The sequence below is a fragment of the Phaenicophaeus curvirostris genome, chromosome 21 (assembly GCF_032191515.1).
Source record: "Phaenicophaeus curvirostris isolate KB17595 chromosome 21, BPBGC_Pcur_1.0, whole genome shotgun sequence".
NCBI lineage: Eukaryota > Metazoa > Chordata > Aves > Cuculiformes > Cuculidae > Phaenicophaeus > Phaenicophaeus curvirostris.
The window spans coordinates 8,209,829-8,420,077 of NC_091412.1; the positions used below are offsets into that span (position 1 = coordinate 8,209,829).

The 210,249-nt window shown below is 42.1% G+C and overlaps 7 protein-coding genes and 2 long non-coding RNA genes across 15 annotated transcripts; 3 read left to right on the plus strand and 6 right to left on the minus strand.

Moving 5' to 3' along the window:
- Positions 1–27,318: 27,318 nt before the first annotated feature.
- RNFT1 (ring finger protein, transmembrane 1) lies at positions 27,319–36,358 on the plus strand. Its single transcript, XM_069873786.1, has 9 exons — positions 27,319–27,342; positions 29,779–30,199; positions 30,528–30,604; positions 31,187–31,287; positions 31,927–32,080; positions 33,713–33,871; positions 34,665–34,730; positions 35,145–35,246; positions 35,433–36,358. Exons 2-9 carry the CDS (start codon positions 29,824–29,826, stop codon positions 35,565–35,567), a joined length of 1,170 nt encoding a protein of 389 aa, XP_069729887.1. The 5' UTR covers positions 27,319–27,342; positions 29,779–29,823; the 3' UTR covers positions 35,568–36,358.
- Positions 36,359–40,007: 3,649 nt separating this feature from the next.
- On the minus strand, positions 40,008–56,442 carry RPS6KB1 (ribosomal protein S6 kinase B1). The gene is made up of 15 exons (XM_069873781.1): positions 56,229–56,442; positions 53,055–53,104; positions 51,898–52,018; positions 51,467–51,535; positions 50,890–51,037; positions 50,373–50,430; positions 49,336–49,436; positions 48,129–48,219; positions 47,836–47,926; positions 47,431–47,538; positions 47,168–47,230; positions 46,264–46,341; positions 44,553–44,660; positions 43,860–43,972; positions 40,008–43,303 (listed from the first exon to the last, which is right to left on the minus strand). Exons 1-15 carry the CDS (start codon positions 56,298–56,300, stop codon positions 43,066–43,068), a joined length of 1,509 nt encoding a protein of 502 aa, XP_069729882.1. The 5' UTR covers positions 56,301–56,442; the 3' UTR covers positions 40,008–43,065.
- Positions 56,443–57,812: 1,370 nt separating this feature from the next.
- TUBD1 (tubulin delta 1) lies at positions 57,813–67,536 on the plus strand. Its single transcript, XM_069873791.1, is given in 11 exon segments — positions 57,813–59,017; positions 59,604–59,751; positions 59,904–60,120; positions 60,640–60,871; positions 61,676–61,840; positions 62,534–62,674; positions 63,200–63,383; positions 66,067–66,092; positions 66,095–66,112; positions 66,115–66,186; positions 66,979–67,536. Coding segments are annotated over 11 exon segments (1,578 nt in total). The 5' UTR covers positions 57,813–58,845; the 3' UTR covers positions 67,182–67,536.
- Positions 61,696–65,242, minus strand: LOC138729509 (uncharacterized). Its single transcript, XR_011338902.1, has 3 exons — positions 65,147–65,242; positions 62,697–62,738; positions 61,696–61,825 (listed from the first exon to the last, which is right to left on the minus strand). It is a non-coding gene; the product is annotated as an uncharacterized lncRNA (long non-coding RNA).
- An 8,440-nt stretch (positions 67,537–75,976) lies between the features above and the next one.
- On the minus strand, positions 75,977–142,650 carry VMP1 (vacuole membrane protein 1). 3 transcript variants are annotated; one of them, XM_069873783.1, is made up of 12 exons: positions 142,628–142,650; positions 134,556–134,657; positions 132,243–132,378; positions 129,844–129,934; positions 127,807–127,917; positions 114,588–114,755; positions 109,903–110,034; positions 95,415–95,495; positions 91,567–91,683; positions 89,118–89,179; positions 78,064–78,166; positions 75,977–76,789 (listed from the first exon to the last, which is right to left on the minus strand). In XM_069873783.1, exons 2-12 carry the CDS (start codon positions 134,629–134,631, stop codon positions 76,643–76,645), a joined length of 1,224 nt encoding a protein of 407 aa, XP_069729884.1. In that variant the 5' UTR covers positions 134,632–134,657; positions 142,628–142,650; the 3' UTR covers positions 75,977–76,642. The 3 variants fall into 3 exon arrangements, with proteins under 3 accessions (XP_069729884.1, XP_069729883.1, XP_069729886.1); XM_069873782.1 differs by lacking the exon at positions 142,628–142,650 and adding an exon at positions 138,856–139,010; XM_069873785.1 differs by lacking the exon at positions 142,628–142,650 and having other exon boundaries at positions 132,184–132,378.
- A 96-nt stretch (positions 142,651–142,746) lies between these two features.
- Positions 142,747–144,454, plus strand: PTRH2 (peptidyl-tRNA hydrolase 2). Of its 3 annotated transcripts, none has more exons than XM_069873788.1 (2): positions 142,747–142,815; positions 143,809–144,454. In XM_069873788.1, the coding sequence occupies exon 2, from the start codon at positions 143,828–143,830 to the stop codon at positions 144,326–144,328; it is 501 nt and encodes a 166-aa protein (XP_069729889.1). In that variant the 5' UTR covers positions 142,747–142,815; positions 143,809–143,827; the 3' UTR covers positions 144,329–144,454. The 3 variants fall into 3 exon arrangements, with proteins under 3 accessions (XP_069729889.1, XP_069729891.1, XP_069729888.1); XM_069873790.1 differs by having other exon boundaries at positions 142,764–142,815; positions 143,813–144,454; XM_069873787.1 differs by lacking the exon at positions 142,747–142,815 and adding an exon at positions 143,217–143,327.
- A 1,629-nt stretch (positions 144,455–146,083) lies between these two features.
- CLTC (clathrin heavy chain) lies at positions 146,084–178,123 on the minus strand. Of its 2 annotated transcripts, XM_069874122.1 has the most exons (33): positions 177,886–178,123; positions 169,197–169,404; positions 166,796–167,064; positions 166,332–166,493; positions 165,433–165,546; positions 164,868–165,041; positions 163,856–164,053; positions 163,006–163,206; positions 162,289–162,441; positions 161,859–161,981; positions 161,447–161,584; positions 161,158–161,322; positions 160,857–161,037; positions 160,186–160,349; positions 158,343–158,468; positions 157,624–157,766; positions 157,005–157,239; positions 156,429–156,551; positions 156,187–156,332; positions 155,909–156,092; positions 155,376–155,568; positions 154,765–154,922; positions 154,389–154,553; positions 154,193–154,300; positions 153,939–154,106; positions 153,618–153,767; positions 153,221–153,352; positions 152,954–153,064; positions 152,078–152,248; positions 151,576–151,797; positions 150,469–150,489; positions 147,434–147,509; positions 146,084–147,119 (listed from the first exon to the last, which is right to left on the minus strand). In XM_069874122.1, exons 1-33 carry the CDS (start codon positions 177,925–177,927, stop codon positions 146,995–146,997), a joined length of 5,049 nt encoding a protein of 1,682 aa, XP_069730223.1. In that variant the 5' UTR covers positions 177,928–178,123; the 3' UTR covers positions 146,084–146,994. The 2 variants fall into 2 exon arrangements, with proteins under 2 accessions (XP_069730223.1, XP_069730224.1); XM_069874123.1 differs by lacking the exon at positions 150,469–150,489 and having other exon boundaries at positions 177,886–178,122.
- Positions 178,124–180,592: 2,469 nt separating this feature from the next.
- DHX40 (DEAH-box helicase 40) lies at positions 180,593–194,498 on the minus strand. Of its 2 annotated transcripts, none has more exons than XM_069873780.1 (17): positions 194,353–194,498; positions 193,610–193,755; positions 193,099–193,218; positions 191,712–191,942; positions 191,438–191,504; positions 190,743–190,874; positions 189,924–190,023; positions 189,465–189,551; positions 188,743–188,925; positions 188,140–188,220; positions 187,143–187,300; positions 185,436–185,550; positions 185,039–185,147; positions 184,632–184,726; positions 184,000–184,069; positions 183,361–183,589; positions 180,593–181,672 (listed from the first exon to the last, which is right to left on the minus strand). In XM_069873780.1, the coding sequence occupies exons 1-17, from the start codon at positions 194,489–194,491 to the stop codon at positions 181,536–181,538; spliced, it is 2,199 nt and encodes a 732-aa protein (XP_069729881.1). In that variant the 5' UTR covers positions 194,492–194,498; the 3' UTR covers positions 180,593–181,535. The 2 variants fall into 2 exon arrangements, with proteins under 2 accessions (XP_069729881.1, XP_069729880.1); XM_069873779.1 differs by having other exon boundaries at positions 180,593–181,675.
- Positions 194,499–197,376: 2,878 nt separating this feature from the next.
- On the minus strand, positions 197,377–199,808 carry LOC138729719 (uncharacterized). The gene is made up of 3 exons (XR_011338940.1): positions 199,185–199,808; positions 197,991–198,107; positions 197,377–197,513 (listed from the first exon to the last, which is right to left on the minus strand). It is a non-coding gene; the product is annotated as an uncharacterized lncRNA (long non-coding RNA).
- Positions 199,809–210,249: the final 10,441 nt, after the last annotated feature.

Here is a 210,249-nt window from a genome sequence, read left to right on the forward strand (position 1 = left end):
TTCTTTAATGGCGGCCACAGGGACGAGAGTCCGGCCTCCCCCCCCCCCCCCGCCGCGCTCTCATTGGTCCGCGCCGCGTCACGTGGCCCGGCCCGGCCATGGCCGCCGTCGCCGCTTGTCGGGGGGAGGAAGGAGGCGGCAGTGGCGCCGCGCGGCCGCTCCTCGGCGCTAGGGAGACGCTCGCCTTCCTCGTTGGGACGCCGCCATCTAGCGGCCGCGGGTTCGAGTCCCGCCGGGGATCCGAGTCCCTCCGAAGGTGCGAGGCCTATCGCGGGTTCGAATCCCGCCGCCCTCCCTCCGAGCCGCATCCCCCGGGGCTGACCCCGCGCTCCCCCACCCCGTCCTTCTGCCCCCACAAATCCTCTTCTGCAAGCCCCAGCTCTCGGGAAGGGGAGCTCTGGGCATCCGCGCTTTGCAACACGAAGAGAATTCCATCCTAAGCACCTCAGAGCCTTTTTGAACATGCGAGTATTAATATTTAATAGAAGTATTAATGCTTTCACCAGTCCTGCAGCCGCCGGCTCTGTGCTCCAGCACTCAGGCTTCTCAAATCCACTTTGTGCAGCTTGTGAGGAGGGAAGAGGTGGTTTCTCTGTTACTACTTGGCCAAGGACTCCAAGATTATTCAGAATTAAGATGCCACGCTGACAGTGAAAGCTATTTTTAAGAGATATTTGGAAGTTATGTGCATCACTAATCCTCTCCTATTGCATATTTTTCTCTATGCAAATTTTAACTTACTAGCGTCAGATCTCTTCGACTGCAAATTTACAGTGAAAACAAACTCGTGTAAAGTAAAAGACTTGAATGTCTCAGCTAACGTGACATTCACGTTAAAACATGATATGTTCATGCAACAGCAGCACGTTGCATCACAACTATGCAACACGATGATGTTTCAAAGGCCCTGCAAATTATTTCAGGACTCGGGAAGAAGACGAGCAGCAACCTTCTGCGAATGTCTTGATAGAGCAGGAGGAAAGAAGGACACTCTATAAATAAATTTATAGGATAAGTCAAAAAAAAAAAAAGCGAGGCTAGATATTTTCACCAAGGAAAACTTTCAAGATTTACTCACACTAGGACTATTTTTGTAGGGCAGTGTAGGCAAGCAAGATCCTTCTTTTTATCTAAATAGAACCCGAGTATTTTTAACGCAGGAGATTCATTCCCTCGCTGCTCATCAAAACCCGGCAGCTGGGGACGGAGCTGGGATGCGGGGGGGAGGGCATCTGGAACCAAACCCTTTTCCAAGTGGAACAGATGGTTTTCTCCGTGGTGCGAGGAGGCTTCGCTCCGCGGTGGCGCTCAGCACCCGCTCCTCCACGCTGCCGTGGGTGCCGAGGGGCACGCGAAGGCCCTCCCAAGTTTCAGCCGGCCTCCTTGGTCGTTAGTGCAATTATCTCACTGTGCAGAGAGATGTTATTAAGTCACACCTCCCGAAGGAGAAATCCAGAGCTTTGAAGGAAATAAAGCAGCATTTGGCATTAGTACAGCAGAACTGGTATGGTTTTCCCTCTAAGAGGAAAAAAAGAATCCTTCAGTAAAGCTGGGATTCGGTAGAGGGAACAGAAATCCAGTACGATGACCCCGTTGGGGCTTGATGTACAGCAAACGTGCTCTTGCGTTTCCCCGTTGAAGTCAGAACTGCACCAAATTTTCACTGGCTGGGAATCCATTTCTTTTGCCTGGAACAGCACAGCTGATGTCTGGAAGAGAGGATTAATCCAGTGCCCAGCACTGGTTTTGGCACCGATTCACTCCACGGTTTTGAGGAACCCAGCTTCTGTGTCTCAGTTTACTCATTCGTAAAATGCATTTTGAGATCTGGTTCATTAGTCACAGTAAATACTTACACAGGACCCCAAGCACAGTCAAGTGCAGAACATAATTACATAAATAGAAGATAAAGAATTAAGAAAATATTGACAAAAGAGGAAAGAAAACCAACACACCAACGAGAGATTTTTCTAAGAGTCGTTCCCTTCCTGCTTTGCATCCGAATGACAGAACCCACAAGCCATCAGCTTTTCCAATTACACGTACAGCATTAAATAACATTAAGACACGCAGGATAAGTCAAATCTGTGTTTGGTAAATTTTAGACCTGTGACATTGCTTGCCCTTCATATCCTGCACGTGCTGTTTGGGAAATAAAGCCTCCTAAAGGAGAGGGAGGAGGCAGCTTAAAAATAAAATTAAAAAAAAACCCCACAAAACCAACATTGTGGAAAAAATGCTATTAAAAATATGCTTTCCATTTTTCAGATAGGTTCTTATATAGTTCTCTCTCTGCAACTTCCAGAAGTGCAATAAGCTGCATAATTAGCAACTGTCACATGTAGCCTTTCCTTCCCTTTTCCTCTCCCTAGAGGGAAACTGCATGAAGAAATGTTGATATCCATTTCACTGTATACGCAGTGCAGCGCATTCCTATTAGGAGAGATACAGTTAAGTAAGTTTGTGCTTGATCTCAGGTTCATCTTTGTGTAATATGAACTTCACCAGTTCAAAAAAAAAACCTGCTACCAATCCAATTTAAAAATTAACTTGTCTTTTGGAAAGACAAGGGCAGCAGGGGTGAGGGTGAGGTGATCCTCATTGCATCAGATTTAAGCCAATGGAATCCTTAGGAATTGTGCTAGTCGATCGTCCTGGTTATATCTGTACACTTTCACGTAGTCACATGGAAACACCTGGCCAAAAGTAGTAAGGGAGGGATGAGTTCCCCCTTTAGTCAAAATTCTTTCTTTTGACAGGAATAATGATGTTTTGAAAAACATCAAAAGAAAAAGTAGAACTTCACATTGCTGCTTCATACACATTAAAAGATACTCCACTGCTGGATATAAAAAGCCAATGGACTACAGCATCTCCTACTGAATCTCCGTAGACTAACTTAAAAGATGCTACCGTTCAGAAGTAAACACTAAAAAGAAAGAAACAGAGCTTAGGAACAGCAGCATCGTGAAAAACAATGACATTATTTAGCCTTTGAGTTCCATTTAGACTGTCTCCAAATTTTTCAGAAGTATTTATTTTCTACTTAATTAGTCCAAAGAAAATTGAGATTTTAGGACTGAACATATTGCCAACAACCTGAGATATGAAGTGCAGATATGAATGCTTAAACTTCAGCTACGGAGGTGGTAATTGTTGTAATTGGTCCATGTGAAGCAAATATATCAACTAGTATAGAGTTCAAACTCATGCCAGTCAGTCTCTAGTTGGCACCGACAGTTCTATCAGGAGGATACAGAGGTCTCTGCAGGACTTACTACTGGCAACTGTTCAACAGTTCTCTTCTCCAAATGGTTTCAAGGGGATTTGGGTGGGAGGAAAGATAATTTTTAACAAATTAAACTACCTAAACATGGCTAGATGCCCAGAGCCACCTAGTCTGCATTAGTCACCACCACCAAACAATTTAAAAAAGAAGATTAAAGATATCATTGCTGTAAAGAACCGTCTAGCCGGCTTTAACAGTATGATCAGATCCCTGCAAAGTTACCCAAACATGCACTGTAGACCATACTACAAGTATGTAAATAAACGTGCCCAGAGTAAAAGATACAGCAGAGTACTTACACGGTGCACGTTTCTCGGAAAGCAACAAGCTCAAGTCACTGGAATCCCAGTATTCCTATAAGGGCATGCCATATAGTTTCAAGAAATTAGAAGACCACTTACTTTTTTAATTAAAAATGACAATAGCAAAGCCCCCACAGGAGATAAGATTAGAGGGGCTGTTTATTTCCCATTAGCTTTTATCTTACAGCATTTGTAAGGTGTCCGTAATTGTGGTGTAAAACATAATTTAGATTTGCACTGAGAGCTTTCACAGGAGACTCCACTCAGTGCCGTGTTAACGTTCAGCTGCTTTGTTTAGATTTTACAAGAATACTTTTTTTCAAATGGTTTATGTGTCATTTTTAGCAGAGGTCTCTAAGAGAAGATTTGAGTTTAATGCACGGCAATAAAAAGAGGAATATGAGAATTCTTTCTCTCTTTAGTGTCAGCTTTGGTTAAGACGTATGAATGCACATGAATAGTCTTGTCAGAATCTCTGGGGCTACTGACATTCAAGATCTAACATATTATTACTTCTGACCAGAACCTTAGCTGCTAAGCAATAAGGAGAAGGGAAAGAGAAAAAGATAGGACCACTCCCTAATCAGACAGAAATTGTTATGTATTTCTCTGATTAGAAATCTCTGAACAGAGCTTTTCTGCTGTGAAAATACAATGCTTATTTTCTCCAGTGGAGATGAATGACTGTGCATACTCCTTAGATCTGCAGCAGGAAAAACAAAACAAATCATCGTTTAATGCCTGATCTTGGACCCCTTACTCATGGAAAGGATCCTAACTCATCTAAATAAAGGGTGCACAACCAAGAATTACATCCTTGTAAAGGATGCAGGCTTATCGGAAGAAAGGTTCTAGCATTTCTAATGACTATTTTTTGTACCGCTGTACGTTTCTTTGAATTAATAGTTTCAGAGAAAAAATAAGATAATTGGAGAATTTAGTTAAAGTAAGATAGCTTTAATTCAAATGTCAGTACATATCAAATCTGGATACCACTACCAGGGAAAGGTTCATTCACCAGAAGCAAAAATCTCGCACTGTGCTTCTGGCTGAGTTAAGAGAAAATATAAAAAGAGAAAATAGTCTTTAATGATTTGTCGCCAAATAAATTTAAATTATTCAAAAGCATTGAAATTGGTTTGTCTTCTGCAATCTGAGATGAATTAGTACCTTTCATTTACAGTGCAACGGAAGAGAATATCCCACATTTTGCAACTGAAACCGCCTTTAGTCCACAGTCAGGAGTTACAGCACGACAGACAAAGAAACTGATTTATTTGGTGCAATAAATGATAGCAGACCTTTACATATTTGCAGTGCAACAGATGGCCTTCCAAGAGCAGCATAATGACTGGCAGACAGTACACTTCGTTAGAGTGGCTTGGAATGTCTTCAGCAATTAAAGAGAGAGCGTTTTTGGGGGGAAGCCCTGTCATCCCTACGATTCTTCTCATGTAAATAGCTGCAATTTCCCTGTTTAGATGTTAAAAAATTCTAAAACCCAACAAGGTCGCCAGAGAACTGGAAAAGGAAGCACCTTTGGCCCTCCCAAGACTTTCCAAAACGAGGCTCAAAACATTTTGTCATCCAAGAAAAGAGATGTAAGTAGAAAAAAAAATAAATTAGCATTAAAAGGAAACAACTTTGGGCATGTAGCTGTATAACTAGTAAACCATAGCCAGGTATTCCTTGAAGCAGTAATTTATGAAAAAAGGAAGGTTTAAAACAAGGTCCTTCGGATACTTAGGAGCTGGGAGGTCTACAGACACATCATGTGAAATATCTAAGGGAAAAAAACCCCAAAAGATTAAGTTACTGAATTACGACCGCCTTCCTTTGGGAAACTGGTGACTCTTGAAGCACCCTCTTCAACATGAAATGCTGTGCTCCGGTTCTTCAGGGCAGGGTGAAGTGAGCTTTTTTGCAGCTGTAACAGTCTTTTGTTTTTCATAGACAAGCTAATTCATGAGCCCACAATTAAGTAAGAGTTATAATAAATAAACAAAAAAGAGTAATAAAGTGCTGACCTCCAATACCGTACACGTGGCTTCGAAAATAGATTAAACTTCTATCCCTTCCCCCTAGTCCTAGAATCAGTCTTTCCTATTATAAAATCTTTCCCACCAAATCCACCCTGAGTAAAATTTTATGTGGCAACATAAACGCAACCAAAACGTGTCCTTTAACAATGTATCTTAAATGTTGATGGAATCATAACTGCATTACTCTCTCTCCAATTAGCAGCAGCATTCTTTATGTTTGCTTATGAAGCGTAAACTGCTCGCTTGTCACTACAAAGACCTTCTGTAGAGGACTTAAAAAAACAGCCACAGCAATTAAAATGACAACAACAGAGGTGGATTGGTCACATTAAGACAGAAAATATCCAGCTGTTTCTTTCCAGCGAAAGGGTACAAAAAACTAACTGAAATGCTATGACCAAATTTTGTCATCTACATAGCTCTGAAGGGTGTTCTGGGAAAAATATGGATTTCTAAGAAAGGAACAGACCAAAATGGAACTAAATCTAACCTCAGAGACTGATTTGTTTTCCGCTCCATCAGGATTATCACTCATCCTTTTTACCCCTACAAACCTCCTTTTTTTGCTAGAACTACAATCTATCCAGTGAGAAATTCTCTAAACAGAAGAAAAATCTTGGATTTTTTCATCCAAAATAAGCTAAGCAAAAAGTAAACCGAGAGGCTTATGATAAGTAAATAAGATTATAAACTTACTTACTTTAGTTGTGTTAAAAACATCGTAAGGGTTAATTAAGACCATAAGTCTCGTTACACTGAGGCTATTACTTCTAAAATGCTAACCTCTGTTACTATCACATCTGCCTCTGCTGTTGGTTCCTGGCTCTCCTGCTTCACAGCAGTAATAACACAGGGCATTATTTGTAATACATGTAGGGATTTTAAAAGATTATTTTAAACATATATTTAAATAATTTTAAAAGTCTGAAAAATAAATGTTTTGGGTTAGCTTTTCCTAGTAAAGGTTATAGTGACTGAACCTCTGAAGTGATACAATAGGTTTGATTTCCAATACAGCAAGAAAGACAGGGAGAAAAAACTGACACATACAGAACCAGCCATTCAGGAGGGAAAACCACATTCTGTAGAATCCACCTACAGATGTCCTTGGAGAAAAACTGATGAGAAAATTATCAGGAAGATTTTCATTGCTGTTTCTTTTCTGGAAGTTTTTGTCTCTCACAACAGCACGGATGTGGCAAGCGATATGTATCAGAATTCATCCATGCGTTATATTTTGCACATCAAATTAAGCTGATTATCCATAACTTTTTTTTAGGCAAACACAGGAATGTGGAAACCGCATCAGCCGTTCTACATAGAGTACATGGGCAGTTCACTCCTTACTTTACAATCAGAAAAAGCAGCAGATAATGAGCTCAACCATTATACTGAGAATAAATTTCATTGGCAAGTTTAGAACTCTCTCTTCTGTTCAGAAGTATCCTCTTATCTGTTTTATGAATCAGAATCATAGAATCATAGAATAACCGGGTTGGAAAAGACCCACTGAATGTGCAGGTAACTCATAACATTTGTCTTCTGAGTTATTTGTCTCCAGAGTAATTGCTGTAAGTGGGCAAAAGCTTTAATGTTGTCGTCTTTATACCTTTGACCATGTTTTTCATAAGCTGAGAACTTACAGACTCTAAACAATTACTGCAAGATACAGAGGACAAGAGAAAAAAAATAAGAAAACAAAAAACCTGTCTTTTCCCTTCCCTAAATTCCCAGAATTCGTCTTCAGGTTTCAGATCAGTAAATTAGCTAAAATATTTTCAGACTATATTATTACCCTGGTGTATGCTTCATCTGATATAATTGCTTGACAACAAGCATCTCTTTCTCTGGGAGTATTCAGCAGTGAATTTATTCACATAAGGAAAAAAAGTCATCAGAAAGGTGTCCAATTTTAAACTTTGCAAATTAGACACCAGTGACAAACCATTTATTGTGACAGCATGGGCAAGACACAACCTTTCACCGTTCTGCAGTTTTGCGGACACACAGACTGCCTTTTTCATTTTAACAGCCACAAGAAACATTAGCCTGCCAAAAGTTTTGAAATCAGCAGGTTTTGACAAACCAGTAATAAATCCTGAGTAATAAATTTTAAAAAAAAAAAGCATGTTTGGGTCCGTATATCTGAAGCTCTAGCACACTTAGTCCAAAAAGGTGGTCTTTAAATAAACAACATCCTGGAAGATTGATTGATGTTTGTTAAGTACTGGGCTTGGTCTGAATATTAGCATGTTTCACAAAAGCCTAACTTTGCAACTTAATGCCAATAAGGCTGCAGACGTAGAATCATAGAATAACCAGGTTGGAAGAGACCCACCAGATCATCGAGTCCAACCATTCGAACTTCGTAGAACTTCTAGAGCAGAAAAACTAGGGAGAAGGCAAAACAATTCTCGTGCCATAAAGACCTAAAAGACTCAGTGAAGAAACTGATGGAAAGTGTCCTTCCTGACAATGCAGATAACTGCGTAGCCACGGTAATTGCAGTGAAACAACCAAAAGGCTGCACAAACGACAAGACAACGTGGCAGCCATAGAGCAGGACGTGCCTGCGACATACAGATCCTGGAAACACAAACGTTACAGCACCTGGCAGTGCAACTGAGAGCAAAACCCCACTTCTGTCAGGTAGAGCCAGAGCCTGTGTCAACAAGAATCACACACTCGTATTATTGCTCAACAGATGTACTTGAGCTAGAGAGATAAAATACCTAAAAAACACATGGGAGGTATGTGCAAACTGTTCTGCCTCTTGTGCAGGGGAAGTGCACCCTAGCCAGGGTTCAGAATACCTTAGTCTGGAGTTAAGTGAGAAAAAATGAGCAAAAGAAAAGTTGTCAAGACACAATCATCCAGTGTATTCAAAGAAGATGGGATGACAACCACAACAAAGCAGAAGCACAGATAAAGCAAATACATATATAAATTAGAATACAGTAAGTACCCTTACCACTGAAAAAAACAAACCTGTCAGCAAATCTCTCTCCTGAGGAAAGCTTTAAGACTGTTTTCCTATTTTCCAATCTATGACACCAGTGAAGTCCTGTAAACGAATATTCTCTTGCAAATAAAGTGGTCGTCTTGACTTTCTGGCAACTGCAGTAAGAATTGCCTTACAAAGAAGGTCCCTTAAGTAGGTTTTATTCCTGTGAGTAATCTCCTCAAAGAGTGAGGAGAAAACATGAGCTAAAATTACTTGCACAACCACATTTCGTAACTGTTACTAGTGCAGTGGCATTGGCCCTTCCCTTTCCCAAGTACAAAAATGCAACAACATTTCTCTCTATTTTACTAAGAGGAAAATAAAAATCTGCTTATCCTTGGATATTTACAGAGTTTGGAGGAGTACAAACAATGGAGCACTGTGTGCCCCGCTCATCAAACAGACTCTGAAAAAAAGCATGGAAAAAAAAGGCACTAAGTATGTAATTACTGTTTCACAAGATAATTCCATTATTAATACATCCCCAAAGATAGTATGCACGGTACTGCAGTTTAATTAGATGATAACTGGAGGGTGTTTGAATCTATGAGGTAATAAATATATTTTGGACTAATAAACTCTAAGGCTGAAGTGTTTATTAATCTAGAATATAAAGATTAGATAGTTGATAGGGGGAGACCTCACGTTGCACTGTGATGCTTATCGTTTCTATATTTGAAAAATTCCTATTTTCCTTCTTCTTGGATTTAGATCAGAAAGCCAAGGTTGCTGTGAACGGTACTCAACGACATTAGAAACTGTCCAGCAACCACGAGTTCTCAAAGGCTAAGACTAATTAGGTCTATAGAAGATGTTGTGGTTTGAAAGTTTCACCTTTTAATTCATTTGTCACCTCCTAAACTACTAAGTACTGCAAATAAACCCTCTATACTGTGCTTTCTGACTACTGATAAAGCCTTACTCTGATGGCAAGAAAGGACAGATTCCCTTGTAGGATAAACACAGCCTTTACAAGACAAGCAGCCCCATCCTCTGCTCCCTCCAAATACTCAAGTCTATTTTCCTGCTTTTGGATTCACCTGCAAGACTACAGCAGGCGGTAAGCAAAGCACATCAATTTTAGTGTCTCATGATTTTTTTCTCCTTTCCTTAACATAATTCTATAAACTTTTTGCCTGTTGCAGCACGTTAGGGATTTGAAAACTAACTGTTCACTACTGTGAGGATTTATATCCCAACCAGCTGTGCCAAGAAGTCAGAGGAATCAAATGGCATAATGTATTAATTTGCCCTTGGATAGTTAGAACTAGAGCTTTATAAATTGCCATGGAGTTCAGTCCATTTAAACTACATTCCTCTGGTATTTTGAAAGTGCCAATATCCCACACAGCCAAGTCAGAACATCAACTTTAGTCCAGGAAAAACTGCGCACCATTGAACTCGAAGACCAGGTTGCTTAAGCCAAGGCTAAATTTAGGCTTGAGAGAACTACAGAGAAAGAAAATATTTAGTGTTAAGAAGAAATTAGGAATAATAGCATGTGGCACTCTCTTGTTGCATAGGAAACAAGGCTAACAAGTGCAAAGGGACCCCTACCCACGCATGACTGAGCGACTGCTGCTGCAGCATTAATGGACAAAACCAGGGAAAAGCTGGAGGTGCCAAAAGAGCCTCAACATGCTGGGGCAGAAGCAGAGACACACCACATCTTAGATTTACTGGTAAGAAAAAAATCCTGCCTCTCCGAGCCACTCCTTGTTGGGAGGTAGCAGTAAGGAAGTCGTGTTACCGAGGACTGTAAAGATTTAAAGCTACTTAATAAAATGTTTACTAATTAGCTTAAGTGATCCAAATATAATTGGCCATGGGTTCAGACACCTTCCAGTCTGGCTCCACAGGTTCAGAGCAAAGGCCTCAACACTAAATCTTGAGAAGACAACATCGATAATTAATGGAAGATGACGATGACGGCCATTTCCAAAGCTCCTGCTTTTTCATTCCCAGGCTTACATTCTCTCTCCAAATGAAACAAGCAACAGAGCTAACTTTCCAATATTAAATCTCGAGGCAGTATGTTATTCATACAGCTTATGTAGATGTCTTTACCCTCTGGAAAAACAAAGTTTAAGAAAAATGGTTCTATCTTTGGGGAACAGTTTCAGTCTCAGCATAACTACATTAGGAAATCTAACTCTATTACTTTGTATCTTACATTTTATTACTAGATTGGTAATAGGAAATTACCAAATAAAATTGGTATTTTACTTGGTAATTTTTTTCCATGGGCCTCGTCTAATATGAAAGATGGTGATCATCAAATTTATTCAAGTTTTCCTGTCAACAACATCATTAACCAAATCCCTCAATTTCAAAGTAAATAAAAGCATCTGGGCTTCTCGCACAGCAATACTGACTCGCATATTTAAGCTTCATATATAGATGAATTTGCACTGGACCAAATTTGCATATTAATGAAGGACTAATTGCTCTTTGCAGTCAATTTTATGCAGATGAATTTACTCCTCTCAGTACAATTTTCATAATGCTCAGAAAGAACCAAAAAAATGTAAAACTTTTAAAAAGTACAGAAATGTTAGACAATCAAGGAAGAAATATCATAACGACATCAAACAGCTTTACATTAATTTGTATACAATTAATCTTTCATATTGTTCCTTTACTTTAACAGCCTCCCACGAAGAACGGAACAGCGCATAGAATAACTTCAACCTGCTCCCCCTCCTTGGTCTCAAATTTTAACAGCATGTAACTACCCATCATATTATCTTGTTTCCAGCTGGAAAGATGAGGCCTGAATTTTTAGGAGAAGTTCAATTTGCTAAACAGGAATTTATTTTCTCTCAATCATCCTTATGCCACAGGTCAGCTAGGAGATACCTAGGTCAGCTAGGAGATACATCATCATTTTAAGGCAGGGTCTACACAGTTTTGCACTATTCAGCAAAAGCCCCAGGCCCCATCCCGATTCAGTCTTTGCTTCTGAGCTAAAGTACCAAACACCAAGAAAAAGACAGGAAAGTACATGGGAAAGAGAGACACCAACAAATCCTAAGGAAGAAATGGCTACATTAGGGGGTTAAAGGGGAAAACACAAATGCTGGAGAAGAGGAAAGGAAATGGAAATTGAATCATCATTTTTCTTTCCTTCCATGTGTATATTGAGGTCTAGCTAGAAAGAGGAAAACTGAAGGATTTGGGGAAGAGTTCAAGGCAAAGTAAACAAATAAAAGAGAAAAATGCAGCCACAAATGTACCTACAAAGAAGAAAAAGAATGGGAAAGATGCAGGAAACAAGAAATAATGCACAAATCAAAGAGTAGAAGATGCATAAAGAAAAAGATTAAAAAAAAAGAAAACATGAAAAATACAGCATTTCCCAATTCTGTCAGAACATAAGGCCAGAGTTAGTGGAAACGCAATAGGAATCTGAATTTGCATGTATAGCCTTCCTCCTGCCCAAGAGAAAAGCCTTATTTTAACTAGGAAGACTGATAACCATAATATTTATATGTATCATAAAATCCCTTACAGAAAACGATTCTAATGAGAAAAGGAACAGCGTAGGAGTTATATCTTTAAATGACTTCAAGGCTTTTTGTAGAAGGAATACGGGAATACAGTTCACAATCACATCTGCCATACCTTTGATCGCATTTGCTGCCCTTCTCTACAACTTTTGCTGTTTTAACTTATCCTTTTTAAGACACAGTCCTCAAGATGCAAACATATGATGGTTTTATAAAGGTATAAAAAAAAATTTCTCGTGTTTTTTCTCTATTTCCTTTCTAATAATTCCTAGCATCTTACTTGCTCTCTAGACCACAGAACATTGTGGGATTATAGGAGATCCGTAAGCTCAATGTTGTTTGTAACCATCATGATATTTCATGATCAAACTAAAGCAGCCTTTGACACGAACATCTTCTGACTAAGGTTATCGAGTCCTTCCCCAGGAAGGAGTACCACCTTGCAATCTCTCCTTTTGATCTTTCCAACGGTGATGACAGAAGCCACTAACATATGGAGTATTTCTTAAGGATACACTTCTCCCATGAGCAATAAAGGCAACGGTTTTGCCAGGACAAGATGTAACCATTGCAGGAAACAAATAAAGAGGCTTTAGGGCAGAAAAGTTGGCAGAAAACATCAGACCAAGGGGAAGGACAGGGAAGATGACCAAAAAGCTTTAACTAGTGTTAGAAAAAAGAACAGACCACTGAACAAAGACAAATAGAGTTATAAAATAATAACAGTAGTAATTGGAAAAGAATGAAAAATACTCGACCAGACGAATATTGCAGTGCTACTGCTGAAGCATTTTCACAGAGGAAACAAGACTTAGTTCAGCTGATCAGCCCAAAGGACTTGCTTCCAAAAGTTATTTGAAACCCAACTGCAGTACTTTGTGTACTTTTAAAATACAGCTTTCATTCTGGATTATGAATTCAAAACGTCCTCCTATTTCACTCACAGAGAAGAATAAAGGGAAATGCATCCTTCTTTATAACATATATACAACATTTGAAAACCTGCTATAGGCACTCCCCCTTTTTTTCCAAAAAGATGCCTGGTTCAAGTGATTAATGCTGTGCGAATGCAAACAAAGATAATTCTTCAGACAAGAACAAGATGTTCCACCCAAATATTAGCTTTTTCAGTGGATGAGATGCCTCTAATCATCAAGAAAGGTTAACTTGACCAGATTTAATTAGCTACTTAATACAATAAGAAAGATGCATACATAATTGGTGAGGAAAAGACTGCAGAAGCAACACTGAATTAAAACAAAATACCTCCATCAAGCACAAAACATGAGCTGTTATTACGAGATTACAAGGATGCAAGAATTCCTAAGTTTACCTACTACACATACTTTTGCAACTGCCTATTCCACAATTGTGGAACTTCACCTGATTAATAATAACAAACTTATATTAAGCAAACAATAAAGCAAGAAACAACATCCCTAGAATTCATGGTAAAATGAACCCAATGAAGTCTCTTAACACTGTGCTTCAGATTTGTAGATGAAGTCAGCTGGTTTGTATAGTTTGAGGACTACAGCCTTGGAGTGAAATAAGTTACCTTTTCCTCACAATGAAAAGGACTAGCAAATGTTCATTGCTTCTCATGAATCAAGCCTGCTCACCTAACCCCTGCAAAGTTCTGACTGTGAATGAAGAGACAGCTCTTCTGCTTCAGTGTGTGTTTGGAGCTGCTTCTGTGCCGAACAGATGTTTTCAAGTTTTGTGTGTATCATAAATATTAAGAACTGGGCAATACGTTTCAGAAGGCAGTTCCCATTAACCTGTTAGCATGTGATTTCTGAGTGGGAAGGACTACATCTTACAGAAGATTTTATTTTGTATGTATATTTTTTTAAAGGAGACCCAAGGCAGATGTTTCAACACAAAATCAGTATTTTTAGTGAAAATAAAACACTGGTCTTACTCTGGATTATTTCCTAAATAATGACATGAAAGCTTTCTACTACAGTAATAAACCAACTTGCACATATTTAAGTACTATACACTGCAAAATATATTAGAGTTCAAAGAATGTTAGAAAATTCTGCTAGCCTTGTATCTCTGGATAACGTACAGCACGTGCTGGTTGAGGTAGGTTGTATCTAGAGTGTTACAAAAAATGAGCATTAAAGCGGAGGACGGGGTGTCAGACCTTCCATTTTCTTTCAGTAAAGTTTAAGCATCTCTTAAAATAAACAATTCAGTGCAAACTGACGTATCTGGTGTTGATTTATTCTATTCATAAAAAGTAACAACATAATGGTAAATTCAATCTATTCAACGAGAAGTTTATGAGCTTAAATATATCAAAAGACCAATGAAAGCTAATATATAGTGATTAAATAACACTCTGTGAGAAAAAGACACACAGCTTTCAATTCCATTATACTGAAATCATATACTGACGAAAAGCAGGCTTTTGAATTGTTTCAAAGGAAGCTGCAGCCATTTGCCCTTTTTAACTGCTTGGAAGTTCACAAGTAAGACTAATTTATAATTTAACTGAAGTGTATCTCAAAGTTTCTGATTAAAATCTACATTTCTCAGCCTCCTGGCAGTGCCAATATTGCTGAAACAGGACATCAGCTGCAACGCCAGCAATTCTGGAATGCGATGCCATAAACTGTAAACTTTAATATTGGTTTAACAATAAAAGAACTTTGATGTTTAATATTTAAATAGTATAATTATTCCTTTAGAATTAAGTCCAGAAGGACCCTTCATGAGTACACAATGCCAAGTAACAACAAAGAGAATGTGTTTTTGCTACAGTAGGAGGCTTTAATTTGTGGGACCCAATTGAAAGGCACAGCCCAATATCTGTGTGCTGCAGGAGATGCCACAGAATCCCTTTAGAAGGGGAAATGCTCTCCCATGATAAAGATGATGTCAGCAGATCCACGTGCAAAACTGAACAACAAAGCTTAAATACTGTCAAAACAGAGGACTGTGACCAATATCCATTACAGTTGCTCAGAAATCACTACCAGCTGGCTATCCTGGTGCCTCAGTTTTGAAACCCAGACACAAAGGTTGATTTCTTCATCATTGTTTTTGAAGTCAAGGTTTATGCAAGCAAAGCTTCTCTTTCCCTTTTCCCTTCTCTCCTACCTTTTGTCCCTTCAGGATGGGTGAACACACAAAAAAAATATTACTATAATTATGAGCCAAGCATTGTCTCTAAACATTTAGTGAATTAGTAATGTGGACATTTAGTAATTTTTCTGCTTCGGAGGAAGGTTAGAGAAAGGCAAGTTCTGCACCTGTGCTGCAGCCAGGGAACATAGGGTGATTATAATGGCAACTGCCAATTTTTACCAACCATGCAGGACACTAGAAGTAGAAAAACATTTCCCACTACTTAAATAGACTGAAGGCACTATTGTAAATACAAAGATAAATACAATTACCTGCTGCAACAGAGAAAACTCTTGCATGTTTGAGGAAACGTGAGAGAAAGTTGTCATTCACTTCAACTCAGAATGCTGTTTGTCAGACCAATCAATTAGAGTTGCACTCACCAACGAAGGATGAGAGAACAATAGAGGGATATAGGCTGAACTATGACTTTGCGATGCAAGGAACATTCAAAGTAGCAGGAGATTCTGCAATGCGGAAGTCTGGCATTGTAACATGACTTCTAATGGTGGGATCACATCAATTACCTGTGCCTATGAATACCCTTAAGCCAGCGCTGTTCTGCTCTATGGCCACCACATTTCATACACAGCAATACAAGTTATGTACTGGAACTAAATCACGGTAATCTAATTAAAAAGTCAATTATTTAAAGCACTCTGCCTTAAGTGGAATGAACAGAAAAGGTAAACAAAAGAAGAGTAAGTTTCATGATTAAGGAGGATGAATACTATCTAGAGTACTGAATGCTATGGCTAATTCTACCATGGAGTTCCAGGGCAATGAAAGGTAAGTTACACAGAGCCATGCTCATCAGCATTTGCTTACTAATTGGGTAGTATTTCTCAACGTGAAAGCATCATTAAAGGTAAAGTCTAGTTTCAGCTCCCTTGCTGGAATGGTACACTGCACAGCTCAATTACAGAAAGGAACCGTGACAGCTGGAAGACACTCAGAAAACATACGTTCATCTGAGATTTTAGTTACTGAAGTCTATCAATGTGTTTGTTTACAGAGTTGTGGATGTAGACTCTTAAAGAGCCTCTATCCAACCGTTCTCCTTCTAAAATGCCAGATTTGCAGCTACATTTAAATTTTAGTACAGGCTAAGGTCTTTCATACAGCAGCAGTGGGACACGATGCCTCAGACCTGAGGTTTCCTCCTAGCTGTGCATGTCTGCATTAACCATAAGCTGGAGCCATGTCTGATTCTCTCCACTCTGTTACTTCACACGCACTTGGCTTCAGCCTACGTGTGCACTGAAGTGGTTACTTGCAGGTATAAGGCTCACAGATGACTCATATAGAACAGAGACTAGGGCCTACAAGTCCCTACTAGACACACTCAACAGAGATAAAGATAATGGCACTTCTAAGAACGGAGTTTGCAGTCCCACTAACATCATTAAGAAATGCGGCTAAAAATGTGAAGTTACATAGTGATAATTATCATAGTAATAGCTGTTAAGATTTAAATTCATATTGATTAACATCTGAGAACTGCAAAATAGCGCTCACATTTAATAACAATTGCAACCCTGACTTACTGCACTGACTTATTTTTGAGAATGCAAATAAAGACATCTACTTCATCATTACAGCAAGAAACTGGTCACTTAATAAAACCAAGATGGATTGTCATTCCCAATTTATGATCGCATCCTCACTCCACAGTTTTCAAGGGACACTTAACAACATGGTGAACTGAAACAAACACAGAACTGTAAGTTCTTTGCTCAAGCATTATTTACCATTTGCATTATTTCAAAATAAAAGAGTAACTAAGTTGCTCTAGATCTTGAATATTTGTATTAACACTCAGATACTTTATAAACATTTTTTTCACAGTGTTCAGGGACTTCAGTCCAGAAAGTGTATGTACACTTCTATCTAGAGAGATCAGGATCTATAGATTACATGAGTACAGAGAAGGCGTGCACATATGCAGGCATTTGTACGTAACAAAAGTAGAACACTATTTACTACCTAGCACAGATGGATACGTCCACTTTGGAGATCTCTGCAGACTTGTGAAATCAGGATGATATGTTTAGAATTCTTCCTCTTCTCCACCGCTGAAGTAACTCAGGCAAACGCAGGTTGGCAGCTCCTTTAGGGATTCAGACCAAACCGTTTTACATAATCACCTTCAGCTGCATGAAACACAGAAAACAGGTAGCACAAATACTGAAGTAGAAATCTGTATCACGCACATACAAAATACACAAAGCCTGAATAATTTGGCAATTAACTCAGAAGTAAAATAAAATCATTTTTACACTAAGGTGGATTCTCCATGAGATAAATCAGTCTTTTAGGAGCGAAGTCTGCACCCAGAGTGAAGTTGCAGTAACAAAACGGTGTGTTTCCCAAGGCAATTGAGGAATGGCGAATAGATCAAGACATCTCTAGACCTATTGGTTCCTATCAAATCAAGAAAAATCCACTCTCCTGGGGCACTGTAAGTCCCTGCTCAGAACAGCTCTGTCAAATGCAAAGTGCAGGTCGGCTGTATTGAAGAACCCTCTTAGTCTATAGCTCCTAATGAGCATTTGCCTCATTCATTTTTTTGTTGCTGGGCATAAGAAAAGCTTAAATAATAACTCTCCGAAATACCAAATAAAACTAATCCATTTACAATCTAAATTTTAATTAATTATTTTACTTCAGCATTGCATTTTACCACTGCAAATTATTTGGAGGTATAAACAATAAGGAAGCTCTATAGAACAATCAAATGCACAAGAACAAATATAAAGATATTTACTTTGAAGCGTTCATTTCTGTTTCTCCAAATTGTTAAAAAATCTGTTTGGTTGGTTGAAATAATGTACAGACACTGTAACAGAAGTACTAGGGGACAGAAAAGAATGGATCGGATCCTTGTGAATCAACTCCATTTTGCCAGGCACGTAAAACTGAACTCGCCTGAGCTTGATGCAACTGTTCTATCTCCAAAATGAATGCTAGACATGAAATAGCAAAAAGGCTGGTGAGCCAAATCTATCTTATGGGTTTTTATGTTCTTATTCCCCTTCTACATTTTCAAAATCTCTCTTAATGCTCTTTCCTTTCAGAAGGAAATCTAAGTCTCTCAAAATAATGCCTACAATTTCAGCTGCAATCTCCTTCATGGTAATTCACTCTGGATGTTTGTTACTTTTTGTGAGGAATAGTTCGAGTTCTCCACTTAGAACAAAACAACTCTGTTTTCTTGATATATTTCATATTCAAATAATTCCAAAGTGTAGCACATAGAAATTATTTAGATAAGGACACGGGGGAATGCATACTCCACACACGGCTGCCGTGATGAGCTCACCAGTAACTGATACAGCTTTGAACATCAGAACAGCGTTAATGAGAGATGATATTGACCTAAGTGCCAGAGTTATCACCGCTATTCACTTTAAAAATAAATAAATAAATTGATTTAACTTCCACTTCAGCAGCCTCCACTGACAAGTATTTTAGTTAAATACCTACTTCTGATTTCCATTATAATACCTTTAGATTGCTACTTAGATAGATGAAAATTTCAAAAGCAATCTTCATCTTACTTTTCTGTAGTCCTATTATTTTTATACTCTCTCATAATTAATTTAAAAGAATTCCAACTTATTTCCTCTTTCTACCTAATTCAAAGACAGATGTAATATGATCTATCTTTTGCTACCTCCTCCCTAAGTTAATAAAATTGTTTCTGTGCAGCCTTTCACAAAGTTTCCAGATGAAAAAACCAGCGGCAGCAGGTCTTTTGTATCTGGTTATTGCTAATACAGACATGGGTACAATGCTTTATTTTCTACACTCAGGTCTACACACAGCCACTGAGGCTGCACTTCTTCAACCCAGCAGCAATAGGGCTGCAGCAGCACAACCTACAGCCCCTGCCCTGTTCCTGGGACGCTGCTACCCATGCCGGGTGGATTAACCCCAGGTTAGCCTCCCTACCCCTGCAGTAACCGCACATCTGTTCTGCAGTGATGCTGGTTGCAGGAAACTGAAACTATAAGATTACTTTCACGATAAGGTGAGCTATCAATAATCATCTATTTTTAAGTACAGCATCCTATAAATCCTCCTAATGAGCGCACTAAATGTCTTATTTTTAGCAAACAATCCCCAGCCTACTTCCTTATTTATTTTCTTGAATTCAATTATTTTTGCCACCTGCTGGCCCAATCACCTAAATGACAGATTCTGGATGTAAGGTAGAAGCTGGGCCATAAACAATGATTTCATTATAGTTCAATTTAAAATGTTTGCCAGCACCTATTTTCTCTGCTTTATGAAGACTGTTTATGCCATTCCCCCTCCAGGGTTCTGCTGGATGTGGGACTCTGTGCTCCCACTGGGAGACAAAGCAGCAGCACCAGCACTCTGCTCCTTATCCTCCACTGCCAACTACATAAGAAATCAAAACTGAGATATTTTTCTGGAGGAGAGGGACCAAAGGCTGAATAAGGAGGGGAGAAATGATTTCCAAATCTGGACCAGAAATCTGATACAGCTCCAAAAAGTGGGTTGCCAAAAAGGACCTTTGGTAAAATAAAAGTTAGGGAATATTTCTTCAAAAGACAAAAATAATAGAATTACTTTTGACATGAAAAGAAATGGAAGAGTCCTGTTATTTTTTTACCAATCACAGGGCTCTAAAATACATCTACTCCATAACCCAACAACTTCCCTTTCCAAAAATCCTCCTGAATGAAATCCAGTCTGTAAAATACACATCTCGCAAACAGTTTAATTTCAAGCATGAATTCAAATGCCTTGTTCAATGTAGCAGACCACTCTCAAGTTTGGTAGAAGTAAACCGGCACAGAAACCATTCACTGCCTTTGAGGTTTAAATGACATAGAAGCGGATTGCTCTCCGACTGTAAAAGCACACAGTCCCTACCATGTGCAAGTAGAAGGAAAGACTGAAATCCATTTGGGTCCCTCTTGTTCTTGACCAGAAACTCAAAAACATTGAAACTATCAGGGTTCTACTGCTCAGACCTTCAAAGAACCCCACATTCCCTTCCTTTTGAAACGTAACTTGCAAACCTATTGCCAAAAACTCACCGCTACATTCTGAAGCCATTACACCCTCCTCAAAAACCACTGAAAATGTGGAAAAGCTGCCCTTTTGAAAGTGAGTTAACAAAACTCAGCTTTGTGATAGGAGATAATAAAAGATTGTTGAGCATCTCCTCCACTACTACAGCATATATAAATCCATGCTGCTTCCTTTATAAACACAGACACTTCCTCCATTATGTTTTCTCATAACTAGTTAAGAATATATATAAGCACAAATTATTCTCTAGCAACTAATTTATTCCATGTTTCTGCATCTTTCGTTTCACCAATCCTCTCCCAGATTTATTTTTCTATTGACTTTCACAGTTTGAAAATTAATGTTAAGCCAATATTGGGTAAAAAAATTATTTTACCGTACTTATTTTGCAGTACATAGTAATTTGGGAAAGTGTATAAAACCATATTACATATAAATGAAAACATTAACCAAACCGGAGGCATACAGTAAGTTAATGCCCTCATAGAGGAGCTTTGGAGAGGGAAACCGTACAGCATTTTTATGTAGCATGTGGGAAAACTGTGCAGCATGGGAGTTTTGAACATTAATACTGCAGCTGTACTAAATCTACTGTCAGACTCTGTCTGCAAGCAAACCAGATTTAAGGAAGTACATTTTTACTGCAGTATTGGAGCCTGAAAAATGGTTAACTAGGTTAAGTTCAATAGAAGTCACTTCAGCTTACTTACAAAAAACACATATGAATTATGTGTCCCTGTGAAATAGTCACAGACAAATAGCTCTGTACACAGACAATTACATGACCTGTGTAAAGGTTCGAGTTATGGATCAAAGAGTAACACATTTTACAATTATATTTAACAGAGTCGCAATTATGCTGATAGAGAACAATTACTGTATCAGGATCTAAACAATGAAAAATAGAAAACACTGCCATTGACCATAATTTCATTGCTTAATGACTTCAATCTGCTCTCATGTCTCTCCCTGAACGTACCGTAAAACGTTAGATGGATACCCGAGTGACCCTGGGAGGATTCACAGATTATTATTTTCTTATACGTTAAAAGAAATAATAATGTTCTATTGCACATAAAAATACACATAGGACAAATGCTGTTCAATTGCTGGTACCATCGTGACGCATTTAAGAAATACATTTGAGCACACCAACTCTTCTACAAGCCTTGAATAAGCTGTTTTCCCATAAGCACCAAACACAACGTTGGCTCACTGCAGATCGTGCAAAAGCCTCTCTTTCTGACAAGGGGCACAAAGCAATCTCCATTGCACAGAGAAGTTCTGTAAGATGCAACGCATGACAGAGAAGTTTGGAAAGGTATCTATACACATATACGGGAAGTTTTGGGCATCTATTCCAGTATATAGCTGGAGTTTTAACAGTGCTATGACATGTTTAATTTATAGATTAATCTCTCTGTATCTGTCCCGCTCTCCTCATGGTGTTGCTCCCATGCTCTCTCCCTTCTCACTGAGCTGAAGACAATCTTTTGTTGGTCTGTATACAGTCAACAACATGTTCCTTGCCCACAGCCCCTCCTCACACAGTTGACATCTCCATTTGGTCTTCTCTAGGAAGCTGCCATCAAAATTATAACTGTAATGATTTACAAACAAACATGCACATGCAAGCAGTGTGGTGTGATGAACTCAGCAGCAAATGTAGAAATTACAGAGTGGCAGACTAAACTTTTTGAAAGCCTGAAGCTGCACATCCAGATCCTTATTTACACTTATTGGGAAGCCTGCTTTTAACCAGACGTGCTCAGGCCTCCCAGTTACCAAGACTTTCTGTATCACTCTAAAAAGGCTTTTTACTTAGGTACTTACCTGTGGATGTCTTGTCTAACTTCAGACAATCAAGTCCTACAATTTTCACATAGAAACTTTGGTGCTTCAGCTGCTACATCAATGAAAATGAGCTTTTTAACTTGCTGGAGCCTGCAAAGCCTTCAGCAAACTTTTTGTTTGTACGTTTGATTCACAAGCAGTCGGAGACACAGCTGAAACTGATGGACAAGATAGTTATTTTCCACTGAAAATAGGGAAGACGCCAGACTTCAGATCATCTTAATCATTATAATGTCCTCTGAAAAGTTATATATGAGCCTAAGATAGATTCCAATATTCCTTCAACAGTGTTTTACTTCGTAAGCGGTTCATAGATAAGCAGCAAATACTCTCATAAGTAGTGTTCTATTTGTTCTTTCAATTAATGACAAAAAGTACTGAGTGAGTTAAACTCACTCTTAAGATAATAATTGTCATAAACAGATGTTTCATTTGACAGTTTGAGGGATATAGGTGTGCTGTGATTTAGTTCAGAGACTTTAGTTCAACTGAAGACTCAGACCATAAGATTAAAGTAAATTTAATTAATTTATTAAAGGGTGAGCCTTGTCTCTAATTGTATAAATCATAAAATTGCCACTGTAAGGGACAGAATTGGAGCTCTCTGCAAAAAGACACTAGTTTTATCTCGTGACAGAACTGCAAACATACTGAACTTTTTTCTCTGCCTTCTCAGAACTGGTTTTAAGTACGCTACGGCAAGAAAAGCGTATATTACAGCAAGATAACAGATGTGTCTTACTTAACAAACAACAGCGTTATCTCCTTTGACCAGACACTGAGTAGATGGCACTATCTCTTCACCAGATGCTGCAGACAAAGCCTCTGGCAGGTTGAAAGTCAAATACCTCATCCTATGATATTTTCACTTATAATACAACTAATCCACTGAAAAATAAACATACAGCCAACTATAATACACATATGAAATGCATGGGGGGAAAAGCTCTTTAATGGAAATGAAGTGTCATATTTGGAAATGTGGACTAGGCAACTATAAGGATCTAAAGGTCAGCTGTGCATTTCCTCCAATACCATAAGGGCGTGACCTACTGTATCTACCCTAACTTGGCTGAGAAACGTGCTTGCTTTCCAAAACAAAAAACATTTTTTTAATCAGGAGGAGGAGCACTTTAATTTTATTCCAGAAATCTTTGCCTCTGAATTATTATCTATATCCTAATTTTTACAAGCAAAACATATGCATGGTTTAGCCTGGGGAAATGTGACAAACAACTGTTTAAAAGATACCAGTTCACATGCAGTATTTAGTTCAGAAATGTGCTGCCTTTGCACTTGGCTGTTGTAGCCTATACCTGGTTTTGTAGTAACTAGGGGCACACGATATTCATGATATATATGGATATATAGAACAATTCACACATTCAGATTAACACACTAGCTTGGAGAAAAAAAAAATTTCTTTGAGAAACTTCAAAGATTCTGGCACCTTTAAGTACACCCATTAGCGAATACCAGCCTCTGCAGATGATCATTACAGTACATCTTCTGACCTAAATACCTTTGTAATAGTCTTACAATAGCAATTAACACACACCTAGAATTCTTTAACAGCTGAGTATTTTTTGAGTAATTGTATTTAACAGATCCTTCAACGTCACTGCAGGAGGAGACCAGTTCAGAAACCAGCTCCTCCACTCTAATGACCATGGGAATCACTCTTTCCTGCAGATAAAGACAGAGGAGGAGCACCCTCCTGTGCAGTGAGCAAAAATTGCAACTGCCCTTTGTGGCTCTGCTATCTTAATTTTCACTCAGGGCTCTGTTTGTATACAAAACCCAAGACTCCGGGATCTAACTCACCAGTTTTAAAACAATCCTATTGGCATTATTTCAGTGGAACTGCTCTCAGCGTAGAACGACTTAACAGGAACGAGCACGCTGCTTTACACAGAGAGCTTGTAAGATTTCTGGAGACCTTGGGGAACAAGATGATGTCATTGCATCATAAAAGTATCTGGTTCAAATTCTTTGCGAGTCTGCGTGACAAAGCTTATGCGATCGGACCTCAACAGTGAAATTCAGGCTCCTCTACCATCACTGCAGTGATGAGTTTTCAAAACTGGTCTCTATTCTTCAATATCTTAAATACCGGAGCATAGGACCCGTTTCCTCATGCTAGGAGCTCAGACTGAAGTAAGGATTGTGTAATTGCAGGAGCTAGTTTTAAAAAGCATAGGAAACATTCAGATTTTAAAGGTCATTTGAGCCTCTTGGCAAGACGTTCAAATCCTTGGAACAAATTAAACTAAAAAAATTTTCCAAAAGTCTTCCATACTCAAGTAACATTTTGTGTAGAATTAAGATAACCAATGAAGCTTTTGAATATTCAGGACATTCTGGTATTTTACAGACTCTTACAAGAAAACAGGTTTTTATCATATCATTAACTACAATTCCTTTCCACATATCTGTTACTTCAAATTTCACCAAAGATGTACACTGTACATATAATTTTAAAGGACTAGTTCCTTCCACACCTTCTGATAAAAAAAAGTGATATTACAGTTTATTAGGAGGAAAAGAAGATGACGATTGCAATCTCTTAATCTGCTCTATGCAAGAAGACTTCTGCAGAGCTCCTTCAGGAATGAGGATGCAAAATATTTTCTCCTAATATTTCTATGTTTTGAACTGGCTCACAACAACTTTTAGTACAGACTAACTGTTGAAAAGGTAAGTTTTACACTGCCAGGGCATCACTGGCAGAGTTCCAAGAGGATCAGTGTTCCAATATTGTCTCATGCATTTAACAACCACAGGAAAAGCAGGTATACATATATACATACATATATATGAAATATGCTGATAGCATCAATAAAGGAGGTACCACCTATAATCTAGGAGGATGAGAAACTCAGGGGGATAGTTATATCTGAGCATATATATATATACACACACACCTGAGAACATGCCTGGACACTGATTCAGCTTTCTGTGTGAAATCCATTCTAGGAAGCAAGTCCAAAATATAGACTGGCAAATTTATTGTTAGGCACTACATGACCGAATGTCTGCAATACCCATGGGAAAAGACTTCCAATTTTGTGTTAATTATCTCTGAAATCTTTCTTGACTCAGGAGTTACTAAATCCAGAGGCCATTAACAGCACCATGAAAACATACCTGCTAAATAACAACATCACTGAAGAGTTACATACCTTCTAACGAGCTGTGAATTGGAGATAAATCAGCAAGTGACCTGCATGAGCAATCATTATTGATTACTAAGCTGCCATGAATTAACTTCAAATTTCTAGGGCACATAACAATGAGTAACAGTTTGAGAACAACTTTGATTTAAAACTACATTTGTACTTTAATGCATTTTATAATTACAAAAAGGAAACAGCTGAATGAGGCTTTTATATTTACACACTTCCAAGCACTGTACAGAAGGCCTGCATAATTTCCTACCATAAAATACTATTTAAAAATAAAAGATTTATAATTGCTTTTCCTGATTTGAGAATCAAATTAAGATTTTTCCACATTGTCCTTCATAATCCAAACACTATGCGAATGACTAACCGAGCAAAGCGTAAGAGAACGAACAATATGGCATAGCATAAATCAAACAGAACAGGTCTGTGTTATCCTTGGAAGGATGGGGATATAGCCACGTAATTCTCAGAGTGCTTCCAGCCCAGCAGCTGATATCAGCATCGGTGCTGTTTCTGAGCAGTACTGTGATAATCTGGCAGAAGTACTATACAAATTAAAGGTCTTACGAGTTCAGAGGGGCTATAGGAATGGGAAGCTTGTGGGTTTGTTTTATACTTGTGTAGAAGTACCCAGCCCAGGTTGCTTCCAAGACATCAGCCACAGCCCAACTGAAATCCAGAGGGTATGAGGCCTGAAATTTCTAGTCCAGAAACACCACACACAGATTCCAAAAACATCGTAAAAGCAGACCAAATTGCTGCAGATGTCTTCATAAAACCTACCTCCAACAGAAACAGAGATGTGTCCAGCGTTTCCAGCTTCTTCCTCAAGTATAAAAGAGAGGGTTTATTGTTAGATGGTACCTGTTCATAAACACCACATCGCTTGGCTGTTCTAAATAGCTTTTCACCTCTAGTTCTGAGGTCTAAGCCCCCAGACCTTTAGTCCCCCAGGGTTACTGACCCCACAGCATTTCTGCATTTAAAATTTTGATTTAAAACAGTATTTCTGTTTTAATTCAAAACAACGCAGGACCAATCTTCAAAGCTGCTCAGATACCAGGTACTGCTTTCAGTGTGATCTGCATACCTTAACGCTTTTGGAAAAATATCTGAGCCAAGGAAAGCAGATGCCATTTCTGGATGCAAACTAATTTATTCAAGAGCATCTTTTTGAAAGAAAATCTGTTTAATTCCAAGCTTCTCCTAAGTGCTACAGCAGCGTTAACTGGGGCAGCGTTTTCCTCAGGTTTCCTAGGAAGCAAAGCCAATTTCCAGACAGCAGGACTTCCCTTAATCGCCACTGAGAAGCAACAATAGTGCAGCACATGGATATATTTCATAGAACCACAGAACGGTTTGGGTTGGAAGGGACCTTAAGGATCATCCAGTTCCACCTCCTGCCATGGGCAGGGACTGGATCAGGGGCTCAGAGCCTCATCCAACCTGGCCTTGAACCCTTCCAGGGATGGGGCAGCCACCACTGCCCACGGCAATATACGTATTGCAAGAAATATATGTATTTCTTAATTTCCTTCGTTATTTTTACCTTCCCGGATTCATTTTAATTGAGGCTTTAAATAAAAATGGCCTCGAGTTGCCCCAGGGGAGGTTCAGATTAGGTTTCAGGAACAATTCCTGCCCCAGCAGGGAGGCTCTGGCAGAGGCTGCCAGGGAGGGGCCGGGGCCTTCATCCCTGAGGGGTTTAAAGGGATACTCAGGGCTTGACGGGTTGCTCTCGACGACCTCAAAGCTCTTCCCCACCCAAACGACCCCCAGAAGCAGCGAGGCAGCCGCCCCACACCGCCCAGCTCGGCCCTTCCTCCTCCCCGGCTCCTCCTCTTCCTCCCCGCCCCTCAGCCTCGGCCATGGAGGCGGCGGGCGGCGCGGGGCGGGGGGCGCCGGCCTGATAGGAGAAGGAGGAGGAGGAGGAAGAAGAGGAAGAGGAGGAGGTACCGGGCGGGTGGGCGGGGAGGGGGCTGCCCGGAGCGGGGACCCTCCGAGGAGGCGGCGATGGGACCCCCAGGCTGCCCTGCAGCTGGATCCCACGCCCGAGGGGCTGGCAAAGGGCCCCCTAGGCTGTTTGCAGCAGGACCCGACCCCCGGGGGGCTGGCGACGGGGTCCCCGCAGAGGGAATCCCCCCTCGAGGGGCTGGCGATGCTCGCCTGGGCTGCCTATAGCGGGATTGCACCCCGAGAAGCTGGGGATGGGGTCCCTCGGGCTGCCCTGCAGCAAGAACTCCCCCCCAGGGAGCTGGTGATGGGACCCCAGGGTGCCCTGAAGCAGGACCCGACTCCCAAGGGGCTGGCGGTGGAGCACCCTGGGCTGTCTGCAGCAGGACAGCCCCCCTCCCCGAGGGGCTGATGATCCTCCCCGAGGGGCTGATGATCCTCCCCTAGACTGCCCTGCAGCTGGATCCGACCTCAAGGGGCTGGCGATGCCCCCTCCTCTGGGCTGCCCATAGCAGGACTCCCTCCTCCTCCCCGAGGAGCTGGTGATGCCCCCTCGGGTTGGCAAGGGGACCCCTGGTCTGGCCACAGCAGCATCCGACCCTCAAGGAGCTGGTAATGGGACCTCCAGCCTGCCCATAGCAGGATCTGAGCCCCGAGAGGCTGGCAATGCCCCCCCAGCTGGCAATGAGACCCCCGCAGCCTGCCCACAGAGCAGGACTCGCTCCCCAAGAGCTGGCACTGGGACCCCCACAGTGGGACTCATCCCCTAACTGGTTGCCCATGGAGCCCCCTGGATCCGGGCTGGGGGGAGCAAGAGGAGGCAGCAGCCAGGAGAAGACAGGGAATTGTTTGGTGGGAAGAGCCTTTTCCAAAGGGCTTGTTTTATCTCGTTTTGAGGGGTGGGGTTCTGGAAGCCGTTGGGTGCACGCGGGTTTCTTTGGAATCCTATTTAATAACTCAGTCATCTGAAAGTTTGTTAGAGCAGTAGTAGAGCTGCGTTATCCAACAACAGAATTGCTCCCCGTCTTTAAACACCAAGATGTCAGGTTTCGAGCTGTCATGCTTCGCAGGCTCTACACCGCTGACTAAATCCCACTAACAAGATCAGGGCTTGGTCCCTTCCTTTTAAAAACAGCATCCATGGCCTGAGCCTGCAGCAACTCTGCTCACGGCAGCCAGCACTGCCTCCAGTTCATCTGCTTTATTCACGTGCGTAACATTGTAGAATGTGAATTTGGACTGGATTGAAGGATGATGTAATCATTGGCCAACGAAAACATAGTAGCGGCAGCATTTCTAAATGGTAGCAAGTTCCCCTACCTGGATATTGTTTAAATTCACGCAATTTACTCTTCTAATCTAATGTCCTTTTTAAAGACTAAAGAAATCTAGGTTTGTGCCCATACATTAAGAGTGCAAAACCAGTTTTTCTTTAACCTTTTTGCACCCCAAGCCATGTACATATGCTAAGCTTTAGAAAAAAAAGTAATTTCAAAGAGGAATCTGTGTTTGCATTATTGAAAAAGGATTATAACAAAATCCCCAATGTTTCAGTAATAATATCCAATAATGACAAGTATTGTACCAAATCTGGCCACCAAGCATTCCCCAAAATAATTAACCTCACATCATACCAGTCTGGAGAAGGAGATTTAACACTGTTCGACCAGTGCAGAGACTGACACAGAAGTGAAAAACTGCCCAGGGAGACAATAGAAAGATGTCAGTAGAAAGAAATAAAATCTCATTTGGGTGCTCTCACTGTCAGAATACAGCTTGTTGGCTGAATTTCTTTTTTTCACCTAGACCATATGGTCCAGACTCTTTTAACTGCCTCTTTCAAAATGGACTAACTTGGTTCTGCTCACTTACCCAGACAGGATAATCTCGTTAATCTCATAATGGCCCTTAATTTTGAGTGTGCACTGGCTTTTGACTAGACTTGTCTGAACAAATGCTTACCGTTTTATGGATGCATGTAAATGGACTCTTTGCTTCTTTCCCATCATTGTTTGCCCCTTCTCTGGCCTGGTACTGTTGCTATTTTTGTGAGATTAGGTAGTGTTTCTGAGAGCTCTTCTGCACAAGCCACTGGCAGTCTCAAGTTCCACAGCTTTTGCTGTTGTGATTTGCACTGAAGCAACTTGAGATTTTACCAAGGCAGTCAGGCTTGCTGCAGGCTGGAAAAATCTGCATCTGAATGAAGGGAAATTAATACAGCACACAAGGTTGCCCCGTGGAGAGAGGGTCCAAACCTAGCATGCCAGCTTTCGGAACGAAGATAGCTGGTACCTGTCAGAAAGAGAGTCTTTTCTTCACACAGTCAATCGCTCAGTACCATATACTGTATTTTTGTGTTAGGGCTTTTGGGGTTTTTTTCACCTGAACTGGTTACACTCTTCTTTCAACTGTGACTTTTTATATCCCGCTTGTAGGAGACAAAGTAGGAAGAATCTGGACCAGAAAAAAAAAATCCCACCATGCAATCAAACTGCAGTCATCTCCACAGCATCCAAGGGAGCAGCGATGACTCTTCATCTCCTCCAAGCACCCACGCAGCGAGGTTGTCAGGAGAGAGCTCGTGCCATCAGAGCGGAGATGTTCGCATACAGCTCAGCTCTGCTGTGGGAGAAGCCAGGGAAAGCGCAAGTTCCCGACATTCAAGGCCAGGTTCCCAAAGTCGCTCACACGGACACGCTCACAGTGAAGCAGGGGGGGTCGACGATTCCACTCCAGACTCAGAGGAACACAGCAGCAGCTCCTTCTCCGAGCTCAGATACCTCCTCCAGTGGCTGCACAAAAGTCTGCCGTATATCTTGATTCTGTGTGTCAAAGTGGTCATGCAGCACATAATTGGTAGAGTATAACAAAACAAGGCCTGATAAACAGACCCCCCTCCTCAAAGAGAAACAAGAATAACCATGCCTGAAATATAATTAAATTTATTTGTAGCTTTATTTTTATTTGCTTTATTAATCAGAAAGAGAGACTTACTAAACTACATTTCAGTGGCTTCTGTTTCCTTTGCTGGCATATGTACAATGTGCTTAATTATTCTGGCTTGATAGTCTAAGCTATTAATTGTAATTACAAAGACATGCTACAAGTGGCTGGTTTTTTAACCCAGTTGAGTAATTATTTTTTTTTATTTTCTTGTGTATAACTGACCCTTTTTTCCTAATAGGCATTTCTCTTGGAATTGGGCTGCTAACAACTTATATGTATGCAAACAAAAGCATAGTAAATCAGGTTTTTCTAAGAGTAAGTATCACCCTATGCAACAAAATTCTGTAAGTTAACCCAGACCTTTATCATCAATTCTTGAAAGAAATGTGACTGGAGATACTGTTTTATTTACCTAATATTAGACGTCAAGTTTCAGGGTGGAAGTAAAGTCTTAATGCTTCTGTACGGTGTAGAGCTGCTGAGATAAGTAAAGTTTACAAAATTGAAAGATCCCACCCCCAACTTTGAACACTGAAATCCCTTCAACTGTTAAGTAGTTCTATAATTTCCCAAAAGCTTTTAACTATATTTGTGGAATTAAATTTAACCTTTCAACTGTCAGTTCACTCCCAAAGGAAAATCTCTGGTTTCTTCAGAGCGGGGTGGGTTTTTTGTTGTGTTTTTAGAAAAAAACTTGATAGGCATAATTTCAAAATATTAAAATCAATGCTTTATTTTTCCATTGAGTTCTTCTATTTTATTTGGCCTGAAACCACCAAGTAAAATCTCTAGCAGTAAAATTCTGCTCAGGTGCAACAAACTTAGCACTTGGGAGATACATTTAAGACACTAACAGTGAGATAAGGGCTGTAATAAGTCTTTACAATTACCTTACAGGAACGGTGCTCCAAGCTGCAATGTGCTTGGTTACTGGTGTACTTAACTGGATCATCTCTCCTCCTGTATTACACCTTTCATTCTCAATCGCTGTATTACAGGTAAGCAGAGGAACATTTCCACTCGCATCATAAGTTACTCAAATGTTATCCGGGAATGTTTTATCTGGGCTGCCACTCTTTTCCTTTACTTGTGGCATTGGTTTCTCTTTCATTTTAATCTCCATTCCTTCTCTTCTGCCAAACTGAACAGGTGCTCTCCTTAAAAACAGCTTGATGGAATTTGCAAGATTAGACCCCATACTCAGCTTAATGTCACTGCTGTACCATGGGGAAGGGAGCTGGGCGCGATCTCTAGCTTTGACCCCACCACCTCGCCTTGGAACACCAATTGTGGCATTGTGGGCTCTGGAGTTTGTGTCTCCAATTTATTTTTTTCCCCCTTGCCACTCTAGCTACAGTCTTGGCTGTAAATTGGTCAGAGGCTAAACTGGGAAAGAAAGGCTGTCTCTAGAGGATGGGCGTGTGATAAAGATGCAGGAAAAGAAGGTTCAAAAATGGGAAGGTAGTCAGAGATCATAAACGATCAATTTACAATAAAGAGTTCATTTTCTTAGCAAATATTTTTCCTCTGTGTAAACTAGGTTTGCTTTTTTAATTAAACCTGCTGCGATAGTCTCTAGTTATGCTTTCCTCCAAACAGGGCTTCTCCTCCTCTAACTTATGATAATTTTTTTTTAGCTTAATCTTCTTAAACCCTACTGTGGATTTTATAAACTTCTGGGAGGTACTTTGGATTGTGGGAGTCACAGACTTTATTCTGAAATTCCTCTTCATGGGCTTCAAGTGCTTTATTCTGTTGGTGCCTTCTTTTATGATGTCCTTTAAATCCAAGGTAAGGAAACAAGCTATATTTTTGCTTCCTTATGAAGATTCTTATGGTAAAAATAATGAATTATTAAATTCTACCCAGAGAAAAGTCTTTTAATTAAAGGTCTATATACAATCCAGCACTACAATGTGGGTGAGAAAGCCTTGTGCCTTTCATGTTCTTCCCAGCTCGGTGCTAAGGAAGGCTTACAGTCTGATCTGAAATGATTACTTGTATTATGTCATCAGATAAATGGGTTTGTTTCTGTCTCCAAGTGGGGACGAAGAAGAAACCTTTTATTTGGTGCAATGTAAGAACATGTATGCAGGCAGTTAGCATGGAGTAGCTGAAGCACAGTCGGTTTTTTATGTGCTTGACAGTAACAGACATTGGAAGATTTTTAAAATCTACACATGCAATCAGCTGGTTTTTATGTCTCTTCAAATAATAATCTGAATTTTATTTTTGTTAATAAACTTAAGTAATATTTGTGTCAGATCAATGAATTTGATTTATAGCTGAATTCCTCAAACTAGCTTAGTTTAATCATTTTCACAGAAACCTACACTAGTTGGTGGGGTATTTATTTTTATCCGCTTCCTGAGGTGACAGGCAAAACCAATAAAATTTTATGTCATAATAGGAAATAGTACTGGTTCCAAAAAAAAATAAATTAAATTGTACAGTTTGTACATGGTAGCATTTGAACAGGATATTTGCTAGGCTCTGTCTCTTAAAATGTACCAGAACAAGTTTTTCTCAGGTACAACTGATTTCTCTAAATACCAGTTTACAATCAAGATCTGTATTTTTTTTTTTTCTACAGCAAGTGACAGAACATCTAAAAACTAGTTACTGAAAATGGCATTGTACCAACTGTGACCTAAACTGGGGCTAAATTAAAGAGGGAACCTGGTCAATAGTGGCAAACTGTAGCATTATCCCATGTCCGTTATAGGAAGAGTACTGCTTCCCTGTTATAAATACAAACTTAAGGAAATAAAGTAAGGGCTAAGCCACATATCTGTGGACACTTGTGCTTTGTAGTCATTATTCAGTAATTGTTAGGATGTCATTGAACTCTGTTTACCTGTTCAGTCCTGCCACCCTATGCTTCTTTCCTGGCCCCTCAATCACCCCATCCTATACAGGAGTTAATTATCACAAGATAAGGCTTCTTACACAGGTGTGAAAAGGTGTTTACAGGAAAACAGTTTGTAATTTATGTATATTAATAAAAGAACGGGCTTTACTCTTAATCCTGACTGCAGGAAACAATTCTGCTAATGAAAAGCTGATCTATGTGACCAAATTTGTCTTATTTGCCTTTTTCACATAACTTTTATTTTCCTTTTTACTGCTTATGAAATTAAGTCTGAAAGCATTGTTACATGGGCAGGCAGCTTACAAAGACATTCTATTTTAGCCTGTCAATTTGATTTTCTGCAGCACAGCAATCAATAGTGTTCCTGTTATTTGTGCAGTTGCAGTAAGACTCATCATCAGTTCTTCATTCTTTTACATGCTTCGTGTTTTGTTGTTTCAAGATATTATGAGAGAAAATTACTCAAAAGAATAACAGTGCATCTTTTCTCTATATTTCAAAAATGTGTTGCGTTCTAAATCTTGAGCAATTCCTTTGCATGTCTTGCTTAGGGCTACTGGTACATGCTGTTAGAAGAACTCTGCCAGTATTACCGTATGTTTGTCCCCATACCAGTTTGGTTCCGTTATCTTATTGGCTATGGGGAGCTGGACAGTGTGCTAGGACGGACCCTTGGGATATTGCTGGGCCTTCTCTACCTCATCCTAAAAGTATGTAAGCTTTATATTTCTAACTATTTTGCAGTCATAATCACTCAAGGGTTAGAGACACAAACTAACACGTTTCTGGAAGTTCCGTGAGTTGATGCTGCAGTTTAATTGATATGAAACTTGGCTTGGGACAGTAACTGATCCTTTTCCGGCACCTGTTCTGGGGGTGGATGTGGGTTGCAGAGCAGAGAACGCTGTTACCGCAGGTACCCTGTTATCAGACACTGGGCAGAATTAGATATTGATGAAGAGAGCTTGCAGAAATAAAGGTAAAATTCATAACTAAAAGAATCAGAATTTTCCAGGAAACTACATTTTCCTTTCTACTAGTGTCCTGTGTGATGCTAAACACAGTGAATATTCACGCTGGGCATCTGCTTCACCCAAGAGCTGATCTGCCCCATATGTAACAGTCTCGGGGCAAGCTCAGCTCTGAGCATTGAAAAATAATTTATAATGCTAAGGTGTCTTAGTTACAGGTCTAGAGATGATAGCATATCTGATGATAATGCTGCCATATTTGCACTCGAGTGGTTCATTTCAGAACCTCAATGCCATTTTTCTTTAAAGAACAGACATGTAGCGAGGAAAAAACTGCAGGCTAAATTCTTAGTTTGATTGCTTATTAACTAACTAAAATAGGGTCATTCTGAACTATAGCCTTGCTTATGTTCCAGCTAACACCAAACAAGCAGTGAGACTTCTAGTGTTGGAATCTGCACAGAAGCTTAGAAGCTTTTCAGTTCCCAGGAAAAAATACTAAGGATAACTGAGGTTTTCTTTCCCATTTCAGCTTTTGAGCTTTTTTGGACAACTGAGAAACTTCAGGCAGGTCTTACGGATATTTTGTACACGACCAGTGAGTACTGAATTCTCTCATGACAAAATAATTAACCCAATTGACATTAAAATACTTCTTTTTAAAATACCTCATCCTGTATTACTTCGTACTGTTCTAGCAATAGACAACTGCATTTTTAAAGTAACTCCTGTATTACTTTTTCCCCCATTTCACAGTCTGAATTCCTTGACTATATGATTATGTCATGATCAGGGGAAGATATTAACTAGACAGCACGGTAAATAGGAGCAGATAAGCTTTAGGTCCCAAAGTAACACCTAAAAAACTTCGCAACGTTTTGTTGGCTTAGGGATTGAATAGTTTTTCTGATATAGTAGCCCTTATTCCTGATTCCTTTCTGTCCTGGTATTTTTGTGTTTTGTTTTGGCTTTGCCCCCACCTAGTACCTGCTGAAAAGACCTTCTTTTACAGCACTATGGGGTGACAGCGAGCAAGAGACAGTGTTCTGAAGTGGATGATATTTGTTCTATCTGCCAGGCTGAATTTCAGAAGCCTATTCTGCTTATCTGTCAGGTAATACACACAATCAGAATTATTTTTTGAATACTTACGAGTATATTTTAAACACTGCTAAACAAAACTGTGTAAAATTAGTGAGCATCTTCAAATTCTTTTTAGAAATCAGGCTAAGCAATTAATATACTGACTTATACATGGAAGAGCTTAGAAGCTCTAAGTTCTCAATTCTTTTCATTACAGCACATATTTTGTGAAGAATGCATCTCTTTATGGTTTAATAGAGAAAAAACATGTCCACTCTGCAGAACTGTTATTTCAGACCATGTTAACAAGTGGAAGGATGGAGCTACATCTATGCATCTACAGATTTTCTAAAGCACGTCAAACACCTTGCTTTACAGTATGTTTTTTCAGTTTACTGCAGGTAAAACTGTAGGTGGCACAAGGAACAAGTTTCCAAATTCTAGGTTTCATACTTCTATGAAATATTCCAGTATTTGAAACAGTACACAAAATGTGAACTTGACTTTAAGTTTAGAAAAGTAAGTTTTCAGAATGAATTCAGAAAAGTCAGCATTGATTGTTTCCTACAAGGTTCACAAGAGAAACAAGCCCTGGAAAAATGCTGCATTACTTCTTGCAGCAGCTTCTTAATTCAGCATTTTATTTCAAACTTTAAGTAGAGTTCAGACTGTACTAAATTGTATTTGTCCTTCTAACATGACTCAACGCAAAAGATCAACCTACTTATTTTATTAAGATTATAAGCAAGTTTTATACTCTGGACTACAGTGAGATTTAGAGCTGCTTGTCATGCTTGTCCTTTAATGCTAGCCCAAGAAATCAGAGAAGTTAGCTTCTTATTCTTGCACCTCTAACAGCAACTATTTCTCACTGTACCTGCAGATAAGCCACAATAATAAGATATTTCCCCTTTAGGTTCTTGCAGACTTCTAGTGGATCTTTGGCTTAATATATAAACCAACCACTAATGTAAGTTTTTTACTTAGCATTTTATAAAGTGGGTATTTTTAAAACAAATCTTTAATACTATATTTTTGTCATAACAAGAACCTGGTTTTCTTACAGGGGAGATTCTATTTTATACTATATTTGCAATTTGTAGTATGCATAACAATCAGAAAGAATAAATGCATTTAAATCTATTTGTTCAGTGCACGTTAAATAAAGAATGAAAATTCATTATTGTTTCAGTGTTAACTTAACATGAAAGCATGTAACAACTCACACCTAGGTATACTTCCCCTGTTAAGCTAATGCCTCTGCCAAACAAAAAACCTCCAAACGCTATGACTTATTAATGATTAGCCTTTATGTTAATTACAGAGCTAACTTATATAAAATCTCACTGTTCTCTTTTGGATTTTTTTTCTATTGCTTGTCTTTTTTCACTTTGCTTTTCAGATAAGACTGAAAAAAACCACTCTGTGGGTTATTCTGTTACAGCTAAGTTAAATTGATTGCCATTAACTTGAGCTTGTCTTAACCAAACACCTTTAGGAAACTAAGTTAGGGAAAAAATAGAGTTAGAAAGTTAAGCACTTACTTGATGAACAACATAGCAGCTCAAACAGCCAAGCAGTAATTGAGTACTGTGAAGTTGCAGCTGACACAGCCAGATTTATAGGGCTGACAGGGCATGATGGGAGAGTGCTCTTAAAGGTACAAGTGTCATACTAGTAGAATTTAGTATTCTGAATAAAAACCTAATGAGATGGAAGGCTGAAGCTAATAGGTAACATTTTATGTTCAACCTAGTTTGTTTTTTTTTTTCCTATTTGTACTTTTGTTTGGAGTTTACTGCTGTTCAGAGTAAATGTGTCCTGTGATAGTTCCAGCATAGTACCTGAGTGACTGGGGGAAAAGGCTTCAGCTTAAAGAAAATAGGCAAAAGCTGCTAAGCCTGTAATTGGAAACTAATGGGAGTAGAGGAGACTCGTTATCGTGGAAGCCTGTCCCAGCAGGTGAGGTGCTTAGTTTGGAGAAAGTGCAGCTGAACAGTGTTAGAGCAGTTGTGAGGGTGGCAGGAAAGAATCAGAGCTTGGCCACAGCCAGAGTTGTGCTGTAATGGGCTTGTGCTTCCCGTACTGTCAAAACAAACAGCTCTCTTCCTTGGAGAGATCTAGCTATTCCTTAGCTTGTATTAAAAGTTCATACAGGATCAGAACTGTTTGTTATTTAAATTTCATCAGCGCTGATATTAAGGCTGCTGCTGCAGCAGAACTTCTCTTGAGAGATGGGCAAGAATGGAATTGATTAAGGAACAAAAGAGAGAAGGGGCAACTTAAGGTTGAATCCTGAATCTCTGATGGGCCTACGGAAAGTACGGCAGCTCATCTGATTACACAATCATATTTAGACTTTCCCAAACTTAATCATGAACACACAGTTTACCTAAAGAATGTTTTAAGGGTTTTTGCTTCAAACAGTAATGTGTGAGTACTGTGTAAACAATTTGAGTGTTATGTTTAATTTAGTCAACAAATAGCACCTTTAGAAAAAGCTTTGTGTAAAATGCGTGACTAAATTAGTTAGTAAGGGAGATGTGATACCCAACTCTTTCTAAAACACTGGGCCAAATAAAAATTGTAACTTATCCTGGATTAGCTTTTCCTGAAATACTAATACCAATAGCTTAATCATTTTTTCATTAAAAAAATCCTGTCAGGGAAAATACAAACTAAAAGTCATTAGACTTGCACATGACAGAGCAAGGAAATGCACTTCCTAAGAGTTGAACACTGATTAAATTCATTGCCTACCAGTAACGGGTGGCCATTCATCAGAATTCCAGGACTCTGTGACAGCCGTTCACAAATCTTTTTAGAACAATACATCTAAATCACTGATCCATTCCTGGAATATAACTGGGAAGATACAGATTGTGAGATGCACCAGCTGTTCAATACAAACACTTCTCCTGAAAGCAGAGCCACTGAAACAAGTATGCTTTCTTACTGCCTTATCCCCAAGATGAGTAAATAGCAGCCTTGTTACTGATACAGCAGGAAATGGTGAGAACGAAGCTTGCTGCTCTGTCACATAAGTTACTTGGTCCTGGCACTGTGCTCTCACATCGTGCAAAAGGATAACGCGCTAGTTTTTATATGGATACCGTGTGAAAAAGCTGGCAGCAAGGCTGGTGCTGGTCCAGCAGAACCAAGATGAACTAGGAGGGTAATTAAGGATCAAGAAACACACTGCTTTACACATATACATTCAAAGTATGCAGGGAAATCTGAAATAAATTAACCTGAACTAAATTCTTACTTTGCTGTAGAACAGAAGTATTTACAAACCCCAACAAGTAGTTCAGTATCTGAGACAGATACTGTACCCTGAAGAATTAAGGCATTAAGGTCTGCATGCAAGGCCAGCATTATTACTAAAATAATATGGAATTTATTTAGAAGTATTACACTTGTGGTTAAGGAAAAACAATCAACACAAGACCTCAACAGCGTCATCTGACCTGCAAAGCTCAGCAAGACTTTCATGAAGCACAACAAAACATGGCATCAGTGCTTTTCTCACCCTTGGATTGTTGCTGATTCTTTTGTCTGTCTACTACATGGCAGTAACACCACCTTTCTCAAATAAGGGTGGATACTAGTCAGAGACAGGACCAGGAAACAACTTGTCTTTTATCTTTGCTCTCTGTTGTGTTTTTTTTTCCCTTTAAGATAGAGTGAAAATTATCCAAACCCAGTAAATATTATCAAACACAAGTTTATTAAAAAAGCAAATAACTAAAAAGGTACTTTGCTCAGCCAGTTTAGATTTACACTTCGTAAGTGAAACAATTCTCATTTTAGTTACAGAGAGGTAAAAAAGTTAACTTACATCCATGAACGACATCCTCTCTGATGCCCTTGTCAGCATGCTTTTAAGATGCAACTCTTCCTTATCAAGCGCACTCAGGCCAGGGTAGCTGCCCTGCTTTCCACACACACAGACACACTGACACCCATGTCTGACTCTGCAGGAGACACAACAGAGAGGAGGATGCCATTCTTTAAGAGCCCAAGAACCTAGGTGAAGGTGCCAGCCCTTGATAAGACAGATTGACAGGGTCTTTACGTTCTAAGTGGAATTCCTCCTCCCTCCCTTTCCCTTCAAAACTGTCATGAAAGACAATTATTTAGATCCACAATTATGCTTGGGGTCTACCTACTTCCTGAAAAAAAAAATTAAAAAAAATAGGTCACTTGGATTAACATACGTTGAAATTTGCATTTAATTGCTATTCACATCCATCTTATTCAGCGCCCAAGTCTATTTAGCTCCATTAAACTGCGAAAGATGAAAAACAGAATAGGGATTACCTTCCTTTCTACTAAGGCAGCTCAAGTTTGTTTCTCGAAGACAGCTACGATGCAGAGTCAATCTAGAGGAGAACGATCTGTAGAAGTTCATACAGAGGATCCACATCATCAGGGGTCTGCAGGAAGAATATTTAAGTAGTTCGCCTTGTTCTTAATGGCTTCTCCTCCTCCTTTACCCCTGAGGGTAAAGGATTTCCCTCTAAACTGGGAAAATGAAACAGCAACTGTCCTGCTGTAGTGAAAAAAACAAACAACCAGAACTCAAGCATCTGCCCTAAGAATGACAGTCAATCTCCCTCAGTGCTGGATGCACTTAGTGATTAACAGCAAGAGCAGGTTAGGAGTGAATATTAAAGAGAACAGACCAAAGTAAACATCTCCTGTACAGTCAGAGTGGACTCATGTTCTCCAGCAGTTCAGCTTTTGATAGCAAGACAAAAAAAAAGGGATAGTCAAAAGAACAACTGACTCATTTCTTTTTATCTTTTATTATGAGCTAATACCAGGATGACATTCAAATGTCAGGATGGCACAATTAAGACAGTCTTGGTAGGAATTGTTCCAGCATTCCCAAAATTACAATTTAGTACACGAATGGCATCAAATGTATGCGTCACTCCCACAGAGAAAAATGATGAAATTCAGAATATCTTATACCAGAATTGTTTCTGCATTAAATGGGAAAAGAAAAACTGCTGGTAACACAGCTGACCTTTTGTGATAATGACCTGCAGAACAAAATATTCCCCTATTTAACATCTAGTAAAAAAAAATATGACTTTTGTTCAAGTTTAAGATTTAATACTTTTATATGGTTAGCCACAACAGGTATTAACCTCAGTTTTACTATATTTTTGTAATGCTACAAAAATCCTATAAAATCAAATTATAGTGAATTTTTCAGTGATTATAATTAAAAAAGCGCAGCTTGTACAAAATAAAAAAAATAAGATTCTATACTCTAATGAAAAATTTAAGACATTTGTAAATGAACAAAAGAAAGCACTTGTTAAGCTCTCCAATATTCAATGCATTCTGCACTTATCTGAAATAGCCAGACAGGAGCTAGAACTCCACTCCCCTTAATTCACAACTAGTAATTTTGACACTATTATATATATATATAGAGGATCTATGTCTGATATTTTTACAAATAAATACAGGATAAACCATATTGCATAGTGTGTGCTTGCTGTCTGAGTCACACTCCAGAAGTTTCACAGTTCTAGTAGGGAATTAAACTTATAATCTATGGGATGAGACATTGACAGTAGATGAAGTCTAATTTTAAAACCAATAATTGTATCTGTAATTAATCAGTGAACTCAGACAAACAACTCTTGCCATTCTTGCCAGCCATATTAAACCAACTCTATCTATCTGGATGATTCTATCCAGCCAACCAAAAAGCAACTGTTAGCTGTATAGGACCAAGAGATTTGTTTATAATATTTTAAACTAAGTTCCTTTATACTCAGTAAACATATTAGAAAACCTCTGTTAACAAGTGGCACAGAGAGGCACTGCTTGAAGTGTTGTGCATTTGCAAATATGCATAATACAAACACACATGAGCACTTTGATTTCAGTTTCATGTCACCAGTGGCTCTATTGCCATTTCTTGTTTGGTAATCTTCCAGTACCATTTATGTCACTGTAAGGGAACTTGCTTTTCCTTATAAAAATTAAGAAAAAAAGAAATTTTCCAACAAAAGGCTTATCAGAAAAAAAAAAATACTGATTTTTTTTCTCAGTCATAACCGTCTTTTTTTGTTGGTTCTTTGCTAGAACCAACGATATCACTGAATCCTTCTGACTTACAAATTTTAGCAAACAGCACTCTGATTGGATTCCACATGCTTTAGAGTTTTATGGCTTGGATCCTATGGCTCAAAAAGATTCAGTTATACACAGAGGAAGCAGAATCTATAAAATATCCCTACTGTTGTGAAACACTAGAAGTAGACTTTGCACAGTTTAACTAAAGATAATGCAACGTGTGGCAGGCAAAAAGTGACAGGACTTGTATGCAGTTGCATGATCATATACACACACACACACCTCCCCACACACACCATACACACTCTACCTAGTGTAAAGCTCTGCAGATATTAACCCTTTCACCAGCTATGTTCATGGAAATGCTTTCTTTAAGGCAGGAAGTATTTAAGTAAGGTAAAGTTACCTTTATTTTATTCTTTGTACCTGTAAGTCAGTTGTACAGATTGTGACAATTTCAAAAACATAAATAGTGTCCTTGGAACATGTTTCCTAAATTAAGTTGCTAAAGTTCTGACCCACTGTGGAAGACATTCACTGAAAGGCCATTTGACGCTTTTCTCATACAATCAGCAATTTTATTGCCCCAGCATAGAAAAAAAATGTTGATAAATTTAGAAGTGTGTAATGACAGGGAACTCCCATAAGCAAACTTTTTATTTTTTTTAAAAAATAGCCTCAAATTCTTACCCAAAGGTTACAAAAAGGTTTCTTCCCTTATGCCATGTAGAATTTGTACGTCTCTCCCGTGGCATTGTCTATATGTTTCTACTGACCTTGTACTCCGATGTACTTTTTCCTGATCTTTTATAAGGGTAAGAATCTGTCAGCTGTCTTCATCTAAGTGACTAGCGTAGACAAAAGTGATGTTTCCCCGTGAAATGTCTGCTGAGGACAAGGATGAAATAAGCAGGACGTGTGTGAGCCCATGGCTTCCAGTTAAGCCTAGAATATAGCAGAATTGCTGTTTGATTAGATGCACTTGTCTTTGCAGGAACAGGTATTTCAGTTGGGTAAGCAACTGAAACAGTTCTCTCCTACCCCACATTGCCAAGCTGGTAACTGAGTGATTCGCTTATTGATTTATTGTTTCATGAGGAGAAGAATCAGAACTAGAGCCTTTACTTTCTTCACAGCAACCAATTATTTTGCAATTTTAATTTTGGGATACTTTCCATAATGAGCTGAATCAAAAAATCTATTTGAAAAATATATATTCTTATATATATAAAAAACTCACTATGTTTTGAATGTGAAATACCAATTTCATCTTTCATCTTTGATTCCACCCCATTGTAGGAAACAGCTTAACCAAGCTTGCATGCTAATTATTCCTCAGACGCAAGCATATAGGCATTTCATACTTTGCCTAGTGAAAGGGCTAACGCTCCTTGACACATTCACAACTAGACCAGTGATTCTGAAGCAACATCCTGACCCTTAATACTGTCAGTTTCAAGCTCTCAAGCTGAAAAATCCTTGATAAGGTGAGAAGATGCCACTGCGAATCATTTAGATGATGTGCCTAGAGTTCTGCAATACCATTTGCTAAAAGTTTTTTATGCACCATTGATTGACAGAAAAAAAATCCATTTGTCTTTGCTTTCCAAGTCGCTCTGTGCAATGACTGACTCTTTGATACTGTCACTTTTTAAAAGTAAACCATACAAGCCCTCGTATTTCAACTTCAAGGGGGCTTAGGTCCGTTCTTTGTTTTCCACCTTAAAAGGCTTAAAAAAATTGTGTCGTCATAGATTCATGCGCAAGTGCTCTGGTCGTTTGGAAATCATGGGAAAAGCTTGTTTTTTATATGGCCCAGAGTTTGGTTGCCGGATTGGAAGTGGTGCTGAGGCCTCTCCGCAGACTGTCACATCCATTTGCTCTATTCCACTTGTCTCCATTGGATATTCCACAGGTGTCTGAGTATTTGATGCGCTGGCAGAAGCACCTCTTCCCCAGAATTCCCCAGGGGAAAACTTTACAGGGCTTTAAAACAAGAAATACAAAAATCAGAGGTGAAGGTACACACAGCACCAAGGTCTGTCCTTTACTCTGCAGGAAGCTGAGCTCAAATGCCTAGTGAGAAGCATTTATAATTCTTCCTTCCACTTGCAGAAGTCTGAGAGAGTTTCCACGTCTAGCTTCTACCATAGTCTCTTGTAAAGTAAAATTCTCTCATTTGAGTAGTCAGGATTTATTTCTAGATGATTGCAGAAGGAATTTTCTGTACTAACATGATTCTCTAGCGGCACAGAAGTACAGAGGATTTTCTGGAACGGCTTTACAGGAATGGTGTACCAAAGGCACCAGGCACTGAGGTTGTATCAGCGCCAGACAGCAAGCAAGTCAGCACTGCTTGTGCTGCCAAACACCATAAATTGGTCTCTGATAAAGTAGTTTGTAAACTAGGATCAATGCTAAAATTCTAATGGAAGTGATGGGCTTTGCGAGAAGAAAGGCTGTGTTTTTTAGTGCAGACTTATTTCAAATACTTGTCAACAAATGTCTTGCAAAAAAAGGGAAGAAAAAAAAATACAGATACCTGACTGGTGTCCTAGGGCTACCTATGAATCTGCGAGGTGACCGGATTTTTGGTTCAAAAGAAAATTTCTCTTTTACACTTTCAAGTACAGATGGAGCCACATACGTGAAACCCTGCAAAACAGGAATGGATGCACTATAACTTATGGGCAAGATTCACATTTATCATCACTTGTGCAGTTATGACTGTCAAGAAAAAGTAAATGAAAACTATAAAAAGGAGAGTTAAATGTAGACACATGAACTTCTACTCCCTTGCTGAAGCAAACAGCAGGACTTCAGGGAGTTCCTGCACACTCCAGACACTTCTAGTCAGATCACAGATTCCCACAGGCACGCTCAATTTAGTTAATTTTGATCTACCGAATGGACACTGTTCTCTCTGCATGGCTATGAAAGCAATCACATGCCCAGCGTTCATAATCCAGCTATGAATTAGAATGCTGACATTTCAGAAAATAAGCAATGTCTGTTGGTTGTTTTATCTATGCAAAGAAAACATCAGCAATAACGAAACCAAATATTTTCAAAGCCCTTAAGCATTTCAAACCTGTTGCAGAATGTGTTTAAAATTAGGACAGTTTGCTTCAGATATGGGGTGGCCAGTAGAATTAATTTACCTGGAATGCCCTCCTGTTCCCAAGTAACGCACCACACCTCCCCGCGGTTACACGCGTGGCCCTGCCTCACTTACCAGAAAGACCTGGTTGGCACTTTCACTGAGAGTAGAGTCATCTGGGCTATCAACAGGTGTCTGACGTGTAAACTTTGAGTCAAACTGGCTCACATCCTCTTCAGATTGCTTTGCAAAAACAAAATGATTAAGGGTTTATATTACAGATATCAACCAAATGGCTTAGCGGTGATCAGTGTAGCCTCTGGATGGAGTTCATTCCATAGTTTTTTGGCAGAGCTCTGCTGTAGTAAAACCCTGGAGTGGTTCGGAATCCTGTCGCTGCCAGTGGGAGGTCACTATGGGCACTGACACTGAGAAATAAAGGCAAGGGGGAGGGGCAAAAATTATGGATCAAAGAGGAACACAAATTAAAAAGATGCCTTTAAAAAAAAAAAATCTCATATTACTCAAATTATTTAGAAATACAATGTCAGTTTCTTGCAAGTTTAGTCTTGTCACAACCAGTATATAACAGTTGCAACTACTGGTTTTTGGAAGCCTCTCCAGATAACTTCATCCCATTTTTCAGATACAGGAGTATTTTACTTTGAGGGACAGATAACGTCTTGGGAATAAATGACTATGAAGAATATTTTTTAATTCAGTCAAAGAACAACAGACATAATTCCAAGATCCCTTCTCCGATTCCTAAATGTAACTGAAAATGCTATTTGTATTCATTCGTGCAAGCCTTCATGCAGCCATGGAAGCACATTTTCAAAACCACCTGGTTTGTACAAGCAGCTTTCATAAAATTTGCTAATAACAGAAAAACCCCAAACTCTCTTTAGGTAATTAGTTTGGAAATATCATTCTGAATTTCATTCAAAATGGTGAGGGAGGGAAAAAAGGGTCTTAGTCCCCAGGCTGTAGAAGGCTGCACACTACTGATGCCCAAGTCAGTTTAGATGAGATTTTAGTAGTTGGGAACTATCGGGATGGCAATACCCACAGCTGACTCTAAGGAGAAGGAAAAAAGGACAGACACTCCACACCATCAAAATACAAGATAGGATAATAGAAGCTTATTCATCACATTGCTGGTTTGAGGTAAACCTTAATTACTGCCTATAAGGCACAAGATGCATTGTAAATATTAATAAGCAAACATACAAAATGCTTAATTAGGTGACTTCATTTACTTATGTGTAGCTACTATTTATCATCTTAGTTTCGATTAAGTACCGGCTTGCTGTATAATGTTTAGAAGCAGAAATTCAGAGATAATTGTCCTTTCAAGTCTGTCTAACCTACAGATTAGAAACAGGAGGAATTAAAACTGAAGTGGAATCATCTTCCTCCAGGAGACTGAACAGAAGGATAAATTAGCTTTTAACTGATTTTTACCACCATCTCACATAACAAAAATCAGATCTTATTTCAGTGATGGCCAAGTACCATCACCACAGAGTAACAAGACAGAACAGCATGCTTGTGACAGCCAGTTTTTAATACTGCGCAGAGATGCAAAATAAAAGTTTTAAAAAATGTTGATACAGCATCAGTTCTTAGGAAAAAAGAATCTACATCAGGTAGTTTCTCTTTTTAATTTGACAAGAATGAATCTGAGAACCAGCAACCTGAGTTGATGCATTTAACTATTTAAAGTACCAGAAGTCAATGTCACTCCAGTTCATAAGATTGAACATTTCTAAGTCTTAGACTGGACATTTTAAAGACTTTTCCTAAAGGCATACAAGGAACAGCTCACAGCATTCTGAGTACATACCAATAAAGGTTTAAAAGGAGGTTCCACTTTTCGTGCCAACAGCTCATCCCAATTAATATGTCTGAAGAACGGGTGAGCCTACAAGAGTTAGCAATAGCAGAGTCACAATCCACCTTTGGGGTATAAATCACACAAGTTTAGGAATGAATAGCATATTCTTTTCGGACCCTCTCTGTGGCGTCTATCTCTCCAAAATCCCATATGACTTTAGCATAATATATTCTGTGGTCCTACACCAAAGCCACTGGAAGAGCTGAAAATCCATATCATTCCTCCAAGTCAGACAACATATATCCCTATCATGTTTTCCTTGGAAGTATGAGAAAAAACCTAGTTTGTGTGAAAAATAACTCTACGTTTTTCAACTTTATAAGTTAGATATCTAAAAATAATGACAAGGCACTGTATTAATAACAAGTTACTGAACTGTGGAATAAGGACTCTAGAAGACTGTTAATCTTGCCACAAAAAAAGGGCAAGCTGGAAGCAATGGGAACTAGGTCTCTGCCTCAGCTTTGAACTATGCAACACTGAACACAAACAACACTTTTCCCTTGAAAGAGCTGCACTACATGCAAGGGCTGGCAGGTTTTTCATCAGACTGATAGATTATCATCGCTCTTACATGGCTGACTGTACAATCAGCATGATGCAAGCAGCAGAAAAGATCTACTGGGAGACAGAGCTAAAGAATAAATGTTATTTCCAAAATCTCAAATTATCAAATAGGTAGACAGCTGCTTTTGTTAAGCTTTATAGCATTCAACGTTTTATCAGTTGTCATGTGTGCCTGCCTTTTTGCTTATTACATCTCAAGACAGACAAGTTCCATGATGCATCCTCATCAAAGCTGTTTTATTTTCAATGAGGTAATTTAAGAATTCGTGAGTTAAGTGAAAGTTACCTGAACTTCTCCAGCATCTCCAGGACCAGCTCCTAGACGTGAGGCAGCATTTCTTTTTAGCAGCTTAAGGAGAAACACCCAAAAAAGAATGATTAGTTTTGCCATTATGACTAGATAAATTCTGACATGGAATCATCATTTGAATTAACACCATGAAGAACGAATACAGAAAATCACAAAACCCACATTCCTTAGCAAATGTTGAATCATTATATTTCTATTTTTACATTCACGTGTAGTACTGACATTCATTAAAATTCTACCTTTTTAAGCAGATCTCTGGCTTCTTGTGTGAGGTAGGGAGGCAAGTTGAGTTTACACTTGAGAATCTTGTCAATTGTTTTCTTTCTGTTCTCCCCAGTGAAAGGAGGCTAGAAAGCACCATTTTAATGGGAGGAAAAATAGGACTTGTTCAGGTCTCTTTTTGCATACAAAGAACTTACTTCAGTAATTTATAAAGCATATAAAATTACTGCAAGTGGGACTTCGGAATAACTGGATGAGAGCAGCTCATGACTGTAGTCAACATAAGCATAGCTGTATTTTAGTTATATTTCTTACTTGCAGTCTATGCAAATATATAGGTATTTATACATGCATCTGAATTACAACAGGGGTAACTACAACATCTACAAAGAGAAAACATGCAATCATAAGTGTGCACCTACTGCTCCAGTCAGCATGTCATACATTAATGCCCCCAGGCTCCACCAGTCCACAGCACGATTATGCCCACTCCTCATCAAGATTTCGGGGGCCCTATAATCAGAAAAATTGAAAACAGGGAAGTATTTTATCAAGCTTACTACTAATTCTGACTACTAGTTTTCCAACAAAACCACGTTTATCAAGGAAAATTTCTCTAAGTGACTGAACATATGAACCATCAGTTAACAAAGGCAAAATTTAGCCGTTACCCCCAGACCAGAGCAATACTTTTCTATTTCATCATGCAGCTCACATGTATTCAATTGTTCCACAGAATGTGTGTGTGACTGTTCCATCGTGAATAGATTCTTTACATAATCCGAAGTCAGTCAGTTTTACATGACCTGAAATTAAATATATAAAATTTAAGACTTGCGAGAATTCTAACATTTGTATAAGTAATACTAAAAAACAGGAGCTTCTAGCATGGATGTGTAACAACTCTGAACTACTTCCAGGGATCTTCAATAGTCTGACAAAGCAACACAGCTATAAAACAGAATGAGGTAATCACACTTGGAGATAAAACCTTTACTTTGTAACAGCATAAGAAAGTGTTGCCACTTGAAGAGAAAGAAGACAAACTACCAAAAATTATTCATGTACAGACAAATGTATTTTAACATAAAGATTATAGAGCAACATTCAGATAAGAAAGTAGGCAATCAAATTTTACTGCTTGCTTCAAAGTTCAGAGAACAACTTTCAACACATTGTAAAGTGCCCTGAGAAATTCAGTGCAAGGACAGACTAAGTACAGAAGTTGTTTATGATAACACTGAAACACTCAACAGGACAGATTGCCAGGCTAATCAGTGTCATGCAGTCATGCAACAGTGTATTCAGGAATTACTGCTGCTGGCAGGCAAAGTGTCAACAGCCAGAAAAGTCATTTCAGCTACAGATGATTTGGCATCCTACCTAAACTGCCTTTCCTACTAACATTTTCAGTCACGCTCATTGACTAAAATATCGCTGAAGACACATATCTTTATGTACTTCACAGTGACCCAATAGAAGAAAAATTTCAGAGCTGCAGAAATAGTAAGGCAACCATAGAAAAAATGCCTGTGTCTGTACACATGGAATCTGGGAGCTTGCTGACCCTATTAAATCTGAGAAAGCTGTGTTCAAGGGCAAGCATTTAGCTCTGGCAACTCTTTTGAGGATGGTGAGGAACTGGCAGGAGTTGCCCAGGGAAGTTGTGGCTGCCCCATCCCTGGAGGGGTTCAAGGCCAGGCTGGATGGGCCTCGGACAACCTGATCCGGTGGGAGGTGTTCCTGCTCATAACGGGGGGCTGGAACTGGATGGACTTTGAGGACCCTTACAACCCAAACTATTCTATGATTCTGTTACACCAAGGGCCATAATGAATATTCCCATGGTTCTAAGGAAATTCATGTAACAGTGAAGAACTGTTTTCAAATGACTGGTAACAAAACTGTTACTATATTTCTACCTTGATGATTAAGCATGATATTTTCTGGCTTCAGATCACGATAGATGATTCCTTTTTGATGCAAGTGCCCCAGTGCCATTGAGATTTCTGCCAAGTAAAAGCTGGAAGGAAACACAGGCCACAAAATTAGGCATATTCAATCATGCAAAGCACTAAGACCATTATGTACGTAGCAACGGTTCCTCGAAAGTATAATTACAAGTGAATGGGAGAATAAATAAAACAATGATGCCTTTGAGGTTGGTTTGCCAAAAGGCATACAAACTCCAACATGAACTACAAAATACGCCGTTAGCATTAGGTTTACCTGTTCAGTAGCAATCTTATCATGGAATATATTTGGAGGAATCTGAATTTACCAATTAGTGGTTAAAATATGTTTTATCTGCGTTAGCACGTCTAGACAGCAAAGTTGAAGAAAAAAAAAATTAAGCCAAGGAGGTAACGGGCAGCAGCAGGGTGCTCTGTGTGGAGTATTACAGCCCCAGAGAGCATCAGAGCTTTTCAGAGGCATTATCAGGATGCATCGTGGAAAGATACAACTGTATTCAGTTGTGTGAAGCCTCATCAATAAAGGATAATTTCAACCTGTTTATACGTAAAATATCACTACTCAAAAGGCTTTTTCTCCTTCATTAGAACAATTAGCTTTATCACTTCACACATATGATCGTTAGAATACAGAAGACTGTGACTCGGAAATTCTGTAACCGGCTGATAATATTGTGCGGGGATCAAGAACAGAAAAATAATATAGCAAGTCTTTCAGTCTTTTCTCCAACACCCAAACACCTCCTGTATCACAGCCCCATGGAATATGGCCTCGCTCAGCAACCAGCAACTGACTCTCTTCGAGGAGTAAGATGATACAAACTGGTAAGTATGGAACATGTACTTTCCCCAAACCCAGTTAACTGCTCTTGTCACTAGACCATCAAATGAAGGAGTAGTTATAGTTTTTCAACTCAGAATACACCATTTAAGCACTCAGAAAGAAAACCCCAAACCTATTAATTTACCACATTAGTTTCACTCACCAAGCTGTGTCTTCCATAAATATCCCTTCTCTCTCTAACTGCATAAATAGTTCTCCTCCTGTCATGAGAAATAGAAGATTATATGCTAGTGAAGTGCATTCTACCATTTTTAGTCAGTCAAAAGTCTAAGCAGTGGGTATTCTGTATTGCTCCACGGAAAGTTCTTTCACAAAAAGTAACGGAGAATTTACTGTTTGGTTAGTCTCAGAATTCTATCAACTAATGAAATGCCAAATGAAATAAAAACATACAGGATTTACAAGCCTGATGGAAGAAAAGGTATTAAAAATCTTCCTCTCCTGTACTATCATGACAAATTATTTTATGTTCCATTCCTCTTTATTTTATTGAATTAGAAGGTTTATTTATGTTATTCCATGTATTCTTAAAGTTAACCTATTTTACATTTTTAAGACACCATGTCAACAGTTAGCTGGCTTTTTATAGGCAGAATACAAAATCCAAATTCTCAGTTATGTGATAGCAAGAAGCAGGTCACAGAATTTCATGTACTGACCACTGAGATACTCAAGGATGAGGTAGAGTTTTCCACCAGTCTGAAAGGCATAAATTAAGTCTACGATGAAGGGATGTTTCACTTCCTCCAGTATATTCCGCTCTGCTTTTGTATGAGCTGTATCCTTTGCATTCCTTACAATCATTGCCTACGAAAAGCAGAGATATGTGAGCACAAGAAAATGCTAAACAAGGCAGACCTTCATACTTGGTTCCATTCCGAGTTTACTAAATCACAACACTACATGTAACTCAGCAACATAATAAAAGAAAATGTCACAATATATAGAAAACATGACAGATACCTTGCAGAAATTTATTTATTTCATACAATAAATTACAATAAGCTGGGTTGAAAGGAACCTCCTGAGCTATTCAGATTAGCTGCCCAGAACTACACAGACAGACCAATTTAGTTAAAGACTAATTATAATTCCAAATGTACCAGCGTAACAACTGTATACATCACTGATAAGTTTAATTTTAGGTCTATTATATAATTAGATCACTGTAACAGCTAAAGGGAGGGAGAGATTTTTTAGATTCAGACAGTAGTGAAACGTGAATATTCAGGTTACCTTTTTAAGGACTTTCATGGCAAATATTTTCCCGGTGTTCGCTCCAGTTACTTTTCGCACTTGAAATACCTACACAGCACCAATACAAAAACAATCACATATTATAACTGCATTAGCTATCTTAAGTTAAAAACATAGCTTTGCAAAAGAGAGATGAGATCACTTACAAACTACAAGGCTGCCTGAAGGAGAAGAGCTAGCGATTTGACCCACAACCAGTTTGGGACACTCTCTCCCAGCACAGGCTGGTGAGGCTCTCCTAGTGACCTCAGCCCCACGACACTAACCCGGGCAGCCCAGAGGCTACCTTCTCATAGAATGAACTCCTCAGAAAACAGGATGGGAAGATTAGATCTTGCCAAAGGGAGTAAGCAAGCACTTTAGCCTCCTTCAGCATAATGGATATATTTACGTAGAAAAGAGTTCCTTACCTTTCCATAGCCACCTTTGCCAAGTACGCGCAGTAACTCAAAGCACTCGGGTCGGATCTTTTCCGGACCTCTGTTTACACTAGTTTCTGAAATCTCAAATTTTTCACAATGTTCCATGCCACTGGATAAAACCGAAATGAGAATATAAGACTACCTGACACTCACAAGCCATCAAATGAAAGTAAGCAAGCAATTACTTCTGTAAAAGCATACGGTTTATCTGACACAACTGAATGACTGCTTCAGAGATCTAGAGAATTCCTGGCACCAGAAATTTTATTCAAGTGCGTGCAAAGCAGAAAGCAGTAAGCTGCAAGTTGCACAGAAATGATTACCTGCAAATTGGGGGGAATTACAGTATCAAGATTTCCTTCAGAGCCCTTCATTTTTATGCACAGTAAATCTCTGTATTACACCACAAGTAAAGCCTCAAACTTAGATACTTCCACCAGACTTCAATTAAAAGCAAGATGTGTTCAATTTTCAAATCACATTCAGCAACCCCAGCAGTCATGGTGAGAGTTCTATAACAGAAATATCTTGCAGAAAAGGCTACAACAAAAAAATCAATCTTACAACCCCGAGCCACAAGACTGATCCATGACTTAATGATGCTTCTAAATTATGCTACAGTTCTGCAAAAGACTAACAGATTGATCCTGCTAAAGTAAATGTAACCCAAACTGTTTCAACTATCACAGTTTTTTTCTCACAAGATGGTATGCTCAAATAATCTGGGAATCTAGAAATGAAGTAATGCTAAAGGTAGCTGCCTCCTGAACTTCAAATCACAATTCCTGGAGACTCATCTGCTTCATGCTGCTGTGCCAATCTGCAGCTGGAGTCTTGATAAAATGACCAGACCATACAATGTTCTGCAGACACAGCATTACATCGTACAGATACTATTCGATACAACAGGTAACGTTAGGAGAAACAAGGATTAAAAGACAACAGCAAGTTTCACCAGAATTTTTTTTATTATTTTATTTCAAGATACAGTTCACAAATTTTAATGTGAAGAAATAGTGAAATGACTAGAAACAAATCAAAATTGAACAATGACAAAATTTTCTATTTAACTTAACAGCGTAACAAAATTAGAAGCTATATGTAGTTGGCATGAATGATATAGAACATTTCTAGCAGCAACTTACAGGTCATATTGGCCAACTCCTCCATGGTCCATGCTCTCACTTAATTGACCCTGGGGATGGGAGGGGTAGAAGGAAGATTAATTACAACAAACAACAAAAAAAGCAGCATTAAAAATAAATGCGCTGATGCGTTTTAAAACTTCTTAAAGTATAAATATAAAAATTAATTCTATATAATATTATCATTTCTATTACATAATTAAACAAGTCTAAAGGCCAGGAATAGTAAATTATCAGCAGAAGGAAAGAAATCTTCAAAATTCTGTGCAAGATTTGCAAGTGTTCCGCAATGTCAAACAGTGACATGGGGACTCACTCTTTCACCTGACTGCATTGCTACTCAACCACTTAAATATCAGAGGTAACTATTTCACAGCTGCTGAGGTGAATCTGAAAAATGTTCAGGTGCTGCATTTTTCCTTACAGTTGCACTTACATACAAATTTTAAAATCCCATTACAGTACTGTGCAAATTAGAACAATGCAGAGCTTAGGTGAATAGATGAACCGGGATTCATATGCACTAGAAATAAATAATCTGCTGAGGAGGCTTTATTAGTCTGTATCAGTAATGATCAAATCTCAACAGTAAGGAAAGAATTAAGCTTTACTCTGACGTTAAATACCTTTTCTGACCAATAATCATTTAGATAAATTAATGCATAAAGATATTATTAAAGTAGGTTTGAGCACTTCAACACCAGGATGAGTCACCATTAAAGAATGTAGTTCAATTTGAAGAGATATTTTCAACTTGATCCCTTATGCAAGATAATTCTTCCCTATAATTGTGGCTCTACATGACAAGAGAAGTGCAAACCAAGCAGACAGCTGGAATGAATACAAATAGAACTTAATGGGCAAGCTTCTAATAAGCTTTCACTATACCCTAACATTCTTAATTTTGAAAACACGCATATAAAATAACCTCAAGTTAGCAAGAAACAGCCTAGAATCCACAGTCTGAATTCTGTGTGAAATTCGGAGAACCAGAAAGAAAACAAACATGGAGATCTACAAAAAGCAGACCAAGCCAAGGAGCGTGTTTCAAAATATCACCTAAGTGAAAACACTGACCACAGACAAACAGAAACTTTCAGTAGCTTCCAAATCATTTAGATAATAAAGTTTACAGAGGCTGGTTTATTTTGGTGGAGGATCCAGAGGGGAATTTAACTCCTGGTTCCACCTACTGGAACCACAAGCAATTATGGAGTCCAAAAGTTCAAGTTTGTTTCCGGGTCAGGGGATTGCTGGCTCCTGTCCTCCTGGTAACATTTATTAAGAGAAATCCAGCTCACTGACATATATTTCACAATAAAACCCACTCAAGCTGCCCTTGACCCTACTCTCAGATGCCAACGAACATATTAAAAAAAACTTCAGCAAACACAGAGAACAAACACCCATCATGTTCCTGAAACAACTCCTCAAGTTGCCCAACGGTTCTGGCAGTTTACATGCACTTTTCTAGCCCCTATGAACTATGGCTTTCATTCTCAGTGTTCATTTGAACAAAAATCACTTTAGACTCCATTCCTCTATTTTCAGGATTTCTCCTCATTTCACAAACCCAAGAAACGTAATGGTATTCTAGCTGAAAGGCTCACAGTCCCTCTGTCTATACTTACTGAACACAAAACATAAACATTAAGGCTGGTTTATTCACCATAATAATTAATACAAACAACCACAAAGCTTGTGAGTAAACTCTCCATTTAAACAATTCTTCAGATACTCTAGACTGGCAGTGCCTTTTTTCAAAACTGCAGCTGGTCTGCTCTTATACCATTCATGAGGTACCAGGGACCAGCACGGCTGAAATTAAACAAGATGGTCCAGGCTCACACCTTGTTCCCTTCCAGTTTAATGATCTCAACTGTTCTACCTGCAAGGTCTTTCTGACCCCTACAAGACACGCACAACGCCTGCAGAGGTAACTTTCAGTGAAATATTTTTCCTCTTACACTTTCCTGATGCTTCCTTTTCTTTCCTTTCATAATTCCTGCTTTTCAGTTCTGTTTCCATTTCAAGTCCATTCTCACCCTCCTTAATCTGTTTTCCAAAAGCCACCTGAGGACCAAATCAGGTCTTCAACTTGCATTCATGTCCGCAGTTATGCCATAAAAATTGTAGTCACGTTTTTTTAAAACACACAATACCTACTGAATTTTTTAAATTGTTCCCTGGGACTGAATATTGGAACATGACAGAGAACAAATTTTACTTTCTTGCCACCCCCCTCAGAAAGTGTTCTTGGCAACATTAACAGCGGGATGCAAGCAACATTTTTTTAAGCCAAGTACTTTATTGATTATTGAGGTGACAGACGGTGATTTTTTTCCTGCAGGTTGAGAAGTGTCCCACCCTTCAGCTGTCAAACAATGTGTCTACAGTTTATATGCAGTGTGGGTGTTCCAACTGTGATCCAGCAGATCTGGTTATCTCATAGACTCCAAGAATGCAGTTAGTATTTAAACAGCAAAAAAATAAGTGTGGTAGCAGTTTAAGAAATAGGGAATGTTTAATATGAAAGCCAATTAAAAAAAAAAAAAAAAGCACTAGAAAAATACAAAGACCTTGTAGTAAAACTGCCCCCAAAGCCTTAATAGAATCCACGCTGAAGGTGGAGAAGCCCTGGCCCTGGCTGCCCAGGGAAACTGTGGCTGCCCCATCCCTGGAGGGGTTCAAGGCCAGGCTGGATGGGGCTTGGAGCCCCTGATCCAGTGAGAGGTGTCGGGGTTGAAACAGGACGGGCTTTACGATCCCTTCCAACCCAAACCATTCTAGGATTCCACGAAAACAACGAACTACAGCTCACAACCTGAGCCGACCACGGAAGCAGGGGCTGGGGATGCGCGCTGATCCGCAGCGCTTTAAAGCTCCGCTTTTAATTTTGGCGCTAGAGCAACGCCTTTATGCGGTTCCAGAAGGATCAGCGTTCAAACTGACGTTCAAACATGTGACAAGCGGGAAAAAAAAAAAAAACCCAAAAAAAAAAAGCCACCAACCCACAAAACCCCGGTCCGGCACTCGCGCGAGGGAAAGCTCCCCGGGAAAGCTCCCGGGAGCCCCGCAAAGCCGCACCCCGCGGGCCGGGCCGCCTCCCCGGGGCCTGCGGGTCGGGGCCGCCCCCCCCCCCCGGCCCGGCCCGGGGCGCCCCCGCCGCCTCACCCCCTCCTCCAGCTCCTCGTCCGAGCCCGCGTCCTCCGGCTGGTCCAGGTCGATGTCGAACACGCCCGCCATGGCGCGGGTGCGAGCCGCGGCGCCGCCGCCCCCTTCCCGGCTGTGCTGGGTGCGCGGGGCCTGGGCCGCCTCATGGGCCCGCACCCCCCAACTCCGCCACGGCCGCCATCGCCGGCCGCCCGGCCTCACCGCGCATGCGCCCCCGCCCCGCCCGCGCCCGCCGCGCAGCCGCGCGGGACGCACCGAGCATGCGCGGAGCGCGCCCGTCCCCCCCCGGCCCCGCTCCCCGCGCCGCGCATGCGCGGGGGCGCGCCCGGCGCTGAGACTGCGCGACGTGCGCGCGGGGCCGCGGCTGAGCATGCGCAATGCGCGCCCGCCCCTCCGGCAGGGAAGCGTACGCGCCGCTCGCCGGCCCCGCTCCTGGCGCTGAGAGCGCTCGGGGGCGCGCGCGGCTCTGCGGCTGAGCATGCGCGGTGAGCGCGCGCCCCTCCCCTCCCCTCTCCAGGCACCCCGGGAGCGCGCGGGCCGCCGGCGGGGCTGGGACTGAGCATGCGCGGTGCGCACCCCGCGCTACTCCTGGCACTGAGCATGCGCAGTGCGCGTGCGCCCCGCCCCTCTCCTGGCATTGCGGGCGGAGGAGGAGGAGCCCGCGGGGCTGAGACTGAGCATGCGCGGTGCGCACCCCGCGCTACTTCCGGCACTGAGCATGCGCGGTGCGCACGCCGCGCTACTTCCGGCACTGAGCATGCGCGGTGCGCGTCCTCCCCGCCGCTGTGAGGCGCGGCGCGGCCTGCGAGTCAGCTCTGAGGGGGGCCGGGCCCCCTGGAGGGCCCAGAGGGCAGAAGGGTCTGAGAGGAGGGAGGTGGCCGAGCGGGGTTGGGGGACAGTGATACCGATAGCGAAAACGGCAGCAAAAAAACTCTTTAAGGCTCGTTGGGACGCGAGGAGCCTTTATCGGGCCTGGATAACGCAAGGGAGCGATCTGCGTCAACCGTGTGCAGCCTGATTGGGGCAAGGAGTGGTTACTTATACAAAAAGTGGAATATTTTGATGTATGCTGTGGCAGAGTGAACGTTCATCTAAGTAATTGTAAATTATTTTTTTTTATAGTCAGTCAGACTGTCCCTCTGACCTCACGTTTTCTCCCAGCGGCGTTTCCAGACACTGTTCCCGCTTCAGAGATGGTGAGGGCTTGTGCTCAGTGTGACCCGAGCTGAGCAGATCCCCCTCCTGCAGCCCCCTCTGCAGCCTCTCCCTGCCTCAAATGCACAGTCAGGCAGAGCTGGCTGCAAAGCTCCAGATTAGCAAGAGATTTGACTATTGTGACATTCATAGTTAAATTAGTACTTGGAAGTAATAGAATATGCATAACATTTCTGGGAGAATTTATACATATGCATGTATGCAGGAATCTCTTATGTCCCAGCTCTTGTCTCACACATGACTGATGGAGATCGCTCCTCATGTTGACCAGGCCTCATAAAGGGTGCTTGCTTTCTAAATCTCCAGAATTAGTCTTAAGAGTGTTTATTTGCTGGTATTTTTGGTATCAGTAACACTGTGACCATGGCAGCCCCACAGGCTCTTGTCAATGTGGCAGAGCCCAAGGGGTCTCCCCGTGGCAGATGGTGGGCTTAGGAGGGTTGGTACCACGCGCGTGGGTTGGACATCAGCCTTTCCTTACAGTAATTTACAGGTTTATTTACTTCCTGTGGTGAGGAACAACTTGGCCTTGCTGTAATACACCTGAGGTTGTGAGATGCAGGCGGACACCCGGGCTAAAATCAAGCAGAGGGATCAAAACCAGCACATACCTGCCTGCAAAATGTAGCAGGATGGAGTTACAGGGCACTGGCAGTTATCCAAGGAATGCTGCTGCAGGAGTGCTCGGGCACAGCTGGGATGATAGTGGGAAATAGCAGCCCAGAATAACGAAGTGAGATTAAAAAAACTGACCTTGTTTCTGTGAAAGAACAATAGAAAAGTGAGAAAACAGAGCTGCTGCAAAAGGCTGAGTGGGGAAAAAAAGGTCAAAACATACTGGTACTGAATCAAAAACTTTGCTGTCTGTGGTGGAAGCAAGGGGAACGCTCTAGGGAATCCTTTTGTCACCTCAGCAGATTTTGGCATCAGGCCCATTACAGTACAGGACTGGAAATCAGCTAGATTTTTGAATGGGCTTTAAATTGCTCAAGGCATATGGTACTTGATCTTATTATGTCTGTTATGTTTTTACAGAATAATCCTTTAACCTTGTTGAAGTTATTTGTTTCTATCCTGTGTTATTAAGCAAAAGTAAGAAAAGAGAGACTGCTTGCTGTGTGGTTTCAGCCCCATTCAAATGCATAGCGACAGTAAAGAGACTGGGTTTCTGTTAAGTGCTAGCTGCATTCTTCTGACATGCAGGACAAAGTGCTGACAGCCTGTTTTCCCCCAGAAACAGCCAGTGGTTGTAGCTTAGCCTTTTCCTTCTCACTAGAAGTTCTCAAAAAATAGCAAAAAGTATCAGAAATCTACTTGTCACAATTTTTTTCCCCCCCTTTACTTGCCGTAGTTACTGAAGCCATAATTCTCTTTTTTAGGCTTAAATAAGGAGTGGATAAGAATGTCAATAGTCACAGTCCAGCTCGGTCAGTGTGGTAACCAGATTGGTCGTGAGGTGTTTAATACTATCTGCGGTGATGTCTGTGGCACACATGGGTTGTGTTCTAAGAAGGAGAATGAATCCTACCACGATGCTTGCAAAGATCGTTTTTTCAGTGAGGAGGAATCTGAAGGTACAGCATTCAAGTGTTTGTTTCCCACAAAGGGTCTGTTTACAGCCTAGTACAGAAATAATAGAGTCTTTTACCTCCAGCTGAAGAATGAGTTTTACCTTCAGCCTTGAGGAACTGTCACAACCCTCTGCCTTCACAAGCATGGAGGCAAAATTAGTCCAGCAAAGTGTCTGAGGTCACAGACCTAATCTGCCAGTAACACAGTGGGAAACTGAGCTCATGGACATAAATAACCTTTGCTCCCAATCATCTGTGGTTTCTACTGTAGATAGATTATATATATATAATGGAGGAGGGCCCAGAGTGTCTGAATTTGGTTTTATCAAGCATGCTCTGGTTTCTTTCCTGAAAGACCTATGGTCTAGAGTTCAGATTTGTCTTTAGAACAGTAGATGGCTTTCCAGAAATCCAGGACATTGCCAAGTCCTCCTTTCTGTATCTGCCTGTGCTGTCCCACTCAGTTAATAGTTTGGTTTATCTGTGTGGGAGAAATACAAGCTGGACTGTGGTGCAACCCTGTCCATCTTACATGAACAAATTCTAATATTGGCATATTATTCTTCGTTTTGTTTTTCTTCCTATCCAGTACCTGTTGCCCGAGCTGTGCTGGTTGACATGGAACCTAAAGTAATCAGCCAAACGTTATCCACGGCTGCCAAGTCTGGCTCCTGGAAATACAATGATCGGTCACACTTCTGTCAGAAGCAAGGGTCTGGGAACAACTGGGCAAACGGGTATGAACAATTATTTCAGACAGAATGGGTGACTTAAAGCTAGGTTACGTAAATAATATTAAGAAAAGTATCCTGTGTGAATTAGCTTCACCCTACTGCTTTTATTTTGATATAACCTGCCATGTCTTGCTGTTTTGTTTTTTATTCAACAGTTACTCTGTTCACGGGCCTAGACACAAAGAAGTAATAATGAATCTGGTGCAAAAAGAGGCAGAGAAATGTGATCGACTCGGTGGATTTTTCACAATAATGAGCATGGCTGGTGGTACAGGATCTGGCTTGGGAGCATTTGTGACCCAGTGTTTAAGAGATGATTTTCCAAGCTCATTTATACTAAACCATATTATCTGGCCCTATGGCACTGGTGAGGTGAATAATGTACTTGCCAGAGGTATTCTGCAAGTTTATATTCGCTGTTTACTTTTAAACATAAAGTATCTGAAACTGAAATAAACTAGGAAAGAGAGACATTTTAGTTCTTAGAAGTTCAAGGGGACAGAAAGTAAGAGAACTAATTAATTGTTTGCCTAATATTGGGTACAGGTCGTTTCACCAGAAAACATATTCTTGATTACATAAGTACTAAAGTGTAATGCAGTTCCATGGGAAGCTCTGCTAGCTAACTAGAATTCTCCTGTTAGGATATTATCTCAGCATCATAATCCATTCCTAGACAGATTTTACTCTAGAGTGTTTGTACGAACCGAAAAGAGTGATTTTTCACAGGTCTCCTTCCATGAAAAAGCTCTGCTCCTGAACTCATTCCACACATTGGCAAAGAAAATGAATCACTTCCTAAATCATAACTGAGGAAATGACAGTAGCCAGGGGGCTAGAAACTAGAAAGATATAAATTTGTTTGATTTTCATTTGTTTGTTTGTTTCCAGGTCATTGTTCAAAACTACAACTCTGTTTTGACTCTCTCACATCTGTACCAGTCATCAGATGCCCTTCTTGTTCATGAGAATGATGTCATCCACAAGATCTGTGCTCAGCGCATGAATATTAAACAGATCTCCTTTAGGGATGTAAATCAAGTCATTGCACATCAGCTGGGGAGTGTTTTCCAGCCCACTTACACAGCAGAATGTAGCTTACACTACAGCAGAAACCCATTAGGTACCTAACTATAATGTAGCTGCCTAATGTGTCCTTGCACGTCTTTTTGTAATCATTTCATTTTGTGAATTTAAGTTCTTCAGTCTCCTCACTCAGTCAAGTATTTGGATACATCCCAAATTTTAGGCTAGGAAAAATGAAGCAAAAGACTAAATCAGTTCAATCCCAATTTTATAATACAGTCAAAAATAGATCTCCCAGCTTCTGGCTTCATTCTTTACCAAAAAGCCCTGTTTCTCATTTTTCAAGTGACTACAGGCACCCTTTACCTTGCAGAGGAAATTTGTCCAGGACAGTAATTTCGGACAGAGTTTTACATTTTGCGTTAGAAGTTCATGTAAACTGAAACAAAATGAAAGTTTTGTGTTTAGCTCAGACAGAAGACAGTCTAGCAGACAACTTGGTAGCAACACGCTGATGCATCTTTAAGAGACTGGAGAGAAAGTTACCCACATTGCCAAGAGTTTTTCTTGTAAAATTAAACTTTCACATCTGTCTACCAATCTCTTTAGCAGTGTAAAGGGTCTTTGAGATGCTAAGCCAGACTATAAAGTGAGACAAGTCCAAACTGTAAAATCAGAGCTACTAACGTGCCCATATAAAACTCAGCAGTACATAGCAAGTTTGCATCATTTTGTCTGATGTGTGTCCATATATTTGTCAAATTAAAACTTTATATATCCTGCTTTGTTTCTTACCTTAAATTGCTAGATCTCTGTAAAATTCCTCACCCTCTTCTCCTGTTTTAGCTAGCCTATGCAATATTTTTGTCAAACTTGAGCAGCTGTTGATTTCTTTTTTCAGGAGATTTAATGGAGACGTTAGTTCCACATCCTGAATTCAAGATGTTGGGTCTTCGTAACATACCACAGATGCCTGAAAACTCCCTCGCTTATAGCACATTCAGTTGGCCTGGACTCATCAAACATTTAAGGCAGATGCTCATTGCAAATGCTAAAATGGAGGAAGGTAAAAAGCATTCACTCGTCTTCAGTTTCCATCACTCTTTAAGCATATATTTTTACAGATGATGTAAAGCTTTTCGGTTTGTGGAGCTCACTGACTAACTGACTATCTCTCATCAGTTCAGAAATGAGCTGCTGCCCTCAGACAGCAGGAATTTGCCTCTACGTAGCCAGCTGCTCCTGAACTATTCACTCAGCTGCCACAGCAGCTCTCATCTTGCTCCTGTTTTTGCTCCCAGACATCTCTGTTAATTATAATTCATGAAAATAGGCAAAACCAACAATTTTTGGCTGCACAATTATTTTACATGATTCATTTGGAACATTCCTTGGATAGTTCTGTTATGATTTTTCATTTTACACCTTCTACTAATAAAAATTGTGCTTAGCACTCCCATATAATTCACGTGGGGAGTTAAGTATAGCTTCCAGTTATGCAAAGAATGGGCTGGCTAAGTATAGAAAAAACTATCCATTTTCTCTGGTAAGACTAGTGACTACCAGGCAAATACTGTTGAACTAGCACTGTTTTTTCCTGTAAGGATTGTGTAATTGCTGCAGAAACTCCAAACCCTAATGTCATCTCAGCTTGAGGCAGTGTTGGTTACCATCTGACTATTCAGCTGTATCTGACTCTGACGCCATATTTCGTGAAGCATTAATTTTCTTAGATATCATTTTGCCAAAAATCTTACAGGTATTGATTGGCAAGTACGACCACCACATCTAGGCTCCTCTGTCCCCTCCAGTCATTCCACAAACAAGCCACTGCATTTTAATACTTCCATTGCCAACCTGGTCATCCTGCGAGGAAAAGACGTGCACAGCGTAGACTTAGGTAAGAAGATAAAACACAGCACCTCAGTGATTCTGGTTTCACACCTGACTGTTTTCTTTGCAACCTGATAAAAGGGAAAAAAACAAAGAACACTGTTTGACTATGAAGGTCAGTATTCCCTCTGTAACCCTTTTAACATCCAGGGCCATGTTGTCTAATTGCCTATGGCTGTTGTGTTTACAGCCGAGACTCCTGCTTCCTGGAGCACTTCAGGGAAGGAGAAAGACACTGAAGTCCATATATATGATAGAATTCTTGGGTATATTGTCTGAAAATATATTTAGCTGCTTCTGGAATGATGAGTATATCTTGCAGATGAAGTGCCGATATAAGAGTTTGCTTCCAGGTAATCTAATGAATTTGTTTAAACCAGTTCTGCTTTCAACAGGCTGACCCCCTGCAGACTTTTTTCAAGGCCTGAACTGATCTGTCAGGCATTGCTTAGGACTACAGGACTACAGAGATCAAGATGTAGGAGCTTGTAGCTTTACATTTGTCAAAACAACTGTCTTATTTCTGCTACAGGAAGTTTCCAAGATCCCTCATTATATACATGCTGGCTAAACCCTCAGGATGCCTTTAATGCATGGAAAACACCGAGAGCATTTAACAAGTACGAGAAGTCTACTTCTTTGGTCAGCAATAGCCAGTTCCTGCTGAAACCACTTGACAATGTTGTAGGAAAAGCTTGGAATATGTTTGCTTCCAAGTAAGTGGAAATAATTATGCTGATAATTCATTAACTGGCAATATCTTCAGTGGTAGCAAAATCATTGTAAATACAACTCACTCTTTCAGCAAAGTAAAGTAATAGTGAATTAGCATCAAGTCTGCTCCCACACTTGAGTGGAAACATTTTTGTGCTTGAAACATGTTGGCAGGCTGAAGAACACAGAACAGTGCTTATGTTCTGTGGGTAAGTGAGACCATGTATTATAGTGCTGTCAGTTTGACTGTTTTCTCAGTACTAAAGCTCCTCAAATTTAGCGCATTCCAACATGACCATTCTAAAAATAACACACAGAGACTCTTACTGATCATATAATTTCTAAATTCTGTACAGACACACTGCACAGTCTGGGGTAAAAAGGTTCCTGGCTCAGTTCAGAAGCAGTTGGGACATTTGTGTGTTTACCAAGGCTCCCATGCTATTAGTTTGATTTTTCATTAGAACTAAGAAATCTAGAAAAAAACTGCCTCTTTGATCATCATGAAGCCAGGGTTACTGCACATCACAGCAGATGTCTGCTAAACACAACTTTCTAGCACAGGGATTCTGAGATTATAAAAGCCAAGAGGAGGAAAACTGCTGCCAGGAGCTGTGCTTCTAGTTTTACTGCCTGTTACAAAACCACCAGTGATGAGCAGCAAGCTACCCTGCACACTTTCAAATCTATAAATTACTTTTCCTCATTTAATAATCGCTTCTTCCATTTGCCACTTAGCCCAATTTTGTTAGCTCTGATTTTGTTTCCTTATTAATACACAAAGTTGTAAAACCTATTAGAAGCCAGTCATGTCTTATCAATAAGTATGAAATACAAAATGAGTTCAAGAAAGCACAGTAGAAACTAACCAGCATAGTTATGGGTGGAAACCAATCTTCAAGTTTTTACAAAAAGCATGCAACCTGATTTCATGTGTCAGATTCTTCACTGATTTCTAAATGTCTTACCCATTTTCCTACTATGACTTCAACATACAGAGCCTATATTCACCAATACACTAAATTCGGAATCGAAGAAGAGGATTTCCTGGACAGCTTCACAGCTCTGGAACAAGTTATCTCCAGTTACACCAATCTTTGAATTTTTTTTTCAAGTGGTCTCAAATGGAGCTTTCCTGAAAGAACCTAGCCCTGGAAAACCTTCATCAGCTTCCTCAAGTATATAAATTGCTGGACTGTAGCTGTTTGTTCAGTCTTGTAATCAATGTATGTGTGTGTTAGAGTAGTAAGAACTGAACATACTCATATGAGTATTATTAATAATATATCTAATAAATAGCTATTTTTCAATACATTCTCTATGTACTGTAGTTAAGTCTTTGAACATAATTTTTGGCACTGGGGTATTTTTCATAAAGAACGTCTATACAAAAGGATTTCTCTCCATGCTAAATTCCCAGCACCTAAACTATCGTGAACTAATGTGTGGTAAAAATTAAATGTGTACTTGACCAGAGTATAAGGCATTCCTGATGCTCCAATTTCAAATTTTCATGATAACACTTCACCTTAATGCTTCAATATTGATAAAAATGCACAGTATCAGAATTAGTAATCCAAACTCCATTTGGGTATCATTCAAGATACAATAGTGTCCTAGTGGAAGTTTTAAATCATCTTTTTAAAAAGAGGTATGAAGGATTTCTTCATGTTTCTGTCATCCTCAAGTAATATTAGAGATTATAGTTAATTTTGTGCTTTTCTGGCCATTTCATTGTAGTTTGTTTTCAAGTAATGTTACCTACCGCTTGGAAAAACCCATCCCTATAGCACCCCAGAAATACTGGTTATTTGTTATGGGTGAACCATAGATTAAAGCAAAACTACAGCTCTTGTTCTTCCTGTGAGAAGAAGGTAGTTTTTAAAATTAGGGGGTTCTTTTATTTATTTAAGCATATTTGGGAGAAGAATTGCTGATAGATTTTTACATGTAAGAGCCTGTAAATACAATATAGTAAATATGATTGTGTAATTTCCAAAGTCTATTTAAGAAATGGGCTCTTTTCCCCACAAATTTTACCACGACCACAAGGTGGTGCCCCTGTGAAGCTGCAGCCTACAAACGCTCCACTACAGCAGCCTCATGGGAGGAAGAGTTTGCAATAGCCTGTGGGAGTACAGACTGGATGCTTATAAAATAAAACAGTGCAGGGGGCTCAAGGATTATGTCGTAACACCGAGCCTTCTGCCTGTTAGCTTTTCACTTCATGGTAGGGAGAACTTTGGGAACTCTTGACATTCCTCCCCCACGTCACGCTGTTCTCCCACAGAAACGATCCTGTTCTATTAAATAGGCACACCAAAATTAAAAATTAAAATATCGGTCTCAAGGACTTTTCCCTTGACAAGTGGGCAACTACCATAGTTTCCTTTTAGATTTTAGTGCGGTTTCATGCCAGGCCTCTGAGCTTTTACCTAAAAAATAAGCACATAGTAGTATCACGCTAAATGCAGTGAAGATATCTGTAATATGGCTAACGATGCTCATATAGATTTCTTACCCTGCTAGGGATTCCAATTTAGATTTTAAATTCTTAATGAATTAATGCAGTGCTAGATGGAGAAGTGACCTTCTGCTAGGCTTCAGTTAGAACACAGCAGACACTATATTACTTGTCTCTTTATTTCCTTTCCTGGTTTCATTTACCTCTTCACTTTTGTTCAGGCCAGGTACAGAGGCACTAAAATCCCCCTGGAGCACCAGCTCTGGCACACGAACCTGGAACAGCAAATAAACTTCTCAACAAGATTCAAATAACCGTACGATTGAATCTGAAGAAAATAAGTAAGTACTGAGGCTAAGTTCTCAATTGCTCAAATGCCCCCATGGTAACAGCTGATCACTGGCGTGGTGGTGTCAACGCAAGCCTCAATGGATTCTCATAAATTTCACGGTAGCTTACAGACAAGCAGTGCTAATCTCTTGGGCCTCTCAGAAGGAGAATAAAAAAGGTTTCAACTGCCTGTTAGTAGTAGGACAACCATCAGCACAAAGTAAGTCCAATCCAGTCCTAGTTCGTGCAAAAAAAAATACTTGTGTAAACAAAAAGCTATATTGGTGCTCCAATTCAATAGCTAAATCATTAAATACACAGGGAAATGAGACTTATTTGGGGGCGGGGGAAGGAACACGAGGGAAGGCAAGGAGGAGAAGGCAGACAGGGTAAATATACCCAATAACTTCTCATGTGAAAAGACACTTGACATTCATGACAAAACATTTTGACAATATTCTTGCAGAACACAGTACAGAATCAAACAACTTGGTCTGGTTTGCTTTCTGTTCTCACTCAGCTGTTCTAATTCCTGTTTTAGGAACTCCCTCTCAAAAGGAGAAGTAGAATAGTCCTAGTTCAGCTACCAAGCCATACTTCAAGCCCTATAAAATTTGAGTTGTTTGCAAGCTCAAAACTGAATATAACTTTTTTTATTGACAATGTTTGTAGTATTTCGTATTTGTTTCACTAATTACTTCCTGGCAGCTCAGAGCTGGGGGACTGTTTTGATCAAAAGGGCTTTTCTGGTGCTACGATTTTGTCTGTTTCAACCATTGTCCTCAACTTGGGTGTTTTCACAGAAGAAACTGGAAGAAAGATTGCGCAAGAAGTTAAGATAAACAGCATGGGCAATTCAAGTCCACAAGGAACAAAGGGTCAGGAAAGGAGACAGTATGGTGAGGTTCTCCCTCCTCCCTCCCTCAAAAGGCACAGGATGTTCAGCAGCGTAGAAATCGCTTTTCCTAGCATTTCCAACAGCTCTCAGAATGAGAAGTTCTTCTAGTATCAGAACTGAGAACAGGTAACTTCATGTCTGAAAAATTTACCAAGTCCCAGGAATGCATACTCTTCCTCACTGTTCCACAGGACAAGTAAAAGATTTTTAAAAAGCTAAGGAGAGATAAGTCCTTTCAGAAACAAGGAAGCGAGCAATGGGTTATTTTATTGCTACATCAATGAGTAACTTTATTGCAGAAATAACCTTATGTTATCTCTATGTATTTATAATTCCGATCATGAAGCAAATAGAGCAGGCGCTTATTGCACCTGCAAATGGCATAGATTCACCTATCCATTCTTTGTAAGTACATTTGTTATTTGTGGCTTCTGTGACTTTTCGCTAATGGAGCAGGAATTTTGGGGTTTTTTTGTTTAAGCTTCATGGCAGAATGTGGTCCATGCTGGGAAATGCAGCATGCAGCAATAATGTATATCCCCCCAAGGGAAAAATAAGTATTCCCTTATTTAATCTCTAGTTATAACATATGCAGACATAGATGAAAGATTCTACAGCTCAAAGACAGAGCTAGGCCAACAGGTTCATTACATTTAACAAGAATATTTCTGTAAGAACTTGTTCTCGGTTAGGATTCAGGGAAAACACTCCTACTTCCACCAGAAAACAAAGTTTTTCTTCCTGTTAGTGCTGTTCACTGGTGACCTCAGTTCTGAAATTCTCACACCCTTTCCCAAACTTAGTCTTCATATTTTGATCTATGGCTGGATTCCTCTGTGGTTTTCCCCAGGATGTGGAGAGGAGAGGGTCAAAGTGACGGGAAGTGAATAGCTAGTATCAAATTTTCATCATCTACAATCATATTAGAAGGTGGAGTAGAGGTTTTCTATTTTACTGAGAAAATTAATTATCTAAATAATCTGAGTATGGACAAGGGGCTTCATTTCATTAGAAATTAAAATTAATGAGATAGACTTGTGCTGACTTTTGATCTGTTTCTCACTAAGGCAGGGACAACAGAATCAATGGCCTTGACCATTTGAGTCAAACTACCCACAGGATGTCCATAAACCAGGGAACAATGCATCAAATCTCACTATTGTTTTTTGTAATGTACAGGTGCAGCTCACTTGGAAGTTGGTTCAAGGACTCTAAATATAACAGATCTATTTAATGAATAGGATAACTTGTACAGGGCCACAAAAGACACCCCAGAAACCCATTACAAATGCTTTAAACAATTTAAACATCATAACTGTTCAGCAAGTGACAAGGCACTAATGTCCTTATAGATGCAAATGAGGATTACCTGCACAGATTTACCAAACCGAAACAGCTCAAGGGCAAAAAACTGTGGTTTCCACAACAACAAGGATTTTATCAATAAGAAAGAAGCTATGTTCAAATTACCAGCTCATACACTACTGGGAAACATGAAGGTACAAGAGGATATTGAATGAGTAATTAATTTCCTACTGCATCTGTTAGTAAATTTACTATAGATAAATATTATGAAATGGGAGACCAAACATCCGAAAGGAAATTGTCTCAGATGTCAAAGTGTGCTTTAAAGAAGTCTGTGTTTTGCTGAACACCACTTTAAAAGCTACAGAAGAGTCACCAGGAATTTGATTCATGGATCTGATATGGGACAAAAAAACTTCCAAAAGGAACTGAGCTGCTGCCTTTCCTGAACTGCTTTCAAGGGCAGCCCAGACACAGCTTTACCAAGGCAGCAAATTCCAGTGTTGGCTTCCTCCTCCAGCCTCCTGCCTCTGACTTCCTATCCCACCTCTGCCCACGCTCCAGAAGCACAGCTTGGACACTCAAACAGCTTTTAACTCGCCTGGATGTGGAGCTGATAATCCTGAATTTTAACTGTAGAGCCTTTCCGGCTCTTTCAGTCAAACCAAAGTTCACAATGGTCCCTTCTGATTTCACATTGTATGAATCCTCTCCCTCTAGACAGCCACTTCCCCTCTATCCGGGTGGGGTAATGAGTCACCTACCTCAGTGAATCAGCAGGACCTGCTTAACCCTTTCCCAGAAGCTCAAACAGCTGCACATAGGGTGGTGGTTCAAACAAATGCCATGGCCAGCCATAGGGAGCACACTGGAAAAGGTGGAGCTGGCCTGAGATGAGAGGGACTAGAGAAGCTGCTTCTGCTCATTAGGAAACAGGATATTTAAAGGCAATTTTTAGAGTTATAAATACGTTCCACAATAAAGACTGTGGCAGGAGTCTAAACCTTAACCCCGTGGTTGGTAATAGCTTGCAAAATAACTTCTAAGACTCTGGTGGTATAAAAAGGCAGCCCAGGCCTCTGTACTCACCTGTGTGAGCCAGGGTGCAGGAACCTTTTCTGCGCATCTTAAAAGCAAAATTTTAAAAGTACGGAATGTTATACCACCATAAGATAGTAAAATGAGGACTCTTTCTAGGCCAAGACTGCTATTTTAAAAGAGCAGTAAGTACAGAAACTAAAATAAGCCACTGGTAAACACAAAAAAAGACAGAGTAAACATTGCTTGAGCATCAGTGAACCATGAGCTTTTGTTTCACTAGTTACACGTGATGAGAAATAAATACCATCTTATATGGTATATTTCCATTTAAATGGGTGTGTTCTGCGAAAATGATTATTGTACATATTTGGTTACACGTACAGCGTAACATTTATTTAAAGGCTCACAAAAATACACTTGAGTTGCCCGAGAATGGTGTAATTGTGGTCAGATGGCATGATTTAATTTGAACTTTTGCCCGGCAGTCTCCAATATGTAATAGATCATTTACAGGAGCATGTAAGCAGAGCACCACCGGAGGAGCCAAATGGAAAGCAGCCTTATCCCACATGCTGAAGGTGTAATAAAATCCTGACTCTGTACTTGGCTGGCAAGGGCAGCTGTAGCCGTATAATATCCTCGGTAAGTATTGTGAGAGCTGGGCAGAAGTTCAGAGCTACTGCTCTCCAGATGGCTCAGAACAATACTGAGTGCAGGAATATGTATTTCCATGTAAGTCTGCTCGCTGCTGGCTGTCGTGCATTTCCGCCACTTGCAAAGAAAACACTGGGAAATTTCCTCCCCACCCCGCTAGTTACTACCTGATTCTGAGTCATCCAGTCAGCAGTTGTATTTATCGAGTTATTTGACATTGTAAACAAGCAATTTCTCCTTCCTGGAACAAATTTCAGTGAAGAAATCAAACACAACTGATAAAAGAGTTAAAAACATAAATTTGGCAACTGATAAACCTAAATCCAGGACTCTTGGGATCAGGTCTGTTAAACAACACTTGAACACTTTGCTTATTCGCTTCAGTGGAATCCCCCTTCCTCTGTCACAGCTGAAATCCATCGCCTAAGGATGGCACAGGCGATTTCCACAGGTCACGTAAAACCACCAGGCTCCTCCTGGGCAGCCGTAACGGTTTTAGTTCCTGCACAGATGCTGCAGTGTGTTTTGCCACACGGTGGTTGTGTACAGGCAGGAGGGTTTAAGACAGGTATTTATAGAAGCCAAGGGAGGCAACAGAATTAAAATCACCAACTGCATTAGCACAGATCTAGTAGAAGTACAGCTTTGACTCTTTTTTTGGCATCTATTACTTTGAGCTTAACTAAATACTGGCTTTGGGCATATTAAAAATGTTTCTCTCCCTTGTTACTCCCCACCTAGAGTCTCCTTATGCAACACACACGGATACACGTGACTGTATATCACAAGCTGAACTGAGGCGAAACTTAAAAATCAAGGAATCTGAGAAATGAAATCCATTTTCATGAAAGTATTCTAAATATTAAAGCTCTGGAGAAGACAGCTGCAGCCAATGTAAGGCACCGAGAAAAGCAGTTTCTAAATAGGCCAGAGGGATTTTGTGAACACAGGTAGATTCGTACCATGCTGTAAATCTAAATGTGTATTTTCCGTTTCTGCAGGTTCCTTCCAGAGATAGAAAAGAAATGCTGAGCACACAGACCTGCTTTTTTTCAAGCCTTTTCCACAGGCGGAAAGAGCCTGAAAGATGGAAAGAAACTTCAGGGTAGTTTATAGAATTTGCCTAGATCTGAGATACCTTTGAGGTAAGTGCAATGCAGCAAAAAGCAGCTAAATGGCACACAACCACAGCCACAAGGAAACAGTCCCAGCCAGCTCTGAGGGGAAGGCAGAATCAGACCTCTGTGGTCTGCTCTGTCACAGCAGCATTAAAAAAAACCCCAAACCCAGTGGTTTATGCCTTAAATTACATGGACTAAACACACAGCCCTTCCCTCGAAGGACCCTGCAAGCAGGACCGAGAAAAGACCTCAACTTTCACACTTTTTGCAAGGCAGAAAAGCAGTTTTCAAGGCAATCAGAGAAGGGTGTGGTGTGCAGGGCAGTTATTGGAGCAGGGAACAATACACTGAGCTGACAAGTCCTATCTCTTGCCTTTCATCAGGAAATAGCAGCTAGTTTCCTTATTACCAGCTGCCTGGGCAACTCATTTAAACTTCTTGGGAAACCAGAAGAACAATTAAGCGGGGAGTAACTCCCTTGAAACACAGAAGATGCAGCACATTTGGTTAACTGTATCTGAACAGCTCATCAAACGAGGTATAAAGAAAGATAACCTTTGATTTCATGCTAATGTAGTCAATACTCTTTGAGTCATGCCATGAGTGAATCATAATTAATGAAGAATAATTAAAAAAACCCTCTAGCATGATAAAGGGCAGTGTTACAGGCAAAGTGAAACAAAGCTTGGCCCAGTTAACAGGCTCACATTTGCACCTTCGTTTTACCACAACTCAGCATCACCAGCAGCGAAGGGGCTGGATGACTCGACAGCTCAACAGCCTCCTCGCTTTAAAATCAGCACAGTTACAATGAGCTTTTTTGACCAAAATACCATTTGATGACCATTCAGTGAGAGTTTCTGCACGTGAGTGAGGTCCTTTCACTCTTTTGACAACCGACCAGGGCTGTTACAGCCTCTTCTGCTCCCACCACTACCAAACCAGAGTCTTGCTGCCTTTTATGAAAGCCATCAATGAGCGAAGGAAACAGATGAAGAAAGAAATGCACGCGTTTCACGCCCTCAATTAGACACTTGAATTAGGAAAGTCAGAGCAGGCTCAGAGAGTTTTTTTAGTATAATCTTTTTAAAAATGATTTGTAAGAGCAAATGCAAATATTTACCCTCGATCTAGTTCTGACCCTGTTAGCAGGGTGTTTCACAGGGAAGGCGATTGCTTCACTCTGCTGAAGAGGTTCCAGCAATCACTCAGCCTGGACCAGCCTGTTCTGGCCAGGGGCAACAGCCCAGCCGGAATCCCTCCCTGGCTGTTGCTCTCCCACTTCCACGCTCATTGCTGCAATCTAGAGAAGGCTGGGGACAGTACTTACTGTTGTTTTCTTCTTCCACCCCTCCGCAAGATAAAACCCCACGAATTTACAGAAAAAAACCCACTAGAATCTTAAGTCTCAGAAGAGCATTTTCAATTACCTTATCTATAATTACACTCGCTCTTTTAACTGCTGATTACAAAGTATTTTTGAACCATGTGCTTCAAAGAGAACTGAATTACTTTTACCTCCAAGGCACACACCCAACCACCACTTATTTTTACACCTGCAATCAATTTTGTTCACTAATATTTATATTTGTGATTGATAATCAGGGAAACATCCACAGTATTTGTGCTTGCAATTAGCACCGCCTGCAGTGGGAGGGAGGCTGATTCTAACAAATTAAATAATGAAACTCAGAAGCACAGCAGGGAAGGACTTTCTGGAACAGCATTAAGCCATCTTCAGGTATTAATGACAAGTGTCTTTTAGCATGAGCAGGCAGCTGGGCGATTGCAGAGGGAGCTGCTTTAACAAGAAAGTCAGCGTGACACTGGCATGGGGGCAAGAAACTGCCAGCAGAGACGGGGAGCAGGCGCTTTCCTGTTGGCTTTGATGGAGCCGAAGGAAGTGTGAAAGTGGATGATTGGACCCGACGTGGCCTGTGCTGCTCTCTTGGCTTGGCCCAGCACAGACCAGTTTGACCTTCGCTTACAGCAACACAACTGGTGCCCTGGTGGGGTACGCGGTGACTGCCAGGGAGGGGCAGGGCGGCGCGCTCGCATCTCTCTCAGCCTCCACAGTTCACAGGGCTGGCAGCCAGGGGAGAAGCAGGAGGATCCACTACAGTCCTACCCAGCCTCAGCTCAGAGGTGTTTCTCTGCCTGTTAGGCTGCTTTGCTTCCTATTTACAGTGCTCTTGTGAAAGCAGATTTAGCCGTGTTCCACGGATGACCAGACTAAAACCACCTCTGTCACCTCAAAGTCATCTTTGATGTTTAACCAAACATTAGTTGCTATTATGAGGGCTCTTACTTCCATGTGATTTTCAGTAATTCCAAGAAAAAAAAGGTGATACTTTATTCAGTGTCTAAACTGCAAGAATGGGCTAAAAATACAGTGATCCATGCTAAGATTATTTCTTTTGCAACAGAGCTCACTTTGGACTTTTCTCTTACACTTTACACTGGGTGACTGGCTGCATCCCATGTGTAACTGAAAATAGGTACAACAAAAGGAAACTTTGGATACAGGGAACAAACTACATGCTTTCAGATTAAATGCTAAAGGCTTTAGGTCCTTCTTGGGAGCCCCAAAATGCAGTTGCAGATGTATCTTCTACACTCCTACTCATTGTAGAACATCGGGGACAACAATTTGCACAGCGTAACAACCAAGCTCAATACAGAAACGTTCAGCTGAAATAAATACCAGCAAGCAGTTATTTGTTTGTTTATTTAAGCAAACACAAAGCTATCCATTTGCAAGTCTCACTAGGTTTGCATAACTTTCATTTCTATTATATTTTACCTTCTAACAAGTCTTACCCAGTGGCCAAACAAGAAGAAGCAAGTGGAATGACCAATACCACCTTTAAATCATGTTCGAAAGCTTCAAAACAACAGCAGAGCTTATTGGACCAGACACATACAAACAGAAGTTGCAGAGAGAGATATTTCACACTAAATGTATGTGAACACATATTGAAATAAAAGTGGGAGAAAGCTTTCAATTTATCTAGGGGTTTTTCAGTAGGCAAGGAGGTGTAATCATGAGGAGACTGCTAAAGCATTTCAAATGGTGCAGTTTATTGGCTCAAGTGCTAGGAAGAGGGGTTTTTTTCTTTTTAATTATGCTTACACAGCCTCCTCGTTTCGGTCTGACAGCGTAGAGGCACCTTGACACGGCATAGATGACATTTACTCACACGACAGGCTTTAAGCCACTACCAGAGCTGTAGGAAGTAAATACCAGTGTCCCTAAGGTGAATTGCAGATTTAAGGGATGTGGGGAAAGCAGCAACCAGCTCATTCACTCATTCAAACATCCCTAAGGAAGATGAAACAAACGGCTACAAACCACAGACATTAGCACTTACAAAGGGCAAAATTAAAGTTTAAGTAGACTGAAAAAAAAGTGAAGTGTCAAATAGAGCTACCATGTTTTTTGAATGTGGGTGGTATCAGAACAAGTTCTTTGCCACATTATTTTCAAAGACTATTTAGGCCAAAAAATGAAAACGCTGCTGGGGCCAAAATTTAAGAAACACAGTCCATCCTTTAAAAACCAAGAAGGGCAAATGAATGGCCTTTATGCTTTTAACTCTGCCAGACTACCTCGCAGCACTCAGACTTATAGATATTTAAATTTAATCTAGTCAGCAGCTGCTGTCCATGTTAAAAGCCTCCCCATTCATTCATTCATTCATTGATTCAATAACATTGTTTAAAGTTCTCTATGAAGCATACAAGAGAAAGACTACAAACCTCACACAGGACTGAGATGAAACTTTAGAAGGCGTTTCTTACACAGGCTGCTGCACTGCACGACTTCGGGGCTCGTTTCCATCTAAACTGAACACCTCATACATGCTACTGATGTTCAATGAGAACAGCTGGGGATGGATGAGCGAACGGTCAGATGAGAGATACCAAAATGTCAGACAGCCTACCGACTGTTGTTGCCATGAGATCCAACAGTCAACATCAGTCTGATAAGCTATCCGACAGGATGGTAAAGCCATGGAGATGTCACAACGGTTGGCAACACAAGAGGACATTCAGGCAGGATTGAACAAAATAGATTCTCACACCTTGCTCGAGAGCCGCCCTGCCCGACCGCAGGGGGAAAATCCACCTACGCAGCAGCGTCTAACCTTTTGAGAACACTAATTGAAAATCAAAGTAATTCTTGTTACTTACCCCTAGGATAAAAATAAAAACCAATAGTTAAAAAGTTATTAGAGTAGTAATAGGTACAAGTAGCAGGGGAACAGATACCTACTTACTGATTTTAGTATTGGTTATCGGTACCTTCAAACTGGAGCACATTTTCAGCGTTTTGAAAATATTGGATTTTTTAAAGCCCAAGTTTAAGGGTCTTTCAGGTTCTCTTCGTCATTGCTGCGTTTGACATAATATCTGCTTCCAGTTGGAATCTTTACTCTTCCCCCCTCTCCTTTCCTTCATTGCCCACAGTGCTGGGATCAGTGGCAAACATCTGAGAAAAGGTTCTGATCGCTACGATCGCTAGTGCTTTAACTTGACTATTTTAACCAGTGAGATGTATTTCAAGCAAGTGAGAGCTTTCCACTTCCTCCTGCTTAGTAAGAAGTTCTTATGTAAAAAAAGAAAAAAAAAAAAAGAACAAAGGGCTTCAGCACCGTTTGTGGAGGAAGGATGAGTAAAGCATGCGATTCGTGGGATTAAGCCTTAATAGAGAAACTAAAGCAACTGAGCGTACAAAAGTGGAGAGGAAAAGAAACAGCTTAAAAAGACCAACACAAGGAATTCTGGAATGATCAAAGATGACTTTATAAAGTTTTATCTTAACTTCATCCTAAATATACAGAATAAAAAATATCAGCTTCAGCGTTCTGACATCAATCATCTCTGCTAACATCATGAAGTTTAAGAGGGTGGCTTTTCCAACTGAGAGCACGTGCAATGCAATGGGACACCGGAGAATTCAGATGGAAGAGCCTTACTAGGAGGGACATGCAACAGTTTGTATCCAATCTTATTCATTTATATACATTTTGATGGTCTTGAAAGTTATGGAAAAAGCAAAAAGCCATCCTTCGAAATAAAAAGTTACCATTAGGTCAGCCTGAAGTTAAATCAGGAAATTGAGAATATTAAATTATCAGTTTTGGAAGTAATTTGGATGGACAACATTTGTGTTAAAACACCTTTTAACATGACATTGTCCATCCTATATAATACAACTCATACTGGTAAAGCATTCATACCTTACCTTAACCTTTATAAGTTTGTCAATGAAACGTCTGCTCTAATGTCCAAATTACTTTCAAAATTAAAGAAAAACTTGTTATAGTTGAAAATTGATGTTAAAAAGTTTTCCCCCATTTTGAATAATGCTGATTTTTAAACATATGGAAAGATGTGTATTTTTCGTGTCTGTTAAAACCCATCCGGAGGGGTTTTTTTCCAAGCTTATTTGTTTTTTTCTTCAGAGTAAGTTGTCTTCTGTCGCAGTCGTTTGGCATAGCTCTGGGCCATGGAGTTGATGATAGATAAGATAAAATACAAAACCATGACAATCACCAATTTTTCAAACAGCCAGGATAGCCAGTTTTCCCCCTGAAGAGACAAAGACAAAAGAGAAGGAGAAAAACAAAGATTAGTGGACGGCACAACGGAGAATTCCCCACTTTCTGGGTGAAAGGGAAAAGCCCGACCATTTTTTTTATTATGCAATTTATCAAATTAAAAACAGGAACCAAGTGTGAGCTGACAGGATTCCTGCAGGTCCCTCTGTAAAGCTGACTTTAGTCCTTTGAAAGACAATGCAGCAGGGCTTGCCAAATGCACCGCAGGGCAGATGATGAATCCTTGATCATCACCAGCGTGCTAGTCAAGTGATTTATTATTCCTAGCATTGTTTCGTCCTTGCTAACAATTCATAGAGTTCAGAATTAGCATCCCCGACTGTCATTCCCTGTCACGTTCCTTGCAAAGAAAACAATAAGGTCATCGGTTAACAATGTTTTTTTCCTAAATGGCATATACTGTGTTATCCTCCGATTGCATCCGATTCCCCTGGTGTCACTGGAAGTTAATGTGATGATCTCGGCAGTCCCACTTCCAGCGTTTTCCATGCCTACTGGCAACTTGTAGGGTTTCGTCAAAGGAGGGCAGCAACACACTGCACAAAAATTGCTTCAATGTGCAGAAAAGGAATCTGCAGTTAGTTATTCCAGCCTGATCCTCCCTGGTTTTGTCTCTTATTGGGTTAAGAAATGGCCAAATAAACATTTAGAAGAGCTACGATTATTAAATGTGAAATGTGAGAGAGATTAATGGCTTTTATCTAAAACTGCCTGAGCATCCCAAGGAATTCTATGTCAGAGTCGCTGTCTCCACTGAAAAGTCAGGGTATGTTTTTTAAAACTACTGGGTAGGGAAGGGCACTCCGGCTCCGTGTATCCACTCCAAACACCACATTTCTCTTTTCTTTTCCAGCGCTAAAGCCTTGGGAATTGTGTTTCTGTTGCTGGCCTTAAACTACAGACCCTGCTGCCTTCCAAGGAAATCATGCTGCACAGTTTGTTACCCTTTCACATGTAAATGCAATGTTTTTCTGCTTAAATTTCTCTTCCCAAACAGCTAGTACAGAGGCTGGACCGCCCCAGGTCTTGCTTTATCGTTTTCCTTATTCTCCAAGAGGTTTAAGTCCGCTGCACACAATTACAGCATTATTTTTAATTCCTAGGTTGCTTTTAAAATGAGATTTTTATCTATTCCCTGGGCCAAATCTTTGAAAAACAGAATCCAGAGTTACCCTGGTAAACCTGGAGAGTCAAAGGCAGAGGAGCGAGGGAACTGAACCGGGAGGCAGGCGGAGAGGGTCTTACCTGTGGCACGCCACTGTCAGGTCTGTGGTGAAGTTTTATCCTCTGAGCTTCCAAATATTCTTGAAATGGCTTCTGAAGAGAAGGACCTATACTTGGAATAGCACTGATGCAAATTCATCCCAGAGAACAAAATAAAACAGGGGAGAAAAAAAAAAAAAAGACATTTTTTTTTTTAAACTTACCACTTTGACCCAAACAGAACAAAGTTCAGACTGAGCCACAGCTCAGAAGGACACCAGGAAACAGATAATCACAAAATAAAGTGTATTTCATCTTTCTCTCTCATCCTTCTGAAAGGGACCTATCGCCCCACGTCTTCCAAAAGTGCTTAAAAAGAAAAAATGTTTGAGAGCAAAGCAGTGACAAGCCTGCTGGTAGCAGAGAGCGGAGCTGGGAGCAGAGCATTTCCTTGGAGCCGGAGGAGCCAGCTGGGGCTGTTCGCTGGTGCGGGGCTGAGAATCAAATGAATGACTTCTCAGAAGTCCCACATTTATCACCAGCAGTTCCTGTAAGAACTGGTTTGAACCGATTAATAAGGAAATGACTTGTGCTTGTGTCATCCCTCAGTTAAAAAAGAAACTGCTCGCCCTATGACTTGCCCCTATCTCCTCCAAGAAGACGGCCCCTTTCTCAAACTAAGTCCTTATTAGGACAATCTGTGCGTCATCTTTACCCAACAAGAATGCATGAGCAAATTCTGCAGGCGCCTCCCCCAGGTCAGTGATTAACAAAGGAACAAAGAAGGAACTATGAACCCGGGGCTGAATCATGCCATGGTTTATGGCAGATGACTTGCACAAAAGCTACAATACGTTACTAAACACCTTGTTCCTACGCTAAACGTTACAAAGCTACGGTTCGGAACCCAGAACCCTCTCCCAGGTGTCAGCGCTGGGCAGGCTCCCAGCAGCCTCCAACCTCCGCTCTGCAAATACCACAAGCTGGGCAGGTTTTAATCAAAACCAACCTAAGTAACTCTTTAGCAGGAGGGCCAGGAGCTTTCCTAACTGTCACAGCACTTAAGAACCCCTTAAAATATTCTGCAGAAGGAATTAGCCCCAGAAACCCTGCTGGCTCAGCCAGGGTGCTGGGAACACCCGCGCAATCCCAAGGCTCCCAAGGTTTGTTCCACATACACGCACCAACACCCCTAATGCCAGCGCCCATCGCTGACAAACACGGGGTTAATTTCAAAGAGAACACAGAGTTTAATTTGCTTCTTAAAATTTTAAAGAAATTAACATGGTTCTCTACATTACAACAAGTCCCCTAAATTTCAATGCTTCAGCTTTTGATTCTTGACACTTCAGCTTCAGGGAGGACTTAGTAAAACCCACTTCAGAGCGAGGTACCCACAGACCCTTTCCAAACCGACCCTGCTTTACCAGGGGCTTGGACCAAACGATCCTCAGAGGTCCCTTCCAACCCAACCGTCCTGTGATCGCTCCTCTCCGAATGATGGATAGACCAATTAATAAGATAATTTTCCTCAGTCTCCTGTTTTGACACAATATTCCCTTTTCCAGGCTAAAGCTCAATTAAAAATTAACAGCTTTGTAATTTCCAGAATTTATGAAAAGGCACAGGCTGAAGAAACAAAGTAGCTCGCTCTCCCCTACTAACTCTATGTCCTTCGGTAGCCAGGGGTGAATAATTTCTCTGAACGTATTTACAAGAAAACGATTGCTTCCTTCATGATTCACCAGCACGATGATACGAACGGGTGAGTAAATTCTGTGCCCAGACTGGTAAAATTTCAGCAAACAAAAGAGCAGAGACTAAAACGCATCTATTACACAAGAGAACATCGACTTTTACAAAGGATTTCCAGTTTCTCAGACCCGTCCCGGTCGAAGCCGACTCTCCTCGTGGTCAAAGTCCTCCTACTGACTCGCCGATGGGTACACGAGTCACAGTTTTAAACGGGAGTTAGGTTTTGAAGTTTCTTTTCTTTTCCAAATGATACCTAGAAGCCCGGAAAAGCTACTGAAAGGTAATAGTTTACTTTTTAAACTTCTGCATGATTATGAAATGAGAAATATTTAAATCGTGAGAAATGTATGATTAACAGAATGGTTGTTCAAATGCCTCAGTGTTTTTCTGAAAACTGAACTAAGTCAGTCCCCAGTTGGCATTAAAGAACAGAAGGAGGACATGAAAACCATGTTCAGGTGGCTTGAAGAGATCCTGGTGCATCAACACCATATTTCAAAATTATTTTAGTTAAAAGTATTCAACTTTTCATTTCTTTTGTGAGCACGACTGAGGACTAAGTGCACAACATCCATTTTATTAAAGGTGTTTTGAAGAACTGTAAGATTCAGACCTTGGTTTGTAAAAGTCTGTGATGTTTTACACATTCACAGAGACTTTAACACTAAAAAAAGGTGCATAAATTTAAACGAGGAGCAAAATGAAGCAGTGACACCTAGAAAATGATGACTCCGCAGTACTAGAAACAAAATTCTGGAAATCCCATTTCAGTGGGACAGCGTCGGTTACTACCAGTAACTCTTCCGACAATATTCAACTGTTTCATCAACCAGCTAACAGCACATCACCTGATACCCAAAGCACCGACATCATTCTACATCTAGAAATCTTAAAAATCAGTTTTCATTTTATTGAATCACAGAGAAGTCAGTGCTAACCTCCCAAACCCAGTGAGGTTCAACTCCCTGATCCTTTTCCTATCAAAGGAGGAGGAGGAAGTCTTCAGTATAAATTTTTGAGGATTACACTCAAACCAGAGGCAGGTACTCATGAAAAAAGGCACCGATTTGCATCATAATTCTGCGCTACTTAGAAATAACTTTAAGATGCACCTTCAAAGCCTGCTGCAGTTTCAGGAGATGCAAACCACATCCGACTTAAGAAGGGAAGATGCTGGAAGATAACCCCGTTTGTAGAATAATCTAAACCCAACTCCTTGCAGTTTCCTTTGAGAATGAAGCCTATTGTCTTTCAAATAAAGACCACGAAAGGATAAGAAAATAAAAGGACCTTAGTGCACAACAGAACTCAGCTCATCCAGGCTTTGTAGTCTCTATCTGCCAAAACAACCCACACAAAACCCCCCAAACACACAACCTGCTGTCCCTTCTTAAAGGCTTAAAACACGAGTCTTGGGGAGCTGCTTAAGGACTTCAATTTAAAAAAACCTGCAGGTCATTCACTAGAAGTTGTCTGTCAAAATAATCAACAAATAGTTTCACTAGGTGCTATCGTTATTATTAATGAATTTTGCAGTAAATCAGCAACAAGGCTGCACTGCTGGGAAGAGGTGCTGGCCATGAGGTTCTGTCCTTCCAACAAAACTTATGTGAAAAACAAAGAGAGGAGCTGGAGTTTTACTGCAAGAGTTGGAAAAAATGCCTTTTTTTTTTTTTTAAAGAAATTTTGATTCACAACAAATTTTAGAAACAGTTAACGTTAAACACCAGATTTTGTTTTAATTTATCCTGATTCTCTGCTAACACTGAATGTTTCACAAAATGGAAACTGAAAACAGACTTCAAAAAAAATTACACTAACCTTTGGTACAGCCTAAATTCATTAGAATCATAACAATTTAGTAAGACACATTACTTGCACTCTAATACTGCAATAAAAACACCTATTAAGAATTTTGCTGCACTGAACAAAAACAATACATAAGCCTGTTTTCAGAAGAATAAGAATGACCTGGTATTTGTTATTAAACAGATGCATCTTTGATTTTTTTTTTAAGAACGAGAAATAACTTTTTTTTTTTTTTGCAACACATAAAACTTCCCATCTATTTGAAGCACTAAACTACCGAGATTAAGCAAAGTTGCTCTAGGGTGAGTTTAAAACTGACACCAATGAGGTACAGATCCTGCCAGCTCAACTCCTACAACTTCTGCTCCAGCTGCAGCAAAACTGTGTTTATTAAAACACGCTGTCCAATTTATTAATTTGCATTTCAAAGCCTGACTGTCAGTATCTGAGCCTCGTCACTAGTCACGAAGCGATGGGGAAGATTTTTGGGAAATTTATCTTTTAAATAGAATCTTTGGAAGCACAGGTAGGAGTTTCCTAAATGCACCCGGCTGAAGCACCAAACCAGGTTAGGGGGGGATTTTCAGTTTTTCAGTCCTCCAGTCAACTGCATTTTTGCTGATATTAAAAATACTGCTTTAAAACCATGGAAACTCGGTGCTTTTAAAAGGCATATTTTTCATCTCGGGAGATCTTTAAGAGGGTAGGTTACTGAGTTATGGAAGTGTCACAACCGATGCTCTCAGTGTGAGCACAAGCTGTGCTGACCAAATGCTTCAACTCCAGTATCACTGTAGTAACATTTACAAAACAATCTATCAGTCCACGACACGGGATGTAAAGCTCCCATCTCACCCAGACCTCTGTACACTTGCATTTTCGCCGACTTTACCAGAAGAGAAATATTAGAATCAGCAAGAAACGTCAAGAAACACTGAGGCTGCCACTGCAGCCCCACGTTTTAGGAACATTAATACAGTGGGGGTTTTATTGCTGATGGAAGTTCCTCATCCTTAAGAGGCCTCTAGCAGCAAGCGATTAAGCAGCTGATTAAGCAGTTCTTCATTTCTTTTGATGGAAATGAAAAATGTGAATAAGAATTTCAGTGGCATTCAGAGCTGAATCACATATCGTATCCAGCAGCTCACAGGAACAACTGGAATAAGTGCCCCAGCTGCAGTGATGAAGAAACACTAAGCACTGCAGGTTTTGATAATCATAGAATCATAGAATCACTAGGTTGGAAAGGACCCACTGGATCATCGATTCCAACCATTCCTATCAAACACTAAACCACGTCCCTAAGCACCTCGTCCACCCGTGCCAAAGGTGGAAGCCCATTTTATCATGGAAATAATGGGGAAGGGAAACGAGAACCCTAATAATGGAATGGGAACCCTAATAATGGAATGGGAACCCAAATAATGGAACGGACGGTGCAAACGAGCCACGGGGCTCCCAGGCTGAAACGCCGCTTGGAAAGGTGACGCAATCTTGAGTCACAACCCCACTTTCTGGATGATCTCTCTAACATCCACAGCTGTTCGTTTGGAAACTGCTAACACGGGGATTGATTTTTGTCTCTGGCACGCACGCTTTGTCCTTGTCCGGAGCCCTCTCGGGGTCTGGGGACAAACCCTGCAGACACGTTTTGCTCTGATTCAGCTCTCTGGGCCAGGCCTGTGTAGGAAAACATCCTTTTAGGAAATGCCAGGGAGCCGATACAAAACGAAGACGACAGCGAAAGAAGTTTTGAAACAACAGAAAAACCAAACTCTGAGGGAAATATCCTTGTGTGTTTTGTCAGCACAAAGGCTGCAGGCAGGCTGTACCCCTGCAGCAGGCATGGCCCAAGGCCAGAGATTATCTCTTTCTACAAAAAAGGGAGTTAAGTGGCACCAAAGAATGTGACAAAGGAAGGAGGGAGTGTGCTGGGACCTCCAACTCTATTTAGAAATGTATTTATTTAACTGGGACCAGGCCAGAGAGCCTAAGCGAAGGCTTTCACCTTCCCAATAATTATGCAAAACATCAATAAATCATCACATCTAACACTCATCCCTCCCACACAGTTTCTCGATATTAGACTCATATTTCTACGTCCCCTGTAAGAACACAAGAAAAATCCATCCTGAAGCTCAAAGCAATCAGGCGTTGGGTGAGAGGCACCAGTTGGTTATTTTAGTCATCCCTCCCTGCAAGTTTTGCTCCATCACGGTATCAAGCGAGACATTTTATAAAACAATAAAAACTAGATTCCAGTGGAAATATTTTTATGCCACTGGATAATTAGCAAAGCTGATTAATTTTCCTACTGTGTTCACTGTCTAAAGAGAGCACCTTTCTTCCTGCAAGTTATCTGAACCTTCAATGGTTAATTTCTTTCCAGACAGTGATCTAAACAGGCTTAACGGTTAGTATTTTAATGAGCTGTCATTTCCTGTGCTGATAAAGATTCTCACAGTATTTAAACCATCCCTTTCCCCACCAGCAGGACCCGGGGCAGTGACTCAGGGGCCCTCGGGCTCCCTCCTGGCCCCTGATGCTGCAGCAAACCTGGGCTCCTTCAGCTTCGAGCAGTCGGGGAAGCTCAGCTGGGATCTGCCTTCAGTGCTCTGCGACTGCAGAAAATAAATCTGCTTTATGGTCAGGATCAACTCAAACATTTTGGGGTTAAAAGGCTGCTTGGCAGATTCACTTGCTTTATGAGATGAAAGAAACTACCTGATTTGAAAATTACTAGGCTAAAACTGCTACACATCTGACGTCTTCTTTACCTGGAGCTACGCTCCGATACCCACGTTAACCAAGCTGCCTGCAAAACATTTCTTTTTCCTTGGGACATTCTGTGATATTAAAATCAATGCTTAAAAAAATAGGAATCACAAGATCTCTGAACGTCTGTGCTCAACAAGGAAACATCTATTTGTATTTGAAAGTCTACTTTCTACACCATTTAGAAAAAAAAAAACAAACCCAACAACCCCCACTTGCTTGTTTGGAGTTAAATCCTACAAGCCTTTTGCAAATAAACTTTTAGAATTCTGTTGTGATCCACTGGAAGGTTTTCAACACCAAAGCTACTCGGATTTCATCCACATCTGTGTCCCTTTAAAGCCACTAAAGCCTGTTTTGTGCCGAGCGGATCTATTGTGCGCAGCACGTGTTAGGAAGGCACAGTCCCACAGGTTTCCAATATACTTGTGGGAGGAGAGCCACTGATTTATTGTTCCAAGAAAGGTCAGGTGTATTGGTATAACCTTCCAGAAGCGTTCCTCTCAGGAGGTTCTGAAGTCATTGCTCGCTTATCCCTGTTCTCAGCCACTTCTGGTTATTTTCAGTCGAATTCTGCTACACAGGTTTCATTTTAAATACTGATTGGAACCGATTTTTCAAAATATCCTTTAACGAAGGTGCCAGCTCAACGGGATATGGACTTTCTGGCATAGACACAAACCAAGGGTCCCCCCAGGTCTGGAGGTGTGGCTGGTGGATGGGGTCTGGCTCCGAGCAATGCGCAGCGATGTGATGAGGGGGATATGGGATGGCAGAGGCCACACAGTGGGACCATCCCCTGCTGAAGGCCCCTGGAACACCCAGGCAGTCACAGAGCACCCTGCAAATAAAAAAAAGGGCTCTTCCTACCCCAGGACAACTGATTTCTGGTGCAGCCCTTTTTATCACTTTAGCTTCTTGACTTATATTCTAAAGAAATAACCTGAAACCTACAGTGAATGTTTTCTGAAAAAACACACAACTTTTAAACAGTTTCCAGTTACATCAGTGACCGTGACTTCACTTGTACTTTTTTTCATGGAAGGAACATCACGCTCCTTACAAGAATCAACTGAGATTAAGTTGTGAAGCAAAGAATTACAGCACAATTAATAGCACCAAACTTGTTTCTCAAGGCTATGGTTCAAGTACCTGTCACCAAAACACTGTTCTTCCTTTAAGACGTGCGATAATTCATACTGGCCTGGTAAGCCTGAAAACGCGTCCCACAAAAACTCACTGGGTTAAGAAACCCTTCAGATATGCATTTCACTGGCTTCTATTTAAACTTTGATTGATTTTATTGACTCAAATGATTAATTGAGTAGATTAATTTCTACTTCTTTTAAAATTAGAAGGCATCATTTGCTACCGGCAGCAGCTCTCTCACTTTGCTAAGGAGCCAGCACGCCTGGTGTATCGTAGGAGCACCTCTCAGTGTTCATCCCACCCTGTAACCCTCACAGCCTCTGTAATTAAGACCTTCTGTGGCCTATTTGAATTTATCATTAACTTAAAAACGGTCAGAGGGAATCTCTGCCCAACGGGTGGGACTTGTCTGAAAGGGATGCAGCCGTTACCACTTGCCACTGAAGTTTGGATGCTCTGAGGTGAAGGCCACGTGCTGTCTACTGCTATATAAAGCGTGTTTATGAATTTTTCAGATGTTAATCAAAGCTCTAAGGTTATTAGCTCATTTTCACAAAATATGAACAGAGCATGCTGAGCTAAAAACAAACCTAGATCTGCTCTTTCTGAACATGCCCCCAGACCCAACGGCAGACAGTTTTGTGGACGGTGTGTGCTTTAAGAACTATTTCTTTAGTAGTTTTCTGGGAATTCTTAATCCGCATTTGAAATTGCCACTTCAAAGAAAATGTGATCGTGCTTAAAAGCACAACACTTTGCGTGACTCCAGCAGCAATCCTGCAGCTGTAGGTAAAAAAAATGATACGGAAAGATTTAAGGGCCAAAAGAACACCCACCACACACACAATAATTAAACATCTCAAAGGGGCTGGGCTTGGCCTAAACCCAGTAAAGTATTTTACATGGATGATCAGTAAGAAAAACTCTTATTTAAGTGATGGAATACAACACAAAACTCTCACACGCTGTCTTTCCTCACAAAAGTATAGGAATGTAATACAACCTGAGAGAAAACATTACCCTCTCTGTATCTTTGTGATCCTCTGCAGCTTTGATTTCAAGACTCATGCTAATTCCATCTGTGCCTCCTGGTTCCTTCCAGCACCCTTACTGCCACTGCCTTGCTGCTGCCTTCACACAGCCCTTTCCCTTTCCCCCCCCCCCCATGTTTCCAACAATTTCTAAACAACTTTAATTTCCTGCCACATTTTCTTTACCTTCTCCTTTCTTTCTTCAAGGAGTATTTTAGGATCCTTTCCCAATGGAGACTTAGACAAGCCTGTAAAATCAAATTACTCTAAATTACACCCAAAAAAGCCTGGTTGTGGCAGGGCGAGCGTGCAATGCCAGCAGCATCTCGGGACAAAAGTGAACTTCTAGTGAGCTCGGCACGGTCTGCAGGTGAATCATTTCTGGTTTTTGACCCACGTAGCTATTCAGAAATTCTCTCTGGCTTATAAAATCAAATATTCTTAGACTTTATCTCATAACTTAATCTTCTGTCTAGATTTCAGTTATCCGGTATATTAATATGCCCATTATTTTCAAGTACTGTGCTTAGACATTTCCTATTGTGTAAGAGCAATATCCCAGACAAAAGAAGTCTTAAGCCATTTTGTTGGATAGAATTTGATTAAAATAAAGTGACCAACCACTAAATAGATCTATATTTTAATTTAATAATAAAGGATTTAATGCAAGCTATTGTTTAACATGTTATACTCCACTCTAAAAGAAATTGATGAGGTAATGCTAGCAGACAGCTTGAGAAAAGTCAAGGATACCAGCACATACCAAAAATCTTACTGTCTCCCGAGGACATTTTTTAACTCTGACATCAACCATCTAATAAAATCTGAATCCAGCCAAGGTCTTGTGAATGCGTTCAAAGTAACTTGATGCAAAACTAGCTCCAAGATAGATGAAGTAGGAAAAAACTACTAGTTTTGGCTCAAAGATTTGCAGGAGAGTAAATCTCTGCAACTCCACCTGACCTACTAGCAGTGCAGATCAAAAGTCAGTAGTAAATTGCCTACTTTGCTTGATACTAAAAAAAGCTAATGAAGGATGCTTAGAAGTAGTCACATCCCTCTTTTTTTAAAAAATAACATTCAAAGCAACAAATTAATTTTGAAGTTTGTTACAAACCAGACACCCAACCAGAAGATCAGGAAGTAATAAAGTCAGGATTTGTTTCATTAGTGAAATGCCCCAGAATGTTTCTTCTGACGCTCCTTTTTCTTTGCATAGCATTGCTACTTCAAGTTTACATACTTTAAAATAAGGAATTATTTCCAGACATTCCTGCCCTGAAACTGTTCTTGAGTGTGGCTTTTGGGATTTTATGTGAAAATAGTTATTACAGTTTGGATAGCAAAGCGTCAATCGATTTGCCCCACATAACAAGTAAAAAACCCTGGAAAAGTAGAAACACCCTAGAATTTGTTTTATGGACCCGTATTAGGTACCTAGTTAAAAAACAACAACAACAAAACATAACCCATAATAATAAGGTTTTTCTATTTAAACATTAGAGACCCACATTTAAAACTTTAAACCTGCATCCCTGACATCACTCTGATCCGTCTCCTGAAAACAGGCAGGAGCTTCCCCCTCAAGAACGTAGTTGTTCCTTTGAACAACAGAGAATGAATTTCTGATGAAATCCATACAATTTGATCGACTTATCTACATTTAAATTAATTGAGCTGCACAGTTTGTTTGCATCCAAGCAGTTCACAAAACTTCCGCACGGTTAGAGAAGCACTGTGGTGATGTTATTTGCTGGATTACCCATCAGGAAATGTTTATATCAACAATGGATTTTAAAAGACATAGAATTTCATGACTGAACAGGTAGATACGAGGCAAAACCACAGCACTTCAGCACCAGTGTCCGGTCTTCATTCAAACTCACTGAGGCAACATGTAAGTCTGTTGTTTTAACTGCCCCCCGCCCCCTCGCCCAACTGTTGTTAGCTGGGTTTTTGTTTAGTTTTCTTGTTTTAAAAACTGAGATTGTAACTTAAAAAACAACATAGTAATCAATTGCTAAAGAACTCGGTCTAAAAAAGACCTGATGAACTGTCTCAAAATATGAACAGTTTATCCATGAAAATTGTAATTTCTCCTGTGAGAAATCAAGTTTAATAGAATGGAGTTATAACTCTACACCCAAATTTCTCATTCTGATGTTTTATGAGATTTAATATTTTAAATGTACAAGACAGTTCAAATTATGCAAGATGGTTATCATCGTCTTGGGACGCTGCATAGGATCCCACTACAACACTGAAGAAATTCCATAAAAAAAAAAGTTTCTTTGCAGCTAAAAGCATAACAATCTATAATTGGAAGAGCTGTATCGTATTTCTGGGTGAAAGTTAACCATCGGTACTACACAGTCAGGCCATCTGACCTACAGTGCTATTACGTTTCTTGAAGTACTTGAAGCCTTTGAGGGAAGGAATAGAGTTGCAAATAAGACCTAAATTACATGTTGGCCAAAGCTTCATAGCAAAGCATGATTTTCAGCACATCTAATTTGACTCCTCCAGTGTTTTTCCACTTAATGAATGAAGGTATTACTGTGTTAAAGAATTACTCACCCGATTAGGGACACCATCTGCTCCACTATATGTTTGCTGAATGTTATAATAACGAAAAGTTTCTGTAGGAAGGAAAACATCAGTTAGAGAAACAGTGGATTAAAAGGGAAGCAGAGACAATGGGGCACGACAATCCATGTTCCTTTCCAACCAGACAGCTTCTCCAGCACTCAAACGTAGTTTTCCCTTCTCTTCTCTTTCAAGATCTTTATTTTTCAATACTCTTTCCAAAAAAGAGGCAGGAGTGAGAAAAGCTGTCTGATTTATTTTTCTATTTCTTCATAGGTTTAATTTCTTGCAATGTTTTCGTAGCCTGTGTTACTAACCATTCGCATCCTCCCCAAACTTAAATTCCCAGAAGCCCAAGGTCACTTTACTCCGTCAACAATGTTTTAATGGAAAAACAGCCATCACTGTGCAGAAAAATTCACATCCACTTGCACAAACATGTACTTAAAGATCACAGAAGTGAAAAATAATGTATCTTTTAGCCCCCTAGTTTGTGTGCTTCAGGCAGAAACATAAAAAATACTTTGTGAAGAACAAAGAAAAAGCTATTCGGTCTGTTAAAAAAAACCCTTAAGACTTTCACTGTCTGCAATGCAACAGACTACTTGGAACAGAATAATTTCAATAGCAGAAGCTTTTGTAACACATAGATTATTTTGCATAAAATCCAAATGTCCATAATTTTACCAATCCCTCCCCTAACACAAGTTAAAACTCTGTTAAAACACCCTTTCCTAATTCCAATTCTGTCCTATTTGACAGCTTGTTCCTTCACAAAAAGTGAGCAAGACTGTGTGTCGACGTGTATACACACACGCAGAGTTCCCACAGTCTCCTTAAATCAATCTAATCACGATCTTGCAATAAGGGATGTAACTGGAACTACACAAAATGATTTTGTGGTCCAGAGGAAGAGGCCAGTTCAAAGCAGCTCCAGGATGGCCACTGCCCCGGAGTCGCTTGCTTCCTGTCTAGAGAAAGATTTCATTAAAGGCCTCATCCATGACTCTTGCATTTCCTAAATTCCAAATTGCAGCAAGATTACCACGAAAAAAATCAAGGCTATTGCACAAGAGCGTGCTTGAAATCAAGCACCGCAGAGAAGAGAATTCTAATAGCTAAACGTATTACAAAACAAGATGATTTACCAACTGTACAAGTCACTGGGAAGTATTTTTTCACTAACATTTGATCTGAGTGTGGAACACTATAAATTAGACAGCAAACATTCTGCTAGCTGTACCAGGCAAATTAAACGATAGAAGGAATATTACACAAATACTATTTTGCTTTTCTCTGTTGCCAGAACAAATTTTAACAGTATACAGATTTAAAAGCTGAAAAAATATCAGATAATAAAAAACTAAGTGTGGAGAAAAGGTTGTTCTATCTTAGTAAATGAAAGAATTTTCAGATCTATCATTTTCTGTTTAAGGACTGGGCAAAGTAAAATTACCATTTTACAAGAAGATGGGAAGGAAAAGAGTGTTGAAAGTTGAAATCTATTCAGGGCAAAAGAGAGATTTTTATTTTTTTTTTAAGCAGCCTGAGGAGGGTATTAGATGAGTAATTTTATACTCCTAATAGCTTCTGCTATTTTAATGTAGTGACAAAAGATTTCCAAGCAATACAGCTGTTGCACCAGTCCTATGGAAATGCTTTGAAAAAACAAGCCCCAGCTGAAAACACTGGTTCTAACCATGGCAAACGGAGCGATGTAGCTCATGACAGAGCGTTAACCACACCGCCACCAGTGCAGAACGGCCAGACAATAAATACTGCAGCTTCTATTGAACAAAATGGTGACACGTTTTAAAAGCGAGGCTCAAAACTTTTGAAAGCAACCAAAGACTCTGATTGCCAAGCTCAGAGCATCTGCTAAGGCTCCAAATAAGACCCTTTTAAAATAGTATAGATTGAGGTCACCAAAAACTGTTCACCATGCTGGAAAGCTATGGACAATATGCCCAGAGACAGACCCCACGACTGTTTTCTGCAGGGGCTGGAAGGAGCAGTTTTTCTCTACACACTCCACTGAGATAAAAGGGAGCATTTAAAAGTGCCGCTTAACTGGTAAAGGCGAGTTGCAGCGCCCTTTGAAACGAGAATTTGTTACCAAAAAGGCAAGTTCATTATGAGTACGAAGTCCTTTCAGTCTGGTAAAACCCGTAGGTAAATAACTTGGCTAACCACCAATTTCCTGAGCGGTGTAGGCAGCGTGCTCATTAGTTTGGAGCTATAAATTATTCAGTTGCCTACGTTTTGAGCATAAGAAGCCTAGCAGATCCTTTATTGTAAATCCTTTGCACCAAATTAATTTCCATTACTCCAGGTCAGGAAGGGAGACTCCAGAGCTTATTATGAAGTAACACGGCAGAACAGTCAGAAAAGTAAAAAAGGCTTCACCCTCGAGCCCTAAGGAAGTGCATCATCTACTTGCCTGGATGTGCATTTTAATTACTGCTTTCCCAATCAAGGTTGCACCAAAGAAGGTCCAGAAGGGAACCAGAAAGTGTCCACATGTTATCCCGGCCAGGTCGAACAGAGGGTTTGGAATCTGTGAAGTGCAAAAGAAAGAAGGTCATGAATTGCAGCACTTAACTCACATGAACGCTACAGACTTTGAAACTTTGACAAATGAACATTTTCCCCTTATTCAACCGGGTCCAAAACTTTTGTGTCTTCATACTTACAAAAATGTTAATGTCGCACCACATAACTTAAGTCTCTGGGATTCAGCTAGACAATGTCCCAGACAATTCCATTCTCATGGTCCCTCCTTACCCCTGGATTTTAAAAATCTAACAAAGTTTTCCATGCGAAATGCACAGTAACCACAGTAAAGCCATTTTGAACGATTTATCAAATTTTCTCACTGACAAGCACATCACTCTTGGAAGCCAGTGTTCCAAGTGCTCCCCACGGATTTCCATCTGAGAAAGTATATTAAAAACTGGCATTTACAGTCATATGTATCCAGTTTAAGAGCACCGATTAGATTTTATTAAGCATATGCATTTCATTTAAAATTAAAAAGATTTTTCTTTTATAGTTAAACTGTTGGCTTTTCATTTGGTATCGTGATTCTGTCTGTAAAGTATTTTTGAAATTAAACCAAGCAAGTATCCAAATTCCAACCTTTCACACTCAGTGTGCAGTGCAAGGGCAAACTGTCTGAGTTCGTGCATGGGGTACGCTCCCTTCACATAGCACTGGGCTAATATTCTGTGGTATTTATGTTGTTTTGCTACATAAACAAATAAATAAAGAGTATAGATTGTTAAACAACATAAATGAAAGTAACTTTGCAACTGACTGAATGGAAATCTGTGAGAAAGCTTATGAGGGTTATACTTATACGTTATAGACCAGCAATTCAGATTTATGAGCACCCACACCACCACCTGCATAGGAAGAAATCTGAAACGGTCTCTAATCATGCCCCGAAACGGTCTCTAAACATGTTCCACTTCAACTAAAATGTGTCTTTACCTCCGACAGCTGTCCCAGGCATAGGAGGCTAGTAAATTATTTACTTATACCCCAGCCAGATAATTTTGCTTTTCTGAGCCAAGTTTGCTCTAGGTCTCAAGTACCTTCTTTGTTGGTTGGTTGGAGTTTTCTGGTAGGGTCACAGCGTTGAATGACTGCATTGCTACCACCAGAGAGGGAGTGACATGCTGTAGGTATGGGTAACAACGTCCCCACCACATTAAACCTATCACAGTGAGGAGTTACTCAACAAGTCCACGTTAGGGTGGATTAGCAGGCCAGCAAGGTTCTCTCCGATGTTTAACACACACACACGCAGCACAGAGAGTTGCCAAAATAGCCCACAGAGACAGGAGAGCAAATTCTCACAAGTCACAGCAAGGATCTTCCAGAGCTGATTCTTGCTTTGTTCCTTCCCCACAGCTGCCTTTACATAGCAATTAAGCTCCAGACAATAATACAGCTTTCTTATTGCCACTAAACAATATTACACTCAGTTGACTTCACTGGAGAAAATTGTAAAGTTTTAAATTCAATTTAATTATGCTTTTGTGTAGCTTTTGGAAGCTAAGGCTTGACAGACGACGACCTGCAGCTAGGGCATCCGTACCACTTGACAAGCAAGTTCTCTTATCATAAAAAAGACACCCAACTAAAATACTGTTTAAAACCCAAAAGTAAGATCACAATTGTAAGGGGGGCAAGTAAAGGAGACACCTTCTAGCACACAGAGAGGCAGCAGCCAGGCAGAGAAGCCCTGAAAGGAAGCCCTGAAGCTTGTGGGGAACACAGGAACACAAGGAGCACACGTGGTGGGGTGTCTTCCTCATCTACATATGCAACAAGACTGTAGAGCTTTGAATCCCCAGGCTCTTTTCTATGCTTCTGCCACATTTAACCTCACCCTTTTTACTGCTGTTCTACAGTTATTCTGTAAACACATTTACAAATCCTCAAGTGTACTGTGGTGGATTCATGACTCCTCATCCCTCCCCCAAGCCAGCCAGCCTAAAGGAGCAGAAGGAAGCCAGAGCTCAGACTGTGTTGAAGAACAGCAAATTAGAAGTTAAGCAAATGTTTAAGTATTACTAAGCAGGAACTGCAAAGAGTTTACGCATCACTCTTCTGTTTACCAACTTCTTCCTCATGTTTCTCCATTTATCCATGTTTCACCTAGTCCAGCCACTCCAGGAACTCATCCCTGCCCTCTGCTCTGCTGTTCTGATTACACAAGGCAGACAAAAGAGCCCCTGCAGTGCTGTCTCACAAGATGGTGACTAGAGGTAATGAGTCAGAGGCAGTGGAGGAGCAGCCTAAGAGCTTACTGGATGGAAAGATTTAAAGAACAGCTTGTAACCTACGTCTCCGCTCTAAACATTAAGACAGTTCAAAAGATTAGTAAACAGAAGTCGTATGCCAGCAGCTATAATCAGATTAATTCTTTCCAGCTAACACAGGTTACTTATGTTTGAGCAAATAGTTAGCATTGTCACCTCTACAATTAAGGAAACCAAGAGAGACGCTAGACAAATAAGGAATTAAGACCTCAGCAGCTGAGCAGCTGGCTAATGGCTGTGGTTATTCTGGAAGAATGGGATCACAGGGGACGTAGACTGCCCCCCTGGACTGTAATCACAGTTCTGTGCATCGCATCCCACAGCTTGTGTGGGGGATGGAAGAATGAGGCACACCAGTCCGACCAGTTTTCATTAAGCTTCCAGAGAGAGATTTAAACCTCAAATGGTTCAATACTTTTCTACTCCAAAAGAACATTATTATCCTTCTTAACACAGAAAAACAGCATCAGTGGAGATGCTCGTATCACCTCTTGCATAAAGAGGAAAAAAACTACAAGCAGGTTGTTGTTTGTACGGCCAAGACTCAAACTGGCTTCCTCATTCCGCTCTCTGGTTCCTAGTGATAAAAGGCATCTCCAGAGCAGACTATGGATGGATATCCTAATCAGGATTTATGCAGGTTGTTTTCCACTCTTCAATTTGTGTATAACTGGATCTGAAGATGTCAAGTACTGTAAGACATAGGACAAACACCTAAAGAAATAACAATGTGGTTCTAGCAGAATCTACAGGTAATAATACAGCTCATACTGTATCTTGCCAGCTAATAATCTGGGCTGGGAAAGTCCCAGCAGATTAACTGTCAGTGGGCATGCGATCTGATCTGCCAAATACGTGCTACCAGAGGGCAGTCAGCACTGTGCATATGCCTCTGTTCAAGAAAACACAGCCTCAACATGCAGGGAGCATCCCTGGTCTGGAATGGAAACACAGAAATTGAATTTTAAGAATGTCTCAGTTCAGTTTCTTATAAGCCTTCCTTACCGGGACGAGCCTTTTGCATCGTTAGTGAACTGACCTGTTTTTATCAGGTGTCACCGTACCATGCTGAACTATACAATGAATTGCATTCTCTTGAAAAAAGTGATCCCTTGCTGCACCATTCCTTCCTGATGGGATAAAAGGAAATAGAACTATTCCAAATTCATTCTTTTTCCAAGGAGAACTAGCGTCAAGATGCTCAATAACAACAGTTAGCTGTGTTTTTTATGCAGAATTCACTGCGTTTGGGATTAATCTAGGAGTGGAGTTTCTCCATGCAATTGTATCACAACCATCCCATTCCTCCAAGCACCTCAGAGAAGACCAAAATAGCAAAGAAGGCACAAGGACTCAAATAAAACCAAGTCACGGCTCACAGCATTAATTTCACTGCAATAGATGCAGGGAAATCTGCAATTTGTGATGACAAACCCCTCTGTTATTGCAATGAACTTACTGAAGCGCAGGCCAAAATGCCGAAGAACCCAACCTTCTGCACCAGGTTCTGCACAGCCAGTTTAGCCCGGGAAGCGAAATCCTGCAAAGAAGAAAACAAAGCATTAATGAGGCAAATCCCAACATGCACATACCTCAAAACGTAAAGGATTTCAATATCCTCCATGCTTTGGGATTTCCTAACTTGGGAGAATTTTTAAAAGAAAAAAAGTCGATTTGAAACTCTGGGCTTAGAGGGAAGAGAGAGAAATTCACGAGTGTAAAAATCACCCACATGTATAGAGTTTTGTTTTCCAAAGCCCTTTAAGTGGCACTAAGTTCACACTACTATGGAAACAGGTTTTCTAGCATTTATTTCCCCATATCTTTGAATTGCCAGTGCTGCTTATACCTTATTCCTTAAACAAGCAAAGGGAATTAATTCTTTCTATACCATTTACAATGATAAAAAGTTACTTTCTCAAAGCACAAAGCCAGAATATAATAATCCCATTATATCCCGAGAACTTTACTCACAAACCCAGGACCTAAATCCAAACAGCTAATTCCAGGAACAGTCTTGTAAATATAACAGCCTTGTAAAGTTCCTTAAATCCAAAATACTTTAAAAGCAAGGAAGGTGGCAGACTATGAAGCTTTCAAACTATTCCTTACAAAAACATGCTAAGAACACGCTGCCTGCTTTTCTTTTGTGATCACAACTTTCAAATATATTCATGACAAGAGTCTGAAAGTTTATCAAATGCACAGTAAGTGCTTTAAAAAGCAAAACCAAAAATTGTCACAAGTTCAGTTGAATGTGAGAAGCGAATTTACCTGATAGAAGCAAAACTGTCCCAGAAAGGTATAAACAGGGTCAATATTATCTATTCAGGTTGGGAACAGTAGTTATAAAAAGCTGAGTATCCCTAGTAATAATTATTTTCAAAAGTAATTAATTCTTTTTTAAAAACCTGTGTATAAGCAATAAAAAGCTGATTTTCCAGCAGCAAGGCGATATTCACTGATTTGAATTTTGTACAAATCTATCAAAAGTTACTTTAATCAATAATTACTGGAATCCTAAATTCCACACTTCAAGATAATCCAGAAGAATTAAATCTATGCAATTTTAACTTTATTACAGTTCTGTTGAAACCCTCAATACTTTACATCAATGCAAGAAATTACCATTACTTGACAATGTTCTTGCATATTATTTAAATTCTGACCTATAGAACTGACAACTTTCTATGCCAGATTAAAAAAAAAAAATCTGATAAGGCTATTTGCTATCATTTTACCCCTCTTTTTCAAGGAATAATTTTTCTCCATTTCTATTGAAATCAGAATAATTTTATTTATTATACTTCATGTTTGAAAAAAAAATAACCCAAATTAAAATAAATACTTTAAGTTAAAGAAAAATGACAGAGACATGAGATTAGCTACATCTCACAGTGGGGTATTTTTAACCCCAGGAGAATACAAACCCCTTTGGAATAGTCTATAAGGAGTGAATTTGCTGACTTTTCCCAGGAGCTGCACCTTGGGATTGTGAGCGTCTTATTGCAGAATGGGACAGATGAAATATTCACTCTTTGTTGAAAACCTCTCCTGTTCTTTTTCTATTTAACTTCTAGGATACAAACTTGTGCACACGAGTGATTAAACCTGCTCCCAGCGAGGCTGATCCCAAACACCTGAACTCCTGTTAGTAGAAACAGGGCTAGAACTGGCAAATAGAGTAAGATTTGTCAGGTTTTTCAGTTAGAAGAGTGCATTTTGATATAAATTATAAGAAATAAACCATGAATAATCTACCAGTGAACCAAATCTTGCAACATTGAGGGCAGTTTCTTCTTAAACTAAAATTCCTTCGTTATTTCTAAGTAACCAAAACCAAAACAAGGTAATGTATGGTCACTGGCAGGGTCAGCACTCACGGACACGTTCAGTCTCACTGGGGATTTAGGATATGAACTAAAAAGAGTGTGAGGCTCTTGTACAAGCAATCACACAGCTCTCAGCAAAGGAAATAAAAAGCAGCACATAAGGAGACAACTGGCATCCAAATTCCTTCACCAAATGCAAAGCTAGAAATTTGACTTTAGAACTTCTCCACAAATTAATCTAAAACTAAAGTGTATTAAGCCATGACAATAAGTGTCCTTTCCAAGATTTTGTTCTTTGCAAAGGTGAATCGAACAAGCAGTGCCTTCTGCAAGAATTTCACAAGAAGCCTCCCCCTGTTCTCTATAACCAAGCTGAATGTGACCATGACATTCTCAGTTCCTATTTCGTTCACCATTTCACAATGCTCATGGGGTCAGAACAATATTTTCACTTTAATAAGCCAATAAAGGTTTTTTTCACAGCTCTATAAATCTCATTGTAAAGTATCTTTAAAATAAAGCATTACAATCCAATTATTCAAATAGGTCTACAATATATTTAAATGGGAATGGTTTTTATTCTAATTTTAACATATTTACCCATTACCTTAGATTACATTGCTAATGCACTGTTGTATTAATTTTCACAAGCTGGAATTGGAAACGAACTCTTTAGCAAGCGACCTATAAACTAATGCTTGCAGCACATCTGGATTAATAAAACATATTATTATAATTATATAAAGATTGACTGTATTAACTCAGTATAAGCAGAGTGCACTGTTTTTCATCAAACTCCTTCAAAATAAACAGCTTCCCTCACTCACATTTCTAGAAAAGAGACATTCAAGGCTGCCTTAAAACTACTTTTTTTCCCCCCCAGGTAAAACATTCAATTTTTGTTATAAAACCAATGATGGAAGTGTTGAAAAAGAGCAAGAAGGCTGTCTCTCAAAAAAAAAACCAACCAAACACAAACCAACTTTGGGACAATTTTTCTCACCTTAAGAATTTATAACTTGCTTTTTTGTAAGTTATTATATATATTGTTTCTTCTTTAATTTTTTTTACATTTGTTATCACCTACAAAGCACTCCATGGAAAACATCTACAGTTCTAAATGTGTCAGTCAAGAACTTCTAATTTGTCTTCCTTTTTCAGATTTCCTAAATAAGCCAAAAGAGGTAAATTAAGGATATTTTCCCCTATTTTCTATGATCAAATGTAATCACAGCTAACCATAATTTGCATGGTAATATACACATCAGAGTTGCAACAAAACTATGTGCTTACGGCCTCAGCATTAATGAAAACAAATTCAGAAATACTTCTGTTTGGTTGCTTCCTTAAAATTTCGTTTGTCAAATCTTTGCGACATCTGCAATAATAAAAAAACCTTAAAAGTTTCATTTCTCAGGGAACACAATCATCAGTTTCACAACTTTTACCTATTTCACAATACAATTTTTTCTGTTATAAAGCCTGCAGAGGGAACAATCTTTTTTTTCTATTTTTTTTAATGCATTTGAAATAAAAGCAAAACAACTTCTATAACTTAAAAAAAATTAAAAAGACAAAAAAGTTCAGCTACTTACAGGCAAAACATTTTCCCCCAAATTAAAGACTGGACTCGACTCGTAGCTAACGTGATTCACTCCCTAGAACATTTTGGGATACTTTAGCACACTCTGTCCCTTTCAAAGATGATTTGGTTTTTTGGTTTGGAAATAGATTTCCTGTGACTGCTACAAGGCAGGCAAAGGAAGGTTAAATGATTAAACATTACTTCATTGGGTTAATCATCAGATCTCAAGAACTGGAATGGGAATCCGACGCATAAAAAGGTCAGGGCTGAAATACTGATTCACAAGTCTCAGCTGGCGGCTTGAGGCAGTTTGCTTCATATCTGCCCTCAATAAAATGGCACATTTTATTGATACCAGCATTTCATTACCACTTGTTGCAAAAGAAAAAAATCCCCAAACTCCAAACCTAAAGGGACAATAAAGAGAAATTATATGTTCTGCTGCTAAGAAAGATTTACCACAATGTTCCTCCTTTAAAAGTGCATTATGGTACAGCTTAGAATCATAGAATAGTTTGGGTTGGAAGGGACCTTAAAGCCCATCCAGTTCCACCCCCTGCCATGGGCAGGGACACCTCCCACTGGATCAGGGGCTCCAAGCCCCATCCAACCTGGCCTTGAACCCCTCCAGGGATGAGGCAGCCACTACTTCCCTGGGCAACCTGGGCCAGGGCCTCCCCACTCTCATTGTGAAGAATTCCTTCTTGTGTCTAGTCTAAATCTGCCCCTCTCCAGTTTATACCCACTGCCCCTTGTCCTATCACTCCAGGCCTTTGTGAACAACCCCTCCTCAGCTTTCTTGTAGCCTCCTCAGGTACTGGAAGGTCACTATAAGGTCTCCTCGGAGCCTTCTCTCAGCTGTCCCAACCCCAACTCTCTCAGCCTGTCCTCGTACGGATGGTGCTCCATACCGATCATCTTTGCAGTCCTCCTCTGGAGGATTATTTATCCCTATAAAGAAAACATTCCTTGAAGAGTGAAAGGACAATCTAATCTTAACTACAAGGTCTCATCCATCTGTTTTATTTTGTTTCCATTTATAATTTCATCTCTATTTCTTCATAGCAAAGCAAGTAGCATGAGTTCTGCTGTATTTGAGTAAAGAACATCTCACCAGATTTAGCTAACAAGCTCAGGAAAAAAAATAATTAAAAAAACCCCAATTTTAACTCGTTTCCCTCTGTAACACTGATTTATTGCCAGATAACAGAACGGTCACAATGTAATTTCACACTGAAATTGTGAAGCTTCTTTTCCTTAATCTCTAAGAAGGGAGGTTGTTGATGGATCCTTAGCAAGTAACTAGTTGATGGTTACCAAGGAGCTCTGAATGCTCAGCACTGGATTGAGTCCCATAATCCTTACCGAAACAACTCATAAGACTTTGACAGAAGAACTTTTCTTGGAAGACTGGACAGATGGTTCTATAACAATTATGTAATATAACAGCTTCTTTTTCAACACAAAAGTTGCAATCAGTTTTTTGGAGCATCAAGAAAGCTACAACTCTGTCACAAACCAACTGTTAACTCTAGTAACAAACAGGATCATGAATGAACATTAAAGAAAATAAAGACAAATAGATCTGAAGTGAATGCATTTCACCTTGATAGTCCTCTATAAACACAGAGAATACTAAAGCTGCTGCAGAGACAGGTATTCATCCTAGTGCTGGCAACTCCCCAGATGAGAATATGTAACTTGTGAAGAAGATGTGGGCAATCCTTCAAAATTTGAATATTACTTATATTATTTTTTATAATATTTCTTATTAGAAACAAAGTTTAATTATCCAAATAATAATCTGAAGAGAACATTTTTTTCCAAAGACTGAAGATGATGTACGAAGCCACCGTCTCAGATTATAAATGATAAAAGCTGCCTACAAAGACAGTGCTCCTTTTTATGTAAAAATCTGAGTTATGTTAAAAATGAGCTGCACAATATTTTGTTTCTTCTGGCTTTCTATTACAACACAATGGAATCAAACACAACTTATGGGAGAATGACCATTTGTGGTTAGGCAATGAACTCTAGAATTTCAGAGGACTGGGAAGAATTAACTCATTGAAATAACGTATTAACTGTAGAAGAGCAGTTTTGAAGAGGCCAGATAGCTACCTACAAGCCAAGAGGTTACAACATACACCCATGCTAAGAAAGCAGCACATTAGCAGTGACGTTCAGGGATCAACCTGGAGTTAAGATGAGGAGAACAGATCAAGATAAAGTTGACAGTCATTGACTATCACTGCAAATAGTTCATTACTCAGTGATCAGAGAAACCATTTCATGCCTCCCCTACAAGACATCAAAGGTAGCAGATTTCACGAGTAAGGTTCCAGTAAGATGCAAGCAGGAATATTTTGGCAGTGGTTCGTGGTGGCACTGATCTCCCACTCCAGGAGCTGCAGCGACTCTCAACATCTAAATGTGTATGGAAAGAGCTGTGGCCCTGGATCGTTGGTCCTTGCCTTCTCAAAAATAATTCCAGTTTAATATAAATAAGGGGCAAACTAAAAGGCAATATTTGCATCTCGATGCCTGGTGAGAAGAGGTGTGAGACATAGGTTTAAACTTACCTATCACTCGAAAATCTGAGAAAGGAAGGCCCTGTCTGGGAAACCAAGCTGCCAAAAGACAAAGTTACAATAAGGTTTTCAAGGATTACTGAAAGCAGCTCAGGGAAGGTGGCAGATCTAAACAAGCACTGAAGTTTGAGAAATGTATTTAAATACAACAGGCATAGGACAGTTATTCCAGATCAAGAGGACTGGCTTGAAGTCTAAGCTTGGGAAGGAAATAAATTTCACTTCGCAAGAAGTCTAGGTTTTCTGAGACATTAAATTCTGAAAGAGGAATAAGGTAATCATATGGGAAAGTTAAACCAGGAAAATACATCCATGTTGCAAGTGAAAAGAGATTTAGAAAGTACAACATGAAGAAGACTGAATAGCAAAGAAACAGGGTCCTTGAGTTCACAGGCTTTACCAAAGAACTGTGAAAAGCCAACAGAGCAGCACCTACAAAACCTCATTGAATAGGCTGTGTCAGAGATTTGAGGACTTAGAGCTATTAAGATTTCAAACGATTATTCAGAACATTTGTAGCACACAGTACGTTCTACTTACAACCCCTAGACAACAAGAAGTCAAATATCCAGGTGAATTCTACCAGTGTTTCCCAGGACAACAAGACCGAATATAGATCATTGAGGGAAACTCACAGATTTATTTCCACATCTGTTTGTGTCCAAATTCTTGAGGTTGGTTGCATGTTAAGGGGTGATGCTGCAACCCACAAAGACAATCAGAAAGATGCTCATCTTTGGGACTTTGGAAGCTCAGACATATGAGTAACTACAATTAGTTCTTGTGCCAGAAACACTGAAGTTTCCCATAGAAAATGCAGTTAAACCTATTGCCCTCATAATCAGATTTTAAAACTGCTGTTAAAAAAGAAAGACATAAGAAGCCATAAATGGAACCGTGTGCAGAGCTGAATCCTCTGGAAGTCATATGGGAGCACAGCAAAACAGAGTGAAGTGTTCATTCCAACAGCAAGCTTTGATTTCCCTGGTCGTTTAAACCTATCTTGGAGCAAAAGTGTGAAAGCTCCAAGTAATGGATCCTTTATACAGTAAATAAGACCTCCCACGGACATGAGTAGGAAGTAAGTCAACCACCTCTAGATTAAACAGACTATTAACACTAGAAACTTCTAGGTATTTTCTTCATTTCATTAACCACCTGTGCCATGGCAAGAACATTTTATTTCCCTCACTTATCTCTCTCCCCTAGACCCTGGGACAAGAACCAGAAAATGCTTCTTCATAATGAACTCCATCTCAGGATCTTTAGTTTCAAGATTTTAGACTGCTACATGGTCAAGTTTGGAAGTGATATTACAAAATGAATACACATTATAGAGCTCAGCAAGTTAGCAGGCACTCCCAACCTTGACAAACATCAGAATTTCTCACAACTAGAACTGAAGGTTACAGACTTCTACATAAAAAGCTCTTTTGCTTCACATTCTAAGAATAACGAAATTTTGTAAAGTATGAGATACAATTAAAGGAAACAGTTTGACGGAAGAGGAAAGAGCATGTCCTTTCAGCCTTATCAGATTGGTCCTATAGAGCAGTAGCCCTTTTAACCACTTCCCCTGCCACCTCTATGCTCTATTCAGGTCTGCGCAGTAGCATGAAGCAATGTGTCCCCTTTGACACTTTCCAATTTTACAGTCATGTATAAAAGTGTGAAATAAAATTTACTGTTTCTGTGCTTGCTAAAGAACTACTAAATAGTTATATATCAGATATAGCGTATAGTATAGTATATACGTAGTATATATACACACTATATATACTACAGCATATACTATTTATATTAATATTTTCTATTCACATCTTGTAGGAGATCTGGCAGTTAGCCCACCCTGCAATCTCTTTCAGGGAACTGAGCTGTCAGTTTGGCACATCAGGGAAGCAGCAAGGCCGTTCGGACAGTTCAGTGTTGGAAGAGGTTACCCAGACGAGTTGTGCAGCCTCCAGCCTCGGAGAGTTTCAAGACCAGACTTGACAATGCCCTGAGGAACCTTGACCTCATCGATGACACTGCTCTGAGCAAAATGTTGGATGAGAACTGCCTCGGGACTCTTTCAAGATGAATTTTTGTGTGATTCCATAACGAGATACTAGCAGCCACATAGAAAGAGAAGAACGAAGCCAAAGAACATGGTATCACTCTGGTTCCCACACATGAGCCACTGACCTCAGCAGCCTTTGCCTCTACAGGTGAGAGCGTACCTGGCACTGCCTCCACCAAAGTGCTGGCTGCCTAAAATGCCACGGCTGCTGCACACCGAGTGCTCATTTATCTCAAAGCTACAATTGCAATTAGCTATTGTGGCCACAGGTCTGCCAATCTAGTTAAAGTGGCGTGACGAGCAAGTCCAGGATGCTGACAATTTTTTCAATCCATTACAAATTATCAAGTCCTATTTCAGTGGGTGGTTTAAGATCCAGACACTGTGAGGAAGGGCTCATGACTGCTGGAATGTCTTTATCCACTGTCATCAAGAAAGGATGCAATTGACAGCCAAACAGACTGACCTCTTCAAAGCTTTTCAGTCTCTGACAAGTCAAAGTCACCAGCGCTGAAAAAAATACCCTGTTTCTCCACAGAGAATTTAGAAATGAGGAAGAAAACCCATGCACAGAAAAATCACTCATAGAATAAAAGTGAGCAACTTCTTACACATACAATTGTATGTGTAAGAATACAATTCTTCCTACTCAGCCTTGCCAGCAGATGTGCAACACTAAGCAGACCTCTTGCTTGTTCTCCCTGAGTAGTAGCAGAGGTTCCCAGACAGCTCAGAGAAGTGGGCTGCATACCAGACTCTTGTACAACGCAGATATTTAAACAGTGTCTGGAGCAGGGGGAAAAAAGTAGCCATTTTCTTGATTATGAAACCATAATTAATTTCTATCAGTTATTGAAGGCTGTCCCTGAAAAAAGATTTTGGAAGCAGCCTATCTGACTCCAACTTTTGACAATTTATTAGTCTTTCTCACAATAATGGGGAGTGAAACATCAAATACTTAGGGCCAAATCGTTCCCTTAGAAACTTGCACGAGTACCCTGCTACACAGAACAAGACATGCAGATCCTGCGGCCACCGCTCTCCACAGCTACAGGGCAAACACAGCCCACAAGATTTCCAGCAAACCTGTTGACATCTGAGAAGGTTCATTTCTGTTGCAAAGTGAGAGATCAGTTACTGAAAAAATTCTTCCGAGCTACTATCCTAATACTGAGTGGAAATATTGCAAAATAACCCAGATTTCTTCAGTGAGTTGATAATTTCTGGTCGAAGTACTTACATGCTAAACATTAAAATGACAGAGGGTAACCAAAGAGTTTTACCAGAACAGACATTATCACAAAAAGCCGTTCAAAGTGGAATGTGAAAAAGCCCTCTCTAGATTACCCTTAGCAAAGGTAAGGTAATGCTCAGTGCTGTTTTTTCCTTATCTGTAAGCAGGTGTGCAAATGAATAGAACAATACAGGCACAGGACTGCCCCATTCTCTTGCCAGTCCAAGAAATCCAGCAAGGAGGTGGCTCACACATTTGTTACTCATAGCTCCAATTGTCTCCCCATTGCCTATAACATTAACTCTTTGCTACCTCTTTTCTCATTAGGTCCTCTGTAACAACCTCCTTTATTTAAACCTCCCATTGACTCACTCCAAACCTTATTTCAACTCAGTAATTTTGGAAAGCAACTTAAAACTAAGTTGTTCCTTAGCATATTTGATTATATTGTGTGGAAAAAACCCACCACACTTTACTTCTAATTCACCGTTTGCCATCTCACTTTCAAGCATTCATAGGAAATTCCTAAAGCAAAACTTCAAAGTTAATAGTTCTGAGTTTTCATTTAATTGCAAGCCAAAATAAAAGAGGTTTGATACCTCCTCAATATACGTTAACAAAGCTTGAGGAAAGCACAATGTGAAGCCTCCTTGTGGCCACCCGTCAGGCAGCCCTGACCAAACCCCAGTACAGCACAATTAATAAAGGGAGGAAGCTGATGAGGAAAAGGGGTGACTGGAAAAGTGAATAAGAGATGTTATGAACGGAATTTGATGTTGGGTTTAAACAAGTTATTTCTGGGAAAGCAAAAAAAAAAAAAGAAAGAAGTCAAGGTTTTCCAGATATTGTATGTGACCCTACCACTTCCATTTTTATGATAACTGCTTTATAAAAACTTGTTTGTGGTCTGCTTCAACTTCTTTTTTGCTGGTACTGAATACCCTCAAAACCTTTTGATTAAACAAGCCAGCGAATCCTTCTCAAGCTGGAACTTACCAGATACTAGCTGTTGGCTTAATCAAGGGAGAGATCCATTTTTAATTTAGCCATCGTATTTTACCCTGCTAATTAAGTAACATTTTGCTTATTAGTTGAACCTAATCATTCCATTCGAATTAGGTCACAGTGTCATGTCAGAACACAGAGAACGCAGAGCCTCGCTCGCCCAGTAACCACGGCTGGGTGTGGTGGGTACTTTGTTCTGCGGCAGCAGGGAGAAACCCCACATGAAGTTGGGGAAAAGCGACGCAGCTCCTACCACCAGACTCTTCAGAAATGCTGGAAAGGTGGGTTTAACCTGCGTCTAACGGCTGCAGTTGCAAAAGTTCATCAGTTTAACTCCTTGCAGGCAAGAAGCCGACCCGGCAAGCAGGAAGTTGTTTGGTGGAACTCCTGACGCAACGCAAACTGAAGCAGTTGCAGCTCAGTTTAAAACAAACCCTCTTGAGTCCACGTTGACAAATTCTTTAACAAGCCCTGTGGTTACAGGGAAGCTGGTTTCAGTCTGAGTCACTCCTGTTCAAACAGTTTACTGGAAATGGAGGGGAGGGGGAATTTTCAGAGAAGTCATGTGATGGCCAGACAAACCACAACCAGTAAAGGTTCAGTGGAGTCAAAAACAGGTCCCAGCAACAACTGACAGTCAGTGTGCAGATGGCACTCAATCATTTACAAGCCAGTCCCGCTGCAGCTCGGCATTGCTATGGATTTAACCCTTTTTTCAAGGCTGTATTCTTTCAGAGGCAGGACACAGTTTGGAAAGCGAACAAACAGCCAAAGCTGATAGTAACGTAGGCAACTAGAAAATATTTCTACACGGAAATTTGGCTGCAGAAACGCTGCACAGAAGCTAAGCCTGATGTGTAAATCATTAATTCTTAAAAATATACCACTTAATGAATCTAAACACTTACAGTCATTAGTGATTAGATAGACAGCAAGGGTGTTGGTGCTTTCTCCTCTTAGCAAGGAGTCCCACGAGACAGCAAGGGCCCATGCATTATGTGTTATCACTAAGTACCTTGAGGACACCTGGCATTAGAAGCTTCTTTTTCACCAGAAACCTCGTCAGCTTTAAGCATTTCAGTATGACAGAGAGAACACTAAGAAATCAAGAACTGCTAAACCAGCAAAAGAGTCCCTGCACATGTGCATGCAGACATGAAACTCTACAAAACTATGCCTGCACCATATTATTACCAGTGCGCTGCCCCAGCACTAAGTAGTAGATTGGCTTCCCCTAATTGAGAGGTTGGTTTGAAGGGCTGCACTGGAGATGTGGCTGAAAAGAGAGCTCTGGTAAAAACCTCCTTTGCTCTGGAATTTGACTGCAAGAGAGCTAACAGCAACGGAGACACTCTGATTCAAATACTGGTAATTTTTTAAACATTGCCTTAAGTGTTAACAACTCAGAGCAAGTTGCTCTGTCCCTATAGCAGCTGGGCTTTGCATTGTGTGGAGCTCTGAGAAAAAAAAAAAGAGCCCTGCCTGTAAACCACGCTCCCTCTCCAGGGCAGAGCTGCTCTGTTTCAACAAGAGCAGCCGCAAGGCAAGAGCAGCTCGGGTGCTGTCTTTATGTAACAGGGACAAGCTCACTGGTGTGCACACAGAGGGAGGCACAGAAAGAAGAAGTGAGTGTTCCTTTAAAATGAGGGGCTTTTTCTGCAGTATGGTAATGGGAAGTATAAGGCAGGCTTACACATCATCTGCAGGCTATTGAGTACTCTGAAAACCCAGCTCAAGGAGAAAGGTCACTTAGATCTGAGATTTATGACAGAAAATCCATCAATAGACTCTTTAAAGTAAATAGTATCTTAGTCTGTGTAACTTTGAATGGGGCACCTTTACGCTGCTTAATCCTTTTAGGTTCCTTTTTTGTTGATTTTTTTTTTTCCAAGTGCCATGAAAGCAAGCACATTCCCCCTCTCTCAGATCCTTCAGGCTGGATGTTATATTCATGCTCTATTCTCACCATAGAAGGTCCTCATCTGTTTCTGAAAATTACCATTGTTTTTGAGAAACAGCAGCGACAAGCTCTCTAAACAAAACACACGCAGGGAAGAACGTCAAGCCATTTGGCTGTGCCTTGTAGGCACACAGCAGCTCAGCAGAAGGAGAGGGGAAAGCTATTCTTCAAAATCTCACACACCCACTTTCGTGCCTTTCAAAAAGGCAGGACGAAGCGAGACCTTTATCCTGAAAGGAGGCTCCTGTCATTTGACGTCAAACCTTTGTAGTAGTCTCCATGGCATAAGACACTTGTCACATCTCCCGTGTTTTCTTAAGCATATGGCTTCAACTTGGGAGAGTGGGAGCTGATGTAGGTAATGAAAACTGTTATTGAGCAATTTAAAAATAGGCATCATAACTGCTCATGAATAGCAATTGCAGAACAAATAGCGATAAGCTATGCTGAAGACTGGGATTTACTCAAGGTCATTGGAAAAGGCAGCCTGGTCTCCCACAGACATCTAGCAAAAACATGATTGAAGCCAAAAGCAAAAAGGAAGTCATATTAGCAAATGGAAAAAACTGAACTGTCAGTTTTATGAGTGCAATACAATTTAATCGGATTGTCAAAGCCTCATGTTAAAAGTGTTTTATAGAAACCAAACCACAAGTGGAGTCTAGAAAGATGATTTTTTTTTCCTGGCCGTCCATCCACAAAACAACATCTTTCAGTCCAAATTCAACTGCCAAGGAAATAAAATCAAAAGTACTGGTAAATAACACCATTATTTTTCTTAATTAATTACACAACAGCATTCATTTGCTACGGGCAGTCAATACAGCTGGCCATAGTTTGGCCTATCGTGACAAAACACTCTCTAGCAAAAATTTTTCTGCCCAGGAATCTTGGTGTGCGTTCTGGAAACCAACTCCGGCTGCTCCCACAACTGTACACACATACAATTTGCTGGGAGAGTTTCAGTAAATAGAGCATTTCAGCTCTCAAGTTGTGTATTTAACTAGTTTCATTTGGGTTGTTTTCTTTTTACCACAACCTGATTTTTTTTATACAGTTAGGGATTACTTTGCAAAGCAAAGACTGACAATAGAGTAAAGACCAAAGCAGATTTACATCCCCCTGCATCTTTAAAGAAATAAAAGAATTTATTATTTACAATAGCAGAAAATCCCTTTGGAATTTTCTAGTAGTGGAAGGCTCTCGGGAAGCATAGGGTTTACTATTAGAGTTACTAGATTGCACTCCGTATTTCCAGACAAACCACTTTCATGGAAAGGTTTCATCCATTTTTTTGAAGAAAGGGAGAAAAAAAGTAGAAGTATTTATTTGTATCAAGAAAATACCCTGGCAGAACAGTTTAAAGACAGCAGTGCATCTGCTAGTTTTTTTTTAATAGCAGTCTTAGGACCTTTTTCAACTTAGTGGCATACAAAATGTGGTAAGAAGGGAAAATACAGAAGAGAAAATCAGTGGCAAGTAGAAAAAATGTTTAATTTCTTCTGGGACATTATCAGTCACTTGTGAAGAAGATGCAAACTCCTGACCTGAATGAAAAATTATCTACAATGATACCTGACTGATGTACATCATCAGTTGCAAACTATGCTGTAACGCAAACAGTACTTAATCCATCAAGAAAACAAATGACAAAAGCAACAAAAAAAGGATTCTGAGCAGTTTGGCTGCATTTTCACATCAGGAAAAATATGTTTCCTCAAGCTGATGAATGGGTCATGCCCTGGCCCCTGAGGGTGTTAGTAGCAAGGCAGGCAAATGTCATCTGAAGGGGATGAGTAGACTGAAAATCATCTCCTGGCCCAGAGAGGCTTTAAATGCAGCTGTAACTACCCTGGATGTGGAAAATCACCTCTTCTGTCACTGGACTGTTAGCCCACTTTCACACTACCTTCTTAGACTTCCAAGAACAGTACAATATAGATGCAGTATTTGCAGTGAATACTCTGTCTGCACTACTGCCTGTGCTTCGACAAGCTACATTCTTGTCCTCCCATTACCAGATGTATCTCTACCCAGTGGAGGCTCTTTTTCCATCCCTGGGAAGTCCCTGTGAATTCACACCAACCGATTTTTGGCCCATCCCCATTTCACTGGAATGGTTATTTACTCCATCTAGTTGTTCTGTGTTTTATTAATTCTGTTGTTTTGCACTGTTCTTACTTGTGCAGTCTCTGCATTTTCCAGCATCTCCTCAAATTCCTGGTACTCTTCATCATCAGGTTCAGCACCAGAGAGTCGGGCCGCCCTCGCCATAAAATATGGAGGCAGCTCTCCAATGGCTGTGCCAGCACCCTGGGAAAAGAATAATTCTGATTTATTTTCATGTTTATGCTTAAATAGGAAACATGCGATATGCACAGTCCCATGGATGTTTCAAGTTATTAGAACTGACGAGACCAGCCGCTTTGAGAAGCTTGCTTTTACCCATCAAGTCAGGTTTCTCCCAATTTCAAACATCACACAGTTCCTTTGAAACTCCACTTCCCCCCTTTCCCTTGTTTAGCAAAACTCGGCTTCTCTCAGCAGACTATCACGCTGCAAAGACAGTGGCTCCCAAGCTGTGGTCTGCGAGGTCAAAACATCATGATCTGTGCCTCTCTGGGGCCCTGCAGAGTGGCCCGTTGCCCGGCTCCAGAGCCGGAGGGGAGGCTGCAGCCGGCCAGGCTGGGGGCCCTGCTGGCCGACAGGATCCCTGACTCAGCACAGCACTGCCATCTCATCCCAGCACATGATGCCAGACTCAGTTGCTGGCATGTGACAGCCTTTGCTCCTCCAAAATTATCTGGGAACTCCTCCCCGGTGCCGTCATGTAGTTTACTTTTCGGTCATGAGACTTTGTGCAAGTGTTTATTAGAAAACAGGCTCGAGTTTTACTATAGCTGTGAGTGAGGAAAATAAGGTTAAGCAAAGCTCGATCTTGAGTTTTCTCTCTCCTTAAGGTAGAATGAAAATAGCCAAGAGAACTTGAGATGAAAGCACGGTTCCTTTCTCACCACAGGAAAATTATATTTGTTTTCTCATGACATAAAGTGAATCATTTCAGTCTTGTGGGTAAATGCAACTTTAGCTTAACCAAGGGAAAAAAGAAAATTAAAAAGACAGCTAAGATTGAACACACGGATAAACACAGGCTAATGAAACAGGAACTTGGATTAAATTCAGTATGGTTTAAATATAGGACAGGTAACAGCACAATAGTTGGGCATCACACTGGAAAAGTGCTAAAACTTAGCCACGTGCAGATGGCTTTTCTTTCTTAGGGTCAGTTGTAACAAATGCTTTTCTATTCCTCTGAAGCAACATGAATGCTTTTCAATTTCCTTTGTTCCCACTCTACACGCAGCTGCAAGCAAGGGAGAATTCCAGCTGCTGTGGATATTCCAAATCAACAGGTTGTGGTTTTCAATACCATCACTCTGCAGTGACCCAAGCTGTTAAATCCTCACTTCAAGCATATAAAGTGCACAGCCTCATCTGTTTATGCCCTTGTTTTCCACAGAAGAAAAATTTAAACGAGAGCAACAAGCTGAACTTCATTAATCTGCCAATTTCTGGCAGGAGGGATGATAAGCCTGAAAACAGTAGCAACAGCATTTCAGAAAAATTAACTTGAGGTTATGTTCTCAGGGTGATGCAAGAACAAAAAGTCACATTGCTTCTCCAGGCCCTGCCAATTTGCTTTGGCTTCATTTCGTTAGCTGAGGAAGAGGTTTGCATGTGCGTACTAGACATGAACTTTCTTTAAATTGGTTAAAGTCACATGCTCGTTATTACAAAACATTTCAGAACTGCAACAAAAAAATCATATGATTTCATGTCTGCTGAAGACAGGTTCCTTAAGTGCATTAAAAATAAAGAAGCAATTAAGAGATCCAAACCAGTAACTCTTTAACTGCTTTTTGTAACATTAGCTGTGCATCTGCACCGTTTCACTTCAAATGCCAGCTTTACACCAAGAGTCCTTGGACCCACAACAAACTGGAAAGGCAAATGCTAATCAAAATTCTTTTACACAAACATATTCAGAAAAGGAAACTGGGAAATTACTCCACTAGAAAGAGTCTTTTAAACAGATTTTATCCTGGTCAGGACACAGGCCGCCTGTTCTGCTAATCCTCAGCAATTAAACATTTTTATTCTTTCCCCTTATTTCTTGTAAAAAAACACACAAAAAAGCTGTAACACATTAAAAATGTCGGGCATTATTGAATTCCTTGTCCCTGTGGGATGGAAGGCTGTGAAAACTGGCATACACCTAGCAGATTGTTTTGGAGAGCCCTTCTGCAGGCCAGGACTGGTGGAGCCAACTTTTATAGGTATTGAAAAAAGCATCATTTTCATTTCACCTAATAATTCCTTAGATACAGTGATATTTAATCCTCGTAACACTCATTATCGACAAAACCAGCTATCACTGACATGCAGGGGACTAGTAATGATTTTAATCTCTGGAAAAAAACTTTACCTGGTTTAAGTTGGCTGAAACAGCCTCTGATGTTTTTGTGATCTGATCGAATCCCTTGTGCAGATAAATCCCAGCCTTCAAACCTTGCAGGATACTTAGTCTGGGTAGCTTTATAGACTGAGGTCTGCGAAGTCCCCACTGGGACAGTCCTGCTTTCAACAGTGCACATGAAAATTTATATTGCTACCACCCTTCTGTCGCCTTCCAAACAATCAAGGAGGTTGGCTGGGTTTCACTATGGAGCCATTCAACATAATTTCACTTTATAAGTCTAAAAGAAAGAGGCTCTTGATGCTGTTGTACCTATTCCTCACAGGGCAACATGTGCTGCATTAAGAGCACATCTGTATAATTAACATCCATTAGTTCCTTTTCTTTTGCATTAGTTCAGTATTTACCTAATAGATCTAAAATCTGAAGTTGCATTCCATTAAAAAAAGATTTTGTGAGTTAAGTGTAATTCCTAATCTGGGCATGATTGAATAGTCTTGATTTCAGTTTAAAATAAATTCAATTTTCTCTTTTTTTTTTAAAAAAAATATATATAATTTTGATTTGCAAAAAAAAAAAAATCTTCTCACTTTCTGAAGTCACCAATACTTTCCTGTTAAGATGGACATTTGGGTTAAGAGTGACAGAAAAGAAGTCTCTTCAACAGCTTCCATAAAAAGTGAACTGGAATTAGGACAAAAGAAACATACTGGAAGAAGCAGCAGCAACTGCCAACTTGATTTGGCTTACAGGAAATTAGCAAGCAATGTTTATGTACTCATGAAACATTCCAAGAAAGCATAACATTATACTAGACACCACTGGTAGACAGAGGATGCTCCCAGGGGAAAATCTATTGGAGACAAAAGTCAGTGAAAAGGTAGCGGACGGTGAATTCAAAGTCGAGAAGAAAGAGCGGGGGAAAGAGTGGGATACAAACATTCAGGCTCAGCCCTTTTCCCTTCTTTCCCTAGCCTGAACTAAGAAACACAACTCAAATCAGAGACTGAAGGAACCGTTTGTTCTCCCTGATGGTTGCTCAGAAGGACACAGCTTCCAATGCCTGTAACTCCATTAACTCATTTCTAAACGACTTAATTCTCATCAGAGTTCAGTTATTTTGTATGCTGACGATTAAGCAATGGATGTTTACCCTGAGCTACATTTTTATTTTGCAACCCTAGAAACGTAATTGTAAATGCCATTTTTATGACTCTAGGCTCCATTTAACAAACTTAAGCAGAGGAAGATGAGAAACAAAATAAAAAGACATCTTGCTTCTTGAAAGGGCTGTAAGTCCACTTTCTCTGTTACTATTCTGACTTGGGTGCTGCTACACATCACTTCAGCCTGTAACATGTACAACCTAACCAGAATTTTTGCAGGTAACAGAGCTGCTGATCATTTTAAAAAGCTGTAGTGACCAAAGTTGCCTTAAAACATCTTTTCATATTATCAGAAGGAATACAGGGGCAGACATCAGATACCACATATTTTCATAATTTCCTTTCTCTACATTTGAATTGGACAACCAAGAATTTCATAATTAAATCATCAGTCAGAACAGGAAGTTGGTAGTAAAATGAAGTTAATTTGGCGTGCAGCTCACAGCAGATGCATCTTTGTAAACTGCCATTCAAAATAATCTAAACGTAATGAAAAAAACATCTCAGCTGACCAAAATCCTCCAAAAATCAAGCTTCTATAAAAAGCTGCAGAAGGAAAAAAAGGAAAACAGAAAGGAAGTTCCAATGACAGCATTTCCTGAGACCCTGATTGACTCAAAAGCTAACCTGTTTTTCCTGCTTTAAGTGAAAAGTTTGCTGTGATGGAAATGGGCAGAGAAACAAAAATAAAATAAACGAAAATGTGCAGCACAACACTATTTAATCCATAGATGCAACCTAGAAAAACATCTCAGCTATGACATTAGGGCCCGAGTCCTTTGTATGAGTAACTGCAGCTTCGCTCCAGTTACAGGATCAACATTTTTGAAATTATTTATTGCTTAACCGCATGCAGCATCAGACCTGACAGCTGCAAAAGCACTTGGGATCCAGACACCCTTTCTGAAACTTACCTTTTACATCAACAGCTTTGAAGCACATGAGCGCTTTCTGCTAGCATCTAGAAAAGTAGTCAACGCTGCAGCTGATAAAAGATAACCCAATAATATCCCATTACTTCTCTTTAAAAGAGACTAACATTATCCAGGGGTAGCACAAAGAAGGCTGATCAGGAAAGCAACTATTCATATTGCAGATATATGTGCTATTGTTGGCAGCGTAAGACAGTATTATTTTGCTACTTCAAGAACTTGTGTGTATTGCGGACACAGAAATTAAATGCACAAATTAAAATTGCTTAAGTTTTAGAAACCAAGCCTTACCCACATGCACGCCTCCAGCCTGACTTTTGAGATGATAGCCCATAAGGAGATGGATCCTTCAGTCGTCTCCCCGTCCGGGCAGATAATTTGATCCGGGTAAGGTGGCTCAGGAAAATTAACTGAGTTGCACTCATAAGCAGCAAGAGTAACTGATGCTATGTGTGGACCCTGAAAAAACACAAGTAACATCAAATGCATTTTATGTCAATTACGGTAACAGTTACAACTAGAACCCCACATTTGTCCCCGATGCAAGGAGCCCAGGCTAGAACAAAGGGTTTCTCACCTTAGCCAGTAATAAAATTATATATGTAAAATGCTGGGGTTTTTTTGACCCTCTGAAGTGCAACGTTGAGCTAATAACGTTCTCCCCACCTCCCCCAAAATCCCACTTGTGATCCACTAGAAAAATTCAAGGAGCCTTTCAGCTTTGCCATGCCATTGTACAGAGGTACGACGTAGCCAAGACCTTATGCTTACAAAACAAGACAATTCTCAACACTTTAAATGTTCTCCTTGAGGTATTTATGGCCTACAGCTTTATTAGAGCAGGCGTGTTCCCCGCTGTTGCTTTGAGAGGGTGGAGGTGTTTAAATTCTATGTTACATTTTTTGTTAATGACTTTATATCATCTTACAGTGGATCTTCTTAACTTCGAGATCTTTCTCAAAAAATTAGTTGCTTAATTTGTGCCAGTCTCCCTGCATATACAAAAAAGTGATCTTACTGCTGTTTGCTAAAAACAGTTTGACATAAAATTTAAAAATTAAAACATTATTTAAATGCAATATAATTTAAGTACTTCTAGTTCCCATCTACATGAAAATAACTTTCTGGATAGACCTCCAAATAAAACTAGCATAAAAATCTATTTAAGTACGTAGCTGTTCAATGCCTGAAAAATCTGCCTTTATTTTAATACTAAAGAAGTGAGAAGCAACTCCAACAGTCCATGGCCAGAATGCTAGATGTTACAGCTAATAAAAGAAATCACATAGCAAAAGGTAAGGGAAACATTGCCTGGGGAAGAAGTGGGGAGAAAAACATATGGAGTTAAACTGAGGTCTTTTCATAAAGTCACAGATTTTATGAAATTCTAAAGTTTTCTTTACGTGCAGAACAAATTACACAAACCTTAACTTCAGCTATTAACGATTTGGTGGGTTTTGACGTCATGTTGGGAAACACACAGTCAACAACTTTCTTCTACATCTTTTCCCTTAAACGAGTCACGTTTTATTAGACCAAGAGGAAAGCCCGATACCCCCCACCCAAATCAAAGCTAAATCCATCACAGAATAAGGACGGAAAGTGTGACAGACCTCAGCACTGCCCAGCCCCTGCCCAAGGCTTCCAAGGCTCACTTTGAAATGCAGGAGCATTTACTGGAGAACCCTGCAGGCTTCATTTGCACATTTAAACAGTGAAATTCCACAGCAGGTCTCACACAAGAGGTGGAGCTCCATTGCCTTTTCTAGACTTACTGGGAAGAGGATTTTAGTTGCATTCACTCATGTCAACATTTCAGGTCCCACTGAAGAGACTGGAGCACTGGACTCACATAACCACAGGGATCCTGTAATTTTTTAATGGTAGTGAAATGGCAATGCTGAAAAAAAAATCAGTTACATTTTTCTGTAGGACAGCTGTGACTGCTGTTGTCATATGTAAACAATGCCAAATCAAACCATTCTTCTGGCACACGCTGGTAAAAGTCAAGCTGCTCTGGTATCAAGGAATTTTTTTTTTTTTTAAAATTCCTTGTTATTTTACAAGAGACTACTCTAAAGCGCTTTGGATTATATGAGTGGACAGAAACAGCCTCCTGAGATGAAAAATGAGGCACAGCCTCTCTCACACACACAAAAAAAGAGAAAAGGTTCATTGAAGTAAGTCTGAAAAAGAGGAGATCCAATAGCTGATACACAAGAGCGATTTTGATATGGAAGGGAGCACAAACAAGGGAAGAATGAACCAGTGACTGTTAATGCATGCTGACAACTTTTTGGTACTTGTAGCAAGATCAACCCTGTCCTTGGCAGTTTCACATCGAAACAAATGACATCTCTCTGTTTTACTCATCAAGGACAGATGCGAAGAGAGAGATGAAACTTTCCTAAATCGTAAAGCGTGTTTATGGCAAACCTGGGAACCTCTTTCTCCACCGTACTCTGAAACTTAGGGAATCAAATCCCATACCTGCTTGCCCCTCCCCAGTCTGACAGCAACCTTTGAACAAAAAAAGGTCTCGAGCCATCTTCCTTAAATTATGGTTTCCACCTGCAGAAATTTGCAATAAAATTCCCTTGAACAGCAAGTTTGCATGGAGGAAATCCCCACGTCCTCGAGTTGTGAGTGACCGTTCCCTGTGTTCCCCCGAGATTAAGGGTAAGGCCATCGCCACAGCACTGAGATATGGGGTGTGAATCAAGAAGCGTGGTTTTCAGTTCCACAAAAGTTCTACCACACAATAGCATAACTACAGGCAGCTGCAATGGGAGAAGAACAGTTTGTTTTATAAGAGTAAGGGACAAATTTAATCACTATTATAGCGAGGCCCCACCCTCTTGCAAGGTTTTGGTGATAGCACGACCAGCTTTTCTTCCCAAACTGTACACAATGTGTGTGAAGACGATGGCACACTCTTAGGAGAGCAAGCAATGACAAAATACCTAAACAAGAGGCTGCTGCAGGAGCTTCTTGCCATGAGCAGCTTCTCCCAACAGAGTTGCCCTCCTTGAAACGGCTTAATGGTCTCAAAACATTGCCTCCTGTTAAGAAAGCTCTTCCAGTCTCAACAAACATCTGGAAAAGGAAAAATTCTAAAAGAAGTAACCAACGGAAAAAAGGGCATTTCATAAAGAAGCTGTAAATGACCAACGGGCACCTGAAGACTAGGCCAGTTGAACATAATTCTTCCACTGCAATGTAAACAATTCTATAATGGAAAAAAGTTGGAGTTATGGAACCCACAGAAGCCACATTTTAACTGGAATAAGAAATAAAGCATAAACGGTTCATTTAGAGTGATGAAGTGTGGAGCACTGGGACTCGGAGTGAGCCAAAGGAAAGCAGAGCAATCCTGTGTCCTCCTCTGGCAGCAGAACCCAGCTGTCCTGCTAGGCAAATGGACAACGTCTCGAAGCTTGGCAGGCGGCAAGCAACATCTCCAACATCTGCTTTTGTTCTAGCTCGGCTCTGAAAGCTTCCAGAGAACATTATACTTTCACAAAGCCCTGGTTACCAAGCACCTCAAAACAATGGTTGGCTAAACAGGACCATGGTTGCAATGGGAGTTGGGGGAGGAAGAGTGGGAGGGTCACCGGGTGTTTCATAAGAGAGGTGCCATTTTGCTTTATATTTAGTAACAGTGACTGTTTAACTCTGAATGGAACAAGGAACCAACTTCAAACGAGCTTCATTGGAAAACCCCAGTCAATATACACTCAGATGTTTTCTTTATGCTCCTCCCTGTGCCAGAAGGATTAATTCTCATAGTATTTTTTAATCCTCTTCACAAATAATACCTCCTCCAGCCTCAGCTCTTCCCTCTCTGCATGGGGCTGCAGTAAATACTTGGTGGTTTGCTTTTCAGTTTATTTCAGCACTTTCGTAAAACCTCTAAGATAGCCCCTCTTTGCCTCTCATTGCGGCTCTGCCTTTGACAAGGGTCTTTGCAAAGCTGTCACACCAGACAACAAATCCTAAAACCAGTCGATTTAGTAGACACGCTGCTTGCCAAACCAGGAACAGTCACTGAAATTCAAGGCATGCAAGATCCTGAACACCAACTGTCTTTCCCTCATCCTCTTCCAATGATTTTTTTTTTCTCTGCTTTTAAATCGCAGGAGGCACTAACAGGGGCTAACAGAGAAGAAATTGAGAAACATTCTGCTGACTCGGGTGAGAAACATTTGCTTGCCACTACTGACGACCAGAAGGAGCCTGTGGTTAGGCTGGAATGTGATTTGTTAGAAATATCTGTACAATTTGCAAATCAAACAAGACAAGATCTGGCCATCAAGATCAACTCAACACAAATCTATTTTTGAGCAACAGTAATTTAGGGGAGTTTGGAAATCCCTAGCTAGACAACCCTCACGTCTCACAGAGGACAACCTCGAACTCTTGAACTCGCAGACCTTCAGAGAAGCTTTAGTTCAGTGACTGAAGGCACCCAAGTTAGAATAGACACTGCTAATGCTTAGAAATAAGTTTAAATGCCATATGGTGAAATTTCTAGAAAGTATAATCTTTATCTATAAATTGTGCTTGGAAATTCATCAGTGCAAGCAGAAAGAAATGGCAGGCGCTTGCAAAAAAACCCAAGAAGTTACAATCCTTACAAACATGCCAATATGTGCAATTCTCACAACAGAAAAATCTTTACAATCAGGAAAAATGACTGAATAAGCAATGAAAAATGAATCATACTTTCAGATTATTAATTATGCTGTGCATCTAGACTGTGAACACAAATAAAACTGTGAAAAAACTCTGTATCAAGTGTTGGTTTCTCACACGCCCCTTCACAGCACAGCCATCCTGCTGAAGTGATACCAGCAAAGCAACCACTACATCTAATTTTAACCTTTTATTTTTAGGGAAGACACAATTTTAGACTGTCTCTGATTTAGAAACATTTCACAAAGAAAAGTGATATGTCTGCCAGCAAGAAATATATTACACTGAACTCATTGCTGAATTTAATGCACTAAAGATCACCTGTTTTCCTCCATGGATACATTGCTTTTCACGCTGGGTTCAAGACTCAGCCCTTCCACAGGGGGGAAACATGTCATGTTATATTTGATTAAGATAAATTGGAAAACCAAAAGCTTGCTTCTCATGGGAAACATCCTGCAAGCATTGCCCCAGGCTGCGACTCATCTCATATTTATCTATGAAGTCATTACACCTCTCAAGAAAGTAACACCAAGTTACCGCATCTTTTTTATCTTCAAGAGCAGTGGACAACTACCCACAAAGAAAACTGCTCTGTGATTAAGGAGGAAAAGCTTGATCTGGAGATGGCTAGTAAATACATCAATCTCATCTGTCTGTCTGTGTTACAAGATAAAAACGTCTCATGATTTTATTTAATGTCTGGTATGCAGTGCTGGCTGTAAAATGGGGCTCAGAATCAAGGATCCCATACCTAGAGCATCCTCAAGTGACACAAACATCCATCAAGTGGTCAGGGCTAGTTTTAGCAGACTGTCACGACATTTCAAGTGATGTATTAATTTTACAATCATGTGTCTGTTAGCAAGTTTCTATTCCCACTTCGGTCACCCTTGCCCCACAGCAGAGAGCTGATGGAAATTCCAAACGACGAGCTGCAAGCTCCGAATATGACTGAACAAGAACCACTGAGGGAGCAGGCACATGGTACCACTGCATGCATAACAGGGCCACATCGCTACTTTACGGAGTAAGACAAAAAGATGCTTCAAAAGGCTGTGCCCACACTACTTTCTATAGGAGCAAACAGACTCATGTTAGGGAAAGGCACAATTGGCAGAACCCAAGCTCATACTCTGCTGTTGATGGAAGACAAAAATAATCTATCAGCCTTCTCTCCTTGCCCTTCCCTAGCCACCCACTCTGAAGAATAAATCACAGCATCTATTCAAACTGGCTGCTGTAGTGATGATCGGCTTGAACGTCTCCAATTAGAGATCATCTCGCACCATCATTATTTCCAGCCTGCTCAAGGAAGCAGTGATGTGAGAAGTATAAAGTTCAGGCTGTGCACAGGAAAAAAAAAAAAAAGAGCAGAGACTCCAAGGGAGCAATTGAGGAGAACGCATAACGTGACCGCCCAGCAGAGTTACGGGACACAGAACCAGTCATGAGGAAGTCCAGAGCAGATAACAAGAACAAGGCGTCAGCATCTAAAAGGTAACGTCCATCAACCCTCGAAAGGAAGAAAACGGTGTACCAGTCATCTTACTAACTCCTCAGCTTCGTGCAAGTTCAAACCACTCCGGCTGGCCATGACGCTCACTAATAGCTTAATTATTAATATGACGTATTTCACGCACTTCAGAAAAGTCAAAGTAAAGCAGCTAGTCCCGCAAAGAGGGAGGCGCCTCACATCAGCTGATTGTTGCCACAGTTCCAGCTTAGATAAACCATCCAGACTCTGATGTGCCCTGCTCTGAGCGGCGCCGGGGGCCGTATATGGAACTTGCAGTCACATCATTTGGGGCTCTGACTCACGAGGTCCAGCAATTCGTGGTGGGGCAGTATGGGAGGTTATTGCTTCCAGCTGCTCCACCAGCCCCTACACCAGAGGTTACCCCCCTTGGAGCAGGACAGCAGGACCAGCAGTGTCTGCTCAGTAGTTTCCAGGACTTAAACCACCATCAGTTTCAATTTCTGTTAACACACCAGGCTGGGGGCTTGGGGCTCAGCCCACGGTCTCTCAGACTGAGCTGCAGCAGACAAAGGGATTGCCCTGAACCAGAGATGCTGCTTTTATTCCTTGCACGTAGCTATTGGTATCTGACACATGCAACAGTGAGTGTACTCGAAGGGATTAACACTCCAAACGAACACTTTTCTCCTTGAAAATACCATTTTTAATCTCAGATTTTTTAACAGCAAGGAAGCCACCAGAAGATTTAAGAAACACCCAGGTTACACAACTAATCTGGCAGCAGCATCCAGTTTAATTCATTGAACCCTTCCAGTCCATCAGCGCATTACGAATATCAGTGCTGCAGTTTCAAGCAGAACAGAGCCCATGTGAGCTGTAAGCAGGAGTTCCCGTCAAGAGGTGGTTAGCAAAAGTCATTTTTTTTAAGTTATATGTTGATTCAAGTATCCAGGATGTTTCAGTTCATTGTAAAAAGCTTAGGGCAGCTGGAGGAAGTAGGTTTAAAAGCACGAAGGAAACAAATGAGAGAGTAAGAGTCACAAACAATCCTCACACAAACAGGATCCGTTCCAAATCACTTTAGAATTCATTTCTGTCTTCTGCACCCACCATGTGTTTTTCTTTCAACTGCCTTAACAAGCCAATAGCCGTAATCTGAGCACAGATATTTGACAGAACCATTTTTTATTTCATTTGTTTTAGGCTTGCAAGTTGACATGTGAATTGAAGAACAGTATGGACTAAAAATGAACACTTCACTTCACAAAAATAATTGAGCGCTGGGAAGGGGAGCGACGCTGCGCCCTCACACCTGGTGAGGAGGCTCAGCTTTTGTTTCCCAGTTTTTCCTTTACATGCAGAACCCACAGCCTTCTGGTTGCTCACAGTCATTTTGAACACTCCCACATGGACAGAGCAAAACTCCTCGAGCTGACAATCACTCTGAAAACACTCCTGTGTTAAAGTCAGGAGTAAATAAACAGAGAAAGGAAACAGAGCAAGCTCTGAAGATTTCCCAATTATTCTATTTTATAAAAGTAAGCCCCATTTTGTGAGCTTTTTTTTTTTTTTCCAAAAGCACTTTACTAATTTTATCATGATATCTCCTCACTAGCTCAGCTCCTGGAACCAGATAATGAAAAGGAAACAAGTTTGATTTTAAAAAGTTTTCAGTAGTCCTGGCAGGAAAAGGGTGGGGAGGGGTATTTAGCTGTTGGGGTTTTTTTAATTATTTACACCGACAACATTTTTTTAAAGTTCATGGGCTTATTATTGCACAAGGTATCTGGATTTTAAATCTGCAGATACTAACCTAAACCAGTTCAGATAGGGTCAAAACAGGACTCCTTTCAGCTGCAGACTTTCAGGAGGCCAGAACGTGACCCCCTGCCAAAGGCACCGCGTGGAACCGATTCGGAACAAAAGCGAGACACTGAACCCCGCAGCCCAGCTAAACTCAAACGGGCTCTCTCAAGCCTGCACTGTCAATAAGGACACTGCCTTTTCAACTCGCTTCTCTTTAACTGCCCTTCTCTGTTCTTTTTCATGGCCTGAAATCATTGCCAGGCGCTCCCCCACTCTGCCACAGAACACCCCGTGTCAGAATTAAGCGACAAACCCACATATCCCAGTTCTGGAAAAAATAAAAAAGCGAACTCTTGTGCGACCTCCGCACACCAAACATTCCTATTGTGCCTCGCGTTTCCTGTCTGCGCGCGCCCACCGCCCGGCCACCGCTGAAACCCTCCTGCAGCAGTTGCTCCACTTGGCTCTAGCAGCAAGGCAGCAGCGATCCATATTTAAGAAACAACAATACAAACAAACGCAAACAGCCAAGGCTCCTTCTGCACTTTTGACTTGTAAGGAATTTGCTTCCATTCATCCCCCCCCCATCACAGGCTGTAACAGACCGTACACAGGGGGACCCTTATTTCCTTCTCGTGCAAGACTTTTTGCATTCATTCCAAGCTGATTTAGTTTGCCTCGGATGCATCTTTTGCCATCGCTGAGCAGAAACCAGACGATGGCATCGGGTGACGATGGCAAGGGCAGCATGACCCCAACCCCGCGCTCCTCTGAGCCTCCCCCACGCTGCCCACCAGCACCTCATTCCATTCATTTTACGGCAAACAGACCTCTCCAAGATGTACAAACACAAGAAATTCCTGACGAGCTACCCTCAGTCACCTTCTTTTGGTAATTAGGTGATTCATGCAGTTTATATTTTAATATATCACCAACAGAAAACATCTCAGGACTAAGAAAAAAAGGCCGTTTGCTGCTAAAAGCAGTATAGTCGTTAATCATGACAGTTTTATTTCCTACAGAACCATATCACAATTACTATTTTTAAAGTGTTGTTTTTAAAGAATTGTGTAAAATCTTTAATGGACTTTACGAACATAAGCCAGCAGACTTGTTTTGAAAGTGTCAGAATAAAAAGGATTCTTGGAAGAGTGGCCTGCTTCCCTACTTCTGCGTTGGAGACCTGCTCTGTGCCAGCCCTTAGCTCGGTGCCAATTTGCAGCACAAGAACCATTTCCCAAAAAGCCATGTCAAATTTTTAGATTTACTGCCAGCTACGACTACAGAAGCAGCATTAAACTAGGAATCCATACAGCGACAATGCTCAGGCCCTTTACAATATGCAGGAAGCTCCTTAATCATAGAATGGTTTGGGGTGGAAGGGACCTTAAAGCCCATCCAGTTCCACCTCTGCCATGGGCAGGGACACTCCCCCCTGGATCAGGGGCTCCAAGCCCCATCCAGCCTGGCCTTGGACACCTCCAGGGATGGGGCAGCCACCACTTCCCTGGGCAACCTGGGCCAGGGCCTCCCCACCCTCCCAGGAAAACATTTCTTCTTAATATCTAATCTCAATCTCCCCTCTTTCAGCTTAAAACCATTCGCCTCGTACTATCCCTGCACTGCCTGATAAAAAGCCCCTCCCCAAGTTTCCTGGAGCCCCTTTCAGGACTGAAAGCTGCTCTAAGGTCTCCCTGGACCCTTCTCTTCTCCAGGCTGAACAACCCCAACGCTCTCAGCCTGGCCTTATAGGGCAGGTGCTCCAAGAAGCCTATTATGAACCTAATAAAATTGACCTTTCCCCTCCTACACTGAGATGTATGTACCAAGAATTTGCTGGTGATCGATTAAATCTGAATCGTATGTGAACTGCTATTAATCGGGGGCAGGAACAACCCCTAAAATTGAGACTGCTCTAGATTTTAAAACCCAAATCGAACTGTTTCCAAGTTCTCTCTTCTCAGCTAATCCCAGGATCACTGCTGGCACTTGAATTCACGCTGCTCCTAAAAGCAGCTGGTGAGAGATGTTCTGAAGAATCCAAACAAATGCCAGTTTTCAACACTGGAAAAACAGCTCACCACGCCAGGGAAAGAAAGCATCCAGAGTCATTCATATACTGCATCTATTGCATAACTCCTCCTATGATTTGCCCAGCTAACAGGCAGCTTTTATGAACAGTTTGATGTGGAAAGTTGCAGGCAGTAAGCAGAGGGCTATAATTAAAACAGATGCACCTGTGTCCCAGCAGAGGAGGTTCAGCCGTGCTGCAGCAACAGGTGCTGACATGCCATCAATTCCTACCGGTCGGCCCTCAGTGGCAGAGACAATACTGCAAGCATCAACAAGAGCCCAGCAGCACATGGGTGGGCCCAAGAGCATTGTTCTCCAAGTGTGTAATTGCATTCCCAACAATCTCGCTGTACATACAGCAATAAAGGAGCAATTAATTACGAGCAATTTTAAAACACTTACTGAGTCTATTCTCTACTGCCAGCGAATCCAGGCGCTAAAGCAGAAGAGGATGTGCTGCTTTGTAACTTTTCATTTCTTTGAATCAATAGAAGAATAAGGTTTACCACAATAAGGAACTGTAACTGAAGTATATGGAACGTGGAAAGTGGATATACATTAATGTAAAAGCTATTATAATGAGTTCCCCACTTAACTTACTGTATTTCTACTTTTAGAGGCAACTGCTGCACGACTAACAAAACAAGTTAGTTTAAAACTCCTCCTTTGGAAAGATAAAGCTCCTAATTTATTGGTTTTAGATGGGTTAAATCCAGAATAGTAGTCTGAAATAATTTAGCCTTAAAAGTTGTACCAGCAGTCTAAAGTTAGTACTCCACGTGCCCTCACACAGCAGGTGCAGGCTGAAAGGAGCGTGTTACCGCCCTGATAGCGTATCGCACCCAGATATTGCTGATAGAGCTGTATTGACAAGAATATTAACAGTTCAGGTACTTAAGATGGCAACACTGTCCAGGCAATCCGCTCCTGTTGTCACACTCCCACTGCCATCTGGTGGCTGCAAAGCCAGGGACAAGCCACCAAATTATGGACTGTTCAGGGTCCAGGCAAGCGTTACGTGCCGAGAAGGTGCAGTTGTCCTAAACTTACAGTCCATGCTAGTAACTAAATCTTGCACAGGAGAAAAGAGGAAAATGAATCTTTGCTTCTCTTCCTTCCTACACTCCCTGCCCTTTATAGAATTTCCTCAATGCAAAAGGAACATCCATATCTGCCTTACAGATGTAAAGCAAACAAGTATTTCTCCTGTATTGTCACATATTAGATGTTGATGGTATAGTTTTATTACATTTTACAACCACTTTCTAATTACTCAATGCGATTTATTTTGTCTGATATTCCCTCTCCTAACAAAGTTACATAAAACCTTGCCTCTTACATTCCAAATACCTTTGCTATGTCTGCAATAAATAGCTTCACTAACAGAATTAAATTAAATTTCCTTTCCTAAGCGATGCACCTCCCTGCACTCTGTGGAAGGCTGTTCACCTCCTGTATATCCACCATAAATTATATTGATAAATCAATAGAGAAGTTATATTTTGTATACATTAATGTCAGCTCAGGTCATGACCTAAATATATCCACTACGTTCACACACCTCACAGGAAAACTTAAGTGATATGTTATGAAAATTAATTTGTTTTCTATTACAGTAATCGAGAACTATTTAAACATCTGGATTTTTAAATACAGAGTAAAAGAAAGGTGAATTAATTCCACCTTTTTTTTAGAAAAAAAAGTGGTGCTCTCTTATGAAGACTTCTTTATGTGACAAAATCAAATTGGAGTGGACATGGGGATAAAATAACAGCACTCTTGCTATCAGGTCTCAAATTGATGTACAGCAAAGAAACACTACTCACTTTCAAATACAGTTTAGAAATGGTGTGTAATATTTCTTATTTACTTGATTTCTGACACGTGTGAAAATGAGGAATGGGAATTGTATGGTAAGTTCTCCAAATTGCTTCAAGAAGACTGTCTAAATACATATACTCTTTAGTTAGAAACCTTAAATAGACTCTCACTGGTTGATAGCTTAAAAAATACATAAAAAGCAGACCAACATTCATATCTATCATTTAAACTGTTTCCTACTTGGTGATTTAAATCAAGACTAATTAATCTCTGGAGCAAATCTGGAATTGCTTTCCTTTCCCTTCCTCTCTGTCCTGCCGAACAGCTGATGATCCCATCCCGCTGCATTTTCCCTCCCACCATAGGCTGACAGAAAGCCAGTTTGTGAACTTGGCTCCAGCATCACTCGATGCTGCTTTGCCTCCCCAGCGAGACAGAGCACCTCGGTTCGGGACTGACGATCGTGATTGATTTTCCCCCTGCCCAGCCCACGTGTCTTACCGTCTCTAAGCCATTAACAGCGTCGTCTCCGCACGTCTGGAGGATCTAACACTGTCAATTCACAGCTGTCTAAGCACTATCCAGTGTTACATAAAAATGTTTAGACACTGGTCATCAGCTTTACTGGATTTCCATTTCCAATCATTTAGACCAACAGCAATATTTTTGGCTAGAAGGCTATGCATGCATAAACTTGCTTCTGTTTAGCAATAATTTCCTTTCTCCTGTATTTTCTGCCTCCACAGGCTTTAGGAGAGAAGCTACACCAAGACTAAGTGTAAGACTGCTGCAAATGCAGCCCTTAGAGATGCTGTTTAATCTAACAGGTATTGTCCTGTTGTGTGAAAAAGCACGAGTTTCACGTTTCTTGTGCTGTTTTCTGTGTTATAGTTAATGATTATAGCAGTTCTGAAAGTAAACATCTGTAATCGTTCCAAATACAAGATGACATTTGCTGCATAAACTGGTTTTAATTATTCTGTGGCCATAAATCCTTTTCTTAAATCCAGGGCAGTGGTTTCATAAACAAGGAACTAAATCCAATGGCCAAAAGCAAAACGCGCCCAAACATTTCCCTAACTTTCCTAGCTAAGCTGAGATAAACAACATCATACTATCTGTTCTTCTGAAAAAATGTATTTTAGCTTAGAGACAAACATTTTTCTTGCTATTATTTCCAAAGCAAAACTAATAGGGACTGAACTTTCAAACAGCTGCCTGTTGCAGTGTTTTCAGCTAGAAAAATGATCATTTAAAGCTACTAAAAGAACAAGCATGCTGGAAAATTTTAAATTGAAATATTTGAACTTCCCACACTAGAAACTGTTTCATTTAACTTAGGAAATTAGAGGATAAAGCACTGCAGATTTTGACTCGTCGTTTCAAAGTGAGGATTAACAGCAGGCCAATACCTACAGTTTGACAAACATAGCATGCAAACTAGAACACAAGGTTACAGAGTGTGAAATACAAACAGCATTCACTAGACCACAGAAGCATTACACTAAGCATTTCCCTTCCTTCAGAAGTATTCAACATCTAGTACTTACAGATTAGCCTTTATCTACAGTTTTAAAGGCATGCAACAATTAAAATACTTAATTCAGAAAGGACATGGTATGGAAATATCCTTACCAAATAGAGCAGAAAGGTGTGGAGACCCGTTCCAAGTCCAACAGAGGACAGAATGCCTAATCCTACCCAGTAGGCACACCAGAAGAACTTTTTCTCCATATACCGCACATACTGAAAAAGAAAAGTCACAGAAGACAAAAAAAAACAAGAATGGGGATATCTCTTAGGGGAGAAAGTTAAAGGTACAAACACAAATAGTTAATTGGATTACAGTAACTGAAGATACTCCTAGATACTGTTTCCTAGACAGAAGTATCCTAGATACTGCTATTTGCAATTTATTAGTTACAGCACAGACAAAAACCAGTGCCCTTTGAAAAAGAAAACCCATGTACTTCAGAATCAGCAAGTTTCCAAAGAGACAAGTGAAGAATTCAGGTTGGATAGCAGGGGGCTGAAATCCAGAACTGGCATATTAGGTGTGAGAGTGAGCAGCCAGCAGCGTCTACTGGAGCCCAAGGAGCAAGCAGACAACTCAGGAAATTGCCTGAACAGATTAAATAAAGAAACAGAATTAGCTGCACTCTGTTACTCTGCTGAATGTTTTATCTTGGACCAGTGAGTAGCCAGGTTTGTTACTTTTAAGAAAAGATTGAAGTGTTGGTTGCGTGTTACACACAAGTGAAGGGATATGGGAAAGTAACAGCAAATTCTGGACATAAATCCAGCTGGGTACACAAAAAGGGAAGCAGGATCTCCCTCTAGCTGCTGTGAGAGCAATACTAGAGGATGAGCCCGGCTATCGATTTCCCCGTACCACAGCCCAAGAAGAGATGCCATTTTATACATACTCTGGTACACATTGATGGTTCACAGAAATAGGCAGAGGCATTAGCAGGACATGGAGTTCAGGAAGGGAGGATGGACAGATATCTGTTGGCAGAAGACTCAGATCCCCTAGAACAGACAGCTCCGGGCTCTGGATGGAAGCTCTCCACACCATCTAGTGGCAAATGCTGAGTGCACCAGGCTCTGGCCTTCACGCTGACAAGGCCACCAACTAGGGCAGTTGTTAATGGAGCAGGTATTTGTCCATCAGAAATAGGCCACCAATTTATCACCTACCAACTAAAGTGCTTGGGTTTCAAGCACGGGATTCAGTGAGCGAGACTGTGATGAGCTGAAGCAGCTCTTTTCACTGGATTTCAAGACCCGCTCTGAGAAGCCAGGACTCCTGGTTCCAGAGCTGAGTGTCCCTCTGGCAGCCAGTGACATGCCACAGCAGTATGGAGGTGAGGAAGGTCTCTGAAAGCAGGAACCTGCTGATTTCAGAGGGGTAAGGTGATTCAGCTGCACAAGGAAATGCTCTGCAGGGTTTAAAAGTGATTCAGCTGCACAAGGAAATGCTCTGCAGGGTTTAAAAGGGCTGCAGCCCTCAGGGAAGATCTGAAACTCAAGGAGAAATGGGGACAGGAAAGGTGTAAATATCACCGTCACCTTATGCTTAAGTAACGGCTTACACTTCAAGTGATACAAAAGCATTAGTGTTCATGTACTACAAAGCAGAAAGAAGTCTTTAAAACAATCATTTTAAAACAATGGGGGTATAAGGAGCATCTCAAATGGATTTAATCCATTAAACCATTTTCTGTCTATCCTAGCATGGGGATAGGGTCAGGAGACCCTTCCTTGGCAGAAGAAGAAACATTTCCCAGGAACCACGAAGTTCTACCATGACTCAGTTTAAATTACACCTCAAGAGCTCACACCACTACTAACTAAAAGTTTGTTAGCAGCAGACGTGAAGGAGTGCTGCAGCATCCAAGGTTTGCTGATTCAGGAAGAGGTGAGAAGCGGAGCACCTACAGATGCAATAGAATAGATCAAGGATACAGGAGATCATTCCACATCTCTAAAACACAGCTCAGCCACACAAAACTGAGGAGTCATGACATGAGAAACCAATATCCTTAGTGAGCAGGAATTAAAAGATACACCTCAACGTCCTGAAGACCCCATTCAATTCCCAGTACATCTACTTTAGCACAGGGAGAGGAAGCATTAGTCACTAAGGAAACTGAGTGGAAAACCTCATACCTGTTGATGTGTGCCTTCAATGTAATACGTAGCTGTAAGCACTGCAAGCATCAGTAAAAAAGACACCAAGATACTTCGCCGATGCCACAATCTTAAAAGACAAATGGCAATTAGGGTTTTTCAGTATTCAGCATGCATTTCAAAGTAGTTTAGTTTTCCCTGTAGACTGGGTCTGCGTGGATGTAGCCAGTGGGGACAATGGAAGCTGAAAAGTTTGCTGTTATAAAAGCATAAACCTCCCAGGAAAATATCTGGGGAGCCTTTATTCTTTCTGGAAGAATCTCTGCGTCACTGTCAAGTGAGATTAAGTTCAGCCATGCATTTTTTTTTAAATAAAGAAAAACAAAGTAATTGTCTGAAAACAAACACAATCTGAAACCAAATACTCAGCTTCTGCAGCCAAGACAGTGTCAAGCACAGGGCCATCACAACTTCCATGGTTAAGCCAAGTACAAAACAGGCTCTGGCTCTGGGCACAGGATGAGCTGCGGGTGGAATAAAAGGGCTAATTTCAAACTGTGTGCTGGTGGGTGACGGTGACAGGAACAAATCTTCACACTACTTTGGTTACCCTGAGCTATTGAAATTAAAATCTCTCGTAACAGCTCAAAGTTTAATAAATACATTGTTAGCTAATTATGAAGCATTAGGAAGCTACTACAGTAAGGGGAGAAAAACACTTTCCTATTGTAGTTCGATACCAAATTACTTTTGATTCCGTTTAGTTTTACACGTCCATTTTGCTTGACGTGTATGTGGCCACACATGGTAGATTAGCAAATACATTTATTCTTTTCTGGGAAACACTATTATACACCTTCTGATATAAAAAAGCAAGTGCTAGCATCACTTAAAAATCTCAGGCACGAAATAACAAACTATGAATGTAACTTATCTATTTAGACAAGGAGAAAAGATAGAGATGCGTAATACAGGAAAACAATCACAAATGATTCACATTAAGCAAGTAGAAAAAAATCACTCTAACTTTCCTTTAATTTTAAATTAATTTGTGCTGCTTGTATCAGTATAACTGGATTTTCAAGTGATTGTCACAACTTAAATCACCATTTACTCAAGTGGAACATAGGAGATCATTAAGAGTCAATCTAAGGTCTCAATAGCTTATAATAGCGTTATTTTCTGCAAAGATATTGTCATGCTACTGCTGGACAGCATAAATATGCTCCACAACAGAGGATCTAAGTGCCATTTGTAATGTAACTTCACAGCTACAAAGTCACATAATAGTCAGCGTAAAATAAGACCTCAAATGCTATTTCTGCTGAATTTAAATAAACACTTAGAGGTTGTGAGAAATGGCAATGTAAGACTTGATAAAACAGTTGTCAAAAAAACCAATTCCCAATGGCAGTTGAAAGAATGTGCACAATAAAACGAGTAGGTTTGGGGGTTGTACTGGGAAGGGGGGTGCTGCAAAAGGGGATCAAAACTACACTACGTTAACTTGGTATTTTTCATACAGATCATTTCAAAAGATCAAAATGGGAAACAGAAATTTCTCACAGTGGACCTCAAACCTAGCCCAGAAGGGTCAATGAATGCAGCCCATTATCACCAACCTCTGCTCGCTCTGCAAAGGAGCAGTCCAATAGCTGGAAGCACACAAGGTGACATTAGATCCTGTCTCCTGACTGGGAAAACAATTGTAAACTCAATCCCAAACACAAGAGATCTCAGCTACCAACACAAGCAATGAATGGCTGCTTCTCTTGGCTTTTTCAGTTGCCAATTTTACTCACATTTGCCTTCTGGCACTCCAAACCCTCTCAAGCCTAGTGCATTAAGAAACAGCAGCGCATTTTAGCAGCAGTAGGGGATATTAGGACTGCTACTCACAAATTTAATGACTGGAACAAAAGCGTGTAAATAATTCTTAGGGAAAGTGCTTTAACAAACCGTTTCCTCCTGTGGAAGGGACCACAGAATCAAAGTCCTCTTTATAACATCATAAACATCGCTGCAAGTTCCATGTAATCCTGAACTCTGCCCTTGCTGAACTATCTGAACATCATTCAACAATATTAACACATACATTAATAGATAAGTACTTAACACTGCAGTCACAAGTACAATATCTCTTGCCTTAAGGATTCCTAAGCACTGTCACACTCCTTCAAACTGGAATATTTAACTCTTCAGAATGGAAGTTGACAATTTTCTTCCACTGACTCGTTACTGTATTTAGGCAGAAGGCCTAGCTAGAAGTGTGGAATGTTCCAGCAACCACCTTTAAGGTACAAAAATAAATATGTTTTCTGAAAGAAGGATTTTAAAGTTGTGAATCATCAGGGGAAGCGAGATGTCAGCAGGACCTACTGAATCTGAGCATGAGTTTCCCCAAAATGCTTAGTAGTAGTTAAAGAAATGATCTTTACTTTATGGTCCATTCCTTCAAGTTTATTAGGGTTTCCAGGAAAAAATACTGCAAGGTAACAAGCGGTTGTCTCCAGAGGACAATATTTGACCTCCCTTCTCGGTCCCTTCGCCTCCGTTCACTCAACAAAGAGGAATCTGCAAATGAAAAAACAACAGAAATGTAAGAACACTGGCAGTTCGGATGCTATTCCACCCAAAAATATACCAACTAGGTTTTTTTCATTTGATAGGAAGCAAATGTGAGCACCCAGTCATCTCAAACCATTTGCTCCAAGGGCATCAAGAAATCAGGTGACCTTCAGCAAGGGAAATAAGGTGGCTTTTTTCCTCGATGTATCTGACAACTATTCAAGAATCTCACTGGCCCAGGGAGCAAAATGTCTGGCGTACCTGTTGATCTTTATACAAGTTACTGTGCCACTAGTTAAAAGTCAGGTAACGTATTGGGTCAAATGTGACTCCATCATCCACTACAGAGACCACATTTCACTTTGAACTTTCGAATTTGGTTCTCTTCCAAAGCTATTCTCAGACTTCTCCGATCGAACTAGATTGAATTACACGTGCTCTTTATATACCCAGTCACCGTGTAACCAGATAATAGCATCTACCCTCCTGGGCAGACTCCTCAGGCTATGGTAAAGGCTTCTCACACTGCTCAGCCTCTCCGAAAGGAGCCACCAGACAGCGAGCGCTCCCAGGGATCTGCCTTTATATCATAGTCCTTCCCTGGACTGACATCATACACTTGGTTGCTTTTAACTGCAGTTGGTTACAATGCAGAGCTCAACACCTCAAAAGTCATCAAACTAATGAGCAGCAGTAATTTTCAAACTGTTACAGAAAATGAATTCTGAAATAGTGAAATAAGAGCAAAAATAATATCACAAAACAATGGACAAGATACACAAAAAATAACTCCTGCATTCAGACACCAAACTTGTTTAAACATCACTTACTGCACAAAGTCAAAACTTACGTATTCTGGTTTGCATACATTTAAAGCATTGCAATAATATTTGTAAGGCTTAAATTTGTAAAAGGCTGTAGCATTGAAAACGTTAATCTCATCTGAATCCCCAGCATATTGTAACCCAAGATGTATTATTTCAGCCTTATTTCAGTAATTGAAACATGCTGCCTTATCAGATGCTAATATTTACATAGAAATCGCATACCTTGTTAGTCACAGAGCCCATTTCATTTTGTGCTCTTTAGCTGGAAGCATCGGTTGCTTTAGATGAACTAACAGAAATCCTACAATGGCAAACATGGGATAACATCCACATTCCCTCAGAGTTACAGAATGATTTAAGCCTTTAAGTAAAAGCCTTTGATTTGTTCCATGCATTCACACATACAGTTGTTCTTCAAATTTTGCCACATTCACTGCTTCAAGAATTTCTATTCTCTATTTTTGCACTTAATACGTCTAATAAAAATTCTTCACCCTCGGTTTTTTATGACTTTGTTTTTAGTAAAGGTCCTAACAGACAATGGTGCAAGACCGCACACAACTTGAGAAATCACTTGGTTACAAAACTTCATTAAATATGGAACTGGCACACTCAAAGCTGACAGGAAACAAACTAAGATGATTATAATTTATATGCTGTGCTACAGAGCACAGATAATTCAGTGACACAAGGCTCTTAATGACACATTCCCAGGTTATTTTTCATGAGTCCCAAATATCAGCCTGTGCCTGCTTCAGACATACCAGTAGGAAAAGCAGAGTCGAGGCAGGAGATGAAGTAATTAACTGTTCTGTCAGTAATTTATCACTGCAACCGATAAATTAAAGTGAAGCTAAATGTCAATAGGAAAGCTAGAATTTAGGAGACTATTAAGTGGATTTCTCCCAGAGTAAAACAGATTTTTTTTACCAAGTACTAACTTTTCAGTGCCAAAGGGCGGGACTGTACAGCCTGAATTCTACAGCCAAGTATTTGCCAACACAGTTTGGTTTTTCAGCTCCATCCTGCTGCAGCCCCTCTTGTGCTGGTACCCCAGTCAGCTTCACAGGGCTCATATGAGTGAATACAGAATAAGAACTTTAGAGAGATAGAAGAGTCTATGAGAAAATCAAACAGAAACACACAGCATAAAACTATTCTGTGGCTTTACAATGTATAAATTCTCTAGACTTCAGATTTAGAAATGACCGAAGACACCAAAATTGATTCAGGCATTGAGGCCCCGCACATTACCTGGGCACAAAGTGCATCTATATGAATTCATTCTCAGTGCTGCCCTGGCTGTTTTGCACACCAAGCCGATCAACGGAGAGCATTAAGTTGTTTTTCACCTACCTGTAAAGCTTCCATTGTGCTGTTCTTTGATCATTCCTATGCGTCTCTGGTCACAATCTGTTCCATTCTCTGCCATTTCATAGATCAGTCACGTATGGGGATCTAAGAGCAGAACAAAAACAAAAAGCATAACTCCTTTGTTCCTGGTTATGAAGACTTCGTTTGCTCCTTAGTCAAAGGATACAGGCAAACATCCAGCAGTTCTCTGAATCCAAATCACAGTTATCCTGCATTACACTATTAAAAAGTGCTTCAATTCCTACAATGACAAAGATTAAAACATTTCCACCTACAGAAATCTGAATTTTTCACTTAAATGACAAAACTCCCTCACTTCCAACAGCAGAACAAAAGCTTGTTAAACAACCCCTTCCACTCATCAGCCACTGTTTGGGCTCCAGAAGCAGCAGAGCTCCACACAAATCTCAGTTCAATCCTGAGCAAGAGGTGCTTAGTACTCAATTCTCATATTAGTAAGTGTCTCTTCTGGCACTAAGCTTCCAGGTATTCAGTATAAAAGCAGATCTCAAAACCGTCACAGCCTGAAAAACAGCCCTCAGTATGGTAACTAAGATACAGAACTGCATCTCGTGTTTTGCACAATCTCTAAAGCAGAAAACTCTTCGCTGGAGAAGAGCTCTTTTGAGAAGTGCACATTCTGTCTGCTAGCTTCTCCTCTCTTGAGTGAAATCGGCCTTCAAAAGCGCAGAACAGCTGTAGTTTTCCTTATTCAGGAGAGTCAATAGAGCAGGAATTGGAAGCCAGTGTAAATCAGAATGTTGCAAGAGCTTCCTTTCCCCCCCACCCCCGCCCTTAAAAAACAAACCCAAACATCTGACAGTTCTTGTGCAACCAAATACGAAGAAAGTAGCCAGCCAGGCTCCTTGCTTTAAAAATCCTTCTCTTGAATCTTACAACAGTTCCTGGAATTTCAGTTTGGAAAAAGAGTCCCATGAAGCTAAAGCATTTTATTTTCATTACATTTCTCCCTGTAAGCAAAGATGATAGGTTTTGGTATGCTGCTTTTGTTGGAAAAAAAATCCTTGTCCAATATTGAAACGACAGGTTATATAAAGCTGCCTAGTGGAGGAAATTAAAGTTTTACAGAAAAAATACTCCCCCTTCAATTTATGTCCAGCTTAAGAGCCAAGCAGCAACTCAGGTTTGGTAAACAGAAGGGAGATTGCCCCTTTGATTCAGACAGCTATTATTTTATCATTTTTTTAAATGAAAATGTTAAAAGATTACAAAATACTGTGTTTGTCAAATATTTCCAGGGTTTTACAAGTCAGTTTTAGACAGATGTTCTTCTAAACTGGTACAAGCTCCATGCATCACATGCAATATGGATAAAATTGCTAGGCAGAATAACATTATATCCAATAGGCAAAAGCGTCGAGGTCTCGGGAAGGAGCCCTCCCTCCAACACCTCCTCCCTGAAATTAAATGCGCAGAAATAGAAATCTGACTAATTAAACAAGCCTACAGAAACTCATCTCTCACATTACAGTTTTTATTCATTGAAACTTGGGCCCCAGGAACACCCAAACCACCGTGAAAATGAATAAAACAGCCTCGCAAGAGTTTGCTTCTGAAGAACGCTGAAGGGTTCCGCAGTCAGCCAAGGAGAACAGAGGCTTGACCTGCTGCAGCGAGCGCCCTACAGCTCTGCTCTGCCACCACTCGCAGCCAGAGGTTTGCTCTGAACTGCCAGTCAAACACCAGAGAAACACGAACCTCTCTCACATGGGTTTTATTGCAGCCTAACACTCTGGAAGTCAAAGGACTCACACCAGTACTTAATTGAGGATAACTGGCCGGTTGCTATGGCGACACAAGGATCAAATGTTCAGCCATCTCCTAATTTCATGAGGACAGCAAGCCCCTGCAGGTGGTGGAGTGTTCTGTTTCTACTGACAGCACTTGCTGGTGGTGCTCTTGTTTTTCATGTGTATAAATACCTACCTGTATATGTACACAATATCAGCTTATATACACACATATGTATCTTACACACTTTTACACAAACAAAGCTCAAGCTGCAGAGGGGATTATTTAATTTAAACTGAGCATCCCCAGTTAGGAAGCCTGATGTGCACAGAAAGCTGCATAGGAAGCAAAAGTTATCACAGCCGTTCCGCACACAGCCAGACTAAAAAGGCTCTGGTTTAGGGAACTTCAGTCACATTTTGTTGGCTTAAATATAACAAACATATAAAGCAAAAAAAAGTGGAAGCTGCATGTTCCTCATTTTGAAATCCATCTTTTTTCCTTATGCAAATCTAGCCTTCAAAACTGAAGTCTCAACTGCTTTGGTCTCTGCTTAATTACATTTCAAGAAAGTTAATTTACTATGATACAAACTGCTCCCCGTGTTTGAAGCTAAAATCCAGGCTGTGCACAACACTCCCCCTCTGTGAACTGAATTCCACTGCAATCCATTAAACGTCTTACCGGCACATAAAAATCCCCAGTCTCTGGGAATCTCAGGTGCATTGTTACGTCCGCATTCCAGCTTTCACAAGCTCAGCCCACAGAGCCAGTTTTACCCTGTCTGCTTGGAACGGCACTAATCTGGGATCAGCTTTGCATAACGCTACCTCAAGTACACAAGTCCCCGTTTACAGCAGAGCAGATAAATAATCCTCTCGCGCACTTCTGTAGGACGAATACTTGTTAACAAGGTCTTAAAGTTCAACCATGCTACAGAAAACCTCTAAAACCTTGTGTTTAAGGACACGGTCACTAGAAGATTTGATACCTATAACATGGCAAGTCCAAATAGGCTGCAATTCAGAAACTTTTTAGAATTTCAGAAGAAACTCCTTGGTTTAAGTTTAATTAGACTTAAAGGACCTTAGTGTACAGAAGTAGAGGATGTGCATCCAGAAGGCTCAGCTCTCCAACCTGCTGCTGTTTGACACCTATTAGAACCACTAGTCCTGCACTAATGTCCCCCCATGGAGATTAATTGGAGTGGGAGTCTAACCCAAAATGGAGTTATCATTCAATAAGAGACCACATCCTCAAACCTCCACCAAATCCGTGAGCGCTCAACCACAGGAAATTAACTTCCATCTGCTAAACAGAACTTCACTTCTCATGAATGCTGAAAAAGCAGAGTCCCCATCTAAAAATAAGTTTGCCTAATAAATTGAGTAGTTACCAGCAAAAGAAAAGATAAACTATTTAAAAGAGTGAGAAAAACAACTTTGAACAGTTTTTGTATCAGAGTTGGTTAGATCATTTGTTAGAGCTGTGCTCACACAAGCGCTTCTTTGTAGGGCTGAACAAATACCCCACAATACACCATTCAGCTTTAGTGCAATCCATAGCATTAAGTATAAAAAGACAATTATTGTAGTCAAACTGTAAATTGCTCAACAAAAAGGGCTTGTGGTAACTGTGACTGGCGCTTCAATGTAAGTGAGACAAAGCAGAGCAAGCTATTAGAGCATGAGAACACCACAAAATCAGGCACTGTGATCTCTACACTCTGTAACTGGAGAAAGGGACAAAAGTGTCTTCTGTTTGAAGCCCTGGGGAGGCTGCTGAAGCACCCAAGCATTGGGTGCACTTACGCAAAAGCAAACAGTTTAAGACAACGCAGCTGCGTGCTTGCATTCTCACCTGGACGAGCAGAATGTGGACTCACGTTCCGTACTAAGGATTTTTTCGAGGACTTCTTTCCAGCATGCAAGAACAAGGAAGCTGTCAAATTGTTTTAATGATCTCACTGCTTTCCCAGACATTGTTTGAATCACTAAGTCTCACCATTTCTTACTTGATGAAACCCTAGAACACCAACCAACTTTGGTCTCCACCAAAGTTATTTCTCACACACTGCTAGACCTGGATTTATAGCTCAGACCACACTGCTGATGCTCTCTCCAAGCCCCCTTAGCCACACGCCATTCTCAGCCTTTTGTCCATTCTTGCATTTTAACCCACAAGCTCCAACCCCACTGGTATCCGGTGCTTCTTTCTCCTCAACTTTTCTGATAACCATTACTTCCTCACTGCCCACACCTCTGTTCCTCAATTAGAATACAGAGAACAAAAGACTACGACTTTCACTGGTGGATAAGCAATCGCACTAGACAGCGTTACGCACCTGTAAGATGGGTTTTGGTTTGGTCATCAAACAGTCTCCATACTCCCCGTGTAAATCGCTAAGTTAACAGTTTCTTGGCAAAGTAGCAGTTTGGGAAGCACTCTCCCTCAAAAGTCAAAGCCTGCCTGGCACACAAACACCCTCAGATAAAGGAGGAGATGGCTCTCGAAGTAGAACTTTACATACCCTTCCAGCTCCGTACAGCTGTGTCCCTCTTCACTACCTCTTCTGTACTGGACGCCAGTGGAACAGACAACTACGTCCTCAGCTCTGCAGACATTCAAGACCAAAGCAACTACTCTTCCAAACCTCTATCCCTGCAGCGTAAGGTAAAGCTGTTCAGCATGTGACAAAACTGACACGCTCCCTTCACCTGAAGGTTAATAACTTTCCTAAAGACAACGGAAAATAGAAAAAGTAACCACTCGATTATTTTCCAGTGCTTTAACCCTCATGGGAAGCATTCAATTAAAATAAATTAGGACACATCTGAAAGGCGTTCAAAATCTCCACAGAGTTTGCTATAACAGGTTACTTTGATAGGAATGCATTTATTGCCATACTAAAAATGTTTTTCTAACTAAAATAGTTTAATCCCTCAAAGGAAAAGTAATTGAGCTAAAGACCACAAGCCTCCACTTTGTGGGTTACGCCTCGGTACACCAGACCTATTTTCCAATTCCCAGCCAAACACCATTTTGAAAAAAAGCCATCTTACGATTTAGAGTTAAAACTTCCATTTTTCCAAAAAGACTTCTGACATTTCTAGGAAAGAATGATTTAGCAACATCGCAGCACGAGGTGCAGGGATGCCACACATTTTCTTTTGCAGTTACTGAAAGTTCTGTCCCTGTGGCTAAGGTCACACACAAACTGTGTTCTCCAAGCTGTTTGGAGGTGAAACACGAACGCGGATGGTTGCCTGCATACATCCAGCAGTATATTCGGGTGCTATAGGAATACAGCAGAGTCATTACACAAAATATAGATGACAAGGCATGGAAGACGGTAGGAAAGACAAAATTCACATTGTGTGGGTCTTTGCAGTGATCTCTTGCCAAAAAAAAAGAGATATTTAAATAAAAGAAAGGAAATAACTGGGAAGGTGAATGTCAGCAGGGCAGCACCTCGAGCTACAACACTGATCGCGGACCGAGCCTGTGCTCTCAAGGCTGGCAGCAGGCAGCAAGCGTGGGGTGCAGATCCCAGCTCACAAAACCAGACTGCTCCACTCCTGCCTGGGACTGTACGCAACCAGCTGCTGAGGAAACACTTGCAAGGTCAGAGAGGGTGAAATGTGCTGCTGAGAGGGTCACCCGAGGCGATCACAGGGACCTCGGCAGCGTGCCTGCTCGCCGCTATGATAACCTCAGTTCCCCAAGCCCAGATTTAATTGAGACCCCATTACAACATACAGCTCTTTATGGTCTCTCTCACGCAGGGACCCCGTGAAAAGTTCCAGCACGGCATTGACCAGAGCCACCACAACCATGCAGGGAGGGCACCTCACATGTGCCCTAGAGGCCTCTTCCCCCAAAACGACGACTTGGAAAGACTGGTAAAAGCAGAGTCAAAAGCTTCAGAGAGAAGGGCCATGCAGCACTGGGAAAAAAGACCATGACTTAATATTCAGGTGAACAAACAGGCACAGTGTATGTCACATCTTCAGCTCCAGAGGACTGTACAGAAATCCACGCACATATTATAACTCTCTGCAAGATGTTTGGCTCAGCCCTCAGCTGCGTTCTGAGCTCTGAAGGTGGTAATCAAGCCCGCAGCAGTCAAGCTCTCCGCCGTCAGCCTCCCCTTGCTTCCAAAAGGCACAGAGGAAAGAAAGGTCACGGGAATTGTCACAAGATGTTAACACATCCCGCACAAAAAAGGCCTGCAAAAATGTGACCAAGAATGAACAAAGAGTTAGAAAAAGAAGAGTACAAATGCAGCCTTAAGAGTCACCACCTCCAATTCTTCCAGCAGCTGGTGGAGAGTTTCCCCAAAAGACCACGCTTGAACCTGCCCAGCCATAATACCCAGAGCACTTCTGCTGCAGAGGAGATGCAGCACAGCTGGGAGAGAATGAACAGAAGCACCTAACAAACCCTACAGAAAACAGGAGCTGAAACAGCCTCCTGAAATGACAAATTCTATGACTGCTGCTTTTTGCAGACATTAGCAGTCTCTAACTGGAACCAGTTCAGGTCACACTACAGCTGCCTGGGCCATTCCACGAGAACACAATGTCTGTACACAAGGAACCACAGAGGCCAGTTCTGAGTTTTGTAAGAGAGCAAGAGACGAAGAACGTTCTTTCAACAAGTGTGAAACGCCTTGAACACCTGCCTGCCTCCCGTCTTACTGTCTCCTGGGTCCACCTGGACAGCACAGCACCAAAACCAGCCAGGGGCTGCCCCACAACTATGGCCCAAACCTGCTGCAGGAATGCAAAAAGCTCAGTGTTGCAACAACCTCAAGCCCGTGCCCTTTGTTCTCATGCAGCAGCAAAGTCCTTCCAACTCATGCTTCTCCTCAAGTACAAAAGTTAAAGTTTTAACTTGCAGATAATAATATCTTTCCCATCCCTATTACAACAGAAAAACTGGCCTAGTCCTATACACATCAGCTTTTTGTTTCATTTTAACACCAAAGCTCATTAAGAAATGAGGAAATCTCAAAATATGCACTAATTACACTGAACATTCAAAGGAGAGCTAGTCACAAGATGCAGTCAGAAACAGTTATGACATCCAAAGACAACCACAGGAAAAAAGCTTTAAAGTGGAAAATAGCACAGGTGTTTCAGCTAAGAGTACACTAGACTTCCCCACTGCTGCTGCCCACCTGAAAGCTACTGAGTCTCCTCCCATCCTCTCCTACAGAAATTACAAGCGCCACTGACTTCAGCTGTTAAGTGGGACAAGAAGGTGAACTCACATTAACGAGCAGCGCTCGCCTCCCACTGCACAGCTGGAAATGTGGCTTGTTCAAAGTCTCACCTGAAAACGCAGGAAGATGCCACCAATACAGCCTCACTTGTGACTAATATGGAATAAAGACAAGCCCATCCCACGCTGCAGAAAGAATGGGTTGAAAGAGAGTTCACACAATTCATAGAATCACCAGGTTGGAAGAGAACCACCAGATCATCAAGCCCAACCATTCCCATCAATCACTAACCCATGTCCCTCAGCGCCTCATCCACCCGTCCCTTAAACCCCTCCAAGGAAGGTGACTCAACCCCCTCCCTGGGCAGCCTCTGCCAGGGACCAATGACCCTTTCCATGAAAAATTTTTTCCTAACGTCCAGCTTGAACCTCCCCTGGTGGAGCTTGAGGCCATTCCCTCTCGTCCTGTCCCCTGTCACTGGGGAGAAGAGCCCAGCTCCCTCCTCTCCACAACCTCCTTTCAGGGAGTTGGAGAGAGCAATGAGGTCTCCCCTCAGCCTCCTCTTCTCCAGGCTAAACACCCCCAGCTCTCTCAGCCGCTCCTCACAAGGCCTGTTCTCCAGCCCCTTCCCCAGCTTCGTTGCTCTTATGGAATCACAGAGCCACACAGTCAAAGAGGTTGGAAAAAAACCTGAAAATAGCAGAAATCCCAACAGGAAAAAAGCACCAAAAGCTGCTCAAATAAAACACACGCGCTGGAAAACACCAAGGAGCAATCTCACTCACTCCACCTCGAGCGCTCAACCCTTAGGACTGACTAAACCAAGCCAGGCACTTGTTCGCAAGCAGAGAACCCTGAGGAAACGTTGTATCTGCAGCTCAAAGCAGACAACTCAGGCCTTCCCCGCGCCACCGGCCCCGCGGGCCGCCGGGGCCCGGTTGGCGGGGTCCGAGCGAGGACCTCGGGGTCCGAGCGAAGGCCTCGGGGTCCGAGCGGCTCTTCCGAGCCGCTCGGACCCCGAGGCCTTCGCTCGGACCCCACCGACCGGGCCCGAGCGGCCTCAACCCTCACTCACCCTCTCGGCGCCGGCGGCTCCGCGGGGCCCGCGCCAACCCGGAAGTGCAGCCGGGACCCGCCCTCCCGCCTGCCGGCGACGCGTCACTTCCGGCGCGCCCACAATGTGCGTGACGTCACCTCCAGGCGACGAAGAGAGGAGACCCCCTCTGACCGGGCCAGACGCGTTTCCCCTCCTCCTTCCAACAGGTTTGAACGCGGCGCCCCCTCCGCCCCCCGGGATGAGCTGCTGCGGGGGCTCTAAAGCGGCTTTGGGGTTCTGGCTTTAAAGCCTGCCCCCTTTCGCCCTTCCTCTCTGTGTAACTTTCCTATAATTCGCGGTTTTCTAGTAGTTCTGCGTTCTAAGCTGAACCGGGGGGGGTGGGCACCGCTCCCGGTGGCGATCTGGGGATCAGAAGCTGTCCCTGGGAAGGCAGGAAACACCAAGAAAGGTGGCCTTGAACACCCTTTCCCACTGCGTGAAAATGGGGTCACTGGGGCTTTTCTCAACATTGTTGTCTGCAGGTAACCAGGGGCACCCTCCCAGGCTGAAAAACGCTCGAATAAATGCTGTCTTTCCCTCTCCTTTCACAGCCAGAGCTCGAATAAATAGTCTTGAATACTCTTACACGCTCCTCGAATCCTGGGTTCAGTTCTGGGCCCCTCACCACAAGAAGGATGTTGAGGCTCTGGAGCGAGTCCAGAGAAGAGCAACGAAGCTGGTGAGGGGGCTGGAGAACAGGCCTGATGAGGAACGGCTGAAGGAAAGAGGGTTTTTTTTAGCCTGGAGAAGAGGAGGCTGAGGGGAGACCTCATTGCTCTCTCCAACTACCTGAAAGGAGGTTGTGGAGAGGAGGGAGCTGGGCTCTTCTCCCCAGTGACAGGGGACAGGACGAGAGGGAATGGCCTCAAGCTCCACCAGGGGAGGGTCAGGCTGAATATTAGGAAAAGATTTTTCATGGAAAGGGTCATTGGTCCCTGGCAGAGGCTGCCCAGGGAGGCGATTGAGTCACCTTCCCTGGAGGGGTTTAAGGGACAGGTGGATGAGGCGCTGAGGGATATGGGTTAGTGTCTGATAGGAATGGTTGGACTCGATGATCCAGTGGGTCTTTTCCAACCTGGTTATTCTGTGATTCTATGATTCCTTCCCCCCCTTTCACAGCCAATGCTTGAATAAATGCTGTCTTTCCCTCCCTTTCCCAGCCAGGCTCCACCCTCCATCATGGATTATCTCTCCAAACCCGGGCTCCTCAGCATCATCGCGAGCGTTGCCTGCGGCGTGTGCCTGGGCTGGGGCGTGCGCAGCAGGTTTCTGAGGCAGCCCAAAGCCACCAGCCCGGGGAGCAAAGCCGAAGTCCTGGGCGAGTCCGGGGAGTTCAAGATGGTGCTGGTCGTCCGCAACGATCTGAAGATGGGGAAGGGGAAAGTGGCGGCACAGTGTTCCCACGCCGCTGTTTCCGCCTACAAGCAAGTTCAAAGGAGAAATCCTGATCTGCTGAAGCAGTGGGAGTACTGCGGGCAGCCTAAAGTGGTCCTGAAAGCTCCAGATGAAGAGACTCTGATCCAGCTCCTGGCTGAGGCCAAACAGCTTGGACTGACCGTGAGCTTGATACAAGATGCGGGTCGTACCCAGATAGCACCCGGGTCCAAGACGGTCCTTGGCATTGGACCAGGACCAGCTGAGGTGGTAGACAAAGTTTCTGGTCACCTGAAACTCTACTAAACCGGGAACCAAAGAAATATGAATGCACTGGTGCTTCCTAGCAGCGAAAGGAAGAACCCGAGTTCTAGGATTTTTCCATGTGTTTTCTCAGTATAAATAAAGAGACCAGTTTTTGTAAAAGATGTAGATTTATCAGTTTAATGCCATTTCTCTGGCTTCTGTATCGTGTTCCAAAGCAGGAAAAAAAACCACTGGGCGCAGTGGAGCTGAGGAAAGCGGAGCTGGCAGAATTTTCCCACCCACAAAAAAAAAAACCAGTACATTTAAGACGTGCACAGTTGATTGAGGATTTTGCACTTTTGTCTGCTTTACTAGCTGAATGGAAGTGTTCAAGTAAGCTTGTTCTATGTGTTAAAAGTGACAGGTTCCCCCTGGGCCTGCTGGGAGGGTTTGCTGAAGAAAGATGTTCTGTAAGTCAGAAAAGAGCAGTGCCGGGGCAGTTAAGTTGCCTCATCCCGACGGGCCCAGGCGACTTCCTGCACCAACAGTTTGTAGAGAGGCTGATGCAATAGCGCGGTATGAGACCAAACAGGCTTTGCAGCCCGACCTCAGAGCCCAGGAGGACTCTGGGGAGAAGCTGCAAGCCCTGTTTCCTTCTGCACACGTCTGCGTGGTGGCTGCGCTTGCAGGAAGCCACAGGCAGCCGAGCCTGCTCTGCTTAGCTAAGGTGTAGGGAGGGACCCTGCCTACGAACAGCGTGCTGGACGCTCAAATCCTGGTTTCCTTGGCGTTAACAGGTCCGGGGGGGTTTAAGGGAGCACTCAGGTACTCAACAGGGTTTAGAGCAGGCTGCTCATGGCTCAGGGCCCCCCCTACCCTCGCAGCTCCCCTGGAAAAGGCACAGTCCCTGCACCTCTTGGGAGGTGGATTGTTTTGTAACAAAGCTGGTTTGTGGCAGCTCCCACGCAGAGCGCATTTTTTTCTCAGCCTCTCAGCCCTGGCTTCCAGTTGAGTATTTATGGAGTATTGATGTTGTAAAACAGAACAGCAAAATTCATCTCCATCAGTCCAACTTACAATTCAAGCTCTCTGACTCTCCCTCTCTGTAACAGAGAGAAGGGAGAAGCTTTTATACCACAACCTCCTGTTTCCAAAAGGAGGATGCTGCTTCCTGCAGGCTTTGTTGGACAGTGTTTCAAAGCAAAGCCCCCAAGCCCGGGGCAGGTTAAGCCCCCTCAGTGCCTACTCCCACCACTCCAGACCCACACGGTGCAGCGCTGGCCTGATCTCACAGTGCAACTCGAATCACGGGAACGAGCAAGAAGGGAATTCAACCGTGGAGCTGGAATCTGACACAGAAGCATCTATAGCTATCTCAACTACAGCCGGTGCTGTAACACTTGTTATGCTCAAATATGACAGTATTCATAGAGAAACATTTAAGTCAATTTTATTTGAAGCTAAATATATTTAAGGCAACTTACATACCTAGAACATGATCTCAATTGAACTGACACGCCCTACTACACTCCTAACCTACCGTCCGGTCAAATACGCTGCAGTTGGCCGCGATGCAGCCAGCTATTAAAAAGTGCTATTTTCTTCTCTCTGGCATAATCTTGCTACGGAAAAAGCATTACATATTTTCTTGCATTGTCCCCTCGGTGCAAGACCCAACCCGTGGTTTCCGTCGCTGCTCTCTAAGGGCCCCTCATACACCCAACCGCATGCATGTGTGCGCCCCGTACTGCTAGCACTGTAATACTTGGTTCAAGGTCCTTTTTGAAGACAGTAAAGTGAAGCTACCACTATGCAGCATGTCCACAGTCCAGTAATTTATTTTTAAATTGAGTAATTTCAAATTGCACAAACAAAACTGAACAGCAATATGCTTGAATTCTCTCTTCTGTACACTCAAAACAGTGATCTAAAACACCACAATACCCAACATACACAAACCTCAGGGCAGGGTTAGTAAATACACAGATTGGAATCATGGTGCTCTGTTCCTGAATGGAATGTCCCACAAAAGCACAGGATACAGCACAACGTAAGGTCATCTGTTACATATGGAGTGAGCAAAGAGACACTAGCATTTTCTATATGCATAACTGGGAAAACCTGCATAGGTTAAGGGGGGAAAAAAAAAAAAAAAAAAAAGAACTTTTACTCATTTTTAAGTCAGGCAAGGTTGTCTGTACGCATTTTAACTTCTTTTAGAGCTATGCAATCCACCCAGGGTGGGATATGCTGATTAGTGTTGTCTCGTGTCAGCAGTCTTGCAAGGTCAAATACAAGTATCTTCGCTTTAGCTTTCTCCGAATATACAGTGAGACTTAAATGCATTTAGAATAGACAGTACATACCGTAAGCTGCTCACATACAATGAACTTAGGATTCAATATTAGAGTTTAACACTATAGAGTGCAAATCAGAATCTTCACAATAGACTTAATGGTAATAAGCAGTCCTGCAAAAGCCCACTTGAACAAAGTTGTTTAAACTATTCCCCTTTTAAAGTAAAGTCTAAATGACATGGAATGTGAAAAAGATTTAACATAAGTGATTCAAATAGTTTGCGCTAGAAAAAACAGTCCTTCATGAAATAAAGGTTACAAGAACACGAGGCTGAACTCTTGCTTTTCCCTGTTATGAGTTAAAGCGGGGAGGGACGGTGGAGTTTCAGTAAGAAAATACGCTAGCTTCAAACGGACTTGTGCTGCATCTTACATGCTGTACCCAAAGCCAGGCTGCGGCTGCCCGTACGGGGGCGCGGTGTAGCCATAGCCAAAAGGTGCTTGTGGAGGAACTGCCACGCTGGGTCCCGCTGTCAACATGAGCTGTGGCTGACCTGCAAGACAGAACCGTTTACTGAATCTTTATTACTCGGTAGAGTTCAGTCAGTAGAACTCCTGCAATTTCCCTGGAGACATTTGTATGTTTAACAATAACTCCCCAGCATAAGCAAGGACAATCTTAGATCCTGCAGCCCGTACCCAATCTTAGCAGAACGTTATCTGGTATTTTGGAACGCATTCCCTCGTGGCTTGGCTTCACATGAGAACGTCCTCGTTTTCAAGGACTTCCTTGGGGAAAACCATATCTAGAGAAGTGTTGATTTAAAAGCAAAATGCGACGCTGACAAAACATGAACTAAAGTATTACCATAAACAATAGGTTGTGTTTCTGTAGCTTGCTCCTCTTCCTTTCTCAAAGACTCTGAAGCATCCAGTTTATCCACCTGGAATTGAGACCAACAATCAGAAAAACTCCTCTAAAAGAGGTACTAATTCGTGGCAGAGAAGTGGAAAAGCCTTAGTGGTATGTTAACACCCATCAAGAAAAGACCATTTACAAGTTAAGATCAATTCAAGTAGCAATGTTGGTACTGGTGCAGTCAAGATTGTCCGTTGCCTGAAAAACCCTTAATTGAGGGATTTCTGGAACTTCAAAAGCTCTCTCCAGGCTGAAGCTTTGTGTGAAAGGTCCCATACTGGACTAGAGCTACTTTGACATCAGTAAGCTCACCAGTGTTGCTCCAGCTGCTTCAAACCAGCAGCCTTAGGGCACAAACTTGGATTTTAGCACGTCAGCTGGAGATACTTGGTGTTGGAGCAATTACTAATAAAACATCTAGACCTGGAGAAGTTTCCCTGAATATAACACGGAGGCAAAGTAATCTGAAGCTGATATTTGTATACGGCAGACTGCAAGAGCATCCGACATGTCACTTGAGCTTCAAGATTTCACTTTCCAAACCCATTCACTCATGCAATTTAAGTTCAAATGCAGAGAATGCATGTGTATAAGACTTGCTGTTTTTCACTCTAGAACTGTGTGGCAGTCAGCCTAAACCCACAAAGACTCAACTTGTTTGAGCTTAATACACAGTAACAAGACAAGACTGGCCAGCTGTACTCTGCTGCTCAGCGAGTGTAATTGTGCCGTTAACCCACCCCTTCAGAAAGGCAAGAGAAGAAACTTATTCTGTAGTGAAGTATGGCTTGTTACTAAAAGAAATCCAAGGAAACTCAGCATTACTATTACCTACGGCAGGCCCTGAAACTAAAACCACAAAAATTAGGTATAAATATTTCACCTGCGAGATAAGATTTAGAATGAAGTCAGAGACAATCATGCCAATTGCTTGAAGACATAAGGCAACTCACAAAACAGATTAGTCTTTCATTTAATTTGTGTCCTTAATAAAGGAGCCTGAAGACAGGTTTCCTGTACCTAAACAGGGTCGGCATTACTTATTCAGCTACACAAATACCCATGAGTTGAATAGTTTTCAGCTCAACTGTGCTACGTTAGCAAGTATTTCCAGGCAGCTCTAACGGCTTCCTTGGGTTTAATAGTGAATTACAACACATGTGCCATAAACCTGTTAATTTGTAACCTCAACAAGAGGCATAAATCCAGGAAGTGGCAGGAGTCCTGAGCTTTACGAGTTCATTCATGATTCATGGACTGGGCTTCTGCAGCAAGCCCTTTTTGTGGCCTCACAACAGCACCTGGCTCGCTGTTCCCAAGCGCACAGGAGCGTACGTCAGTGCTTCAAGACTCATTTCCAGACACGGTGCTGAGAACTGCACTGTTTTTTAACTCAAACAGCAACACATTGAACACAAAAGCACAAGTTTAGAGATGGAAATCCAAAGAGAATGTGCAGCGTTTGCTACTAAGCAGAGGCATCTGGCTTATGCACACTTGGAAAGCCTCCAGCTCATGACATTTAATGCATTTTTGACCCAGTTTTGATGCCTCCCCTCAATGCTAAACAAATATTGACAGTAACAAGCACAAGTTTGAAACCAGCCTGCAGAATGGTTCTTATACCACTTGCTTGAGCATCACCAGGTTCAGTACCCTACACACTTGTAGCAAGATTGTTTTAAAAGGCTTTTCCACAAGGACTGCAATAAGCTGCAGAGGAAAAGTAACATGCATTCAATGTTATCGTGTTATGTGTGCATGAAAAAGAGGCAAAAGTACTGAAGCAAGAGTGAGGTCTGAAGATGACTGCCATACAGGCTCCCCCCAAAAAACCACACGCAGCCCACAGCAATGCTTTGTAGCTTAAGGAGTAGTGGGATGTAATTGCAATGACTGCTACACATGCGTAGTTTATGCAAACACTGCAGTCCAATTCCCTTTTTTCACACACACGCTTTCTTACTGCCTCACTTACTAGCTGCTGAAGGACCTTACACTACGCGTTTTAGTCAGGTTAGCCTCGAGTTCCAGTGGTGTAATTACAAACATCTTGTTACCAAGAAGCACTTTGCATCTTCAAGCCATTTATCACTTTGTTCGCCCTTTGCTCAACCACATTAATGGAAAACTCACACTAGGGCTGACCTCTGGTCTAGGAAGAATCACAGTGGTATTTGTACAGAAGCAGATGGACAGAAACCTGAGAGATTGCCCTTCAGAAGCATGAAATTGCACAGCAAAAGGCAAGTCTCAGTGGCCTCAGAAGAGCAATAAGCATTACCTTTTTTCTTTCTTTTATTTTTTTTTTTAAATGAGGTAGCAAGAGAAGTTTAGTGAAGCTAAAGAGCTTGGAAGGCAGTCTTTTTTGCACAGCTACAAGAAAATTTCTACAGGGAAGAGAAACACAGACTAATAGCTGAAGTTTTAAGTTGCCACGTGAACTACAGCACCATGTGGATTAGACTAGCACCATAAGAACTGGACACCTGAGTGAGGAAGAGTCTCTTCTGAAGCAGCTAGTATCTATTCTGCCTACTGTTAGCACGCGTTAGTAATGGTCAAGGGATCAGAGACTGGATCACAGTCCTTAAACTACAAATGCCAGATCAATTTATGGTTCAGAGACAGTGATCCAAGAGTAAATTTTTTCTTATTCTAGAAGGTTCTTACAGTCAGATTGGCGATCAAATAGTAGCAACTTGCATATCCTTTTGATACCAGGTTGACTGTGATCCAGCTGACCACCTAAATGCCCTTCCTGAGGATCTATTAGCTTATTAGTAGCAGATGGATCTACTTTTGTCCTACAGCACTAGCTACTTGTGGAGTTAAACAATTTGCAAATGCTTTAGTGATATTTTGTTTGGGGAAAAAGCAGTAGCAGCAGTGTAGTAAACATAGGAAAGAAAAAAAAAACTCATGCAGAATCTTTAGACTTAGTCCTCCAGACTTAAAGATGGAAAACAAGAATCAACTTTCACCTTTTCCTTTATTGCATCAACCTGCAAAGGAATTCAGAAGGTGCAGCTTAGAAAAATCAAATTCCATATTTAGCATATAAAAGGTAGAAACAAAAGCGTCAGGGAAGAAATAATTAAGGTACAGGCGTAAAAACAAAGATACACCAGAAGTATCTGCTTTAGAAAGGCAGTTCTGCATGTTGCTAGATCTTACAGCATCGGTTTCGCTAGCTACACTAGAGCTGTATCCTAATCCTTTAGCAGGTCTTGAAATTTTAATCTTTAGGAATTCTACTCCAAGACCACTACTCTTGAGAGAGGCCTGGCATTTCTGACCAGGCATATCTGACGAGCAGTGCTATTGCTTAGGTAGCTCCCCACCTCCCCCAAAACACAGCATTTAAGGACTGCAAATTGCTATAGGACTACAGAGTAGTCCTGCCTTTAGAAGTAACAGCCAGGCAAGCAGGCGCTCTAGTCTTCATTGACTTAAGCTTGAGTGAAGCTTTTACTTCTCACAGAACTATTAGTGATTCAGGAATTTACACCATTTCACTGGAAGATACTCCAAAAGCTTCTTCCTGGTAAGTCTCGCTAGCAACAGTTGACATTTACCCCAAATCTGGTTCAAGTCTGTCAGAGCATTACCAAGTAACTTCCCCATCTGAGGTCCCTTCAAACAAAAGCTGAGTCATAGTTAGTGCCATTAAGTATCAGAGCCACATTTTAGAGTTAAATGCAGAGCAGACCAAGTTAACTCAGGATCTAGCTATGAAGCTTTTTTAGTACACAATCTAGATTTTGGTTAGAGCTGGATCCCAGCTGGGATCCCTTACTGCCGCAGCAGATAAAAAGCCCGAATCCTGCGACTACTTTAAGACACTGCCTGTGGTCGGGCAAATACTATTGCTGTAGGGTCTGTAATTGGTAGATAGGGTGGAGTCTTGCAAGTGTTTCAGTATCTTAGAGGGCGAAGTCTCTCCCCAGATGGACTGAAAATTAAGTGTGGACATGGACAGACAGACATTTGACAAAGCCCACATCAATGTTAGTAGCAAGCAGACAGTCTCAAGGCATACACCACGGTGACTAACAAGCTTTCAGTGTTGGAGAAGCACCTGCTCTTACCTTGGTCAAGTACTCCTTCATGACCTGAATAAAGTATGGCATGGCAAAGTCCATGATGTTGTGCCTCCACGCTGTTTCCAAGACAACATCTGGCCTTAGGAGATCGTAGCAGGTGAAGAGACAAGCACCAAAGCATTCTTTCTTGTTCTCCTGCAAGAACCACTGCAACAGCTCTTCTGCCAATTCAGTATCTTTGGATTCTGAAGCATACTGCATTGCATCCTACAACAGGAGAGAGTCTGTTAGCCTGAGGTGCCACCATGCAGTCCCTGACAAGGATGTGGTATTTAACTAAGCTGCAATCTACGATTGACATGAGCAGAGAGAAGGCATTCTCTGACTTGCTTCCAAGAAATCTATTTATCTGCTGCCACTTTGAAGCAAGATTTGCTAGGTTAGCAACAGGCACCACCCAGTGGCATCCAAAAAGATGCAGCTTTGGTCAAAAGTCACGGGTCTCCCAACAAGCCAGTGTCAAACCAGGCCTGTGTGTTGGTCATACCTTATACAGTCTGTCCTTCTTACAGAGTTCTACACTCTGTTTCCAGCGATTGTTTCCTTTGAAGAGATATGCAGCAATTCTTCGGAACTCTATTAGTTCATGTTTCTCCAAACGTTGAGCAAGAGAAATGTTGTCAAAGTTGTCATAAGCATCTATAGAAGTCCTAAGAGCCTGAGTTGAGTAGAAAAAAACCAAAAAAACCCCGTCACTCACACCTTGTACATACAACTGCATCCAAAGATGTAAACATTTTCCATGCATCTCAATTCTGTATTCCTGCTTCTAGGAGGATAAAAGTGTTCCAGCCACTCCTGCAGAATGATCAACTTTTGAGACACTGGTGTTTGATACATATGAGCAATCACAGAATCAGTAGTGATTGCTGAGGTTAAGAATACTAGACAGCTGTTCTCTGAAAACAGCCGAACAATTCGACATCATAACTGTTCACCCGTTCTCCGAGTTCTTTCCTTAGTACCCACTGTTTGACTTAAGTAAGAGCTGATCTGTCACACTGACAACAAAGCAGCCAGTCTAATCTTAATAGGAATGACCCCAAAAGCTCCCAGAAAGCAACTAAGTTCTCCACTTCAATCCTTGGCTAGTCACTAGTCACCACTCATACAGTTTGAAGTGGCAAAATCCACATTCTTAGGGAATGCAAGTTAACAGCATGCAGGTAAAAATCTACTGAAAACAAGAGAAACCAGGGTTTTTAGACATTAAACACATGCCCAGAATATTATGTTAATACTGACACAGAAGCCAGTTCGAACAGAACTTTGAAATTCAGGAGTAGCTGCTTCGATTATGAAGCCTGTAGAACATGAAAGTCAATACCCATCCCAGATAGTACCATTTCAAGGTGAGACAAACCTGGTAGTCTTCTTCAATAATGAAGAGGTTGTTCAGGGACTCATTCACTGATTTGTTGTTGTGATTTTGAACAGAGCGCAAGTAAGGCTTAACCAGGGGAAGCTGTTTGACCTTCAAGGAATCAGGTAGATAAAGTTAAGTCAAGGTAACTTTTTGCAGAGGCCTTCCCTGTGAGGCAGTGAAGTAGCTAAGCATTTTAAAATGCTATTACAGCTAAACACTTCTCCAATTGCAACTTTCCTTTGATCTGGATAGTAGGAGAATTACCTTTGTGAAGAAGTTGACAGCACGAGTGTGGTCAAGCCGAGGGGACAAGACCATCAACAGATCATTGAGCAGCAGAGGTTTGAATTCCAAATAGAACTGAATTGCCTTGTAATAGAGCTCCACATTGGCCACCTAGAGATGAGTAAGGATGAACATTCAGAGCACAAGCTTGATCGTAGGAGAATCCAAATGCAAGAGAGACATAACCCGAGATATTATAGCACACTTGAGCCACCCACCCAAGACTTGTTCTTGCCTCTAGAAATCTGCAGTTGACTCATTTCGAAATTACGTAGCAATATTAAGAACTTTCAGTTTTAAACAGGCTACAAGTCAAGGAAGAGATCCAAAGTACACATAGCAAGAAATTTACTATCTTTCACCAGGAAAGTAATACCTTAGTGATGATATCTTTGAACTGGCCTTCTTTCCAAGCATCTGTTGGATGATTCATCATCGTGATTATGGCGTTATCGTATTCTTCGTACTTGTCATACAAGAACACCAGTTCAGCCCAGAGATGGGCTTGTTCTGCAGCTCTCAGAACCTAAGCACAAGACACATGAGAAATTCCAGTTAACATTTACTGCTGTCGGTGTCCATCAGTGTTCAGGTTTAAGTGCAATTAATAACCTCAAGAACTGGTATTGCAAAAGGTAGGGTACAGACAATCCTGACAGATGTGTTCTAAGTAAATTTTAAGGCCTCAGATTTTCACCTTGGGAATGTTGACTCTGGACCAGAACAGCTCCAAGTGCTCTCTCATCTTCTGTGGCTTGAATTTGGAGTAGAGAATTGCTAGCTCTGTAAACATCCCCATGTGTGCTCGCTCAAGTCCAAGCGCTGCTTCCAACATAGTTATCAGCTCTTCAAAGTAGCCACGATCCTAGGAGATAATAGAGAGTTAGAGATGTTCCACATCACATGAAAGAATTGAGACTTTGACTGTACAACAGGAGGCAGCTTAATTACCTGGTAATAGTTAATTAGCTCTTCCAGCTCATCTGCATGCACTACAATATGGAGACCACACATCTGGGCCAGGCGGAACTCTTTTCCATCAACACAAGCAAAGCAGACCTGGAATTGACAACCGCATTATTGCTTATAATCAAAGCTGCAGCTTCTCCAGAAGCTTTGAAGACCCTTATTCAATCAGTAAGTTTACCTCTTTCCATGTGCGAGTACTGTTTGCTTTCCGAGCACCATCCACAGCTGCCTGGTATTCACCCAGGTGAACTAAAGTCGAGGCTAAACGGCCAAAGTTGGACACGTTGTTATACAACAACTTAGCTGCTTCGTACATCTTTTCATCATAACAGCGATCGCCAACCTACAAGGGAGCATAAACAGGTTATTCTTGCAGCTTTTCAGTCAAAGGCTTATATAAAGCGTGTAGCATTCAAGCCATTAACAAAAAGGAAATTTGAAGTCTGATTTATCTGCATATCTAAAGAGACAGAAGTCCACATATCTCTCTGGTCAGCAAGGCCTCAGGAGCCTGCTGTTTTTATTCAGCAAAGCCAAAACTCAATCTCACTCACTTGCTGGATATGTGCATTGTTGGGTCCATTGATGAACTCTTCTAGCTCTGCTAGACGGTTTGTTTTAGCAAGAGCAAAGATTAATTCCGTCTCCACATAGGACTCACGGGCCTTCTTGCGTGCCATCTGGAGGTACTTCACCAGTTCTTCCCAGTTTCCTATAAAACAAGGGTTCACAATGTTTACTTCCCGCTTTAAGGACACTTGGGCTCAAGCTGCACTACCAGCTCAACCTAGTTTGATGGAAGTACTCCTACAGCTACTCCCCGACACTTAAGACCAGCCTACATAATGCACACGCTGCATTAGATTCACGTGGTCACCTTATGACAGGTCTAACTAAATAAATCCTGGTATTTAACTTCACGCAATGACCTCCTTAGTAGTTCCGCTCCAATGTAAGTCTCAAGTTAGCTAAAGAAGGTAGCTATAAGACCACTGGTTATCTGCAAAGGGAATACACTGTCTTTTCCCACTCACATTCAGGGCAGTTCTTTGAGGACCAGATTCCTCACCAAGACATCTTTGGCAGAATTGCAGTTTGAGCAACAGAACATGTAAAATTGTCGAGCAATATCAGCAGTAAGGATTCAAATAAAACTTAATCATACCACTGGCATTGGCAGCTTGAACAACTTCCATGTAGGAGGAAGGATCATCTGCTTTAATATATGAGTCAATTGCTTCCTTGACCATCCCTTTCTGAAGCTGTGCTTTAGCCAGCTGACTCCACACAGCAGGCTCATTGCAGCGTTCAGCAAATTCATACGCACGATCCAGGTTTCCAATGTGCTCTATTAATACCTAAAAAAAGGGTTACCATGATCAGCCACTCTCTATAAAAGGTCAGTTTTACAAGACACTGAGCTATGTTTTACGTCAGTTCTTCAAAAGATCTAAAGTTGTTTTTAAAACAGGGACTACTCCACACAACCCACACAGCACAAATGGTTTTATGCTTACAAAGTGTCGGTTATTAAAGGGTTCAACATATAATGCCTTTTCTGCTTCACAATACAAGACCCTGAGCTTTGGTCACTCTCCTAATTGGTGTTAAGTACTGAAGTCACAAGTTAATAGCGAAGTCCTCATACAAGGATGCACGTACTGTAAGGAGTTACTACAGACTAAGATGTAAAGATACCTGTACAGCTGATGTGTTGACATCAAACTTCCTGAAGATAGCAAATGCCTCCTCAAAAAGCTCATTGCCGATAGCTATATTGGCTATGTCTGGAGCATCATAGTTATCCAGGCGATTGATGTACTCCATGACACGGGTGCGATCAGCCTTAATAGCGGTCAGAATGAGAAGGTTCTGCAGATTCCTAAATAGAGAAACAAAGTATAAGTACACATCAAGTAACAATCAAGAAATTCACCCTGCTCCCTGGAGAAAGCATTAGTTTTGACTTCACATACCTGTGCTCACTGAACACAGAGTTATCAAGAACTATTTTCTCCAGCAGTTCAATAAGCTCATTAGGAAGATCTGCAGTCATGAAGGCCTTCACAGTAACAGAGACTTCTTCAGGGTCCTGTGTCTCCGACAGTGCAGTCTGTACAACCTGTGGGCAGAATCAAGCCATTGACAAATCAGGTAAGTCAGGTACTAGCGAGTCAAGTTAGGACAGCAAAGGTTTTTAATGTTTTGTCAGTTATACCTGGTCAATTAGCGGTCTTCTGTAAGGGTTGCTCTCCAGTAGAACGCTGGCCCACAGTTCAGGGTCTTTACGGCGAACTAAGTAGCGAGAAAGACTTTTGAAGAGGGAGTTCTCATTGCACACCTAGGGAAAGGCAAAAATTTATTCAAAGTGAAGTCACAGCTACTGAACCTACAGTGGATGAGCTAATTGTATTGCAACATAGAATGGTTTGGGTTGGAAGGGACGTTAAAGCTCATCCAGTTCCAACCCCCCTGCCATGGGCTGGGAAATCTTCCACTGGATCAGGCTGCTCAAAGCCTCAACCAGCCTGGCCTTAAACACCGAACAAGCCTGCTTGAGACAGACTAAAAATCTCAGGCTTTGATACTTCTAATCAGCCTCCCATTCTAGGGTGCCCATGGCAATCTCCCACTTCTCATTAAGACGTAAAAACCGATTCTATTGCAAGCAAGCATTTCCTAGCTTAATACGTTTTGGGAAATAAATGCTTTTGTCGGTTGTAAAGCTGAATACTTAACTCATGATACTCGGGTTAGAGCTTAACCCACGAGCCAGCTGCCTTGGCATACGTACATTAATAAGTTCCAAATCGCACTGTCCACGCTCATAAGCCACACAGGCCAGGTGAGGGTCCCTCTTCTCACAGTACTTGCCAACAACGCGACTATCATAATAAGGATTCTCACGCAGGAACCTTTCTGGGTTGTTGTTGCTATCAATGTATATTTTGGCCAACGCATTGTGAGTTGCAGGCTCCTCACAACCCTCATGAATTCTTGCTTCCAGCCAGGGCAGCAGCAGTTTCAGCCTAAAAGGAAGCAGTTTTCACATTAAAGAGGTTGAATAAATAAGTGAGCATCCACTTGCAGTTTCTTCACTAAGGAAGTCAGCTTCAGTATAGGATAGAGCCAGTGACTAAGCTGATGTTATAGTACACCATTTTGATCTGTATTCTGGATGTTATTGTAACAGTGGAATTTTCTGACACTAAGAAGTACATCACATGCTGAAGACACTCAGGAGGCTGCTTAAAAGACGGCCCCGCATCAGCCAAGAGGAAAAGCTCACCCAACGGCAGCTTCTTATTATGTCAGGACCAGCTTTAGCTATGTAATGAGGACACGTGCTGATGGATGAACAGTACAAACATTACCAGTTTGGCAATTTTAAGAGACTTGTACAAGTTTAATACCTGTTTCTTTTCTCAACCTCGGCAACCAGCTCATCAGTTGAAAATTGACCTCTCACTACAAGGATAAGGTTCTTTATCACATCTTCAGAGCAATCCACATCAAGCAGTCCCCCGATAACAACAGGCAGACGGCTTGGATTCACCTAAACGGGATCATTGCAAGAAGTCAGTGTGTTGTCACACAGTATAGCCAGTTACACTTATTCCTAGAAATACACATGAAGGCTGCTTGTTAAGATTGACCTCCTCTTCCTGCCTTTAATCCCAGCTTCCTGAGATTCTGGACAAGCTTGAAAGTGAATTCTTCAGTCAACAGGGGTTCACACCATGGTTCAGTGGCTCACTAATGCTCGGTCCCCATGGGAAGAGCTCCTGAGCAAGCTAAAGTCTGTCCCTGCAGAAAGTATAAAGTAGAATTTTCCCCTCACCTAAAATGCTGGAAGCTAAAATTACCCCAAGAACTCCAAAGTTATTCTACCAAGTCTTCCTCCTTCAATATGCACAATAGTGGGAGTTACTGCTCAGCTTGACTGAAGAATAAGAGATCTGACTCACACAAGTGCTAACTTACCTGAGGCCACTAATAAGTGCTGAAATGTCAGTCTCAAGGATAAGGCTGTTTGCAGAATACTTAGAAATGTAACGTCTAGAGTCACATATAATACTAGAAAGATTGATCAGTTTGACTCATTAAAGCCAAGTGGCAAGTTGTAACTTACCTTCTGTACATATATCTCAATATATTTTTGGAGATTATTCCTATACAAGTACAGCACCAAGTCATGGACAAAGTCAAAGCGATCACATACAATGATGAGTGGCAATTGGTCCGTGAGTTTAGCTTCCTATGAAGAGAAGAGTTTCAGTAATTTGGTTTTGTTCACAGGCTTAAGCAGACAAATACAGTCACTTAAACTGTTACAGCAGCTGAATTTGGAAAGCCAAAATTCAACAGTCAATCCAATAATGAGAGCTTATTGTTCAACTAATTGTTTGCCATATGTAGCAAGTAGGAGTACTCACACCCACTTCAGGGCCTACAGCAAGAAGCTTTCTCAAGTTTAACCCTGCTCGCTTGCATGGCAGAGAGCCTATAAAGTTTTACAACACAGTACAGATATTACAAGCCTAAGCTATAGGTAGCATTTTTAGTTGCTGCTGGCTTTTGGTGTGCAGGATTAGCACTCTGGGATTTCAAAAGGAATTTAACCAAACTAGATTAAGTTGTAGATCATCATGTAAAACACATACAGAACTGACTTTTAAGTGCCATTTCTCTTATGATATCTCCTAGCTATGGATTTAGAGAACACAGTAAGAATCAATCTAGTAGTAGTACTACTTAAATTGCTAATACGATTAGGTATCTAGAAGCATTCCAACTTTCAGCATAAGATTACAAAGGTTACAGTACAGAAACTTAGTCTGTGGCATTCAGTATTCTGGATGCATATTTCAGATCACTTATTCGAACATGCACATCCCAGAATATAATCCTACATATAAATTACATTTAAGGACTTTACACAGGGAGGCCTGTACTGAGAGATTTACCTGGTACATGTCCTGCACATTCCAGACACGGAACAGCACAAAAAACAATAGCTTTCATCAGGAACTTGACAGCTTGATAACAACTTATGTGGCTTGATCAATTTACATACCTTACACCTCGGTGACACCAGGTCATTTTAACACAATTCTCAATAAGAGTTTGGCCATCTTCAGGTACGGTCAGCAAAATGTAAGACCATGCTACGTAACCGACAAACACGCAGGCAGGAACTGTTCCCAGATAGTTTTTCCCTCCCACGCTGTTTTCTCAGGTATTTCTGGCAGCGTTAGCTTTGTCAATAAGCCCAGCACTAACAACGGGTTACAAAATCTGAACTTGGAGCAGACTGTCTTTTCCCACTCTTCAGATGCGTTTCAGCAATACTCTGAATCCTAGCAGTAACAGGCAGTTAGCGTGTATTTACATTGATTGGTACATCCTAGCAGAGCCAAACTGCGGTTCACCCGGCTGAAGTTTAAGTAAGTGTGCATGAGTAAGATGAGTAGCACAGACCTACCTTGAAATCTGAAAGCATTTATGGAATTAATTGACACTATTTATTTGTTCTTACTGCAGGCGCTTAGTTGAAGCTGTTTACGCTGTCAATAAGCATTAAGTTATGAACCCATTTGGCATTACAGTTTTTCTCAGCCTTCAAGTTAACCATCTCCTATTTTACAGCAGGTATCTGTAACAAGTTCTAGATGAGGTGATGCTACTGCAGGAGTTTAACAGTTCAAGCCAGGTTAACCTTAGAGAGAATGGTGAGGAACTGATCTAACAGAGTCTCTCTTTTTCAGATACTGTTCCAGGCTCAGGCTCTACTAGGAGGTACTGCTGACACGATCGCTACCTCTGCCTTAAGTGGACAAATGGATCCTTAAATGCAAAGGTTAATCTGTATGCTCACAAAGCTGCCTCATTTTTCCAGTGGCACACACCATGTTTTATCAGAACCCCAAACAGGCCAAGACATCAGAACCCCAAACAGGCTACCCAGACATTACCTTGAGGAAGTTTTTAACACGTTCTGGATCATAGCAGTTACTTTCCCTACAGATTCTTTCCACTTCTTTAATTTGTCCAGTCTTGCATGCAGCTTGAATATACTTGAAGTGCACATCTGGATCCTGGCTGAAGTTTACAATAGAGCCCAGGAAATAAAACAAACCTCGAGAGAAACAGGCAATGTGTTATTTTGCTGGAGCACTTGAGTTGGATGAATGTCAGCTTTTAAGCAGGCCTTTCAAGTTACAGTTAAGGCTTAGCAAGATGCTCTTCAGCCACACAACTGCAGAGGGTCTGGCCGTTGACGTACCACCACACAGACTAGACTATACACAGCGAGTCGTGTGTGAAGTACAAAAGCCCAAAATCCAAATGCTACACAAACATAAGATGAGCATTTTGGACAAAGGAAAAAGGCCAAAAGCTTCTTCAATTAACTTTTTAGACTGGCTACAGCTCCAAGCGTTTTGGTAGCATTTCAGAAAACCAAAATATGCAACACTACTGTTGGTGCCCCCTTAATGGTTTAGGTCAGCTTCTGAGACAGCTTTGAGGCCTAGGTACTTAAATGCAATGTGGCTTTCTAAATATCAGACAGACAGTCCTTCATATAAAATGTACAATTAGGTGAGCACTAGCTCCTCTTCCTAGAGCAAGAGCATGAACTTACCTTCAAAGCTCTTGAAGGACTCAAACAGCTCAATAAGTGACTGTGTTGACAGTTGTTCATGGTATTTTGAAGCTACTTGGACACAGATCTGCAGGTTCTGACGAATGTTAGCAGACAACATAGCACGCAGACACTCCAGAGAGTCTTCTACTGATAAGGAACCAAAATAATTCACTAGCCACTGCAAAGACACATAAGCCATTTTAGATCCAAGTAGAACAGTCTACACTCTGAAGTCAAACGTTGAAAGCAATTACTAATGGCCTAGCTTTTGCTAGATTCAGGATATTTGATCTCATACCTCAGGATTAAGAAGATGAGTGTGAACTACTGCACGCTTGATGTCATACAAATCTGTGAAGTGTTCAAGTGCTCTCTGTAGCAAGCCAGCTTTCTCACACAGCTGAGCTATGTGAGCCCGGTCATAATGAGTAAACATTTGGTTTCCGAGGATAGCATCTGCAACCTAGAAAGAATATTGAGAAGTTTCATTTAGTTCGTAAGCACAATCACTAGCATTTGATATGGACCACAACGCAGTCCCTGTTCTAGTTACAGACAAGCCTGATGCAGTATAACTCAAAGCATACCTGAGGTGCATGCATGAGGTTCATCTCAAGTAAACGTGTTTGCAGGGGACCTTCTGAGGGGCGATTATTCTTCAGTGCATCCAGCAAGAAGGCTGTACATTGCTGAATTAAATTATATTCCATAAAGACATCCACAATCTGTGAAAAAAAAAAATAATCAGGAGTTTGACTAGAATCTGGAAGTATATTTAAATAAATTAACATCAAGTGCAGCTTCCAAAGCTGAACTGTTTATCCTGGCACTCCACTAAGGAGTTATTTAGTGTTCTTAAAACTAGGCAGGAAAAAACATTGTCCTGATAAGGTAAATCCAAACTCGTAGTTCAAAATTTCTCTCTGATGGTAAAAGCATGGCTTCTCTTAGCAATTTAAAGCCTTGAAGTTAACATTTCATAGCAATAAAATTATTTACTTGTGTTATATCTGCAAGAGGCTCTTCATCTTGAACAAGCATTTGTGCAAACTGCTGTCCTTGATCAGGGCTGATTCTCATTACATTCCTCAGCAAAAATATCCAGTCTGGAGTATATCCAACCTGAAGAGATAATGAAAAGTAATAACTCAGCAAGAGCACATGCCTTGTTAAATATAGAGCTCAGTAAAAGCTACCGTCAGTAGCTTTCACAACCCAGTCAGGATATCCTCATTTGGAAAACGCTACATAGGGAAGTAGGAAAGGATACATGTATGAAGTCTAGCAGTAACTATTCATAACAGAACCTTATGCCAAAGTAGGTACTACACAGGCTCTCGGATTCCCCCACGATTCATTTTAACTCCTTTGGAATACACACTAGTTATTCTTAAAAATACACAGATATGGCAACTTAATTTTCTCTCACCTTCTTAGCATACAAAACAATCTTCTGGACTTGTCCTGTTTCAGCAAAACATTGGATGACTTTGTTTGGAACGTTGGCTCTCAGATAGACACTAAGTGCTAGCGTAGGATCTACAGATTTCACAAGGTCTCCCAGCTCCTCTGAGCATTCCAGCTGTTTAAAAGATATAAATACAGTCAGTCCACCCTAACAGTGCCGTGCTGCAATGCATTTCTACCTTCTTCCTCATTTGTTTTCCTTTTGGACTTCTCTTAAACAAAAAATTAAGGCCCAGCTCAACAGCATTATTTGATTGTTTCAGCAAGAATCCAGTGGGCCCTGCTCTTACACTCTTCAGGAAGAGTAAAAGGCATTTGTAGAGCTAAAAAGAATTAGGTGATTCATTGTATCAGCATGTTTCTGCAGCTAATTACAGATGTAACCACAGCTTAAAATCAAAACCTAGTATCCAAAGAAGTGCCTTGGAAAGGAATAGTATCCGCTTCACTACCTTCACCCTGCTGTAAGTAGAACTAGCACAGCTCTAAGTATTTGATCTGTTCTCCTGCAGTAACATGGGTCACAGTTACAGGTAGAGTGAACAGCTATTTTTACTCTGTTTGATCACAGTAGCGTAATGATGAGTAGTCCAGTTGAGTTTTCCAGCGACAAGGGGGAAGGCTGTCAAGCAGTAACATCCCTCCCCCTCCAGAGTTTTAACATCTACCCCAAATTCACCTTATCTTCTTTTAACCATTTTTCCAAGAGCTGCTTCCGTCCCTGCTGAAGCACCGGTCTGCAGAGTTCCAGCGACTCATACTTGTTCAGCTGCCCTTGGTCAAGCAGAATGCCGAAGTACTGGAGCAAAGGGGAAGTCTGTCCCGGCTGAGCTGGAACACTCTGGAACCGGCGTATGGTGTCTGGAGTACGCAGGATTCCCTGCCAGAAATAGAGATGCACTTCAATTTTCTGTTCTGCTATTGTGGCTTGGTTAGTTTCTCCAGAGAGCTGAAGTTAGAGATGTTTGCTACAGTGACACTGTTTTGCCAGTCCAGAGTAAGTCAGAAGCAGTACAGCTCAACATCAGCTCAGACACTGCCTTTGAGATGTTTTGACAGATGTGCAATAGTAGCAATGCAGATTTAAGTTCAAGTCACTGTCCTACATAATTAAGAGACCATTGTCCGTGCAAGCAAATTCCTCTCATTTGAACTTAGCATGATCTTTGCTCTTAGTCTGCCCTTTCTGTCCTGTTTGCAGGTGCAGCCTCAGCTGGAGGCTGTCTTTTCATAGCAACTTTTTAACCTTTGAAGCAATAAAGCTAAGTACCAGAAACATTAAATCATGCAGCCATTACTTCATCATTTACTCCCTTTTCCCCCGGCGGGCTCCATGCAAGCTTTAAGATCTTCCAGCACAGAATCAGTTCACTCAATGCATAGTGCACAGGTACGTCAACTACTACAACATCAGCACAGGAGCAGTAATGCGATTCTGGTCTCGCCACTTACAAAACTCAGTGAGCTTTCCTGAAGCAAGAAGCTTAAGCCAGCAGAGTTCAGTACTGTTGTGAACATCAGTCTATTACCTTTGGAGCATTAGCTGCCACTTTTGCTGCCTCTGAATAGTTCCCTTGTGCAAACAGCGCATTGAATTTACGGGCAAAGAGCTCCTCAGCACCCGCCAGGTTGTTGCGGACAGCCATTCGTAAAGCCAGGTCTGGATTCTGCAGCACATTTGTGATATAGGGAATAATATTCTCCTCTTCCACACACACTGAGAGCACCTGAATAAATCACCAAGGAAAACTTCCAGTTAGTCCAAATCTAAGAAGGGAGCCAAGGACTAAGCTATCCTCTAAAAGGAAAGTATACACGGAAAGCTTTTTTATCCCTCAATAACTGCAGTCTTGCTATTCTGTTCAAGCAACAGACCTCCAGTTAGAAAGAACCTCTACCATTCAATTACTGCAACAAGGCAGATGATTAACAGCCAGTTTAAACTGGGGTATTTGCAGTGGTCAGAAATACATGAAGGCAAGAAATTCCTTTCTGTAACCTGTACTCAGCATCCTACATATCCAAGTCTAGCGAATGAATTTCTGCCTTATATTACTCATGCTCAACAAGCAATAACATTCTAAATCAATTCACTCTAAAGGCATAGCTGCACAATGTTAGATTAAATGTGTATGGATATACAGTAGCAAATTTTCTTTGGGGCTCAGAACGCTGTCAGACATGAGATTTTCTGAACAGAGCTCAAAGTTAACATACTTAAGACTTGCTCTGCAAGAGGGTATAATCTGACCCCAAAAGAGAGGTATATTCTAGTTTCTCAACAGTAAGACAGTGTTTAGGTCACTGACTTCCATTACAAAACTCCTAAAATTACACAACTAGAACCTAAGTTGTAGCAGAAACCAGAAGTCAGACAAACTGCACTTCTGTTCAGCTATCTGATACTACCATATTCCTCATCCTATTACTCTGCCATGATAACTTCTGGAAACTTTTAGACATCCATACAGACACTACAGCGTGTCATGAAGAGCCACTGGGATTAGCTAAACAAGTGGTTTCCAGGCCAAGCTCCCTTACTTGTCCTTTTCGATTTACTCCAATAATTCCAGCTGTTGCTTCATGCTGTGCAGTTACAAATATGGTCTCTCCGCTGATTCTGTTCATATAGATACAGGTGCCAGTTTCCAGATCATACAAGTGGATATAGCCATATTTTGTTATGAGAAACACCACATCATGCTTGTCACTGATCTGCAAAACAGGGACACATTAATCACATTTGGTATTGGATAAACAATCAAGTACTAAGAATTAGCAGTTGTACCATTTCAGGACAACTAGAAGAACTGTTATACTTTTATATACTTGAGCACTATCACCAAAGAATGACATTTTAAGAGCTTGAAAAGACAGTTAAATATAAATGAATATTTCTCCCATAAATAAGAACAAGCTGCCTTTGAATGCTACTTCAGCCTCTACATTTACTTCAACAATGCAGAAGCAGGAGCAGAAATCACACCAGTTTAGTGCCAAGCCTCAGGTCTGTATATTGACCACCTGGCTGCCAGTGCCCTGTTGGTGTCACATCCACCAAGAGAAGCTGCAGACTTGTTCTTGTGCTCGTTTGTGGCTGTCATACCTGCATGGCAACAGGAAAGTCATTCTGCGCCTCGGGAGGAAAGAAGACATCCACTGCTTTCTTTGGAAACGGCTGATTCCCAGTAGGTGGTGTGCCAACTTCAATGATATGCAGCTGCACAACAGATAAGATTAGTCTGTTAGTTCTTGTGTTTAAATTCATGTAACAACAGGTTAGGTTCAACAATGAAGATATGGCAATTCTGTTGTTGCTAAGCATTAATCCCAAACTTAAAGACAAACTAAACCAATGTTCCTAAATATTTTCACTAAGTGTGTGGCATACTGTATTCACATACATAGATAAGTGAAACAGTCAAGTACGATCCTTAAGTTTAAGGATTCAGCTAGGTCACTTTATATGCACTCTCTCAAATTGGTTAACATTCTACAGACACAGTTCTAAAGACGTTTCTCTGAATCTAGCTTTGGATTTACTTTGTTTTAGCCCTCACAAAGCAGGTCAGATAATTTCGGTGTTAGTATTAGACCAATAGTTTGCCTTGTAACACTAGCGTTTAATTTTTTGCATCTGATAACTTCTAAATAAGTTAAGCCTGATACTGGGGATCAGCATCAAAGAAAGATTACAACAGCTTTTCCCTAAGCTTAGCCTGCGAAGCAGGGAGTCACGTGTTTCAAGCAGCTAATTAGGCTGGTCGTGACATGCTATTTCACTTCATGACTCAAATCAGGCTCCTGCTACATCAGGTATTCTCTGCTGTGAAGCTCTGTATGCACCAGTGTCCACTTGCATTACACATACAGCATCCAGACTGACACATAGGCCTTCACTTTTTTTCCTAAAGGCAACTTTGTGCATTAAACCACTTGTTTTCCTGAAAGCAACAACCAGGGTGAGTCATTAAAGGTTACAGCATACTTAGAACCAAGTCTTACCTTACCCCCAGCTTGCCCTCTTACTGCAAAACAGAAGAGAGTGGATTCTTCAGCATTTCCTTCCATCTTGAACTGTGCAAAGCTAGCTGCATGTCCCTCTATTGGCTGTGACACCTTTCTATCTACAGAATATAGCTGCATCGCTCCCACAACACGATTTTGCTAGATAAGACAGAATGAGTTAGGAATAACAGGCACTCAGCCAGTAATTTCATTTAATTTAGCGTTGGTAAATATGTTGCAACATCAAACTAAAGCCCCACCACCATGCTTCTGTTAACAAAGGCATCAATTAAGACTCTTAATCATGTACTACTGTTTATACCATTACTGTAAGATTTTGCTACACTTTGTTTGTTATTTGAAGGTCAAAACAAGCATTTACATTCCTAGTGTTTTACGAAAGGAAACAAATGTGTCAAGGAGAAAGAAACAAGCTCTGGGCCTTCCTCACTGAAAAATACCTGTGCAGATATGCCAGTCAGCAACAGCCATTTCTGCTTCGCATCAGTGCGGTAGTTGATGATCTGGCAGCCAGCAAGACTAGAATGGCGATCAAACATTTTCACAGGCTGAGACTCCCCCTCCATACTCCAATGGTAGACAGCGTTATCCGTTACAAGGGCAACAGTATTCAGAGAGATCCACTTCCAGAAGGTGACATCATCCGTCATTGTATGAGCCTTCATTTTGCTCTTCATTTCAATGTTAAATATTTGAAGCGTTTTCCCAGCTAGAAAACACAACCTTGTTAGCCAGGTTGCAGTTTCCACGTATTCCTTCAAGCACTGGTTAAAAGTAAAAGAGCTGCACTATGACATTAAAGGCTTGTGACCTCCTTTAAGGAAATGCTATTATACACTGGCAGTATCTTCACTGATTAGCTATTACTTTTAACCAGACCACGCTTCTAGGGCTAATTTTATCAATTTGCCACTACTGAGCAATCAAACAGATGTGGAGAACAACTTGGTAAGAGACAACAACTTCTACACAAACAAGTTGTACAATACTTCACGTACATCAAAACTAGGATACAATAATGCTGAATCTCTCAAAAGTTGTGAGGAGAGCTATGCCAGCGTCATTAAAAGCTGTGTCCACATCTGTTTCAAGTATAAAAAAGGACAACATGGGATGGTCGAGTCGGCAAAAGGCTTTCGTAATTCACATTCATTAACCAAAACCCTGAGGTTGCACTAACAGGATACACAGAGCTGCTGGCTGCAAACCAGACTAACAGAAACCGTGCAAGGAAAGGCATCTACCAACAAGCTCTAGAGGTAAAAGCAAAACTTCTCGGAATTACACAGAATGGTGCATACATGTGCCCTGAACAGCCACCTGCTCCTGTTTCCTACCAGAGTTTTTACAATGCAGTGACATATAAGAAATTATTTCTTCCTATTGAGAAGATAAGGAAGATTCTGACCAACTCCTACCAGTTTTAGGAGGCAGATATTTAAGGACGTGCTGGTGTAGCCCAAGGGGAATATTAAAGATGATGTGAAACTAGGCACAGGTCAGAATATGCGTTATGGTTACCAACTGTAACTCAGCTTGTCACAGTCACAATGCTCTATGGGCAAGTGCCTTCTCTAACCAAGGTTTAGTTTTGTTAGAAGCCACCATTAGTTCAGCTACTGATACAAGATGCAGCCTCAGGAGTTTCCAGAGCTTGAAGATTGTCTAACCCAGTGTTGCTCAGCCCACAGGCTAGCAGATTATATTCACACCTAGTGCAGCTGGAGCTTTAGGGTCAAGGGAGGCAACATTCAAGTAAGGTATCCTACACACTACACGAGGCACATCAAGAGGTAAAATCTACACTTAAGTTGAAAGGGTTAAGTTAAGTTTTTACTGTCGTTAAAAACCTTAGTATCAAGATTATGATAGATTAAGTATGCTTTAAGTTCTTCAGTGGATTAATTTTGTGAATCTTAAGGATTCTCTTGTTTGGGAGGGAATTTTAGGCTTTCAGTTGCTTAACACCGCTGTTCAGCCATGTGCACCACAGATCTGAGCCATATGATCCTGCTTTCTCTTTCCCTAAGACAGGACGGAACTAGTACAGTCAATTGAGATAACTCACCATCTGCACACACAAGAAAGCATTAAAGTTGTGACAAAAGAGGAGCACAGTATTAAAGTCAAATAACATTGAATACATACTAATCTTTCCATTAGTAATACAGGCATTTCTAGAGTGACAGCATTTAAGGCTTCTTGGGCCACTTGGGGAAAGAGGTCAATGCTTCTGGAGCCTCCAAAGGAATGCTTGTTCTCTGGATTGCCAGAGATACCAAGTTACCTGACCTTGGGCTTCATTCACCACACAAGTCTTCCCAACACAGTCCTACTCTTCTTATCACTGACTGATACAATAAATATGCACTACCTAGCACAGTGGCCTCTTCCATCAAGGCCAGGCTAAGGCCTTCAGGAATATCTCTCCTCCTCCCCTGTCTTAGATTTCCTCTCTGTAAAATGAGGCTTAGTTGATCGATCTTACATGCTTCAGAGATCAGGTCTCATTTCCCTCAGACGTATTTCCAGACTTGAGACTCCAGAAGCACCTCAAATCCTAAACTTTCCTTCCACCTCTCCCTGCTCAGAAGCTGTAAGCATTCTGGCTGAAGCAAGAGACCTCATCCTAGTGATCAGCAAACAGCAGGAAGCCTCAGCTGAAGCTTACTGCCCAGCTGCCTTCAGAGGAACTGAAAATGCACTAAACTTAAGCTCCCATTAAGCTGTGGAAAATTGGTAAGGGATCCTCACACATAAGTTGCCCAAGACTGAAGTCAGTCATAAATCAGTCTTACAGAAAGCTCTCCATCCACTTAATGTTTATTAGGTTTTCCTTACCTTTTAATGCAATGACTTTACTGGCAGGGTTCATGATAGCACTGTCAGCTGAAATTGGTCTTCGAATAGGGTTGCTGGGATCATTCATGTCAATGATCACCACTTGAGCCTGTTCTCCCACTTTCTCCCTTATGCAGATGAACTTGTCAGACTCCATTGTCAGAGTGCTGAACCCGATGTTAGCTGGGTTGATTCCTAGATTTTGGAGCTGGAAGAGAAAAAAAGGTTTAGCTTTAAGTATATACCCTAGTATGGCCACAAACAGCTTTTACATAAGTTGCAAGAGACGCTAGGCTTCACGTACCTTTTTGCGACAACACAAACATGCTACCCAAAAATGGCACAGCACCCATTCTTGCCCATCTCCAATTAAGCCCAGCAGGCTTCCTGAAGAAGCCCTGCAGCATTCAAGCCCTTGTCTTCAAGGTCCATTTACAACTTAAGATTTTGAGAACTCCACTTTTGAACCCTTCATGTGGTTGAAGACACACAGAACTTGCCTGCTCATTTTAGCTGTGCTAGAGTTGCAGCTTCAGTACTCACTCTCACCAGCTTTGCTTCCAGACCCCTACCTTGTTACATTGAGCTTGGCAGCTATCACTATTTCAAGCTTAATGTCACATGTGAGGTGTCTGAGCTTTATCTTTATCCTTGTAGAGTTAAAAAAAGCCACCTGTCTAGTAATTAGCCTAGTCCTGTCTTGCAGCAAGGCCATATACCACCCAGGAGGCAGAGTGAACACAGATGAGATGGGCAGAGAAGATAATAACACAGAAGATAATAAACCACCTCCTTTTCTGCTGAGCCACACAGTCTGCTCTGCAAACCTTTAAATTAGGATTCTACTACAGCTTGCAATAAAACACAGCGAAGTGGTGTTAACTAAACTGTGTTTGCAACAGGCTGGTGTACGAGGATGTCAGCTTTGAAACCAAGTTCACTGCATTTTTCAGTGGCAATGCAGAATGGTTAGTTCAACTCACGTGAGGGGAGTACACCTTAAAAACTCAACACTGGTTTTCTACCGTTAGAGGAGTTATCGCTTCTAATATTTTAGATATTTTTCTTTCCGAGAGACTGTTTGAACTTCCAGCCCAAGGTCTACCAAGAAGGGTTAGACCTTCAAAGCTATTTAAGTGTTATTGTACTAGTCTGAAGCAAAACACTAAGCTCTTATCAGCTGTGCTCTGTACAAACTCCGAGGTGACCGCGCCTCAGCGGCTCTACTTCTGCCTGCTTGAAGCTTCCGATAAAGAGGGTGTTTTACTACACTTCCCCTTTGTCCTGGCTTTCAGACAGCACATGCAAGGAACTAGTAACTTCTAAGCCATGGCATACCACGTTAAGAGAGCGAGCTTCACAAAAAGCCCTTCAATCCATGATCTACATCACCCAGTGAATCACGACAGGCAGATCCTCGTACAGTCCAAGGCTGAGACTCAAATGCAAGTCAGTCTTAGCTCCTTGGGTCTGCTGAATTTCTAGAAGATGATTCAGCCTGTGTACAGTTCTCTGATCACTCTGCATTTAAGCCCTTTGTCCTAAAGAACATAATTTCATTGAAGTTATCTTGCTTTTTCAAGCAAGTACTTCACTATTTGAAGCTCTTCAGTTGGGTTTAAAAAACCATGTTCAAGCTCTTTAATGTTTAAGGGTTCATTTCACAACTAGTAAGAGAGTTAACACGGACTTCATGGTGAATTTGTCTAGCCAGCTTTTCTTCTTCAAAAGATTCTAAGAGAGAGAAAACTATAAGCAGAACAGGTTCAAATGTAGTTGTTGAAGCTAGGCAACAAACTAGTTACCACAGGTGATCAGCTGATGCTGTTCCTCTGCAGCAGAATACCAGCACTTCCTTCCTGCAGCTTAACACAGTGAACAATTTCATTCAAAGACAGCTCCCTTTGCATCCATCCACCTGACAATAAATCCAGGAAGCTTTCGTGTGAGACAAGTGTTTTATCAACTCTCTCAAGAGAAAACAGCCTTTGTGCTACAGCTACAGAAATCAAACCCTACCTCCCTGACAGGCCTGAACTCTGTTACTCAGATTTTGGTCGCAGTCCAACAAAGAACCTGACCGCGCAGTCTTCGGCAACATGCATTCAGAGAGAACATCTCAGATTTAAATTCAATTCCCCACTCACACCTTTGTTTGGGTAGTGCTGTCTAGGCCTGAGACTCTGGTATTTGTACATCACCAGGCAAGACTACGTGCAACCCAGTCACACCCCTGCAGGCAGAGGGTTTGAAGATGTCAGAGTTTCATCTGGTAGAGCTGGGGAGAGACCTACTAAGATGTGGCATTTCCTTTTGCTAGGGCTGCAAGCTTAGCAAGTGCAAAATCATTTACCAGGCAATCAACTCCCTTGTTAATTTGTTAGAGGAGGGTGGTTTCAGAGCGCCAAGTACTCTGCCTGGCAGTAACTCAGGGCACTATACTCCAACAAACACTGTCAACAGAAAAAAAAGAAACAAACAAGTCCTAGCAGATGGCAGACCTCCTAGGGAGGCCAAGATGTAACCACGGAATCAAAGTTGCTTCGATATTGCAAACAAGATTTAACATAATCATGATCAAGCTCCCATCTGCCAGGTGTCATGCCTGAGGTATCATCCCACCCTAGCTAGTCGTGGAAAATGTGATCTTTCTTAAGTTGAAGACAATTTCCAAAGGCGAGATGTTTCTTTGCAAAGGTGAGATGTTTCTTTGCAAAGGTTTAGATTAACACTGGAGCTCTGAGGAAAGCTTGGAGTTTTCTGATGGAGGGATGACCATCAGTGAGGTCTAAGTGCACAAGCTCCCTCTGCTAACACTTCATCTTTTAATCTCAACAGATCCATCACATGAATCAAGTTTGCTTCAGGCACTGAGAAGGGAAGTTCACTCTATCCATGCCAATCGCTGCGTTTAATTACGCAAGACTGTCTCCAGCCAAGAGCAGCGCTTGCTTTGCTCAGCCGGTGAGGCTAATGGTAACTGGTCTCGGGTGCACTCGGACCTGATGCAGAGAACTCTTGAGAGTATGGATCACTCCCCGGAGTACAGGTTATTTCCTTCCCCAATCAGGCTAAAGTTCAGGTGAGCAAGGCAGCAGTGTTTATAAAGCTCAGCAAAGTAAACTGAAACTAGGATTACTAACAGGGAACATGACAGCAGGTACTTCTTTGGAAGCTTTTATCCGGACAACTTCAATATTATTGTATGTACAAATCCTGAGCTTACACTACAACTAAAAGAGTACAGGGGTTTATGGCAGATTTTTCTACCCCTTCTCCTCCTACCATAAAGGAAAAAATCCAGACATTTAATATTGCACACTTAGGTCCACAACCTTTCACCAATTCAGGAACAAGTTTAAAAGACTAAAGGAAAAAGAAGGAATTATAAGATACTCCTACATTATACTACCAAATCCACTTCCTTGGTTTTTAAATAGATATGAAGGCAGAACTTGCAAGCTGTGCTTGGGCCACCAATTTACAGTTCAAGTTGTTTAACATCAGCATTTGTTGGAAAGTTCAGTTATAGCAGTCTCCTGAAAGCATGCTGAGAATAAAGTGTGCTGTGAAGTAGCTGCTCCATTAGAGCTGAACCACGGAACAGGCCACCAGAGACAGCAGCAGCTCTTCTGTTCATCAGAGATGTCGCCTTGAAGGACTCATCTAACCCAAGGCTGGACACTTCAGTCAACTGCAGGTTGTACCAAACCATCAAATTCTATGACTACATCTATCTGAACAGCACTGAGAGATGAATCATCATAACATGGTAAGTGAATATCTAATTAGCTAAATTATTTGTTCTACTGGAAGATAATTCAAGTACCTTCTGGGTAACTTAGCCAGAAAAGTTGTCACATTACATGCATGTTTGACATCAAACTGAACGGCAAAACTGCTGACAAGAGTCTCTTTGTTGACCCCTTCCTGGAACACTCGCTTTCTTGTGACAGTTTGCTTAGCTGTCAAATAATTTCTCCTTGCCTACGAGGAAGGGCACGGAACTGCTGAGCACGCGTTTTACCTCGACTCTCACACTCAACAGGATATAATCACGGTTCCTGCAGCCACAGCAGCTGCTTAGTCTCTGCCCAGAGACGCCTTATCTACATGCAGCTAGAAGTCACGTAGCTGGGAAATGCCAGTTAACAGAAGAATTCCCAGTCTTTGAAGGAAGCATAGAGCTCCTCGACATGCAGAGTCACATCAGCTCTGCTGTAAGGTCACACTTTACTGAGCTCTGATTGAACAATGTAGACACCAGGCCACTCATTTAGTTCCATACATGAAAATCAACAAAGCAATTTCACTTGAGCAAAAGATTTATACCTGTGCTGATCTGTTAGAGAACTGCAGTCAGTGACTAACGCTGGAATCCTATGGCCAATCAATGGCTCCAAAGCCCTTCACGTTTACCTATGCAAGGTAAGAGCTGTAGCTTGTGACAGGCTACGAAGTGACATTTTCAACAGATAAGAGACCACTAACATATTCAAGAGCTCTTCTATTTCTGTATCCTTTCTATTTTCTGCCCTCAACAGGCAGAGGCAGCCATCCGGTCTCAACAGCCACAGACGAGCTGTGTGAACCACAGATGAGAGCAGACCTGCCGAATCTTGGGGTTCAGAACCACTGCTGCCACCACTGACCGTCGGTAAAGTCCCCACAGTCCCAGCCTGAAGCACTACAGAGCGGTGCCACCAAGACAAGCAGGCCTGTTGACTCCAGTGCCCACTGCAAGGGACATACCAAGAGGAATAGCTTATAACCTGCTTTACTAATTGTTCCTATCCAATTAGTTCACACACACACACTCCTCAAGTCACTTCAATTCTTCACAGCATTCTGTTAGAGATTTTCCTTCTGTAAGCATCCTCTGAGCTTGCTGGTTGTAGAAATCAGGATCCACTAAGAAGCCGAGGGCAAGAACCCCACCAAAGCAGCATCAGGCACAGCAGCCCTCTCCAATTCCAAAAAAAAAATCAAAAAACAAACAAAAAAATTGCCAACAAACCCTACTTAGCTGCTTCAAATTAATGCTGTTATAGCAGAGCTTTAGCAGTTCAGGATATATTAAACTATCTCACTGCCAGCACAATACGTGGAAGCACTTTGTTGTTTCTCATTGTTACAGTGAAGTAGTAAATGTATACATTTTATGCCACAATGCCTCAACTGTCTGGTTTTGTTCAGTTAGCTCTCTGCCATAGCAAGCTATGATTCTGAGAGCTCCACCACACTAGAGCAGCACAGTCACTTCTCAGGTTTGCTCCACCAGTGACCAATAGATACAAGAACCCTTTTTCCTGTTTAGAAGGGTAGCTCTGTCCCAGCACCAAGCGCTCAGCAGAGCTGACAAGTTTTGCTGTCTAGACAAGTCTGCAAAATAATTTAATTTTTTAAATCTATTTAGGTTCAGAAAAGTATTTATTAATGCTTTAAGGCACACCAGCACAGTGGTGTGCCTGCTCCGAGTTCAATTTTTATATATTTAATGGTAGTGTGGCCAAGTTAAATGGCAACTACATTTTGCCACCTGCTAACTTGTCAGGTTCCTCCTCATTCATCAGGAACGTGTCATCTCAGAAGAGCTCCATGCAGCAGTAAGCAGTTGTGTTTTACTTTCACCTTCAAGCACAGAGGCACCAACTTATGGCATCCCTAAAACCTAGACAGGAGCAACCAGACTTGGAATCATTTGATATACCGAACCCTGATCTCCCACCACATGCCCACTGCTTCCTCACGGCTACCTTAAAAAAAAAAAAAAAAATTAGCACTATAAAGTTTTATAATACAAGTCTGGTAGTTTTGACAGCACAGGAATCAAGTTTCTCCTTGGGAACTCTCAGGGAAGGAGTTTCTCAACAACGTATTGTTGATGTTCTTTGGTGGAAAGGCAAGCATGCCCAACAGACACAACACGGATAACAGCCTGTATATTTGCAGCTACTGAGATTTCAGAACTATGCAATGGGACGCAAACAAACAGGTCCTGGAGCCCAACAACACATTTTGTTTTTAGTCTTTTCTCAGCAAATATCCAGAGAGTTTACCTGGCCCTCATTAGCTAACAACTAAGAGTAGATCTTGAGCTCCAATGGCAGGTACAAAGCATGCTGCACCCAGGAGATGAGACATTCACAAACACAACAGCTTCCAGAGCCTTTAAATCTTCATTCCCGTATCACCTTGCCAAGATGCTGACAGCAACAGATAGAGCGAATGTGCTCGAGCAGCTCAACACAGAGCACAGCTGGGCTGAGCTGAACATCAGGACACACTTTGTACAGACAACTACTTGACCGTTTTCTGAGCTGCAGCAGAGAATCCATGGAGAACTTGTATCACACCATACCTAGTCCTGACTACCAGTCCTCAAGATTAATTGAAGCAACTTTCAGTAACAGCCTCCCCAAAGATTTTCTCATTCATATCCATCACCTGCTTTGTTATGAACAGGGCTCCAGTTGGGTGCCTTGTCTTTTGCTAAGCATCAGCTGCAAACTTGCAAGTGTTGTGCAACACCTGTACAACAAGTTTCCTAGACAATGTAGGTCAGGCATGGTTCAAGAAGTTGTATTACTAAGTCTGTGAGGACCTCCTGCGAACAACCTGGAATACACTAAAGCAGTTCCGCACACCAAAAGTGTAGCAATATCCATGTTTCTGCTCTCAAAGTTTACTCTAACGGCGACTCAGAAGTTTTAGCACGGAAACAGAACCGCCCAGAATTCAAGTTCCTCTGAATTTTTTCAATGAAATAAAAAGGGGAAGTTCAGTAGGTACAACAAGCTGAGGCGTTACAGGCAAGAGACACACACTCATCAGCTCAGAAGGCTGGACATCCAGTCTTACAAAAGACCAGCTCATATATGCAGTTATAAAAACTACCAATTAAGCCAGTGCTCTATACGAAATAGGTACAGGACAAACATAAAAATACAAATAAACAGATAAATCAGTCTTTAGACAGAGTAGTCATGTTCCACAACAGTGCTGGCCTGAAACATCTCAGCACTTGTGGAGTTAGGCACACGAGTCACCTTATGTAATAGTATTCATGTCATTAGAGACCCGGCAGTGGGTCACGTGTGATGTTTGGACCTTAAATAATGTATCATAGATGCCTTTTCACGAGACTTTGTTTAGAGCTGGGCTCTAGAGGGGTCAGTGTCACCTGAGCAAACAAAACCTTCTCTATATCTGGCTCTAGGCTAAGTCACTGGCAGGGGAGAGCACTTGCTCAGAGCTGCAGCTCTGGCCAGCTCAGGAGATTCTCCTGTCAGTGCTGTTCTCTGAAGAGGATTACAGGGCTGCACCCAAAATGTGCATTCGGGCCTCATTTTAAACCGACACCAAAATAAAATCATTCAGTGCTCACAGTTAACTAACTGGATAAAAACCCAATCATAGTAGCATTATTTAAACCTAAGCAAAACACTATGGGCAGTGATGATTGACACAGTAAAATGAGTATTTTGTAACTACCTTTTTAACAAGGTGGCTAGAAATTAAATTCTGTTCATTTAGCTTAGAAAAAAGGCACTACGAGTCACGCAAACCCATCGCTACGTTAGTGCCCACCGCAGCCCCAGTCAGCCAAGCGCAACCCACACATCGACACGACAGAGAAGCTGAAGACTGGTTGCCAGAAGCCCCTGTCCCCGTACGTCGTCGATGTACCAAGTTCTCCTCAATAAACACTCCTCAGCAGCAAAGCCAAGCTTAACACCATCGCAGCCACAGCGAGTCAGGAAGCGAAGCGTGGCCCGTGGTACTTCGACCTATAGATCTGTCGGATAGGAAGCACATTGCACAACTGCAGGATTGCTTTCAGATCCCTTCCTGGACTCCAGCTTCACGCGGAGCCATCGAAGGTGCACGCTGGTTCGAGAAGGTAACCTTGCATCCCCGTAGCAGCGCGGCTTCAGAGTTTGTTACCAGCTCCTTCGGAAGGGAGCGGTGAAGAAACTAAAGGGCATCGCTGGGAAATGATCCACAAGCGTGCGGTTATGGTTTAATGACATCTGAGCAGAGAATTTGTTCGAGGCCAGGAGATGCGATGCGGACCTGGCGCTCCTGCCCTTCCAGCAGCTCTGCGGCAGGGCAGCCTGCGGCAGCGGCCACAGTCCCCGCAGCCAGGGGGGTTTTGCCGCACGGAAGAGGATATGATGAGCCAGGACGCCAATAAAACGATTCGGAAGCTCCTCACGGCCTGAACAAACCTTAACTTCATTGACAAAAAATCATAATTAAGGCGCACGGAGGCGGATCGGGCGCCTCACCCAGCGACGCCCCAGGTGCGGGATCCTCCACGGGGCGGGATTGCTCCACCGGCAGGTGCGGGATTTCACCCCCCAGCGCCCCGCAAGGGCGGGATTACCGGCCGCCCCCCGGAGGTGCGAGACCCCCGTCCCCCCACCTCCCCGTAGGCGTGGGATCCCCACCTCCCTCCCTCCCCAGAGCTGCGGGATCCCCGTCTCTCTCTCTCCCCCGCCCCGTGGGTGCACGATCTCCGTCTCCCCCCGGCCCTGCCCCGCACGAAGGTGTCACGAAGGTGCCCTTCGCGGCGGGAGCGGCGCAGCCCGGGCCCGCGGGGCCCTCAGGCCGCTTCACGGCGCTCGGAGCGGGCCCGCGGCGCCCCCTCCTCCCCCGCCCCCTCCTCTCCCGTCCCCGCACCCACCTGGAGGTGCTCCTGGAAGCGGATGGGTAGGATCTGGGCCATGGCTGCGGCGGGCGGGGGCTCCAGTCCGGGGCCGGGGCCGAGCGGGGCGGCGGGACCGCAATGGCGGCGGGCGGGGAGCGGGGAGCGCCGCGCCGATCCGGAAGCTGCCCCCGCCGGCGGAAGGATACGCGGCCGCAGGAATGGGCCCGCCCGCACCTGCCGGCACCGGCCTTAACAGCGCCGGCCGCGCGGAAGGATCCCGCCGAGCGGAGGGACTCACGGCCCGCGGGGGCCAATGGGAGCGGCGGAGGGATCCGCAGCCGGAAGGGACTATTTCGGGCCTCCTCACTCCTCCCTCCCCGGCCTTTTTTTTTGCCACATCATGCGACCGAGGGCCGGGTGCGTCACTTCCGGCCCGCGCGGGGCGTCACGTGCGGGGGCAGCGCGGCGGGGCCCGAGGAGGCTCCCTCAGGGGCTGCTGCGGCCCCTGAGGCCCCTGACCCCAGCAGGGCCCGAGGCCTCCTCCCCCGAACGTGGAAACGCTTCGCTGTGACGGGGGAGGAGGCCCTGGCACAGGCTGCCCCGAGAAATCGTGGCTGCCCCATGCCTGGAGGGGTTCAAGGCCGGGTTGGGGGGGCCTGGAGCCCCTGAGCCCATGGGAGATGCCCCTGCCCAGGGCAGGGAGGGGACTGGACGGGCTTGGAGGTCCCTTCCACCCCAAACCAGCCTCGGAGCGCTGTTAATGAGTACAGTAAGATAATGAAGCTTATGCCTCTGTTTATTAACTCCCACTTTAGCTTCAGCCCAAGAACAGGTAAAGCTTCACTGGTTTTACTGGCGTGGCCAGTGGGTTCAGGGAGCTTATTCTCCCTCAGTACTTGGCACTGGTGAGGCCGCTCCTCGAATCCTGGGGTCAGTTCTGGGCCCCTCACCACAAGAAGGATGTTGAGGCTCTGGAATGAGTCCAGAGAAGAGCAACGAAGCTGGTGAACAAGTCGTATGAGGAGCATCTGAGAGAGCTGGGGGTGTTTAGCCTGGAGAAGAGGAGGCTGAGGGGAGACCTCATTGCTCTCTGCAACTACCTGAAAGGAGGTTGTGGAGAGGAGGGAGCTGGGCTCTTCTCCCCAGTGACAGGGGACAGGACAAGAGGGAATGGCCTCAAGCTCTGCCCAGGGAGGGTCACAGATTGGATATCAGGAAAAAAAATTTCACAGAAGGGTCATCAGGCACTGGCAGAGGCTGCCCAGGGAGGTGGTGGAGTCACCATCCCTGAAGGTATTTAAAAGACAGGTAGACAAGGTGCTCAAGGACACAGTTTAGTGGCAGAGAAGTAGGGTTGGACTTGATAATCCAAGAGGTCTTTTCCAACCTAGTGATTCTATGATTCTACTTCCTTGCAGTATTCCAAGGGCTTTTCCAAGAGCCCCTGTGTGCTGTAACACAGCATCCAGCAGCCCCACCTCTTCTTTCAGTGTGTCTTCCCTTGTTTTGCAATCTTGGGGTTATTTCCTCACACTATTTTTGCTTTGTATTAAACTCACAACCCCTCAGAAAACCTGGAGCACAGGGAAACAGAAAACCCTCCCTTTCTGCTTCTAAAAAAGTAAAAAGTGTAAAGTAAGAGATCATTGAAATCTACCAAGAGAGCTGTACCACAGCAGGAGGGAGCATTCCAGCTGCTGCCCTCAGACTACGCACATGCTGCAGCTGCTGTTTGACTTGCAAAGGGCTACAAACATCACAAATTCAACGTAGATCAAGCTAAACGGCAATAAGTTGTGGGCTTTTGCAAAATGCAAGCTATGGGTTTAGTCAAGAAAAACCACTGACTTGTCAGCAGCAGCCTGTGCAACAGCACAAGAGAGCAAAACCCTCTGCCATCTGAAGACAGGATAAAGGGCCTGAGGAAAAAAGAACTGGAAACATGCCAGCTCCTACAAAGATTGATCACAACCAGTAATTGTTTGATCCACACGTTCCATTTGGAACCACAATGGCATTAATCTCCTGCCGTGTCTGTGGTCTGTATGCATGGACAGGGGCCAGCAGGAGCAATTCCCTGCAGCTGGGAAGCCTGCGACTGGAGGAATTTGATAGGAACGGTTGGACTCGATGATCTGATGGGTCTTTTCCAACCTGGTGATTCTGTGATTCTATGGAGTGTGCGCGGCGGCTGCAGGAACCCCCACCCTGCTCCAGCTATTGCTGTCCACAGCCAGGGTGTTACTCAAGTTAAGCCTCTTAACAGTCTGAGAGCACTTGGTCCTGGAGGGCAACGGGCAGCGTATGCTGCTTCCTCTCCTTCTCTTCGAGATGTGAATCCCAGCCCCTGCACTAGATTGGGCAAGTATACACACCAGCCTTGGCTTTTTCATTTTAATTGGTGCTATCCCAGAACGAGGGACAGTTATCAGACCTTCTGCCTTCTTCAGCAAGAAGATTATCATATTCCCCTAAGAGAAGCTTGGAGTTGCTGAGAGCTCACGATCTGCAAGTCTGTGCAGGACAGAAGCGGAATGCGGAATGTTTTACAGCCAGGGTTACGGCTTCCTAACCACAGCGCTGTCACGGCAATAGGTCGTTAACCTGAGAATTAATTGAAGGTGACCTGCAGCTGCACACAACTGAGGCCTGGAACACAACAGCAGGTTCCTGCAGGGGTTTAGAAACACAAATGTTATTAACTGAAAGAGTAGCAAAAGAAGACAGGCTCCACACCGGAATATTTGATCATTTCAGGATTAAGGTGCCAGTAGGGGATTACCTCTTTATTGAGACAAACAAATTTTATGATGACAAAGCATCACAGCTCTTTGTTTTGTACTTGAGTTCAGGAGAAAAGCTAGTATTTCTTTGTGTATTCTTTTTACACTCATTCTTCAGACCAAAACCCATACTTTTAAAAATAACAGTCCCTAGGCAGCAGGCCTGCTGACGGACCACAGGACGTCATCTGGCTGAATACTGGATTGACTGCTGGGGATTTTTTGTTGCCAAAGGGAAAACACACAGTGCTAAATCATCCCTGACAAAAATTATGCATTGCTAGCAAGAATAGGAGAACATTTACAAAATACTTTGCACACAAAGACATCTTCACCCAGAACTATCACTGTACATGGTACAGCACGATGCACAGAAGGAACAACACTACAACAGAGAAGGCAGGTGGCAAACATCCTTTGGAATTTAGATCCTGACAGTTCCACTTAAAAAGAGCACTTCCTACACATTTTCCTGAGTAGTGCAAGAGCATGAAGACTGTAGAGCCACAATCACGCAAAGTAAAATGCATAAAAAGTGACAGTTTTCCCCTTTAAAAAAAACCCCAACCCTTAAGAAAATTTTATTAATAATGGCACAGGGACCACTGAGTTCCTTCTAGAGGAGGAAATGCCACAGAACTGGCAACACAGTACCCTGTCTTCATCCACATTTGTGGCCACTAAATTGTTGCCAGTGACACGTGGCAACAAAATTCAGTGTGGTAACTTTTTTCTTGCTGGGTGCAGCAAAGGAAGATGGTGTTTGTATGCTTTGGTAGTCAACTTACCACAAAGCAGAAGTTTTCCTTCATTCCAGTCAGTCATTTTGCATTATGCAAACGTACCCAGAACAACTGCACTAAACTGCCTTTCCTCACAGTGGGAGCAGAGCAGCCACCAGTATTACTCCATTTCTTTAAACGGGCCACTTAAACCCTGTGCTCTTTGCTGCTTTCTCTCAAGATAGCGAGCTCGGGCATCCAGTATTGATTTATCATCATTCCTTCGCTCCAATTTCTTTGCAGAGTTGTCCGTGACTCCTTCTGGAGGGAGAGGAGAGAGAGGAATATACTCTTCTGTGTCAAAAAAAACCCCCAGCATTACAATTCCTCCAATTTGTAAAATACCCCAAAAAACCCCAAACAAAATCTCAAAAGCTTTTCAAGTCCCAGTTAGTCACTTGAATGACTTCCAGACAGGACAGACTGTACCACAACAGGGAGGAAAAAGATAATTAAAATAAATCAAGCTTAAACTCTCATGTCAATATTTTCAGCTGGGCTCATCCCATCCCATCCCCATATCTTGCTTTTGATTGTAACAGATACTATGCATCTCGTGTTCTATGTACCCATTACTTCTCTAAATCTGAGACTTAGGCTTAGGTGGGAGAGAGAAAGCACTGGAAGGAGGAAACAAAAAGCTTAGAATAAACAATCTTGATAAATTTCCTGGAGGTAGGAAGAGAGGGAGGATAGCATACAGATAAAAGAGTAGGAAAAGCCAATGCCCCAGATCAGACAGCATTAGAAGTGCACATTCTCCCACTGAGCTGAGACCTTGGGAGTGCTTCTCCCAGATGGAAAGAAAAGCAGGAAATACTTTCAGTTCAAAATAAAATTTAAAATAATAATAATAATAATTTTTAAGAAAAGACTCTGAGAGCTTAAAGTGTTGAGTGAATGAAGCAGCTACTGCAGCCTGCTCTTAGGGCTCTGGGGCTGCGCACCACGTTCTTTGATATGAGGGAGGAGCTTTATAATCAGCATCCACCCTTGGAAGATTTGTAATTATTCTGTTTTGGAGTCAAATAGTAATTCAGCTCATGCTGCAGCCTTTCCTCCCATTGGGAACTAATTCAGCCTTTGTCAGTTATTCAGCCGCCTGTTTTTATGAAGCTCTGAGAAATACAATATCCATAAGGTCAATATTAATCTCAAATTAATTTACAATTGCCTGGTGAGGTCAAAAAGTTAAGGGGGACAAAGAGAACAAAACTCAGCTCTCCTTGGACTTCAGATAAATAAATGAGGCTCCTTTGTCTTATTCAATAATGCAAATATCCTTTCCAGCAAATTTCTAACCAAATCCAATTAATGGCTTTATCATTTAAAATGGTTATTTTATACAATACGACAGGACAGAAAGAAATGCTGGTCTGAGCATAAGAGTCTACATCTTTTCTGTTCTTAAGGAAACCGAAGAGAATCTCTATTGCCAGTGCCTGTACCATGTATTAATTTCATGTTTTGGAAGGGTCAGCTCAGGAGTAAAGAGGCCCTCTGAATACCCGGCTGCTCTACGAAAGAAGAATTCAAAGAATGTCAAGCAGCCAGATCAGTTAGCAGGCACCAGTTTTAAAAGAATCTGACTATTTAAATACAGCGCTTTAAATTCATTGTCAGAATGAGACATTCACCAAAATGTGACACTTTCTCCTTTGTGTTTTTCATTTAGTTCCCCTGTCAGCTACATTAAACCAAAAGTGGGGAGCATGGCAAGAACCAGCAAGCAAACGTCACTGTGCACAATGCTGAGGCAGGAAAAGGATTGCAAAGCTGTCATAAGACAAGAAAACAGCTAGAGATACACAGATCAAGTAAGTTAAGCACATCCCAGTTAACACCTAGTAGTCCAGAATGCATTCAGTGACTTAATATACACAGCCACGTCCACAACAAGCAAGAGAACTACACATTCCATGAACATGGACTAGGAATGCGCTTACCGTATTGCCTTTTAAGGTCCTCCTTAAGTTTCCACTTGGTTATTTCCTCTTCAGTCACTTCTTCCCGTGCCACACTGCTCAGTTCATACGCATCAATTTGATGCAGCCTGGGCAACAAGTCTTTGACCCATTCATAGCGAACAGGACACACCGTCCGGACATAGATTTTGGAGGTCACTGTGACATCATGGAAGATGATCCACTCGAGGAGAGTCTCCTGGTTATACAGCTAAAAAAAATTATCGGTTCTAAAATAATTTTTAAAAAGAGAATGGTTATTGCTACAGGACCCTCCCATTGGAATATCTTTCAATGCTCAAAATGCAAGAATGAGATAAAGCTGACGTTACCCTGAATTTTCAGATGGAAACTAGGGCATAATGACTTGCTTAAAATTGTCCAAGAAATCCAAAGAGCCAGAGGAGGGTCAGTCTACATCACATTCATTTCACAAGCCAAACATTTATCAAATTTGAAGAAGTGAAGCTCTTCCCCACTCTCAAAATGAAGCCTGCAACAGTGCTTCTCCTGGCCACAAATTAGCACAAGCCAAACAGAAAAGGACGAGTTTACAGGGACCTGCCTCTTATTCCTTTTATAGTTTCTCTGCTACTTTATTAACAGAATTTGGCAACTTACTGTAGATGAAGGATGGATATAGACTATGCTGCCATGTCCGTCCATCGTGCAGAATGTCCGGGCTGCAGATCTAAAAGGTTTGTGAAAAAAAGATGACGATGAAACATACTTTGTTGTGATTAGATGGCAATACTGAAATACGGAAACCAGCAGCAGCATAGAAGAAAACACTCAAACATATAAGCAGAGGAAGATCCAGAATTAAACTGTAAAAAAACCAAAGGAGGAATATAATATAATCCACGTAATTTACCACAGTAACACTGCAGATATAACAACACAATGATAAATGGGATTGAAGCCTTCAACAGCCATAACAACTGGACATTTCCAAGTCCTTCAGTTTAATAACTGGAACTACTCATCAGGTTGAGAGTTCATTTCACAGACAGAAAAACTACTATTCCAAGGATGTAAGCAGCTTTCCCAGGGATGTAATGAAAGTCAAAAGCAGAGCACCCACCAGGCTTCCCAGCCCTGTGCAGAAACACCACCTTCAGCTGCAGTGGCTACTTTGCTACTTTTAACATCACACAGCCTCGCTGTTTTGTTTCAATAAGCAGCTGCATCTTTACAAGTATGTGCAATACGTAAAACCTTTTCTATTCAATTCTCTAAACTTTACTACTTACCTCCTAGCTACGTTGATGAAGTAGCCTGCACACAGGCATCTTCTTAGAATTTCAGTTTTGGAGCCTTCAAACGTCTCTTTAGGAAAGTCTGGCAGCTACACAGAGAAAAAACAATACAAATTGGGATCTTTCCTAAATAAAAAGCAGCTATACCCCCCCGCTCCATCCTACTCCGGGTTTCTCACCCTACAGAAACCACAAGGAAAGGAGGAAAATCCTCCTTCTTGCTTGTTACTACCATGATACCTGTTAGTTACACAAACTACAGCGAGGATACTCTAATAAACACTTAAGTGGATTAGTCTCTACTGGAGAAAGGCAGCAGCCATCTGGCAAAGGTTCAGTAGTCCAGTACACGTCGTTTTATATAAACTTACATAATTATATATAAAAATTATATTTTCTACCTGCTTCAGTTTACTGATTATTTCCCGAAGCTGTTTTTCCACACTAAAAGCAGATTTTAAAGCTCTCCAATGGATCCAGTATTTCTGGCACCAAGCTGAAGGAGACTTGCTGAGAACAGAAATACTTGTATTACAAATAAGCCCTTCGTAAGCTGAAGGCAGAAGGTTGCCTTTATTTTTTGTTATGGCCGTACAAAGAAGGCAACCTACACAGCCAGATACTTAGTTAGTTTAAATAATAGGTGTCTCGATAAAACTTTCAGATCATAATAAGGAATAAATCTGCAATTACGTATGCGTACATACATGCACATGTACACAATATATTAAAAACTGATCAGCAGCTGGAAGTTAGGAGCAATGCAAAAACCACTTACTGTAATGAGTCATTTTATACCTTGCTTTGCACTGTTCAAAAATATTTAAGAGGGTTGCAAAATCATTGCATCCTCCCACTTGTGAGGAAAGCTCCTGGTGTTGAAGTTCTGCCTCCTTTTGCTTCTGAGGATCACCTGAGGAAGTCATATCTCACTTCAGCAAAGTCATTTTTATTTATCACTCCTACTTAATTTTCTATTATTATCTCTCCAAAGTGCATTTGACAGTCTTGCTTTATTCATATTATTTTTAGATTTGTCTCTCCTCCACAGGTGCACTTACAGTTCTTCCCCCTTCTACTACTGCTGAATGAGAATATGTAGATGCTATTAAATCGGTGATTAATCATGCCAGTCACCACTAGAGATGAAGACTTCCAGTCTCTTTGAAAAAAGAAGATTCTACGTATTGCTCTCTGACTATCAACTCAGATGGAAACATGGAACAGCAGCCTTTAACAAACAGCTCATGGGGAATGAGTGGAAGTTTTGCTCTGGGAGAAAAAAATAAGACCAGTGAAACCACCCCATCACAGCCCCATTTAACTCAGGTTTTGTCCTAGTACTCAAGTGCCATGGCCATGGAGGTCTTAAAATATGAGCCTAGGGAAAAAAGCAACTGGCTAGTTCAGTGGGAATTTGCCTTCACTAAATGCTAGGAAGGTACTAGGCAAAAGCAACATTTCCTTTACAATGGAAGTCTCTATGTTTGAGTCCTCGTGTACGGGGTTGCTGGACGGTAACAAACATGTGCACTAGCTAACTGAAGAGATAACAAGGACATACTGCCAGATGGAGGAGGGGAAAGCAAACACACATTTGTGGGAATAGGAAAGACCCCAGAGCAGAATGCAGGCTATCAGTAGCGTCAGCAGTGTCTTTAGCTGTTGCATTAACAGGCGCAGTTAATAGACTACAGAGATAACTGGACACGGGCCAATGAGTGACTAGAAAGGACAAAGGTCTCCCACAAAGACACTGCTCCATATAAAGACTATTGGTAGCACAGCTTGGGGGGGAAGAGGGAGCAGATGGGAGGGAAAAGGAGATCAGAAGGAGAACATGGGAGACCGAGTTCAGCACTAGTGCGAGGCGTTAGCTTGCAACCACAGCAAAATTACATTTTCCATTTAGAAAAACACTGGAAATGGAGGCAGTGACATGTTGAGCTTCTCCCAGTAACCTGAGAGGTCTATTTGGGTCAACAAAGTTATTGCACAGAAAAGCCAATCCAGAGGCGATGCCATTTCTTAAAAGCAAATTAATCAGTCCCTGTTGTCTGTAGTTAGAACAACAGCAAAGCATCTGCTGTGGTGCATTTGGGTTTCCTGGTGTTTTTTATTTTCTTCCCGTAACACCATTTTGCCCATTATGACCTTTCAGCAATCCGCTCCCTTAGACCTCGCAGCCCTGGGACAAACGCAACCCAATTCCATGCTGTTTTGTAGACTTTGGAACAGGAGTTCTACACTCCCTAGCACGCAATGTGCTCTGACTCCAAGACCACAGGAAGCTGTAAAAGCATAGGGGCGAAGTGCCACTGTATATTTATCCTAATCTTACCCTTCTTCCCTACGGATCTGCTGCGGTGGACTTTGGGAGATAAGGAACTTGAGGAACCTTCCTCATACTGCAGGCTGTGTGCTCCCAACCACTGCCCGAGACATCCTTATCCAAGGAGAAGTGACCACTGACCCAAAGCTGCTTTGGGATAAGGGGCTTCGTACCTGGGCGGATGAAGACGTTCTCCACAGACAGCATGGCTGCTATGGGAAGCAGCAGATCTTCACAGTCAAGAGAAGCAGCTTTTAAGAGCGCACAGCTCAGGTTGGGAGGGAGAGGAAACTGCACCAGGAATTCACCCAGTCTTGTCACGTGGCCTCTCCTTATCCCAGGAAAAAGATTAAAATACTAGATTTACCAAAACTATGTTTAAATGTAAATGGCAACATGCATATACAATGTCAGCCACAATATCATAGAACAGTTAGGGTTGGAAGGGACCTCAAAGCCCATCCAGTTCCAACCCCCCTGCCAAGGGCAGGGACACCTTCCCCTGGATCAGGTTGCTCAAAGCTTCATCCAGCCTGGCCTTGAACAGCTCCAGGGATGGTGCAGCCATGACTACGGACATACACTGATAAACAGCACGGAAGAAGCGTTTCCCTCTGGACTGTTCTAACGCTCCAGTCTGTGTGTGCCCAGACAGGTTCCTTCTGGAGACATGAAGCACTGCCACTACCAGCAGAGCATTTCACATTTCTCTGCTTTGCTCCGGCATGCGGAGCCAGATTTTTAAGTATATCAGATGCTTAAGATACGTTTTTGGCAGGTTTTTTGCAAGAAGAATTCCTGGAAGCTTAGGATAAGATCTCGCTTCCTGTCTGGAGTTCATGGATGGGCCTCACAGCTAGTGCCAAAGGACCTTCGTCACAACAGTCTGGGATCAGGAACTACAGCACAGAGAGGTGAGGTAACTTGTCTGAGGTCACTCAGGGTCTCGGGACAATGTGGAGAAATTAATCTGAACCATTCAAGTCCTAAGCCACGCTCTAACCCTAATTTTATAAAGGGATATTAAAACCCACTAGCTAACTTTCTGGTCTAATGAAGAAAGATTCTACTGCTAGGGGAAGTCCCTTAGTCCATATAAACCACTCCCTAATACAAGTTAAACCACTAGATTCTAAGTTCTTGTAGCGAATACACCACTTCATTTTTTACCTGTCAATAGCACCACACTGGTAGAGTTCCTTGAGAGCTTCTAAAATGTGCCTTTCTTCAGGGCGGTCCAAATAGGGAAATCTATAGTAAAAAATGAAGTAAAAAAATCTCACCATTCAGACTCAGTACAGCTTTGTTAGCTTTCATATTTATAAAAATACTCTTGTAACCTTCCAGTACCAATTTTTGACCAAAACGCACATAAGCATCTTCAGGATGTGGGTGTGTTGCAGCCTCAAATCCACGCAAAGGTGAACTGTATTTTCTACATATATATGATCCTAAAATTAAACAATTCTGCAGAGATGAAGCTTTTGGGATTAAAAAAAAAAAAAAAAATCAATATTTTAAAGGAACATTATTAACTATTTAATTTTGGAGAGAAGGACCTAGTTTTGGCAGAACCTCAAACTGAATTGGAGCTCAAGATCCAATTTAGCATTAAAGACTGAGGAGAAGGGCAGAAAAGCTGATTGTATTGAAGTGTCACAGTTGGCCAGGGACCTAATTCTGTCTCCTGCCAATAGGCTGCTGGTGCCGGTGCTGCCTTGCTGCTAAGACTCGGGAATAAAATGATAATCCCCCCTCCTCCATGGAGGTTACCTTATGACATCATGCACAGAAAGGCACTTCAAGGTCAGGATCACAGATGTCAGGCTGGTTCTCTTGATCTCCGGGACTGTGTGATCGGGCATGCATTGCTCCCAGAATTCTTTGCTGTATAGCCGATAGCTTTTTCCAGATGATGTCCTGCCAGCTCGGCCAGCTCGTTGCCTCGCTTCACTCCTGCCAAAACAGAGAGACAGGGGAAAAAAACCCCAAACTCTTGATTCCTTCTGTCTCTATCCAAAGCAGCACACTGTAATTATGATAAATAACAGCAATTTCTATGACTGTAGATGGGAGTCGTAGATTCATAGAAGGGTTTAAGTTGGAAGGGACCCTAAAGACCATCCAGTTCCAACCCCCCTGCAGCAACTGAGAAATCCAGCTATACAAGAACTAGCAGAATGAAGAAGCATCTCTGTGCAAGGGAATTTCTAAGCTCCTCTGAATCAGTCTGTTGTATTCAGCAAACACAAAAGGATATGTGAGCCACTGTTCAGACTACAGACAATGCATTGGCAATTCCTTCTTAATGCCTGTATCATATAGGAAATTCTATGCCCTGAACCACTTTCTATTTAGCAGCAAATAAAATGGCTTTAAAACCAGGGTCAAAGCTGCCATCCCCTCCTCTTTTTCCATTTTTTAAAGATCAACCAATACACAGTATTGTCACAGTAGCTCCCAGAAGCACCAAGCACAAACTTTTTAAAACTTACTTTGAAATGGGAACCACCTCCAGTATGTCCAAGCCAACTCGGGGGTTATGATTCAACTGCTTCACAAACCCACTATCTACTACGTATCTGAAAAAGATTTATACTAGGTCAGAGAGGAAAACGGCAGAGGTCTCAGCAGACAGACAGGTAACTGCCACACGCGAGCGTTCAGAGCAAGAACACACATACTCTACAAGTGCTGCAAAGAGGCAGCTGCAGCCCAGCAACGGTTCAGTCTACAGGATGCTAGACTTCAAAGTAGGGTCCAACAATACACTCTCACAGATGATTAATATAATAATATCAAAGGGTTTTATTCACTATCTGCACAAAAAAGGCAACAGGTAACTACTGGCCAGGCGTAGTAGTAGAAGGAAGTCTGACGTGTTTCTACAAATCTAGTAGAACTTTCTGAACTATTCCCCCGTTACAGCTTTTATGAAGGACAAGAGACAGTACCTGACTCCTTCAATTGTCAGAGATGTTGCAGCAATGTTTGTGGATACCACACATTTCCTAATGCCCGTGGGAGCTGGCAAAAATATTTTTTTCTGTTGATCTAAAATGACAGGCAGGCAAAGAGTGACATGTTACAACGCTCAGATTTCAAACCACATCTCTCACATTGTGCAAACTTACTCAAATGCTTAGCAAAAGTGATTTGAGTTAAATCAGAAAGTGAATCACATAACATTTTGAAGCATAGATTTGGTATTATTTTAGCATAAGTCTGAAATCAGAGAATAGCTTTATCGCTTGCATATTCAAAAAGATTTTGAGATCAAGAAAGCCTAACTCTCCTGGGTGTTTCCTAACAGAGCTAGGAAAAACAAACAAGATGTCTGGTCTTAATAGAATCTTCATGAAGGATTTGAAGGGTTTTAACAATCAGAGCAAGTGAAGGTGAACATGAAAAGATTCTGTTAACTCCACATGTTTCCAGCAAATCTTCTTTTAACAGGTATCAAGCAGCACACACAATTGCCATTAATTCATTTGACTTCCCAAGGAAAAAAAAAAAAATTTCTCTTATTATACTTCAAAAATATCAAAATCTCTCTAAGGAAAAGTCTCTCTTGTGTATTTAAAAATATTTAAATACAATGGCCTCTCAGAATATACCACAAAAGAAAAATAATATCTCGCTCCGAGTCAGGAATCCAACACCCAACAAAGAGTGAGGAAGAAGCTACACCTTTCTCTTATGCAACTTTTCATTTGGCTCTTGCAATTCATATTTACGTGAACTAAGTTCCATATGATATTACATCCTCTTACCTGTTGACATTGATCCATACAACGGTAAGATAAGCAGGCCTTCCACAGACCGATCATGTACTTCATATCGGTAATCAATACATTCAGCTTTCTTGAAAAGCAAGTCACAAGCTCTTTCTATTTCCATTTGACCTAAAAAATCACACAAGCGCATTCAAGCGACCTATGTAGCTACAACTCTACCCCCCTAATTTGCAATATCTTTAAACAAGACTTTGTCCAAGAGTCATAGACACCATTACAGGAAGGAAGTAATATTTATAAGGGTTAGTTTAGGAGGTGACATTCAGTCTTTCCACAGTGTCCCTCACCAAGTTTTTCACTTAAAAGACAACTGCACAAGCACTTGGCCCATACAATGAGAGAGGGCTTTGCAATTGAAGAAATTCTCCCTTCCTGTATTAACAACATAAAACACATAGGCAATACAGAGTAAATCTGGCACAGGAAGGAAAGAGTGTATGCAAATTTTTAAGCTAATGTTTCTCTTAACTGATCTCATAAGCATTGATACACGCAAATGTGCTCTGAAACCTATCACTTCACAGGTTTACGCGAATCAACCTGCAACTTTCCCTTCTCTACTTACTGCTCTGGGACAAATTACACAGCCATTGGGGAAGGATGTAGTGTTTTGCTGGAAATGCCTTGCTTCCCCTGGAATAACCATCAGCTGTTCAAAGAAAAATTCTCACCTGTCAGGAAAACCAAGATGTCACCTTCTGGTTCATTTAAGTGGATGTTCAACGTGACTTTTACAGCCTGAAACAAACAACAAACAAGCCAATAACAGCTGGAATCTCACTTGTCCTTTTACTAAAACTCATAATACTAAATAATCGTTCCCTCTATCCTGCAGAGATGCTAAAAGCACAGCAACACAGCAGCTAATTCTTGTGGTCATTCACAGATGACAATCATACAAACAACAGAGAACACAACACAGAAACAAAGTAAACCAGGCCAGACCTCTGTAACATACGCAGAGCTGCCTACATCCCTTGGGCTGAGCAGGTTGCAGAATATCTCCTTGACAGGATAACTTCTTCCTGGAATATGCAGCACTGAACAGTGTCCAAAGAACTCCGAGAGCTTGTCTACCTCCAGGGTGGCTGACATCACCACCACTTTCATGTCTGTCTTTCTGTCTGGTGGTTTCTTCTGCAGAAATAGTTTCTTCAGCAAACCAAATAAAATGTCCTAACAGAAAAAACACAAGTAACTTACATCAGTACCCCAGTTCTCTAAGAAGTGCCTGACGAACTTGGAAGGGACTGATTGTATCCCACTGATAGCGTGAAGACAGAAAATCACATTTTCAGGGCCTAAGGATTCAGAAGAATACATACACTTAACATGGGCCGTCTTATAAGCACGCTAATCGATTTCTAGAATGTAATGAACTTTTTAATCAGCTCTTCTCACAGAATCAATGTAACTTTAAATCCTTTACTTTTCATTTTTATATTCTCCTGGTCAAGTCACTTGCCAGCAGTTACCTCAGACCCATTTTAAAAAGGCATCACCTTTGTCGAGCAAACGTTACTTAACTGAGCACGCACTCTCCTTTGTTGCCCTATTTACCATCATGACTTCGGTGAGTTTACTTTACTCTGCACTGCTCTGAATTAAAAATCTGCTTCTTTTACTCAGACGCAGGTGATGGATCAGTAATTTGTTTCATCACCCTAGCTCAATTCCTTGCACTACCCTCAGATGCTTAAGGACAGAAATGGAATTTAGAAACCGTTTTCCCTTTCCCTAGCTGGACCAGTAGATTGCTTGCTGGACTGGTAGGTTGCCTGACATCTAACACAATCTTTAGAGGACGAAACGACTCAAGACTCACTTTTCTTGCCACAGAAGGGTCAGAGTGACATTTGATAGCTTTTGGTACTTGGGTCAGCCTAGACACTGCTATGAACCCAGAAATCGTAATCTCTTTGCACAGTCACGTACACACCCTAAGAAACACTAGGCCTTAGAAAGAGAGAGATGTTTCAGGGCTCGGTTTATTTGTGGGTGGTTTTTAAAAACTGGGGTCCTAGAAAGTTTGTGCTCACTGTGATGGATTCAAACTCCTAGAAATTTGGTAAGTATCCAATAGCCAGTCAAGTTTTAACTGCTTCCAAACAGAGCAACAGCTACAACAATTCCAACAGGATTAAAGGCTGCATCTTATTTTCAGAGTATGGGGCACGTAATAAATGAAGCAGCAATTCTATGGTTGTAGGACAGCAAAAGGATAAAGTACATCCATGGAAAGCCAGCCAAAAAGAAGCAAAATAAAGGTGTAAGCAGACCTCAGTAAAGGAGAAATAATGACCAAAAAAGACAGAAATAAGGTGACACTCACAGTGCTGAGGCTCCGCTCGTGAGCTTCATCCAAAATGATGATACTGTACTTGCTGAGAAGGGGGTCTGCCAATATTTGCCTCAATAAGCAGCCATCAGTCATATACCTGATGGCAGTATCCTGAAAGGTTTAAACAGATATTCAGCTGTTATCCTAGATTTTTTACTTCAAAGTAAACACTTCAACACAGATCCCGTATTTGTCCAGAATACACACTGAGATTTGTTATCATGGGCACTTATGCACCATACTAAACACACTTGGAAATGTTTCACTTTTAAGGTGTTCAGAAAGATTGATTAGATGAGTTGTAGGATAATTACAACTGCAGCTTCGCTATAGCAGGGACAGAGGGCTTCTCACTGCTGCTCCAGTCAAAGCCTCAGGAGGAGGAACAGGGCAGTGCCACCCCACACAGAGAGCCAAAAGTGAAAACTGAGCTTCGGTGACAGTGACACCACCAGACCCTCCCGCGACAGCACCAGTGGGAACACAGCCCTCGGAGCCCTACCTCAGTGGTGCAGTCATCGAAGCGGACCTGGTACCCAACGACGCTCCCCAGCACGCAGCCCATCTCCTCGGCCACTCGCTGAGCCACTGAGATGGTGGCGACGCGCCGGGGCTGGGTGACACCGATGGCTCCATGCTTGGCCAGGCCTACAGGAGAGATCATAGAATAGTTTGGGTTGGAAGGGACCTCAAAGCACATCCAGTTCCACAACCCCCTGCGATGGGCAGGGACAACTCCTGCTGGATAGGGGTTCCAAGCCGTTGTGAACAGCCCCTCCCCAGCTTTCTTATAGCCCCTTAAGATACTGGAAGGTCTCTCTAAGATCTCCTCAGAGCTTTCTCTTCTCCAGGCTGAACAACCCCAACCCTCTCAGCCTGGCCTTGTGTGGGAGATGCTCCAGCCCTCGGATAATCCTTGTAGCCTCCTCTGGACCGGTTTCAACAGCTCCATCTCCTTCTTATGTTGAGGATTCCAGAGCTGGATACAATACCCCACATGAGGTCTCACACGAGAGGAGCAGATGGATAGAATAGACGGGAGAGAACCGAGACGCCGACTCAGACTCAGTTTAGGCACAAACACCTACACGATACGCACAGGCTCATAGCTTTTCAGCTTAAAAGGCCTAACCACGCCGTCCTGGCCCAGCCCAGCCTGACGCCGCGTCCCCCCGGGGGCGACCCGCATCTACCCTCGCCCACGTTTCGGGGCGGCGGAGCAGAGGGGCTCTCCCCGGCCGTTACCTGCCTCCAAGAGGTACTTGGGCAGCTGCGTGCTCTTCCCGCTGCCCGTCTCGCCGGTGACGATGAGGAAGGGCCGCTCCCTCACGGCCTCCACCAGGGCGCGGCGCTGCCTACGGATCGGCAGGGCCACGGCCTCCATGGCGGCGCCGCCGGCGCGCGATGATGACGTATATTTATATGCCCCGCCCACAAACTACGCCCACACTCAGTGACCACGCCCCCTACTCGCAGCGTCTCTCTAGCCCCGCCCACCTCAAGCCCCGCCCCCAGAGCTAAGTGACCCTCAGCTCCGCTCCTTCAAGCTCCGCCTCCTCCTAAACCCCCGCCCCTTCTTAAGTCCTGTCAGCATAAGCCACGCCCACGCGTAAGCCACGCCCCCAACCCAAGCCCCGCCCCGTCTTAAGGTGTAGATTACTTAGGCCACGCCCCTGTTCGCAGCGTCTCTTCAAGCTCCGCCCTCTCCGGCAACGAGTCAGGCCCCGCCCCCTCCACAAGCCCCGCCCCTTCAGTACCGTCCAATCAACACCGCCCCTCATCAAGCCCCGCCCCCGCAGCAATCATCCGTCTCAAGCCCCGCCCACCTCAAGCCCCGCCCCCAGAGCTACGTGACCCTCAGACCCGCTCCCTCAAGCCCCGCCTCCTCCTCCAACCCCGCCCCTTCTTAAGCCCTGTCAGCCATAAGCCACGCCCCCACTCTAAGCCCCACCCCTACCTTAAGGTGTAGGTGACGTAGGCCACGCCCCCGTTCGCAGCGTCTCTTCAAGCTCCGCCCTCTCCCGGCAATGACAACCAGGCCACGCCCCCTCCTCAGGCCACGCCCCTTAAAGCCCCCGCCCCTTCAGTACCGTCCAATCAACACCGCCCCTCCCAGGCCCCGCCCCTCCGCGCTGCTAACGCAAAGGGCCACGCCTCACAAGCCACGCCCCTCCTCAAAGCCCCGCCCCTCGCCCCGCCCTCAGCCCCGCCCCTCAGCATCTCCATCCCCCCGCCATTACCCAAACCCGTTATTTTTCCCCCAGACCCGCCGCCCGGGCCCTTTCCCAGCTCGCCCCCCCCCGCCTGGCCCAGTGCCCCCATGGCGTGTAACCCAACCAGAGCCAGAGGCAGCGCTTCCCTCCCCCGGGCCCCGAAGGGCGCACACGGCCCCAGCAACCCCACCCTCTGCTCCAGCACCCTGAGAGCGCCGGGACCCACTGCTGGGGACTCAGAAAAGACCTGAAGGTGGCAAGCGACGTACGCTTAACGCGAATCCAGCTTGTGCCCTTTCCGCTTGGGCACTGAAGGGACAAATGATGGGTGATAAGTGGCTAACCTATTTTATATTTGAATATTATGTTTAGTTTTAGAACTGAAATGTAGGATTAGCTTGAATAATAACTTTTAGCCAGCCTGTGCCTGGATACTTACACTTACACAGCCAGATAACAAGGACTAGCGCAATGATAAGACAAATAAGAACCATCTAGAGCCAGGTGCAGCCTTGAAAAGGTGCCCAAAGAATCTAAGAGCAAGTACAAGAAGGAGAGTGGAAAAGTTCATCTGTGAAGAAGGTCTACGGCCTTCATCCCCAGACCCCTGAAGGCCCCCGAGGGCAGAGCGTGTGCGCCCAGGGGAGGAAACTTCTGTAAATAAATTCTGGGAACTGTTTATAATAGAAACACCTGTTCCAGGAAAAGTGATGGATACGTGTGCTTGGAGCGTGTATCGCCTTTGTGAGCGGTACTGGATGGTGCACGCGTGTTAGGTGGAGCGATCCCCTGCATGCCCCGTGTCCCATTGAAGGATGCCTTACTTAACAATCAAATTAGCATTGATTATTGAGTTTTGGGTTTTGCCTGTATGTCACACCACTTGTTTCCCTTACAAACCCTCTACATGTTCATGTTTCACCCTCCCTTGGGCTACAGCAGTGGCAAAAATCGCCCTTGATTTGTCATCAAGGACCAAATTCAAGCCACCTACTGACTCCAGTCACCACCAGTTGCCCCAGTTTGTACCTTTCACACAACAGTAACAATATTTACCTACTGGCTCGTGGTTAACAAGAACCTGGGAACACTCTCAACGTGCTCCAAAGCTTGGAAAATTTTGCATCTGTCCACAGTGTTGCCAAGTTCAGATATGCCTGGCCTATAAATATTTGTTTAGTCTGTCTACAAACTGGCAGTGTAAAATCGGGGCAGATAAGCTGTTTTTCTGCCCTTCTTTACTCCTATAGCCAGGAGGAGAGAACATTGCAGTAACTGTTTCGTTACAGTCCCACAGCTACAAAGACACCTGGTATTATCAGGTATTAGAGCTGGTATTATCATTACCTCCAAGGCCAGGCTGCATGGGGCTTGGAGCCCCTGATCCAGCAGGAGGTGTCCCTGCTTATCACAGGGGGTTGGACTGGATGGGCTTTAAGGTCCCTTCCAACTCAAACTATTCAATGATTCTGTGGTCCTATTATGGCTCTGCTTTATTGCAGCTCCTGTAGCAGCTACCTGAAAGAATTCAAACTCTCCTCTACAAGCATGAATCATAGAATCACCAGGCTGGAAAAGACCCATCGGATCATAGAGTCCAACCATTCCTATCAACTACTAAACTATGTCCCTCAGCACCTCGTCCACCCGTCCCTTAAACCCCTCCAGGGAAGGGGACTCAACCCCCTCCCTGGGCAGCCTCTGCCAGGGACCAATCACCCTTTCCATGAAAAATCTTTTCCTCATGTCCAGCCTGAACCTCCCCTGGTGGAGCTTGAGGCCATTCCCTCTCGTCCTGTCCCCTGTCCCTTGGGAGAAGAGCCCAGCTCCCTCCTCTCCACAACCTCCTTTCAGGTAGTTGGAGAGAGCAATGAGGTCTCCCCTCAGCCTCCTCTTCTCCAGGCTGAACACCCCCAGCTCTCTCAGCCGCTCCTCATCAGGCCTGTTCTCCAGCCCCTTCAAACATACCCTCGTTGCACTTTGTGGTATACATTTAGGAATTAATGGTTTTCATAGATACATATGTATGCATGCACACCTGCACATTCTGCTTGATTTTATTTAAATCACATACTGCTCTTGCCAGAGAAAAGAGGTAGGTAAGGTTTTTCAATTTTCTTTTTTTGTTCTCCTAGCCTGGGAACAGCAGATTTGGGTTTAATCAGCCTCTTTGCAGTCTTGAACTTTGTCCTCCTGGAATACAGAGCCATTCATTTAAGGATTTCCCTCTGTCTAATAAACATTAATGAATCACACTCTACAATTCCCTTGTGATCTTATCTCAGTTTCACAGATGGGGAAAACAGAAACAAATTAAGGGGTCTGCACACACCACAAATCAAAGGCAGAGCTGGGGGAAGGACCCAGTAATCCTAGCACAATTCCCTGCTCTAATAACTCTGTAAAAATGCCTTCTGCCCCTGCAGCTGCTCTGTCTATAACTGTCCGTGGTTACTTTCAGGCTAGCTTAGAAGGCTGAAATTGGTCTTTTCCTAAGGTTTAGCTTTACTCATAACTACAGATTCTGTGAGGTGACAGAGGGCTGCAGCTCTGCCAGCTCCCTGTACTGAATTATGCCTGAGGATATATTTTTTCCTTGTGGGCAGAGGATATCTTTTCTCTTCTGAGGAGCAGAGATGTTGCAGGATATGGAGAAATTCAAGTCCCTACCTGTACACCACAGGTTATCCATCTTCCCAGAGAAAAGACCCGTGTTCCTGGAGAAATTTCTGGTGTTTATGTGGAGAAAGTGCTTCATTCCATGATAAACTCAGCATCCCTTGGTGCCTGTGAAGAAAACCACATCTATTAATTACATTGAGTGAGTGAAGACAGGTAATTGCCTTGTGCCTGAAATCTCCAAATAGGGCAACTTTCTAGAAGATCCATCCCTGAGCTGTAATTTCGGCACAGACAAACCGAATAAACCAATGTTCCCTGCAAGCTGCACTCCTGTCAGGCAACCAGCAGTTTTTCTGACAGCCAGGATTTTTGTGGCACTGGCTGTGAGTCATTATTGAAAAGGTGTTATTCTTAAAACAGAGGATGAGCGCTGTCAAAAGGAGGTGTTAGACACAGCAAAAAAAAAACAACCAAAAAACCCCTTTCACACCTCCATCTGCTGTCTTACAGTGCCTCGCTACAAAACATTTACAAATTGACAGGTTTTATTTCAAATTTTGCCCTGCTTGTTAAAAATTGCTTCTTTTTGAAAACAGTATTAAACGCCCTAGCCTTTCTCCTGCATAATTAATAGTTTTTCTCTGTATTTAGGTCCATGGAAAACAACAATTTCTCCAATGCAGCCTTCTGCCAGGTTACTCATAACTGCGTTCACAGGTTTTTTGCTAAAAAAGGCTGCAGGAAATACAGCGCTGCGGGAATCTGCCTTCACTTGTCCTGTTCAGCAGGTGGCAAGGGACAGTGCACGGCCAGATCCAGGCTAGGAATTGCTCTGCCAGGACAAAATACTGGTATTTCTGTGCTGGAAAAGGGTTTGCAGTGGCAATCTACGCTGGGAGCACACCTCAACTGTGTGATCCAGGCTCTATAGAAGCTCCTCAGCCAGATCTCTCTTAGCCGATGCCAGCACGGAGGATAATTGCTACAGCAATTCCTCCTCCACTTGCTGTTGGCCAGACAACCCTTCATAGCTTGTGTTGAGACCTGTCCCCTCACCCTTTCCTGAGCCAGCTGGTCCGAGGGTGCCGCAGTTTTGTGTGCACGTGGCCACAGACGCAGACCTGACCTGCAGTGAATCACAGTTAAGGATTCAGGTCTCAGTGCCCCAGTTCTGCAAATGTTTCTGCATATATTTCTGCACAACCCTTATTGTATTCAGTAGAGGAGACCTGGCTTACTCACCACTACCCTTAAAAGCCTGTTTTCTTTCGTCTTTTAAGTTGGTCTATGATGGGCCAGCAATTGATTCTGTTAATTTACCACCCTCACACGTACTCCTGCATCACCCTGTTTAAATTTAACTACAGTGTCAGACCTGCAGCTGTTTCTGAGGCCACAGACATGAACGATTGCTGCTCCTGCCAGGTGCAAGTACGAATAAAAAGGTCGTGGGCTTGGAGAGGGGGGAGGATTGGGCTTTGGCTCAGCTGTTTGCATTCTCACACACAGCACGGTCCATCCATCCATCAGCCCACACAGCCCGTCACACGAGCCAGACAGGTGAGGAGCTGAATATGGGAAACAATTCAGTGACGCTCGTACAAAGCCACTACCGAAGACAGGCAGTCCCTGTGGTTTGAAAAGAGCTTTTAGAGCAATCCTCCGAGCGGCCCTTGGATCAGTGAAATTATCTGCACAGAAATAGAAATGCAGAGTGGCATGGGAACGGTCTCCCCGGAGACTGGGGAGGGTAGACTGAAAAATACCTAAATCTTTAAATGGTGCCTGAGATTTTTGTGTTAAATTGGAATATTTTCTTCCCACGCTCAGCTAAGAAGATGAAGGCAGGCAGTTACTCGTGGGCAGTTAGCACATACTGAGAGCAAGCAAGGCAAAAACCCCAGCAGGCACGGACTAGACACATCGCCCTGGGACTCCGCCTGAAGTATTTCACTGATTCAAGGGGTTTTGTACCTGCACTAATGAAAGCTGGTGGCTATTTTAAGACCTTCTCATGCTTGCACTTCCATTACAACTTGTGGGAGGCTTCTAATCTATTTCTGTATATAAGACATCATTTCCGATTTATCAAATGTGCAAAATAATCAATAATTCACTTAGGCTTGACATCACCATTACAGTGCACCAGGGCTACGATTTAAATATATTTCTGTGACTGTAAAATAAGCAGATAACCTGAACTATCCTGGAATTGTCCTCTTGTATCTGACAGCACCCAGAGAATATTTATTTCCACAACCATTAAATCTAGAACAAAATACTACCCTTTTGTTCTATATTAAGACCATACAATAAATGCAGCCGATTGCTTTCCAAGCCGCTGTTCTCATGGAGGGGAACGCGGGGTGAAGAATCAACCCCTGGCATGAGATTTTCTGACAAGAAATCATTAAGAAAAGCCAGATATCGTCAATGCTCTCTCAGAACTGGGTGATGGAGACACCTGTTGCCTTCCTCCCTTTCCTGTGGCTCCCACAGTGCCCTGCAGTTAAAGGCTGATCTGTGATTACGCGGTGATTTCCTTCCATCACCTCATTTTGAAGGACCTGAGATTCACGTAGCTCAATTAAGAGGAAAAAAGCAGGTCTGAAATCCTCCCATCCCTTCCATCCCCTGATGCTCTCACACCTCCCGAGTCAGTAACAACCTAATCCCTCACACCACTCAGATCAAGCTCATTTTGTAGCAGGGAGCTGGGCTCTAGGAGATGAAAAAGTGACTTGGCCAAGGTTACAGGTGTCGCAGAGGGTGCTCAAAGTGAGAGACACCCAAGCGTTGTGTCCCCGAGTTACGAGGTCTGGCCAGACCCTACCAGTGCTGGGGCTCCTGCTTACTGGAGACTCACCCAGGGGCGAGGAGACAGGCCTCTCACTGAGACCAACAACAAACCACTCAGCGGTGAGGCCGCTCCTCGAATCCTGGGGTCAGTTCTGGGCCCCTCACCACAAGAAGGATGTTGAGGCTCTGGAGCGAGTCCAGAGAAGAGCAACGAAGCTGGTGAAGGGGCTGGAGGACAGGCCTTATGAGGAACGGCTGAGAGAGCTGGGGGTGTTCAGCCTGGAGAAGAGGAGGCTGAGGGGAGACCTCATTGCTCTCTCCAACTACCTGAAAGGAGGTTGTGGAGAGGAGGGAGCTGGACTCTTCTACCCAGTGACGGGGGACAGGACGAGAGGGAATGGCCTCAAGCTCCACCAGGGGAGGTTTAAGCTGGACATTAGGAAAAAATTTTTCATGAAAAGGGTGATTGGTCCCTGGCAGAGGCTGCCCAGGGAGGGGGTTGAGTCCCCTTCCCTGGAGGGGTTTAAGGGACGGGTGGACGAGGTGCTGAGGGACACGGGTTAGTGTTTGATAGGAATGGTTGGACTCAATGATCCAGTGGGTCTCTTCCACCCTGGTGGTTCTATGATTCATGTATTTCATCCCCGAGTCTACAGCCCAGAGTCTGCATTTTCCAGTTTCCTCTCGTCCCCACATTTAACTCTTCAGCATCACCAGCTACAAGCAGCCAGCGACACGGTCAGGGCACTCGGCACCCACACATGTCCTGGCAGTGACTTCATTCCTTCCACTAGCTCCAAAAAAAACCAAAAAACAAACCCAAATCCCTGGAACTGTGTAATTGTGGCCCTGTTATTCATAGACCTTAAATTGTCCTCCTTCATGAATTTTAATGTGCAGTCCATTTTCTTTTCGCTAATCCTACATTAGGCTGGAAGCCTTTATAGACCAAACATTTGCCCTCCTGAGCTCTTCATTCCCTGCAGCATCGTGGCTGCTGCTACCCCAGGCACTGCCCTTGTCTCAGCTGCTCTGACAGCCAGACTCAATCAACTTTGAAGTGTTTTCTTATTGGATACTCTAGTTTTGTGCATCCATAACAAAAGCAGCCCGCCTGTTGAACACACATCCTGCAAACAGCAGCTTATTTATTTTGCCCGTGATTTATGGATCTGTTGGCGCTCGTATTAGTCGCACAGCATTCGAGACAACACCTGTCTGTGGATTTTTAACGCTACGCTTCTGTAAATCTCTTTTTTTCCAGCTAAAACCGTCGCCGCAAGTCATCAAGAACACGTGAAAACCTGCCAGGAAATTCACCTTTCCAAGCAACTGCAGAATTTCTGTGTTGTTACTGGTGAGTGACACACAAAAGCAAACCACAGGCAGTTAAACACCACTGGAGACCATAAGATGCTCGACAGCCTTATTTTAAATGGTATTTAGATTTGAAAGCTAGATGGGACCACTAGATGCTCTAATTTGGCTGTCGGAAAAAGGCAGCGTGAGCCTGATATTTTCACTGCTAAATTTAGTGATTTGTTCAGCCGGAGGGATGCTTCCAAAGAGAAGATACCTAGACTCGATTTGAAAAGATGATGAAGCCTCGGCTTCCTTCAGCAAGCTGTCCCAGCAGAATTGGTCTGCAAGGTCTGCTCCGAGGAATGGAGCCTACAATAAATTGAGGCAAGACGCTCTTTTTTTGTGTAAATTGCTAATATATCAGGCCCTGCCCTTCCATGTGTCCAACAACCCTTTTAAAAGAAAAAGTAATATTGTATAGTCCTCAGCTATAAAGTTCTAAAAATAAGTAAACTTTGATGCATAAATGCAAGTTGAGGACCTTTCTGGCCCTAACTACAAATGTTCCCAATTGCCACTAATTTCACATCACTTGCAGAACACCAGCTGTAGTATTTCTTTTCCAAGATATTCAGAATAAATGCAGTGTTTTAAGGATTCCAGCCCTGGGGATACTTTGTGCTGGCGTGTGCCATTAGTGCAACTGGCAGGCAAGCACACGCAGAAATGAATCTGACTTAAAATCTAGTTTAACGCAAACAACACTGACCTTGTGAGAAGAGTGGAGTCCAAACCAGGCCTGCAAATCCCATCTGTTTCTTATTTCTATAATGGGCAAGCTAAAACCCTAAATCCAAACAGCTCTGAGCTTGGAATCCAAATTTTACAGCTTGAGTCCATTACTAGGAAGGACTATGGCTTGCCCAGCGCAGTCTCACGTCTTAAATCGAATGCTGGGATTTATAGCCCAGCGTTAAATGAAGGAGACCTATTGTTGGTTGACTAACAGTTAGTCTAGGAAAGCACTTGGAGACAGAGGTTCCTGGGTTGGTGAATAAGTTGACCCACCCCTTTGCTCCCCATAAAACCGTTATCACAACATTTGTGGGCTTCAGTGGAGTTTTGAGGGTTAACTGGTGTTTGGGAGCCACTCGAATGCTCCTCTACTGTTAGAAGGGAATAAAAAACTGCACTAACTCTCTATGTTAAATATAATTTTAAGTTAGTTTTTTTCTGGGTTTTTTTGCTGCCATTTGATGTAAAAAAAAATGTAATCTGTAAAGCAAGCAGCTTTTTAGGATTTTATAAAAAATAAAAGCAAGTATATTAGTAAAAGCCTTGTCTCTGTCCTTTAAGTCAAAAGAACAGAGCTGGTGAAGCCTGGTCTCCGAGCACAAATAGAATTTGGCAAACCATTCCTATTAGTGCAGAATAAACTCGTTAAATATATAACGGCTCAAATACAGTGTAGGTGAGAAAATAAATGCAGAACTGCAAGGGTCCTAATTATTTTCCATCCATCTACCTTTACATTAAACATCAAACTGCGAAGCTTCCCCAGATGCTGGGTAAATTATTGAATTTTTTAAGTGATGCTCTGTTTATAGAATTGCAATTAACTCAGTATTGGCCTTTGTTTGGAGAAGAATCCCTGTCCATCCTCACTAATGGCTTCTTCTGATCTCATCCGACATGGAGGATTTCCTGAGCATATTAAAAACATTATTCACTCTGCCTTTTTAGCTTAGCCAAATGAATTCAGCATTAGAATGGTATGTTTTGCTCTGTTTGAACTAGATTTACTCCCTGATGGCTGATGTTGTGTGCTCTGTTCCCTACACAGGCGCTAGGGGAGATCTTGAACAGGCTAGATTATAGACTTCTTGGGGTAAGAAGCTTGGTATTTAGCACAACTGAGCATGTGAACCTCATAGTATCGTTGACAAAATACATCCTTGTTAGGTATTTTTTGCATGGTGGATGTTTGCGCCCTACCTGGAGTCCCTGTGAAACAGCCCAGGTAGAACCAGAAGCTCCTGAGACCTTCGTGGTCCAGGGCTGGATCCATCTCTTTTCACTATGTATGAAACACGTTTCAGCAAACATCTAGTTTATATTTGCCCTTCTGCAAGGTGGGTGTCTCAGAGTTTATGTAAAGTCCAGGTTTCGTGGCTTAAAGAAAGCCACGAGCCTCTGGAGTCACATTCCAAGATCACGCAAAAACAGTGCAAGCCAAGGAGATACTCAGACCAGCTGCTGGTGCGTCCCTTAATTTGGAAAAGCTCAGAAATAATATTCTTTACTCCCTGAAGCAGAACATCACGACTTGAAAACATTGCCTGCATCTGGGATTAGATCCTTCTGCAGTACGTGGGTTTGAGTTTAATCTCACACCAGTATTTCGGTGCTGAACCCTGCTCTCCCCTGGGACCACCAGCCCTCAGCTTCATTCCAGGTGATTTGCCACCCAAATCCATCACTCACTCCAAGATTTAAATCTTCTCTGTCACAGGGCAAACCTCGGGTAAATCATCTTGCTGACCAGGATTTGAAATCTTTCTTTTTTCCCTTCCTTCTCCTGCACTTTAAGATATTTAATTGAGATGCAGCAGTGGACACGCTCCAGTAAGATGGATCATAATGCCTTTAAAAAAAGGGGAATTATTGATTGCTGGTCCCACGCCTTGCAGCATGGGGCTCGGCGCTGGCTCAGCTCACCACGTGCCACGGATTTTAAACCACCGGGGATGCAGATGGATTCAGGTTTATCTTCTGTTCGAAAAAAAACTGAACCAAAAATATTGAACCAAAAAAAATTGTCCTGTTTTCTTCGACGGCCACCCACCTGCTTGTGATCTGAGGGATGTTTCAGCAGGGTTTCCACTGCAGAGTGTTTCGCTGATGGCCTCTCACACCGATTACTGTCATTTGTTTTCTGGTCTCTCCTTCCAGCCTGTCCTTTAGATGCAACGCGAGGTCAAAAGGCAGCTTCCTCCATCCTGTGTCTGATCAGCAAAGGGGCTGTGTGATTGTTTTCCATCCCTACCCTTACGTATCGCTGAAAGAGCATTCAGAAAACGCAAGGTTTGTGTATGTGTTTCAAGCTTTCAGAGGAGCGAGAGCCCATCAGAGAGCAGGTGCCTCTGCCCAGGAGCCTCAACTGGCCTCAGAGCATCTCAGGGGGGAACGCCGCCCATCAGAGCTCTTGGGGGTCTCCTCTGTGGGATAAACCCTGTCCTTGTGAGCCCAAGAGCAATCTCAACCTGAGGGACCCCCTGTCACTCCCCCAGCTTTGAGGAGGACTTGTGTGGGGAAGGTGTGGTGTCTACCCAACACGCAGAGGACAGGGCAGGGACAATCGCAGCCCTTCAAGCACCGTGTTCCTCGAGGAATCAAAGAGCAGCCTACGATGAAGAGACTCACCGGCTCCTCCCGTGTCTCCCTGTTGCATCTTGACAGCACCAGGCGACTCTTTGCATTCCAGTGACGCTCCAAACGCTTCAGGTTGGAATTTCTTCTGGTCCAGGACATTTTGTACTCAGCAGCAGAACGCAGCGGGAATCACTGAGCGATGCTCTCCTGGTTGTATTAACTGGATATAAACTGCTGCCTTTCAACATGCTGCTGTGTGACAGACAGAAAATAGGAACAAAGGCAGCGGGGGACCTCCTGGAGCCACTTCATCTCACGCTCGCTTTCTGAAATAAAGCCATTTCAGCACCAGGTCCATCCTGCTGATGCTCTGAAATGCCCTTGGTGCGAGTGGGTTGCAAGGAGGCGCCTGGAGTGCTGAATATTCCCCAGTGATAGAAAATAGCACAGAGGAGCAGCTGAAGCAGGCGTGCACATCAGGATATATTGAGTGGGTTTGACTTGTTGCACAGCGACACACGATTGAGGTGCTGGTGAGCCCCGTGTTGTGGGGAACATGACAAAGACTCCTCTTTCTTTTCAAATAAGTGGATATTTTGCGAGTTAATTCCAACGCAAACTCACAGACAGACCCACTCCTCACCACCGGGCTGCAGGAAGGATGGAAACCTCCCTCAGAACAATAACTCCAGATACTGCCATCGTTTAAATGCCATCTCATAAGGTGTGGAAGCCAGAGCCCCAGTGGCTCACGAGATGCCTGCCTCTTAGAGTGGGTACCTGGGCTCCATCCTAGGAGTGCAGGACCTCATCAATCGAGCATCAACCCCGCGCCAGGCAGGTTTACACGACCCCACACGGGTGTAAAAGAGACTTCAACCTAATTTTTGGACGCTCACCTTCACCGCACCCCGAGCCCTCCACTGTCCTCTCCCAGAGACACAACTGCATTTGTGCTCGGGGCGTTCCAGCCAGCCGTGACGTTTACAGCAAAATCAAATGTGAATCACATCCAGCACGCGTATCGCCCAGCGTGACCAGCAGCATCCAGCCTGCATCGTCCTTTGAGCAGGATGAGACTGCGGATGTAATTGCAGTTACGGTTTGATAGCGCCATGCATTTTCACGGTAGATTTAATTTTACTCTCCAGTACCTAATTTTTTCCTTTTCCTTAACTTACAGCCCTGCAGGGCTGGAGGGAGGGCAGACTGGCAAGGCGGGGCATCTTCTTCCCTGCTGCAGTTCCATCAGGACAGAAGGTTAATTAGCAAGCTGCAATCAGTGCCTGGGAGAGCTCAGCACCCGCAGCCCTGAGGGCCTTTCTGTGCCCTTTGCAGGGTGCTGCCCAAGGGAGAGGGGCAGTCTTGGGGTGCATGTAGCTCATCGAGGCCAGTTAATCCCATTACTTTAAAGCATCTGAATTGCAGAATGATTTTTTTTCCTCCCCCCATTCAGTGCTCAAACATTGGGCTCAGCCTAATCTAAATCTAAAGGTCGAGCCCAGCTGAACTCTCTACAAACCACCCACTAAAGCACTTGTGCAACCAAAATCTCCTCCTTTTGGTATTATCTGTCATAATTTTCACATGCAAAGCTCACCTGATGCATGTGTCAATAACTCACACTGGTCCAAGCTGATGAACAGAATCAATGATTTTTCCTAATCCTTTTTTTTCCTGTCTTGGATCATGTTCTCTTCTGTCTAATGTGAATTGATCTTTTCACCCAATCTGCCTGACAGATCTACAAATTAGTATACAATTAACATTGAATAAAACAAGTTTGTGACACAGACACCAGTCCCTAGTGTGAATTTTGATGTCTGTGCGTACCTGACATCTCTGCAAGCTGATGAAAAGACCCTCAGGGCAGCCTGGTCCCTCTGCTCCCATCATCCCGAGCAAAACAAGCACAAGAACTGGAGATGCTACGAGGGAAAAGAAGAAATGTGTTCTGGTCAGGACTGTGTTATGGGTATCTGAAAGGTGGCAGGATGGGGTTGGCCTCCCACGGCAGGCAGCACTGAGGGATGGATCACGTCCTGAAGGATCTGCCAGCCCTGGTTTTCTAGGGCTCTACAGCTGCTGGGACCATTTCATCTAATGAAACATTTTGAAATGAAAGGTCCTAAACTGCTCATGGAAGGAGTGGACGAGGTGCTGAGGGACATGGGTTAGTGATTGATGGGAATGGTTGGACTCGATGATCCAGTGGGTCTTTTCCAACCTGGTGATTCTATGATTCTGTGAGTGTAAACAACGACTGAGAGGGATCTCAAATGCTGCTCACGGGGCTGGGTTTGCAGAGACTCTTCCCCAGCGTCTGCCAATGACCCAGCCGCTTCGGCGTCCTTGGAGTGCAGCAGCCACTCACCTGCTCCTCCACTGCAAGCAGCTCCCAGGCTCTTCCCAATTAATTGCCTCCTAACAACTTTCTGAACCTGGAGGATTTCCTTAATTATACTATGCATTAGACTTTAATCAAGAAATCAATCTTCCACACTGTCCGAAACCCGAGGGTGTGATGTGTTCGGTGAAGAGGAGCCTGGGGCGTCCCTCGCACTGCACCGAGGGGGTCCCAGTGATGCCACCGGCCACCCCTGTGCATCCCCCTTGTGGCTGAGGACTCCGAGGACTCCAAGCCTCAGGAGTCACAGCCTCCTGGTCACAGCCCTGGAGGACGATGGCATCACCATCAGCATCATTGTGTGACTCTCGCTTTACCAGCGCAGGACTCTGTGTCATCCCTGGAGCGTGACCAGCTGCCTGAAGCCATCGCTGTGCAGCAATATAATAAAATCAGTGGTTGGGGCTGCGTGGCAGGTCACACACAGCCTGTGGGAATGGTGCCTGTTTACTGGGGCGCAAACACAGCGGAGCTGTGCAAGGAGAGGGCTTTGGTTGTGCTGGATGGTATGCCCGTCATCCTGCCTCAGGGATCATAGAATCCTAGAATCACCAGGTTGGAAAAGACCCATCGGATCATCGAGTCCAACCATTCCCATCAATCACTAACCCATGTCCCTCAGCGCCTCATCCACCCGTCCCTTAAACACCTCCAGGGAAGGTGACTCAACCCCCTCCCTGGGCAGCCTCTGCCAGGGACCAATGACCCTTTCCTTGAAAAATTTTTTCCTAATGTCCAGCTTAAACCTCCCCTGGTGGAGCTTGAGGCCATTCCCTCTCGTCCTGTCCCCTGTCCCTTGGGAGAAGAGCCCAGCTCCCTCCTCTCCACAACCTCCTTTCAGGTAGTAATCCCCACGAGGCCTCACCGATACCCTTCTTGAACAGCAACCAGCCACGGGTCATAAGTGGAATTTGGAAGCAGTGCATGCTGGTGCAGAGCTCGTTACTGAATCTAGCTGGAAATGATTTAATTAAGCCCCCCGCGCAGCCCCGTGCCCGTGCCCCGGCTCAGCCAAGCGCTGACTCCGTGTACTTTTTCCGCCGCCCGCCGCAGGATGCCAGGCAACGCGCAGCCCTCGTGTGCCAGCTCGGAGCCTTTGTGCCCGGCTGGATGCGGCGCCGAGAGGATTTGCATTTTGCAGCCGGCAGCTTCACCTGCTCCCAGCTCACGCCAGCAGCGACGCAGCCTCTCCTGCCTCTGCGAACCTTCTGAAAATCCATGTAAATCCTGGGGCTGCGTCACCCGCTCTGGTGCCAAACACAGGGCAAGGTCACAGAATCACAAGGTTGGAAAAGACCCACAGGATCATCGAGTCCAACCATTCCTATGACAGGTCGCTGTCATCCGAAGGAAATTGTATATCTGATTAAATGCTAACATCACTTTTTTTTGTTCCAGTTTACTGCAACTGGCCTTTCAGCATCCCATAAAGACATCTTTTAAAGGACAGACGGACACAGCGGGATGGCAGACGGGAGGTGTCGCTGGGGTCCCAGCTGCTATCAGACCTGGCAGGCTGGTTGGGTTCTAAACTGAGGTAATGATGATAAGATTTTGGGGCAAGTGTTTCCTCTGCAGAGCCCTGCAGGACATCCACCTCCCGCCCCAGCCGGGGCTGCTCAGGCACAGTGTCTCCTCTCTCATCTTTCTCCTGCTCAGATCATGAGGACACTGGGACAGGGAGGGGATTTCGAGTATCTGCTGCCTTTGAGAGAAGCTAAAAATAAAAAGTATCTGCTAAAAATAATGAATGATCAGGGGAAAAATGCTAAACCCCAGTGATCTCCCTGGATTCTGAGGATTAATTCTAATTTCCATTTAATCCAGACAAAAATAGCGACATCGCTGTTGGAGGGCACAGCTCAGCCCCGCAGACCAAAGCAGGAGTTGTTCTTCCCTGCTCATCCAACCCAGCAGCACCCCAGACCCTGTTTCTTCTCGGGGCAGCCGAGCCCCAGCACCAAGCTTTTGGATGCATTCCAGAAAAGAAATGGAAAAGGGACCAGATGTCCCAGATTACAGACCAGAGCTTTGAAAAGTAAGGTTTACCAGTACACTTGACATTTAGAAGGCAGAAAGAGACTGAGCAGAGCAAGCTACTTAATTTTTTTGTCTCTCTGGAAGAGCGCAAACTAAAGGATGCAAAAGCCTGGGTCCCCAAGCACCGCAACCACCGCCTTTCCCGTGCCGTGTGCACCAGCCCAGCACGCAGGCTCTTTCTCCAGATCCTTGGAAAACATTTCCTTGACTTGATCCAAGTGATAAAACGCCAATAACACAAGGAGAGAGGCGCAGGGACTGGGCTCTCCCTGCATTTCCTCGCTCCCTGCTGCCCGCGCACAGGGGCGACAGGGGTGGTTGAGCATCATTAAATGGAAACGCTGCTCCCAGCTTATCACTGCGTTCGGATAAATGCAAATATATGTA

Coding starts and splice junctions, on each gene's coding strand:
- RNFT1 (XM_069873786.1), top strand. CDS start 29,824: ATGCAATCAAACTGCAGTCATCTCCACAGCATCCAAGGGAGCAGCGAT. Junction 30,200..30,527: donor GGTCATGCAGCACATAATTG/GTAGAGTATAAC, acceptor TTTTCCTAATAG/GCATTTCTCTTGGAATTGGG. Junction 33,872..34,664: donor TTCTCTACCTCATCCTAAAA/GTATGTAAGCTT, acceptor TTCCCATTTCAG/CTTTTGAGCTTTTTTGGACA.
- RPS6KB1 (XM_069873781.1), bottom strand. CDS start 56,300: ATGGCGGGCGTGTTCGACATCGACCTGGACCAGCCGGAGGACGCGGGC. Junction 49,437..50,372: donor TTTATGGAAGACACAGCTTG/GTGAGTGAAACT, acceptor GTTTCCTTCCAG/CTTTTACTTGGCAGAAATCT. Junction 47,927..48,128: donor TGTGGAACAATTGAATACAT/GTGAGCTGCATG, acceptor TTCTGATTATAG/GGCCCCCGAAATCTTGATGA.
- VMP1 (XM_069873783.1), bottom strand. CDS start 134,631: ATGGCAGAGAATGGAACAGATTGTGACCAGAGACGCATAGGAATGATC. Junction 132,379..134,555: donor GCACAATGGAAGCTTTACAG/GTAGGTGAAAAA, acceptor TTTCATTTGCAG/ATTCCTCTTTGTTGAGTGAA. Junction 89,180..91,566: donor TAATTAAAATGCACATCCAG/GCAAGTAGATGA, acceptor TCCTTCCTACAG/AAACTTTTCGTTATTATAAC.
- PTRH2 (XM_069873787.1), top strand. CDS start 143,284: ATGTTGAGGCTCTGGAGCGAGTCCAGAGAAGAGCAACGAAGCTG. Junction 143,328..143,808: donor AGAGAAGAGCAACGAAGCTG/GTGAGGGGGCTG, acceptor TCCCTTTCCCAG/CCAGGCTCCACCCTCCATCA.
- CLTC (XM_069874122.1), bottom strand. CDS start 177,927: ATGGCCCAGATCCTACCCATCCGCTTCCAGGAGCACCTCCAG. Junction 169,405..177,885: donor GCTTCCAGGAGCACCTCCAG/GTGGGTGCGGGG, acceptor TTTCTCTTCCAG/CTCCAAAATCTAGGAATCAA. Junction 161,585..161,858: donor CTCTTGCAGATATAACACAA/GTAAATAATTTT, acceptor TTTTTTTCACAG/ATTGTGGATGTCTTTATGGA.
- DHX40 (XM_069873779.1), bottom strand. CDS start 194,491: ATGGAGGCCGTGGCCCTGCCGATCCGTAGGCAGCGCCGCGCCCTGGTG. Junction 188,926..189,464: donor GAGGTGGTTCCCATTTCAAA/GTAAGTTTTAAA, acceptor CTGTTTTGGCAG/GAGTGAAGCGAGGCAACGAG. Junction 185,551..187,142: donor GAACGTCTTCATCCGCCCAG/GTACGAAGCCCC, acceptor TGACTTCCTCAG/GTGATCCTCAGAAGCAAAAG.